This window comes from Callithrix jacchus, chromosome 4, assembly GCF_049354715.1.
Source record: "Callithrix jacchus isolate 240 chromosome 4, calJac240_pri, whole genome shotgun sequence".
Classification (NCBI taxonomy): Eukaryota; Metazoa; Chordata; class Mammalia; order Primates; family Cebidae; genus Callithrix; species Callithrix jacchus.
In genome coordinates, this window is record NC_133505.1 from 51,077,426 (window position 1) to 51,293,995 (window position 216,570).

The window sequence follows — 216,570 nt, forward strand, 5'->3', positions numbered from 1 at the left end:
CCACCATGCCGGGCTAATTTTTTTATTTTTATCAGAGACGAGGGTCTCACTATGTTGTCCAGACTCATCTCAAACTCCTGGGTCTCCCAAGGGGAATACAGGCACGAGCCACCAAGCTTGGTCTATCTATAGAAATCAAATGTCTCTATCAAAACTAAATCTTTGAATTGGCCTAATAGACTCTTTTTCCTTTGCAGCAAGATTTGTGATAAAATTTGTAAGTGGTCATCACTAAAGTGTTTGACTTTTGTTTTGAGACAAAGTCTCACTCTGTGGTTCAGGCTGGAGTGCAGTGGCACGATCTCGGCTTACTGTAACCTCCACCTCCCGGGTTCAAGCGATTCTCCTGCCTCAGCCTCCTGAGTAGCTGGGACTACAGGCGTGTGCCACCACACCCCGCTGAATTTTTTTTTTTTTTTTTTGTATGTTTAGTAGACACGGGGTTTCCCCGTGTTAGCCAGGATGGTCTCGATTTCCTGACCTTGTGATCCGCCCGCCTTGGCCTCCCAAAGTGCTAGAATTACAGGCGTGTGAAAAAAATTTTAAAACGTTTTAAACCTTCAAAAACCTGGGTAATGTTCACCTCCATCACTCGTATAACAGACGAGGGTTCGATGGATGACAGAACATAGAACCACAGGTATAGAACGTAATTCATTCATTCCTTTGACAAGTATTTGAGTGCCTATCCTAAGCCAGACTAGCAAGTCCTTGAGGGTCTACCACGTGCCAGGCAGTGTTCTTGAAGCTGGAGATACAAAAAGGAACAAACCCGCGATTCAGGGAATAAAAACTACAATTCCCCTAAGTATCTTGCTCCTCGGCTTTTTTTCCACGGGGGTGCTACTTTCCACGACTCTCTTCCCATGATTCTCGTTCGGCAGAAAAGCCCCGCCCGCTTATCTGTCATTTAATCCAGCGCCCCCTGGGAATGAACTACAACTCCCATAATGCGTTCGAGGGGCACCGTATTTTAGGGCGCCACCTTTTTCCCTGCCTTGCTGGGGACGACTACAGTACCCAGAACGCTCCGCGTCGCCTCTTGGGTGTTGTTGCCCCTTTCCCGGTGCAGGACGCGGTAGTGGCCAGCCAGCGAGTGTCAGGCCTGGGGTTTTCTGTGTCCTTCCCTGGGTCAGGGACAAGCCAGTGATTTGACTCTTGGGCGCTCAACCTGGGAGGGAGCACAGGAGGCCGCTATCCCTCCTTTCCGGTTCACGTCACCCTTCTCTCCCTCTCCTGCTCCACCTGCAGCCACTTAGACAGCTCTGGGACTGACTGCCTGGGGCAGTGAGTGGCAGTGGCGGTCGAGGCCGCCGGGGCCGAGGTGAGGCTGCAGCTCTCCGGGCCGCGGTAGCGCTGGGAAGGAGGAGGAGAGAAGATGGCGTCGGAGCTGGAGCCAGAGGTGCAGGCCATCGACCGGAGTTTGCTGGAATGTTCGGCCGAGGAGACTGCGGGGGTGAGTGCCGGGACCCGGGCGCGTACATCCGGCCCTCGCAGGCCGCGCCCGCGGGGAGGAACTGACTCCTGGACGTCCCTAGAGCAGCCTGGCCCAGACTTGGGGTAACAGCTGTGCCGGACCTCGCCTTGTGGAGTAATAGCCCGGGGAGGCCACCGATCCTGCCCCACTCTTTCCATTTTCAACAGCCCCCAGAGGTGCTCTGTGCACTAACCACTTTTACTTTCCCTTTTTGCCCAGGGGTACCCACGGCTCTTCCATCATACCTCCTTTTCCCCAGCCTCTCTTTAAGTCTCCAACACATGGACCTTTGCCCTTTATATTCAGCTCTGGGAAGAGGAGAAGAAACGCTTTTTGTGTTTTTGGTATAACCCCCCTACTTTAGTCGATTGCTTTTCCTGAGATAAGCACAGCAGTGTGCTCCTCCGCCTAAACATTGCCATCCTAACCCAGCCCCTACTTTGTTTTTGGGACTGCCTCAGACACCAAGCAGGCAAACGGCACTATACTCATTACCCCTCTCAGTGCTTTTTTTTTTCCACCGGTTTGGTTAGTTGACAATCTTGATGCATGTGTGAAAAGTTCATTGAGTATGAGGAAGTAGTCTTGGAGGCTGGGAAATTTTTAAAATATTTTTTCTAGGGGTTAGGGGTAATTGGATGGAGAGCAAACGTTATATAACGTTGATAGAGCATCTTTCAACAAATACTGTGTAAGCTAAACTCAAGAATTGGCCACAGTGTAGTAGAACAGTTATGCTCCAAACGTAAAACCATTCAAACACAGTATTGCATGAAAACTGTAATATGAATATGCCAGTGTAAATAGCAGAGTTGTCAAATAATAAACTCGACGGCCTCTTTCCCCAATAAGGACAGGGAAGACCCATTAGAAGAGATTGTCCAGAATGATTATGAATGGACCAAAACAGCTTGGGCCCCACCTCTAAGACCTCTAATTAAAAAGGCAGCTAGGAAGGGAGTGACCCGTGAATAAAAGCCAGCAATCTGAATGCCAAGAACAAAATTTGGGATTAGGGACACTGTGGAGCTGTTGATCAGTGAGTAGTTACTTTGTGTGAATTGGTGAGGACATTAAGTGCAGGTAGAAAGAATTGTCAGGAGTACGAGTGAAAAGTTTAAAGAAATAGTGTTGAATGCTGAATCTTTGCTTGTTTGGGTGTAGGTTTGTTTGTTGTTTTTTTGAGACTTGGTCTTTCTCTGTCACCCAGGCAGGAGTGCAATGGCTCAATCTCTGCTTGCCACAACCTATGCCTCCCAGGTTCAAGCGATTCTCCTGCCTCTGCCTCTCAAGCAGCTGGGATTACAGGCATGCACCACCATGCCCAGCTAATTTTGCATTTTTAGTAGAGATGGCGTTTCTCCATGTTGATCAGGCTGGTCTCGAACTCCCAATCTCAGGTGATCCGCCTGCCTGGGCCTCCCAAAGTGCTGGGATCACAGGCGTGACCCCACCCCCACCCCCCACCCCCGGCCTTGGGCGTGTTTTTCTAAACCTACTTACTTGTTTAGTCTAGGTCTGTTTTCATTTACTTCCTACTTAATATTGCACAACTTAAAGAATTTCTGCCTTTCATTTATCAGAGATTTGAAAAAAGAAAGTGAAAGTAGTGTAAACTGTGAAATAATGACAGCTGTTTGTTCTCCATGCCTCTTCTAATTGATATTCTAATCTGTTATTTACCTGAAAGTACTGTCTTAGTTTTTTCTCTCACTGAATTTTGTGTCTCGGCCCAGTGATACACAGATTCCGTTATCCCATTCTAAAAGTGCAAACTATCAAGTAATTAGAGGTTCTCCAGTTTGTTGAGGCTCCTGAGGAAACTGGTTATAAAACTAGTGCTGGAGGCCAGTGCTCCTAGTTCTTGTTCAGTGAAATTCTCAAACAGAATTTTCCAGGGAAATGCAACAAAAAATTATTAATTTGGACTTAATTTGAGTTTGTGAACATCACACTCGGAGCTACCTTTTACCCTATTTACTTTTAAAGGCCTTTCTGAACAATACGATTTTTTAAGTTTAGTCTGAAGGCCAACAAAATTCTTTCAAATAAAGAAGATGCAAGCTCACTTTTTTTGGAGGGGCGGTGGTAAGGGATAGAGTCTTGTACTATTGTCCAGGCTAAAGTGCAGTGACATGATCATAGCTCGCTTCAGCCCTGACCTCCACCTCCTAGACTCTAGAGATCCTCTGACCTCAAAAAGGAATATTAAAATATAAAATTCCTTTAGCTATATAACCTTAATCTTGCCTTACTTTGTGAGGGCTTTGCTGTCTAAGTTAAAACACCAAACACTTAAAACTGCTTTTTCAGCTTAGGCTTCAGCTTTTCGTCACGAATTAAATTAATAAAGTTTTCTCTTAGGTTGAAAATAAATTTTAGGGACGAGAAACAAGCAGAGAAAACAGTAATTGCAGGCTTTAGACCTCTGTGGTTGATAATTTGTTAGGATCGCTTCCATTTAAAATCACTTAACGAGCACTCGTGGTGTCCTTTCCACATTTCGTTTACACACTGCTTTTCTTATTCCTGTTATGAGGAGGAAGAACTTTTTGTGATCCCATCCATCCTAGCTAGTATGCCTCATAAAGAAAAGCATCTAAGCTGACTCTTAAATATTTGTAAGTTTAGGATATTGCAGTGGCCCTCTCTTCTCAGTTTTCTCTTTTCTTGTTAGAATTGATTCTGTAAGTATGACTTTCCAACACTTCTTGACTCTGTTTACATTCCATACTACATATGGTTATAGTGTGTTCCAATGGGTGATTATGGTTTTCAAAGTAAATGTGCTAGATGTGGTGGCTCACGCTTGTAATCCCAGCACTTTGGGAGGCTGAGGCGGGCAGATCACTTGAGGTCAGGAGATTGAGACCAGCCTGGCCAACATGGTGAAATCCTGTCTCTACTAAAACTACAGAGATTAGGCGGGCAAGGTGGCGCACCTCTATAATCCTGGCTACCAGGAGGCTAAGGCAAGAGAATAGCTTGAACCCAGGAGGCTGAGGTTGCAGTGAGCTGAGATTATACCACTGCATTCTAGCCTGGGTGACAAGACTCCATCTCAACAACAACGAAGTAAATATGTTGTTTTTCCCTGAGTGTAAAAGAAATATAGATTGGGAGCAATGACTCATGCCGGTAATCCCAGCTACTTGGGCGGTTGAGGTAGGAGGACTACTTGAGTCCGAGAGTTTGAGACTAGCCTGGGCAACATAGCTAGACCCTGTCTCTACGTGGGGCAGGGGAGGAAGGCTGGGTGTGGTGGCATGAACTTACAGTCCTAGCTATTCAGAAGGCTAAGTGGAGAGGATCACTTGAGCCCAGGAGTTTGAAGTTACAGTGAGCTATGATCATGCCACTGTATTTCATCCTGGGTGAGAGAGTAAAATCCCATCTCCAAAAAAAACAAATTTAATAAAATAAATATGAATTTGTTTTCTGTAGAGTTTTAGTTCTGTATTGGTTATCTTTTCTTTGCATTTTTAAACAGTTTTATTGAGATGTAACTCACATACTGTACAATTCAATTCAGTGGTTTTTAGTATATTCCGAGTCGTGCAACCATCACTAAGATCAATTTTAGGACATTTTTATCACCCCAATAAAGAAATCCTGTACCCATTGGCAGTCACTCCCCATTTTCACCTAAACTCCCGGAGTCTAATTAGACACAGTCTCACTCTGTCACCCAGGCTGGAATACAGTGGTATGATCTCAGCTGACTGCAACTTCCGCCTCTCAGGTTCAAGTGATTCTTCTGCCTCAGCCCCCCAAGTAGCTGGGACTACAGACGCACACCACCATGCCCAGCTAATTTTTGTTTTGTTTTGGTTTGTTTTGTTTTGAGACGGAGTCTCACTTTGTCACCTGGGCTGGAGTGCAGTGTCGCGATCTCAGCTCACTACAACCTCTGCCTCCTGGGCTCAGGTGATTCTCCTGCCTCAGCCAAGGCACATGCCACCACACCCAGCTAATTTTTATTTTTAGTAGAGATGGGGTTTCACCATGTCGGCCAGGCTAGTCTTGAACTGCTGACCCAGGTGATCTGCCTGCCTCAGCCTCCCAAAGTGCTGGGATTACAGTTGTGAACCACTGTGCCCAGCCTAATTTTTGTATTTTTTAGTAGAGGTGGAGTTTCACCATATTGGCCAGTCTGGTCTCACACTCCTGACCTCGACCTCCCGAAGGGCTAGGATTGCAGGTGTGAGTCACCGCACCTGGCCTGTTCTAGATATTTTATATAAATGGAATTCAACATATTGTCATTTGTGGCTGACTTCTTTCTCTTAGGATAATCGTTTAAAGGTTTTTTTCCTTCTTATACCATATACAGGTTGAGTATCGTTATGCTTGCCACCAGAAGTGTGTGGGATTTTGGATTTTTTGGATTTTGCAAATATACCAGTTGAGCCTCCCTAGTCTGAGGACTTCCTTGAGCGTGACTTTTGAGCTTCATGTGGGCACTCAAAAATTTCAGATTTTGGATCATTTTGGATTTCACATTTTCAGATTAGGGATGCTCAACCTGTATCAGTAATTCATTCTTTTTTAATTGCCAAATAACATGACATTCCTTTGTATAGATTAGCCATATTTTATTTATCCGTTCATCAGTTGGTGAATATTTGGGTTGTTTCTACTTTTTGGGTGTCATGAATCAAGTTATGAACATCCTTGTATGAATTTTTGTGGCGACCTATGTTTTTGTTTCTCTTGAGTATATATACACCTAGGAGTGAAGTTGATGGGTCATATGTTAACTCTTTTGAGGAGCGGCCAGATTTTTCCAAAGCGGCTGCATTGTTTTGCATTCCCACCAGTAGTGTATGAGGGTTCAGATTTTTCCACATCCTTGCCAACACTTGTTTTTGCCTGTGTTTTGATTACAGCCATTCTTTTGGGTGTTGTGCTTTCTCATTGTGGTTTTGATTTGCATTCCCCTCATGACTCATAATGTTGAACATCTTTTTATGAGCTTATTGGACATTTTTGTATCTTCTTTGCTCATTTTCAATTAGTCTTTTGGCCTATTAAATTTCTATATTATTTTTATTTGTAAACACACTCTTTCATTTGTAGAGCTCTTAATTTAATTTGTTTAAATTTTTTCTCAACATATTCCCCAAAACTCCCAATTGAGCAGTAGTGTTTTTATGATTATGAGTGCTAGTTGTTTTATGATTAACTTACATGTTGCTTCTCCTTGTTTGAAAGCAAAACCAAAAGTGGTTAAAGGATACCATTTTAATTGGGTATAGAACAATAATTGGAGAGTGTAATAAAAGGCTAACCTCTAGGGATTCTTTCATTTTTTGTGTTTATTGTACTTGCTTTCTATCCCAAGGCTTAAATTTAGCATTCAATAAAAGGAAAGCTCCTGGAAACACTGTCATAACATGTTTACTTTAGAGGAATGAGTTGACAGTTTCTTTACTTCCCTTCTAGTAAGATAGTGAATAGTGAATGCTTATTACTTCTCTTGTGCCACATGGGTGTGACAGCCACAGGTGTCTGAAGTAAAGACAAATTAAAATGCCAACCAAACTGGAAATCACAATAATTTTTTGTGTTGAAGAAACAGTTGCAGTTAGCATATGTCAGTGAGAACTAATATGAAAAGCTATAAATTTTATTCTTTGGGGGAAATGTGTAAGCTACTTCTGAAAGACAGTCATAAATTTTTCTTGCTTTTTATATTAAGTATGTATGTTTAATCAGGTTGAAGTGCTTATAATAGAGCCCAAATCTTTTAGGTGATTGTGAATTTTTCATATAATGGTAGTTAAGTTTTTATTTTTGTTTTTGAGATGGAGTCTCACTCTGTCCTCCAGGCAGGAGTGCAGTGGTGCCATTCTCGGCTCACTGGAACCTCCAACTCCTAAGTTCAAGCGATTCTCTTGCCTCAGCCTCCCAAGTACCTGGGATTACAGGCGCCTGCCACCACTCTCAGCTAATTTTTCTATTTTTAGTAGAGATGGGGGTTTTACTATGTAGGCCACGCCGGTCTCAAACTCCTGGCCTCAAGTGATCTGCCCACCTCAGCCTCCCAAAGTGTTGGAATTACAGGCGTGAGCCACTGCACCTGGCAGTAGTAAAGATTTTAAAGAAGGGGAGCATATGCATGCCTTTCTTGAACCAGACTTTTAAGTCTTGTTAATAATTATAATAATATGTAATAAAGAATGAAGTACTTGCTTGTCTTACTAATAATATTTTTATATAAAGTGGCTAGATTTTTTTTTTTTTTTTTTGAGACATGATCTCACTCTGTCACCCAGGCTGAAGTGCCTGATCATGTCTCATTGAAGCCTCAGCCTCCTGAGTAGCTGGAAACCCCATCTCTACTAAAAATACAAAAATTAGCCAGGTGATCCTTCCACCTCAGCCTCCTGAGTAGCTGGGACTACAGGCATGCATCACCTTGCCCAGCTAATTTTCTTTAATTTTTAGTAGAGACAGAGTTTTGCCATATTACTCAAGCTGGTCTCGAACTCCTGAACTCAACTGAGCCACCCACCTTGGCCTCCCAAAGTGCGGGGATTACAGGCGTGAGCCACGGGGCCCAGCTGATTTTTTTTTTCCTTAACCAGAAGCTGATACTAGCTTCTGAATTTTTGTTGAAGAAATCTATGAACCAATTTGCTCTCTTGTTACAACCACTAGACTACATAATTTTTTTTAGAATCTTTTCTAAAGAAACCTTTCATTCTCCCTCTATTACAATTCTGCAACTGTGAAGTTTTACAGGAATGGGAACATAAAATATAAGAAAAACAAAAACTTTTTAAAATAAAATCTTTCAATATGTTGTAAATTAAAATAGTCTGAAGCACTTACCTTTCCAGGAACATGGAGGTGAATTATTTTGGTCTTATTGCTTAATTTTTCATTCATAAAGAGTAAATTGAATCCCAGCACTTTGGGAGGCCAAATTGGGTGGATCACCTGATGTCAGGAGTTTGAGACAAGCCTGGCTGACATGGTGAATCCCCATCTCTACTAAAAATGCAAAAATTAGCCAGGCTTGGTGGCGCGTACCTGTAGTCCCAGCTACTCAGGAGGCTGAGGAAGGAGAATTGCTTGAACCCAGGAGGCAGAGGTTGCAGTGAGCCGAGATCACACCACACTCTAGTCTGGGTGACAGTGGGAGACTCTGTCTCAAAAAAAAAAAAGAGAATAATTTCTTAGGATAATTTAACTACCTTCATTCTTGTTTTGGTTTGCTGACAGTGGGTGAAAACTGAGACATTTACCTTTGAGGCCAACAAAGATGCCTTTTAGCTTGAAGCATGAAATTCTAGTATACTTGTTGAGGACTCTGCTTTTTCTTCCTTTTTTTTTTTTAAACTTGTCCTCTTTATAATTACTGAATTTAAAGGATGTGTATTACATATAAAATTTTAATTCAGTCACTCTAAAGGGAGAGAATACTTAAAACCTGTAGGATTGTCTACTAAGAAATGCTGCTGCTTTTTTGTTTTGTTTTTGTTTTTTACTTTTTCTTTTCTTGTTTTCCTAACCACTAGACCACCAGGAAAGAAATGCTATGGTTTAAAAAGGAATTTAGTCTCCTAGCACTTTGGGAGACCAAGGCAAGCAGATCACCTGAGGTCAGGAGTTCGAGACCAGCCCAACCAACATGGAAACCCCATCTCTACTAAAAATACAAAACTAACCAGGTGTTGTGGCACATGCCTGTAATCCCAGCTAGTTTGGAGGCTGAAGAAGGAGAATCGCTTGAACCCGGGAGGTGGAGGTTGTGGTGAGCCGAGATTGTGCCATTGCACTCTAGCCTGGGCAACAAGAGTGAAACTCCATCTCAAAAAAAAAAAAAGTAGTCTTTTTCCTCCTTGCATAAAGTAAATGCAACAATATCAGTAATGTTTGGAAAATAGTTTCATCTTAGGGGTGAAACCTCTCACTGTTTTTAGTTATAAGCTTCTATCCAGTTCCTTAACTTATGAACACAATTTTTACATTTTTAGTAAAAGTTCTCTGAAAACATGAAATTGACTAGAAAGTTAATATATATCACCTCATGAATATTTAAAATCTCTCTCTGTATCTTATTTTTAGAAAGCGTGGTCTGAAGAGTATAGAAGTAATAGCTAAAGTGAAAACCTTATATTGACTCCTTGTGATGTTAGATACCACTTGAACATACTCTTTTCTTAGTAAAGATGTAACTGGAATTTAGGTGGTAATCCATAGGTAAACACTGGATCTGCGAGGTTTTTTAATTTCAGCTTTTATTTTAGATATAAGGGCTACATGTGCAGGTTTGCTACATGAGTATATTGCACCTGGATGGTGAGCATAGTACCCAATAGGTAGGGTTTCAACCCACTTCCCCCTTTCTCCTTCCCTTCCCCATCTGTGGGTTATGTTCACCGTTCAGTTAACTGCATTCTAGCAAAACTGAGTCTTTTCAGCTTTTTTGTTTTTGTTTTTGGTTGTTTTTGTTTTTTTTTTTTGAGACAGTTTCTTGCCCTGTCACCCAGGTTGGAGTGCAGTGGCGCCATCTTGGCTCACTACAACCTCTGCCCCCCAGGTTCAAGCAATTTCTCCTGCCTCAGCCTCTTGAGTAGCTGGGATTACAGGTATGCACCACCATGCTCGGCTAATTTTTGTTTTTTTAGTAGAAATGGGGTTTCACCACGTTGGTCAGGGTGGTCTTAAACTCCTGACCTCAGGTGATCCACTGACCTTGGCCTCCCAAAGTGCTGGGATTATAGGTGTAAGCCACTGCACCTGGCCTCTTTTCATATTTTTTTAGTTTTAAAATTTTTACTTGGCTTAGAGGCGGAATGACTTGTAATTACACAAAGCAATATGGAAAACAAACATATAGGCAGAGTTGGCAGAGGAGGCAGGGATGAATGACACAATAAAGGGAAAGCAAGGAAATAGGGAAAAGAAAGGAGGTGATTTGAAGGGTGCCTTATTTAGGGCCTGTTTTGTTTAGTTTTAGAGGCTTATATTTGATCCTTGCTACAGGCTTGAATCTCCTTTGTCTTTGCTTTCATTAAAGCCACACACACCTATAATCCCAGCACTTTGGGAGGCTGAGTTGGGTGGATCACTTGAGCTCACTAGTTTAAGACCTGGGCAACATGGCAAAACCCTGTCTCTACAAAAAAAAATACAAAAATTAGCCAGGCGTGGTGGCATACACCTCTAGTCCCAGCTACTTGGGAGGCTGAGGTGCAAGGATGGCGTAAGCCCAGGAGGCAGAGATTGCAGTGAGCTGAGGTTGTGCCACTTCACTCCAGCCTGGGCGATAGAGCCAGACCTTGTCTTAAAAAAAAAAAAAAAAAAAGCCACACAAAGCATCTTTCTGGAGTGTTGTTGTTATGTTACAGTAAGTGGTATAAACACATTTATGGTCACTTAGCAGTTTGCTTAACAGATTTTACTAAATGCTCACCAAGGCCAGATTTTGTTTTAGACTTGATGGTGTGAGGAAGGGAGGTAGGGGCAGGGAACAGACTGAGAAGGCATCTTAGAGAAAGTAAAAAGCATAAATTGAGATCTGAACAATGAATCGAAAATAGCTTTATAAAGCAGAGAGGGAGAAGTAATACAGATGAAGAGGAAAAGATTGGAGAGTGCAATAAGGACAAAGGACTTGTAAGCCCTGTCAGGGGACTGGCTCCTAAATGTAATGGGAAGCTAAATGACATGATCAGGTTGACATTTTGCAAAAATAACTCTGGTAGTAGAGTTGGAAAATGAATTGCAGAAGGGCAAGACCAGTGGGGATACCAGTTAGGACATTATTGCACTAATCCTGGTTATGGGAGTGAGGGGCTGGTTTGGATTAGGGTAGTGGAGGTAGTGGCTCTGGAGAAACAAATGGAGAGATTCAGCGGATATTTAGGAAGCCTAATAGACAAGATACAATGATTGATTGGATGTTGGGGGTGAAGAAAAAGGAAGCTTTTCAGATTTTTCCATGTGTATATCCAGGTTGAGCTAAAATAGGGAAATGGAGAGAATAACAGATTTTGGTGGAGGGTGCAGGGGAGATTATGCATTCAGTTGTTGAGTTGGTGCCTGTGAGATCTAAGTATAATTTTAACAGGTGGAATAAAGGTTAAGGGGGTCATAGAAAAGTGGCCTTTTACAATTTGTTTTCAGTGGGGAGAGCAAACAGAAAAGCACTTACAGAGAGAGGTTGATCTTTGATGTGACAATCTCTTGTGGACTGATGTATTCATAAGAGACTGGGATATAAACTTGTTTATCAGTCATTGAGAAATGTAGTGTACTGGCTGTTCATGTTCACCGTGCACTCTTCCTGTGGACATACTGACATGAGAATTCATATCACAATGAGAATAACATTTGAGCAAAGCATTAGAAAGGACATCAGATGAGCCCAATGGTTAATATCTTGTATAATGTTTTATTGTAATTATTTTCCTGTACTGCCTAGAGAAGATTGCTTCAAGAGTCACTTTGCAGGAAAGGAGGGGAGCTTGTTTCATTTTAATTTTACTTACACTTAAAAGTAGAATTTAAAAATACTTGGCATTTTCATAGATTAAATTTCTAACGTACAGTGGTGAGTGTTGTAAACAAAATATTTTGACAAGCTTTTATCGTTATTTTTGTACCTCACAGAAAGTAGGGTGAGTTTGTTCAAATTAGTTTATTGGTGTTTAAAACCATTTCTTTTTTTTTCTCTCTCTCTTATTTTAAAGAAATGGCTGCAAGCAACTGACCTCACTAGAGAAGTGTACCAGCATTTAGCCCATTCTGTACCCAAAATCTACTGCAGGGGTCCCAACCCTTTTCCACAGAAAGAAGACATGCTGGCACAGCATGTTTTGTTGGGACCGATGGAATGGTACCTTTGCGGTGAAGATCCTGCATTTGGATTTCCAAAACTTGAACAAGCAAACAAACCTTCTCATCTTTGTGGTCGTGTTTTTAAAGTAGGAGAGCCTACATACTCTTGCAGGTAAAATATTTTAATTTTCTTTCTAGGAGGCTCTTGTTTTATTTGACCTCTTTTTTTTTACCTGAAACCTTAAAATTTTGTTTAAAAACTTCTGTATTATAAATACATGCTATTTAATTAAAATATATAGATTATATGAAGCATATAATTTAAATAATTATAAAACGAACATTCTTGTAATTATTCTTGAGATCAAAAACTAGAATGAATGTCACTGGCATTCTAGAAGCCAACTGTGTGCTTTCTTCCTTCCCCCATAATTAACTGACATCTTGACTCTTGCTATAATCACTTCCTTGCTTTTCTTGATATTTTTTAGTTACAGTAATTCTGATGTTCAGATTGCCCTAGATTTGGCTAGTGAGAGCCCCGTCACACCAGCTTCTTTGTCTTTTTCACATCCTTCCATTAGTTTGTGAGTGCTTCTTTCCTTTCTGGCACAACAAGATGCCTCCAGCTCACTTTGTACTTGCTCTGACCCATATGTAGAATCAGCCATTTCTGAAAGGATTTTTCTTTCATTTCGGAATGGTAATTAGAAACCAGGATATGGGTGCTATACATATTTACTGCTATTAGGAAGACTTTTCTTTTTTAAATTTCTTGTTGTAAATTGAGTATACAAAGGTAAAAGATGGAGAATAAAGTGCCTTGTCTCTTTTTTGACTATCCTACTTTCCAGAAATAATAATTGTAAACATATATCCTTTCAGAAATTAGGTAAAAAGAAAAATTTCTTTTTCTTTTCTTTTTTTTTTCCTTTGAGACAGAGTCTCCCCGTGTTGCCCAGGCTGGAGTGTAATGGCGTGATCTTGGCTCACTGCAACCTCCGCCTTCTGGGTTCAAGGAATTCTCCTGCTTCAGCCTCCCGACTAGCTGGGATTACTGGCGTCCACCAGCTCATTTTTGTATTTTTAGTAGAGATGAGGTTTCACCATTTTGGCCAGGCTGATCTAGAAATCGTGACCTCAGATGATCTACCCGCCTTGGCCTCCCAGAGTGCTGGGATTACAGATGTGAGCTACCTCACCTGCCCTCTTTCAGAAATTTTCTTTGCGTACATAGGCCGAGATATGTGGCAGTTTTAAACCTACATACATATACATATAAATAAAGATGGGAATATATTACATCTGCTAAGCTAAATTTTCTTTTCTGTATTTGACAATAGCTTAACATCTTTCCATATCAGCTTATGTAGCTAGATAATATTCTTTTGTGTGGATGTGCTGTTGATGGAGACATTATTTAACTTTTTCCTTAAAACTTTTTCCAGTGAAATTTAAATTTAATAAGCTAATTTTGGTGAAGGCCTCTGGATATCTATGGTAGTTTTTCTTTATCAGCATATTTAGACTCTCAATAGAGAACAGTATGTATATTGAAAGACTATTAGATCTAGTTTTTTGTTTACTATTACAGAAACCACTATGAATATTCTGTTGATGTTTGGAGCAGCAGACCTAGTTGAAAGTCCTAATTTACAGATAAGAATTTGAGACCCTGTTGTTCCAATAATGCCCTGTGTATCAGTAGGATCTAGTTCCAAATCCTTCATTTGTATATCTTGTCTTTTAATCTTCAATCTGGAATGTTTCCTCAGTTTTTCTGTGACTTTCATGATCTTGACACATTTGAAGATTACAGACCAGTTCTTTTGCGAATGTCCCCTCAATTTGGGTGTCTGGTTTTCATAATTAGATTCAAGTTGCGTCTGTGACACAATTACCACAGAAATCATGTGTTTCAACCCTGTCAGGTTGTATACATGATTTTGATTAGTTCTGTAACTGGTGATACTGATCACTTGATTAAAAGGATGTCTGCAAGACTTCTCCACTGTAATATTACTCTTTTCCCAGGTGATCAGTAAGTATGTTGTGGGAAGTACTTTGAGACTATTAAGTATCCTCTTCATTATCAAACTTTCAATTTATTTATATCAGTATTTGTGGGGTCTCATTAGTATACTCGAATTGTCCTAGATTTGGCCAGTAAGAGCCCCTTCAAGCTGTCTTTGTTCTTTTTTATATCTCTCTCATTCTTTTAGCTCTTTTTCTTTTCCTTTACTTTTCCTTTCTTCTCCTCTTCTTTTCTCTTCTGTTTTTTCCCTTTTCTTTCTGGTATAAGATGTCCCAGGCACATCTTGAGCTTTTCCCTGCCCCAACCTTGAAATCAACCGATTTTGCCAAGGAGCCTGGTTCTTTTTAGTGGAAAATGGTGTTTACAGATAAGATGGTAAGTGTGCTGGTTGCTGTTGGTGTTATAACTCCCAGGCTTTATTTTATACCTATTATCTAAATAAATGTATTGAAATAGATAGTGAAAACGATGCATTTGTAGTGAGCTCTCCAGTTCCCATCTATGGTTCTTTCCAGTTTTCTTCCTTTGCGTATTTTTAATTTCCTTCTCTGACAAGAGAAAACCCGATTCTCATTTTCCTCAAAATATTTGCTTATTTAATTATTCGCCTGTATGCAGCCATCTCTGCTACTGCTGCCGCTGCTGCCACCAGCTTCTCTGCATAATTGCCCTCCCTTACCCCGCTTGGATTTTGTGTTCTGTACTAGACCACAGTGGCCTTTCCTTCCTCTTTTTTTTTTTTTTTTTTTTTTTTTTTGAGATGGAATCTCACCCCATAGTGCAGCCTGGATTGTAGCAGCATGATCTCAGCTCACTATAACCTCTGCCTCCCGGGTTCAAGCAATTCTCCTGCCTCAGCCTCCTGTAGAGACAGGACTACAGGTGCATACCAGCTTATCTGTGTATTTTTAATAGGGATAGGGTTTCACCATGTTGGCCAGGCTGGTCTCAAATTCCTGACCTCAAGTGATCTGCCCGCCTCAGCCTCTCAAAGTGCTGGGATTACAAGTGTGAGCCACCCCGTCCGGTCTCCCTCCTGTTTTGTCAGGACAGATCCAAAGTAAGTCTTGTTCTAGGATGTATAGTTTTTCTTAGTTGTGGGGGAGTCCCACAAATAACAGAGACACTCTGATCACATAAGTAATGCCAGGGGTTTAGAGGTTGCCTCCCAGGAACCAGATCAAAGACCAACCAGATTCTTTATTACAGTGTTGTTGAGAGGGTAAATGAGATCCTTTGTAGTGCTTTACACAATACTTGGTACACAGTAAACTCACAGTAAATGGCCATGCTGGGTGCTGGGTATGAGTATCTCATTTTAAAAGTAGGTGTTCCCATGAAACCCAGTGCACTGGTAAATGACATAGAGTCTGTTATTTGGAAAGATGAAATATGGTTATTGGAATTCTGGGGAGGTTTCTAAACTGCACCCTTCAGGATAGAGGTAACTGATATCCATTATGTGGGATGTTCCTTTAATGAGAAAAATGATATTAAAGGATCTTCTGTATATAGTACTTAGAAAAAGGATTTGTGAAGGGAATAGGTTAGTTTTGCCACGGATAGTTATTTATTCATAGTTTCTAAAATTATGTTGGCCACAAATTATTTTTCTGAAGTCTCCATGATGTCAGAAAAAAGCTATCTGGGTGTTTATAGGCAGTAAGCTACTTTCTATTTACTCTATTAGGAAAAGAGTGGTCAGACTTAGCATTTGTTATTCATTACTAAATAGAAATGGTTTTAGAGTGTAAAAATCTTAGTGGGCAAAAACCTTAGAGCTGATTTTGATAATGTATATTTTGACATTTTATAACCATTAAGAAAAAACACTAGTAGATTATGAAATCATACTTTCCTGAGTAACTTAAGTTTTTAACTTAATACTTCTGTTAAGATATAGAGAAGCGAGATTTCATTCCCGTTTTTTTAGTATAGTTAAATTGAGAGCCTTCTTTTTTAACATTTAAAAATGTATCACATGAATGTTATAGATAATCAGAAATCAGCATTGAGGGCAGGGGTGACTTATGCTGCCATCAGGAGTATTTTTGTTTTTAGATAGTATTTTATGATACTTTATTAACTATTAAATAATTTTGCTTGATTTTTTTGGTTTAATGCTGGTTTGTATTGGTATATAATTGTACATATTTATGGGGTATATGTGATATTTTTATACATGCACATAAAGTATAATGATCAAATCAGGGTAACTAGGATGCCCATTACCTTGAACATTTATCATTTCTTTCTTTTGGGATGTTTTGACTCTGATTCTATTGGTCATTACAATTGAGATTATGCGAAAAATTACAACTCTATAATCCCAAAGACTTTAAATACCAGGATATATTTATTACTCAGACTGTGTGAACAATTCAGATGAGTGCAGTAGTAAGTAGAAGGCTCCGCTCCAGGTAGTTTCTTCACACCATCTTATATTTCCACAAGCTTGGCGTAATGCTTTCAAGGTTCACCACAACAAGAGCAGAATAGTGCTTGTAGATCATGCCCAGCAAGTAAATGCTTTGTCTCAGAAATGATGACCTTGCCCAAATCTCATTAGGCAAAACTAATGCCTCTGTCCAGCTACAGAACAGGTTGGGAAAGTGTAATTCTCCTAAGTCTCAGGGATAGATGAAACTGGGATGTGGATGAGCTTTAGAAGTGTCTTTAGCAATGATTTTTTTTTTTACGTTTTTTAGGGTTATTTTTCCTCCCTGAGTCATTAGGATAAAATGAAGTAATGTGTGTAAAAGCACATAGGTAACTATAAAGTATATATGTGTGAGGTTTTTTTTAATTGAATACTCTTCTTCATATAAATTACTGAGCCATGATAAGCAGAAGGGTGCAGATAGTTCCAGTTCCTTTTCTGTGTGGAAATAATAAAGCTCTCAAATGGAAGAACAACTTATTTCCATGAAGAGGTGTTCTTTCAGTCTCTTGCTTTTTAAAAACCTTGAAGTCTTGATCTCTTGCAGGGTTCTATTTTAAAACTGAGTGTTAGGCTGTTATTGCATTGCTATACAGAAATACCTGAGATGGGATAATTTATAAAGAAAAGAGGTTTAATTGGCTCACAGTTCTGCAAGGCTGTACAAGCATGGCCCAAACATTTGCTCAGTTTCAAGTAAGGACCTCAGGAAGCTTACAGTCATGGCTGAAGGGGAAAGGGAAGCAGGCATTTCACATGGCGAGAGCAGGAACAAGAGGTGAAGAGAAGGTGCCACACACTTTTAAACAACCAGATCTCAAGAAAACTCACTATTGGGAGAACAGCACCAAGAGGATGCTCCTAAACTGTTCATGAGAAATCCCCACCATGATTCAGTCACCTCCCACCAGGCCCCACCTCCAACATTGGGGATTACAGTTCAACATGAGATTCAGAGGGGACACATACCCAACCATATCAAGCTGTTTGTTTATAATATGAATAGTCCAGAGATTGGAATCAACATTGTGTTTAGTTTTAAAACCTTTGGTTATTTCTTTTTTTGAGACAGAGTCTCACTCTGTCACCCAGTCTACAGTACAGTGGTATGATTATGACTCACTGCAGCCTCCAACTCCTGGGCCCAAGTGATCCTCCCAAGTAGCTAGAAACATAGGCGTGTGCCACCATGCTCAGCTAACTTTTGTATTTTTGTAGAGACAGGATTTCCCTATGTTGCCCAGGTTTTTCTCAAACTCCTGCACTCAAGGGATCCTCCCACCTCAGGCTCCCAAAGTGCTGAGATTACAGGTATGAGCCACTGTACCTGGCCAACATGTATAATACATGCTGAAATTATGCTGTGTATATTATACATACATGAATGAAATTATACTATGTATATTGTGGCTTACATTTTTTCACTTAACAGTTTGTTTTGGAGATCTTTCTGTGTCAGTATACAAAAATCTACTTCATTCTTTATAACTGCTGGGTATTCATAGTAAGGACAGGCCATAGTTTATTTGATTGACCTAATAATGAAGTTAGAAATGGAGGCTTCTAGGTTATTTTTCTGTAGCAGACAGTGCTACAAAGAATACCCTGTTCATGTTTGTGTACATCTCTTTGTGCATGTTTCAGTAAATACCCAGAGGTAGAATTTTAATTCTTTATGTTATCATGGGGCCTTCAATATAATGCAATTTTCCTTGTCTACACTGCTCTCTCTGACCTGGGAAAATGACAGATGGTGAGTGGTAAATATCTTCTAGATAACTTAGATTTCTATAGTTGTCTAAAATGAGTCTTATGTTCTTATTTTGGAGATTTGTGATTATTTTTATTCAGTTTGGTGCAGAATGAAATGTAGAAGTACATGAGGTATCATGTCAACTTGACATGTAGCTAACGCCTTTGTCTAGTAGGAAATAGTAGAACCATAAAGGCTTTGAGGTAATCCATTCAGGTAGGAAACTCAAATTTATGTCATCAAAATTTTATCTCTTGGTCCCTATGCACTTGGTTTTAAGTGCTTTTTCTTTTTCTTTTTCTTTTTTTTTTTTTTTGAGACAGAGTTTTGCTCTTGTTACCCAGACTGGAGTGCAATGGCGTGATCTCGGCTCACCGCAACCTCCACCTCCTGGGTTCAAGCAATTCTCCTGCCTCAGCCTCCTGAATAGCTGGGATTACAGGCACACACCACCATGCCCAGCTAATTTTTTGTATTTTTAGTAGAGATGGGGTTTCACCATGTTGACCAGGATGGTCTCGATCTCTCGACCTCGTGATCTACCCATCTTGGCCTCCCGAAGTGCTGGGATTACAGGCTTGAGCCACCGCGCCCGGCCTTAAGTTTTTCTTAAGGAAAAATTTACGTATGTCAAAAGACAAATCTTAATTGCACATTTTTGATAGTAGTTAACCTTATATAATTTATACAGTCAAGATAGAGAACATTCCTGTCTCACTAGAAATTTCCCTGTTATTGGCTCCAGCCCCCTAGGTAACCACTATGTCGATATTTTCATCTTAGATTACTTTGGGTGGGTCTAGAATTTTTTTTTCTTTTTAGGCAGGGTTTTGCTCTGTTGCCCAGGCTGTAGTGCAGTGGCATGATCATGGCTCACTGCAGCCTCAACTTCCCAGGTTCAAGCTATCCTCCTGCCTCAGCCTCCCAAGAAGCTGAGAGACCACATGTGTGTGCCACTACACCTGGCTAATTTTTTTTTTTCCTGAGACGAAATCACACCCCGTCGCCCAGGCTGGAGTGCAATGACATGATCTCAGCTCCCTGCAGCCTCCACCTCCCAGGTTCAAGCAATTCTGTCACCTCAGCCTCCTGACTAGCTGGGATTACAGGTACATGTGTTATTTATATCAAGACACCGTAAGATAGGCCTTCTAGACTGTAAGCTAATATGGTGAGTACTCTTACTTGATACACTGGTTGCAGGATATTACCATTTTTATTCTGGTCTTTTTGTGGGCATATGTGTTAATATTTCTTGGATAAATTCCTAAGAGTGGAATTTCTGGGTAAAAGGGCAGGTATATGTTGAACTTAATAAAAACTGCTAAACCTTTTTTCCAAAATGATTTTATCTAATACAATATGAAATATTCCTTAATTGCACTTATTGTATATTCCTTGCAGAAAACACACAAAGTCCTTAAAATAATCTCATTGAAATTTGAATTTAAAGCATTATTATACTCCTCTAAATATCTGCCAGTATATACTACATAGACTTTTGAATTTGCTGTTCTATTGAATGATATCTCTTTATAGTTCTTTTTTTCTTTTTAAAATTAAAAAAAAATTTTTCAGTGCTTTTTGGGTATCATTATAGTTTAAATTTTCCTTAATGACGGTTTTCCATGCGCTTATTGCCCATTCATCCAGCTTCTTTTATGAAGTTAATGCTAAGGTCTTTTGTTCATTTTGGGGTTGTTTATCCTTTGATTATTCAGTTTTGGCATTCTTTATTTTAAATACAAGTCCTTCATCAGACTCATTTTGTGACCGTTTTCTCCTAGTCTGTGGCTTATCTATATGGTGGCTTTTGATGATAGAAGCTTTTCATTTTGATGTTGTTTACCAATTTTTCTTTCCTGTGTCCAATAAATTATTGTTCTTGTGTCCAATAAATCTCTGCTTTCTCTCAAATGCAAAAATACTCTCTTTGATTTTTTTTTTTTTTTTTTTTTTTTTTTTTTGAGACCGAGTCTTGCTCTGTCACCCAGGCTAGAGTGCAATGACATGATCTTGGCTCACTGCATCCTCCACCTCCTGGGTTCAAGCAATTCTCCTGCCTTAGCCTCCTGAGTAGCTGGGGCTACCGGCACATGCCACCACACCTAATTTTTTTTGTATTTTTAGTAAAGACAGTTTTTCACCATGTTGGTCAGGCCGGTCTTGAACTCCTAACTTCAAGTGATCCACCTGCCTTGGCCTCCCAACATGCTAGGATTACAGGCGTGAGCTACCGCACCCAGACTTTCTTGGTGATTTTTTAGTGTAAACTTTGTGATTTTAGACATTATGTCTGGGCCATTTTTTATATGGCTTGAGGTAGAGGTTAAGTTTCATTTCTTCACATATGGATGTTTAGTTGTTCCAGCACCGCTTCTTCCTCTCGCCATTGAATTGCTTTGATATCTTATAAAAAAAAAAATCACTTAACCATAAAGTGTGAGTCTATGCTGAACAGTAACCTAGTTCATTCATTGATATATCTATTCTTATGTCAAAATCCACATTACTTTGATTATTGTAGCTTTATAATAAGTCTTGAGCTGATTAGTGTAAGTCTTCCATTTTTATTCCTTTAAAGTTTGTTTTGTCTATTTCAGGTCCTTTGCATTTATAAATTTTTAAATTATTTTGTCAATTTCTATTTTTAAGAAAGACTGCCAACATTAGGATTGCATTGAATCTATAGATTAGTTGGGAGTAAATTGACATTTTAACAATGCTGAATTTTCCAAATTCATAAATATTTTATCTGTCTCCATTTATTAAGGTCTTCTTTAATCCCTTTTAGCAAAGCCTTATAGTTTTTATATAGAAGTTATACATGCCTTTTGTTATATTTATTCCTAAGTAATTTATATGATACATTGAATTTTTTCCTGAGATTTAGTGTCCCATTTTCTGCCATTATAAAGAAATACAACTGGTTTTTGATACTAACTTGTACCCTGTGACCTTGCTAAATTCACTTACTCTGATAGTTTTTGTTTTGTTTTTGTTTCTTAGGATTTTTCTATAATTATGTCTTCTGTGCATGGAGACAGTTTTTCTTTTCTAATCTTTTTGCCTTTTATTCTTTCTTGTACTTCATTGCTGCAGCGAAAGTGGATATACTTCCCTTGTTCCCAACCTTAGGGAGAAAGTCTTTCACTGTTAAGTATGATGTTAAGTGTAATTTTCTCATACATAACCTTTATCTCATTGAGGAGGTTCCCTTCTATTCCTACTTTACCAAGGTTTTTTTAAAAAATATCATAAAGGCTGGATATGGTGGCTCACACCTGTAATCCCAGCACTTTGGGAGGCCAAGGTGAGTGGATCACGAGGTCAGGAGTTCAAGACCAGCCTGGCCAACATGGTGAAACACCATTTCTACTAAAAATACAAAAATTAGCCGGGCATGGTGGCATGAACCTGTGGTCTCAGCTACTCGGAAGGCTGAGCCAGGAGAATCGCTTGAACCCAGGACGTGGAGGTTGCAGTGAGCCAAGATTGTGCCACTGTACTCTAGCCTGGGTGACAGAGTAAGACTCTGTGTCAAAAAAAAAAAGACAGCTGGGTGTGGTGGCTCATGCCTGTAATCCCAGCACTTTGGGAGGCTGAAGTGGTTAGATCACAAGGTCAGGAGTTCGAGACCAGCCCGGCCAACATGGTGAAACCCCATCTCTACTTAAAATTTTTAAAAAAGAAAATAAAAAATATCATAAATGACTATTGCATTTTGTCAGGTACCTTTACTGCATCTATTGAGATGATCATAGTTTTTCTCTTTTATTCCATTAGTTTGGTTGATTGCATTGTTTGATTTTTCAAATGTTTTTTATTACTGGATGAATCCAGCTCTATTAGCGTGAATTATAACCTGTGTATATTGCTGGATTCAACTCTTTAATGTTGTGTGAAGGATTTTTGTCTCTATGTTCCATAAAATACACCAGTCTGGTATTCTTTTGTAATGTTTTTCTCTGGTCTTCATTGTCAGGGTTATAGTGGCCTTATAAAACAATGTGGGATGTATTCTTCCTATATTTCTGGAAGAATTTGTGTAAAATTGGTATGACTTTTTCTTAAATGTTTGTTAGAACATGCCAGTAAAATAAATCATCAAGGCCTAGGGTTTTTTTGCAAGGAAATATTTGGTAACAATTTCTTTGATGTTTATGAGGGCTTTTTAGAATATTATTTCATCTTATGTCAGTTTTGGTACTACATATTTTTCAAGGACTATATTTCATATAATGTCAAATTTATTGACATAATATTGAGCATATTTCCTTTTGCTTTTGATGTCCGTGGTATCTATAATGTCTCTTTCATTCCTGATAATAGCGATTTGTATTTTGTCTTTTTAATCAATTTTATTAATTTTCTTAATCTTTTCAAATAATCAGTTTTTAGCTTTGTTAATTTTGTCTTTTATCTATTTTCTTTTATTGATTTCTACTCTCATTATTCTTCCTTATATTATCTTCTTTGACCCATGGGTTATTTAGAAGTGCATTGCTTAATTTCCACGTATTTGAGGCTTTCTTAGATAATGTATTGTAGCTTATTTCTAACAAAGTTACACATTCTGTAAGGTTTCAGTTTTGAAATTTATTGAAACTTGTTTTATGGGCCTGGCAACATGGCTCACACCTGTAATCCTGGCACTTTGGAGGGCTAAGATGGATGGATAGCTCGAGCCCAGGAGTTCGAGACCAGCTTGGGCAATATTTCAAAACCCCATCTCTACCAAAAAAATACAAACGTTTGCTAGGTATGGTGGAGCATTCCTGTATTCCCAGCTACGTGGGAGAAAAACTTGAGCCCAGGAGGCGGAGGTTGTAGTGAGCTGAGATTATACCACTGTGCTCTAGCCTAGGCAATACAGCCAGACCCTGTCTCAACAAACGAAACTTTAAATTTGTTTTGTGGTTTAGCAACATGGTTAGTCTTATTCCATATGCCTTTGAAAAGAAGGTATATTTTGCAGTTGTTGGATGTAATTACTGATATGCTTACAATTAGTAGTTGTTAATTTAGGTCTCCTATTTTGCTATCTGTTTTCTGTTTGTCCCTCTTTTTTGTTGTTCCTCTGTTCCTAATTGTAGGGTTAATTAAAATTGTAGCATTTCATTTTGATTTTTTTTTTTTGGCTTTTTAGCTATCCTATTGCATTTTTTAAAATGGTAAATCTGGATTATAATATGCATCTTTAACTTGTCAAAGTCTGTTTTTAGTACTTCACATAAAATAAATGAATGTTGCATTTATAGTTACATTTATTCCTTTCATCCTTTGTGCTTCTTGCACCTATAAACATTATAAACCTTACAATGCAATGTTACAGTTTTTTGCTTTAACATGTTAGTCTTTTAAAGACATCAAGAAAAGATAGGAAAAAATACATATAACCATTGATATTAAACCACACATATCTTGCTCCCAGTGATCTTGATTCTTTCCTGGATTAGAAGTTAGCAAGCTTTTTCTGTAAAAATCCAAGTAGAAAATATATGTGCAGTCTTTGTTGCAAATTGTTTTTCTTTTAATTTTTTTTCTTTCTTTCTTTGAGATGGGGTCTTGCCCTGTCTCTTGCCCAGGCAGGAGTGCAGTGATATAACCACAGCTCACTGCAGCCTTGACCTTCCAGGTTCAAACAATCTTCTCACCTCAGTCTCCCAAGTAGCTGAGACTACCAGTGCATGCCACCATGACTGGCTAATTTTTAAATGTTTTGTAGAGATGGGGTCTCACTGTGTTGCCAGGACGGGTCTCAAACTCCTGGACTCAAGTGATCCTCCTGCCTCTTCCTCCCAAATACAGGGATTACAGGCGTGAGCCACCAAGCCCGGCCTTCTTCTTTTTTAAAATAGCTGTTTAAACATGTAAAAGATCATTCTTGGCCAGGTGCAGTGGCTCATGCCTGTAATCCTAGCACTTTGGGAGGCTGAGGCAGGCAGATCACGAGGTCAGGAATTCGAGACCAGCCTGACCAACATGGTGAAACCCTATCTCTACTTAAAAAAAAAAAAATTAGCTGGGCATGGTGGCGTGCACCTGTAATCCCAGCTACTCAGAAGGCTGAGGCAGGAGAATCACTTGAACCCGGGAGGCAGAGGTTGCAGTCAACCAAATTCACGCCACTGTACTCCAGCCTGGTCAACAGAGCTTGACTCCATCTAAAAAAAAAATCTTTCTTACTTTGCAGGTTGAACCAGAGGCTGTGGGCCATCGTTCTTGACTTTTACTGTGGTTACTAATTATTAGTTCTCTCAGTTTATGTTAATCTGAAAATATTTTTATTATCTATGGCCATACCACCCTGAATGTCCTGATCTCATCTGAAAATGTTTTTATTTTGCACTCATTTTTTTTCTTCCTTTTTTTATTCTGGGAAAAACACACTTTTTCTCTACATTTTCATGCAGTGCTACTGACACCAGATATGTGAGTTTTTTTTCACCCTAAGGATTTCTCCAACTGTGAACACTGGCTAAGTATCTTGCAATTTAATTCTGACTCTGTCTACCTGGAGTTATTGTCAGAATCCAAAGGCTAACAGCTCAGACTCACAAGTCTGCCCCCCGACTTTAGACACCAATTGCGATTAGTAGTCATCTATACTTCTGACTGACCAGCTATGTATTGGGGTCTCCAGTAGTTCCTCCTTGGGTTGGATTAACTTGCGAGGACAGCTTACAGAACACAGGGGAACACTTATATTTACTGGTTTATTATAAAGGATATTGAAAAGGATAGAAAGAACAGCCAGATTGGAGACAATAGGGCAAGGTATGGGAGAAAGGGTGAGAAGCTTCCATGTTCTCTCTGCGCATACCACCCTCCTAACACCTGAGTCCCTGGGTGCAGTTCCAGCAACTTGGAAGTTCATTAAATCTCAAATTTTTATAGGGGCCAGGCATGGTGGCTCATGCCTATAATCCCAGCACTTTGGAAGACTGAGGCAGAGAATTACTTGAAGCTAGAAGTTTGAGACTAGACTGGGCAGCATACCAATATGCTGTCTCTACCAAAAAAAGGGAAAAACAAAACAAAACAAGAAGTTGCCAGGTATAGTGGCTTGAGCCTGTAGTTGCAGCTACTCAGGAGATTGAAGTGGGAGGATTGCTCAAACCCAGAAGTTTAAGGTTGCAGTGAGCTGTTATCAGGCCACACTCCAGCCTGGGTGACAGAGCTAGACCCTTTCTCAAAAAACAAAACAACAAGGCCAGGCACAGTGGCTCATGCCTGTAATCCCAGCACTTTTGGAGGCTGAGGCAGGTGGATCACCTGAAGTCAGGAGTTCGAGACCAGCCTGGCCAACATAGCGAAACCCCTTCTCTACTAAAAATACAAAAATTAGCTGGGCATGGTGGCACACACCTGTAGTCCCAGCTGCTCAGGAGGCTGAGGCAGGAGAATTACTTGAAACGGGGAGGCAGAGGCTACAGTGAGCTGAGATCACACCACTGCACTCCAACGTGGGCGACAGAATTTGGAAGCTCTTCCAGTCCTTTTGGTTTTTTGTGGAGACTTCATTACATAACCATGATTGATTACATCATTGGCCACTGCTGATCAGTTCACTATCCCCAGAGCTGGGGGTGGGGCTTTAAGTTTCAACCCTTTAATCACGTGCTTGGGTCCCCTGGCAACCAGCTTCCATCCTAAAGCAGTCTTGAAGCTCCCAGCCGTCAGTCACCTTGTCAGAACAAAAGACTTGGCTGGGCACAGTGGCTCATGCCTATAATCCCAGTACTTTGTGAGGCGGAGACAGGAAGATTGCTTGAGCCCAGGAATTGGAGACCAACCTGGGCAACATGGTAAAACTCCATCTCTAAAAAAGATTCAGAAATTAGCCCTCCATGGTGGCACACACCTGTACTCCTAGCTACCAGGGAGGTTGAGATGGGAGGACCACTTGAGCCCAAGAGGTTGAGATTGAGGAGGTTGAGGTTGAGGCTGAGGCTGCAGTGAGCCATAAGCGTGCCACTGCACTCCAGCCTGGCTCAATTAAAAAAAAAAAAAAGACTTCTGTCACCCAAGGGATTTCTGTGGCAGTAACTAAGGCTAAAGACTAAATTTTAGCACATCTGCTGGTACCCTCATCTACAAGAGTTTTAGGAGCCTGGTGTCAGGAACCAACATAGATTCATTTTACATTTCCCGTTTCATTTCATGGAATTGTCCAGGTTATCTTAACCTATCATCTATAAATATATCTATCTGGCAATATGATTAAAGCAAGTGAAACAACTCAGGGCACCCCAAGCAACCTTTTGAGGCTCTTACTCTTGAGTCAGGATTTCTCATGGACCATATGCGTTGTGTGAATACCAGAAATAGGGGCTATGTGAGGAGACCTGTATCATTCTGTCCAGTGAACCAGTAGAATGTTTAATTTCCCTTTTTAGTTAAAATTTAAATAGAAATGTAAGTTCTAATATTGTCGTCTTGCATTGCAGTTGATATTTTTGCCTTTCTAGGGGTACATATATGTCACTTTGAAGACCTTTGGTCTCAAATACCTGTTTGGAAGAAATTATTTGAAATTCCAATATATGAATCTTAGGAATTCATAAATATTTTGAATCTATTTCATATACATCTATGTGTTTTAACATGCAATGTGATTTTCACAAATCTATGGAAAAAAATCATTACATTAAAATTTACTGTTCTAATAATGTGCCTTGAAAAACTTCCTAGTACACATCCATTATGGAGAAGCAGGTCCTTCAACTGCTTTCATTGATCAGAGATCTGACAGATCTTTGGGAATGATACTTCCTTTTTTAAAACACCAAGAAACTTTACTATTATAATTCTTCTAGGGTGGATTCCGATTTGAAATAATTCTGTTGTATATAGTTATTTTCTGACACTCTGATTTTTTTTTTTCTTTAACTTTACAGAGACTGTGCAGTTGATCCAACTTGTGTTTTGTGCATGGAGTGCTTTTTGGGAAGTATTCACAGAGATCATCGATATAGGGTTAGTAATGTCCAAATAATAACCATGCCCAGTATTGCATTTTATAATAAATTTCTTTCTTTTTAAAATGCAAAAATTTAACACTGAAATGGGGGGAGGGTGATTTAAACAGTATATTTATTTAAATACCATGGGACATAGGATGGCAATGTAGAAACAAATTATGAATGCACACTTCTTGGAGCATATGATTTTAAAAAGGTAATAGAGATATCGGCTCTTCTGTATTGCTTTTCAACTAGTTTGTTTTTGTTGTGCTATTTTTAAATGTTTATTAAAGGGCATCTCCTACATTGTAGGGAACTGTTGTTAGATGGAACTTTTCACCCTAATCATAAAATAGAATGGTAGAGAAGGAATATTTAAATATTCTTAATTCAGGAGCCCATGTGGGTCAAAGCTTTTTCTCCTGTTTGTTTTTGTTTATTCTACCCAAGAGTTCATAATAATGAACTAAAACAGTTACAGGGCTGGGTGTGGTGGTTCACACCTGTAATCCCAGCACTTTGGGAGGCCGAGGTGGGGAGATCACTTGAGGTCAGGAGTTTGAGACCAGCCTGACAAACATAATAAAACGCTGTCTTTATTTTAAAAAACATTAAAATTAGCCAGGCATGGTGGCACATGCCTATAATCCCAATACTTGGGAGGCTGAGGCAGGAGAATCACTTGAACCTGGGAGGCAGAGGTTACAGTGAGCTGAGATCACCCCACTGCACTCCAGCCTGGGCTACAGAGCGAGACTCCATCCCAAAATAAAAAATGTAAATAAATTAAAAACAGCCACATAATTGGGCTACTTATATTCTTGTCTGTTCATTAGTCTCATAAATCAGTAAAAGAGGCTGAGTTTCCTTTAAGCTGTTCTGCCTGTGTTTGATAACTGAAAAAAGTCATTTTCCAAATGACTCCTACCCGCGTTTCTTGGCATATATCTTTGCATTTCCTGGGAATAGCTGTCATTTGTGGGGTTACATTAGTTATATTGTGATATATAACACACAAATACTTACTTTGGGCAGAATATAATATGACTTATTCTAAAATTTGCTGTATCTAATACCTGTTACTAGGCTCTTCCTCATAGTATTTTAAGAAAAGCAGAATTTCTAGTCTATCAGTTGTTAATCTGGTTCTGTGATGTCAGATTTCCCAAATCATTGCACTGTCTTTAAGGAAGCATGAATAATTCCTGAACCTTGCAGGTGGTGAAGAGTTTTTATTATCAAGCAGTCTATTTCTTATTTCCTGAGCCCCTATTACCTGTCCTTTCAAAGAGTGGCTATTTAGGGAGTATTAGAGAAGAAAAATTGGCCGGGCGAGGTGGCTCACGCCTATAATCCCAGCACTTTGGGAGGCCGAGGCGTGTGGATCACGAGGTCAAGATATCGTGACCATCCTGGTCAACTTGGTGAAACCATGCCCAGGCTGGAGTGCAGTGGGGTGATCAGCCACCATGCCTGGCTAATTTTAATGTTTTTTAAAATAAAGACAGGGTTTTAATTTTCTACTAAAAATACAAAACTTAGCTGGGCATGGTGGTGCACGCCTGTAGTCCCAGCTACTCGGGAGGCTGAGGCAGGAAGATTGCTTGAACTCAGAAGGCGGAGGTTGTGGTGAGCTGAGATTGTGCCATTGCACTCCAGTCTGGGTAACAAGAGCGAAACTCCGTCTCAAAAAAAGAAAGAAAAATTAACTCTTTCTATAGCATTTGATGGTTAATTTCTCCAAAGCAAATGCAGCACTCTTAAGACTGTTTTAGGAGACAGCAGCTATAGGAATCTGTGTAACCCCTGAGTCTATTATGTTTATAGCATCACAACCTATAGCATAGATATCAGCATTATACCACTTTAACCAAAACCCAACAGGAAAACCCTTGTGATCCTCATGATTTTCCTAATTAAGGAAGTCATGTAGGCAAACATATCTTCTTTTAAATATCTGTAGCTAACATTACAAAGTAGCTTATTTTATTTTGAAATCACTAGCTTATAGTTTTACTTAAAATATACTTTAAAACATTGAGAGGTTTGGCATTTTATCTAATGTTATGCCTCCAAAGACATTAAACACTTAAGCAATGGTATTTCCTGAGCACTTCATATTCTTATTTATTATCTGATAGCCCCCCATAAATATTTATTGACAAGATACTTTACAATTTTTTCCAAGATGACAACATCAGGAGGTGGAGGTTTCTGTGACTGTGGTGATGCTGAAGCTTGGAAAGAGGGTCCTTACTGTCAGAAACATGAACTTAACACCTCTGAAATTGAGGAAGAAGAGGTAAAAACATTTTCACAAAGTTGTTTAACCCACATTTGATATATTTTTAGAAACAGTCATTTGATGATATGAGAAATGGATAAGCAAATAGTACTTCCACTATTGACAGCAACTAGTTTACTTTGAAAGTTCTTTGCGTTTTGTGAATGTCTATTGTTGCTAATAGTACACAGTTGAAATTCTGAACATTTTGTTTAATTCTGATTTTTTATTTGGTTGGGGTTTTGTTTTAAGCATACTTGAAGTTTATTTGAGTACTAATTTATGATAGAGGGGATTATTTTTCCTATATGTGTAGACCACTTAACTAAGTTGAATTTTGTATATCTCCGTTATAACAAAGACCTCCTGAGCCAGATAAGTTTCTTTTCTGTTACTATACATGACAGGCAACCCCAATCATTCTCTCCTGGTTAATCCATTATCACTGGATATGTGATGAGGCCATGTGTAGTGATGATAGCTCAGTACAAATAATTCCCACTGCTCACTGTGTTTTTCAAATTGTTGATCCTGGGGGCCGGGCGCGGTGGCTCATGCCTATAATCCCAGAACTTTGGGAGGCCGAGGCGGGTGGATCACGAGGTCAAGAGATCAAGACCATCCTGGTCAACAAGGTGAAACCCCATCTCTACTAAAAATACAAAAATTAGCTGGGCATGGTGGTGCGCGCCTGTAGTCCCAGCTACTCAGGAGGCTGAGGCAGGAGAATTGCTTGAACCCAGAAGGCGGAGGTTGTGGTGAGCCGAGATCGTGCCATTGCACTCCAGTCTGGGTAACAACAGCGAAACTCTGTCTCAAAAAAAAAAAAAATACAAATTGTTGATCCTGCATTATTTTTCTCAATATTTCTAATGGAATAGTAGACTCCCATAAAATAATGCTTAAATCTCTGCTGCCTTTTTAAAGAAGATTCAAAAACTTTTCATATATTTCTGATAACTCACTTAACTATAATTATACAATGATAAAAATCTTTCAATGGTATACTACAATAGATTATAAAAAACAAAATTGTTTTTTAATTGACACAGAATTGTACATATTTATGGGGTACAGTGTGATATTTATGGGGTGCAGTGTGACATTTTGATACATTTATATGATGTATAATGATCAAATTAGAGTAATTAGAATATCCATCACCTCAAACATTTAACATTATTTTGTACTGGAAACTTTCACAATCAGCTCTTCTAGCTATTTGAAAATATACAGTCAATTGTTGTTAATTATAGTTGTGCTGTAGAGCATTAGAATTTACTCTTTCTATCTAGCTTCGTTCTTATGTCCATTAGCCAACCTGTGGCTATCCCTCTTCTGCTGCTTTTTATGACAATTTGTTGTATGATTCAAGATCCTTCTTTGAGATTTTATTATTTTTAAATGGCAGGGGAATAGATACACCCAAGTACTTCTACATTGTTAGTAGGCCTGATACAGATTGGGGGCAAGTTGATGTTAATAGTCCTTCCTCAGCCTGGCAGGGTGAATCACTTTAGCTTGGGAGTTTGAGACCAACCTGGGCAAATGGCAAAACCCCATCCCTACAAAATTTTTTTTAAAAATTAGCTGGGTGTGGTGGCACATGTCTATGGTCCCAGCCACTCAGATCGGGGGTGCTGAAGTGGGATCCACTTGAGCTATGGGAGGCAAAGGTTGCAGTGAGTCAAGATTGTGACCCTGTCTAAAAACAAAGTTATTCCTGGTACCCATAACCTACAGATTTCAAATAGATTTTAGCAGAATGATCAAGGCTTTTGATGTAGTATAGTATCTTTTAGGCTGTTTCTCTGTTTTGTACAAATCAAAATTTGTACAAAATGATTCAGTGCTATGGAAAACATGTTTTGTTTGTGTTTCCTTTGTATTGTGAAAGTGTTCTATAATTTGCTATAGTAAGATGCCAAGTGGTCAAGATTCCAGATTTTTCCACTTCTCTTGGAGAAGCTCCATTTTTATATATTTGATTGGAGTTCTGTATGTGGAAATACAGGACAAATAAAGCTATATTTGGAAAGAACTGTGCTTTAGAAAAAGGTTAAAAACCACTGGTATAAAACTTTAGGACAGTGAGGGAAAGTATATATCCATATATCCAAGCCATATATCCAATAAGGATCTAATATCCAGAGTTTATATCTTGCAACTCAACAATAAAAAAATAAACCAATTTAAAAATGGGCAAAAGACTTGAATAGACATTTTTACAGAGAAGATATATGAATGATCAAACATATGGTGAAAAGATGCTAAACATCATTAGTCATTAGGGAAATGCAAAATCAAAACCACAGTGAGATACTGCTTCATACTCAGTAGGATGACTATTAAAAATAATAATAGCTCACACCTGTAATCCCAACACCTTGGGAGGCCAAGGTGGTTGGATCACAAGGTCAGGAGATAGAGACCATTCTGGCTAACACAGTGAAACCCCATCTCTACTAAAAATACAAAAAAATTAGCCAGGCATGATGGCACGTGCCTGTAGTCCCAGCTACTTGGGAGGCTGAGGCAGGAGAATTGCTTGAACCCAGGAGGCAGAGGTTGCAGTGAGCAGAGATCCACCACTGGGATCAGCCTGGGTGACATAGAGACTCTGTCTCAAAAAAATATTAAAAATAAAAAATAATAATAAGTGTTGACAAGGATATAAAGAAATTAGAACCCTTGTATATTGCTGGTGGAAATGGAAAATGATTCAGTGCTGTAGAAAACAGTTTGGCTATTCCTCAAAGTATTAAACATTACCATATCATTTTGAATTTCATACCTAGATATATACCCCAAAGAACTGAAACCAGAAGTTGAGCAAGTACATGCACACACATGTTGTAGCAATGTTGTTCCCAATAGTCAAAAGGTAGAAACAGCCCAAATGTTCATCAGTGGGTGGATGGATGGATGGATGAACAAATTGTGATAATATACATACAATGGAATATTTTTCATCCATAGAAAGGAATAAAGGGTTGGGCACAGTGGCTCATACCTGTAATCTCCGCATTTTGGGAGGCTGAGGCGGGCAGATTACGAGGTCAGGAGTTCGACACCAGCCTGACCAACATGGTGAAACCATGTCTCTACTAAAAGTACAAAAATTAGCTGGGCATGGTGGCATCTGCCTGTATGTAATCCCAGCTATTCAGGAGGCTGACACAGGAGAATTGTTTGAATCTGGGAATTGGAGGTTGCAGTGAGCTGAGATCTCGCCACTGCACTCCAGCCTGGGCGACAGAGCAAGACTCTGTCTCAAAAAAAAAAAGAAACGAGGTACTGATACATGCTACAACATGCATGAACCTCTAAAACATAGTAAGTGAAAGATGCTAGAGTCAAAAGGTCACATATTGTATGATTCCTTTTATATGAAATATTCAGAATAAATAAGTCTATAGAGAGAAAAAATAGATTGGTAGTTTGTCAGTGGCTGGGAAAAAGAAAATGGAGAGAAATGGCTTAGTAGATAAGAGGTTTTACTTTGGAGTGATGGAAATGTTTTGGCACTAGATTGTAGTAGTTGTACATTATAATATACCAAGTACCACTGACTTGTTCACTTTAAAATAGTTAATTTTATGTTCTGTGAATTTCTTGTTATTTATATGGAAAAAATACTTTAGGACTTCTGTTATCTTTTTTATCCTTGTGTTAGAGTAGACTTCAGAACTTTCTTAGAAAGTTATTTTAATCTGCTTACATACATTTGCTCTGTTGGCTTTATCCTCATACATTAGTGGGATGACTATCAAACAGTCCAAGCTCTGGTTAATTTCCTAAATTTTAAGAAAACGCCAGCAAGCTCACCTGCCTAGCCAAAAGTCATACACTTCTTCCTGGAAAATGTATACTCCTGGAACTAGACAGAGAATAAAGCTTCCAAACTTTACCATTAATTTATATTTAGGAGTTTAATTAAGGCCAGGTACAGTGGCTAATGCTGTAATCTCAGCACTATGGAAGGCCAAAATGAGCAGATCACTTGAACCCAGAAGTTCAAGACCAGCCTGAGCAATATGGCAAAACCCTGTCTATACAAAAATTAGCCAGGCGTAATGCTGTATGCCTGTAGTCCCAGCTACTTGGGAGGCTGAGGTAGGAGGATCACCAGAGCCTGCCCGGGGAGGTTGAGGATGTGGTGAGCCATGATAGCACCACTGCACTCCAGCCTCCACAACAGAGTGAGACCCTGTCTCAAAAATTAAAAAAAAAGTTTAAGAGAAATGAAGTCTTCCAGGGTAAGACTTTAAGATATTAAGATAGCATTATGTTTAGCAGTAACTATTGAACATAATTTTTTTTTTGTCATACATTTAGCCTACATCTTCAGAAAAAGCTGGGGGGAACCTGGTAATTACTTATAGAAATACTATTTAAGAGTTCCACAGGTCTTTGCAACTCTGCATTTGGGGGTGGGATAGTTCTTCATTGTATAGGACAGGATTTAGCAAGCTCTGATTCCTGCAAGCCAAATCTGGTCCACAACCTGTTTTTGTGTCTGTTTTTAAATAGTTGAAAAAAAATCAACAGAATTGTATTTTGTGACATGAAAAAATTACGTGAAATCCAAATTTCAGTGTCCATAAATAAAATGTTATTGAAGCACAGGGATGCTTAAGTTTTAATGTAATATTTGTAGCTATTTTCCCATTACAGAAAGACCCTAAGTGTAAGTTATTGAAAGCGTTGTGTTTAGCCTGCAGTTTCCCCCTCCCTAAATGTCACTAGCATCTTCCTCTACAGTGACAACAAAAAATGCCCAGCTAGGTTTCCAAATGGCCCCTTGGGTGTGGGAGTGAGTGGGGAGGGTGGTGAGATGTCCCCCTCCCTATTGAGAACCACCACATAATGTGAGGTATCTCCTCTGCTAGTCTTTATAGGAGCCCATAAGGAATTTCTCTTTGGTCTCTGTATTAGGAAATGTTACATTTCTCCTGGTGTGAATCTGGTAAATGTGTTTCCTTTTAATGAGACTTCTGGAAAAAGAGCCAAATGGTTGGAAACAGCCTGTCTGTAGTAGCTGTGTGGAAATTTATGTGATCTCTGTTTATAAATAGATGTTACCTTGACTGCAGTTTATGTTCCTATCTTTATTTCCTTTACCTGCTTTGTACATCTTTTTTTTTTGTATACCACTCTTTTAGGTGTATTTCTTTCTTTTTTTTTTTTTTAAGTGTATTCTTTAAAAAAAAAATTAATTTTTAATGACATGGTTTTTGTTACTGTGTTGCCTAGGCTGATCTCTTAACTCCTGAATTTAATCATTGTCTCAGCCTCCCAAGTAGATGTATTCTTAAGTTGCTGTAAATCCTATTTGGAATGAGATTTAATTAAATAAGAAATATTAACTGAACAACAACCTTAGTGAAATTTTTGTAATCTGAAATTTCTCTCACAAATGCTGCTCCCGTCCATTTGAATTCAGATCAGTAATTATTAATAACCAGATGTTAACACTGATTACTTGGTCTATCTCGTTTAATTCTCATAACAGGTTTTAGACTGAGGTGGAGAATCACTTTGAGCCCAGGAATTTGAGGTTACAGTGAGATAGGAGCTCGATGCGGAATGAAAATTAATGTACATTTAACATGGTTGCCCCCTTTTATTTTTTTTCCTGTTTTTTCTTTCAGGATCCTCTTGTTCATTTATCAGAAGATGTGATAGCAAGAACTTACAACATTTTTGCTATTATGTTTCGGTATGCAGTGGAGATATTAACCTGGGAAAAAGAAAGTGAATTGCCAGCAGATTTAGAGATGGTGTAAGTGTAACCTGTTTATTCTTTGTGTTTGAAGAACTACTAGATTTTAACTTTAACACAGCTAGTGTAGGGCATAATCATTTTTTAAATAATGAGTTTTTAGCAGAACAATAACCTTGATTTTATAGTTCTAACACATATGTGGTCCACTTACTTGGTGGAGATTTCTCCCTGTTTGGTTGGTTGATTGGTTGATTAGTTGGTTTGTAGCCATATTTAAACTATGTCATAGCTCTAGGACTGGTTTCAGGCATAACTAGTTTTCTGCTCTTTGATGGTATGATAAAATGACAGATTAACTTTACAATTCTAGTTTTTGTTTTATTATATATTAGTATCGTTAGGGAATGAACTCTGATATAAATGAGTTTTCTGGTTTGAATAAATGCTCAAATTCAGTTTTAATCGTTTTGATTCTAACTTTTAATAAAATATATTCTACACTGTGCTTTTTTAGCATACATATACCATTTTTACGTAAATTACCGAGGTTACAAACTTGTGACCAGAGATCTGGATTCTGCCACGTATATATCAAGATTAGGACTTTCTTTTCCTTGTTAGTGTGCTCGTCTCAAACAACTTTCTTTCTTGGAAGTAAGACCAAGCTTGTTGGAATTACAGTCATAGTTTAGAATGAATACAAGCTGGAATGAGGATCTGAGGGGCATTGGTGGTATTTCTTTTTTGCTCTCAATTTTCAGATAAAGTTATAGGTTAAGTGTTTTCTAATAAAATGAGGTGACTATACCTTTTTGGAAATGATGGTGATAACTTAGTACCTCATGACTTTTACTGTAGTATTGTTGTGTGGAATACTATAGTAGACTATAGTAACTTAGTCCAAATTAATTTCATTTGGGGCATCATGGGCTCCTAACTAGACCACCATGTACACTCTTGCCCCTCACAGTTCATTTTCTATACAGCAGCCAAAGTCAACTTTAAGGCAGTTCTGGTCATATCTCCTATCTGAAATTTTTGATTGCCCTTAGGATAGCAAAAATCAAAATACCTTATAAGCTGGCTTAGCACAATGGCTCATGCCTGTGATCCCAGCACTTTGGGAGGCCAAGGCAGGTAGATCACTTGAGTTCAGGAGTTGGAGACCAGCCTGGGCAACATAGCAAGACACTATACTATAAAAAATTTAAAAATTAGCTGGGCAGGGTGGTGCAGGAATAGCCTGTAGTCCTAGCTGTTCGTGAGTCTGAGGCAGGAGGATCAATTGAACCTGGGAGGTTGAGGCTGCCGTGAGCCATGATTGTGCCACTGCACTCCAGCCTGGGCAACAGAGTGAGACCCTGTCTCAAAAAAAAAAAAAAATTATAAGTTGTTCAAGATTTCTGCCTCTCTCCAGACCAGACTGATCGTATACTAATTTCCCCCTTCCTTCTTGTGCTCCATCTCCCAGTATTTACCTTTGCCACTTTAGCACCTTTGCTTTCACATTCCTCTCTCCAGGGTTTCTCAACCTTGGCACTATTAGAATTAGGGGCCAGATTAATTCTTTGTTATGGAGGCCCTCTGGTAAATTGCAAGATGTTTAGCAACATCCCTGGCTTCTAGCCACTAGATGCCAGCAGCACCCCAAGCCCCAGTCTTGACAACCAAAAATGTCTGCAGATGTTGCCAAATGGTCAACTATGGGAAATGGAGGGGAATTGCCCATGATTGAGAGCTACTGATAGCCAATTCTGACTTCGGGTCTCAGATTACTTCTCTTAAGAGTTCTTCTCTGAGCTCCCAGGCCTGTTATACCCTGCTCTACCTTCTTTTTTTCTTGATTAAAAACCTGTTTACACAGAGTCATATGTGCAACATATATTTTCCCTACCAGACTGTAGTATCATAGAGCACAGGGACCACAGATGAATTCCTTACAGATATGTGTCCAGTACCTAGCACATCACATAGGACAGAGTAGCCTCTTAATAAGTCAGCCTGGAGCAAGATAATGTGCAAACAGATAATGAATATTTCATTCATATTTTATCACACAGAGAGAAGAGTGACACCTACTATTGCATGCTGTTTAATGATGAGGTTCATACCTATGAACAAGTTATTTATACTCTTCAGAAAGCTGTTAACTGTACACAAAAAGAAGCTATTGGTTTTGCAACTACGGTAGATCGAGATGTAAGTAGTTTTACCATGTTGATAATAAATTCTATTTTTACTATAGGTAAGTTACCCTGGAAAATTGAGTTTAAAATGTATATATAAATACATATATATATATAGGCTTTTCTTAAAATTTCATTTGTCACACCTATAATCCCAGCACTTTGGGAGGTGAGGTGGGCAGATCACAAGGTCAGGAGTTCAAGACCAGCCTGACAAACATGGTGAAACCTCATCTCTACTAAAAATATGAAAATTAGCCGGGCATGGTGGCGCACACCTGTAATCCCAGCCACTCAAGAGACTGAGGCAGGAGAATCACTTGAACCCAGGATGCAGTGGTTGCAATGATCCAAAATTGCGCCATTGCACTCCAGCCTAGGCAACAGAGCAAGACTCTGTCTCAAAAAAAAAAAATTTCATTTGAATATTGGCCTAAATATATATTGGGTATAAGCTATTGCCAGATAGAAAGTTTAAGAGGACATATAGTTATGAAAATGGAAATTATAGATGCCTAGAATAAATGTGTTGTTCAAGGAAGTATATTTATTAATGGCTTGGAAAAGTTAGCATAGCTTTGAAGGAAAAATTTAACTTATCAATGAGTAGGATGAACGTTGTAAATATTGAAAATTTATCAGAGTTGTTATATGGTTTTTTTTTTTAATTAATTTTAAAAAAAAGAGAGAGAGATGGGGTTTCACCATCTTGGCCAGGCTGGTCTTGAACTCCTGACCTCATAATCCACCCATCTCTGCCTCCCAAAGTACTGGGATTGCAGGCGTGAGCCACCGCACCTGGCCTATTATATGCTTAAACATGTTTGTTTACTGGTTTGAAAGTTATTAATACTGAATACAATACTTTTACAGCTTAATTTTGAATATCTTTATTTACAGGGCCGTAGGTCTGTTAGATATGGAGACTTCCAGTATTGTGAGCAAGCAAAATCAGTAATTGTGGTAAGTAATTTTAAAGCATGCCTGTATTATTTTTATTAGTGTAAAACTAGCTTCATATTTCAGCATTTATGACCATATCTTTCTGCTTTTGTGAATGAAATCAATGTTAACCAAAATTATGTTTAAAGATGATTCTTGAATATTGCATTATTGTTTTATCTAGTTTTTTAAAGCTAAGATTGATATAGAAAATGAGTATGTAGATAAGATATATTCCATGTCTCCTTCAAAGCAGTCTTAGAATGTTTTTTGCTTTTTGTTTTGTTTTTAATTAGCAGAATTTTCTGTTGCTTTTTAGAAATTAAAATGGCCTTAAGCACCATGATTACAATGTAAGGAAAGTTGTTACTTGATACCTTATGGCAAAATATATTCCATATCCTCACGGCAATTAGTGTATCATCTTTCTAAAAGCAAACTATTCTCCACATTTGGATTTATTTTTAGAATTAGAATTTATTTTCACCACTCCATGTAGCTGAATTTTATGTAAATATTCTTTTTAAAAAATAATTGTTTATGTATCGTAATTTTTTTTTTTTTTTTTTTTTTTTTTTTTTTTTTTGAGAAGGTCTCTAGCCCAGGCTGGAGTGCAGTGGTGCAGTCTTGGCTCCACCTCCTAGGTTCAAGTGATTCTCCTGCCTCAGCCTTCTAAGTAGCTGGGATTGTAGGCACATGCAGCCATGCTCAGCTAATTTTTATATTTCTAGTAGAGATGGGTTTCACTGTGTTTTCCAGGCTGATCTCAAAACTCCTGGGCTCAAGTGATCCACCTGCCTGAGCCTCCCAAAGTGCTGGGATTACAGGTGTGAGCCACCGCACTCAGCCTCAAACTTCTTTAAAATTTTTAAATATATAAAATAGTATGGAGGCCCCTGTATTATCTTTTTTTTTTAGTCAGTCTTACTCTGTCACCTAGGCTGGAGTTTAGTGGCACAATCTCTGCTCACTACAACCTCCGCCTCCCAAGTTCAAGCAATTCTTGCGCCTCAGCTTCCTGAGTAGCTGGAATTACAGGCATGTATGACCGGCTAATTGGTTTTTTGTATTTCTAGTAGAAAGGGGGTTTCACCATGTTGGCCAGGCTAGTCTCAAACTCCTTGCATCAAGTGATCCGCCTACCTGGGCCTCCAAAAGTACTGGAATTACAGGCATGAACCACCAAACCTGGCCTGTATTATCTTTTCACCCCATTACTCTTTCTTTATCCCTAGCGATAATTACCTTGCTTAATTTAGTTTTTTCATTCTTGTGCATTGCTTTATATTTCGTATATTAAATATCCATCAACATTATATAGAATGATTTGAGAACCTTTAAACACTATATAACAAGATACATATTGAATGTATTACACTGCAGCTTGCCTTTTCATTTCGGTGTGATTTTTAGATTTGTCTGTGTTGATACACATTGTTGTAGTTCATTCACTTTTTTAACATTGTGTAGTATTTCATGATGATTAAACCACAAGTTATTTATTCTCCTGTTGATAGATAATTAGGATGTTTTCAGTTTCTTTGTTGTGACAAATACTCCTGCTATGAGCATTATTTGTCTTCTTTTTGTATAGATGCAAAAGTTTCCCTAGGGTATATACCAAGAAATGGAATTCTGAGTTTTTAGGGTATGGACATTCTCAGCTTTACTAGATTTTGCCTAGTTTGTCTCCAAAACTGTGGTACCAATATACTTTCCCATTAGCAGTGTATGAGAGGGCCTATTTCTCCATATCTTTGTTAAAACTATATATTGTCAAATTTTTAAATTTAATCAGTCTGGGCCAGACACTGTGGCTCACACCTGTAAATCTAGCCGAGGCCAGAGGATCCATTGAGGCCAGGAGTTTGGGACCATCCGGGCAACAGAGCCAGACCCTGACTCTACCAAAAAAATTAAAATTAAAAAAATTAGCCAGGCATAATGGTGTGCATGGGTAGTCCTAGCTACTCAAGAGGCTGAGTTTGAAGGATTGCCTGAGCCCAGGAGTCCAAGGGTTCAGTAAGCTTTGATTACACAAGTGCATTCTAGCCTTGGTGACAGAACAAGATCTTGTCATAAGGGGGAAAGAAAAAAACACTTGCCAGTCTGAAGTGTGTGAAATAGTGTTTTATCAGTTATATTTGCATTTTCCTTGATTTTTTTTTTTTTTTTTTAGACAGAGTCTTGCTCTGTCGCCCAAACTGGAATACAGTGGCACGATCTCAGCTAACTGAAGCCTTCACCTCCCAGGTTCAAGCCATTCTCCTGCCTCAGCCTCCTGAGTAGCTGGGACTACAGGCACACGCCACCACACCCAGCTAATATTTGTATTTTTAGTAGAGACAGGGTTTCACCATGTTGGCCAGGCTAGTCTCGGAACTCCTGACCTCATGATCTGCCCACCTTGGCCTCCCAAAGTACTGGGATTACAGGCATGAGCCACCACGCCTGGCCTGATTTTAACTATCTTATTTTGTATTTATTATATTGGTCATTTAAGTTTTCTTTTTGGCAGATTTCCGTTCATATTCTTATTTTTTCTTATTTTTTTCTGTCAGATTGTCTTTTTCTTATTTAAGTTTTTTGTGGTGCCTTTCATTAAGTAAAAACTTTCAATTTTAATATAGCAAAAGACACATCTTCTTAGGCTGGGCACAGTAGCTCATGTCTAATTCCAGTCCTTTGGGAGGCTGAGGCGGGCAGATCACCTGAGGTCGGGAGTTCAAGACTAGCCTGACCAACAAGGAGAACCCCCCCCGACCCCGTACTAAAAAATACAAAATTAGCCACAGGCATGGTAGCACATGCCTGTAATCCCAGCTACTCAGGAGGCTGAGGCAGGAGAGTCACTTCAACCCACGAGGCAGAGGTTGCGGTGAACCAAGATCACGCCATTGCACTCCAGCCTGGGCAACAAGAATGAAACTCTATCTCAAAAAAATATATATATATGTATATATATATTTTTTTTTCTTTATGTTTTGTATGTTTTATGTCTTGTTATAGAAATTATTTCTTAATGTCTCAACATTCAGTAATATATCAGAAACTACACTTATAGATTATCAAGTAGGGAACAAACAATAAAATAGAAAAATGGACAAAGGATGTGAAAAGACAGATTATAGCAGAGAAAATTAGCTGGTCAATATACATGAAGTTAAAGTGATAAAATATCTTACTTGCAGAGATGCAAAGATTAAGAATACATGTTTAATAGTAAATTCCTACAGCATTTAGGAAAAACAATCTAGTAACATATGTTAAAGCTTTACCTCACCTAGGAATTTATCTCATAGAAATACAAGCATTGTAAGTGTATACAGTGTGTTCAGTACAGTACTGCTTTTTTTGTAGTCACAGAGGACTGGAAACAGAGAAGATGAATCCCCTTCTCTAAATGATGTTTTAGTAATCTGCACCACAGAATATTATGCAGTCGTTAACAGAAAAAATCAGTTAAAGCTAAGATGCACAAAAGCATGTATAGTATTTGATTTTCATAAGTCAAACTCATCTTTAGAAATGTGTATATAAATAATATATGTAAATGGAGAACATATACAAACACTATGTTAATGTATGTAATAGAGAAGGGATGGAACAGAGAGTAAAAGGACCCCAAGAAAAAAAAATGAAAAGGGGTAAACACATTCTTTTTTTTTTGAGACAAAGTCTTGCTGTTGCCAGGTGCCAGACTGAAGTGCAGTGGCGCAGTCTGGACTCACTGCAACCTCCGCCTCCCGGGTTCAAGCAATTCTCCTGCCTCAGCCTCCTAAGTAGCTGGGACTACAGGCGTGCACCACCATGCCTAGATAATTTTTGCATTTTTTAGTAGAGAGGGGTTTCACCATGTTGGCCAGGATGGTCTCAATATCTTGACCTCGTAATCCACCCACCTCGGCCTCCCAAAGTGCTGGGATTACAGGCATGAGCCACTGTGCCCGGCCAACACATTCTTTAAAAAGTGTTGGCAAGGCACATCGGCTCACCCCTGTAATCCCAGCACTTTGGGAGGCCAAGGCAGGCAGATCACTTGAGCCCAGGATTTTGAGACACCAGCCAAGGCAACATGACAAAACACCATTTCTACAGAAAATAATAATAATAAAAATTAGCCAGGTATGGTGGCACACGCCTGAAGTCTCAGCTGTTTGGGAGGCTAAGGTAAGAGGATTGCTTAAGCCCAGAAGGTCGAGGCTGCAGTGAGTTGTTATCACACCGTTTTGCACTTCAGCCTGGGCAACAGAGTGAAACCCTGTTTAAAAAAAAAAGGTATTGATAGACTTGAATAGACACTTCTCCAGAGCAGATATACAAGCAGCTGATAAGATACCACCTCACACCTATTAGGATGGCTTCTGTCAAAAAAAAAAAAAAAATGGATAGGTGTGCACCTATAGGCTCAGCCACTCTGGAGGCTGAGGCAGGAGGATTGCTTGAGCCTAGGAGTTCAAGGATATAGTATGTGATGATGGTACCTATGAATAGCCTCTGCACTCCATCCTGCGCCACATAGCAAGATTCTGTCTCTAAGAGAAAAAAAAGTGTTGGCTTTTTAATTTATATAAAAATCTTCTATTTCTCTATATCCTTATATGGAGAAATTAAAACCTTTGTGCACCTCTGGTAGGAAGGTAAAATGGTATAGCCACTATGGAAAACAGCCCAGCAATTTCTCAAAACATTAAAAATAGAATTACCATATGATCCAGCAATTTTGCTTTGGGGTATAGATGCAAAATAATTGAAAACAGGTTTCAAAGAGATGTTTTACACCCCTGTTCAAGCACCGTTACTCACAATAGCCAAAAGGCAGCAGCCACCCAAGTGTCTAGTGGAGAAACAAAATGTGATATATACATGCAGTGGTGTATTACTCGGTCTTGAAAAAGAAGGAAGTTCTGATACAAGCTGCAACATGGATGGATCTTAAGAACATTATGCTAAGTGAACTAAGCTGGTGACAAAAAGATAAATACCGTATGATTCTTTTTATATGAGCTACCTAGCATTGTCATATCCATAGAGACAGAAAGATACAGAATGGTGGCTGCTAGATGCTAGGGGAAGAAAGTAGCAGGGACTTGCTGTTTAATAGGTTTTATGTAGAGTTTCATAGTTTCAACCTAAAGAGTTTTGGAGACTAGTTTCACAACAGTGTGAATGTACTTAACAGTACTGAACTGTACATGTAAAAATGGCTAAGATGAAAGTTTTATATGTATTTACCATGTTTTTTTTAAAAATTTGATAACATCACATCTGTGCAGTAAATTATTTAAATAAGTACATAATTGTATTAAGAAATGGAAGACATAAAGCAAGCTAAAACGTTTAAATCATTTATTATTGGTACAGCAGATTTTCAAATATAGCACTAAAGATTCAGATTACTGACTAGGCACAGTGGCTCACATCTGTAATCCCAGCACTTTGGGAAACCGAGTCAGGCAGATCACTGGAGGTCAGGGGTTCGATAACAGCCTGGCCAACATGGCGAAACCCCGTCTCTACTAAAAATACAACAATTAGCTGGGCATCATGGTATGTGCCTGTAAGAATCACTTGAACCCAGGAGGCAGAGGTTGCAGTAAGCCGACATTGCGCCACTGCACTCCAGCTTGGGTGACAGAGCGAGACTCCACCTCAAAAAAAAAAAAAAGATTCAGATTACTCATAAACTAGCTGGACCTTCTTGTTTTTTTGTGTGAATCCTTAGATTTCCTCTAGAAAATTAGGATTTGAATCAAGTAAAGCAAACAGAATGGTTTTTTCTTACATGCATGAAAAATTCTCCTGTGATAATGATGGTATGGTTATCTTAAGTAAAAATAACCTCTTTCTAACAATAGAATAGCTTTTTAAGTAAATTTTTCAATCTTGCCATTTTTTTTTTAAGAGAAATACCAGTAGACAGACAAAGCCACTCAAAGTTCAAGTTATGCATTCGTCTATCGTCGCACATCAGAATTTCGGTTTGAAACTTTTGTCTTGGCTGGGAAGTATTATTGGATATTCAGGTAGGTTCAAGAAAGTTTATGCTAATTGTCTATTAAAAATGAGCTCAGTATGCCCTTGCAAAACTGTTTTGGGAAACATCAAATGGAATAATTTCCTGCTTTAATTTTATATTTTAAAATACCATCTTTATGCATAGAGGACAACCTATGTTTAATCAATTTTGTCATACTGGATATTTTTATATGCACACAAGGGATTCTCTGTTCAAATAAATGTAAGAAACATTGGTTTAAACAATTGTAAAGGACATTAATATGCTAATGCAATGCAATGTACATTTCACAATTTTTTAAAAATTTTAGTGGAGCATTTTGTGGAACTCTTCTGAGTAAGCTGGAAAAATCCTATTGTAAATAAAACCTAAGTGATTAACAGTTTAAATGATAAAACAATAATGTTGATTTATTTGTTTTGACTCCTCCTACCACTTTTGGTTACCAATAATTTGTAACTCTGAAAATTTGCTAATTGTAAGTTACCAATTTGTGTTTTAAAAAAAAATTTTCGGCTGAGCGCAGTGGCTCACGCCTGTAATCCCAGCACTTTGGAAGGCCCAAGCGGGTGGATCACCTGAGGTCAGGAGTTCAAGACCAGCCTGGCCAACATGGCAAAACCCCATCTCTACTAAAACTACAACAATTAGCCGGGTGTGGTGGTGTGCACCTGTAATCCCAGCTACTCAGGAGGCTGAGGTAGGAGAATCACTTGAACCCAGGAAGCAGAGGTTACAGTGAGCCAACATCATGCCACTACACTTCAATCTGGGCAAAAGAGCAAAACTCCATCTCAAAAAAAAAAAGAAAAGAAAAATTCCAGAGTGTAGAAATTTGATCATTTTTCTTTATGTAATGGTAAGAATTAGGAATCCTCATATCTGCAGCCAAAAATACTAGCCTGGTGTGTAACACTAAAGGGTAAAACAGGGATAGATATAGGCTTTCGTGCTGTTCTTCAGGTAAGACTGTAGATAAGTGACATTTGGATGTTTAAAGAAAAATTTGAATACATTTGCATCGAAGGGCTTTTAGAAAAGAACATTACTACCCTGAATTGAGAGTTGAAAATACAGAGGTGTGGAAGTTTAAGAGAACACATTTACTTGACTTTTAAATTATCTTTCCAGGCTAGGCATGGTGGCCCACTCCTGTAGCCGTTAACACTCCGGGAGGCCAAGGTGGGAGGATCCCTCAAACCCAGGAGTTCATAGAACAGCCTGGGTAACACAGGGAGACCCATCTCTACAAATTTTTTAAAAGGAAATAAATAAATAAATATATCTCCAGTTATTTTTCTTAGCCCTTTATTGTGGTGTTTTCCATTGGATACCTATACACCAAGTGTTGTGCTACACTATTAATTAATAGTATAATAGAAGTAATGTCCTGCTGAAACTTTTCTTTGAGATATTTATCATCAATAATTTACATATTCCTATTTAATACTTACATAGGTCTTCTCTTTCGCCTTTTAAAGGATTTCTGTTTGACAGCTTTTATAATTAAAAATTACTTTTTTTTTTTATTTTGCATGCTTGAAAAAGATAAAACAATGATTTAAAAGTATGGGGCCAGGCACAGTGGCTCATGCCTGTAATCTCAGCACTTTGAGAGGCCAAGGCAAGTGGATCACTTGAGCTCAGGAGTTCGAGACCAGCCTGTCCAACATGGTGTGAAACCCCATCTCTACTAAAAACACAAAAATTAGCCAGGTGTGGTGGCACACACCTGTAATCCCAGCTACTTGGGAGGCTGAGGCACGGGAATTACTTGAACTCAGGAGACAGAGGCTGCAGTGAGCCAAGATCACGTCACTGAACTGCAGCCTGGTGACAGCATGAGACTCTTGTCTCAAAACAAAAAAACAAAACAAAACAACAAAATATATGTATACACACACACACACACACACACACATAGTTTTATATGTATATGTATGGAACAAATAGGTGTTAAAGCTTTGGTTATTTTAATGCTTACATTAATATTTGAGGAACTTTTCTGAAATTTACTTTTAAAAGGTTGTAGTAATATGTCTTCCAGGATCTCTCACATAGCAGGTCCACAATAAGTTTTGGTTTAATGATGAAGAACGTTTTATGTAGCATTAATAAAATGCACTGGTATATATTATAGTACAGAAGTCATGCATTTCTCCTTTTAAACTGTAGCACATTTTATATTTATCTTCAGTTATGGAATATATAACACTTTTATTGTAATCTGGTTTAATTAGCATAAGTGCTTGAAGAACAATATTAAGTGATTTTTAGATGTTTTTCTCTTTAATTAAATTGATTAAAGCACAAGAGGTTATTGCCTTTATGTCAGACATATATTTTGACCTTCAGGAGTAGTAGCCTGTAATGTGAGATTTGAAATTTATATCCATTTTGTTAAAATATTAATAAAATAGTTAATATGTTTGCTTTTTCTGAATAAATTTGACCTTTAGTAAAACATTTAAAACTCTATGGATCTGTTTGAACATCTACTCAAATGTCACTTTACTTTAATATTTGAAGTTGCTATCTCATAACTACTTTTCCTTCTATTTAAAGATGGCCTTCGCCGAATTTTATGTCAAGTTGGTTTACAAGAAGGGCCAGATGGTGAAAATTCTTCTCTAGTGGACAGACTGATGCTTAGTGACTCCAAATTATGGAAAGGTGAATCTCTTAACTACTTTTAAGGTGTAGAGGAACCTATATAAGTAATTGGGATGTGAAAGATTTTTATCATTTGGGAAGATACTTAACAAATATATTTGTGCTTTTTAAAATTAGCATTGCAGTCTTAGTCTTTGAAAAATATAGATTTGGGGGGGTGGGGAGGTCCATGATCCAACTTAAATGGCCTTTACATTTTGTTAGAAAATTATGTTTAGAAAACTTGATTTTATAAATAAGCAGATAGCAAATATTTTGTGCTAAGGAAAACATGTATTTTGCTCTTTTTTTGAAGGGACAGGATGTCACACTGTTGCCCAGACTGGAGTGCAGTGCCATGATCATTGGTCACTGCAGCCTTGAACTCCTGGGCTCAAGCAATCCCCACTTTTCAGCCTCCCTAGTAGCTGGGAATACACGTGCATACCACCATGTCTGGCTTAGTTTTGTATTTGAGGCTTAAAATACAAGTCAGTCTCAGTGGTGTCTGCCTGTAGTCCCAGCTACACAGGAGGCTGAGGCAAGAGGATCACTTGAGCTAAGAGTTTGATTTCAGCCTGGGCAACAAAACAAGACCCTATCTCTTTTAAAAAAAAAAAATACTGTGTTGGCTAAGCATGGTGGTTCACACATGTAATCCCAGCACTTTGGGAGGCTGAGGCAGGAGGATCACTTGAGCCCAGGAATTCAAAACCAGCCTGGGCAACACAGCAAGATACTGTCTCAGAAAAAAAAAAAAAAAAAAATGGTGGATCACATAAAACTTGAGAAATAGAACTGTTTGGTGTGTCCTTATCTTATACTGTGATCTTTTTCTACAAGGTGCTAGGAGTGTATATCATCAGTTGTTCATGAGCAGTCTGCTTATGGATTTGAAATACAAGAAGCTGTTTGCTGTTCGATTTGCAAAAGTAAGTGGTTTTTCAATTCTGAAAACAGTTTATATATAGAGTAACTATGCCCATAATTATATCTAGGCTGCAAAAAATTAACATCTAATAGTAATATATCAGGGTGTTGATATTAAATTTTATGAAACATCTTAAATAATTTTTTTGTTTTTTATAAATAGAATAAAATTGTAGCAATGAGACTTTTTGTTCATCACCTCCTATGATGAATATCCATCTATGCAGTGTTTATGAAATAATAAATGAAGAGTTTAAACCTATGCCATTGTGAATTATTGTATTTTTTCTATTAAAATTCACATAAGGAAACTAATCTCTGTTTAAATGACATATATATGGATATGATTTAATAAATATATTTGTGCATTTTGAAATTAGCATTGCAGTCTTAGTCTTTGAAAAATATATATTTTTTTTTGGCAAGGGGGGCATGATCCAAATTAAATAGCCTTTATATTTGTTAGAAAATCATATTTAGAAAACTTTGATTTTATAAATAATTAGACTGCAGATATTTTGTGCTGAGGAAAACATGTATTTTGCTCGTTTTTTTTGGAAGAAACAAGGTCTCTTCAAAACTCTAGGTTGTTGATATAGTTGAATTAAGTTCTCCCTTTTAGCAGCATGTGCTAAGCTAACCACTTACTTTTTGCATTCGCCTGAATTAGGAAGTATATCAGAATCACTTGGAGAGCTCTTTCAAAATACATGGGTTGTATTTCATTCTCAAATCTACTGAAGCAGATTCACCAAGAGTCATTAGATGATTCTGATGTGATCCAGAACTAATGAAAGTCTGGTTTCATCACAAACAGTGTAATACTGCTGTGGTTTAGCTCCACCAGCGTACAGTGGCATCCTGGGAGCTTAGTAGTTGTTACTTCCTATTTGGGCTGGTAAACTGCCATTGTGCTCCAGAAGAAAGAATCAATATTATACAGAATTCCACAGATTACATGGTGAATCAATGTCTGTACAGGAGTCTATTGGTAGAAATCATTCCAGTTATTGTTCTCATAGCAGTATTATCTTCTTGACTTCCTCCAGCACTGACTTTTCATTATAATTCGTAAATATTTGGTCAATGTGGATTAGAGGTGAATCTCCCCCTTGTTGTTTAGAATTACCAGCAGTTGCAGAGAGATTTTATGGAGGATGATCACGAACGAGCAGTGTCGGTGACTGCTCTGTCTGTCCAGTTCTTCACCGCACCTACTCTGGTGAGTAGTGCTTGCCTTTTCTTTGTAACTGATAGCTGGCACTCCTTGCCTTTTTTTGCCTTCTTAATAGAACTATGAGCGTTTGCAGAGTGATTATGTGACAGATGACCACGACAGAGAGTTTTCAGTCGCAGACCTCTCGGTTCAGATATTCACAGTTCCTTCACTTGTAAGTACTGAAAGACTAGAAGAACTTTCTTGTTTTCCATTAACGGAATTAAAGCCTTAAAGTAATAGAGAATAAAGTCTGTGTATTCCTGAGTAGAATAGTATTTTATTAATGAGTAATCATACTTCAGATACCTTCAAATATTTTTATACTAGAGTATAACCTTGAATATCAAGGTAATCTATGGCGGGGGGGGGCCGGTCATTTAAACTTAATTTCTACTTTCTCTTCAAGTAAAGGAGGGAGAAACAATCTGTAATTTCTCATAGTACTTTCCTCAAATTTTGAACTGTTTAGTTCACGTTAAGCCAGTTGATTTTACAAATTATCCTTGGCATTAGAATTAGACAGCATATTGTATACCATCTCACAGTTTGAGAAGTCCTCCCCCCAACTCCCTCCCAAAAGGGGAGATGCAGCTAAGGCAATTGAATCATGAAGATTGGGTGGTCTTTTACTGAGCTTCATGAGTTGCTCATGGAGGCATCATTATGTTTTAGTGCTATACATAATTAAAATTTATATGTAATTTGTTCAACAAATTTAAGAAACACCTATTTATTGGGCACAGTTTTAGACTTTGAGAATGTAACAGTAAACAAAAACAAATGTGATCCTTGCCCTCATCAAACTTACCATAGTGGGAAAGACTCACATAAAGAGTTAATTAAAATCACCATGAAAATTTGCTTGGTTTGAGAGAGAATAACAAAAGACCTGACCTTTTTCCATAGTTCAGGGCCTTTATGCAAGGGCATGAGGGAAGGAAGGTCCATGCAGAGGGACGAGCAATTGAGAAAACCTGGAGTAATAGGGCAGAGCATTACCTCTACAGCTAATAGAAGACCAGTACACTTGAAGATCCTTGAACCTGGGGTGAAATTGTATAGGTTTAAGAGCATTTTATAGTTACTTTATTAATAAGGCATATTAAAAATAGCTGACTTTTTTCCCATATTACTTTTATGTTAAAGGACATATTCTAATTCAGTGGAAGGTGTCTAGAGTCTGTTTACCCATTAATGAGCCATTATGATAGGTCAAATTAAAGATTTTGTATTTTGTCTTAAGAACATGAGAAGGCATTAAAGAGTTTTAAGTGGTATTTACATCATTATAGTTGTGATTTTAAAAGATCATACTGTCTAATTTGGAGAACAAATTGGAGGAGGGTAAAAATGAGTGTGGGAAACCTAATTAGATGCTAATGCAATGACCCAGGCAAACATTGATGGTAACTTGAACTGGGATGCTAAAAGTGGCTATGAATCATGAGGGATATTTTTAGGTGGTAAAATCTACAGAACTGGCCAAGTGGGTTTGAGGGTTTTTGGATTTGCTGATGAATTGGATGTTGGGTTTGAAGAAGCATGAGGATGATTTGCAAGTTTCTGGCTTGCAGTTGTGTAGATGTCATACCACTTGCTGAGATACAGTGAATTTTGGAGAATGATTAGCATTTGTAAAGAAGGAAAGTGATGCTTTCAGTTTTGTCAGGGTTGAGTTCCAGAAGGCTCTAAGACGATCCTATGTTTATTCGTAACTGTGCTTCCCTCCTCCATTGATCTTTTTGCCCATTTCCATGCCAGTACCACAGTTGTAATAATTATTTATAGCTTAATATTCCATTTTGACATCTTAAATCCCATTTCATTTGATAGCTTAAATCTCTTTTCATTATTACTTTTCAAAACGTTTCCACTTATTCTTAGGCCTTTTTTAAAAAGATAAAATAAAATCAGATAGTCAGTTGCCAAAAACCACATTAGAATTTTGACAAAGACATCGTATTTATAGATTTAATTTAGGAAGCACTGACATCTTTGCAATATTGAATACCCCAACTAGGAATACAGTTTGTTTATTCAAATGTTATTTTATGTTTTTGTTAAAAGCTTCATAGTTTTCTCATTATAAACTTTACTTAAAAAAATTTTTTTTCATTCTCATTTTTGGCTGGGCACAGTGGTTCATGCCTGTAATCCTAGCCGAGGCAGGTGGATCACCTGAAGGCAGGAGTCCAAGACTAGCCTGGCCAATATGCTGAAACCCCATCTCTACTAAAAATACAAAAATTAGCCGGGCATGGTGGCGTGCACCTGAGGCTGCGGCAGAAGAATCACTTGAACCCAGAGGCAGAGGTTGCAGTGAGCTGAGATTGAGCCATTGCACTCCAACCTGGGTGACAGAGCAAGACTCTGTCTCAAAAAATGTTCTCTCTCTGTCACCCAGACTCGAGTGAGATGGCACAATCAGGGCTGCAGCCTTGACCATCTGGGCTCAGGCAAACCTCCTGCCTCAGCATCGCAAGTAGCTGGGACCACAGGTGCATGCCACTACACCCAGCTAGTCTTATACATTTTTAAGTTAAGCTTGTATGTTGTACATTTTTGATGCTGTAGTAAACTTTTACATTTTTAAACAGGCTATGGTGAGTATGTAGGAAAACTACTGATGTACATCTTACATTTATCTGGTATATCTGGATATATATGTATTCAGATTAAACAGAGTCTACCAAACTCTTTTCCTTAATAATTGATCAATTCATGCTTCTATAATAACATTTGAAAGTGATACTTTCTCCACATCCTCACCAACACTTTGTTTTACCAGTCTTTTAAAATTTTATGTATTCTAGTGGGACATAGTGGTTTCTCATTATGGTTTTAATTTGCATTCTTCTGATGATGATGAAACTGATTTCCTTTTTATATGTTTATTGGCATTTGGATATACTCCTTTGTGAATGCCTGTTAAAATTGTCCAATGATTATCTAGAGTTGTCTGCTTTTTTCTTATTGATTTGTAAGAGTTTTTCATAGATTCTGCATACATATTCTTTGTTGGATATATATATTACAAATATTTTTTCCACTCTGTGTCTTATCTGTTTTACTCCCTGAATATTAAGTGTCTCTCTCTCTCTCTTTTTTTTTTTTTTTTTTAAAGGCAGTCTTGCTCTGTCCCCCAGGCCTGGAGTACAGTGGCATGATCTCAGCTCACTGCAACCTCCACCTCTCTGGTTCAAGCGATTCTCCTACCTCAGCCTCCTGAGTAGCTGGGACTACTCAGTAATAGTACTACTGCGTGTCTACCTTTTTTTTTTTTTGAGGTGGAGTCTTGCTTTGTCACCCAGGCTGGAGTGCAGTGGCACGATCTCCATTCACTGTAACCTCCGCCTCCTGGGTTCAAGCAATTCTCCTGCCTTAGCCTAAGTAGCTGGGACTACAGGCATGCATGACCACACCTGGCTAATTTTTGTCTTTTCTATTTTTGGTAGGGACAGAGTTTCACTATGTCAGCCATGCTGGTCTCAAACTCCTGACCTCAGGTGATCCACTTCACCCGGCCGTACTTTTTGTGTGTTGTTTAAACAATCTTTGTGTATTCCAAGGTCACAAAGATATTGTCCCATGTTTTCTAAAAGCTTACCTTTGCCATTTAAATTCCCAATCCATCTATAATTGATTTTTGTGTGTAGTATGAAGTAAGGACTTGATTTTTTTGGTCCCCTATATAGTTATTCAATTACCCAGAAGTGTTTATTGAAGATGTCATTCTTTCATCTGTTGCATTTCAGGAGCACCTTTGTCATAAATCAGGAAGACCTTTATATGTGTGTCTGCCTCATCTTTGTCCCACTACTACACTGCCTTAATTATAGTAGTTTTGTGAGTCTCAGTATCTGATAGTTAAATCTTCCAGCTTTATTCCTCAGAGTACTTTGGCCATTCTTTTTTTTTTTTTTGAGATAGAGTTTTGTTCTTGTTGCCCAGGCTGGAGTGCAATGGCATCATCTTGGCTCACTGCAACCTCTGCCTCAAGGGTTTAAGCAATTCTCCTGCCTCAGCCTCCTGAGTAGCTGGGATTACAGGCATGGGCCAGCACACCTGGCTAATTTTGTGTTTTTAGTAGAGAGGGGTTTTGCCATGTTGGTCGGGCTGGTCTCAAACTCCTGACCTCAGTTGAGTCACCCACCTCAGCCTCTTGAAAGTGCTGATATTACAGGCATGAGCCACCGTGCCCGGCTGGCCTTGGTCATTCTTAATCCTTTGTATTTCTGTATGAATTTAGATTCAGCATATCAGCTTCCATACACACAAAGAAGCCTTCGTATATTTGGATTTAGATTGAAATTAATATGTCCATCAGTTTGAGAAGAATTGATATCTTTACAATATTGAGTCTTCTGCCCCATGAACTTGATGTATTTCTATATTCATTTAGTTTTTTTAAAAAATTTTATTACAGTAATTTATAGTTTTCATTATAGAGGGCTTCCCACTCTTCTTTTTTGTTTTTTGGTGGTTTTTTTGTTTGTTTGTTTTTTGTTTTTCTTTGAGACAGATTCTTGCTCTGTCGCCCAGGTGGAGTGCAGTGGCACAATCTCAGCTCCCTGCAATCTCTACCTCCCAGGTTCAAGCAATTCTCCTATCTCAGCCTCCCTAGCACCTGGGATTACAGATACCTGCCGCCATCCCACCCGGCTAATTTTTGTATTTTTAGTAGAGACAGGGTTTCACCATATTGGTCAGGCTGGTCTTGAACTCCTGACCTCAGGCGATCCACCTACCTCAGTGTCCCAAAATGCTGGGATTACAGATGTGAGCCACTGTGCCTCACCCCCCACTCATTTTTGCTTAGATTTGTTTCTAGGTGTTTTGGTTTGGTTTGGTTTTTGGCAGGGGCGGGGAGAGATTTTTTTTAGGGTTTTTTGTTTGTTGTTGGTTTTTTTTTTTTAATGGAGCCTCACTCTGTTGCTCACACTGGAGTAAAGTGTTGTGGTCTCAGTTCACTGCAACCTCCACCTCCCAGTTTCAAGTGATTCTTCTGCCTCAGCCTCCTACGTAGCTGAGATCATAGCACATGTCACCACACCTGGCTAATTTTTTGTATTTTCAGTAGAGATGGGTTTCATCATGTTATCCAGGCTGGTCTCAAACTTCTGACCTCAGGTGATCTGCCCACCCAACCTAAGTGCTGGGATTACAGGCATGAGCCACTGCACCTGGCCTTTTTTTGGCTTTTAATGCTGTGGAAAATTTTTTTTACTTTGTATTTGCTTATAGAAAATAAATTCATTTGTGTATATCACCCATGTATCCAGCCACTCTTTCTACATTCATTTATTAGTTCTAATGGTTTATAGATTTTTTTATTTTTTTTTTTAGAGATGGGGTTTCACTGTGTTTGCTCAGGCTGGTCTCAAACTACTGGGCTCAAGCTATCATGCTGCCTCTGCCTTCCAAAGTGCTGAGATTACAGGCTTGAGCCACTGTGCCCAGCCAGTTTATAGATTTTTTTGGATTTTTCTGTGCACATAATCATATCATCTGTCATCCATGAATAATGGCAGTTTTAGTTCTTATTTCCAATGTTTAATTACTTCATTTTCATTCTTTATTATACTGGCTGGGACCTCAACTGCAGTGTTGAATACAAGTGGTGAATAAAAGCAGGAATCTTTGTCTCATTTCTGATATCAGGGGGAAGGCTTTAAATAATGTACCGTAAAGCATGTTTTGCTTTGGAGTTTTCTTTGCTGTTTTTTTTTTTTTTATTGTTTGTAGATACTCTTTGATCAGATTACACACATAATTTTCTTTATTCCTAGTTTGCTCTAAGGTGGTAGTGTTAAGAGCGGGAGCCTTGTGATATTGTCCAGCCTGCCCTCAAATTCCTGGGCTCAAGCAATTCTCCTGCCTCAGTCTTCCAAGTACCCAGGACTACAGACATGTGCCACTGAGCCCAGCTTGTTTTTTTTCTGGTGGGGGGTGTGTGTGTGTATGTTTTGGTGTGTGGGTTTTTTGGGAGTTTTTTGTTTTGTTTTGTTCTGTTTTTTTTTTGAGACAGTCTGACTCTGTTCTCAGGCTAGAGTGCGTGGTGTGATCTTGGCTCGCTGCAACCTCCACCTTCCGGGTTCAAGCGATTCTCCTGCCTCAGCCTCCTAAGTAGCTGGGATTACAGGCATACACCACCATGCTCAGCTAATTTTTGTATTTTTAGTAGAGACAGGGGTTTCACCATGGTGGTCAGGCTTGTCTCGAACTCCTGACCTGGTGATCCGCCCACCTCGGTCTCCAAAGGGCTGGGATTACAGGTGTGAGCCACCATGCTTCCCAGTTTTTGTTTTAAATCATGAATGTGTTTGATTTTGATGAATTCAGGAGAGGCATTGGGTCATATGATCAGGTGGATTTTTTCTTCTTCTGTCTGTTTATAAGATGATTTAATTTTTATTCAAATGTCTTACTACTCTTGCATTAAGGAAATCAAACTTGGTTGTGATGTATTGTCCTTTTTCTATATTGCTTGATTCTATTTGTGCACACTTATTTGTGAGAAAGATTAAGCTAAAATTTCTTTCCTTGTAATAGCTTTTTGGGGTTTTAGTATTAAGATTAAAGAAGACTCATTAATTAAGTTGGCATGTATATTCTGTTTTCTATTTAAGATAGGTATTGCTTTTTTTTTTTTTTTTTTTTTTTTTGAGGCCAAGTCTCACTCTACTGCCCAGGTTGGAGTGCAGTGGTGCAATCTCAATTCCCTGAAGCCTCGACCTCCTGTGTGCAAGTGATCCGCCTCAGCCTCCCAAGTAGCTAGGACTACAAGAATGCACCACCACACCTGGCTAAATTTTTTGGGGGGGGGTTGTTAAGTTGGGAGGGTTGGCGGGACGGTTCTTGCTTTGTTGCCCAGGCTGGTCTTGAACTCCTGACCTCAAGTGATCCTTCCACCTTGTTCTCTTAAAGTGTTGGGATTACAGGTGTGAACCACTTACTGCTTTTGTAATTGCCCAACAGTTTCTTCCTGCCCATTCTATAGACAAAATCAATTCACTGAGACCACAGCATTGCAGTACAGAAAGAGTTTAATTGACATGAGGCTGGCCACACCACATGGGAGACAGAGTTATTACTCAGAATCTCCCCCTGAAGTCTTGACGGTAAGGGGTTTTCAAGTATAATTTGGTGAGCAGAAAACTAGGGAGTAGGTGATGCTGTTTGGTTGAGGAGGACATCATTGGGGTGTGTGCTGAATCCACTTGTGGCTGAGGGTCACAGGACTGTTTGAATCATGAATCACAAGTAATGTAAAAGTCTAAAAAGGCATCTCAAAAAGGCCACTCTTAGGTTCTACAATAGTGTTATCTACAGGAGTAATTGTGGAAGTTTACAAATCTTGTGATTGCTGGTTATTGTGTAACTTACATTTTAGCATAATTCAGGCCCCTGTCAGCATCTTAAACCTTGTGAACTTCCTTTAGTTTTTGTAAAAGCAGTTTCCTTTGGGGAAGGGCTATTATCTTCCTTGCTTTAAGGTTAAACTACAAATTAAATTTCTTCCAAAGTTAGTTTGGCCTACATCCCAGAATGACCAAAGACAGCTTGGAGTTTAGAAGCAAGATGGAGTCAACTATATCAGATTTCTCTTACTGTCATAATTTTGCAAAGACACTTTACTGGCTTAAATATTTGGAAGAATTCTCCAGTGTAGCCATCTGGGTCTCAAGATTTCTTTCTGGAAATGATTTTATAGCCAGTTAAAAGGATTTTTTTTTTTTTTTTGAGATGGAGTTTCGCTCTTGTTAACCAGGCTGGAGTGCAATGGCGCGATCTCAGTTCACCGCAACCTCCGCCTCCTGGATTCAGGCAATTCTCCTGCCTCAGCCTCCTGCCAGTTAAAAATTTTAATAGGGGGCCGGGCGCAGTGGATCACGAGGTCAAGAGATCGAGACCATCCTGGTCAACATGGTGAAACCCCGTCTCTACTAAAAATACAAAAAAAAAAATTAGCTGGGCATGGTGGCACGTGCCTGTAATCCCAGCTACTCGGGAGGCTGAGGCAGGAGAATTGCCGGAACCCAGGAGGTGGAGGTTGTGGTGAGCCGAGATCGCGCCATTGCACTCCAGCCTGGGTAACAAGAGCGAAACTCTGTCTCAAAAAAAAAAAAAAAAGTTTAATAGGACTGTTCAGATTTTCTGTTTCTTGTTTTGCTTCTAATAACATATTTTTTTGGGGATTGGGGATTGGCTAACTTCATTTAAATTTCCAATTATATTGATTTAATATTTATCTTATTTTCCATTTAATATTTCAGATCCGTAGGTTTTGTAGTATTTTTTGTAATCCTTTTCTAAATTTACATTTTTCTTACCAGTCTTTCTAGAAATGTATACTCTTTTCGAGACAGGGTCTCACTCTGTCACCCAACCTGGAGTGCAGTGGCATGATTTCAGCTCACTGCAATCTCCACCTCCCAGGTTCAAGCAATTCTTGTGCCTCAGCCTCCCAAGTAGCTCTGACTATAGGCCTGTACCACCATGCCAGGCTAATTTTTGTATTTTTAAAAGAGATGGAGTTTTGCCATTTTAGTTAGTCTGGTCTCAAAATCCTGGCCTCATGTAATCTGCCCACCTTAGCCTCCCAAAGTGCTGGATTACAGGCATGAGCCAACATGCCCAGCCTAGAGAATGTATGTGCTTACTAGTTTTTTTCAAAGAATCAACCTTTAGTTGCATTGATTTATTTTTCCCCTTTTATACATTTGTTTTGTTTTATTAATTTATATTCTTTCCCTTTTTCTATTTAGATTTATTTTGCCATTCTTGTGTAATTTCTTTCTTTTTTTCTTTCTTGACCACCATGTAATTTCTTTATAGAATTTTAGATCAGTTACTTTCAGTCTATCTTCTTTTCTGATGATTTAAGACTTATGTTTCCATCTAAACATAATTTTAACTACATCTCACAATCTTGTTATGTGGCAAATGACGTTGTTTAGAAAGTTTTGTTTGCAAGTTCAAATGAACTTAGGTAATAAAGGATGCTCTCATCTTCCTGGTGAGAGGACACTTTACAGAAGGGAAATGTATGCTCTGATTTTACAGCTTTTCCTGTGTCTGCTGTCATCAGTTGCCTTCATCTCAAAATAATCCTTATGCCAAAGTGGCATGTTTTGGGGGTGCATATTCGAGTTCTCTTCAGCAGATAGAGTGAGGTGGATCACTTTAGTCCAGTCAACGATTTAAAAGTGTCCAGGTTGGTTTGGCAATACTCAGTCTTCCTTCTGCTTCATCTCCACCCCTGACTCATTACTCCCTAAGGGTTCCCCATTGAGAGTCTGGAGTTCTTCCCTAGAATTCGAGTTCTTCCACTCTGTAGGGATTTGAACACTAATCTTGTTTCCTTATGTAACTTCAGAATTTTGTGCACGTCTTTAGGGAAAAACTGGGAGAACACTGAACTCATTACCCCCTTCTCTTATTTTTACTGGAATTCTGGCCTCTCCAACACCCTGGGATGGGTATGGTCTCAGCAAGTTTTTCTCCCAGATAGAGCTGATTTATCAAGACGAGGGAATTGCAATAGAGAAAGAGTTTAGTACACAGAGAGCTAGCTAAGCAGGAGACCAAAGCTTTATTATTACTCAAATCAGCCACCCCAACAATTTGGAGCCCAGGTATTTTTTTTTTTTTAAGATGCTTTCGAGGGCAGGGGCTAGGAAATAGGGAATGCTGATTGGTTGGGTAGAATCACAGGGAGTTGAAGCTGTTCACTTGTGCTGGGTCAGTTCCTAGGTGGGGGCCACAAGACCAGATGAGCCAGTTTACAAGTCTCCAGCAAGTCCATCAGAATGCAGCATCCAAAAAATACCTCAAACACCAATCTTAGGTTTTACAATAGTAATGTTATCTGTAGGAGCAGTTGAGGGAGGTTGGTGATCTTGTGACTTCTAGCTGCATGACTTCTGAGTCATAATTTCTAAACTTGTGGCAAATTTGTTGGCTTTACAAACACAGCCTGGTTCCCAAGTAAGGAAGGAGTTTGTTTGGGGGAGAGGCTGTTATTATCTTTGTTTTGTTTTCTTTTGTTTTTTTGAGGACAGAGTCCTACTCTGCCGCTTAGGCTAGAGTGCAGTGGTGCCATCGTGGCCCACTGCAGCCTCGACCTCCTGAGTTTGAGCCAGCCTCCTAACTCAGCCTCCCGAGTAGCTAGGACTACAAGTGTGTGCACAACAACTGGATAAGTTTTTTATTAGTAGAGACAATGTCTTGCTATGTTGCCTGGGCTGCTCTTGAACTCCTGGGCTCAAATGATCCTCCCACCCCAGCCTCCCAAAATACTAGAATTATAAGCATGAGCCATCACACTCAGCCTTTGTTTTAAAGTCTTTGTTTTAAAGTTAAACTATAAACCACATTCTTCCCAAAATTAGGACAGGTTTGGAGATTAAAGGCAAGTTGAAGTCAGGTAGGTTCTCTTTCATTGTTATAATTTTCTCATTGTTACAGTTTCAGTCAAGACCCAGTACTGGCCGGGCACAGTGGCTCATGCCTGTAATCCCAGCACTTTGGGAGGCCAAGGTGAGCAGATCACTTGAGGTCAGGAGTTCAAGACCAGCCTGGCCAACATGATGAAACCCTGTCTCTTCTAAAAATACAAAAATTTAGCTGGGCATGGTGGCAGGCACTGGTAATCCCAGCTACTCAGGTGGCTGAGACAGGAGAATCATTTAAATTCGTGAGGTGGAGGTTGCAGTGAACCAAGATAATGCCACTGCACTCCAGCCTGAGTGACAGAGACTCCGACTCAAAAAAGAAAAAACCAGTACTTATAAATCAAGTAGAGTATCATAGTTGTTCTAATTTATTAAATATGTGTTCAGTCAGCATTATCCCTGTATGATTATGGCATGTTTAACTTAACTAAAAGTATAGGCATAGAGTATTATTATCATTCAGTTGTGTTTTTCAGTCTTAGGGGAGAATTTGGCCCATTTTGAATATGCTGTTAATTACGTAATGAGCCTTGCAATACAAAATTGAATATGAAATCACATAAAATGAATAAAAACTATAATTAAGGTAAGTAGTGGTAATGTTTTTTGGGTTTTCTGGTTTTGTTTTATTTTGTTTTGAGATGGAGTTTTGCTTTTGTCACCCAGGCTAGAGTGCACTGGCACAATCTTGACTCACTGCGGCCTCTGCCTCCTGGGTTCAAACCATTCTCCAGCCAATCTCAGCTTCCCAAGTAGCTGGGATTATAGGTGCCTGCCGCCATGCCTGGCTAATTCTTCTATTTTTAGTAGAGAGGAAGTTTTGCCACATTGGCCAGGCTGGTCTCAAACTCCTGACCTCAGGTGATCCTCCTGAGCACCTCAGCCTCCAAAATGCTCAGATTACAGGCATGAGCCACTGTGCCCAGCTGATAGTGGTAATGTTTTTTAAAGCAAAGTGAATTGTAGGCATTAAAATTAAGTTAGGCCAGGTACAGTGGTGTACACCTGTAATCCCAACACTTTGGGAGGCTGAGGTAGGCGGATGACTTGGCGTCAGGAATTCATGACCAGCCTGGACAATTTGGTGAAACCCCATCTCTACTAAATACATATTAAGAAAATTAGCCTGGCATGGTGACACACACCTGTAATCCTAGCTGCTCAGGCGACTGAGGTGGGAGGATCACTTGAATCTTGGAGGAGGAGGTGGCAGTGAGCCAAGATTACACCACTACACACCAGCCGGGGTGACAGAGCAAGACTCTGTCTCAAAAAAAATTATGTAATTTTTTAGGGTAAGTGTTAGGTACAAGAAATATATACCAAGAATATATATACCAAATAATGTTTGATATTTAATATTGAAAATTACATTAGGTTAGCAACAATTTCTTAGCACAGGTGATAAAGCTGAGAACCTAAGGGCTTTTATTTTTCTGTTTGCAACTTTGAAAAATACACGTCTTTTGTCACCTTTTAGAAGTAGAAATGCCTGAATAACTCCCCTGGTTTTTGTTTTGGTTTGTTTTTTGGGGATTTTTATTGTTTTTAAGAGTCACGGTCTTGCTGTGTTGCTCAGGTTGGCTCAAGCAATTCTTGACCTCAGCCTCACAAGTAGCTGGAACTGTAGACGTGAGCCACTGTGGCCAGCTACTCCCCTGTTTTAATGGGACATTGGTAATGAACCACCCTAGTAGTAGCAGCAGCAGCAGCAGCAGTAGTAGTGACCACCCTATTATTATTTATTTATTTAGTCTTAATTGAGACAGAGTCTTGCTCTGCCACCCAGGCTGAAGTACAATGGCGTGATCTCAACTCACTTCAACCTCCACCTCTTGGGTTCAAGCAGTTCTCCTGCCTCAGTCTCCCGAGTAGCTGGGATTACAGGCACCCACCACCATGCCTAGCTAGTTTTTATATTTTATAGTAGAAACAGGGTTTCACCATGTTGGCCAAGCTGGTCTTGAACTCCTGACCTCAGGTGATCCACCCGTCTCAGCCTTCCAAAGTGCCAGGATTATGGGCGTGGGCCACCATGACCTGCCTATTTTTTTTTTTTTTTAATTTGACACCCAGTAAAGACAATTAGAATCCAATCCAATAGTGTGCAGTATGTGAACCATCTCTGGTAACATTCACCTGAAAGTAGAAACACTAATAAGTGCCTTGATTGGTGGGGGTTTACATTCTAACAGTATTAAGTTGCTCTCCACCAAACTTCCTTTTGCTGCCTGCTTTAGGTCCTGTAAGCTCAGTGGAATTGAATCATACTCATTTAAATTCCTCAAAACCAACTAATACAACAAACAACCTTAATCTTCACTGTTGAGGAAAATTTAACAGAAGTTTATCCTGTAAACTTTTGAGCTCCTTAGAGCCTAAGTCCTGGCAATGTGATGATTTAAGGATTTTTTCAACCAGAGAATCAAAAGCTAAGAAATTCTTTAAGTTTTCAAAGGTATACTTTGTAGATTTTCTACTTATCTGCTGACTTTAGAGTTTAACATCTATGTTAGAATACAGTTTTAATATATTCTTGGACTTCTGTCTTCTGCATTTTTGTTCCTACTTATTTGGGTTTTCTGGGTTTTTTTGTTTTTGAAACAGGGTCTCACTCTGTCACCCAGGCTAGAGTAGTGTGATCATGGCTCACTATAGCCTTGACCTCCCCTGCTCAGGTGATCTTCCCACTTCAGCCTCCTGGGTAGCTGGGAATACAAGTACCTGCCACCACACCCAGCTAATTTTTTTAGTTTTTATAGAGACAGGGTTTCACTATGATGCCCAGGGTGGTCTCAAACTCCTGGGCTCAAGTGATCCACCTGCCTCAGCCTCCCAAAGTGCTGGCATTACAAACGTGAACTACTATACCTGGCCTTGTCCTACTTTTTGATGAAACTTTCTGTTGCTAGTTATCTGATCTTGACTTATTCGAGACCTGCTTAAGTTGTCACCCAGCATCAATAACACTCTAGAATCCTAGGCGAGATTAGTTATTGAGGCTGGAAGATGTTAGGGAGAAGATCCATGATCTTTTGTATGTCAGAGTAAAAAAATGAAATATTGCAAGTAACATTGACTCTACTAGGGCAGATTAACACCATCAAAATGGCAAAGAGCAAAATGTTTGAAGTTATATTGTGTTATGGAGGGCATGAGGGGTGTGGCCTACATTGTAGGTAGAAATATAAATTGTTAAGCCTCTTTGTGGGAAAAATTTGGTGATATCATTAAAATTTATTATGTACATACTGTTTATCCAATTAATTCCACTTTAGGAAATTATTCTACAAATATTCCTAAAACTATACAGAGTGGTTATTTGTTGCAACGTGTTTTTTAATAATATAAAACTGGAAACAATCCAAATGTCTGACCAGTAAGGGCCTGGCTAAATAAAATCTGATACAAAAGTATACCTGGTTAAAAAGAATGAGGAGCATTTGTAAGAACTGTCCCATATCAAAATAAAAAATGTACAAAACAGTCTTTATATGCTATTCTTTGTGGGAAAGAGATAGATATAATACTTGTGTATGTATTATATACATACTTGTGTATACTTAACATATAATTTCTGTATTTATACATTTTATATGTATGTATATTATATATAGTATATACTCTATGATTATATATATATAAAATATATATATATATAATATATCTATATATATAATACACATATACCATCTCTGCAAGCAAGGAGCTGCTGTTAACAGGGTTTGCTTTTAGAAAGGAGACCTCAGGAGCTAGGAGACTTACTTTTTCCTGTTGCATTTAGTATTATTTACATGTATTTGCTTATTCAAAAAATTATACACACACACACACACACAAAGAAACAACAAAAAATTATCAACTAAGGAAATGAATAGAAAATATTGTTTCATACTGAGTTCTAGAGAATCTAAACGTAAACCTCTGGATCCTAGAATAATTATGCCATACCATTATAGGTGTCTAAATGTCTCAGTTAAGGAAAATTTGCAGCCTGATTCAGAGCCCCCACCCTGAATTATCTTTGAATAATGAGCCTTGGAACTGTCTTCTAACATTCTGGCATCTGATGTAATTGTTGCTTCATACACATGGCAATTGGAGTAAGTAATTGTTACTTAGAAATAGCAGTTATGCATTTATGACATATAGTTGTGTTGAAAAAGGTTTAAACTGAAAAAACTAAACAATGTGTGTGACTTTTTTTTTACTCTCCTAGTACATAGTTTTTGATTACCATGCATTCTGATACATTTCGTTTTAGGCTCGAATGCTCATCACAGAAGAAAACCTGATGACCATTATCATTAAGACTTTTATGGATCATTTGAGACATCGAGATGCCCAGGGCAGATTTCAGTTTGAACGATATACTGCTTTACAAGCCTTCAAATTTAGGAGAGTTCAGAGCCTTATTTTAGATCTCAAGTAAGTTTTTGTTTCATTATTAAACCAGTTGCAACTTGTAGAAAGTCAATGTTTATGTTAATTGCCACTGTCGCTTTATCTTATTCAGGTATGTGTTAATTAGCAAACCAACTGAATGGTCAGATGAGCTGAGGCAGAAGTTCCTAGAAGGGTTTGATGCCTTTTTGGAATTACTAAAATGTATGCAGGTATGTAAAAAACTGTTACATTTTTCTTTTTCCTTTTTTTTTTCCCTCTTTTCTCTTTTTTTAAGAGATGGGGATCTCACTATGTTGCCCAGGGTAGAGTGTAGTGGCTAGTCCTAGACATAACCATATACACTACACCTTTGAACTCCAGGGCTCTAGCAATTCTCCTGCCTCAGCCTCCTAAATTGCTTGTGACTAGAGGTGCAGGCACAGGCCCAGCTTCTTGGTTGTTGTTGTTCATTGAAATGAACAGCTTTCTGTGTGTGCATCTTTTCATTTTGTGCACATTTCCAAAAGATCAATTTGGATGGCTGTAATTCGGACCAGGAAGCTCCTCTTTAATTGGAGATTCTTAGAAAGGTATGGAGCAGAGGAGATCCCAGCAAAGATTTTTTTTTTTTTTTGAGACAGATACTCGCTCTGTCGCCTAGGCTGGAGTGCAGTGGCGCAATCTCAGCTTACTGCAAGCTCTGCCTCCAGAGTTCAAGTGATTCTCCTGCCTCAGACTCCCGAGTAGGTGGGGTTACAGGTATACACCACACATCCAGCTAATTTTTTGTGTTTTTAGTAGATATGGGGTTTCACCAAGTTGTCCAGGCTGGTCTTGAACACCTGACCTCAAGTGATCCCCACATCTCAACCTCCCAAAGTTCTGGGATTACAGGCATGAGCCACCATAGCTGGCCTGTTGTTTTTTTTTTTTTTAGACACAGTTTTTCACTCTGTCGCCCAGGCTGGAGTGCAGTGGCACAGTCTTGGCTTTGGCTCACTGCAAACTCCGCCTCCTGGGTTTGTTCGCCTACCTCAGCTTTCTGAGTAGCTGGGATATCAGGTACCAGCCACCATGCCCTGCTAATTTTGTATTTTTAGTAGAGACAAGGTTTCACCAAGTTCTCGAGGCTGGTCTCAAACTCCTGACCTCAAGTGATCAAGCCTGCCTCAGCCTCCCAGCGTGCTAAGATTACAGGTGTGAGTCACTGCACCAGCCACTTTTGTATTTCTTTTGGTTTCCACTAATGGTCTTTTTTTTAGAGATTACAAGCTTTTTTTTTAATATGCTTTCTTGGAAGTCAAGCATATAGTCAAGTTATTTGAGAAACTGTAGTTGTTTTTTATTTTGCTTTTTAATGTTTCCATATTTCTTTTTCTCTCCTTCATGTAATATTTATATAATACAGTGTAGACCTTTTTCCCCTGTTCAATTCTCTTTTTAGGAAACAGCCCTATATACAAAACAGAATCTAGAAGTAGAAACCAACAGGTATATTTAACCAGTTATAACTGTAAGAAGATAGGTGACGTCTCTAAAAATCTGAGCAAGTACTGTTATGATTTCTTTAGTAGCCACCTGGCTTTTTTAAGAAAAGGAATGACCAAAGTTGACTTATTTTTATTTTTATTTATTTAAAATTTTTTAATTTTTACTTTATTTTATTTTTGAGGTAGAGTCTTGCTCTATTACCCAGGCTGGAGTGCAGTGGCGTGATCCTTACCGCAACCTCTCTCTGCCTCCCAGGTTCAAGTGATTCTTCTGCTTCAGCTTCCCAAGTAGCTGGGATTATAGGCACATGCCACCATACCTGGCTAATTTTTGTATTGTTAGTAGAGACAAGGTTTTGTCATGTTGGCCAGGCTGGTCTTGAACTCCTGACCTCAAGTGATCCACCCACCTTGGCCTCCCAAAATGCTGGTTATAGGCATGGGCCACCATACCTCACCTAACTTACCATTTTTAGGGAACATTCTAGTTCCTAGGTTGGGTGGTAGTTCATGGGTATTTATTATAATACTACTGTGTTTTTCATTTATCTATAAAAACAGTAGCTCCTTTGGTCATTTTTGATACTTGAAGTATTCTGTATTCTCTATTATTTAATAAGTTCTGACATGTAGAGTAGTTAGGCTAGTTTCTGAACAGGAATTTTAATTAAAAGCTGTTTATTGTTTTGCCATCTTTCAGGTTCTATGAAAACTTTTAATTGCATATTAGGAGATACTAAAACTTAACTATATTATAAAGTACATTTATAAATTCAATAACATTTTAAAAGCTTTTCACATTTCTTTTACAATTTTTTTCTATAGACAGTAGAACTAAAAAGGATGTGAAGGATTATTTCAGTGAAATATTGAAGTATTTTATTGCCTAACACAAATCTAGAAGATACCTCTGAAATAATGCATTTACTGGAATTTTTTAATTTATATTTTAGAGAATATTATATACACACATAATTTTAAAGGCTATTATTTCTCATAGTACTTGAAGTTTCCTGTTAAAACTTATACCTTCTGTGTTTTTATAATCAATATATATTTCTTCTACATTACTTCTTAGGTTTCCATATAAAAGAACAACTATAATTTTCATTCATATATAATTTTTTTCACTTCCTTTAAGGGAATGGATCCAATTACACGTCAAGTAGGACAACATATTGAAATGGAACCAGAGTGGGAAGCAGCCTTCACACTGCAAATGAAACTAACACACGTCATTTCAATGATGCAAGACTGGTGTGCTTCAGATGTGAGTCTCTTCTGGGCATGGGGAATAAGAGGAAAATGGAGGAGGGAGGAATAAGCAGAATCCTAAGTAAATTCTGAGGAGATCTGGAGAAAATAGTGGTGATGCTTAAGTTCATCAAACAGCATATTTTCCTTCTCCACCTATAAAATTTTAAAATTCTACAGCTTTAGGAAAAACTTGAAAAATAGAGAAGCAAATAATCCAAATTGTCTCTTCCCTAATGTAACTATCTTTGTTGTTGTTTTTTTCCATAATATCTTCTAGACTTTGAGAATATAAAAACAGTAGTTTATAAATGTATTCAAAAAATAAAGTTTTATTATTGGTACGTTTGTCCTGTCTTAAAATTATTTAGGCCTTCCTTTGGTGATAAAGTCTAGATGAGAGCCTGTATACTTTAGGAGATTAGAGAAAGTTTCCGTAAGGTCTGAACAATGTGTAAAAGTTATGGAACAAAGAGTAAATGATATTCCTGAGAAGACAGCTGCATTACAGTCTGTGATGTCAGGGACTAGGATAGTCCCAGGAGCTATAGAAAGGTCTGTGATTGGAGCATAGAGGTAGAGAACAGAGATTTGGGCACAGGAGTGATTTTGCAGGGCCTTGGCCATGAAAAGAAGTTTGAATATAATTTTCTTTTCTTTTCTTTTTTGGAAACAGTGCTCACTCTCTCACCCAGGCTAGAGTATAGTGGTACAGTCCTGGCTCACTGCAGCCTTGACCTCCCTGGACTTAGATCATCCTCCCACCTCAGCCTCCCGAGTAGCTGGGACAACAGGCAAACACCATCACACCTAGCTAATTTTTTTATTTTTTGTAAAGAAAGGGTTTCACCATGTTGCCCAGGCTGGTCTTGAACTCCTAGGGTCAAGTGATCTGCCTCCCTCAGCCTCCCAAAGTCTTGGAATTACAGGCGTGAGCCACCACACTCAGCCTGCATTTTATTCTAATTGAAGTGGGAAGCCTTTAGAGATTACCATCTCTGTTAAATTCCCTGCTTAACTGTTGCCCCCTTTATCCATTTTCCATTCAGTGACATGATTCAATTTACATGTTTTTTTAAAATTGCTCTGTATGGAGGAGAATGGATGAAGGGGGCAAGAGTCGAAACAGGGAATTTAATAGAGAGATGCTTGGCAATGCCTTGGAGTTACTAGAGATGGAGAAAAGTGGCAAGTTTTGAGAGAAACTTAGAAGATGAAGTTGCCAACTTGATAATAGATTGAACAATGGGGAATGGAGGAAAGGAGGGTATTGGAATAACTTCTAGATTTCCACAGCTATATGGGTAAATGTATCATTCACTGAGACGGGGGACATTGGAAGAGGGACCAAGTTTGGGAGGGAGGACTGAGTTTGGTTTTGCCCATATTGTTATTTGAGGTACTTATTCATCATTGAATTCGAGGTGCTTATTCTATATTGTAGAAACTCAACCTTTTGAGTAACTTACAGAAAAACCCCTCTTTTCTAGGAAAAAGTGTTAATTGAAGCTTACAAGAAATGTCTTGCTGTGCTGATGCAGTGTCATGGTGGTTATACTGATGGTGAACAGCCAATCACGCTAAGCATTTGTGGACATTCAGTGGAAACTATCAGATACTGTGTTTCCCAAGAGAAAGTTAGCATTCACCTCCCAGTTTCTCGCTTACTTGCAGGTAAAGCATTTCCCCTAAAATAAAACCTTAAAATTGTCTTTTAAATTGTTATTTGTGGTTAATATCTGTGAATACTTACTTTCTGTCTGTCAGACATTATTCTGTGATTTTTACATCATTGACTTGTCCAGTCATCACATAGTCCTGTGAAGTAGGTATTATTATTAAGCTTGCTTCACAGATGGGAAGACAGGCATAGAGGGTGACTTGGCTTTAGTAAGTCACACAACAAGAAAGCATAAGTTGGCATTATAAGGAAGTTTGGCCCCAGAGGCCATATTTATAGCCATTATGCCATAGTGCTTCTTTAGACTTAACTACAGATACCACGTTTGATCATTTAACTGAATCTAGCTTAAAAGTCTGTGTTGTTGGCAAGTACTAGAGCCAGTAAATAAATGAATAAATAATAAATAAAAGTCTGTATTGTTAACATCAAATTAATCTGTTGCTTAAGCAATTGCTAATAACTTAAAGCCACCCTAGGTTTTCTCTTCTTTTTTTCTCTCCCTTTTTTCTATTCTCCTTTTCTTCTCTAAGCTGTTTCTTTTTTTTTTTTTTTTTTTTTTTTTTTTGGAGATAGAGTCTCACTCTGTCACCAGGCACTAGGCTGTAGAGCAGTGGTGCAATCTCGGCTCACTGCAACCTCTGCCTCCCGGGTTCAAGCAGTTCTCCTGCCTCAGCCTCCCGAGTAGCTGGAACTACAGGCACACACCACCATGTTTAGCTAATTTTTTGTATTTTTTAGTAGAGAGGGGGGTTTCACCATGTCAGCCTGGATGGTCTTGATCTCTCGACCTCATGATCCGCCCGCCTTAGCTTACCAAAGTGCTAGGATTACAGGCATGAGCCACCGCACCCAGCTGCTATTTCATATATTTATTGATAGCCTCTTATGCAACAGGTCAAGAACAAGGCCATAATGGGGTGATAATTCTTTTAATTTCAAGTAGTTGATCTATAAGTCACTTGTAATTAATTAGTAGAATATCTGAAGCTGTCATCTTACAGTGGCCAAAGACTTTGAATATACACTTGATCCATCTCTGCAGACTAATTTCAGTACAGCTTTTGTATTTCTTGATTCTAGTTATTCTTGTCTTGCTCACACCCTGGTGTTTTCTTTAGTTCCATTTTAATTCAGAGAATAGAAATTCTGAAGGTAGATATTTTTACTCATTGTAAAAATATGTAGTTCATGTTAAGTTTGTGGCTCAGTAGCTTAATGTGATTGAGGGTATGTTTTTTTATTTGTTTTGTCTTTTTCTTGAATACATTGTAGAGAATTTGTTTCATTTCTTCCTTAAATGTTTGACAGAACTCACCAGTGAAGTCATCTCATCTGATGCTTTAGTTTTTGGAAGGTTATTAATTATCAACTCCGTTTCTTTAATAGATACAGGCCTGTTTAGGTTATCTGCTTCTCCTTGTGTGATTTGTAATAGTTTGTATCTTTCAAGGAATTGGTCCATTTCATCTAAGTTAACAAATTTGTGAGCCTAGAGTTGTTAATAATATTCCTTCATTTTCCTTTTATGTACATGAGGTCAGTAGTAATGATTCCTCTTTCATTCTGAAGGCATCTTTTTCATTGTTCTGATACCCATCTCCCACTGATAGATCCTTGCCATGGGTATATTATGGAAGTCACAGTCATTTAAGATAATTACTTACTCTGAGGCTTATAAAGTTGTTATTCTTAGACATCTGAATATTAAAATGGTACAATAGACCATTACCTAGAATGAAATCATGATCATAAGAAGAACTCTCTCTTATTTCTAAAACTTGTTCAGGCCCAGTTTTTTTTTTTTTGTAAGTATTTTGAGCAAGTGAACTGTTGATCCTCAACACAGGCAATTTATAGCATGGTGTTTTGGAAAAGTATTGGATAGAAGGCAAGAAAGCGAGGCATGCATGGGGAAGTAGCACACAGGCATGGCTGCACATGCCCTGCACATTCCCTTAAAAAAAGTGGGGGTGGCCGGGCGCGGTGGCTCACGCCTGTAATCCCAGCGCTTTGGGAGGCCAAGGCTGGTGGATCACGAGGTCAAGAGAGCGAGACCATCCTGGTCAACATGGTGAAACCCCGTCTCTACTAAAAATACAAAAAAATTAGCTGGGCATGGTGGCGCATGCCTATAATCCCAGCTACTCAGGAGGCTGAGGCAGGAGAATTGCCTGAACCCAGGAGGTGGAGGTTGTGGTGAGCCAAGATCGTGCCATTGCATTCCAGGCTGGGTAATGAGCAAAACTCCGTCTCAAAAAAAAAAAAGTGGCGGAGGGGAGCAGGCAAGAAAATGAGTAGTGAGTCCTGTCTCCAAATGAGCCTCTGATCTCTTCTGCCTTTAAAAACCTAATTTTATGAGAGGAAGCTGATGCTGGTAGTTATCTACAGTGAAAAAGTCAATACTCTACAAATGTACTAATTTCTGCCTAGGTTTTTACTTCCCTCAAAGCTGTTGTGTGAATATTTTTGAGTATTCATCTCATTGTATTTGATAAACCTTTGCCTGAGTGCTTATAATCTAATTGGAAAGCTTAGTAAACCTACCCAAAACAGTTCATAGACAGTCGGAAGCAAGTGCTAATAGAGCTTAGCAGTAAATGTTGAGAATAAGCTATTATAATGGCATTAGTTAGATACAGGTTTCCCTAGATGAAGAAAGCCTCAAACCAGGCTTGAGCAAGTAGCCAGTATCTACTGATAAGAATTTAAAGGGTGTCCTCTGTTTAAGTAATATCACAGACAGAACACATTCAGAATGAACTGAAGGCTGGGTACAGTAGTTCATGCCTGCAATGCGAGCACTTTGGGAGGCTGAGGCCAGCAAATCACCTGAGGTCAGGAGTTCGAAAACAGCCTGGCCAACATGGCAAAAGCCCATCTATGCTAAAAATACAAAAATAATAGTTGGGCATGGTGGAGTACATCTGTAGTCCCAGCTACTCTACTTGGGAGGCTAAGGCAGGAGAATCTCTTGAACACGGGAGACAGAGGTTGCGGTCAACCAAGATCCCTTGAGTTGACAAACTAAAGAGGCTTTGATCCTGAACCAGAAGTTCTGGGGAACTTAATTCAAAGGTCAGTATCAGTGCAGACTGTGAATTCCAGGGCCAGTTTCTCTGTTCAGTGGCCAGAAAGATCTCTCACTACTATGCTTTAAATGGGAACAAACTCCATGGCCCAGTGAAATATAACTCTTAACATTGGCATAACATGTATATAAATTGTTTTGATAGCTTTTAAAATGTCCTCAGTGTATATTAGTAGATACAACTAAGACTAGTTCTAAGTGTGCCTTTGATAAGAGATTCATGAGAAGCATTAAAGAGCTTCTTTTATTAATATAGTTCATTTTATATCTTATTGGTAATTTGATAGGTTCCCAAAGAGAAAAGAAGTTAAAGTTGAGTGAATATGTAGGGTATTTTTCCTAAATGATTTTTACTCATAGAAATACTGTTTTTTGTTCTTTTATGCAGGTTTACATGTATTATTAAGCAAAAGTGAAGTGGCATATAAATTCCCAGAGCTCCTACCTCTAGTAAGTGGTACTAACATTTAAAAGTGAATACCTATTTATTATGTTCCTTGTATTTGAAATCACTTTGAAACATATTTTTAGTTTGGGTTCCCCAGAGAACAGAACCAGTAAGATATGTGAATGTGTGCGTGTAAATAGGGAGACAGAGAGAGAGAGATTTGTTTCAAGGAATTGGCTTATGAAATTATGGGGAATGAAATCTGCAGGGGAGCGGACTGGCAGACCGGAGAGACCCAGGGAAGAGTTGATGTTGCAGTCGGGTACAGTGGCTGTCATAAATGCATAATTCCTTCTTCTGTGGGGGATATCAGTCGTTTCTGAAGGCCTTCAACTGAATTGATGAAGCCCACTCATGTTTGGCGAGTAACCTGTTTTTGTTTGTTTGTTTTTTTAAACAGAGTTTCACTCTGTCATCCAGGCTGGAATGCAGTGGTGCCATCTCAGCTCACTGCAGCCTCCGCCTCCTCGTTCAAGGGATTCTCCTGCCTCAGCCTCCTGAGAAGTTGAGAATATAGGCACCTGCCATCATGCCCGGTGTTTTTATTTTTAGTAGAGGTTTTTTTAGTTTTTAGTAGAGACAGGATTTTACAATGTTGTCCAGGCTGGTCTCAAACTTCTAATTTCAGGTGATCCATCTGTCTCAGCCTCCCAAAGTGCTGGGATTATAGGCATGAGCCACTATACTCAGCCAGTCTATGATTTGAATGTCAATCATGTGTAAAAATACCTTCATAGCAACATTAGATTGGTGTTGACCATAAATGAGATACTGTAGCCTTGCTAAGTTGATACATAAAACTAACCACCACACAAACATATCTTAAAATAATTAAAATAAATAAGGCTGAGTGTGGGGGCTCACACTTGTAATCCCAGTACTTTGGGAGGCCGAGACCGGTGGATCACCTGAGGTAAGGAGTTCAAGACCAACCTGGTCAACATGGCAAGACCCCCTTCTCTACTAAAAATACAAAACTTAGCCAGGCATGGTGGCCCATGCCTGTAATCCCAGCTACCCGGGAGGCTGAGGGAGGAGAATCGCTTGAACCCGCGAGGCCAAGATTGCGCCACTACATTCCAGCCTGGGCAACAGAGTGAGACTCTGTCTCAAAAAAAAAAATTAAAATAATTTATATTGTGTTTTATAAAAGCTTTTATCCCTATCAACCAAACTTCTTTATAGCATTGAGTGATTTTTTTGTTTTCTGTTTTTTTATTTTTTGTATCTATAGAGTGAACTTAGCCCACCCATGTTGATAGAATACCCTCTTAGATGTCTCGTTTTATGTGCCCAAGTACACGCCGGAATGTGGAGAAGAAATGGGTTCTCTCTAGTAAACCAGGTAAGTGTTTTCTAATTCTATGAAGAGTTTTCATTCCATTTTTGGCTTCTGTGAATGTTGTAATTTTCAGTGGACTTAGTAAAAGCTGAGTATCTATATTGTTTGAAAGGATAAATGTAATAAAAAATTCTTAGGACTTTTATTCATAATTTGTCAAATAATATCAAAAGTAAAAATGAACAACAGTGGTCATAATTTTTACTTGGAATAATTTTTTAGAACAAAGTTGGATATTAAAAAATAATAAAAATCCAGATTTTATCTATTTAAATTAAATTGAATTAAAAAATAAAAGTCCTTTTTAGTATAGCTATAAAATTGAGGTTTACTCTTTAGACCTCACAGTACGCTTGGAATGAATTTTTTTTTTCCGAGATCAGACAAGATCTGGCACATTTGGAGTGATATGGCCGTAGACAGAATTTTTTTCGCTCCTGTTTTTGGTATCTCCTAACCTTCCTGAGACAACGTTTTACTTTATTCAGAGACCCAGCGAGTTAGCTGCAAAATATGAACCAGAACATGATCACTGTAATGTGAAAATCTGTAATTAATTAATCTATACGAAGATAATGTTCATTGTTAGAGAAACCACATCACACGCGTGCACACATTCTTACTTGTACAAACTTGTCCTTGTGGGGAAATATTGGGAGAGAGAGCCTTAACCAACAAAAACTATTAACTCAATATAATTACTTATTTTTTTAGATTTATTACTACCATAATGTGAAATGCAGACGTGAGATGTTTGACAAGGATATAGTAATGCTTCAGGTAATGAATTAAAAGCATTGAACTTAAAGGTCGTGGGGAGTCTTTTTCTTGTTATTATTTCCATAGAATCCAGTCAGTTGTGATCACTCCCAAATCTATAACTCCAGCCTAGCCCTGTCTCCCAAGCTCCAGATTCATATGGCTAACAGCCTTTAGATCATTTCTATCTATATTTCCTAGGCATACTTCAGATTAAACGTGTTCAGAGTAACTCCTCATATTTCCTCCATACCTTCTTCCTGTCTTCAGTTCCCTACCTCAGTGAATTGTTCCACAGTCCACCTAGTTGCTAAAGTCATATACCTTTATTGTCCTCTGGTTCTTTAACTAATTTTAAACCTCGTACTTTAAACCCCTTAAACTAATTTTCAAGGACTTCCATACTTAACTACATTGAAGTTCCCAGCACTTGCCATATTCTCATAAATCGTAAACTGTGCATATTTATTTCTTTTGCTCCCTAAGTTACCCACCCCTCTCTTTTCCATTTACCTAGCTGACTTATTCTCCTGCCTGTCTTGGTGTTTACTTTAGCATCACTTCCTCTGGGAATCCTTCCCTGACACACTAAAACTTCGCTACATGTCCCTTTTGTGAGCCCCCTAGCATGGTATTTAGCCCTGACAAACACTCACAACCCTGGATTGTGATGGCTGTTGACTCTGCAGCATCCTACCGGCACCCCACCAAACCATAGCAGTATATCTTGTTTCTTTTTCTGTCCTTTTTGCCTTGCATAGTGCTTGTCACACAGTAATAGTTCTCTGTTGCTACTGAATGGATTTAGTCATTACAGAAAAATAAAGTCAAGAAATGTATATTTCAAAAAATTATTAGTTCAAAACAAATTAAAATCTAGGTTGATTTATAATTTATACAAATGGAATTAAAAGAGAACTGAAACTCATATTTCAAAGCTGTCACTTCAGTTAGTGTAATGCTTTCCAGAAAAAAATAGGTTGAGAGATTCTGATAATAGTTTAATATTATCTATATTTTTAAAATACTAGAAGGTTAATTAACATACCACATTTCCCTGAGTCCAGACAGTGATCAGAGAACCCCAGAATAAAATTTTGGAACTGAATTCACAGGAATACAATTATTTCAAGGCACTGGAAGGAAAGAGAACTCATAGTCCATGTTACTCTGCTGTGTGGGCTTAGGTTTGGGGCTTGTTTGTTTGTTTGTTTGTGTTTTGTTTTACCAATTTAGATTCATTTCTACACTTGTCAGCTACCACAAGTAGGGATTGAGGCTAAATGGATTTTTATCTTTTGTTGGGATTGATGAACCTTTTAGGATTGGTAAACTGCTTTCTCTTGTGCAAGCCAAACTATCACTAATGTTTAGTGGCCCCTTTGACCTTCCTCTTTTCCTTTATCTCAAACATTAAAAAAAAAAAAAAAAGACAGGTGTCTCCATGATGGATCCAAATCATTTCCTGATGATCATGCTCAGCCGCTTTGAACTTTATCAGATTTTCAGTACTCCAGACTATGGAAAAAGATTTAGTTCTGAGATTACCCATAAGGTAAGACCATGTTTTATGAAACTACAACACATTGCTAATGAAGCATCTTTTCTTCTTTTTGAATATGTTAATTCTCTGAGATTATACGATATGCCTATTCTTATCTCTGAACTTTATCTTCCCTCACTTGTTATAGGATGTTGTTCAGCAGAACAATACTCTAATAGAAGAAATGCTATACCTCATTATAATGCTCGTTGGTAAGTTTGAATTGTTGGAAGCATTCATTATGTTGCAGTTTGTAGTAGCACATAGTTTGGAATTTCTGACCTGTGTTTCCTGTGTTTTGAGAGGATACTCAGGGGAAGTGAATTGGAATATTCCTCTTTTTCTCCCCTCTGGTTACTGTAACATTGAGAGTAACAGCAGTGTGGTGTTTTGGAAGAAGGAGAAAATACAACTACTGAAGCAGAATAAACTGGAAGACTCTGTTTTGCAGGGTGGTGGTGGGGTGGGGACAGGAGAATTTAGCAAGCAAACAATAGGTTATTTAAGATCTATTTACTCTTACTTTATATCTTAACTATGTTTTTCTCCGTGGGTTTGTGGTACAAAAGTATCTTCTTCTTGACTTCAGATACAATAATTCCAAGCTAATGGAGACCTATGGCTAATAGATGTGGATCTCTTTCCTTATTATCTATATTTTCTGTCTTTACTACTGTTTTAGAACCCCTATAGTCCATAGAGCAAAGAATCCTGGCTACTGTCAGGAGATGATACCAATGAAGGTCTCCAAAGTTGATGTTTTATTTGCCACTAGATAGAAGGGGAAAAGAAGGCTCTCCCTTCTTGCTCCCCCGAGGAGAATAGGGTAAATGCAGTCTCCTTGACTACATTTAATCCCTTCCCACACTTCTGATCCCATTCTTTTGAAACCGCAGGAGAGCTCTCTCCACTGCCTAAAGCCTGCACTCAGGTGTTGGGTCTAAGATGCAGAAGTATGGTCAGGAGCTGCTCTCTCCCTGGCTTGTTGCCAGAACAGTCCTTGCTTTCTCATTGCTCAGAGAGACTTAGAGAAATAATAACATGCTGCGTGAATTATAAGTATATATCACAAGAGTATTGTGATTATGTTAAATGTGTGTATATACACTCTCATTTTTGACAGGAGAGAGGTTTAGTCCTGGAGTTGGACAGGTAAACGCTACAGATGAAATCAAGCGAGAGATTATCCATCAGTTGAGTATCAAGCCTATGGCTCATAGTGAGTTGGTAAAGTCTTTACCAGAAGATGTAAGTACCTACATTTCTAAAAACTGTAGAAACCTTTCCCTGCCTATCAGTCTAGTATGTATAGATTTATTTCTATATACCTTTCTTATAAATTGTAAAATCTATCATTATGGGATGTGTATAATTTCAGTCACTCTTATTATAAATAATTAGAAAAAGAATAGGAGTAGAAAACAGAATAGGAATAGAATCTGTTTCAATAAAGACTTGAAGAACATAAGGACACTAAAAAAAGGTAAGCTCAAACCTTAGAACTAATGTCTGTACCCCACAGAAAGAGGTCATTATAGGGTCTTTAGTGCAAAATTGCCATGGGTATGGATAATGCTTTATAACCTAGTATATTGAGGAAGGGAGTCAGAAGTACCTACTCACATATGTTGAGTAGAATAAATAATGTTTTCCACAGCTTTTTCCTACTTGGCTTCCAGAGACTCACTGCAACCTCCCCCACCGGGGTTCAAGCAATTCTCCTGCCTCAGCCTCCTAAGTAGTTGGGATTACAGGCATCTGCAATCATGCCCAGCTAATTTTTATATTTTTAGTAGCGACAGGGTTTCACCATGTTGGCCAGGCTAGTCTCGAACTCCTGACCTCAGGTGATCCACCCGCCTCAGCCTCCCAGAGTGCTGGGATTACAGGTGTGAGCCACCACGTCCAGCTGAGACTCTTAATGAGGAGCCCTTGTTTTATTTTAGTGAATGTAAAATAGTAGTGACAAGGACACTCATAGGTTAAATTGCAACTGTTTTTCCTTCCAGGGGTCATAAGTTTCTCACCAATGTATTTTTCAGCCATGGGACTTTTCAGAAATTCAACCCCTATAATTGGAAAGGGACTTTATTTTCATTGAGGTTTTTTCAAAATGTTTACCTTAATTTGAAACATAGATTGAAACTTTCAACCTTAATTAACATTTATTTTTCTGGGATTTCAACCTGTCTTATCTTCGTTGCATAGTAATACTTTTAAACTTTGTATTATAAATATTTAAAACATCTATAGAGAAAAAAATATATAACAAAGCCATCACCACCTTCAATGGATGGCCAGTCTTGTTTCGTCTATACCCCAACCACTGACCTCTGTGCCCTACTGTATTACTTCCTAGAGAATACTATATTTACCATTTCATCTATAAATAGGACTATATATATCTAAAACACTGATTCTCAACTGGGGACAGTTTTGCCCCCCAGGGGACATCTGGGAATGTCACTACTCAGGCCAGGGTGTGGGATGCTAGTGGTGTCTAGTGGGTAGAGGCCAGGGATACTGCCAAACATCCTGCAATACCAAGGACAACCCCCGACAGCAAAAAATTATCTCATCTGAATGTCAATAGTGCTGAGGTTGAAAAACTCTCATCTAAAAAATGAGGACGCTAAAAAAAACCTGTCTTTATATTATCACACTTTTATAAACAGCAATTTATATATATATTACAGAAACATTTATATATCTATATATCTATAACATATATATAATATATACTTTATATAGACATATTTTATGTAGATATATAATATATATATATATATAAATGTATTATATATATTTGTTGTTGTTGTTGAGACAGAGTCTGACTCTATCGCCCAGGCCAGAGTGCAGTGGGACATTCTTGGCTTACTGCAACCTCTGCCTCCCGGGTTCAAGGAATTCTCATGCCTCAGCTCCCAAGTAGCTGGGATTACAGGCACATACCACCATGCCCAGCTAATTTTTATATTTTTAGTAGAGACAGACTGTCATCGTGTTGTCCAGTCTGGTCTCGAACTCCTAGTCTCAAGTGATCCACACACCTCAGCCTCCCAAAGTGCTGGGATTACAGGCATGAATCACCATGCCTTGCCAATTAATGAATAATTTCTTAATGTCACTAAATATCTAGTCAAGATAAAAATTACTTGTACTTCTTTAATGCAGGAAGTAAATCCCAAGTTGTTCAGTTAGGAATCAGTTATAATTTAGTCTAAACTTTAAGGAACAATAAAATTTCAGAAAGCATTTTTAAAGTGGTTTAAACCTTATATAAAGTGATTGTAACTGTATTTCCCAAACGTTTTAAAGAATTATTTATTCACAGAATTCCTATTAATATCTTGTCATGAGTGAGATGTGATTTGGGAAGTGCTGTTGTACTGAAAATATGGACAAGAAATTAGTGCAACTATTTTGTAAAATACCAAAAGTATTTTATGTATTTTTTTAAAAATGTTTTATATACTTTATTTTTCATTTAATTCCTTTTAGAAAGCTCTTACCTTGATTCCATATGGTAGTGACTTTTTAAAAATCATAAAGTTTTATCTATTTTATGTATTTAAAAATAATATATCAATTTAAATGAACATCAGCTTACCAAGTAAGTGTGTCTAGTTTTGTATTAATCATTATATTTGCTATGGAATCCTCATCTGTAAAAATGAAGATAAGGTGTATCTACCTCAGGTTATTATGAGGGTCAGTGGGATAAAACACAATGCTGAGTGCTAGCAGTTATTATTAACATGAAACACACTTGTGTCCTGTACCTTTAGGAGAACAAGGAGACTGGCATGGAGAGTGTAATAGAAGCAGTTGCCCATTTCAAGTGAGTTTACTTCCTATTATTTCACATTCTTTTTTTTATTTTTCTAGTACATTCATTTTTCTTAGAGTGTTTTCTTTGATGGAACTGAGAATAAAGTTGCATCTTTCAGAGAGTGACAGACATTTTCAAATTACAGCTGTGAATAAGATTTCTCACTGACATTGCACTTTTCTGATCTTGCCCTATACTCAGCAACATAAAGTAACATTGTGAGGGTTTTCATCACATTCAGAATAGGTGTTCATAGCTGATGGTTTCAAATAGTAAAAATTAACCTCAGCAGTGATCTAAGTAAATGCATCATAATTTCTTAAAACTGCTTTCTTTTATTTCCTTTTGAATGTGCCGCCTAAATTGTGGGAAAACATTCCTAAACAGTCTTTGCCAATCAATAGACTGGTTTATATCCTTCAAGTTGTTGAGGCAGTTTCTTAAACCTGTTTTTTCCTTGCTTCCTATCCCAATGACAATGTCTTCATTTTTTTTATTTCACTATAAATTTTTGAAGATAGACAGTGTCTTTATTTTTTGTTGGTTATAAAGACAATACTTGCTTTCAGAAAAAATATTACCTGTAATCCAACCACTCAGATGATTTCTATTATTTTTAGATGTATATCTTTCTTCATTTTTTTTCTATACTTGGAACACATTTATAACAAAAAATTGGTTCATTTTATATTTACTATTCTATAATCTTTTTAAAAATTAAACTTTAATGGGATGTTTCCATATGTTTGTGTCTTTGGGGGGGTTTTGTTTTTTCCGGGGTTTTTTGTTTTTTACTTAATATATTTTGTCAGTACATATAGGCATACTTCATCCTTTTTCACTTGGGTCTTACTTTGTCACCCAGGCTGTGCAGTGGCATGATCTTGGCTCACTGCAACCTCCACCTCCTGGGTTCAAGCAATTCTCTTGTCTCAGCCTCCCAAGTAGCTGGAACTGCAGGCGCCCACCACCATACCTGGCTAATTTTTTTATTTTTAGTATAGATGAGGCTTTGCCATGTTGGCCAGACTGGTCTCGAACTCCTTGACCTCAAGTGATCCAGCCCACGTCAGCCTCCCAAAGTGCCAGTATTATAGGTGTGAGCTTTTTCACTTTTTTGTAGTCATATACTGCAATGTATCTAACCTCTTCCCTATTAGTGTAATACTTAATTTCCAGATTTTCTCTTATAAACAAATATTGAACACCCTTGTACATATAGCATTAACAAGTATATCTTTGACTGTGAAAGTGTTTTTTGAGGATTAGCCAGATCAAAATGAAAGTTTGTATTACATTTTGATACATACCTCCTAATTGCATTCCCGAAAAAGCAATTTACACTGACTAGCAGCATATGAAGAGTGCCCTGCAACTTTGTCAACACACTGATATGAGCAGTCTTTTAATTTCTACACATTAGATTGGTGAAAACAGTACCTTATTTTAATTTGCATTACTCTAACAGTGAAGTTCAGCATCTGTTTATGTGCTGATTGGCCGCTTATGTTTTTTCATACTTTAATCCATTTTTCTTTATGGTTGTTTGTCCCTATCTTATTGTTTCAATAGTATTTTTATATACTAGAAATATCAATTCTTATTTAATACATCACAAGTACTTTTTTCCAGTCTGTCCCTTGTTTTTAACTTGGTGTCATTTCTGTTTTTAAAACTGTCTCATTTGGCTTCTAGGTTTTATAACTTGCTTAGGAAAATTCTCTAAACCCCAATAGTGTACCTGCTTTTTTCCACTAAATAAAACTTAACATAGATGTCTTTACATGTGAAAATAGAGAAATTATCATCACTGTTAATGGTGTTCAATTGTTTAGAGATGTTGTAACTTATTACTTATTTCCTGTTGTTCGACTTTTTAATTGTTGCCACAGCAGTGCCCATCAGCTTCACTTGTCCAGTTAGGATAAATTCAAAGTGGGTGCGCTAAATAAAATGGATGCATGTAGAATTTGGATTTAGATTGCCGAATCAACCCACTGAAAATAGTTGTAACTTAATGCCCACCAGCAGTGTATGAGAACTCTGCTTTCTTGTTCTAATATCCGACTCTCATAAATTAGTGCATGGCTTTAGTAATAATATTCTAAGGTCCTTTCTTTCATAGGAAACCTGGATTAACAGGACGAGGCATGTATGAACTGAAACCAGAGTGTGCCAAAGAGTTCAACTTGTATTTCTATCACTTTTCAAGGGCGGAACAGTCCAAGGTAATTGGGAAAATTAAAAATGTAGCAGGGAAGGGTTTAATTGTTTTTAAGAGATGGGATTTCACCATGTTACCCAGGCGAGAGTTTAGTGGCTGTTCACAGTGCCATTATAGAGCATTGCAACCTCAAACTCCTGGGCTCAAACAATCCTCCATGTCAGCCTCTTGAGTGGATGGGATTACAGGCATACACCATTGTATCTGGCTTGGATTTTTTTTTTCCTAAACAACTTTTTACTGCTTTTAGGATACATTTTCATTGTAGGAAATTTGGAAAATATAAAGAAGAAAGTAGAAATTACTTAAAATACCCTCACCTAACATTTTGGAGTTTCCCCCTAGCATTTTGTGCATACATATATAAAATCTGTATAATACATACCTATATATATGGGTGTCGTTTTTGACAAGAAATTTTCAACCTGCATTATAATCAGTTAATCCATTTTACGCACATTTCAGAATTGGTGCTATTTAGCATGCTTTTTCATAGAGATACATGCAGTTTTTCTAATCGTTCCTAGGTAATTAAATTTTGCCTTTTTAGCAGGGCATGATGACTCATGCCTGTAATCTCAGCACTTTGGGAGGCTGAGGTGGGCAGATCGTTTGAGCTCAGGAGTTTGAGATCAGCCTGGGCAACCTGGTGAAACCCCATGTCTACTAAAAATACAAAAATTAGCCAGGTGTCGTGTCGTGCAGCTGTCGTCTAGCTACTTAGGAGGCTGAGATAGGAGGATCACTTGAACCCAGGAGGTCAAGGCTGCAGTGAGCTGCGATTTCACTCTAGCTTGGGCAATGAGAGTAAGGCCCTATCTAAAAAAAAAAATTGCCTTTTAGCAGTCTTCTCTTAAAATGCTTTTTCAATAAACAGCCTTAAAACTTAAAGTTTTTATTTAGTTTTTGATGAAGTCATAGAGTTCAAACCTAAATAAGTTGTATTGGTTTTGGGTTGTACATGTTTCCCTTCCAATTTAAAGTAATAGATAACTCATTTAGAGATTCTTTTAGTTGGAAAAAATTTAGCCTTGATGTGTTAATTTAGGGGAGGACTAGAACATTAAGGATAAATTTTTTTTTCTTTGATGTGAAACAGGGTCTCGCTCTATTACCCAAGCTGGAGTGCAGACATGATCTCTGCTCACTGCAGCCTCTGCCTCCCAGGTTCAAGCAATTATACTTCCTCGTCCTCCCAAGTAGCTGGGATTACAGGTGTGCCACCACACTGAGCTAATTTTTGTATTTTTAGTAGAAATGGGGTTTCACCATGTTGGCTAGGCTAGTCTTAAACTCCTGACTTCAGGTGATCCACCCGTCTTGGCCTCCCAAAGTGCTGGGATTACAGGTGTGAGCCACTGCGCCTGGCCTCTGTTGTATTATTTTCTGATTTTAGATTTTCATCCTTGTCCAGACATGGTGGCTCACACCTATAATCTCAGCACCCTGGGAGGCTGAGACAGGTGGATCACCTGAGGTCAAGAGTTCAAGACCAGCCTGGCCAACATGGTGAAACCCCATCTCTACTGAAACTACAAAAATTAGTTGGGCGTGGTGGGTGGGTGCCTGTAAATCCCAGCTTCTTGGGAGGCAGAGGCAGGGAGAATTGCTTTAACCGGGAGCTGGAGGTTGCAGTGAGCTGAGATCACGCCACTGCACTCCAGCCTGGGTGACAGAGTGAGACTCCACCTCAAAAAAAAAAAAAAAAAAAAAGGCCAGGCGCAGTGACTCACACCTGTAATCCCAACATTTTGGGACGCTATGGCAGATCACGAGGTCAGGAGTTCAAAACCAGCCTGGCCAACATAGTGAAAACCCCATCTCTACTAAAAATACAAAAATTAGCCAGGCATGGTGGCAGGTGCCTTATAGTCCAGCTACTTGGGAGGCTGAGGCAGGAGAATCGCTTGAACCCAGGAGTCAGAGGCTGCAGTGAGCTGAGATTGCACCACTGCACTCCAGCCTGGGCAACACAGCAAGACTCTGTCTCAAAAAAAAAAGAAAAGAAAAGAAAAGATTAAGAAAAAAGATTGGCCAGAAAAGATTTAAAAAAAAGAAAAAAGAAAATAATACAACAAAGATGAACTTATGTCACTAGTTTTAGATATGTTTTGTATTACTAATTCCCGGTCCAAATAACTTTATTTTTATTAGGCAGAAGAAGCTCAACGGAAATTAAAAAGACAAAATAGAGAAGATACAGGTATTTTTAATCTTTCTAAAAATTTTCTGCTCATCTTTTTTACTGGTTAAACATTGTTTCCATTAACTATGATGATTGTCCTTGGTGGAATGAAAGATTTGAATGTAAGCTTTCCTAGTGAATAACCTCCTATTCAAAGGAATAATAAATATGTTAACATAGAAATAGTGTGTACTAAGTCTCTTCTGGGTTGATTTTATCTCAGATCTTAAGAACTTCCTAGGGAAAAAGACTTCTGTACTGCTGCTACTTATATGGCTCTTTTTATGCATCTGACCTTGAGAAGGCAAAATAATAGCTTTAAGGTGTGTGTGAATGAATATTCTTTAGTTAAAACTATCAGAAGTAACAAAGGGATGGTTTTTAAAGCATGGTCTACAAAAGAAACCAATAGTAACAACTGTATTTTCAGCTCTTCCGCCTCCAGTTTTGCCTCCATTCTGCCCTCTGTTTGCAAGCCTGGTTAACATTTTGCAGTCAGATGTCATGTTGTGCATCATGGGAACAATTCTGCAATGGGCTGTGGAACATAATGGATATGCCTGGTCAGAGTCCATGCTGCAAAGGGTAGGTCTGAAGACATTTGTTATTTATATTTTAGCGTTTTATAGTACAAGCAAAATATTCTTGTCTATATCCATACACAGGAAAACTAGGCCAAAATGTATTGTGCTTTCCCAACTTGAAAATATGGTTACAGCTTTTGTGTCTGACAGTGAAAACAAGTGCCAGACAGATTTTTTTATACCACATGGTTGTTATTACCTCAGTCCTATTGCGCAATCTTTCTCTTCTTGCTTGGTCCTGGTCTGCATATATGTAGTACTCTGATATTGATATAATGTGTAATCTTTTATATACGTTTCTAATCTAATTAGTTTCCAAAACAAAAAACTTTTTTGAATCATTCATATTCTTATTTTGTAGTTGAAGAAACTAACAGAGACTTATGGTTCTATAGCTAGTTAGGCGGCAAGTCTGGAACCTTGTTTGTGTTGTTTTTGTTGTTGTTTGTGGTTTTTTGAAACAAGATCTGGCTCAGTCACCCAGGAAGCTGAAGTGTAGCAGTGCTATCTTGCTAACTACAACCTCTGCCTGGCTCACTGCAACCTCTGTCTCTGGGGTTCAAGTGATCCCTCCACCTCAGCATCCCAAATAGCTGGGATTACAGGCATGCATCATAACGCCTGGCTAATTTTTGTATTTTTGGTAGAGACAAGATTTTGCCATGTTGCCCAGGCTGGTCTCAAACTCCTGGACTCAAGGAGTCCTCCCCGCTCAGCCTCCCAAAGTACTGGGATTCCATGCATGAGCCACCATGCCTGGGCCCTTGTTTGTATTTTACTTTAATGTAAGTCATTCTTTATCTTACATTATCTCATTGGTTTCAAACAACATTCCTGTGAGTAGATACAATGTTTTTCCCATTGTTAGATGAGGAAGCCAAGTTTCAGTGATGTTCCATTAACTTCCCATATTACTCAACTACTAAGTGATATCATAATTATTCATTAAACAGAATACCTACGCTATGCCTTATTCCATGCTAAGCACTTTTTTTTTTTTTTACCTGTTTGTCACCCAGGCTGGAGTGTGATGGTGTGATCTCAGTTCACTGTAACCTCTGCCTGCCAGGTTAAAGCAATTCTCCTGCTTCCGCCTCCTGAGTAGCTAGGATTACCAGTGCCCACCAACACGCCCAGCTGATTTATTGTATTTTAAGTAAAGACAGGGTTTCACCATGTTGGCCAGGCTAGTCTCAAACTTCTGACGTCAGGTGATCCACTCGCCTTAGCCTCCCAACATGCTGGGATTATGGGCATGAGCAACTGTGCCTGGCCATGTTAATTAAGTACTTTGTATACAGTGTTTGTAATCCTCAGAACTATAGAAGGAAGCTGTTTTTTCCAGTGTTAAAGATGATGACATCAGCTCAGAGGCCCTCCCCGAGGGAATATACTAATAGCTTGAAAGCAGTAAAACCAGAATTCAGATTCAAATTTTGGAGCCTTTCTCCACAGCTATCATTCTTTCTTTTTGTCTCACTGACTAAGATGTATGTATTCTCATAATGCCCTTAGATTTATCTGTAAGCATATTTAAAGTGTAAAAGCATGGAGCTGTGGTATACTAGCTCACTACCAGTACAACTGTACTAGCTGTCGTGTACTGTCAGCATTATGTGAACAAAGATTTATGGGAAATAATGGAGGAAAGAGGTGTGAACAGTATTTACCTTACATGTACATTTGCGTTATGTCACCTAGTTCTTCCAAGTCTCTGACAACCACAGTCATCCCATGTGGAGGGAAAGATACAGAGACACCACACACATCTCCTTCAAAAACTGGGATACAGGCTGGGCTCAATGGCCCATCCCTGTAATCCTAGCACTTCAGGAGGCCAAGGCAAGTGTATCACTTGAGGTCAGGAGTTCAAGACTAGCCTGTACAACAGAGTGAAACCCTGTCTCTACTGAAAATACAAAAATTAGCCAGGCATCGCAGCACATGCCTGTAATCCCAGCTACTCGGGAGGCTCAGGCAGGAGAATCACTTGAACCTGGGAGGCAGTGAGCCAATATCATGCCATGGGCAACGGAGGGAGACTCCGTCTCACATAACAAGAAAACCAGGCATGGGATAAAAGCAGTAAAAAAACAGATACGTTGATACACTCTCTTAGAAGTCTGGTAAGGAATCTTTTGTGAGATACATTGAAGAACTATGAAGTTTATAAATGATATGGCAGTAGAAATAAAAGTATGTCTTTCTCAGATGATGAAGATTTAGTCCTTAGAGAAATTAAACTAGGTAGTGTCATAGACTGGATAATTACACGGTAGATACTTTTAGCTTTATAATAATTTGACCACTGATTCTTGGAAGGTTTTTTTAAGTCTGAAGTATAAGTATAGAATAAAACTGAAAATATCTATTATATGAATTGCTGGTCACAGCTAGTGGCAATTTTAGCTTACCCTAAGAATTTGCAATTGAAATTTCTTTCTCATTGAAGTAGAAAATTTTGTTTTCCTTGCCAATAATTCTTTATTAGAAAATGAACCTCAGTCTTTTCATTTAATAAAAATTAGTACTTCAGGGCCAGGCATGGTGGCTCATGCCTGTAATCCCAGCACTTTGGGAGGCTGAGGTAGGTGGATCACTTGAGGTCAGGCATTCGAGACCAGCCTGGTCAATATGATGAAATCCCATCTCTACTAAAACTACAAAAATTAGCTGGGTGTGGTGGCACATGCTTGTAGACCCAGCTACTCGGGAGGCTGAGGCATGAGAATCGCTTGAATCCAGGAGGCAGAGGTTGTAGTGAGCTGAGATAGCGCCACTGCCCTCCAGCCTGGGCAACAGGGCAAGACTCCGTCTCAAAATAAAGAAAAAAGAAAAAAAATTAGTACTTCAGATTATTTTTAATTGCATTTAATGTTTAATAGTTTATCTTTTTCAATAATTCTTTTTTGCTATTTCTTATAAAAATATGTGCTTGATTTTTTTTTAAATTATTGCTAAAAGTTACAAAACATTTTATTCAAGGTATTACATTTAATTGGAATGGCACTACAAGAAGAAAAACAACATTTAGAGAATGTCACCGAAGAGCATGTAGTAACATTTGCCTTCACTCAGAAGATATCAAGTATGTACATATGCTTTTTACTAAACTAACTCAAAATGTAAGTGATTTTAAGAAATCACTTAACCTCTTATTTAATCATATAGATTCTAAAAGGGTAATATTTAATCCAAATATATGAGGCTGTATGTACTCATTTGTGTCGTAAAGGTTCTGTATTAAACCCTGATATATTTTTATAAAAATACCTAGGGCTAAGTTCAAAGTTAGAGTCAGCTGTGGTTGATGTAAGATTCTACAGTATTAAAAGAAAAATTATAGGGGATTAGATTGTCATTTCATATAAAGAAACGTGACTTTTTAACAGAAGGCCAGAGAGTTTTTCTAGCTTTTTATTTTAGAAATTTCAAACGTATAGACAAGTCGAAAGAATTGTGCAGTAAACATCCATATACTTACTACCTAGATTCAGTAGTTTGCTATATTTGCTTTTATATTTACATACTTTCTTGAACCATTTGTTATAGACATAATATTTCACATCTCAAAGAAAAGCTTTTTGTTTATTAATTTTCAGAATCAGCCATTGGTCTGATAGTTTCTGCAATTGTGACAACTTTGAATGTTTTTTGTTCAGAGTTTTTAGAAATAGTATTCATGGATTTTTATTCAGTGTTTTTTAGTCACTTATAATTATTCCTTTTGATGCTCAAATTATGCCCATTTTGGTCAGTGGGAGTTGATTTAGTCAGCTTCTGTCTCCTTTTCACTCAGCCCCATTAGTGTTTGAATACCACCTCACTTTCTGGCCCAAAAGATGCCCAAGCTCATCTTGTACTTTCCCTGCCTCAAAACTGTAGTCAGCCATTCACTGAGGTGTTTTTAAATGAATTTATGGTGCTATGATAGGAGTTTATAAATGCTTTGATTGAAAAGGATTATTTCTGTAACTGTGTTCAGTGCCATTTCTTTCTAAATGATAACTGTGAGAGTTACGTTGCCTGGGGACAGGGAAGAAGTAATTCTGTCTGCTGCTACATCTCTAGTTTTCCATTTTGCCCTCATCCAAATAAATGAGAGAAAGAGGAGGAGCCACCTTTCCCCACTGAAGACCATTCTTGGTTGCCAGTTTTTCCTGTTCTTTTTCTCTACCATATTGTTTCTATGGATTAATATAGTGTTTTTTGCTTTCTTTGCTTCTCATGCATTTATTTTAGGATAACCACACAAAATATTCCCTAATTTCTTTTCTTTTCTTTCTTTTTTTTTTTGGAGATAGAGTCTCCTTCTGTTGCCCAGGCTAGAGTGCAATGGCGCAATCTCAGCTCACTGCAACTTCTGCCTCCCGGGTTCAAGCAATTCTTATGCCTCAGCCTCTTGAGTAGCTGGGATTACAGGCACAAGCCACCACACCCAGCTAATTTTTGTATTTTTCATAGAGCCAGGGTTTCACCATGTTGGTCAGGCTGGTCTCAAACTCCTGACCTCATGATCCGCCCTCCTCTGCCTTCCAAAGTGTTGGAATTACAGGCGTGAACCACCACGCCCAGCCGATACTCCCTAATTTCATTCACTCATCACTATAACACGTTAGGTTCTTTGCCAGGTGCAGTGGCAAAGGCTGGGAGACTGAAGCAGGAGGATCACTTGAACCCAGGAGGTGGAGGTTGCAGTGAGCTGAGATCTCACCCCTGTACTCCAGCCTGAGCGGCAGAGTGATACTCTGTCTCAAAAAAAAAAAAAAAAAAAAAGATACTAGGTTCTCTCTTACTTTCTCTTTCCGTTAATTAATCATTTTCCCTCAACATTATTCTTATTTGTCTTTAAACATTGTACATAAATTAAGATAAACAATTTATTTGCAAAGAAACCTCTCTTATCTAGAGTCACATCCCTAATGCACCTTATCTAATTTTAGATTTAATGGAATATTAGAGATCACATAGTTCAATCTCTTCCCTTCTTAGGAAAAAGGAACATTTTTCCAGAATGGGCAGCACCAAAATCAAGAAAATCAATAATCAAACATTTCTGGCTGTAGACTAATAGAAAATATGGACTCGACTCTTTTATTCAGATAAACAGTGAATTCCTAGGGGAAGAAATTCATTTTATTCTGAATGTAGTTTTTATTAAAGGCAATGGTCAGAGCAAATAGATATATTTTTAAATATATACCTCTTATATGGTATATATGTAAAAAAATACGTATTTATTTTTACATGGTATATATGTAAAAAATATACCTCTTAAATGGTATATATGTAAAAAAAATACATATATTTTTTTTACATATATACCTCTTAATGCTAATTTATTTTCTTAGACCTGTAAAATCTCAGGTACACCAATTATTTTTGGCCGAATTTATATATAATTTTGCTAAAGGGATGTTAAAATAATCATTTGCTATAAAAAGTCACTTTTGAATGCTTAACTAATTTGAGTTGTTAGCAACTTGTTTGTAAAGGACAAATATGTCATATTCTCAAGAAGTATTGAAAATCTCTATTTCAGTAGAGCCATAATCAAATTATGGGCAATAGGTATTATAAGCAACTGCATTTATGATCCTGTGCATAGGAATAAGTACTATGAAGCGTTAACTATTGTTATTGTGCCTTTTATTTTTCTGCCATAGAACCTGGTGAAGCGCCCAAAAACTCTCCTAGCATACTGGCTATGCTAGAAACACTACAAAATGCCCCCTACCTAGAAATCCACAAAGACATGATTCGGTGGATATTAAAGGTAAAATTTCCTAGTTTGACTGCTTTTTGTGAGAAATATTAAATATTTGTTATGTATACATTGTGATAATGTTTTATACAGGATACTGATACTTTTATTTTTTTTTTTGTAGACTTTTAATGCTATTAAAAAGATGAGGGAGAGTTCACCTACCAGTCCCATGGCAGAAACAGAAGGAACCATAATGGAAGAGGTATAAAAAGTAAAGTGTGATAATACTAAAAAATTATAGCAAGTTCAGTGTGAACAAATTAAACGTATCTGCAGTAACGTGGCAGTTGATGTTACTCTCACAACATTTAAATTCCAAGAAATGTGCCACTATTTATCTCTATTTGTTGTAACTATTTTTTGTCTGCTTTTTTTCTTTAAAACTTGTTAGATCAATTTGTCTTTTCTCTTGTTTAAATAAGTGAGATTACAGAATAGTTTTTAAATTGGTATTTACAATAAAGATACTTCTGCTTTGGAAAAAAAAAGTACATTTTAGCATCTCATGGACTAATTGAATGGAGCATAATTTCAGAGTTCAAGAGACAAAGATAAAGCTGAGAGGAAGAGAAAAGCTGAGATCGCCAGATTGCGCAGAGAAAAGATCATGGCTCAGATGTCTGAAATGCAGCGGCATTTTATTGATGAAAACAAAGAACTCTTTCAGCAGACATTAGAACTGGATGCCTCAACCTCTGCTGTTCTTGATAATAGGTAAAAAAAAAAAAAAAAAAATTAATCTCTTGACCAATTGTTCTCCACTAGGGGCAGTGTTGCTTTTTTTCCTTGTAAGTATACTTTTAATCCTAAAGTAATTTAGTAGAATTCATAGGTAAATTTTGTGACCTCCATTTCGAAGATTTAGTCTTAGAAATCTCTGGATATAGATATGGTAATTCCTGTGTACACCTAGTTGGTATTTTCTGCAGAAGACCTTGGACATTCATGAAAGAATGAGTACATTATACTCAGTTACCTAGAGTATGTGGATCTGTGTTGCATGTTAGATTACTGTGAGGATTAAAAGAGATGGTTTTGATACAGACCAAAGACTTGACAATCCAAGTTATCAAAACCATGTGCTGAATATGTACATACCTGTGGTCTGCTATCTTATGATTCTACAGAAAGATTTTAGGCTCCTTCCGTATATTCATAACCTTTGTATTGCAGCCCTGTGGTTTCAGATATGACACTTACAGCCCTGGGCCCCACACAAACTCAGGTTCCTGAACAAAGACAATTTGTTACATGTATATTGTGTCAAGAGGAACAAGAAGTTAAAGTGGAAAGCAGGGCGATGGTCTTGGCAGCATTTGTTCAGAGATCAACTGTATTATCAAAAAACAGAAGTAAATTCATTCAAGATCCAGGTAAGTCATAGCTAGATCCTCATCTTCCCTATTAATAACAACAGCCAGTTAATATGGTTGATGATACATTGAGATTTTTTTTAAATCTTGAGAATAACTCCATTCCAATGCAAGAAAAAATTAAAAATAAAATAAAATAGAAAAAGAAAATAGCTCCATAGACTTGGGTGATGTCTTTGGCAGGTAACTTAGGCAGGAATTCCCCACTTGGCAGATGTGGAACCACTGCAGAAAGTTATATGAATCACATAGCTGATAAATAGCAGGGATTCAAAGAAAAGCTTTTCTTTGTGATATAGCATTACATACTTTGGCCTTTAACAGTCTCCCATCCTTCAGTACACTTATAAAGTCCTGGTAGTTTGTTGACACATTGAAATAATTATTTTGTCTTATTGATAGAGCCAGAGTAGAATCTCCTGAGAAAAGTGATGGAGAGTTAGCTATGTACAAGGCAATCCTTGAGCCAAATTCTGACTTAGAATAGTAATACCACCACAGATTGTGTATCTGTATATCAAAGCAGGTTCTTGAGATACAGTTAACCATGTCGAATAGTTGAGGACTCTCTTTCAGCAACTAAGGGAGTAAAACAGGGAGATCCAGACCGGACATGATTGTGTCCACCACAGACACATTTATTTCTCTGCTTGTAGGTTGTGCTCTGTATGCATACCTAGTAAACTTCTTGAGAGTAGGAACTGTGTCTTGGGAATTCCCAGAGCACTTCTTTAGCCAGTGCCTTTCACATTGCAGAGTGAAAGGAGGCTTGAGAGCATACTTGTAGAATTGTCTTCTCTGTGTTATGAAAGTCTTCACACCCTACTTATGAAAGATTAGTCTGCTTCATCTTTAAAATGATCATTTGGGCTGGATGTGGTGGCTCACACCTGTGATCCCAGCACTTTGGGAGGTCAAGGCAAGTGGATCACCTAAGGTCAGAAGTTCGAGACCAGCCTGGCCAACATGGCAAAACCCTGTCTCTACTAAAAGTACAAAAAAAAAATTAGCTGGGTGTGGTGGTGTGCTCCTATAATAAAGGTGCACTTGAGAGTGTAGGCGCCCTTGAGAGGCTGAGGCACGAGAATTGCTTGAACCCAGGAGACAGAAGTTGCAGTGAGCCGGGATCGCACCACTGCCCTCCAGCCTGGGCAACAGAGCAAGACTCTGTCTTTTAAAAAAAAAAAAAAAAAAAAAACACCATTATTTGAACTACATGCTTTATAAATTTCATTCCAGGCCAAAGACAAAGTTGCTAATTTTATTTAATTTGTTACTTCCTGAAGAAAAAACATTAGCTAGCTGTAAGTGGATTTTCTAAATGCTTTCACAATTTATATCATAAAAGATTTTCTTAATGCTTTGACATTTGCACCGTTCTAGTGTTAAATTAAAACTATTAAAGCAAATTAGAAGTAATTCTTTCTAGGATTATACTAGTTTATATAAATAATTCAAAAAATTTCAAAAGAAGCCAGACATCCATTCCGTTTTTCTTAATTTTTCATCGCCTTTGAATATAAAAATTAGCACCAGGACAGAAGCCTCTGAATTACTTTTTTTTTCCCCCCCGCATCTGATCCGGTATGTGCTTGTATTTTTTGTTGTCACTTTGGCTCTGATACGATTATTCTCTGTTTGAGTGTCGTTAGGCAGTCTGTCCTCTAGGGAGCGCTCCATTATTGCCAAAACATTTTTATTAGAGATCATTGTAACCCAGCTGCCCTGAACATAAGGGAGCCCCATGAAGAGAGTATCTCTTTTACCTTGAGCTCAGGATATAATGGAAGGAATTGGAATGTCTCAGTGCCCTGAAAGTGTGAAATGTTCAAAAGATTGGATATACTTAAATTCATAGTTCAAATTTCAGTTTACAATTTGAGAATGTTTAATTTCCTGTGGATTGTGAAAATTAAGACTCCTGCTTTCTAAATAATCCAAGGTCTTGCATAAATTATTGATATCACAGATAAAAAGGAATAAACTAGCATTTCATTTCAAATTTACAAGTCTTTATCAAAGATTTTACAATTTAAAGTTACACATTTGTTATAGGAAAAGTAAATTATTTGCTTTTTGTTTTTGTTTTGTAATGCAGAAAAATATGATCCATTATTCATGCACCCTGACTTGTCTTGTGGAACACACACTAGTAGCTGTGGGCACATTATGCATGCCCATTGTTGGCAAAGGTAATTTATATTTTTGATATTTGTCAAAAGAAGTTTATCTAAGGGCTCAACATTTTTTAAATAGAGGGAATTTTATTCTAGAAATGGGGAAAGAACTAAAATGTTGAACAAAAATTTCTATATCATTGCTTAACAAATAACAAAAGTTACTTGCCTTGTCATAGATGTAAAGTATGTTAGATATATTTTTAAATTTAGCTTTATATCCAAGTCTCTTCTTTATCTTCCAAAGAAGAAAGTAGATCTATCTGTGTCAGTCTGTGGATGAAGAAAAGGGTTTTTACAGTAGGATAAGCAATAGAAGGGTATTGTTGTCTTTCTTTGGGTCCAGGGTGGACAACTCTTGATTCCACAGATGTTAGTACTTGCTTTGTTATTTTCCTAAATTGTAATGGCTCCCTGTGATAAGATGACATAGTCCTAAATTTATTCTACCTTGGGGTTTCTGTGCTTCTACAAAACCAACAAATCAATAATACTATTACTCTAGAACTGTGCTCACCCAGGTATGAAGTACCTCTAACAAACAGCCACCACGCATGCCTGTAGTCCCACCTATGTGGGAGGTTGAGACAGGAATCACTTTAACATGGGAGGCAGAGGTTGCAATGAACCAATATCGTGCCACTGCATTCCAGCCCTGGTGACAGAGCAAGACGCCGTCTCAAAAATCAAACAAACAAAAGCGCCACCAGCCTTGGGGAAGTGGCAAGAGAACAATGGCACCAAGAAATATTTGTTGCTGCTTTGTGAATGCTTTTTTACATTGCATTCTTTTTTTTTTTTTATTTTCTCGTTTTAGACCTTTTAATCCATTTTGATTTTTAAAATCACTCAAAAATCACTTTAAAAATAATTTAGTTTAAAATCACTCAAAAATCGTGTTAAAAATAATGATGTTAAAAGATTTTCATTTTTGAACTATTTGTGGAAACAAATTATTTAAAATGTTGGAGTTTGTGGCTGTCATTTATATAAATTACCATTGTTTTGATACCTCATGTTCTCTAATTGTAAAGGTATTTTGATTCCGTTCAAGCTAAAGAACAGCGAAGGCAACAGAGATTACGCTTACATACAAGCTATGACGTAGAAAACGGAGAATTCCTTTGCCCCCTTTGTGAATGCTTGAGTAATACTGTTATTCCTCTGCTGCTTCCTCCGAGAAATATTTTTAACAAGTAAGTTTTGGCTTATGACAACTTAGAGCAATAGTTTGCTTTGAAGATAATGAAATTATAAATCAGGGAGGAAAACCTAGTCTAGGCAATTGCATAGTGTTTTCCAGATACTTTTCCAATTTTAGTCATTTCTTCTAGCAGACCTGCGGAATATGATTCTAGTTTTTAGAGTGGAACAGGCCAAAAATTAACAGTGTCTAAGCTATAAAATTTCTGTATATTCATGAAAACCAAGTATCTGGTTTATTTCTAGGGACTCTACTTTGAATATCTCCCATACACTTTTCAAGAGATGCTCAGTAACTGGTAGGAGGAGATGGAACAGCTCAAAATGACTTTATAGGACAGTCTAAAATTTGAATAAAATTCTTTGCAATTTGCTGGCCATTCATACTTTTAAGAACCAGGCAAAAAGTGAAAATCTTCTGGTATATTTTAAATGGAAAATCTCAGCTGGGCGTTGTAGATCACATCTGTAATCCTAGCACTTTGGGAGGCCAAGGTGGGAGGATCATTCGAGCCCAGGAGGTCAAGACCAGCCTGGGCAACGTAATCTCTACAAAAAGTAAAAAGTTAGCTGGATGTAGTAGCATATGCCTATAGTCCCAGCTACTTGGGAGACCCAGGTGGGAAGCTCACTTGGGTCAAGGCTGCAGTGAGCTTTGATTATGCCATTGCACTTCAGCCTCAGTAACAGAGCAAGACCCTATCTCAGAAACAGAATAAGTGCTTGCTTCAGCAGCACATGTACTAAAATTGGAATGACACAGAGAAGATCAGCATGGCTCTTTCACAAGGATGACACGCAAATTCACGAAGTGTTCCATATTTTTAGCTCTTTTAGAATTTGTCTAGCAAACAAAAAAAAGAAAATGGAAAATTTCTTTAACTTCATAATTTTTTGGATGCTTTTAGTTAGGAGTATGGGACACAGTCATTTCAAATATGGATTTGATAATGTCTGCTATGCAAATCTGAATTTCATTTCTCAATGTAGAATTATGCTCTCTGCCTTGCATGTACAAATATTAAGTTATGTGAATATAAATGATCCATCTCTGTGTTGTTTGTTACTTGGATTTAGTTCAAAACAAAGTCAGTTTTTCCTTGTCAGTTTTAGGAGTTAAAAATTATGGTGTCTTAGTCTATGCTACCACAAAATGTTCTTCAAATATTAGTAGATTTGAGTGTAAGCTCATGCTTTTTAATTATAAAAGAATATCATGGTACTGACTTAGCTGCATTTGAACTGATAAAGAAATTAATTATAGTTAGATTGAGATTAACTGTGTATAAGAAGAAATCACCCTTCTTGGATTTCACCTGCCACTATATTGGTCCACTTTTTGATTTTTGCCCATGAGATTCTATTATGGTTTAGTCATATTTGAATACAGTCATAAAAAGAACACAGGCTTTGGAATGTGACAGAGCCAAGTTTGAATGCTAGCTTTGTCCCTTATTTGGCCTTAGTCAAGTTACATAGCTCTAAACCTCAGGTTCCTCATCTGTAAAATGGGGACAATAATACAATCTATTACAAAATATAGGAATACAACCTATACAAATAATACAGGAATACAACCTGTGCAAATAATAATACAACCTAAAACAAAATGTAAGGGTATTTTGAGGGTTAAATCTAATACCATAGGATAGTTGCAGTAAAATGATTTACTAACTGCCTGTAACATAATAAGCACATGGTAGATATTAATAGTGATGGCAATTGTGATACATAAGAAATTTTAGCAAATTCCAGTACTGAAGAGTGAGATTTTTAATACAGTGTTATTACCATCATATTGACAAATAATATATTCATTTCCATTGGCCAATATCCTGATTTTTTTAAGGCAGCAAATTTTCCCTTATTCTTTTTGTTTTTAATATTTGGAGTGTGTCTAAAATATGCCTATGATCATTTAAGGAGTCTTTTGTATCTTAAGGAACAATAATAAAACACTAAATACTCTCTATAATCTTTTCTAGCAGGTTAAATTTTTCAGACCAACCAAATCTGACTCAGTGGATTAGAACAATATCTCAGCAAATAAAAGCATTACAGTTTCTTAGGAAAGAAGAAAGTACTCCTAGTAAGTTCTGGTAACCTGTTTTCATTTTTCCCTAAAGTTCGAGGTCATCAGAAAATGTTTTTCCAGAAGAAATTGTTTAAAAGTAAAACCTCCCATTTAAAATTTTGACTCATTCTAATTTTCCTTGTCTTAATAAACGAAATTTGACTTCACTGCATTACTCCTTATTCCTTAAACACACAAGCTCATGTGAAGTTTATAATAAACACTTCTCACTTATTCCCCCATTTTATTGAAGAGCTTCTGGAGGTGGGGGAGATGTAACTGAGCATTGCAGAGCTAGCTTTAGTTCTCGGTGAGCTAACTCACCTTACTGTTGGCATTCCCAAAGGCTTCCCAGGTTTCATAGACCATGCACGGCACTTATGACCTTGTGGGAATGTAATATGAACAGGATTTATATCACTGGTTTTCATAGGAACAGAATAGCTACTCATGTTTTTGTTGTAGTGGCTGCACTATGAGGAAAAGCCTAGATAACTGAAGAAAGGGCCTTGGTCAACTAGAGCAATAGTGTTTTCATGTTTCATATGGTTGTTATGCCAGTTTTTAGTAGAGAATTTTTTTCCTATTGTTTTTAATTTCTTTAACCTATATGACCATACTTTATAGGAATATTGTCATCTATTGAATAATGGTACAAAAATGCCTGTTTCTATAGATAATGCCTCTTCAAAGAATTCAGAAAATATGGATGAATTACAGCTCCCTGAAGGGTTCAGGCCTGATTTTCATCCTAAGTGAGTATATTATTTTATTCCTTTTAAATCTAACCCATTTGAAATAAATGATTAAGTCAGCAGTTAGGAGGAATATGATTTGGCAAGCAAGGGAGCAAAATGTTATAGGATACTGATCTTTAGTTCTAACGTTTAAGCAGAGGCTGAGACAGGATAGTGTGAGCCAGGAGGTGGGGGCTGCAGTGAGCCTTCATTGTGCCACTGCATTCCAGTCTGGGTGACAGAGTGTGACCCTGTCTCAAAAACAGCAGCAAAAAACGTTTAAGCATTACGTGATGGTATTTATTGCTGTACATTGAAAAAAATCTAAGAGCCACGTGGCATGTTTAACTCTCACCTCTTTCTCCCAGTCGGCATTGCTGACCCCCCACCACACCCCTTTCTCTACCTGGCTCTCCTTGACAACATCTAATCAGCACCACAGCTTATTAAATGTGCAACTGCGGACAAATTGCTTGACCTCTCTGTACCTCAATTCCCTCATCTGTTAAGTGAGGATAATTCATAGATGTTATTAGAATAAAGTGATATAATGTGCCTAAAGCTACCTGGAACCTGTGCCTGTTATGTACTAAGTAATTCAATAAATACAGACCTATAAGACTTGAATAGAAAATGCATCAGGCCGGGTGTGGTGACTCCCGCCTACAATCCCAGCACTTTGGGAGGCCAAGTCAGGCAGATCACTTGAGGTCAGGAATTCAAGACCAGCCTAGCCAACACAGTGAAACCCTGTCGCTATTAAAAATACAAAAATTATCTGGACGTAGTGGTGCACACTTGTAATCTCAAAGGGTGCACAGTTAATAAGCTGTGGTGCTGATTAGATGTTGTCAAGGAGAGCCAGGTAGAGAAAGGGGTGTGGTGGGGGGGTCAGCAATGCCGACTGGGAGAAAGAGGTGAGAGTTAAACATGCCACGTGGCTCTTAGATTTCTTTCAATGTACAGCAATAAATACCATCACCCTTGCAGTCAAGATGGGGGACAGCTGTCACTTCTCTTGGCCCCACTCCTCTTATTTTCTGGATTGAATGTTTTCCTCTTTCTTAAATACTTGCTCTTTTTGCAGATTCCTAAGAAAAGATACCTGGAAGATATATTTTCATGTTTGAAAATATGTTCATTTTATTCATATGCCCAGTTGATAGTTTGGGTATAGCATTATAGGTTAGAAGTAACTTTTCATCTAGATTTTGAAGCTATTATTTTACTAAATTTTATATCCATTGAGAAATTAATACCATTCTAATTCCTGTTCCTTTGTAACTATTTTTGTTTTTTGTTTGTTTTTTGAGATGGAGTCTTGCTCTGTCACCCAGGCTGGAGTGCAGTGGCAAGATCTTGGCTCACTGCAACCTCTGCCTCCCCGGGTTCAAGCGATTCTCCTGCCTCAGTCTCCTAAGTAGCTGGGACTACATGTGTGGGCCACCATGCGTGGCTAATTTTTTGTATTTTTAATAGAGACAGGGTTTCACTGTGTTAGCCGGGATGGTCTCGATCTCCTAACCTCGTGATCCCTCCACCTCCGCCTCCCAAAGTGCTGGGATTACAGGTGTGAGCAACCTCACCCGACTCTGTTTTTGTTTTTCTGAGACAGGTTCTCACTCTGTCACCCAGGATAGAGTGCAGTGGTGCGATCTCGGTTCACTGCAACCTCTGTGTCCAGGGTTCAAGCAATTCTCCTGTCTCACCCTCCTAAGTAGCTGGGATTATAAGTGTGAGCCACCACACCCAGCCACTTTTTTTAAATTTTTTTAGATATGAGTTCTGTCTACATTGTTCAGGCTGTCCTTGAACTCCTGAGCTCAAGCAATCCTCCTATCTCAGCCTCCTGAGTGGTTGGAATTACAGGCGTGAGCCACCATGCCTGGTTCCTTTGTACCTCTATTACTTCTCTTTTTTTTGAGACAGAATATCGTTCTTGTCACCCAGGATGAAGTGACAAGATCGTGCAGTGGCACAATTTCAGGTCACTGCAACCTCCACCACCCAGTTTCAAGGGATTCTCATACCTCAGCCTCCCAAGTAGATGGGACTACAGGCATGCGCCACCATGCTCCACTAATTTTTTGTATTTTTAGTAGAGACAGGGTTTTACCATGTTTGCCAGGCTATTCTCGAACTCCTGACCTCAAATGATCCACCCACCTTGGCCTCCCAAAGTGCTAGGATTACATGCATGAGCCACTGCACCCGGGCTAATAACTCTGTTACTTCTGAAAACTATTAAAATATTTCTCTTTATCTCTTTAGTGTTCTGACATTTTCTGTGATATTTCTTGCTATATGAATCTTTTTTTATTCATGTTGCTAGGCTTTTAGTAAACCTATTGAATCTGAACATTCATATCCTTCATTTCTTTTTTTCTTTTTGAGATGAAGTTTCACTCTTGTTACCCCGGCTGGAGTGCAATGGCATGATCTCAGCTCACCGCAACCTCCGCCTCCTGGGTTCAAGGCAATTCTCCTGCCTTAGCCTCCCGAGTAGCTGGGATTACAGGCATGCGCCACCATGCCCAGCTAATTTTTTGTATTTTTAGTAGAGACGGGGTTTCACCATGTTGACCAGGATGGTCTCGATCTCTTAACCTCAGGATCCACCCGCCTCGGCCTCCCAAAGTGCTGGGATTACAGGTGTGAGCCACCACGCCCAGCCCCATATCCATTTCTGAGAATTTTTTATGTTGTTTCTTAAATAATGTTCTACTGGATTTTGTTCTTTGAGGTAGTTCTATTAGCTCACTGTTGGACCTATTGAACTGATACCCTAATTTCCTGTAAGTGAAACTTTCTACATTGTCTGTTTTTCCTGAGTTCTGTTTCTCTGCTTCTTTGTTTTGGTTTATCTCTTTGATGCTTTCCTTAAATGCTTATTGGTCCTTGGATAACTTAAGCCAATGAGCATAAGAATACCTGGTGGACAGATTGGAGCTTGCTGACTTGTAAGCCTCACAGTAAAGGTGCTCAGGACACGTCCAGTCTTTTACTTGGTGACCCCCAAATGTCAGTGTGTAAAAACAACTTTCCCCTGAGGATTGTTCACTGGAAAAACTAAACTCTGTGGCAGGGGGTATACACTGCTGATGTTCTCAGGATGGGAAACAGGGTCAAGGATCTCACTGTTTAGCCTGTAGACCTTTGCCCAGCACCCTGCTTTCAGCCTGTGCCTCACCCCTGCTACATCAAAGAGCCTAACTCCTCTTGGGCAGGGGCAGTTTGCATATCTCTAATCACTTTGCATACAGTTACCTCTGGATACATGTTAAGTGGTTCAATTTCAATATAGCAAGAAGCTGTTAAGAAACTGAACCATTTGATTGATATGTGCGCATTGTTCTGAGCTAATTTTACACATGTTTACTTCAGGAACCCTTATTCTGAGAGCATAAAAGAAATGCTAACGACATTTGGAACTGCTACATACAAGGTGGGACTAAAGGTTCATCCCAATGAGGAGGATCCTCGTGTTCCCATAATGTGTTGGGGTAGCTGTGCATACACCATCCAAAGCATAGGTAAGAGATTTACAGCTGTTCCTCTGTAAGTCACAAGCATTTGTTGATATGAATTATGTATAGAATCGTGTTTTTAAATGAAGTGTTTAAAGTGGGCAACAGTATGAAGAAATAATAATAAAAAGACTGAGAAGCAAGAAATGTAGTGTACTGACAAAATACTAGATTGATAGTTCATAAATTAACCACAGCAACAGAGAACTCTTGGTGGTGGTTATAGCTTCTTGTCAGTTGAAGAAATGTACTGTTCATTTTTACTCTGTAACCAAACTTAATTCTTGTGAAATGACTTTGAAGATTCTGAAACCTGACAATATTGTACTGTCTGCAGAATTGGGTTTTTTTAACCTTTTAAAACAATTATATTAAAATGTACATAACGTGAAATTTACCATTTTAACCATCTTTAATTCGTAGAAAGAATTCTGAGTGATGAAGATAAACCATTGTTTGGTCCTTTACCTTGCAGACTGGTAAGTTCTCAGTTTATTCAATTCATGAAAGGATGGAATGGAAGTTAGGTGGTTCTGCTTCTTTTAATCTCATGGACCTGCAATAGTTACTGCATGCACTTCTGTCATAGTAAAAACCCATTTTCTGTAAGGATATTGAAGAAGTAACATTTGTGGTTTAGTTTTTCTTTTAAATAAACTTCATGAGACCAGGTGCAGTGGCTCATACTTGTAATCCCAGTACGTGGGAGGCCAAGGCAGGTCACAAGATTAAGAGATCAGACCATCCTGACCAACATGGTAAAACCCTGTCTTTATTAAAAATACAAAAATTAGCTGGGCGTAGTGGCGTGCCTATAGTCCTAGCTACTTGGGAGGCTGAGGCAGGAGAATCGCATGAACCCGGGAGGTGAAGGTTGCAGTGAGCCGAGATCGCGCCACTGCACTCCAGCCTGGCAACAGAGTGAGACTCCATCTCAAAAAAATTTTTTTTAATTAATAAAATAAATAAACTTCAGGAAATAACTATACCTCTCTTTTCATTCAGAGCTCTTGGTGAAGTACTTGAAAATATGGAAAACTAAAACTAGAGTGCTTAGTCTTGAGTTTATAACACTGTAAATGGAAATATAAAACAACACACATTTAACCATCTTTTAAAAGTAACATGTATAAATAAGCACAAATTAATGTCAAACTGAGCACATTTAATGCCAAGGAAAACAAAGGAGTATACAGTCAAAGCTTGCTTGTTTTCACTTTGTAGCTAGTATCTACTAATGTCATAAACTTCCTGCTGTTTAAGCTTTCAATCATAAAAGTGCTTTTGAGGCCAGTCATAGTGGCTCTCACCTGTAAATCCCAGCACTTTGGGAGGCTAAGGAAGAAAGATGGCTTGAGCCCAGGAGTTCAAGACCATCTTGGGCAACATATTGAGACTCCATCTCTACAAAAAATTTTTTTTAAATTAGCCAGGTATGGTGGCATGCATCTGTAGTCCCAGGCACTCAGGAGGCTGAGGTGGGAGGCTCACTTGAGCCTAGGAAGTCAAGGCTACAGAGAGCTATGGTCCCATCACTGTACTCCAGCCTGGGTGACAAAGTGAGACCCTGTCTCAAAAAAAACAAAAATGCCTTTGAGAGCAAAATCATCTCATTTTATTCATGTAGAATCACCTGGAAGATTTGGGGGGATTGTTTTGTTTTTCCTCAAATAGAAGTTGTGAAGAGAGAGAGAGAGAGTGCGTGCGCGCGTGTGTGTGTGTGTTTAATGTCAGGCCCTGACACAGATCAGTTAAATCAGTTTTTGAAGATGGACACTAATATTTTTTAAAAGTTTCTTAGGAGTTAGGATTGAGAACCAGTGATGTAAGGACCTAACCAAGAAACAAAAACCAGTATAGAAAATAGAGTTACATGGGACAACTTATCAACTAGTTTTCTGGCTTTTGTCATTGCACACACCCAGTCTCTGGACCCTTATTTATTTATTTATTTTTAAAGCATCTCAAGGCCTTTATTGTTTCAGGACGATAGCTTCAGTATCAGACGTTCTCAGCTAGAAGTTCTGCATTAAAAATCTCTTTGGAGTTTGTAAAAAATATAGATATCTGGGCCCCTGTGGACTTACTGAACTAGAATATCTAGAGATACGGCCTGATTGCATTTTTTTTTTTTTTTGAAGGAGTCTCTCTCTATTGCCCAGGCTGGAGTGCAGTGGCACAATCTCAGCTCACTGCTCACTGCAACCTCTGCCTTCTGGTTCAAAAGATTCTTCTGCCTCAGCCTCCCAAGTAGCTGGATTACAGGCATGTACCACCATGCCCAGCTAATTTTTGTATTTTTAGTAGAGACGGGATGTCACCATGTTGGCCGGGCTGGTCTCAAACTCCTGACCTCAGGTGATCCACCTGCCTCAGCCTCCCAAAGTGCTCGGATTACAGGTGTGAGCCATTGCACCCAGCCCTGAATTGCATCTTTATAGTAAATCAGCAGAATGGCAATTCATATCAGTCTTAACTATGATACGATCTATGATCAATATTGACGATGTTTTTTGCCACACTAAGAGTTAGTGTGTCGATTATTGAAAAGACAGGTATATAGCATAGAATTTTATCTAGTTTTCAAGGCAGTTTTATACATTTCTTGATTCTATATACTTCAGACTACTTTGGGATACTCTTGCTGCTACTGCATCTACTTTTTTCTATTAATATGGTTTTGTATTGATCGTTTTACATTGATTAACTTTTTCTGGTTTTTTCATTGATTAACTTTCACATGTTAAACCAATCGTGCATTCTTGAAATAATTTCAACCTGTTTATGTATATTATCCATTTTTATATATCACTGTATTTGATTTGTGATATGTTATTTTTTATTTCTTACTTTTTTTAGAGACAGGGTCTCACTGTGTTGCCCAGGCTGGTCTCAAACTTCTAGGCTCAAGGGATCCTCCCACTTAAACCTTCCAAAGTGTTGGAATTACAGACATGAGCTATTCCACACAGTCGTGTGATGTTTTGTCTAAGATTTTACACCTATGCATATAAGAGACATTGGCCTGTTTTTTTTCTTGTAAGATTTTGGCATCAAAGTTATACTGGCCTTATGAAATGCAGTCTAGGCAGGGCGCAGTGGCTGACACCTGTAACCCCAGCACTTTGGGAGGCCAAAGTAGGCAGATCACCTGAGGTCAGGAGTTCAAGACCAGTCTGGCCAACATGGTGAAACCCCATCTCTACTAGAAATACAAAAATTAGCCAGGCATGGAGGTGAGCACCTGTAATCCCAGCTACTTGGGAGGCTGAGGCAGGAGAATCATTTGAACCGAGGAGGCGGAGGTTGCAGTGAACTGAGATCGCACCATTGTACTCTAGCCTGCACAACAAGAGCGAAACTCTGTCTCAGAAAAAAATAAATAAATAAATAATAAAATGCTCTTTAAATTTTTTAATTTAATTTTTTAAAGTATATAACTATTAGGGTGAACAACTTCTGTTTTCCTGACTCCACTGTTAGGACTTATGAATAACTGCATTCACTCCTCTATCAGAGGATAAGGGATCCCATTACCCTTTCTTCCATGTGGTTTGGAAGAATGCCCATCTGTGGAATCCATCTCTTCCCCATCAGTGTCCTCTCTTCTTTCTCTCCATGCACTTCCTCTGTGGATGAGTGTGCTTAGTTATCCTCTTATTCCTGCTCTCAGCGTTGCTTCCTTCAGTCTAGCGCCCTAGCTCTTTGCTTCCTTTCTTTGGCCAAGTTATTTTAAAGCATGTTTTATTTTATTTTACAGATAATCTATGTGGTGAAAAATGTTTAAATACAGATTTTAAAAGAGAAAAAGCAGTTTTTAATTTCATATCATATTTCATATTCTTAGAGAGCGAGAGAGAGAGTGTGTGTGTGTGTGTGTGTGTGTGTGTGTAATTTTACGCACACCAACAGTTCCTTTTTTTTTCTCGTTTTGGAGACAGAGTCTTACTCTGTCACCCAGGCTGGAGAGCAGTGGCACAATCTCAGCTCACTGCAACCTCTGCCTCCTGGGTTCAAGCAATTCTCCTGCCTCAGTCTCTCAAGTAGCTGGGACTACAGGTTCACGCCACCACACCTGGCTATTTTGTGTTTTTAGTAGAGACAGAGTTTCACCATCTTGGCCAGGCTGGTATTGAACTCCTGACCTCAGGTGATCTACACGCCTCAGCCTCCCAAAGTGCTGCGATTACAAGTGTGAGCCACTGCACCCAGCCTGGATACCTTATTTAGTCTGGGCATTCACATTCAGTTGGTCAGCAAAGTCTGTCAGATTCTTTCCATTCCTTCTACTCATTTGGTTCAGCCCCATATCATTTCTTGCCTAGATTATTGTAACCGTTTTTACCGAGAGTCTCACCCTTCTCTAATACATTATCAGAGGATTTCCTCCAAAAACAACCCTAATCATATTCTTCATACTTCTACAAACTTCTTAACCTATTTCTCCATTATCACCTCCTCCCAGTTCCTACCCCTGTGGTCCAGACTTGTAGAATCACTACGAATTCCTCAATGCTAGTTCCCAAGCCTTGCATATTCCATTTCCTCTGTCGAGAATGCCCTAAGCAGACTGCTACTCTAAGATGCTGTTCAAGCTTTCCTTTCCCTGAGAAAGCCCTCCAAGCATGTACTGTGAGTTAGAGTTCTCTCGTCTGTGATGTCTGCCTCCTTCCCCACTTTCTCCCTTTCCCACCCCCAGGGTTTTAAGCTCTTTGAGAACAGGAGGAGGGAGAATTAGTTTTATTTGAAGATCTTCAGAACCAAGACCTAGTATATATAGTAGGACCTCAATTTTTTTTTTTTTTTCGAGATGCAGTTTCGCTGTTGTTACCCAGGCTGGAGTGCAATGGCGCAATCTCGGCTCACCACAACCTCCGCCTCCTGGGTTCAGGCAATTCTCCTGCCTCAGCCTCCTGAGTAGCTGGGATTACAGGCACGCACCACCATGCCCAGCTAATTTTTCGTATTTTTAGTAGAGATGGGGTTTCACCATGTTGACCAGGATGGTCTCGATCTCTTGACCTTGTGATCCACCCGCCTCGGCCTCCCAAAGTGCTGGGATTACAGGCTTGAGCCACCGCGCCCGGCCAGGACCTCAATATTTATTGAACCACACAACATTACAGAAAATTTGGAAAATGAAAAAATAAGCAGGAAGAAAATGTCATCAACTTATCACGTATCCATCTTTTTCTATTAGCATATTCATGCTTGATTACAATTGGTACTCACATGTAGCTTTGTTTCTGCCTTATTCTTTAAATCAAGAGTTTTCTTATTATTGCTTTTTAGTCCTCGTAACAGTTTTTAATCGCTCCAGGCACCCTCATTTGTGCCCCCATTTTATTGGATATGTCCAAATATCTCTTTAGGATATTCCAAATATTGGGGAAACTACATTTAGAGAGTCTCTTTAGGATACTCTACATTTTAAAGAAAAGTATCCACATTTTAGAATATCTCTGTAGGATAAACATAAGAAATATATGTTTTAGAGTATCTCTTTGGGATAAAAATAAAGAAATACTGCATCACATCTTGGCTTGTTTGTTTTTTGAGATAGAGTCTTGCTCTGTAGCCCAGGCTGGAGTACAGTGGCGCGATCTTAGCTCACTGCAACCTCCACCTCCGAGGTTCAAGCAATTCTCCTGCCTCAGCCTCTCGAGTAGGTGGGACTGCAGGTGTGCACCACCATGCCCAGCTAATTTTCTATTTTTAGTAGAGATGGGATTTCTCCATGTTGGCCAGGCTGGTCTCAAACTCCTGACCTCAGGTGATCTGCCCATCTCGGCCTCCCAAAGTGCTCCAATTACAGGTGTGAGCCACCACTCCCGGCCTGCATTTTCATCTTGAGAGTGTCTCTTATATTCTGTGTTCTTTTCTTTTCTAGAGAAAGCCAGCAACATGGTGGCAAAGAGATAGGTTTCATTTATTCAGCATACACTTAGACATTTCCCATTTCATTTATCCTGTGTTAGAGACATGTCATTGAGATGTCATAGATTTAGTTCCATACCATCTAGAGTAGTTTCATTGTGCATCCAGCTGTGCTCTGAACTAGCATTCCTGAAAGACAACTGCTTTATATGTTGGTTTTTTGTTAATTGTGTTGGTTTCTTTAATTCAGGATGACTGTCTTAGGTCACTGACGAGATTCGCAGCAGCACACTGGACAGTGGCATCGCTTTCAGTGGTGCAGGGACATTTTTGTAAACTTTTTGCATGTAAGTATTAATACATTTGTAATGCATGTTATGGCCATTTCTCATCCTCTGATACTTTGTTTTTAATGGTTCAGCTTCTCTCAATAATGAATTAAATATTTAGTAGTACTGGTTTTCTTATATGTAAGCTCTAGCTTATAAATTCTTACGTATCTTGCAAGAAGATAAATTTAAAGCAGATCATACGCATTTTAACATATGTTGTCATATGAAATATGCTAATGTATTTTTCTTTAAATCTCTAGCATTGGTGCCTAATGACGGCCATGAAGACCTTCCATGCATATTAGATATTGACATGTTTCATTTATTGGTGGGTATTTTGCAGTTTGTTTGAACTTCTCTGTCATATTATGTAACTTTACCTTAGGTTTGGTGAGCAGTGTAGTGACAGACAGAAAGGAGTTATCCTATGATTTCCTTACCCTTTCTGAGTATAATTCTCTTATGAGATACCTCAAAAAGAAAATATTTAGGAGCTTCGTTGAGAGACTTGACCTCATTGTCAAGACATCCTCTGTCTCTTATTTTGCTTTGTGACTGAGGTCAATGTTTTAACCTCTCTGTGCTTTTTAACCTGTAAAGAGATAAAAACACCAGCAACAGGCCGGGTGCAGTGGCTCACACCTGTAATCCAAACACTTTGCAAGGCCAAGGTGGACGGATTACTTGAGGTCAGGAGTTCGAGACCAGCCTGGCCAACATGGTAAAACCCCATCTCTACTAAAAAATACAAAAAATTAGCTGGGCGTGGTGGTGCACACCTGTAATCCCAGCTACTCGGCAGGCTGAGTCAGAAGAATTGCTTGAATCCGGGAGGCGGAGGTTGCAGTGAGCAGAGATTGTGCAACTGCACTCTAGCCTGGACAACAGAGTGAGACTCTGACTCAAAAAAAAAAAAACCAGAAGCCCTGCTGCTGGCCCATACAGTGCTTTTGTACATTTTGTTGAAAATCTGGCAGATACAGCCCTGTGGTCACACTACTTAGCAGCAGACACCCCCTTGTAATTCAGGGAAAGGTACGTATGTCTTCTGAGCAGGTACATCCTGGTGCTAAGACACACAGCTATCCAAATAGTGGGTGACCAAATTTCAGCCCCACCTCAACTGGGTTCCCTTGCACAGGATACAGAGTGTGCCACCACACCCAGCAGCCCCAAGTGCTGTCTCCTTATTCTCTGGACCTTAGATTCTGCGCCTTTTAAGTTAGTTAGTGCCTACTTCATATGACTATGTGAGAGCTCAATGAGTTAATCCATGTAAAGCACTTAGAGCAATATATTCCTAATAAATGCTGGCTGTTACTGTTCTCATTGCTGCAACTAATACCACCACCGCTTATACTGCCATACAGCTAGCAAGAGGCCAACAAAGCTAAAGCCAGCATTTGTGTACCTGTCAGCTTTTACATATATTCACACTTACATCTCTACTGTTTACGTGAACATATTATGTCTACCTTACCAATAGGAAACCTGAGGCCTGATCAGAGTACATTTGTGTAAAAAAGTTCATAAGAGGAGGAGGTAGGATTCATATCTAGATCTTTGTGTGTCCAAAACCCATGTTTTTTCAAGTGCCTACTCCCTGGAAAGAGTTCAAGTATTGTTTTTATTATTATTAACAATAGCTATGTATAGAGGACCTACTGGATTAATGAAGTCATAGTGCCCACCAAGAGTCCTGTAACTCTTAAGTCTTCATAGCCAGTCCTGTTGGATTTTCTAACATGCATACCCTTTCGTTAAGAACAAAGATTTCTTAAAGGGAGAAGCTGTACTCAGGAGAGATCACAGTAAGAAAATGGAAATGTGGCTGGGTGTGGTAGCTCCTGCCTGTAATCCTAGCACTTTTGGAGGCCAGGACAGGCAGATCACCTGAGGTCAGGAGTTTGAGACCAGCCTGGCCAATGTGGTGAAACCCTGACTCTACTAAAATTCCAAAAAGTTGGGCATGATGGTGCATGCCTGTAATCCCAGCTACTTAGGAAGCTGAGACAGGAGAATCACTTGAACCCAGGAGATGGAGGTTGCAGTGAACTGAGGTTGCGCCACTGCACTCCAACCTGGGCAACAGAGAGTCTGTCTTTAAAAAAAAAAAAAAATCAAAACAGAAGTAAAAATAAGAAGATGGACATGTGCTTAGCAGTGAAAGGAAGGGCGATCTGTCTGATGTCCTGTGTTTGATGCCTAGGTGGGCTTGGTGCTTGCGTTCCCTGCGTTGCAGTGTCAGGATTTTTCAGGGATCAGCCTTGGTACTGGAGACCTTCACATTTTCCATCTGGTTACTATGGCACACATCATACAGATCTTACTTACCTCATGTACAGGTAACTTGCCTTTTTGTCAGCTTCTTGAAGGAAATCCTTGAGTTTTCAGAGTTTAAGAAAAAAAGTATTAGAGGAAAATATTTGGATGAAAATAATAGATGAATTATAATTAGGCTACCTTGTTCTGTGTATCCTCATATGAAAAGTTTGAAACATTTCTTTCTCCTATTAAAATTTCCTAGTAATGTGAATGTTTCTATTTTTTTTTAATTTTATAAGTTCAGTAATGTGTAGGATAGTAATTAAATTGTTTAGAATCTTATGTTTTAGATTGCCAGTTTTGTTTTAACTTACATTTGTTAATGCCCACATGAGTTCATCATTAAATTATGTTTTGCATTCAAAATTCCTGTTTTTCGTATACTTTAAGACAGTATGTTTATTTGGTTTTATTTAAAACATGCCAGCTGGTTGTTTGGTTTGAGGGAGATCAGTACTGTGCTCCCACTTGAGGGATGAAAATTTTGCGTGTTTTCTGGGAACATTTCATGTTACATGTGAGTTTATGTATATATTTGCGTGCTTACTGTCTTCAGTCCTTTTGACAACACTTAACTGGAAAATGCAGAGTACTAGTATTTCCTTACTTTTCAGAAGAGAATGGCATGGATCAAGAAAATCCCACTTGTGAAGAAGAATCAGCAGTTCTTGCTTTGTATAAAGCACTTCACCAGTATACGGGAAGGTGAGTTATCTTTACATAATAACACATTTCCCTAAATGTTGCTAGATGATGATAGCATAAGAAAGGAATTCGTTTGTTAATTCGGGGAAATTGTTGTCTGTTGACATATTTTTAAAAAAAGATGTGGAGTGATCTGCAGGACTTGTCTGAGCTATTCATATACTAACATAATTGGAAATCTGGGAGAAAGGTGATAATATTCAGAGCTTCCCACATTTATTTGGCTGTGGAACCCTTCATTTGCTCAGAGGATCTGACAGACTAGAGGCTAAATCAAATGTACTTTGGAAAGTTGCTGTTCTACGACTTATGTTGTCTCATTGGGAATGGGAATTTAAAACTGCAAATTAAATTGGCATAATTTGTTTTTAAGGTAATATTCAGTAGTGGCAGGAGTAAAATGAAATTATTAGAATTTCATGTATGGTTAGTCATGATTTGCTACAAATAGCAATTCAGTGGTTTGCTTAGCTTTCAACAGTGTATGTCAAGAACTTGTAGGCTGGGTGTGGTGGCTCACACCTGTAATCCCAGCACTTTGGGAGGCTGAGGCAGGTAGATCACAAGGTCAGGAGCTTGAGGCCAGCCTGGTCAATATGGTGAAACTCTGTCTCTACTAAAAATACAAAAATTAGCTGGCTGTGGTGGCAGGCATCTGTAGTCCCAGCTACTCAGGAGGCTGAGGCAGAAGGATCACTTGAACCTGGGAGGCAGAGGTTGCAGTGAGCCAAGATTATGCCACTGCACTCCAGCCTGGGTGACAGAGCAAGACGCTGTCTCAAAAAAAAAAAAAAATCTATAAAGTTAGGAATTATTAAAATATCCATTTTTTGACTAAATTATCCAATTTCTGAGAACCTACAGTAACAAAATAATTCAGCATACAGAAAAAAAAAACCATATAGGCATATAAAGATGGACACTCCAGCCAGGCGCCATGGCTCAAGACTTTAGTCCGGCAGATTGCTTGAGCCTAGGCATTCAAGACCAGCCTGGCCAACATGGCGAAACAAAAAATACAAAAATTAGCCGGGCATGATGGCATGTGCCTGTAGTCCCATCTTCTCAGGAAGTTGAAGTAGCCAGATCACCCAGGGAAGCGAAAGCTGCAGTGAGTCATCGTCTCACCACTGCACTCCAGACTGGACAACAGAGTGAGAGCCTGTCTCAAAAAGAAAAAGATACACACTCTGAAGTTATCTATATTAACAAAGAATTGAAAGCAGTCTAAGTGTTTGCAGGTGAATAGTTTGATATAGATAGTGATGGATATGTTCCAAAATATTACAAATCTATTTAAAATGTGGCTTATAGAAGCTGGGTGCAGTGGCATGTCCTGTAGTCCCAGCTGCTCGAGAGGCTGAGGTGGGAGGATTGCTTGAGCCCAGTAGTTTGAGTCCATCCTAGACAACTTTTCATTTTCCACATTTTCTCTTTACGTGACTATATTACTTTTTTGTTGTTGTTTGTTTGTTTGTTTGTTTTTTTGAGAAGGAGTTTTGCTCTTGTTACCCAGGCTGGAGTGCAATGGCACGATCTCAGCTCACCGCAACTTCCGCCTCCTGGGTTCAGGCAATTCTCCTGCCTCAGCCTCCTGAGTAGCTGGGATTACAGGCACGCACCACCATGCCCAGCTAATTTTTTGTATTTTTAGTAGAGATGGGGTTTCACCATGTTGACCAGGATGGTCTCGATCTCTTGACCTCGTGATCCACCCGCCTCAGCCTCCCAAAGTGCTGGGATTACAGGCTTGAGCCACCGCGCCCGGCCCTACTTTTATAAATTTTAGTAACAGCATTGGAGGCTGTGTCACCACTTATACCTGGAATCCTACAGTAACATGCCACCACTTGCTTATTAACCCACTCTTTTTAAACATATGTGCCATCAGTTCCAAATGACCGTCAACTCTGTTTTCACACTATGCTATTAGTACAGTGACCTTTTCTTGTAGATTTCCCAGTAGTCATCTTTTTTCTTTTTTAGTGCCTTGAAAGAAATACCATCGGGCTGGCATCTGTGGAGGAGTGTCAGAGCTGGAATCATGCCTTTCCTGAAGTGTTCTGCTTTGTTTTTTCATTACTTAAATGGAGTTCCTTCCCCACCCGATATTCAAGGTAATTTATACTTTCTTTCAAAATGTAGAGACAGTTTGTAATCCTTTACTCCAGCAAATATAAAGATCACTTGCAAAAATGAAAATTGACTAAAAGTTCAAAGCATAGCTAATTGACTATGGTGATGTACACATTTATAGAATAAAACGTATGTTTATGTATATGTCTCCTTTTGTTTGGATCTCAGTAAATGACTATTAAACTTCTGTGTAAATGTTTTTACACCTGCAAAGCACTTCTTCCAAAAAGATCTTAGTTTTGTTTTCAGATGTTAAAATATACAATTATATATTATTCATAAACAAGCCTTCTCAGATTTGAAAAGGTGAAAAACTGACAATTTCAAGTGATTTTTAACTTGAAACATGCATAGTGTTAAAATTTAGAATACCTGTAATTAATTGCACATAAATCTGATTTTAATGTGAGAATTGATTTGCTCTTTCATAGGTGTTTTCCATGTTCTGTTTTCATTCATTTCATAAAGGTGGACTTGACTGTATCTCTGTATTCTCATGGTGCCTGGCCCTGGCCATACAGCGCCTGGATGCAGTGCTGTTCTCTGAAAGTGTGTCGACTGGCATTTCCATTCAGTTAGTTGCCCAGGAATCATATAAAGAGTTTAGTCTTCCAGATTATTTGCAGTGCTGATTAGAGTTGGTATTTAAATCCAGGTCTCATGGTAAAACTGTCTGGTATTTGTGTCTTGCTTGGTCCTTTTCCAGAACCCCCATACATTATTTTTATCATTTAATGTTCACAATCTACTGCACAAACCCTGTGCAGTAGATTGGCAGGCACACCATTTTACAAATGATAAAGCTGAGACACCAAGACATTAGGACCAGTTTGGTGTAGGAGTCGCCTGACTGCACTCTATGCATTGTGCCATTTTCCATGGATTCCTTCCACATGCCATTCTGTTAACTTCCTACAGGTTATGTACATGGCAGATTTGAATTCTTTCATCCTTTTTTTTTAAGCTCTGCTGTTGCTTAACTCTCATGAGGAACATGCTCTTAGTTGTTATATGCACTCTTTTGTTCTTCATTTGCAGTTCCTGGAACAAGCCATTTTGAACATTTATGTAACTATCTTTCCCTACCAAGCAACCTCATTTGCCTTTTTCAAGAAAATAGTGAGATCATGAATTCACTGATTGAAAGGTAATGATTATACACTTTTCTTCATTGTATTAAATAGTTCTATGGAACCAAACTTTAGTTATCACATTCGTAGCAAAATTCTCAAATAGTGACTCTGATAGAATTCAACACAAATAACTCAAGCTGTAATAAGTAAGTTTTTTTTGTTTTTTGTTTTTTTTTTTAAGACAGAGTCTTGCTCTGTCACCCAGGCTGGAGTGCAGTGGTGCAATCTCGGCTCAGTGCAACCTCCAACCTCCGTCTCCTGGGTTCAAGCAATCCTCCTGCCTCAGCTTCCTGAGTAGCTAGGATTGCAGGCATACATCACCACACCTGGCTAATTTTTTTTTTGTATTTTTAGTAGAGATGTGGTTTTACCATGTTGGTCAGGCTGGTCTTGACCTCAAATGATCCACCCACCTCAGCCTCCCAAAGTGCTGGGATTACAGACGTGAGCCACTGCACCTGGCCTATGAGTAGGCCCTTTTTAGCTAAGGATCTGGCTTTTCAGTAAAATTTTGGCCAAGCTAGTGAATAGCATAAACAAATATCCATGGAAGGGGAATAGTGGTAGAAATGTTTATTTCCTTACATGAACTTACTTGTTAAGGACTTTCTTCCATAGGTTTTTTGTTTTTAAAAGATAGAGTTTTGCCATTTTTTTCCTGCCTTTGAACTCCTGGGCTGAGATAGTCTTCCCTCCTCAGCCTCCCTCCTGAGTAGCTGGGACTACAGACACATGCCATCACACTCAGCTTTTCATAGATTTTTAAAGCTGAGAAAACACTTAATGCTAGCTAGTCCAGTACCCTCAACTTTATGTTTGAGAAAACTGTGAAGTCTACAGAAATTGGCCTGTCAATCATGTCAAGTTAGTGACTGAGTTAAATATATGGCTGTTTTGTCCACAAAATGGGGGAAAATATTTGCAAACCATATATATAAGGGACTGATATCCAGAATAGGCTAGGCACAGTGGCTCACCCCTGTAATCCCAGCACTTTGGGAGGCAGAGGTGGAAGAATCACTTGAGCCCAGCAGTTCAAGACCAGCGTGGGTAACATGGCAAGAACCCCACCTCTACAAAAAATTCAAAAATTAGCCAGGCATGGTGATGTGCACCTGTCAGGAGACTGAAGTGGGAGGATCATTTGAGCCCTGGATTTCGAGGCTACAATGAGCTGTGTGCCACTCCACTATAGCCTGGATGACAGATCAAGACCTGTATCAAAAAAAAAAAATCCAGACTATATGTATCCATAATTCCTACAACTTGACAACAACAACAAAAGATTAAAAAATAGGCAAAGGACTCGAATAGGTATTTCTCCAAAGAAGATAAGCTAATAGCCAAAAAAGCACATGAAGAGATGCTCAACATCACTAGTCACAGCAGAAATCACAGTAAGATACCACTTCACACCCATTAGATGGGCCATTATTTTTTTTAAATAAAGAAAATAACGAGTGTTAACAAGGATATGGAAAAATTGGTATCTTTGTGCATGGGTTATGGAAAATGATAGAGCCACTATGGAAAACAGCATGACAGTTCCTCAAAAAGATAAACATAAAATTACCTTATGATCCAGTAATTCCACCTTTTAGGCACAGATTACAAAATAACTGAAAGCAGGAATTCAGACCCACATTATTATACACCCACATTTTCAGCAGCATTATTCACAGTAGCAGAAAGGTGTAAACAACCCAGATGTCCATCAACAGATGAATGGAAGCAAAAAATGTGGCGTGTGAACATACACATAATGGAATATTATTTAGCCTTAAAAGTAGGTCAGGTGTGGTGGCACATGCCTGTAGTCCCAGCTACTCAAGAGGCTGGGGCAGGAGAATTGCTTGAACCTGGGAGGTGGAGGTTGCAGTGAGCCAAGATTGCACCACTGCACTCCAGCCTGAGTGACAGAGCAAGACTGTCTCAGAAAAGTAAATTCTTATACATGCTACAACATGGATGAACCTTGAGGATGTGTGCTAAGTGAAATAAGCGAGTCACAAAAGGATACATACTGTATGATTCCACTTCAGTGAGGTACCTAGAGCAGTCAGATTCCTACAAACAGAAAGAAAGATGGTGGCAGCCAGGGACTGGGAGAAGGAATTTCACATTTAATGAGTACCGAGTTTCAGTTGAGAAAGATGAAGCAGTTCTGGAAATGAATAGTGGTGCTGGTTGCACAATATGAATGTACTTAGTGCTACAGAACATTCGACTTGCAAGTAGATAACATGGTCATTTTAATGTTACATGTATTTTTCCACATGTGTCATCTTTGTCACCCAGGCTTGAGTGCAGTGGCACAGTCACAGCTAATCCTCCTGGGCTCAAGCAGTCCTCCCACCTCAGCTTCCCAAGTAGCTGGGAACTACAGGCACGTGCCACCACACCCAGCTAGTTTTTGTATTTTTTGTAGAGAAGGGCTTTTGCCATGTTGCCCAGGCTGGTCTCGAACTCCTGGGCCCAGGTAATCTTTAATCTTCCTGCCTCAGCCTCCCAAAGTGCAAGGATTACAGGTGTGAGCAACTGGCCAAAAAAGTTTTATTTTTAATATGAATGTTCTAGCTCCCGATAATGTTAACTTGGCATTAATATAGATTAATATAGACTAGTTTTTCTAGAGTATCCAAATTAGTAAGATAATGATGTTTATAGCTACAAATTTTAATATATTAAGCATTCTTACTTTTAGAAAATATTCTCCTGATTTTAAAGGTTGTAGTCAAAATAGTATTTCTCCAGGTTTCTTTTGATGAAGTAAATATGTTAAGAATATTATTTTCCTCTTATTGGCCACGGAGGGGAAAAAATTCTAGTTCTAACCCTTTAAAAGTAAAAGTGTGTTGTGTTTTTCCCCCTCTGTTTACATTAAAGTTGGTGTCATAACAGTGAAGTTAAAAGATATCTAGAAGGTGAAAGAGATGCTATAAGGTAAGTTAAAGATCCTCAAAAACTTGATGGGGTGGGAGAAAGGGTGGAATCAGGACATAAATGCTGTATTCCTTCAGTAACTGACTTCTCAAGCCTTCAGTGATTCCAAAAGTTTAAGATATCTTGCACATACACACACACACTCACACACATGTATTTTTTTTTTTAAGACAGAGTTTCGCTCTTGTTACCCAGGCTGGACTGCAATGGCGTGATCTCGGCTCACCGCAACCTCCGCCTCCTGGGTTCAGGCAATTCTCCTGCCTCAGCCTCCTGAGTAGCTGGGATTACAGACACGCGCCACCATGCCCAGCTAATTTTTTGTATTTTTAGTAGAGACGGGGTTTCACCATATTGACCAGGATGGTCTCGATCTCTTAACCTCGTGATCCACCCGCCTCGGCCTCCCAAAGTGCTGGGGTTACAGGCATGAGCCACCGTGCCCAGCATTTTTTTCTTAATCTAATGATGAGAGTCTGTGAAAGTCAGAACTATGAACATAAATATACTACATTATTCTTGGCAGAAGAAGCAAATAACCAAGTTATTATATTTTGGAATATTTGCTCTAAGAAACTATAAAGCATCACCTAGGTTTCTCTTAGCTCTATTTTTTTTTTTCTATCTTTCATTATGGGAAAGCTCTCCAGAAGTATGAAGAGTGAAATAATGAGGCTCCACATGCTTGTCACTCACCTTCAGTAACTGTCAGTCACATCATGGCCAGTCACTTCTTAATCATTGTTTCTTCTTCATTTCTTTTTACATTAATTCTATTCTGATTCTGTAGTAAAGTATGCTCTACCAGATCCTAGCAGAATGTGTCTCAACTGTTGTTATACAGGTCAAGCATCTCTAATCCAAATATCTGAAATTCAGAATGTTCCCATGAGCATTCCTTTGAGCTCCATGTTGGCACTCAAAAAGTTTCCAGCCGGGCGCTGTGGCTCACGCCTATAATCCAAGCACTTTGGGAGGCCGAGGTGGGCAGATCACCTGAGGCTCAAGGCCAGCCTGGCCATCATGGTGAAACCCCATCTTTAAAAAAAAAAAAAATATTTTCAATTCTGGAGCATTTCAGATTGCAGGTTTTAAGATTAGAGATACTCAACCTGGATTAACAATTGAGATGCATCTGTTATGATATGGTACAGCGTGCTTTACTACAGAATCCAAATAAAAGTAATGCACATATTCCAAACTCCAACAAGATTCAAAACCCAAAGCACTTTGGATAATGGATACTCAACCTCTATCTCCTGGTTCTGGTAAAAATACATCACCCATAAAAGTCAGAAGACTAGAGGAGATGATCTGTCCTATTTGTTACTTTTACACATCCAGAAATAACACCCTAAGTTTCTAGTTGGACCACATGAAATGTCCATTTTTATAAGTCAGAAATGGTTGAATATCACCAATTTCATGTGATTCCACCCTGACCTCAGAAAACTCTTAATAAATGGAACAATAATCCTCAACCAGAAGTATACATCAGAATAACCTTGGGAACTTTTAAAAAAATACTCAGGCCACTACCTACTGAATTGTAATTTCTCTAAAGTTGGAGCCCTAGCGTGTCTATCCCTTCAAAATTCCCCCAAGTGATTTTGATGTGATTAAGAATTACTGTCTAAAATAATCCACCCTTCAGTTTAACTCCATTTCTCATCTTGGCAGTAGATAAAGTAGTGAAAGGCCCCACTGTGTTACCCGGTCTAGGCAGGTGTGTGCACATGAAGTGCCTCATAATATAATATGACCTAAATTAATGGAGCGTTTTTTAATTTTTCCCTTGTTTTCAGATATCCAAGAGAATCTAACAAATTAATAAACCTTCCAGAGGATTACAGCAGCCTCATTAATCAAGCATCCAATTTCTCGTAAGTTTTGCTATTAGCATTGAACATTCCCTGCCACTGGAAACACATCTCTGCCAAGCATTTGAAGGATTTTGTTGTTGTTCTTTGTTTTGTTTGGGTAGAAAAATCATAACATCATAGTACTTTATGAGAGGAGGGGAAGGAGAAAAAGGGGGGAAAAAAAAGAAACTTGGCCAGGCTTGGTGGCTCATACCTGTAATCCCAGCACTTTGGGAAGCCAAGGTGGGTGGATCACCTGAGGTCAGGAGTTTGAGACCAGCCTGGCCAACATGGTGAAACCGCATCTTTTCTAAAAATACAAAATTAGCCAGACGTGGTAGTGGGCACCTGTAATTACAGCCACTCAGGAGACTGAGGCAGGAGAATCATTTGAATCCAGGAAGCAGTGGTTGCAGTGAGCCAAGATCGAGCTATTGCACTCCAGCCTGGGTGACAAGATCAAAGAGCAAAACTCCATCTCAAAAAAAAAAAAAGAAAGAATAACATCTGTAGTACTCTGTACTGTGTAACTTATAAAAGCATCATTTCATTATGTTTCAGAATAAGTCATGGAATGGGAGGAAGAGAAGCAAATTTGATTCATGAATGTTTATCTACATAATAATTTGTGCTTAAAATAATAACATCCCTTAGTAATTTTGTTTTGTTTTGTTTTTTGAGACCAAGGCTTGCTCTGTCGCCCAGGGATGGAGTGCAGTAGTGCAATCTTCGCTCACTGCAACCTCCACCTCCCAGATTTTAGTGATTCTCCTACCTCAGCCTTCTGAGTAGCTGGGCTTACAGGCACACACCACAATGCTCAGCTAATTTTTGTATTTTTAGTAGAGACAGGATTTCACCATGTTGGCCAGGCTGGTCTCAAACTCACCGTCACCTTCCAGAGTGCTGGGATTACAGGCGTAAGCCACTGCACCCAGGAGTAATGTTTAATACAGTATTGAATATTTAACATACAAGCAGCATGAAGAAGAATATAATATGGGAGGCGGAGGTGGGAGGATCACTTGAGCCCAGGAGGTGGAGGCTGCAGTTAGCCATGATGGTGCCACTGCACTCCAGCCTGGGTGACAGGGAGACCTTGTCTCAAGAAAAAAACAAGAATGTAACAATGTAAGAACTTAAACATTACCTAGACAGTTGAAGCCCCCCAGCTGTATCTTCTTTGTTGTCTCTTCCCCCTCCCCCTGAAGATACCTATTATTCTAAATGGAATATTAAGCAGTCCATTCCTATACATTAACTACATAGGTTTCTATTCCGAAGCAGCATCTATTATTATTCTGCATGTTTTTGTTTTTTTGTTTTTGTTTTTTTCTGAGATGGAGTTTTTCTTGTTGCCCAGGCTAGAGTGCGGTGGTGTGATCTTGGATCACAGCAACCTCTGCCTCCCAGGTTCAAGCGATTCTCCTATCTCAGCTGTCCAAGTAGCTGGGACTACAGGTGCACACCACCATGCCTGGCTAATTTTAGTAGAGAAGGGGTGTCACCATATTGGTCAGGCTAGCCTTGAACTCCTGACATGCCTTGACCTCCCAAAGGACTGGGATTGTAGGTGCGAGCCATGGCACCCAACCGATTTTGCATTCATTCAGCATTGTTTCTAAGATTTGTCTGTGTTGACATGTCTAACTTTATTGATTTTTCACTGCTCTATAGTATTTTATTGTATGACAGTGGCACCATTTATCTTTTTCTTCTATTGATGATTTTATTTTTTTCTCCAGTTGTTGATTCTTTGACTGTTCCCAGCACGTGGTCTTTGTGTATATGTGCAGGGTGTCCTGTTCCCTATTCTAGGAATAAATTGGCATAGACTATAGGATATACGCCTCTTTGGCTCTACTTGACACTGCAGAATTCTTTTCTGGGCTGTTTTTTTCATCACTAGCTCTTTAGCCACTCTTTAGAGCAATGACTCATGGGTTTTTTGTCCCTTAAAGGTGCCCCAAATCAGGTGGTGATAAGAGCAGAGCCCCAACTCTGTGCCTTGTGTGTGGATCACTGCTGTGCTCCCAGAGTTACTGCTGCCAGACTGAACTGGAAGGGGAGGATGTAGGAGCCTGCACAGCTCACACCTACTCCTGCGGCTCTGGAGTGGGCATCTTCTTGAGGTAAGGACCTGCAGGGGGCTTTTTAGCTTTGGGTCTGCCTCAGTATCTGACTGTTGAAGTGTCACAAGAAACTACTATATTGCCACGAATTTTGAGACCACTCTTCTGTGTTTGATTTATTGGAGAAATATGGAGATACTCGTCTCCTCAAATCTCACATTTGGCCCTTGCCAACTCTGTGTTGGTTCTTTTATTATCATTCCCATTCCTCTGCCCCCCACCCCAGGCAACGGTTCTGTTCCAGTTTCTTCATGTCTCCCTCCAACATGAAACTTCCCTGATTTTCTGTCCAATCCAGTCAGAATTATTTTATCTATTATGTCTTCATGGCTTTTGGATTTTACCTCCATTCATATATATTATCACAGTTCTGCATGTCAGCTTGTGATTAGTGACTGCTATGTACTAGGCATTGAGAATGCAGTCGTCCACAGTGCAGACAAAGGTCTCTGCCCTCATGGATGGAGCTCATTTTCTAATGAGAGAGAAGATAAGCAAGACTGACAAGACTTTAGGTAGATAGTAGTATAGGCTAAGGAGAAAAATAAAGCCGGGAGGGGAATATGAAATGGCGGCTGTGGAGCTAAATGTGAGATTTAATTTTAGTAGATCAGGGAAGAGCATGACTTCTGAGTAAAGACCTAAAGAAGTGGGAGAGCATTCCAGGCAGGGAGGGGCTAGTACACAGTTGCTGGGGTAGAAATGTGCCTGTGCCTGCCTGCTCAAGGCAAGGAGGCTCGTGTCACTGGAGTGTTGTGCACAAGGGAAAGAATCTGGGGGCCTGCTGTGTGCTGGTGACATCTCTGGGGAAGTGGAAGCCATTTCAGGGTTTGAAGTAGTGACATGACATGAGCGTGAGCTCCTCTGGAGCATTGATCGTATCTGTATTTTAGTCATCACCCCAGTACCCTGACAAGTTCTTATACGTAGTAGATCCTCAATCAATATTTGTTTAATTGAGCTGAACTATTAACGCCAGAAACAGGCAAGTCTCTCAAAGGGATCAGGGGACACAAAAATGTGTCTCAATTCAACCTAATTCCTAATTTGCCCACAATTTTTTAATGGATAACTTTTATATAGTGGTTAAGGTATCAGTTCTGTAAGACTTCATTCTGTTTGGAACTGAATACAGACATTGGTTACTAATGTGTAACTCTGTAATGTATGAATGATCTCTCTACAGAGTACGGGAATGTCAGGTGCTATTTTTAGCTGGCAAAACCAAAGGCTGTTTTTATTCTCCTCCTTACCTTGATGACTATGGGGAGACCGACCAGGGACTCAGGTAAGGACCCATCCTGAGTTAGCTGATTCAAGGCCTGCAAAGCCCTTCAGTACGTGGTGACATCCTGAGGGCGGAGGGCTGAGGTGGTTCTGGAAGAGGTGGTTGTGTTACCTGTGGAGTCTTCAAGGAGGGTGCCCTGCTGCCTGGTTTGGTGTTCTTTTCCTGGCCTTCAGAATGCCACAAGGAACATCAGGTTAAGTAAGGGAAGAGAACAGGACAGAGTGCAACCTTACTCCATTTATCACTCCAAGGAACTGGTTTGAATTGCCAACTTTTTATCCCAGCTCAGAGCACTCCAGGGATGGCCCACTCTGACTTGTGTGGCCTTGTATAGGGGAGGCCCAATGTCTGAGAAAATCTGAATCGCTAACAAATGTGCTTCTTACATTAAAATCTGGGGGACAAAGATTTAAAACATATGGAAGAATATAACAATATTTGAGGCTAAGTTACTTCTGCTCTGGTAGCTTTTGTATATTGTAAGCTAGCAACAATTCCCTCAAGTACTACTAAAGAACTTCTTTTAGACCATCTCTTTTGTCTAAAGGAGGTATAAGTTTTAACCTCCATAGATATGCATGTCCGGCCTTGAGTAGCAGATGTTGAAGGCCCAGAAACCCAAGCAAGGTAAGCAGATGAGCTGCCCCAGGCGCTGGACTGCAAGGCTATGCCCATGTGCCACCCAGTGCTGGTGTCTCCCACTGTTCTCGGTGTGGGCTGTTAGGAGGAGGAGAGCCCTGTTAGTGAGTGAGAGGATGGCTGTGCTCAGAACCAGGAGCAGAGGTGCGCTCAGGGCCCTGGTCCCAGGCAGGAACCCACCAAAGCTTGTACTTGTGTTTAAATTGGACCTGGAAGTTATTCACATTTGATTGCTTCACTGAGACTTTGTGGCTGAAAGATTGCATCTGAGAAATGTTTCTTCTTTCCTTTCCTTTCCTTTCCTTTGCACTCTTAGCAAAATCAATGAGTAACATTTGTATTTGTATAATTCTTCTTTTGCCCTCTCCTCTATGCCCTTTCCTTTTTACATGTTACCAACAAAATGGACAAATATTGGTAATTTTTGCCGCTCAACCCAGACCCTCCTCATTCCCCACAACCCTCTATTCCCTTACTCACTCTGGGTAAGTATGGTTTGTGTACCTTTCCCTCCTCTTTTCAGCACTTACTCCCTTTTACCTGTTCTTGGCAAACGGTCAGAGCTGATATTTTTGTTCATAGCCACAGTCGCCTGCCAGACCAAAATTTTGCAGGGAGTCTAAAACCAAGAACTTGTAACCTTCCCTAAATCAGGAAGGGTTGGGTTATAATAGATGGATAAACAGAACACATTCTGACTGACATGTGTCTTCTTTCTAGACGGGGAAATCCTTTACATTTATGCAACGAGCGATTCAAGAAGATTCAGAAGCTCTGGCACCAACACAGTGTCACCGAGGAAATTGGACGCGCACAGGAAGCCAATCAGACACTGGCTGGCATTGACTGGCAACATTTATAATTATTGCACCACCAAAAAACACAATCTTGGAATTTTTTTTAACCCAGTTGGCTTTTTAAGAAAGAAGGTCTGGCCGGGCGTAGAGGCTCACACCTGTAATCCCAGCCCTTTGGGAGGCCAAGGCGGGCGGATCACGAGGTGTCAGGAGTTCGAGACCAGCCTGACCAACATGGTGAAACCCCGTCTCTAGTAAAAATACAAAAATAAACTGGGCGTGGGGGTGTGTGCCTGTAATCCCAGCTACGCAGGAGCCTGAGGCCGGAGAATCCCTTGAACCCGGGAGGCAGAGGTTGCAGTGAGCCAAGGTTGCGACACTGCACTCCAGCCTGGGCGACAGAACGAGACTCTGTCAAAAAACAAAAAAAAGTTCTGCCGAATTTGGAAATAAACTCTTTATTTAAACTTTCCTTCACAGTTTTATAGTTTCTAGCTCTGAGGACTGATGAAAATCATCTTCCATCAGCAGATTTTCTTGCACTGTTTACTGTGCCCCGCAAACATAACGTCTCGGGTTTTAAGATCGAGCGAGGAGCTTCTCTTCCTAGATTGGATCCCAGCCCCTTTATGGGCATCTGACTGCGTAGTCCCAGCCATTCTGTGATATTTCACGTTACTGATAATGGTGAACTGTGGGTCTGAAGCTGATTCAACAGAGGCAGGAAGCAAAGTCTCTAGGGTCGTACTTCCTGGTTCCTCTCAGTGACTCAACTCTGGGACTGGGTTGGTGTCCCCTCTGCGGACAGGACCCTAACCCCTAGGAGCATAGTGGTTGATTTTCAAGGCAGTGCTCCCATCTCTCCATTGACTGTGAGAGCTGGGGAACACTCATGCAGAAGCAGCCTGTGGGGAGAAGTGGCTTCCTAGTGTGCTGGCTGATTTTTCAGGGCTGTTGAATTTTTTTTTTCTTTTCTTTTTTTTTTTTTTATGGCAAGACTTTTGGCTTTGAGGAAAAAAAAAAAAAAAACCTCAAAGGGCTTTCCAAAAACTTAGGACAGTCTAAAAAATTAGGATATTCTTCTAGAATTAGTAAGAAAAATTAGGATAATGTGGATTTAAAAAATAGGATATTCTTTTAGAATATCCTAATGCCTAGATGAGAGGCCTTCATTCATAAGATCTGGTTGTTTGGGCTGTGGTTGGCATAGTTAATGTTTATTTTGGCCTCTGTCACATCCAGTTCCTTTAGATTTTAAGGTAAGCTGCTTTGGCTTTCTTTCAGATGTTCGCCAAGCTGAAGTCATAGTAGCAGGATATTCTAAAAGAGTATTCTAATTTCCTAACCATGTTCTTTTCGAATATCCTAATGTTTCAGACAGTACTTTTCTCTTGTTATTTCTAAGGCTAAATTGGCAGAGTATATCATCTAAAGTCAAACACCAAAAAAGGTGAGAACCCACTCCCACCCAGCCAGCATTTCCTGGAACAGAAACTGCTGCTTCCTTGCTGGCTCACTTAGTGCATTGCTGGGATGCTCTATGCACCCAGGCTTTTGATTCTTTTTGAACATTGTTTTTACTGAGGTGCCTTCCTAGAACAATAGCCACTTACAAAATAGCTTATAATTATTATGTACCACACAGCTACTACCATTTGATATATGACTTCTGAGAGCTTGAATACATGCAGAGTGAAGACTTAGTGAGGAATAAATTCTGAGCCTAAGATGGGACTAAGGAACAAATGAGTAATTAGAGGCTCTTAGATTTTATAACCAATGCAAGTGACTCTTTCAATCAGTTTTCTCTGAATTACATCTACAGGTTTTGTTCCACTCAGCTACCAGCTAGGCATGCTCCACAGTAAAGCAGGAAGGTCAGAAATCTAGACCCGAGGCTAAAATAAGTGAGGATATAGAAGCCACATCCCCCTCCAAGGTAGTGTGTGAAGGAACTTTCCCCACTCGAGAGGAGGATGACAGTCACCATTCTTGCTTGGGACTGACACCCAGCTGAGAGGAGGACCAGTAGGAAGAAAATTCACATTTGAAAAAGGTGGCTCTCCCCCTTTTTCTGGCCTTCATACATAAGATCTGGTTGTTTAGGCTGTAGGTGGCATAATGTTTATTTTGGCCTCTGTCACATCCAGTTTCTTTAGCTTTTAAGGTAAGCTTCTTTTGGCTTTTTTTCATGTGTTCACCAAGCTTAAATTTAAAATAATAAGATCAGGTTTCTCTCTATATAAGTGGATTATAAACATTTTCACCACATCATAGCAATACTCCAGCTTTCCGGCCCGACTTCACAGAAACCTGGAGTTAGCAGAGGCTGTCTCTGGATTTCATTCTCTGAGAATATCCGAGAGCCTAGGAGAGGATGAATTTCATGAAATAGCAACACACACATTGTTTTATTTTCTGGTGTTAAGCTAGTTGGTCTTTCCTACCTAACAAATCATGTCAGTTTTATGATTTGTTCCGCATGTTTTGTGTTTATGTTAGAAATGTTTATATAACATGCTTTCCATATCAGGGAAAATCATCTGTTTAATAAATTGGCTATAACTTTAATATCTGTGGACAACTTGTAAAATTTGGAATGTATCATATGTAAAAAGTTTAAAGATATCCAAATAAATGCTTTAGGTGTTGGCATTACTTTTGGTTAGCATATATCTTTGTTTCATTTTACACACTTAACTGCCACAGCAGTGTGCCCCATGTCACCTTGCTACAAATATAGTTAGAGATCTGTATTAGCTTGAAATTTAAGAGGCTTATATTATTAGTGGCAATTATGGCCATTAGCCAAACTATCTTGACCTTCCCAGAGAAAGTGTGATCAATTGAGCTGACTAAGTTTCATATTCATTAGCTATGACAGCTCGTAGACCTTTCTGGACCATTTTGGAACTCAAATCACTGGGAACAGGGAACTCTAAGACCTACGTCTGGATTTAAACTCTTGCTCATCCTGACCTGGTGATCTCGAGGTCCTTGTCCTTATACACTCCCCACTTTCTGCTGTTGAGAGAAACACATAGGAAGGCAGCTACACTGTCAAGGGGAATCGTTGCCCATGAGAATTCTGTTTTTCGAAATCCTCTTCAGAGCGTCAAACTAAAAGAGCAAGGTTTCCATTTTACTTGCCCTGCCTCCTGGTCATTAACGCTGCTCCCAGCCTACTCCCTTCACTAGTCTTCTCTTTAGTTCCAGGAACTCTTGAAGCCCCTCCAACACCCTCCTCCCTCAGTTCCTACTCTTGGTTTTGGTGTGGTGGGGTGTGGTGTGGTGTGTGTGTATGTGGTGTGGTTGTGTGTGGTGTGGTGTGTATGTGGTGTGGTGTGGTGTGTGTGGTGTGGTGTGTGTGTGGTGTGGTGTGTATGTGGTGTGGTTGTGTGTGGTGTGGTTTGCTTTGAAGAGACAGGGTCTTGCTCTGTCCCCCAGGCTGGAGTGCAGTGGTGCTAGTATCACTAAAGAACTCAGGAACTCATGAAGCCCCTTCTGACACACTCCTTCCTCTGTTCCTACTCTTGGCTTGGTATTTTTTTAAAGACGGTCTTGTTTCGATCCCCAGGCTGGAGTGCAGTGGCGCAGCCTTGGTTCACTGCAGTCTCAGCCTTCTGGGCTTGAGCAATCCGCCCACCTCAGCCTCCCTAGTAGCTGGTACTACAGGCACGTGCCACCACACCTGGCTACGTTTTGTAATTTTTTTTGTAAACAGGGTTACACTATGTTGCCCAGGCTGGTCTCAAACTCTTGGGCTCAAATGATTCTCCCGCCTCAGCCTCCCAAAGTGCTAGGATTACAGGTGTGAGCCACTGTGCCTGACCTGTTCCTACTCTTATTTTTTTAAGTCACATTTATTGAGGTATATTTTACAAACAGATTATTTTTAGTGTACAGTTTTATACATTTTAACAAATGCATACAGTTTAACAACCACAATGAAGAAATAGAACAATTCCATCATCCCCAAAAGTTCCCTTTGTAGCGAGCTTCTTGCCTCATTCCGGCTTCTGGCTACCAGTGTTTTTCTCTCCCTTGTTTTGCCCCTTCCAGAACGTTATATAAATGGCATCATATCGTATGTAGCATTCCGTGTCTGGCTCCTCTCACTAAAGAACGAATTTGAGTCCTCCATGTTGTTCTTTGGGTTGCTGAGTAGTATTCCTTTGTATAGACTTCCATGCAGTTGCCAGGTGAAGGGCATTTGGGTGAGTTTTGGTGATTGTTTTGGTGATTACTGCCACAAACATTCATGGAGAGGTTTTTGTGCAAACCTGAATGTTCACTTCCCTTGAGTAAATAGCTAGAAGTTGTCCCTTATATCTTAATCCTCCACTTGCCGCCATCCTTAGAGCTCAGCATTCTCTAATCTCTAACTTTGCTGTTTACACTCCTCTGTGATGGACAGGATAAAATGCTGTCAGGAGTTAAGGACTGACATGTTTCCCCTTCCAATCTATCCACTGAGACCTGGGAAGGCACCTCTGTCTTCCCTGGAGCTTCATAGTATTTCACAGACACATTTCCCTTCCTTACTCAGTGCAGCTGGCTGCTGCGCTGTCATTGAGAGCCATCTTTTTAGCCAGTAGTGGATGAAAAGCCCCAGGTCCACGACTGCCCCTGGCTAAGCTGCAAACCTGCTGGCCTGGCATAACAGGTGCCCAGACGAGGAGGGGCAGGGGAGCGTGCAGAGCAGCACCTAATCTTATTAACCCATATTGAGGTTACTCAGGGTTTATTTGCTGGCAGCTCAGCCCTGGGCTTGAAGCATGTTGTAAAGAAGCTGTGGGTTCTGGAACTGAGGCCACAAATTCTAGGACACACAACTTCCCAAATATTCAGGATAGCCATCACCTGTTCCTTCACTATGGAGTGAGCATTTTAAAAATGGAAGTCCTAAGGCCCTGTCTTTACTCCTTACCCCATCCCAGGGCTATGCTGGCAGAACTTTAAAAGCTGGCTGGGGCCAGGTGTGGTGGCTCACTCCTGCAGGCAGATCTAAGGTCAGGAGTTCGAGACCAGCTTGGTGGCAAACACCTGTAATCCCAGCTACTAGGGAGGCTGAGGCAGGAAAATCACTTGAACCCAGGAGGTGGAAGTTGCAGTGAGCTGAGATCATGTCATTGCACTCCAACTTGGGCAAAAAGAGCAAAATTCCATATCAAAAAAAAAAAAAGCTGACTGGGTCTCTCGGGAGAAAAGAATTTACACACAAGCAAAAACCTGATAGTAGAGACTTCCTGGGCACTAGTAGGTGACCAAAAGGGATGGGCCAGGTTTCTCTGGCAACTACCTGGCTACCTGAGAAGACCTGTTAAAAGCAGTTAACCCTAAGTCTGCTCTGAACCAATGAGTGAGCTTTATGGTAGGGTCAATGCACTCTTGGTTTTCTCAACAACCTTCAGAGTCTAGGTTGCTTACATTTGCCCCCTGTAACCTGGCCCCATAGAGATTCATATTTCCAGCCGGATGTGGTGGCTCACGCCTGTAGTCCTAGCACTTTAGGAGGCCGAGGCGAGTGGATCACGAGATCAGGAGTTTGAGACCAGTCTGGTCAACGTAGTGAAACCCCATCTCTTAAAAAAAAGTAAAAGGAGAAGGAGACTCATATTTCCTTGTTTGAGGAAATACATTTCGGGCAGAGCAGAAGAAAAAATGGTTCGGAGTTTTGCCTAAATTACTATATTAAAATTTCATGTATTAAGTTCAGCTCTGGTTCAAACTCTAGGAAATGCTGAGATTATTTGGATATTACAATAGTCACTGCTATAGTAGTCACTGTTTTTGTTTTTTTTTTGAGATGGAGTTTCACTCGTTACCCAGGCTGGAGTGCAATGGCACAATCTCGGCTCACCGCAACCTCCGCCTCCTGGGTTTAGGCAATTCTCCTGCCTCAGCCTCCTGAGTAGCTGGGATTACAGGCACGCACCACCATGCCCAGCTAATTTTTTGTATTTTTAGTAGAGACGGGGTTTCACTATGTTGACCAGGATGGTCTCGCTCTCTTGACCTCGTGATCCACCCGTCTCGGCCTCCCAAAGTGCTGGGATTACAGGCTTGAGCCACCGCGCCCGGCCAGTAGTCACTGTTCTTACAGGTAAGAGATGGCAAGATGGAGAGATGTGATGCCCAAGCCATGTTTAAAACAGTGATCATTACCAATGCTTCCCTTTAGGGCGGGTTTCTCTTCTTTTTTGGCAAATATTAGCTATAGTCAGGGATTCTGCGATATATGTTGTTGAATGGGCTTAAACAGTCATTTAACAAAAGTAATTTTCATACAGTGTGATTTTTAATATCTATTGACAGCTATTCACAGCATAATTACACGTGTGGGCCTAGAGCACTTTCACCATGGTTCTCAGCACTCTTGAGAGGCGGGGAGAGCTCAGGGACCTTTGCCAAAGATGGCCGGCTCAGGATTTTTTCAGTGTGGATCATTCCTTGGCCTCAACAAGATTCAGAAATCGAATTAAACTTGGGACCAGCCTCTGACAGGGTGTCCAGATATCTTGGATCTGGTCTTCTGCTTGGGAGAATTAAGCCGAGAACATACCCCAGGCAACACCAGAAGTCTTAGTTTCTCTACACTAAAGTTGTTAGGACAACAAAGAACCCAAACGCAGTCCAAAGTAACCTATTCCCAAACAGCATCAGTCAGAAGCAGAGGTAAATTATGGGCTGTTCCCTTTCCGTTTTTTGCCTTCTGGCTTCGGTCTCCAGCCAGGTAGGCATGAGCTCTCTTAAATGTTCATCCAACTGGCGGAATTATGGTGGGCCCTGCCTTGGTCTGGTCACCAGGGCCTGGGAAGCCATTCTTTCCTTCCCCTGAAAGCTTCTCTTTCCTAAAGGAAGTGAAAACGCCTGTATTTGCTAGCTCGGGAAGATGGGCTGATTCTTCAGCCCATCAGATTCTATCTCAAAGAATCTCCTTTGATGCAGAAGCATTCCAGAAATAGTGTTTTTCAAGGTGGGTATCTGGGAGGAAGAAAGAGAAGAAGTTCCCAGAGGATTCCTTGCCCTTTGCTGTGGACAATTAGGGTGTTCATGGGGTTGTCATGGCCACCTGTGTGGGTGTCCCTGGGTCCACCGAGAGCTGAGGCCTGGTCTCCAAAGGGTGGACTCATGTCTGATTTTTGCTCCTCTTCCATAGCAGGGCAGCAGCCTACACCAGTGCTTCCACAGATGAGCCACAGGAGATCACCCGGCACGTTGGGGTAGTGTGGGGCTGGGACACGCCAACAGCCTGACTTCCTCAACCCATGGTTCACTCCAGACTCAGGGACTGAGGGCATGTGAATGGGACAAAAAAGCAGGCCTTTCACTGTGTTTTTGGGTGGGGGAAATAATCTCCTGCCTTAAAATTCTCTTGCTCCATGATTGAAGAATTCCTGTTTAGAGCCCTCAGTGCTTTCAGAATCCATTACTCTTAGAAAAGTGTAACTTTCCCCCAACTTCTGGCATTAAGCAAACAAAATGGCCAACCTGTCAATCTTGGCATTAAAAAAAAAAAAAGACAGCATGGCCATTTATTTTTCAGATTTCTGTGCTTATGCACCAAGTGACACTTTGGATGTAGACTGAAGCAACATGGAGCTCATAAGAGGCTAACTCTAAAGGAGAGCAGCCCTCGGATACTGCCACTGGCCCATAGTGGGGGACAAATCTGATTGACGCCCCTGAGTCACCAGGAGGGCATATCCTAGGGCAGTGGGTGTGAGGGGAGCTCATTCATTCACATTTTGGGTCAGTCATTCAACAACTGTTTGTCAAATGCTTTGAGGGACCCTAAACTTAAATTCCACCATCAAGGAGAGGTGGTATATAAGATGATGCCCTAAGATGGTGCCCTCCTTGGGAGATTCAGACTTTCAGAGTTGGATGAAGGGGAGATCCGTGTTTCTTGGAGTCCACTATTTCTCAGTGTTCAGGTAGGGAGGGGCCTCGGGGCCCTCAGCTAGCCTCTGGGGCCTGGCCTGCATCTGTGCCCTCAGCTTCCACCTGGTTGCCCTTGCCCAGCTTCTTCACACTCTCCAGAAAGGCCTTCCAGGTCTCGGGCACGCTCTTCTCCAGCAGCCAGCCCTCGCTCTCGCTCTCGGGTTCCTCAGGATTGGACACACCGTTCAGCGACGTCTGCAGGTAGCGCAGCCCAATTGTAATGGTGACCTGTGGCGGGAGAGGAGGTTTAGAGGCAATCTGGGAGAATCGCTGGGAGCTGGACTATTAGGAAACCACAGGCGCCTCAAAATGAGTGTCCCAGAGAGGACTGGACCTGAGCACTGTGGAATGTGGGCTGGGGACAGACTGCTCCACGCCGCCCTGCCCTCAGTGCCCAACACACCTGACTCTTCTCCAGCCTCATCTCAGACCCCTCTCCTCCTCCCTTTCCAGCCAACCTGGGCTGATTTGGATTCGCCCATTCCCAGTGCTTTCTCCCCTCCAGGTCTTCAGCATCTGCTATGCTCTCTGCCTAGAACCTTGTTCCTCTCCATGTTCATCTGTTGATTCATCTTCAGCCCTTGGTGAGCTCCCCAGCAGCTCATTCTCCCTCCCCACCCCTCAGGTCACCCCATCCCAGGTGTATTATTCCTGGGTTCCTTCACCTCGGTCCCCTCCACACCCCATTGCTTGGCGCATATTAAGTGGTTCAGTAACTTCTTTGGGCGGAATTAAGAGGTCACCTCCTTTTCTGCATCTGATGTGTGGTACTTCCTTTTTTTTTTTTTTTTTTTTTTGAAACAAGTCTCTCTCTGTCACCCAGACTGGAAAGCAGTGGCATAGTCTTGGCTCACTGCAAACTCTGTCTCCTGTATTCAAGGAATTCTCATGCCTCAGCCTCTCGAATAACTGGGATTACAGGCACCCACCACCACACCTGGCTAATTTTGTATTTTGTTGTTGTTGTAGATATGTGGTTTCCCCATGTTGACCAGGCTGGTCTCAAACTGCTGGCCTCAACAGATCCACCTGCCTCAGCCTCCCTAAGTGCTGAGATGGTAGGTGGGAGCCACTGTGCCCGCCCCTTCCATTATTTTAATGAGCACTGTGATGAATGGATGCTGGTACAATAATTTGAATTTGTTCACTAGCATTTACTGTGTGACAGACTTGGTGCCAAAATGCCTGGGTTTAAACCCAGCCCTGGCACTTAGCCAGCCGTGTGACCGGAAACCTCACTTTATTCATCTGGTTTGCAGATTTTCAGAGGAAATGGCCCCTGCCTTGTGTGGATGCTGTGACACTTCAGTATATGTAAAACACTGGCCGAGTGCAGTGGCTCACACCTGTAATCCTAGCACTTTGGGAGGCCGAGGCGGGCAGATTGCCTGAGTTCAGGGGTTTGACTATCCTGGGCAACACGGTGAAACCTGTTTGTATTTTGTCTCTACTAAAATACAAAAAAAAAAAAAAAAAATGGGGGAGGTGGTGAGGAGGAAAACAAAACAATTAGCCAGGCTGTGGCAGGCACCTGGAGTCCCAGCTACTCCGGAGGCTGAGGCAGGAGAATCACGAACCCAGGAGGCGCAGGTTGCAGTGAGCCAAGATAGCGCCACTGCACTCCCAGCCTGGGCGACAGAGCGAGACTCTGTCTCAAAAAACAAATGTGTAAAACACACAGGCCAGGTGCAAAGGTGCATGCCTGTAATCCCAGCACTTTGGGAGGCCGAGGCAGGGGGAGGATTGCTTGAGCTCAGGAGTTGGAGACCAGGCGGGGCAACATAGCAAGACCTCACCTCTACTAAAAATAAATAAAATAAAATAAATCGCTGGGCATGGCAGCCCATGCCTGTAGTCCCAGCTACTCGGGTATTCAAGTGGCCCAGATGGGACCATCTCATGAACCCTGGAGATGGAGGCTGCAGTGAGCCATGATTACACCATTGCACTCCAGCAAACACCACCACAGTACCTGATGCACAGTAAAGACCAACAGAAGAGTTAGCTGTAGCTGAGTTAATGATTAATCAATTGTTTTCTATTTTCTTTTCTTTTTTTTTTTTGAGGCAAAGTCTTGCTCTTGTCCCCCACGCTGGAGTGCAATGGTACGATCTCAGCTCACTACAATCTGTGCCTCCCGGGTTCCAGTGATTCTCCTGCCTCAGCCTCTCGAGAAGCTGGAATTACAGGAGCCTGCCACCACACCCAGCTAATTTTTGTATTTTTAGTAGAGATGGGGTTTCAACATGTTGACCAGGCTGGTCCTGAACTCCTGACCTCAGGTGATCCGCCCGCCTCGGCCTCTCAAAGTGCTGGGATTATAGGCGTGAGCCACTGCATCTGGCCTGTTTTCACTTTTCTATAATATATTCCGTTAGCCACTTGTTTCTACACAAATTCCTGGTTTGCTCTCCTCCACTTCTCTGTATGGCATAGCAAACTCTACAAGAGAAGGAAGCTGCTCCCTGAAGGCACGGATGGCCCTTACTCACCTAGCTCATCCAGAATCCCAGCACCTAGAACAGTACCAGGTAGGGGGAGGGCATGGATGTGTAGAAACAAGTGGCTAAAGGTGTGAGCCCTGCTGACTTCTTTTATGCTTTCGGTCTTCTTTTCGTGTGTTTTCAGGGAATGTGGACATCTAAACTTCCAGCAGTATATTCCTCTCCTCATTCTACCCACCCAAGACTCTGTGTCAAAGAGTCAGTGGTTATGAATATGCTGTGTTTGCCTCAACACTAAAAGAAAGCTTTGGCCGGGTGCTGTGGCTCACGCCTGTAATCCCAGCACTTTGGGAAGCAAAGCAGGCAGATCACCTGAGGTCAGGAGTTCGAGACCAGCCTGGCCAACCTGGTGAAACCCCATCTCTACTAAAAATACAAAAATTAGCTTGGCGTGATGTCAGGCGCCTATAACCCTAGCTACTCGGGAGGCTGAGGCAGGAGAATTGATTGAACCCAGGAGATGGAGGTCGCTGTGAACTGAGATCGTGCCATTGCACTCCAGCCTGGGCAACAAGAGCAAAACTTCATCTCAAAAAAAAGAAGCCTTCCTGGACATCCACGCTTTAGTTTAATGTGGTGAGTTAGAGCAGTGTTTATCAGTCACAGGCAGGATACACTGGCTGATAGCGTTAGGACGGCGACTCATTTAAAGGAATCTTTGGGAATCTCCTCAATGGACCTCTGTACATTGGCATTTTGGAGTTTGGCTTTTCTGCTGTCACAGTAGCTCAAAGCAGGTGCCCTGAGTCCCTGTGCCACCTTATTTACTAAGAAACAGGCTCTCATTCAACACCTAGAGCAGTGCCTGGCATACGGGTACGTGTTTAAGAAATATCTCTGGCTGGTGTGGTCTTCATGCCTGTAATCCCAGCACTTTGGGAGGCCAAGGCGGGCAGATCGCTGGAGGTCAAGAGTTCAAGACCAACCTGGCCAACATAGTGAAACCCCATGTCTACTAAAAATACAAAAATTAGCTGGGCGTGGTAGCACACGCCTATAATCCCAGCTACTCAGGAGGCTGAAACAGGAGAATTGCTTGAACCTTGCAGGCTGACGTTACAGGCTGAGATTGTGCCATTGCACTCCAGATTGCGTGGCAGAGCAAGATTTCATCTAAAAAAAAAAAGAAGAAAAAAGAATTATCTCTTGGCCAGGTGCAGTGGCACACACCTGTAATCCCAGCACTTTAGGGGACCAAGGTGGGAGTATTGCTTGAAGCCAGGAGTTAGCAGCCTGGGCAACATAGCGAGACCTCGTTTCTACAAAAGACTCTACAGAGTATGACTCAGGGTGTGCTATTCTGCATGTGCCTATAGTCTTAGCTACTCAGAAGGCCGAGGTGGGAAGAGCCCTTGAGCCCAGGAGTTCAAACCTCTAGTGAGCTACGATCACACCACTGCACCCCAGACAGGGCCACAGGGTGAGTTTTGTTCCTTGTCTCTAAAAAAAAATAACAATAAAAAATAAATATCTCTTTAACCGAGGAGCGAATTCAGCATAACTCACTGAGGACTTGCTCACATTGCAAGCCCTATAGATACAGAGGAATTAAGCATTGCAGAGAAGATGAAGCCACACATAATTAGACTGACAGGCAAATGGTGACTGGCATCTCAAAAAGCACGAATCCACAGTTCCCATTTCCTGAACCCCTCACATGCTGGACACATTGCCTCCCAATAGTCCCCAAAGCTACGTGCTGTCACCTCTTATAACAGAGAGGTTAAAACTTTCTACGACCTCAGAACCAAAAAGCAGGGACACGGGATGAACCTCCGAAACATGCTAACTAAAAGAAGCCAAACAGGCCGGGAGCGGTGGCTCACACCTGCAACCCTAGCACTCTGGGAGGCGGAGACGGGTGGATCACGAGGTCAGAAGATCGAGACCATCCTAGCTAATACGGTGAAACCCCGTCTCTACTAAAAATACAAAAAATGGTAGCATGCGCCTGTAATCCCAGCTACTTGGGAGGGTGAGGCAGGAGAATTGCTTAAACCCAGAAGGTGGAGGTTGCAGTGAGCCGAGATCACGCCATTGCTTTCCAGCCTGGACAACAGAGCAAGACTCCATCTCAAAAGAAAAAAAAAAAAGCAGCAGCAGCAAAACATAAAAGGCTACCTGTTGTATGAATTCATTTATACGAAATATCCAAAATACACAAATCCAGAGAATGGTTGCCAGGGACTAGGGGGCAGTTTGGGAGGTGGTAACTGCTTCACGGGTGTGAGATTTTCTTGGGGGCTGATGGAAATCTTTTGGAAGTAGGTAGAGACGGTTGCACAGCATTGTGAATCAACTAAATGACACCAAATTATTTGCCATTTATAAAGCTCACCTCAATTTTTAAAAATTTTGTAAGTGGTGGGAAAGAAACCAAAAAATAAATAAATACATGAATAAATAAATACAAAAGGTGGAGGCAGTGGGTGGGGTTCAAGCCCTCCCTCCTTGGGTTTCCAAGGAGGGAGACAAGTGCTCCAGGCCTAGCCCCCATTAGACCCAAATGGCTCCCTCTCCTATCACCCCCAGCTGGCCCAGGGCTTACCTCAAAGAGCCAAATGAGGAGCGTGACAATACCCATGGAGTTCATGAGGCTGCTGTAGTAGGTCAGCAGGGCAGCCCTGCAGCCGCGCACCCACAGGTTGAGCTCCTCCGTCTGGTGGTCGTAACTGTAGTGTGCTGAGTTGTTGGTGATCTGATACTGGATGCAGGGCCGCGGTGAGCTAGGATTGCAGCAGCTGAAGGGGACACCGTCCACCAGGTACCGCCCGTCCACGTTGCTCTTGATTCGACTGGAAGGGAAACAGGCAGCTGGAGATGGACTTCCTGGGCTTCTCACCAGGGCCACTTCCTCCCATCCTCTGCCTCTGGAATCCTAGGATAGTCATTCACTCATTCACTTGCACGCTTGCTGTATATCTGCTGTGCTCCTGCTATATGCCAGCTGCTGTTCTGGGCGCTGAAGATAGAGCAGTGAATAAATGCCCCTGCCTTCCTCAACCTTATGGTCTAGAGGGTTGAGGCAGATGGTAATCCAAGACCCAAGTCAAGACGGAATATAGAAATTCACCCCACCACTCTGTGCTGCCAGGCCCTTTCTTGGGGTCATGCCAGGTGGGTAGAAGGAGCAGCAGTTCGGGTGGTGTTAATGGTTGAGCATCTGGCTGCCAACAGTGATGCCCACAGCTCCCTCACCAACCTTATCTCCCCCTTACAGGTCACTGGCAGCCAAGGCCCCCTCCAGCCAGCTGTTTCAGAAGGCCTGCTCCAGCCCAGGGCCTGCGCAGAGGCAGGGGTTGGAGACCCAAGGCAAGAACAATCCTTGCCCTGCAGGACTCCGCCCCCAGCCAGGTGGGAGCACTCGACTCACCTGAGGGACACAGCTGCCGGCAGGTTCTCCAGGCTGACGGGCAGGGCTCCCAGCATATCTTCTGCACTGCTATATTTTTGTGTATATTTGTTTCGAGCTTACCATACATTCACATGTGTTTAGAATTCCTAAGGGATCTTTACGGTGAAAAGTCTCCCCTTACCCCAGGCAGGCTGGGTATGTTCTACCTGACCTAGGTGTGACTACCCAGGTGTTTTATATGTCAAAACTCACTGAGCTGCACACTTAAGATTTATGCATTTGGCTGGGCATGGCGGCTCATGTCTGTAATCCCAGCACTTTGGGAGGCCGAAGCAGAAGGATCGCTTGATCCCAGGAGTTCGAGGCAGCAGTGAGCTATGATCACACCACTGCACTCAGCCTGAGCAACAGAACAAGACTCTGTCTCAAAAAAAATTAAAAATTAAAAAAAGATTTGTGCATTTGACTGTGTGCTTGTCATCTAAATAAAAAGTTGCATGTAGGCCAGGCATGGTGGCTCACACCTGTAATCCCTGTACTTTCAGAGGCCCTGGTGGGCAGATGATCTGAGGCCAGGAGTTTGAAGCCAGTCTGGGCAACATGGTGAAATCTCGTCTCTACAATTAATAAAATACAAAAAAATTAGCTGGGCATTGTGACACACACCTGTAGTCCCAGCTACTTGGAAGGCTGAGACACAAGATCGCTTGAACCCAAGAGGCAGAGCTTGCAGTGAGCCAAAACTGAGCCGCTGCTGCACTCTTAACTCCAGCCTGGGTTAGAGTGACTCTGTCTCAAAAAAAAAAGTTGCATGTGAACAATGCATTAGGTAGTTGACTTTTAGAACAGAAGAATAGAAAGCATAATTGTTTCCAATAGAGATTATTTTAAACAATGTTCACTGAAATGGTAATGAATCTCTTAAAAGATGTCCAAGTTTCATTTCTAAATAAAATCGCTTTAATGCAAAATGCCTCCCACTCCTCATCTCTCGGCCTCCAGGTCCTCACAGCTGTGGCCAGCTCTACCAGAGAGGCTTCACACATGGACAAACAAACATGTTTTGATTTTTCCTGGTTTTTTTTTTTAACTGCAAATGAGAACATATATACACACTGTCTTGAACCTTTCTTTTTTCCCGTAGCAATATCTTGGAGATCTTTTTTTGGCAGGGGCAGGGGATGGAGTCTTGCTCTGTGGTGTGCCACCACACCCAGCTAATTTTTGTATTTTTAGTAGAGACAAGGTTTTGTCATGTTGGCCAGGTTGGTCTCAAACTCCTGACCTCAAGTGATCTGCCTGCCTCAGCCTCCCAAAATGCTAGGATTACAGGTGTGAGCCACCACACCAGCTGAGACCTTTTCTTATCTGTCAGTGGAGAGTGTCCTGGATTTTTTTTTTTTTTAAATGAGCTGCATGATATTCCCATTGTGTGGATGGCCCGTGGGTCCTAGCCAGTTCCATACTGATGGAGGTTTTGGGTGTTTCCCAGTCTCTTGTTAATACAAACATGGAAATCAATCATTTTGCATATTGTGACTACATAGAGCAGGTAAATTCCTTGAAGAGGGATCCTTGCATCAAAGGGCGATCTTGCCAGATACCTGCCATATTTCTCCTCCGCTCTTTCCTGCCGGGATTGGGGGGTTCACAATCACACCCCAACCAGCCATGTTCAGGAGAACCCGTCCTCCACAGCTACATCCACACAGGTCAGACTTTTGATCTTTGCCAACCTGATCTTTGAAAAATGGTAACTCAGGGTTGTCTTCATTTCCATTTTTCTCATTATGAGAAAAGTTGAGCATCTTTGGATGTGCTCAAGGGCCATTTGTGGTTCCGTTTCTATGAACTGTGTTGATTTCTGTCTATTATGATTAAGACTTTCTAGGAGGGCTGCAAGAGGTGGCCTGAGTCATGGCAACCACGTTTCCACATGCCCTGTAATCCCTGCCCTCTACTTCGTGGGCAGAACACACTGCCCAGAGACCAGCTGACCCTGGGTGGCATGGACAGCAAAGGTCGGTGATAAGAGCAGGACAGCCTGGGCTTACTCTTGGCTCGCCCACATGCCAGCTCCATCCCTCTGGACAAGTTCCTTAACCTCTCCCTGCCTCTGCTTCCTTATATTTAAAAGAAAATTGACATGGGATTGCATAAGTGTTGCTTGAAGAGTGCTGGTATTAATACATAATAGCCATGTGCTGTGGGCAAAATCTACCTCACCAGGCAAGTGGCCAAGCAAAGCCCTCAGGGGCGGTGCTCTGAGCAGGTGGGAGCCGACATCAGGTTGTGAGGACAGAGCCGGCCACACAATATCATCTCACAGGAAAGCCCTCACTGGGGAGTTGGCGGCACAGGTTCTACCAGCTGTGGGGAAGAAGCTGTCAGCTCCTTGAGGGCAGGATGGTGAGGGGCACCCTCCGTGGTGGGCCCCACATGGAGCGCCTGCCAGCTGGCACTGCCTACCCCCCACTCAAGGCCCTGCTCCAGCCACGTGCGTGGGGAAGGTAGAAACTGTCTTGCTCAGCTGTCCCTCTGCAACCCCTGCCTGGGCACCGGGCTGCTCCCCTCTGGAGGGACCAGTAGCCCCGGACACAACTGAGCAGAGGTCATCTCTGCAACACTCCCTCCCTCCTGCTCCCAAGACCTTCCCCAAAGTGCCCTCCTCAAGGCTGGGTGCCTTCCAACCCAAATGCTCTCTGTCCCTCTTCCTGACCTGCAGGCTGATCCTGAGCCTTCCCCTCCACACAGTGGCCCCGCTGAGCCATTTCCAGCGTCCTGTGGACAGGGTGGGGGTAGTTGAGAGCACACCACTGAGTCCTCTGCATGTGTTTGGGAGTCACGGAGCTTAAACTCTGTGGATCTGTGTGAACTGGGAGTGATCTCAGCTGCCTCTCAGGGGCCCTGGGGGATGTAAATGAGATGATTCATGTCATGCATTTGACGCAGGTTGGACGTGCTGTAGTCCCTCAGAAAATGTTGCCTCCCCTCCCCTTTAGAGCCACTGGACAGGACCTTGAAAACCATCTGACTGTCCTACAGAGGAACAAGTGGGGCCCAGAGGAGGGCAAGGCGTCACCCAAAGCCTCACAAGAAGTCGGGGTCTGGCCCACGGCAGCTGCCCACTGGTTCCATTGGAGTTCCCCGCCTCCCTCGTCCCTCCCAACTTGACCTTTAGTTCACTCACTCACTCAATAAACATTTGCTGTGTGCCTGCCACGTGCCAGCCACTGTTCTAGGTGTAAAGACAGCGCAGTGAATCAATGCCCCTGCCTTCCTCCATCTTATGATCTAGAGGGTTGAGGCAGATGGTAATCCAAGACCCGCCAGGGTCTTTCTTGAGGCCATGCCAGGCAGGTAGGAGGAGCAGCAGTTAGGCAGTGTTGATGGACCAGCATCTGGCTGCCGCGGGTGACCCCACCCCCACCTCAGCATCTCCCCCTTACAGGTCACTGGTGGCCAAGGCCCCCTCCAGACAGCTGTTTCCAGAAGGCCTGGAAGCTAAACTTCCTGGAAAACTTTGAGTCCCTCCCCCTGTCCTGGGAGTCCTTTCCTCGCCGCCACCTCCCCTCACATACCTACCAGGTGGCCCTAAGGTGGGGCACACCCTGCACACCTGCCTCATGCACACTAAGGTGTCTGATGTGATGGTCAGGCCTAAAGCTGTGTGGGCTGAAGCCAGCAGAGGCTCTGAGGTGCCCTCAGTCTGCAGGCTGGCCTTGCGGACAGTCCCCATGTCCCTACCTCGCCTGCCTAATCCCCTAGACAAGTCACCCTACTGGGCTCCACAGGCTGTGTCTCCCTCTGACTGGGACTCCCTGAGAATGGGGCTGCATCTCCCCCAGACTGGGAACTTTCCCAGGGGAGCATCCAGGTCAGTCCCGCTGGGGAAAAGCCAACCTTGGTGAACTTGGGACTTGCTGGGGTCACCAGCCTGGGAATCCTTGGGGTCTTCACTTCTGGAACTATCCCTCCCCCACTTCAAACATCATCTTGTTTACTCAGTGCTTGCCCTCATTCCAACCACAGATTAAGGCTCCTCTCACCCTCTTAAGACAAAGCCAGGCAGAGGAGAGCGCCTTAGTGGCGAGCTGGCTATTTATATCACAGCGTGTTTCCCAGGCTACGAATTTCACTCTGTGTGGAAGGGGCCAGGGGCAGTGGGGGAGGAGTCACTGGGGTTTGAAAGGGCGTTGATTAAGGTAGGGCCTCTGTTCTAGGCTACTGTCCCACAACCAAGGCACATAGAGCCCGGGAAAATGATCACATCTGAGTTTTCCGGGAAAAACCAACATAATTTAGTAAGTGAATCAAATCAGTAAGGCCAGCCATAGGGCAATGAGCAGGGGTATACCTGACAGTGGGTCACCGAAAGCAGAACAGAGGCTGAGGGACTCCTGTGAGACGTTGGGAACGGCCCTGGCCTCTCTGAGCCTGAGTTTTCTCATCTAAGAAATGACTTTTTTTTTGTTTTGAGACGGAGTCTCACTCTGTTGCCTGGGCTGGAGTTCAGTGGCGCGATCTCAGCTCACCACAACCTCTGCATCCCAGGTTCAAGCGATTCTCCTGCCTCCGCCTCTCAAGTAGCTGAGATTACAGATGCCCGCTACTACACCCAGCTAATTTTTTGTACTTTTAGTAGAGACAGGTTTTCACCATGTTGGCCAGGCTGGTCTAGGAACTCCTGACCTTGTGATTCACCCACTTCGGCCTCCCAAAGTGCTGGGATTACAGGCGTGAGCCACCACACCCAGCCAGAAATGACATTTTAAACACTTGACAGTCAGGTTAGAGCGGAAATTCAGTGGGATCATGTGCATAGACATTTGGTACACACCATGTGCTTGGTACGCTTTGAAGATTTCTTTTTTGGGTAGTGCCGTGGTTTGAATGTGTCCCCCAGAGCTCCTGTGTTGGAAACGTGAGGCCCAACACGACGGTGGTGAGAGCCGGGACCTCTGAGAAGTGACTGGATTACGCGGGCTCTGCCCTCATGAGTAGATTAATGCCATTATCAGGCAGTGGGTTCCTGAGGAAAAGGATGAACTCAGGCCCCTCAGCAGATGCAGGCCCTCCACCTTGGACTTCCCGGTCAGCAGAACTGTAAGAAATACATCTCTGCTCTTTATCAATTTTCCAGTCTCAGGTATTCTGTTATAGCAGCTCACATTGAACCAAGACAGTCACTGGGTATGAGGCGCTATAGACGGTTAGGGGTGACGTGAGGAGGAGACGCAGCCCCGTCCTCAGGGAGCCCCAGTCTGAGGGAGACGCAGCCCCGTCCTCAGGGAGCCCCAGTCTGAGGGAGACGCAGCCCCGTCCTCAGGGAGCCCCAATCTGAGGGAGACGCTCAGGGAGCCCCAGTCTGAGGGAGACGCTGTCCCAACCTCAGGAACCCCCCCCCCCGCCAGTCTAAGGGAGACACAGCCCCGCCCTCAAGGAGCCCTGGTCTGAGGGGAGACACAGCCCTGCCCTGGGGGAGCCCCAATTTGAAGGGGAGTCACAGCTCTGTCTTCAAAGAGTTCCCGTCTGAGAGGGGAGACACCCTATCTAGCCCAGGTCTATTCTTCTTCAGATGTGTACAAATAGTTTAAGAAGAGCAAGCAGGTACCTGCAGTCTGTGGGTTCCCTGAGAAGAATGGTGAAGGGAGAGAGCTTGGTGCCAGCTTCTCCCCTCAGACTGGGGACCCCAGGCTAGGCCTTCCTGGCTGATAGTTCCTGGTTCCAAAATGTCTGAGCTCCCTCATGCTTTTACCTCTCACCCCAAGGCACTGCAGCTCTGCTCATCCAGTGAAATTTAAAAGAAGTGTTGTAAACTGACTGAAGACCTCACGTCCTTCCTCATGTGCTACAGTAGGACGCACAGAGCGGCACTGTAGGAAATGTTCTTGCCACAGCTGAGCAGATCCAACCACACCTCAGCCCAGACTGGTTTATGAGCAAATACAGAAGAACACGTTAGACAACACCACTTGGCTGCAACTGCCCAAATCCAAACTGTGGGGAATTCTGCAGGACACGTGGTCCAGTTTCTGTCACACACACGGCATGAAAAAGGGGACAGTTGGCCAGGCACAGTGGTTCACACCTGTAATCCCAGCACTTTGGGAGGCCAAGGTGGGTGGATCACCTGAGGTCAGGAGTTCGAAACCAGCCTAGCCAATATGGTGAAACCCCATCTCTACTAAAAATACAAAAATTAGCTGGGCATAGTGGTGTGCACCTGTAATCCCAGCTACTCAGGAGGCTGAGGCAGGAGAATTGCTTGAACCCAGAAGGTGGCAATTGCAGTGAGCCACGATTGCGCCATTGTACTCCAGCCTGGGAAACAAGAGTGAAACTCCATCTCAAATTTTTTAAAAAGGGGAGGGGGACAATTATCTAGCAAAACAGACAGGAAACCAAACAACCAAATGCAAAACATGGACTTGGTTTGGATCCTAAATTGACCAACTGTAAAAAGCATCCCAAGACTATGAGGGAAAACTGAACATAGGCGGGGCACTGGTTGATATTGCCATTCAGTCTGTTGGGCATGACTGGTATTGTGTTTATGTTCAGCAGAAGCAAAAAGGCAAAAAAACAAACAAAGCCTCTTCATCTGTTAGAGACGCCTATTAATATTTACAGGTAAAAGGGAAGTATGTCCAGGATTTGCTCCAGGATATTCAGAAGGGGAAAACGTGTTGGGAAAGGGTAATATAGATGAAACAGGCAAAATGTTGATGTTTGTTCCTAGGTGATGGTTTCTTATCTTTGGGTTGTTTGTTTAGTTTGGTTTGGTTTGGTTTTTCATATGGAGTTTCACTCTTGTTGCCCAGGCTGGAATGCAGTGGCGCAATCTCAGCTCACTGCATCCTCCACCTCCCAGGATCAAGTGACTCTCCTGTCTCAGCCTCCGAAGTAGCTGGGAATACAGGTGCCCGCCACCATGCCCAGCTAATTTTTGTGTGTATGTGTATTTTTAGTAGAGGCAGGGTTTCATCATTTGGCCAGACTGGTCTTGAATTCCTGACCTCAGGAGATCCACCTGCCTTGGCTTCCCAAAGTACTGGGATTACAGGCATGAGCCACCACACCTGGCTTTATTTTTCCTTTTTTTTAGAGAACTTGGGCTCAAATGATCCTCCCAAGTAGCCTCAGCCTCCAAATAGCTGGAGTTACAGGTGTGTCGCCACCATACCCGGCTAGGTGACGGCTACATGGGAATTAATTATAATGGACTTTAATTTTGTGAAAGCTTGAGTTTTTCTATAATAGAAGTTGGAAATGCAATAAGATAAGATAAAAGAGCATCAGTTGAGAACACAAATCTCTTTCACTGATACCTTGCTCTGAAAAGACAGAGTCATTGAAGGAGACAGCTTTCCTGGACTTGGCTCCACCCTCTGAGAGCTCCTCCAAGTGTAGCAGAAAGCGTGTCCCCCTCTTCCGGGCTCACCCAGGACCACCAGGCCAGAGGAGGAAGCAGTGGGAGGTTGAAGCCCAGTGACAGTCCATTTACCACAGGCCCTGCAGAGCCCAGGGTGGTCTTTCTAGTTTCTGTGGGGCTGCCTCGTGATTATCTGAGACACTGGCACAGAAGCACTGAAATCCAAACCTAATCCATCCATGTTTTCCAAGCCTGCATCATCTCTGCCCATCCCTTCCCCTGTCCTTCTGGGAGAGGAAATGGAGAACAAGAAGACAGGGAAAGGCCAGGCACGGTGGCTGCTGCCTGTAATACCAGCACTCTGGGAGGCTGAGGCAGTGAGATCACCTGACATCAGGAGTTCGAGACCAGCCTGGTCAACATGGTGAAACCCTGTCTCTACAAAATTACAAAAATTAGCCAGGCATGATGGTGGGTGCCTGTAATCCCAGGTACTTGGGAGGCTGAGGTGGGAGAATCGCTTGAACACAGGAGGTAAATTTTGCAGTGAGCTGAGATTGCACCATTGCACTCCAGCCCGGCCAAGTGAGCAAGACTCCATCTCAAAAAAAAAAAAGACAAGGAAAGACAGCAAGAAGAGGGAGAAAAACGAACCATCCCCTACCCCAAGCAGCCTGGATAATTTGAGGGTTCTGTCACTCACTGAAAAAACATTTGTTCATTTAACACTAAATGTATACATGAGGTACTTCAACGTAACTGAGAAACAGCCGAGTAGGATGAAAAGAGCAGAATTAAAATCTGGCACGCTGTATAATGGAATATTATTTCACCATAAAAAGGAATGAAGTTCTGACACATGCCATAACATGGATGAATTTTGAAAACACTATGCTAAGTGAACGAAGCCAGATGCTAAAGGACAAATGTTGTATGTCTCCATTCATATGGTGTCCAGGCTGGGCACAGTGCCTCACGCCTGTAATCCCAGCCCTTTGGGAGGCCGAGTTGGGAGGATCACAAGGTCAGGAGATTGAGACCATCTTGGCTAACACGGTGAAAGCTCATCTCTACTAAAAATACAAAAAATTAGCTGGGAGTGGTGGTACGCACCTGTAGTCCCAGCTACTTGGAGGCTGAGGCAAGAAAATCGCTTGAACCCGGGACGCAGAGGTTGCAGTGAGCTGAGATCATGCCATTGCACTCCAGCCTGGGTGACAGAGCAAGACTCCATCTCAAAAAAAAAAAAAGAAGGAAAGAAGAAAGAAAGAAATGTCCAGAACAGGGAAATCTATTGATTTGGAAAGTAAATGAGTGATTACTTAGGGCTGGGGGAGGGGAGGCTAGGGAGTGAAAGCTAAATGGTGCAAGGTTTCCCTGAGAAGTGATGAAAATAGGCCGGGCGCAGTGGCTCACGCCTGCAATCCTAGCACTTTGGGAGGCCAAGGTGGGTGGATCACCTGAGGTCAGGAGTTCAAGAAGAGATGAAAATATTCAAAAATGTGTTGTAATGCTAGTTGTCCAACTCTGTGACTATATTAAAAACCATTGAATTGTATACTTTAAATGGGTAAATTGTATGGTATTTGAATTATATCTCAATAAAGCTGGTTTTTTGTTGTTGTTGTTGGAGACAGGGTCTCACTCTGTTGCCCAGGCTGGAGTGCAATGGTGCAGTCTCAACTCTCACCACAGCCTCAACTTCTTGGGCTCAGGTGATCCTCCCACCTCAGCCTCCTGAATACCTAGGACCGTAGGCACACCACTGCATCTAGCTAAGTTTTCTATTTTTTGTAGAGATGGGATTTCACCATGTTGCCCATGCTGGTCTCAAACTTCTGGGCTCAAGTGATCCATCCAGCTCAGCCTCCCGAAGTGCTGGGATTACAGGTGTGAGCCATCACACATGGCCAAAGCTGATTTTTTTTGTCTCCTCCACTTCCTATTATATGATCTTAGGCATGTCCCTTAATCTCTCTGAGCCTCAGATTTCTCATGTATAAAATGGAGATAATAGTAACTTAAAAATTAAAACAAAAATTTCCTAGGAGGGGTTTTGTGCAGGATAAATGTGGGCCTTTCCCGCCTCCCAGATGACTTGGCAACATGGTTATGGGCAGATTGGGATGGGGTGTGGTCACTGGGCTCCTCCCTTGAAAGTAGTCAAAACTCTTGTAAGGCCAGGCACGGTGGCTCACACCTATAATCTCAGCAATTTGAGAGGCTGAGGTGGTCGAATCACTTGAGGTCAAGAGTTCGAGACCAGTCTGACCAACATGGTGAACTCTCTCTACAAAAAATACGAAAATTAGCCAGGTGTGGTGGCACACACCTGTAATCCCAGCTACTTGGGTGGCTGAGGCAGGAGAATCATTTAAACCCGGGAGGGGAAGGTTGCAGTGACCTAAGATGGCACCACTCCATCTCAAAACAAAACAAAACAAAGAATTCTTGTAAATTCCCATAAAAATATAGAATTGTTTTTGCCTGATATTATTCATTAGATCAGGAAACTTCAGGAGCCATTCCTGGATCTTAAAGATTCCCCTGAGAAATCTCTAAAACCTGCCCACACTTCCATGCTTCTGAGGCAATGTGCTCTATCCTCAGGTTCCTGGGGGCCCCAAGGTAGGGGCACAACTGGGGAGGCTAGAATGTAGGCACCCAGCTCCTCCTCTCAGGAACTGGACTGAAGATGCCAGAAGGTGAGGACCTCAACTTTCTCTTTCTAGTCCAATGAGGGGTATGCTACACATAATAGAAGGTCACTCCAGAGACAGAGCCTGCAGAAATGCCTGGAAATCGCTGGCACCAGACACTGCCCATGTCCAGTCTGTGCCGCCGGAGGATCCCTGTGCATCTTCTCCAGACGGCCCCTGCTTGGACCAGCTCATTGCTCCTGGGGTCGCTTCCCCACAGTCCTCAGGCCAAGCAGGAGAATGAGGCGCACCTGAGCTCTTTACTGGAGCATCCAAATTTGATGGGGAAAGGAGAAACCAAAAAATGAGAATTCTTTTTTTTTTTTTTTTTTTTTGAGACAGAGTTTCACTCTGTTGCCCAGGCTGGAGAGCAGTGGCGTGATCTCGGCTCACCGCAACCTCTGCCTCCCAGGTTCAAGCCATTCTCCTGACTCAGCCTCCCGAGTAGCTGGGATTACAGGTGCCTGCCACCATGCCCGGCTAATTTTGTATTTTTTTAGTAGAGATGAGGTTTCTCCATGCTGATCAGGCTGGTCTTGAACTCCCGATCTCAGGTGATCTGCCCATCTCCACCTCTCAAAGGCAAAAGAGGAAAATTCTGCCTGGCATGGTGGTGGGTGCCTATAATCCCAGGTACTTGGGAGGCTGAGGTGGGATAGTTCTTGAAACCAGGGGTTCAAGACCAGCCTGAGCAACAGAGTGAGACCCATCTCTTTTTTTTTTTTAAGAGAATTTTTTTTTCTTTTTCTTTTTCCAAACAGACTTTTGCTCTTGTTGCCCAGGCTGGAGTGCAGTGGTGCCATCTCAGCTCACTGCAACCTCTGCCTCCCAGGCTCAAGTGATTCTCCTGCCTCAGCTTCCCAAGCAGCTGGGATTACAGGTATGTGCCACCACACCCAGCTAATTTTGTATTTTTAGTAGAGATGAGGTTTCTCCATGTTGATCAGGCTGGTCTAGAACTCCCGATCTCAGGTGATCCACCAGCCCCATCTTACCAAAATGCTGGAATTACAGGCGTGAGCCACTGCAGCCGCCTTTTTTTTTTTTTTGAGACAGAGTTTCGCTCTTGTTACCCAGGCTGGAGTGCAATGGCGCGATCTTGGCTCATTGCAACCTACGCCTCCTTGGTTCAGGCAATTCTCCTGCCTCAGCCTCCTGAGTAGCTAGGATTACAGGCATGCACCACCATGCCCAGCTAATTTTTTGTATTTTTAGTAGAGACGGGGTTTCACCATGCTGACCAGGATGGTCTCGATCTCTTGACCTTGTGATCCACCTGCCTCGGCCTCCCAAAGTGCTGGAATTACAGGCGTGAGCCACCGCGCCCGGCCTTTTTTTTTTAAGGCAGGGTCTCGCCTTGTCTTCCAGGCTAGAATGCAGTGGCGCAATCTTGGCTCACTGCAGCCTTGACCTCCCAGGCTCAAATGATTCTCCCACCTCATCCTCCCAAGTAGCAGGGATCATAGGTGCATGCCACTGTGCCCTAGCTAATGTTTTTTTCTTTTTGAGTCAATGGAGTTAGGGAAATTTCCCACCACCAAGTTGGTATAGGGCATTGAAGGACTTTTGATTCAGCTAAATATTTGCCTGAAATTTTGGATCCATTGACCATTGTGAGTGGAGTGACCTAGATAATTCCTTCACCCTGATACAAAAGGGGATTTGTAGTTACCGAGAGATTTGTATATGTCTGTCCAAGAACTGACTCTATGGAGGAGACAATCAAGGGAAATGACAGAGGAGAAGATGAAAAGCCCCTTCTCATCTGCTCACAGAGGCTGGTTCTCATCAGCCTCTCCCATTCCCAGAAATTCCGCTCGTCCCCCTGGCTTCATGCCCTCCTCAGGAGATTTGTGTAAATCATGCCACCTTGTGCTGCCCCTGCAGACCTGTCACCTGGGAAGGGCACAGCCCTTTACAATCCTCTCCTGACTGGGATTTGCAGCAGTAATCTCCATCCACAAGAAAATAAAATCCCAAGAAGTGACCTTCATTCGGACGTCCCTTCCATCTGCAGGGCAGCTAAGCTAGCCATGCGGGCTTCACTAATGTTGTTTTGGGCTTCAGAACGTCCTGCTGCTGGTGCTGAAGCCCTGGGTTCAGGTTCCCTTTAAACTTTCCAGCCTTACTCGGAGGAAACAAAAAAATCCTTAGGAACAACTGAACCCCTAACCTCAGCCCGAGTAGGGTGGAGTCGGACAGAAAGGAGAGGTAAGGGAGAGCAGCTGGCTCAAGGCCGGATGCCCTTTCCCTGAAAAGTCACTCAAGCCCCAGGTTGGTGGGTGTGTTGGGAAGAGCAGCCCGCTGGAGCCAGCGCACAGGCCGTTACCTCCAACACAGAAGTCAAGAGTCTCTCTTTCTCTCTCTCACCAGCATCTCTCTCAGCCCATCAGAGCATTTTTACTTTTACATACACCAAGAATACTTTAGAAAGGCTTTATCATGTTGCACTATCGTGACTAATTACGTAAACACTAGCAGGCATTTAATGAGCGCCTGCTCTATGCCAGGTGCCAGCCAGAGCTAGGAGGTGACTTCCACGATTACCAATTCTGTGCCAGTGCCTTCATTTAAAAGATGGGCAAGCCCAAGCCCAGCCTGGCTAGTAACCTGCCCAAGGTCACAGAGCCCAAACTTCAGCCTAGATCTCCTGACTTCCCCTTCCTCTGCTCTTTCCGATATATCCAGACAAAACATCTTGGGAATGGATGCTCAGGGTTGAGAGGTTGGAGAACAAGGGAACTAACTGAGAAATTTAAACATCCAAGACTGAATCTATCTGCTTTGAATGAATGAGATAAACAGCCAAATAATTCCTCAGCATTTGTGATCTATGAATGACCCCCATCCCTCTGTATAAAGCAGACACACATTCCTGCCTTGCTCTTCCTCCCAAGGGGCTCCTATCCAAGCAGCTTATATAAATTGACACCTTCCTCCCACCTTGGCCAACATTAGGTTGAACCATATGAAGCTGCCATTTTTTATGGGTCAAAGAGGCAGAGTATTAGCAATTGCATGTGGTTCAACCTGATGCACCCTCACATATAGTCATAAGTTGTGCACTCAATGGAGAGGAAAAGGCACTGGGTGCAGGGAGGGGGGCTGGTCAGAGGCCTGAGCCTTAGTGTCCCCTCTATATGAATAGCTCTGTCCCCGGGACAGGAAGCCACTCACTCTTTGACTTCTTTGGAGGAAAAGTCCAGGTAGCGGTTGCTGATCCACTGAATCTCAAACCAGTCCCGAAAGCCGTTGTTGCCGCAACATTTGAATTCAATCTGCAACATGTCGATGGTCTTCTTCATGAAACACCGGCCAGGGGTGTCCGTGTCCCTGTAGTACTTCATGCCGTTCTTGAGCCCTTGGCTCAGCGTGTTCTCCAGTGAGCCCCGCAGCAGAAAGCAGCAGAGAGCCACGAGGAAGAGGACGATGTTGAAGAGGACACAGATAGCCAGGTACGGCTTCAGCCAGGGCTTCCACCTGGCATACTTGGCCGGGTCCAGAGCGTCGTAGCAGATCTTCCCAGCCAGAGAGTTGAAGACACAGGATAGCACCCCCATCCCTATCAATGAGTTGGGCACAAAATGGCTCTCAGAATTATTCATCACATCGCTCCTCTTCCGGAGTTCAATCTTCAGGAACAGTCCTAGGCTGAAGATGATGATGCCAGCCAACACGGAGAACCAGTTCATGAGCCAGAGCCCCTGGGCTAACTTGACCCGCTTCTTCTGGTCAAACTTGACTTTCAGTAGCGCCATGCTTGCCGAGTGCGGCCCAGGTCGCTTCCCACTGCACAGCTCCCACCCCAAACTTTAATGAGCACAGAGCTGGATGACTTAGGGCCTTGGGAAAAGTGCAGATGGCCCAAGCTGTAGGGAGGTGCCCTGGAGGCTGCCCATGTCGAGCCCCCCTAGCCTGGGATCCCTGTGAATGCAGTCGTGGTGGCAGGGGTCTCGGAATCACAGCTTGAGCAGGGGATAGTCCTGGTCCTGGGCGTTGTTCCTTCAGCGCCCTTCCCAGCCAAGAAGGGGCAGCCTGAGCGCTGCAGATTAAAAGTGGGATCCACAAGACGTTTTGCTAATCTCTTTAGCCAGGTTCATCCCATTAGATAAAGCCATGCCACTCTCAAAACATGGTCAAAAGCAGCCTGCAGGTACATGCTGGACCAAAGAGCTCTGGGTACAGCTTGAAGAATCATGAGCCAAGGGTAAGACTGGCCAGAAGAATGGGCTGTTTCTGGATGTCTGGCTCAGACCATGTTGCTCCCCAAAAGCACATTTCCAGGCCAATCTCCTTCAAAATTTAAAACTTTCTCTAGGACAAATAAATTGTTATACTCTTTGAAAAAAGAAATGTGCTGGGCACAGTGGCTCATGCCTATAATCCCAGCACTTTGGGAAGTCGAGGTGGGTAGATCACCTGAGGTCAGGAGTTTGAGATTGGCCTCACCAACGTGGTGAAACCCTTTCTCTGCTAAAAATACAAAATTAGTTGGGCGTGCTGATGCATGCCTGTAATCTCGAGGCTGAGGCAGGAGAATCGCTTGAACTCGGGAGGCAGAGGTTGCAGTGAGCCAAGATAACGCCATTGCACTCCAGCCTGGAAAACAAGAGTGAAACTCTGTCAAGGAAGGAAGGAAGGAAGGGAGGGAGGGAGGGAGGGAGGGAGGGAGGGAGGGAGGGAGAAAAGGAAAGGAAAGGAAAGACAGGGTCTGGCACAGTGACTCATGCCTATAATCCCAGCACTCTGGAAGGCCAGGTTGGGTGGATTGTTTGAGCCCAGGAGTTCAAGACCAGCCTGGACTACATAGGAAGACACTGTCTCTACAGAAAAAAAAAAACACACACACACACACATACAAATTAGCTGGGCATGGTGACACGTACCTGTACTTCTCCTAGCTACTCTGGAGACTGAGGCAGCAAGATCATCTGAGCCTGGGGAGGTCAAGCTGCAATGAGCCATGATCACACCACTGCACTCCAGCCTGGGTGACAGAGTGAGCCCCATCTCAAATTAAAAAAAAAAAAAAAAGAAAAAGTAGAAGAAAGAAAGAGAAGGAAGAAAAGAAAGAAAATGACAGCTCGTGAGAAAACACTTGCAACTTGTAAAGTGAAAAGGTAATATACAGTGGCCAGGCATGGTGGCTCATGCCTGTAATCCCAGTACGTTTGGAGGCCAAGGTAGGTGGATCGCTTAAGCCCCAGAGGTGGAGGTTGCAATGAACTGAGATCACCCCACGACACTCCAGCCTGGCCGACAATGAGACTCTGCCTTTAAAAAAAAAAAAAAGAAAAGAAAGAATATGCAAAAATGTTTTAAGTCCCACAAATTCACAATAAAAAATTTCACAATCAAAAGACCAACAATCATGTGGGAAAACAGGCAAAAACCAGGAACAGGCAATTCATAATAAGGAAGCTTGGAAAGTCTGATAATCTGGAAAAGATCTCAACTTGAGTAATAAGCAGGAAAATGCAAATCAAAACAACAATAGAAGACCACACCTGGCCGGGTACGGCTGTAATCCCAGCACTTTGGGAGGCCAGGCGGGTGGATCATGAGATCAGGGGTTCAAGACCGGCCTGACCAACATAGAGAAACCCTGTCTCTATTAAAAATACAAAAATTAGCTGGGCATGACAGTGCATGCCTGTAATCCCAGCTACTCAGGAGGCTGAGGCAGGAGAACTGCTTGAACCTGGGAGGCAGAGGTTGCAGTAAGCTAAGATCACGCCACTGCACTCCAGCCTGGGCGACAGAGCAGACTCTGTCTAAACAAAACAAAACAAAACTAAACTAAATCAAGGCCATATTTGGGGCTCATGCCTGTAATCCCAGCACTTTGGGAGTCCAAAGTGGGCAGATCACCTGAGGTTGGGAGCTCAAGACAAGCCTGGCCAACATGGTAAAACCCCATCTCTACTAAAAATAAAAAAAAAGAAATAGCTGGGCATGGTGGCAGGCGCCTATAATCCCAGCTACAGTCCCAGAGGCTGGCTGAGGCAGAAGAATCACTTGAACCCAGGAGGCAGAAGTTGCACTGAGCTGAGATCACACCACTGCACCCCAGCCTGGGTGACAGAGCAAGACTCCATCTCAAAAAAAAATGCCAAAAAGGGGTTCATGATTAGAATATGAGGCCTGGGAGCTTGCGGTGGCAAGTGGGTCAGATCTGTAATCCAGAATCTCCTTTCTTCCCTCATGGGCACGGATTCCACTACACTAGACTCACTATCCACACAACTCCTCTTCGAGTTCTCCAAATCACTATGTAAATCAGAAGAGTATACTCCACAGGCAGAGGAGGTGTGAGAAGCAATGAGACATGAATTTTTCCATCCAACAGTCACCTTGGAAAACAAAGCACTTATTCCATTGCTCATCTCAAATCTGGACTTCATTTGGGAGTGACCTCCAAAGCTAGGTCCTGAGCCATATGAGGAAACAGTCTTGTTATACTATTGACACACAGCATTTTGGGTCAAAACCAATATTACCCAAAGTGATCACTCTTCTAACAGCCAGCGTTGGCTTCTAATAGTTTTGGATTATCAAAGGATTTCAACTCTTTACCATCAAGGACATTGAAAAGAATTGCTGTCGTTTCTGAAGTTGTTTCATTTGGTTTTGCCTTTTCCAAAAGAGGATGTTCAGATAACAAGAGGACTCCTAACTCCTACGCAAAAAAAAAGAAAAAAGAAAAAAATCGGAAGTCGATTGTTCTGCAGGAAATAGGATGTAGATGACTGTGAGGCTATCACAGAGAGCCTCTTAGAAGCAAGTGCAGACAAGAGAAAACCAGAGGGAAGAAGAGGAAGAAAGATTTAATGTAGAAACCAGAAACAAAAATTTAAAAATAGCTCTACAAGGATAACCCGATTAGTCAGGCACCTCTTTCTCCTCAAATGACCCGGGGGTTGTCTATACGACGAGGGTGGTGCTGAGCCCACAGCAAGTCTGCGGATGCCCCCTGGTGGCCAGAAGTAGAATGCCTCCAATGGATGGAAGGTGCTCGCATCCCCAGCACATTAAATTACCCAGAAAGGTAAGAGAGAAATAACAGACATGTCAGAAATGTCCCTGGCCAAACCTTTCAAGTTCGAATCAAGGCAAGATATGGCGAGGAACAAGCAGAGAAAAGTGGACTGCAAAGAAAGCAGTAAATTAATCTTCCAGAGAATGGAGGGCTCCTTCCCCCTTCCGGACCAATGGATGTGAGTCCAGACGCGAGACATCCATTATAAAGATAATCGAAGAGGTTAGCAGAACTAAGGATGGTTCACTTTTCTTCTTTAGAAATGCCATTCACGTCTACGGCCATACCGCACTGAACGCGCCGGATCTCGGAAGCAAAGCAGGGTAGGGCCTGGTTAGTACTTGGATGGGAGAAATGTCATTCATGCTGATCACCTTCGCGCCCCGCCCGTCCTCGCGCCCGGCTCGCCTCGGCCCGCAGAGCTCGTCCCCTCCCCACCTTCCGACGTGTCGGACTGCAAGAACGGCCCCGAGTATGCTTCGTTGTTCGCCATCTCGGGCGCCTCGGCCGCCATGGTCTTCATAAGCGCCCTGGGCGCTGCCTATGACACGGCCAAGGGCGGCACCGGCATCGCGGCCATGTGCGTCCTGCGGCTGGAGCTGATCCTGAAGCCCCTCATTCCAGTGGTCGCGGCTGGCAGCGTCGCCATCTACGGCCTGGTGGTGACAGTCATCGCCAACTCCCTGAATGACGACGCCAGCCTCTACAGGAGCTTCCTCCCGCCGGGCGCCGACCGGAGCCCGGGCTGGAGCAGCGGCTTTGCTATCCGCATCGTGGGGGGCACCGCCCGGCAGCCCCGACACTTCGGGGGCGTGATCCCTATCCTCATCTTCGCCGAGGAGCTCGGCCTCTACGACCTCATCGTCGCCTTCCTCCTCTGCAGAGTAGCCCCTCTCGGAGACCACCCTTCCTAATTCCAGAAGGAACAGCCTGACACACCCGCGCGGGGCCGCCGCCGCCCGTAGCTGGCCTTGTACAGTCGCAGCGTCCTGGCGCCCATGTCTGTTGCCCCGGCCGTGTCCCCGCCGCCCCGTGTCGTAGACTTCTGGGCCCACTTGTGGCCCCTCCAGGCCCCGGGCACCTCACCCCCTAGAGTGTTCTGTGTATGCAGATGATTTAGAGTTGTCATTTCTCTTCACTGGAAGTTTATTTATAAAGATCTGGCCTGTTCCCGCGTCTGCGGAGCGGCCCTTGTCTCCTAGCTATCTATAACCTCAGCCAGAGTGTCGCCTTGTGGGTTCCTGCTGCTGAGGCTTCCTAGATGGAGCCATCCTCGCTGCCGGGCCCTTGGCCCTGCTCCAAGCTGTGTCTGATAACGTTCTCAGATGTGAAAGAAAAGACAAAACATACCGTTAACGCTATTATAATAACAAAATTATATCGTTTTTCTTGGCCAGGCATGGTGGCCTACTCCTGTAATCTCAGCACTTCGGGAGGCTGAGGAGGGCGGATAGCATGAGGTCAGGAGTCCGAGACCAGCCCGGCCAACATGGTGAAACCTCGTCTCTACAAAAAATACAAAAATTAGCCAGTATGGTGGCAGGTGCCTGTAATCCCAGCTATTCGGGAAACTGAAGCACAAGAATTGCTTGAATCTGAGAGGTGGAGGTTGCAGTGGGCTGATGTCACGCCACTGCACCCCAGCCTGGAACACCGACTAGTCTCTCTGTCAAAAAAAAAAAAAAAAAGTAGAAGAAAATAAGAAAGAGAGAAAGAAGACAAAAAGAAAGGAAGGGCCGTGGGCGATTGCTCACACCTGTAATCCCAGCACTTTGAGAGGCTGAGGCGGGCGGATCACCTGAGGTCAGGAGTCTGAGACCATCCTGGCCAACATGGTGAAACCCCATCTCTATTAAAAATACAAAAAAAATTGGGCTTAGTGGCGCAGGCCTGTAGTCCAAGCTACTCGGGAGGCTGAGGCAGGAGAATTGCTTGAATCCGGGAGGAGGAGGTTGCAGTGAGCCAAGATTGCGTCACTGCACTACAGCCTGAGTGTGAGACTCCGCCTCAAAAAAAAAAAAAAAGAAAAGGAAAGGAAAAAAACAGAGGGCCGGGCGCGATGGCCCTGTAATCCCAACACTTTGGGAGGCCAAGGCGGGTGGGTCACCAGGTCAGGAGATCCAGATCATCCTGGCCAACATGGTGAAACCCTGTCTCTACTAAAAATACAAAAATTAGCCAGGCGTGGTGGCATGTGCCAGTGGTCCCAGCTACTCAGGAGGCTGAGGCGGAAGAGCTTGAGCCTAGAAGGCGGAGGTTGCAGTGAGTGGAGATTGGACCACTGCACTCCAGCCTGGCGACAAAGCAAAACTCCGTCTCAAAAAACAAAAAATGGCTGGGTGTGGTGGCGCACACCTGTAGTCCAAGCTACTCAGGAGGCTGAGAAAGGAGAATTGCTTGAATCCGGGAGGCAGAGATTGCAGTAAGCTGAGATCGCATCACTGCACTACAGCCTGGGTGACAGTGCGAGACTCCGTCTCAAAAAAAAAAAAAAAAGAAAGAGAGAGAGAGAAAGAAAGAAAGGCAGGTACAGTGGCTCACACCTGTAATCCCAGCACTTTGGGAGGCCGAGGTGGGCAGATCACCTGAGGTCAGGAGTTCGAGGCCAGCCTGGCCAACATGCTGAAACCCTGTTTCTACTAAAAATACAAAAAAATTAGCCAGGCATGGTGGCACATTCCTGTAGTCCCAGCTACTCGGGAGGCTGAGACAGGAGAACTCAGGAAGCAGAGACTGCAGTGAGCTGAAATCTTGCCACTGCACTCTGGCTTGGGTTGACAGAGCAAGACTCTGTCTCTGAAAAAAAAAAGAAGAAGAAGGAAGAAAAGAAAGAAAAAGGGAAGGAGAGAGGGAGGGAGGGAAGGAAGAAGGAAGGGAGGGAGGGAGAAAGGAAGGAAGGGAGGGAGGGAGGGAGGGAGGGAGGGAAGAAGGAAGGAAGGGAGGGAGGGAGGGAGGGAAGAAGGAAGGAAGGGAGGGAGGGAGGAAGGAAGGAAGGGAGGGAGGGAGGGAGGGAGTGGGGCCAAGTGCAGTGGCTCACACCTGTAATCCCAGCACTTTGAGAGGCCAAGGTCTGGGTCACTTGAGCTTGGGAGCTTGAGACCAGCCTGGGCAACATGACAAAACCCCATCTCTGCAAAAAATACAAAAATTAGATAGGCATAGTGGCGAATACCTGTAGCCTAGCTACTCGGGAGGCTGAGGTGGGAGGATCACTTGAGCCTGGGAGGTGGAGGTTGCAGTTAGCTGAGACTTTGCCACTACACACCAGCCTGAGTTACAGAGCAAGACCCTGTCTCAAAATAAAAATAAAAGGAAAAGAAGAGACCAGAACTTTCCCCAAGCTAGTACTGAGGAAAGGCCATGTGAGGACACAGTGAGAAGACCCATCTGCAAGCCAGGGAGCAAGGCCTTACCAGAAACCAACACTGCTGGCACCGTGATCTTGGACTTCTAGTCTCCAGAACTGTGGGAAAATAAATGCCTGTTGTTCAAGCTGCCCAGTCCATGGTATTTTGTCATAGCAGCCAGAGCTGACTAATGCACTCTCCCTGCCACTCAAGAGGTAACCATTAATCTGAACACCTGAGCTTTTTCTTTTTCATATAAAAATCATCAAATGCTTCCCTACAAATTTTTGCTTGTTTTTGACATTTACGACAATTGTATAATACTGTATAGATAGTCTTCAGGGATCTGCTTTGCTTTCAGTCAACATGTTTTAAGAGACACACATGTCGTTGTATGTAGCTATAGGTCATTGTTACCTATAGAACATGTCACATAGTATACATTCTTCTGTCGGAGATATATGGGTGATTTCTACAGTTTCACTTTCATGCATAAAGCTCTTTGAACATTTGTGGCTGGGTGCAGTGGCTTACAACTGTAATCGCAGCAATTTCAGAGGCCAAGGTAGGATCATTTGAGCCCAGGAGTTCAAGACCAGCCTGGCCAACATGGTGAAACCCTGTCTCTACCAAAAATACAAAAATTAGCCACGCATGGTGGTGTGCACCTGTGGTCACAGCTACTCAGGACTGAAGTGGGAGGATCACTTGAGCCAGGGAGATTGAGGCTGCTGTAAGCAGTAATGGAGCCGCTGCACTCAAATACACTGCAGTCTGGATGAGAGTGAGACCTCGTCTTACACACACACACACACACACACACACACGTGGATATCTTCCACTGTGCAGAAGTTTCTCTAGGGTATAACCCTAAGGAGTTTGAGACCAGTCTGAGCAACATAGAGAGACACTGTTTCTTTTCTTTCCTTTTTTTTTTTGGTTTAGAGTCTCACTCTGTTGCCAACTGCAGTGCAGTGGCACAATCTCGGCTCACAGCAACCTCTGCCTCCTGGATTCAAGTGATTCTCCTTCCTCAGCCTCCTGGGTAGCTGTGCCAGGCTAATTCTTGTATTTTTAATAGAGATGGGGTTTCACCATGTTGGTCAGGCTGGTCTTGAACTCCTGACCTCATGATTTGCCTACCTCGGCCTCTCAAAGTGCTGGGATTATAGATGTGAGCCACCACATCCAGCGTGAGATCCTGTTTCTATAGAAACAAAATAAAGGCAGACACGGTGGCTCACATCTGTAATCCCAGCACTTTGGGAGGCTAAGATGGGCGGATAACCTGAGGTCTGGAGTTCAAGACCAGCCTGACCAACATGGAGAAACCTTATCTCTACTAAAAATACAAAAAATTAGCCAGGCATGGTGGCGCATGCCTGTAATCCCAGCTACTCTGGAGGCCAAGGCAGGAGAATCGCTTGAACCTGGGAGGCAGAGGTGGTGGTGAGCTGAGACTGCTTCATGACACTCCAGCCTGGGCAACAAGAGTGAAATTCCATCTCAGATAAATAAATAAAAATATAAGCAAATTAAAAATATAAATATTTTAAAAGTTGCATTATAGTGAGAGAACATAACACATACAATGCCAAACCTAGAAAAAAAGCTTCAAGATTTCCTCTGTGACTTAGTTTGTGGCCTGTTGTCCCATGGTCAATACTCCACATGTGTTTGAGAAAAAATAAAGGGTGTCTTATGTAATAATTGGGTGCAACGCTCTTTAAACAAACAAAACAAAAAAAGAAACAGAGTCTCCCTGGAGTGTGCAGTGGCATGATCTCAGCTCACCCCCGGGTTCAAGCCATTCTCCTGAGTAGCTGGGATTACAGGCACCTGCCACCATGCCCAGCTATTTTTTGTATTTTTAGTAGAGACGGGGTTTCACCATGTTGGCTAGGCTGGTCTCGAACTGACCTCAGGTGATCCGCCCACCTCAGCCTCCGGAAGTACTGGGATTATAGGCATGAGCCATTGCACCTGGCCAGTGCTCTTTTTAAAATGTGTCGCTATGTTTTATAAATTTTTGTTGTTGTTTTCTTTTTTTCCTTCTGTTGTTGTTTTTAATACATATTTGACAGAGTTTGCCTCTTGTCACCCAGGCTGGAGTGCAGTGGTGCTATCTTGGCTCACTGCAACCTCCACTTCCCAGGTTCAAGCGATTCTCTTGCCTCGGCCTCCCAAGTAACTGAGATCACAGGCATGGGGCACTACACCCCACTAATTTTTGTATTTTTAGTAGAGACAGGGTTTTGCCATGTTAGCCAGGATGGTCTGGATCGCCTGATCTCATGATCCACCCGCCTCGAACTCCATGTTGGCCAGGCTGGTCTCGAACACCTGACCTTGTGATCTGCCTGCCTCTGTCTCCCAAAGTGCTGAGATTACAGGCATGAGCCACCGTGCCTGGACTTTTTTGGTTATTTTTAAAAGATATTTTTATTTCTCCAAATTTGTTATTTATCAGGAGTGGCTGAAATAAAAAATATAATTGAGTTCCATCATCACCATCATGGAAAGAGCTGTAAGAGAAAACTGGTTGGATGATTACTGAGTCCAGCTCGGCCGTAAAGACCCCCATCCAGGCAGTGCTGAAGGCATTGAGAAGCACACACCCAGATAGAACAGCAAAGTGGGACTATCCGGGGGCCAACAGCCTTCTGAGCTGAGAGCCTCAGGGGCTGACGGCATTCTGGGCTGAGGCGCCTCAAGCAGATTCTGACCCACGTAGTTACTCTCTCTGAACAGGTGATTGTTATTAACAAACAGGTGTTTGGTGTTTTCTCATAGAACCAAGATAAACCAGCTAAGCAGTTGGTGCCTGCTTACCACTGATCACAGACACACTAGAAAGTATTCTCCACGAGGGAGCCACAGGGACAGGGTCACATATACTGTGCTCTGGTGTATAATACACACATTCTGTTTTGCTGCTTTAGAATGCCCCAAGCAGTTTTCCATTTGGGGGGAAGGTTTTCCTTGCCATTTTTCTCAGCAAACAATATACTTTATCATACACTCAGCATTTCTCAAGAGGTGATTATTATTGCTTCCCATTTTCAACCCGTAAATAGTTGCCACTGATAAATGGACAGCCAGGAGTCTGTCAAGAATGCTCAAGATATGCTATATAATCCATCATGCCTGTTGACAGGGCACATTCCTGGGAAATAATTTATGTTACTTCTGGATTTCGTCATACAAGACAAACACAAAAGCACCACCCATGCCTCTGAGAACCATTCACCCTTGAAGAAAGCTTTGCCTCCTTCATCACAAGCAATCTTCCTCCAGCAGTCAAGCATGCCTGTGTACTTGATGTCAGTTCCTTTGCACCTCGACTGCACCATTGTGCCACGGTGAACAGTGTCAAAAGGATAGGAAGTCAACCCGGCAACAGCAGTGACAGTCTGTGCAATCATCCAGCTGATGACGATGTGAGTGCTCCTGGGATCCGGAAGCATTCCCTTTGCAGTGTCATAGATATTGAAGTAGGCAGCTCCATAGATGATAATACCCTGCACAGACACGTTAAAGCCTTGGCACAGGCCCTTAATCCCATCAGATTTGTAGATCTTAACCAGGCAGTCACCAAGGCCTGGGAATTCCTTTCAGCTCCAGCCTGACCCACATCGGCCGGTAGACGGGTATAGGCGAAATCAAGAGGGTATCCAAAACACAAGTATGTGACCCCGGCAGCACCGCCTGCTGCCAGATTCCCTGCAAAATAGCACCAAAAGGGGGTCCTCTTGTCCACACCACCGGGAAGATCTGCTTCTATTTGTCTTTGAAGGCGAAGTTGAGAGCCTGGGTGGGCAAGTATTTGATGACATTGGCCGGGTTACCACACCAGAAGGACAGGACTCCCTGCTCCTTGGGATTAGGGACCACACAGTCTGTATAATGCCCCTGTATCGCTTACCTGCCGGAATCTGCTTGCTGGCATGCTGCACTCGAAGCAGCAGCTTCACCCAAGCAATGGGTGCTACTGCCATCTTGGAGATGCCTGTGGCCCCACTCCACCTGCCAGAAAGTCCTTGGCAAAGGATACAGCGGCATCTGCCATGCTGAAAGGAAAGAGGAGGCAGGCTGCTGCGGGACAGGACTGGGTCGAGAACCAGCTTTAACTCCGGGGCTGCAGGGCCTTTTTGGGGTTGTTTTGGAAACTTCATGACAAAGTATTCGTTCCCCCACAGTACAGGGTGGGACCCTCTCTTGGAAGGTCTTAAGACCCAAAATCAGACAGGTGGGAAAACATTAGAGTGGAAGGAAGGCAGAAGGTCAGAGGCTGCCCCTGTGCCTAACACATCCAACAGTATAATGGAAGTCCAGGACACGGGCTTTGGGAGTTCTGAGCCAGGAACATGGATGAAAACCAACAAATACCATAACGCCACTGTGGGGAGCACACACTCAGACCACAGCGTACTCTTACACTGAAGGTGGGCTCATTAGACTCTGCTGTTTGGAAGCCTCAGTTTTTGGCTTCTGTCTGCCTTCTTGTTTCTTCTCTCCAGTGCTGTTAAAATGAAACTCAAGGTGGCCAGGCGCAGTGGCTCATGCCTGTAATCCCAGCACTTTGGGAGGCCGAGGCAGGCAGATCATGAGGTCAGGATTTTGAGACCATCCTGGCCGTGGTGAAACCCTGTCTCTACTAAAATACAAAAAAATTAGCCAGGTGTGGTGGCGTGTACACCTAGTAGTCCTAGCTACTCAGGAGGCTGAGGAAGGGGAATCGCTTGAATCCGGGAGACAGAGATTACAGTGAGCCGAGATCGTGCCACTGCACTCCAGCCTGGTGAAAGAGCAAGACTCCATCTCAAAAAAAAAAAAAAGAAACTCAGGGTTACAAGAGTCCAAGAGATCTCCCAGCCCCACGACAAAGCCAATTTTAGAATTAGCTGATATCTCTGGATAAATTTTGATCTCTGCCAAGCATAGCGGCTCATGCCTGTAATCCCAGCACTTTGGGAGGCTGAGGTGGGCAGATCACCTGAGGTCAGGAGTTCAAGACCAGCCAGGCCAACACGGTGAAACTCCATCTCTACTAAAACTACAAAATTAGCCAGGCATTATGGGGCATGCCTGTAATCTCAGCTACTTGGGAGGCTGAGGCAGGAGAATTGCTTGAACCCAGAAGGTGGAGGTTGCAGTGAGCCAAGATCTCACCGCTGTACTCCAGCCTGGGTAACTGAGTGAGACTCCATCTCAAAAAAAAAAAAAAAAAAAAAAAATTGATCACATATTCTTTACTCTCTTAGCAGTTCCATGATGTCTTTTTAAAAGCATTTTAATATATTTTATCTAGCATTTATAGTTGTTTCCAGTGAGATGGCTGTTTAAGGAATCCAGTACTCTCTACTGTCATCTACTTTTTTTTTTTTTTAGACAGAGTCTCACTCTGTTGCCCAGGCTGCAGTGCAGTGGTACGATCTTAGCTCACTGCAACCTCTGCCTCCTGAGCTCAAGCAATTCTCCTGCCTCAGCCTCCTGACTAGCTGGATTACAGGCATGGGCCACCACACCCAGCTAATCTTTTTGTATTTTTAGTAGAGACAGGGTCTCACCATATTGGCCAGGCTGGTCTCGAACTCCTGACCTTGTGATCCACCCACCTCAGCCTCCCAAAGTGATGACATTACAAGTGTTAGCCACCTCACCTGGTCTACCTTTCCTTTTTTTTGAGACAGAATTTCGCTCTTATCGTCCAGGCTAGAGGGCAGTGTTGTGATATTGGCTCACTGCAACTTCTCCCTCCCAGGGAGGGAGGAGTGATTCTCTCCTGCCTCAGCCTCCCAAGTAACTGGGACTCACAGACTACAGGTCTGCCACCACACCCAGCTAATTTTTGTGTTTTTAGTAGACAGGTTTTCACCACATTGGCCAGGCTGGTCTCAAACTCCTGACCTCAGGTGATCCACCTGCCGTGGCCTCCCAAAGTGCTGGGATTACAAGTATGCATGAGCCACCATGCCTAGCCTTTAACTACTTTATTTATTTTTATTTTTTTGAGACAGAGTCTCGCTCTGTTGCCCAGGCTGGAGTGAAGTGATACAGTCTTGGCTCACTGCAGCCCCTGCCTCCTGAGTTCAAGCAATTCTTGTGCCTCAGCCTCCCTAGCAGCTGGGACTACAGGTGTGCACCACCACACCTGGCTAATTTCTTTTGTATTTTTAGTAGAGATGGGGTTTCGCCATGTTGGCCAGACTGGTCTCGAACTCCTGACCTCAGGTGATCTGCCCACCTTGGCCTCCCAAAGTGTTGGCACTATAGGGGTGAACCACGTGCCCAGCATCTGTATCAAAAAAAGAAAAATTAGCCAGGTATGGTGGCACATGCCTTTAGTCCCAGCTACTCAGGAGGCTGAGGCACAAGAATCACTTGAGCCCAAGAGGCAGAGGCTGCAGTGAGCCAAGATAGCACCACTGCACTCCAGCTTCGGCTACAGAGCGAGACTCTGTCTCCAAAAGAAAATAATAATTAAAAAACAAAAAGGACAAATAGGATCATGTCAAGCTAATGACCTTCTGCACAGTAAAGGAAACAATCAACAAAGTGAAGAGACAACCCACAGAATGGGAGAAAATATTTGTAAACTTCTTATCTGATAAAGGGTTAATAACCAGAATATATAAGGAGCTCAAGCAACTCTATAGGAAAAAAAATCTAATAATCCAAATTTTAAAAATGGGCAAAAGGTCTAAATAGACATTTCTGAATAGATGATACACAATTGAAAGTAGATCTACTTTCAGTGTCCCATAAATTTCTTCATTTCCTATCCTCTCCCCAGGGGCATAACTAGGAACAGGAAGTCCCAATAGGAAATCTACATGGCCCGTATCTTTTCAAAGCTAAAAGATCTGGCCAGGTGCCATGTCTCGTGTCTGTAATCCCAGCACTTTGGGAGACCAAGGGCGGGTGGATCATTTCAGGTCAGGAGTTTGAGACCAGCCTGGACAATATGGTGAAATCCTGTCTCTACCAAAAATACAAAAAATTAGCCAGGGATGGCAGCACATGCCTATAGTCCCAGCTACTTGGGAGGCTAAGGTAGGAAGATCCCTTGAACCTGGGAGGCAGAGGTTGCAGTGAGCCATGATCACACCACTGAGCAATAGAGTGAGACCATGTCTCATAAATAAATAAATAAATGTCTAAAAAGGCTCCCTCCAGGAGTGATGATAAAAATAAAAAGGTTGAGAAACACTAAAAGCCGCCCTAAACTGAGAGAGTAAACATAGTTAATTGGAGAGATTCAGGTAACACCCATGGAGAGTTGGCAAAACGGTACAGGAAGGAAAGGCAGCCCACAAGACTATGCTATTATGCCAGCTTCCACCCTGGAGAAGGAAATCCCTGGGGAAACACATCTCAGAATTATTCTGCCTGGAGTGAGGGAGCTGAGCTATTTATTCACTAACTCTGGAGAGTCATTCATCTGAAGGCTGTTCCCAGGATAACTCCCCAGCTATCCTGGCCTATCACACAAGACAGCAAGCAGCAAGGCTTTCCACAAAAGGAATCAGAACTGTCAGATGCTTAATACTGTCATGCTGGGCACAGCGGAAAGTTCAAGCCATATGGACGGTCAAGCGGCACCCTCTATGACACTACTATTCCTTAAAACAGAAAGCGTGCCAGGCACAGTGGCTTATGCCTGTAATTCCAGCACTTTGGGAGGCCAAGACGGGCTCAAGGGTGAGCACAGGAGTTTGAGACCAACCTGGGCAACATGACAAAATCCCGTTTCTACAAAAAATATGAAAACTTAGCTGGGTGAGGTGGCTCATACCTGTAGTCCCAGGTACTCCAGAGGCTGGGGTGGGAGGATAGTGTGAGCCTGGGAACTGAGGCTGCAATGAGCCCTGATCTTGCCACTGCACACCAGCCTAGGTAACAGAGTGAAATCCTACCTCAGAAAATAAAATAAAATAAAAGTTTTAAAGTGCTATTACGAGAAACTTACTGATAAGAGAAATCACAAAAGCAGCACTTTTATCGATTTATTTTATTATTTATTTATTTTTTTTTTTTAAGAAAGGGTCTCACTCTGTTGCCTAAGGTGAAGTGCAGCGACATGATCAGGGCTCACTGCAGCCTTGAACTCCCAGGCTCAAGAGATCCTCCCACTTCAGAAAAGATTTATTGAGAAATACCCCACAAGCACAGGCAACCACAGCAAAAGTAAACAAATGGTAGCTGGGTGCAGTCGCTCATGCCTATAATCCCAGCACTTTGGGAGGCTGAGGCGAGCAGATCAGCTGAGGTCAGGAGTTCAAGACCAACCTGGCCAACATGGAAAAACCCTGTCTCTACTAAAAATACAAAAATTAGCCAGGCATAATGGTGCATGCCTGTAACCCCAGCTACCTGGTAGGCTGAGGCAGGAGAATCACTTGAACCAGGGAGGCAGAGGTTGCAGTGAGCCGAGATTGCACGACTGTACTCCAGCCTGGCAACAGAGCGAGACTCCATCTCAAAAAAAAAAAAAGAAAAAATGAAAAGGATAAATGGGATCATGTCAAGTTAATGACCTTCTGCACAGTAAAGGAAACAATCAGCAAAGAGACAAGCCACAGAATGGGAGAAAAGATTTGCAAACTACCCATCTGACAAAGGACTAATAACCAGAATATACAAGAAGCTCAAACAATTCCATAGGAAAAAATCTAATAATCCAATCTGAAAATGGGCAAAATGTCTAAATAGACATTTCTGAAAAGAAGACATACAAATGGCAAACAGGCTTATGAAAAGATGCTCAATGTCATTGATCATCAGAGAAAGACAAATCAGAACTACAATGAGATATCATCTTCCCCTAGTCCAAATGACTTTTATTCCAAAGACTGGCAATAGCAAATGCTGGCAAGGACGTGGAGAAAAGGGAACCCTCATACACTGTTGGTGGGAATGTGAGTTAGTACAGCCACTATGGAGAACAGTTAGAAGGTTTCTCAAAAAACTAAAACTAGAGCTACCATATGATCCAGCAACCCCACTCCTAGGTGTAGACCCAAAAGAAAGGAAATCAGTACATCGCAGAAATATCTGCACTGTCATGTTTGTTGCAGCACTGTTTACAATAGCCAAGATTTGGAAACAATGTAAGTGTCCATCAACAGATGAATGGATAAAGAAATAGTGGTACATATACACAATGGAGTCCTATTCAGCCATAAAGAGAACAGGATCCTGTCATTTGCAGCAACTGACTAGAACTAGAGGTCTTTATGTTAAGTGAAATAAGCCAGGCACAGAAAGACAAACTTCAAATGTTCTCACTTATTTGTGGGAGTTAAAAATGAAAACAGTGGCACCCATGGAGTAGAAGAATGGTTACCATAGGCTGGGAAGGGTAGTGGGGGCTGGGAGGCGGGGCAAGTAGGGATGGCTAATGGGTACAAAAAATTAGTTAGAGGCGGGGCTTGGTGGCTCATGCCTGTCATCCCAGCACTTTGGGAGGCTGAGGTAGGTGGATCACCTGAGGCCAGGAATTTGAGACCAGCCTGAACAACATAGTGAAACACCATCTCTACTAAAAATACAAAATTAGCTGAGTGTGGTGGTGCATGCCCATAATCCCAGCTACTTGGGAGGCTGAGGCAGGAGAATTGCTTGAACCTCAGAGGTGGAGGTTGCAGTGAGCTGAGATTGTGCCATTGTACTCCAGCCTGGGCAACAAGAGTGAAACTCCCTCTCAGAAAAAAAAAAAAAAAAATTAGAAAAAATGAATCAGGGCCAGGCGAGGTGGCTCACATGAGTAATCCCAGCACTTTGGGAGGCTGAGGCAGGCAGATCATGAGGTCAGGAGTTCGAGACCAGCCTGACCAACGTGGTGAAACCCTGTCTCTACTAAAAAAATACAAAAATTAGCCAGACATAGCCGTGCATGCCTGTAATCCTAGCTACTTGGGAGACTGAGGCAGGAGAATCGCTTATACCCAGGAGGCAGAGGTTGTAGTGAGCTGAGATCATGCCACTGCACTTCAGCCTGGGCGACAGAGGGAGACTCCATCTCAAAAAAAAAAAAAAAAAAAAGAAGTAAAGAAAGGAAACATGAATCAGGGTTGAGCACAGTGGCTCACTGCTGTAACCCCAGAACTTTTGGAGCCCGAAGTGGAAGGATCACTTGAGCCCAGGAGTTCAAGACCAGCCTGGGCAACATAGGGAGACACTGTCTCTAAAAAAAATACAAAAGTTAGCCAGGCATGGTGGTGCAAGTCTGTAGTCCCAGCTACTGGGGAGGCTGAGATGACAGGATCACTTACGACCAGGATATCAAGCCTCCAGTGAGCCGGGATAACACCACTGCAACATCAGCCTGGGTGACAGAGCAAGACCCTGTCTGCAAAATAAAATGAAATAAATCAGACCTAGTATTTGCTAGCACAACAGGGTGACTATAGTCAAAAATAATTTAACTGTACATTTTTAAATAACTAAAAGAGTATAACTGGATTTTTAATGAAGAATAAATGCTTGAGGGGAAGGACACCCCATTTACTCTGATGTGATTATTACTCATTGCATGCTTTTTTCAAAGTATCTCATATAACCCATACATTTATTCACCTACTATTTATCCGCAAAAATTAAAAACTGGCTGGGGGCTGTGGCTCACGCCTATAATCCCAGCACTTTGGGAGGCCAAGGCTGGTGGATCACGAGGTCAGGAGTTTGAGACCAGCCTGCCCAATATGGTGAAACCCGTCTCTACTAAAACTACAAAAATTAGCTGGGCGTGATGGTGCACACCTGTAGTCCCAGCTGCTCTGGAGGCTGAGGCAGGAGAATCACCTGAACCCAGAGGCGGAGGTTGCAGTGAGCTGAGATTGCACCACTGCACTCCATCCTGGGAAAGAGAGCAAGACTCCATCTCAAAAAAAAAAATTAAAAATTAAAGAATCCTACTACTTCAGCCCTCTGAATAGCTGGGACCACAGATATGTGCCACCATACCTGGCTAATTTTTAAATTTTGTGTTAGAGACAGGGTCTCATGTTGCCCAGGCTGGTCTCTAACTCCTGGGCTCAAGTGATCCTCCTACCTCAGTAGCCCAAAGTGCCAGCACTACAGGGTTGAGCCACTGCCCCATCCAGCACTTTTTATTAAGGCCCCTAGGGACATAGTATAGTCCTTTTTTTTTTTTTTTAAGATGGGGTTTCACCATGATGGCCAGGCCAGTCTTGAACTCCTGACCTCAGGTGATCCACCCACCTCAGCCTCCCAAAGTGCTAGGATTACAGGCGCGAGCCACCGTGCCCAGGCTTTTTTTTTTTTTTTTTTTTGAGACAGAGTCTTGCTCTGTCACCCATATTGGAGTGCAGTGGTGCGATCTGAGCTCACTGCAACATCTGCCTCCCAGGTTCATATAATTCTTCTGCCTCAGCCTCCCAAGTAGCTGGGATTACAGGCATGCACCACCATGCCTGGCTAATTTTTGCATTTTTAGTAGAGACAGCATTTTGCCATGTTGGCCAGCTGGTCTTGAACTCTGATTTTTAGTGATCCGCCCAGCTCAGCTTCCCAAAGTGTCGGGATTACAGGCATGAGCCACCTTGCCTGGCACCAATATCACAGTCTTATAGCTGTTATTGGACTAAAGAATGTAACTGGTTCTTTAGTGTCAGTCACAACTGAACCCAAGTCAAGTCTAGCCCATATTTTCCAGAGATGCAATGTTATAGTTTGGGTTTCCATGGCAGGAAACACACTTCATGCCAGAACCATACCAAAATTGAAGATTAAGAGAAATTTCAGCCAGGCATGGTGGCTCATGCCTGTAATCCCAGCACTTTGGCAGGCAAAGGTGGGTGGATCACCTAAGGTAGGAGTTCAAGACCAGCCTGGACAACATGGCGAAACCCCATCTCTACTAAAAATACAAAAATTATCTGGGCACGGTGGCGCACACCTGTAGTCCCAGCTACTCCGGAGGCTGAGGTAAGAGAATTGCTTGAAACCAGGAGGTGGAGGTTGCAGTGAGCTGAGATTTCATCATTGCACTCCAGCCTGGGCAACAGAGAGAGAGTCACACAGACACACACGCACACACACAGAAAGAGAAATTTAAAATAAAATACAAATAAATATCAAAATAAATTATACGTGTACCCAGTCAAAAAATTGGCTTGTTCTCACTTGTAATCTCAACACTGGGAGGCCGAGGCGGGAGGATCCCTTGTGCCTAGGAGTTCAAGACCAGCCTGGGCAACATGGTGACACCCCATCTCTCTCAAAAAAAAAAAGTAAAAATAATTAGCCAAGTGTGGTGGCTACTCAGGAGGCTAAGGTAGGATAATTACTTGAGCCTGGGAGGTCAAGGCTGCAGTGAGCTGTGATTGCACCACTGCAGTCTGGCAGTCTCAGGTGTCCGAGTTCCGGCAGCAGGTGCTAGAGCAGCACCTGGACATGGGCCGGCCCCCAGTACCTGCAGAGGCGCGCACAGGCCCAAGAGCACCACCAGGCCAGGACCGAACTGTCACGAGCCAGGTGGCCGTGACCCTCTGCAGCACTTTGGGGGGCCACCACCTCTGATTTCGCCCAAGCTCCAGCTCCTTGCTGCCCCTACAGCCCTCTGTAACCCCGTGTGCCTGATGCAACACCTTGGAGATGCGCAGCCTGAGAGCCACCCTCTGCACAACTACCCAGCTGCATTTGAGCTCAGCCTCCAGGCAGCCATGCCACTGGTGAAGGTGGAGCGGGTCTTCTGCCCAGAGAAAGCGGAAGAGGGGCCACGGAAGCCTGAGCCTGCCCCCCTGGACAAGTACCAACCACCTCCGCCACCACCATGAGAGGGAGGGAGCCTGGAGCAGCAGAGCTTCCCGCCCAGGCCTGGGCCCTTCCTCGCTGAGCTCAAGAAGTCCACCCAGACCATCCTGGGCCAGCAGCAGGCCTCCCTCCCATAGGCGGCCACCTTCGGGTAGCTCAGCAGACCCCTGAAGCCTGGCTTACTCTACCTGCCCCCAGCACCATGGGGCCCCAACCCTACCTACATCTACGATGAGTTCCTGCAGCAGCACCGGAGACTGGTCAGCAAACTGGACCTAGAGGAGTGCAGGCATCTAGAGGCCCAGGAGGAAGGGCACTGCTATGACCTCAAGGACTCTTAGGACAAGAGCAATGAGGAGGAGGAGGTCAGGGCCCACCTCTGCTGCGTGGCCGAGCAGCCATCCCTCAAATTGGACACGTCCTTGAGAAGCTAGAGGTTTTGCAACATTTTGGCTTGACTACCTAACAGCAGAAGGAGGAATTGGTGGCCCAGAAATGGAGGAAGTGACACAGATGTTGAGAGAGAGTAGCCCGCCGCCCCCTACAATTCAGAGCAAGCGACAGACACCGCTGTCCACCCACACAGCCCTAACAAGATGAACAACAGTCCCAACTTCGAAGAGAAGTTCCTGACCATCTTCAACCTGGCCCACATTAGCACTGAGAAGAGGAAAGACAAAGAGAGACTTGTTGAAAAAGCAGAAGGCAACTGATCCAAGATGGCTGATCGCTAAAAGCTCAGGATTGTGCTCCCAGTGAAAGTGCAGAGAACAAGAGGACACCACACTTTCAGACGAATTTTTGTTGCTCATGGACCAGGAGATTCCCAGCGGAGGAGCCCCACGGGTCGCCAGAGCGACCCTTGTGGCCAACAGGGCAGTTTTGCCAGCGCCTTGGTGTGGCGGTTCTTGGTGCAGAATAAACGGGACTGGGTCCACTTTTGACCCGCATTTGGAGCTCCAGGCCAGACTGGAGATTCCTGGGCAGAAAAGCACCATCAATCTTAACACCGCTATTTTGGCCAGTGCAGTGGGTTGCTCAGATTCTGGCGCTGGGAATCAATAAATTGGACGTCCACTCAGAAACCTAATTAAAAAGGCGGTAATTACAAAGATGACAGATGGATAAATTTATAACAAAGGGAAGAAACCAGCCTAAAAAGGCTGAGAATACCCAAAATCAGAACGCCTCTCCCTCTACAGGGATTACAGTTCCTCATGAGCAACGGAACAAGGCCTGATGGAGAAGGACTGTGTTCCATTAACAGAAGTAGGCTTCAGAAGGTGGATGATAAGAAACTTCTGGGAGTTACAAGAACTTGTTCTAACCCAATGCAAAGAAACTAAGAACTTTGAAAAAAGGTTTGACAAAATGCTAACAAGAATAGACAATATAGAGAGGAATATAAATGAACTAATGGAATTGAAAAACACAACACGAGAACTTCACGAAGTATGCACAAGTTTTAACAGCCAAATTGATCAAGCAGAAGAAAGGATATCAGAGGTCGAAGACCAACTTAATGAAATAAGAATAGAGAAAAAAGGATAAAAAGGAATGAGCAAAGTCTCCAAGAAATATGGGACTATGTGAAAAGACCTAATTTACGTTTGATAGGTGTACCTGAATATGACGAAGATAATGAATCCAAGCTGGAAAATACTCTTCAGGATGTTATTCAGGAAAACTTTCCCAACCTAGGAAGGCAGGACAACATTCAACTCCAGGTAATACAAAGAACACCACAAAGATATTCCTCAAGAAGAGCAACCCCAAGGCACATAATCATTAGATTCACCAGGGTTGAAATGAAGGAGAAAATACTAAGGGCAGCCAGAGAGAAAGGTCAGGTTACCCATAAAGGGAAGCCTATCAGACTCACAGCAGATCTCTCAGCAGAAACCCTACAAGCCAGAAGAGAGTGGGGGCCAATATTCAACATCCTTAAAGAAAAGAACTTTCAACCCAGAATTTCGTATCCAGCCAAACTAAGCTTCACAAGTGAAGGAAAAATAAAATCTTTTATGAACAAGCAAGTACTCAGAGATTTCATTACCACCAGGCCTGCTTTACAAGAGCTTCTAAAAGAAGCATTACACATAGAAAGGAACAATCAGTATTAGCCTTTCCAAAAATATACCAAAAAGTAAAGAGCATCAACATAATGAAGAATTTACATCAACTAATGGGCAAAACAGCCAGCTAACATCAAATGGCAGTAATTCTAAATTTAAATCGACTAAATCCCCCAATCAAAAGATACAGCCAAAACCCATTGGTATGCTGCATCCAGACCCATCTCACATGCAAGGATACACAAAGACTCAAAACAAAGGGATGGAGAAAGATTTACCAACCAAATGGAGAGCAAAAATAAATAAATAAATAAATAAAAAGCAGGAGTTGCAATTCTTGCCTCTGATAAAATAGATTTTAAAGCAACAAAGATATAGTGGTAAAAGGATCAATGCAACAAGAAGAGCTAACAATCCTAAATATATACGCATCCAATACAGGAACACCCAGATACATAAGACCTATAAAGAGACTTAGACTCCCACACAATAATATTGGGAGACTTCAACATCAATATTAGATAGATCAACAAGACAGAAAATATCCAGGACTTGAACTCAGATCCGGAACAAGTAAACTTAAAAACATTTATAGAGCTCTCCACTTTAAATACACAGAATATACACTCTTTTTTTTTTTTTTTTTTTTTTTGAGACGGAGTTTCGCTCTTGTTACCCAGGCTGGAGTGCAATGGCGCGATCTCGGCTCACGGCAACCTCCACCTCCTGGGTTCAGGCAATTCTCCTGCCTCAGCCTCCGAGTAGCTGGGATTACAGGCACCCGCCACCATGCCCAGCTAATTTTTTGTATTTTGAGTAGAGACGGGGTTTCACCATGTTGACCAGGATGGTCTCGATTTGTTGACCTAGTGATCCACCCGCCTCGGCCTCCCAAAGTGCTGGGATTACAGGCTTGAGCCACCGCGCCAGGCCCATACACTCTTATCAGTATCACATCACACCTACTCACAGGTTTAAATGAAACATTGGTTGGCCATTATTAAGCACAATTATTGGCATAAAAGAGGTTTTCAATACCCATTTTTAGAATAAAGCAACACTCCGGTTCTCTCTCCCTCTTTCTCTTCCTCATTCTTCTCTTTCTTTAAAAAAAAAAAAGAAAGAAAAAGCAGAAGGCACTGTCAGCAGCAGTGGCCGACTCCTTGACAAACTCTCCAAGCGACAGTCCTGCTGTCTCCCTGAGTGAATCAGTCACACAGCAAGCCTCCCTGGACAAGGAGAAGCCGGTTGGTGTTGCTGCCTCCTTGTCTGACATCCCAAAGGCCATGGAACCTGGGAAGCTGGAATAGGTCTGGCCCCAGGAGCTGTCAAGAGTCAGGAGCTAGCTCCTACCAGTGGGGAGAAGGCCAGGCTGAGCAAGGCCCCTGGAGGCAAGAAAAGCCTGAGCATGCTTTACTATATCTGGGGCACTGCACCCAAGGACATTCCTGTGCTGCTGTCCCACAGCACCAAGGGAAGAGCAAGCTATGGGAGCCCTTTGTGGTGGAAGAGTTTGCACATCAGTTCCATGAGTCAGTGCTGCAGTCCACCCAGAAGGCCCTGCAGAAGCATAAATGAGGTAATGAGGCTGCCAGTCCTCACTCAGCTCCCAGCTGTGGTTGAGGCTGGCCAAAGTCCCTGAGCGGCCACAGCTGCTCAGCCGTGGGCACAAATATTATATAAACTGCAAGCACTAGAAGAAAATAATGTTATTATGGAAAAAAAAAAACAAAACCTGCCACCTGCTGCTGGAACTCGGGACACCTGAGACTGCCTAGGCAAGAGTGAAAGCCTGTCTTAATAAACAACAACAAAAAAGCTAAACTGTCAGTGCTTTGGAGGAAATTTGTGCATCAGCTGGATTTGCTAAGGTTTATTAAACTGCAACTTCTATGGAACGTTCTTGGTAATGTCTATAAGCAGTCCTCTGCTCAATGACCTTAAAAGTCATTCAACATTCTAATCATCTTTCTTGGAAATTACCATCTCTGATGTGATGTGCATGAATGGCATCCCTGGAGAATTTCAATAACCAAAGCTGGGAAAAAGGCAGTTACTCCTCCCTTCTTCATTTCCCCTCCTCAAAGATTACAGCTAACTTTTATGTAAGTCTTTAGTATTTTCCTATTGGCCAGAAGTTTCCCATGTTCTTTCTCATAGCCATTCTTCAGTCTCTCTTTAAATTTTTCCTTTGGGTCTTTTTTTTTTTTTACATAGTCTTGCTTTGTCACCCAGGCTGGAGTGCAGTGGCATGATCTAGGCTGACTACAACCTCTGCCTCCTGGATTCAAGCAATTCTCAGGCCTCAGCCACCCCAGTAGCTGGGATTACAGGTGTGCACCACCACACCAAGCTAATTTTTGTATTTTTAGTAGAGATGGGGTTTCACCATGTTGGCTAAGCTGGTCTCAAACTCCTGACCTCAAGTGATCTGCCCACCCTGGCCTCCCAAAGGAGATTACTGTGTTGAGATTACTGGCATGAGCCACTGAGCCTGGCCTTCTTTTATTTTTTTGAGACAAGGTCTCACTCTGTGGCCCATGCTGGAGTGCAGTGGCACAATCACAGTTCACTGTAGTCTGAATAGCTGGGACCACAGCTTTGTGCCACCATGCCTAGCTCATTTTTGTATTTTTTGTAGGTACAGAGTCTTGCTATGTTGCTCAGGCTGGTCTTGAACTCCTGGGCTCAAGCGATCTTCTTGCCAAGGACTCCCAAAACACTGAGATTACAGGCATCAACTATCAACCCCCGCCCATGCCTCATTTTCAAAGAGACTGAGGAAAATCCCAGAAGACTTCCCAGAGGAAGTGACATTTGTCTTGTATGAAATTTTGGCACATGGACCCAATCTGTGTGGGCACTGCTTGAGAAAAGGCCAAGAAATACAGCAAAAACTATTTGCTCTGAATATCAGGTTTGTTTTTGTTTTTGTTTTTTTTGAGACAGAGTTTCTCTCTGGCACTCAGGCTGGAGTGCAGTGGTGCGATCTTGACTCACCACAACCTCCACCTCCCGGTTCAAGCCATTCTCCTGCCTCACTCTCCCAAGTAGCTGGGATTACAAGCACCTACTACCAGGCCTAATTTTTGTCTATTTATAGTAGAAATGGGTTTTCACCATGTTGGCCAGGCTGTTCTCCAACTCCCAACTTTAGGTGATCCACCTGCCTTAGCCTCCCAAAGTGCTGGGATTACAGGCATGAGACATAGCTCCAGCCTGCACTGAATATCTTCTATTTCCTCCTCCAGATCCATTCTTCATTTTTCTCCACCCTGTCTTACATCCTGGGAGCTGACTCATATGAACCGCACAGCAGCAGACTTCATTGCCCTGAAATTTCCAGTTGGACAATGGGAGGCACCAATAAAAGAGAATGACATTTAATTCCCATGGGTCCTTCCCTCGAAGGTCACCATGGATTGGCTGAATCCCTCCACTGAGGACTGAAACTCCTATCAGGTGGCTTGGTGACTCTCTCTCTTTGCTTTCAGGTAAAAGTTTTGTCCCTTCAGCCCTAAAGATATTGTACCATTTCTAATTGCTTTCCTATACTCTGCCCACAGCTTTGTAAATAGCTCCTGTATTAAGCTCTCCTCAAATTATCCATTTTGAGCATGCCATCTGTTTCCTGCCAGACCCCTGACTGATACGGTGTGTTTGATTAATGGGTATTAGTTCAGACTAGCTGGAGCATGAAGTGTGTGTCATGAAACAGTAAAACATCATGTAAGAACAGTAGGTTGAAACAGATGGTGGAAGGGCTTGTCTTCCAGGCCAGGAAGCCTATGAAATAATAAGAATCTCAGAAGGTTTTAGATCAGGAGTGACATACTTTAGGAAAACTAATTTAATAGCTGTATGCTGAATAGTTTAGAAACTGGAGATGGGGAGATGAGTTAAGAGATGATTACTTTTACTAATAGAGGAAGATAACATTTTGTAACCATCAAACTGGCAAAGACCCAAACATTTCCTTTTAGTTTTTGAGATGGAGTTTCGCTCTCGTGGCCCAGGGAGTGCAGGGGCACGATCTCGGCTCACTGCAACCTCCACACCCCAGGCTCAAGTGATTCTCCTGCCTCAGCTTCCCAAGTAGCTGGAATCACAAGCGTGCACCACCATGCCCAGCTAATTTTTGTATTTTTAGTAGAGATGGGGTTTCACCCTGTTAGCCAGGCTGGCTTCTAACTCCTTACCTCAGGTGATCTGCCTGCCTCAGCCTCTCAGCAAGCTGGGGTTACAGGCATAAGCCACCACACAAGGCCCCCCTTTTCTTTTGATACAGAGTCTTGCTCTGGAAGTGTAGTGGTGTGATAATGGCTCACTACAACCTTCTCTTCTCAGGTTCCAGAGATTCTCCTGCCTCAGCATCGGGAGTAGCTGGGATTACAAGCATGCACCATCACCCAGCACTTGGAAGACTGAGGGGACAGACTGCTTGAGCTCAGGAGTTTGAGACCAGCCTGGGCAACTTGGTGAAACCCTCTCTACAAAAAACACACAAATTAGCTGGGGGTGGTGGGGTACACCTCTAGTCCCAGCTACTTAAGGGGCTATGGTTGGAGGATCATTTGAGCCCACTAGAACCATGAGCCAGACCCTGTCTCAACAAAACAAAGTGAGTGGGGGAAAAGGACTGGTACTGTGGCTCACGCCTGTGATCCCAACACTTTGGGAGGCCGAGGTGGATCACCTGAGGTCAGGAGTTCAAGACCAGCCTTGCCAACATGGTGAAACCCCATCTCTACTAAAAATACAAAAAATTAGCCAGCATGGTGGCAGGCATCTGTAACCCAGCTTCTCAGGAGGCTGAGGCAGGAGAATCCCTTGAACCTGGTAGGCTGAGGTTGCAGTGAGCTGAGATCACGCCGTTTACCCTCTAGCCTGGGCAGCAAGAGCAAAACTCTGTCTCAAAAGAAAAAGAAAAAGACTCAGGTAGAGTGATGGCTCTCCAAAGGAACTGAATGGCTAGAGACAAAGGAATTACCTACTTTTTTGTTGTTGTTGTTTGTTTTTGAGAGTCTCACTCTGTTGCCCAAGCTGGAGTGTAGTGGTGCGATTTTGGCTCACTGCCATCTCTGCCTCCCCGATGCAAGCAATTCTCCTGGCTTAGACTCCGGAGTAGCCGAGTTTTTTTTTTTGGAGACAGAGTCTCACTCTGTCGTCCAGACTGGAGTGCAGTGGCACAAGACCAAAAAGCAAAAATACTTTAGTGTTACACCTGTTATGCATTTAATGGAAATTACAAGTAGGAGCCTATTACAGTCTCAGGCCGTAAAATACCGAAAACATACACAGTGTGACAGTAAGTAAACTTCGAGACGCAATAAGGGGAAAAGTCCAACGTGGAAAGTATTTGGTAGGAGTGAAGAAGAGTGACAACTGCTTAGTCCCACTGGATATTTCGCTCCTCTTCAGGAAGAACACTCCAGTTTGGAGAGGCCATATCCCGGGCCAGCCAGTTAAAGTCGTCAACATCGTTCCAGTTATTTTTGCTCCTATCTAAACCAGAGCTCTCGAAGTCCTTATCGATCTCCGGGTAGCTCCAGGTGTAAGGGGCGAACTGGATCCCACTGCAGTCCTCCACGATGGCCCTGCTAGTCACCTGCAGGAAGATGCGAGTGTCTTTCGTACTGTGTATGCGGAGCTGTTGGCAGGCTACTGCCAGCACGCAGTCACTGCAGTCCTCCAGGAAAACAGAGGTGGACACCGGACCGCAGAGCAGCTTGCAGCCGTGGGCCTTGGTTAGCCGCAGGGTGTTGGGATTTCCATACAGTTTGACTGTGCAGTTGCTCAGTTCGGTCAAAAGGACGTCGCGCTGGTGCAACTCGCTGGCTCTCTTCTCCAAGACTTGGGACTCCAGGTTGGAGAAACCACAGACCCAGCTGGAGCCGAGGTCTCCCTCCGCCTTCTGGGGCAGCGGGGAGTCCTGGATGCTTTCAACTGCCGGGGGGATGCCAGGAGCCGCGCCTACTTTGGTAGACGAAGCAGCATCTTTTCTCCGGGTCTTGAAAGCGAAACGCTTCTTGGGCTGCAGCTCCTGACGCCGCTCGGCCAGGGCCGCCTGCAGCCGCACCAGCGCCTCTTGTCTCTGCCGCAGGTCGTAAGCGGCTAGAAACAAAACCGAGTCGTTGAGAAGTTTCTGCAGCCCCTGGAGCCGAGAGGCCGCCTCCTCTAGCAGTTCAACCGACCCCGCGCCCTCCAAAAGCTCTTCCACGGCCGCCCGCTCCCGAGCAAAGGCGGCGGTGAAAAAGTCGCGCTTCTCCTCCTCTACCTCCTGGTTCTGCCTCTTTTGTTTCCGCCTTTCCACTTCCAGCTGCCGCTCTTGTTCGCGTCTCTGAAGCCGCTCAGGCACCAGACTCAGGTCCCGCTGGGACTCCATACCCCCGTTCCTGACAGCAGCAGCAGAGCAACCAGCAGACTCGATCTTGACTTAAGGCTTCCTCTCTCCTGCCTACCTTCCTCCGGGCGCGCTCTCCGTGAGGCCTCCCACCAACGCGCCCAGTGATTGGCCTAACATGGTGACGTCATACCGCCGGCCTTATTTTCTTTGCCTATTGGTTCCTCTGCTTTGGAGGGGGCGGGGAGACGGGGCGTGGCCGACTGACAAGTGGGGGTGGGAAGACAAAGGTCCTAGTGGATGGGTGGGGTGGGAGGCAGGCGGGGGAAGCTTTTTTCCTCTTAAAGGGGCAGGACTTATATCCGGGATTGTGGGGTGAGTTGCAGCAGCGGCAGCTGCACATGTGGGTTTGTTTATAAGAACAAGGTTAGAAACTCGCAGGCCTCCCCCTCCCCCCAGCTCCTCCCTACTACCCCCTTACAGGCCGGAGATGCGCTACTGGGGGTGTGGGTGGGAGGGATGAGTGCGTGTGGTGGGTTGAGGGGACAGGTAGTGGTGAGAAAGATGGAGGGGGGGGAATATTGCACCGCCCGGCCCTCGCCGGAGGAAGCAGCAGCTGGAACAGCTGGCTAGGGAGCCGACTGCATGCCTCCGGTTTTTTCTTTCCTTCCACCACCCCTTCCCCCAACCCATTTCTGCCGCCCCTTAGCCCTCATCCTTCCCTCCCCCCTTCCCCCATTTCACTGCAGTTCGGCGCGGCCTGGGGGGCTCCTGGATCCCCGCAGGCAGTTACTGGGGCGGGAGAAGGGAAGGGGCACTGCGATGGGAGAGACTGGTTTCCTCACTGCAACTGGGTTCGAGGGGCCCTGGGGGAGTCTAAAAAAAGATTACTACATTTTTGGCCAATTGCTGCAGTCGGAGGGGTGGGGGCGGGGGAAGGTGAGATTCACACCCCCTTCCTCTTTCTTCCTGCCCTCCCCCAGCTCCATCCCGGCCACTCCCTCCGCAGCTGGGCGTCGCTGGCCGCGCCGGAGTGAGACCCCAGCCACGGGCTCCGCGGCTGTCTGGGGCGGTCGGTCTTAGGAAAGCGGTGGGAGAAGCGGTACATTATTTCTAGAGGTGGTGGGAGGGATTTGTCACCGGAAGTGAATGGCCTAGCCTAAAGTCGGGACCAACCCGAGGTGTGGGTGGGCAGCCGAGACCGCGCAGTCACTGGCAAAAACCCGAGGCAGCAGGCCGGGCGAGAACCCGAGACGCTGCGGCTGCCCGAGCACTGCAGCCGCGCACTCTTGGTTCAGCTCTGCGGAGCTCCCGGACCTCCTTAACCCTTGCCCGTCCCTGCCCGCCCCTCCAACCCTAGGTCTCATCCTTATATCCCCAGTTCCCAGCCTCCGTCGTTTTTAAATTGGGGTACTTAACGGCCCCAAAACCTTGAAATTTCACCGATCTACCTGCATTTGGATGCAGAGAAAGATGGGAGGAAACGAGAGCCATTGAATTATATCTGAATCGCCTATTTTCACGCCCCACTCTCTTCCTTTCCTTCCCTCTTAAAACACACATAAATTGCTGGGCTGAACCGGGTATTTATTTCTCCGCTGAGAGTCAGCACAGTTCATATACCGTGTGGCAGATTCCGCGCGCAGGCCGGGCGGGGGGCAGGGGAGAGGCATGTGTGTCGCGTGTCTGCTTGCACCCGATGGAAAAGGGGGTGCCGAAAAACAATGGTGCTTCCTCTTGTGCATAGGCATCGTTTTCACTAGTCTTGTTTTATGGGCAGGATAGGTGAGCCTTTTGTTTTGTTTTAAATAATAATAATAATTATTATTATTTAGAGATGGAGTTTCGCTCTTGTCCCCCAGGCTGGAGTGCAATGATGCGATCTCGGCTCACCGCAACCTTCGCCTCCCAGGTTCAAGCGATTCTCCTGCTTCAGCCTCCTAAGTAGCTGGGATTACAGGCGTCCTCCACCACGCCCGGCTAATTTTGTACTTTTAGTAGAGATGGGGTTTCTCCATGTTGGTCAGGCTGGTCTCAAACTCCTGACCTCTGGTGATCCGCCTGCCTTGGCCTCACAAAGTGCTGGGATTACAGGCGTGAGCCACCGCGTCCAGGCTTCCTCCAACCCCCACCACCACCACCACCAGAAAAGCAGGTTTTTGTGGGTTTTTTGTGTGTTTTTTGTTTTTGAGACGGAGTTTCGCTCGTGTTACCCAGGCTGGAGTGCAATGGCGCGATCTCGGCTCACCGCAACCTCCGCCTCCTGGGTTCAGGCAATTCTCCTGCCTCAGCCTCCTGAGTAGCTGGGATTACAGGCACGTGCCACCATGCCCAGCTAATTTTTCATACTTTTTAGTAGAGTCGGGGTTTCACCATGTTGACCAGGATGGTCTTGATCTCTTTACCTCGTGATTCACCCGCCTCGGCCCCCCCAAAGTGCTGGGATTACGGGCGTGAGCCACCGCGCCCGGGCCCAAAAGCAGGTTTATTTCACAAAACTGTGCCTCTGAAAGCTGGTGGATGAAATATAGCTTGTTAACTTGTCCAGGTCATGCGGAGGAATTGCAATAGCTGCTTTATTTTATGAAATGTTGATTTAAACAAAGAAGATTCTGAGATTGATTTTTCTGGAAAAAAATCAACTACAACCTGACCTGCTTAAGTTTTTCAAGTTGAACCCGTCTCACTCAAATTAAGAACGTTTGTAGCTAAAGAAGGTTTATTGGACTTGGAGGTTGCAGCTGGAGTGAGATAACATTTGTGTACTAGGCATAGTGAATGTATGGGTGTTGTAAGTGTTAGCTTGTATCCCACGTAGAATGGAATGTTATTAAACCCTTTTAAGAATTTCATTTCTGTCCACCAGTAGGTTTTTGCTATAGTCCAGTATACTTGGGAAGTTTCTAAATACTTGAAGTTCAAACTTTTAAGAAAAGGAAGCAGTTAAAGACAAAGCTTGACAGGTCACTCAGTTGATCCAGTGTGGTAGGGGCAGTTTCAAAGACTGAGGTGAGGCTGAGGAGGATTGGAAAGGGGTCAGTGATATGGTCATTGTGAAGCATTGGCTTGACAGTTCTTTATAGCCCCCAGCACAGCTGCAGGCTGTGAGGTATGTGGTCAAGAAACAGAGATAAAGCAGTTTCTGAGCTCAAACACAGTAGGAAGGTTGCCAAATGGCTGGCATTGCCTGGCTGTGTTTGCATCCTCTCTCTGCCATTTGAGGGCAGTGGATTGGGCACGCATCTTTGAAATAGATCCCAACTTGTCAGAGGTAAGTGCCTGTTTTGATGGAAGGAGAGTAGGGAATGCATTACAGGGGAAATGTAGCAAAAGGCAAGCAACTGTGAGCTCTGCGTCCCACTTTCAATGATATCTCCAAGGGCTTGTGAATCAGGGTACTGCTCTTGTAGACATCTTGAAAAATGAAACAATTCTAACGTGTTCTGGACTTTACCATTTATTTGACAACAGTTTAGATACTTTATGGTTCTGTTTGTTAGATTTAGATCGCCCCCTTTTTTTAAATTTTTGAAAATTTCCAACACACATAACATGGAGAGAGTATTACAAGGACCCATATACCCATCACCCAGCTTCAACAACTGCTAACAGATATTAAGTAAATAATCCAGGAACAAAAAGACAAATATCACTTGTTCTCACTCCTATGTGATCACCTGGAGAGTAGAATGATAGTTACCAAAGGCTGGGAAGTGGAGGGAGACTAAGTGAGATTGATTAAAGGATACAAAGATACAAGTTAGATAGAAGGAGTAAATTCTGGTTTAGATGGCACAGTAGCCTAACTAGAGGTAACAATAATGTATATTTCAAAATACCTAGAAGGATTTGAAATGTTCCTAACACAAAGAGGTGATAAATGTTTGAAGTAATAGGTATCCAGTTATTCTAATTTGACCGGCATGTATCAAAATATCACATATACCCCATAAATATGTACAATTATTATATATCAATAAAAATAATAGTAACTTGGAAGAAAAAAACAGTTTCCAACTGACACGCTTGTTTTCTTTAAAACCCTAGTCACTTCCCCACCTCTCACCCTGATTATTTTTTGGCAGATCCCAGACATTATTTCATATTTTATTATCTATAAATACTTCACTATATACCTCTAAAAGATTAGGGCTTTCTTTTTGTTTTGTTTTTTTGAGACAGAGTCTTGCTCTGTTGCCCAGGCCGAAGTGCAGCAGCACGATCTCAGCTCACTACAGCCTCTGCCTCTTGGGTTCAAGCGATTCTCCTGCCTCAGCCTCCTAAGTAGCTGGAATTACAGGCACCACATCCAGCTAATTTTCTGTGAATTTTTAGTAGAAATGGGGTTTCACCATGTTGGCCAGGATGGTTTTGGACTCCTGACCTCAAGTGATCTGCCCACTTTGGCCTCTCAAAGTGCTAGGATTACAGGCTCCACTGTGTCTGCCCCTCCCCCCCCCCTTTTTTTTTGAAATGGAGTCTCGCACTGTTGCCTAGCTGATGTGCAGTGGCATGATCTCAACTCAGTGCAACCTCTGCCTACCAGTCAAGTGATTCTCGTGCCTCAGCCTCCCGAGTAACTAGGATAACAGGCACCCACCACCATGCCTGGCTAATTTTTTTTTTTGAGACGGAGTCTTGCTCTGTCGCCCAGGCTGGAGTGCAGTGGCACGATCTTGGCTCACTGCAGCCTCTGTTTCCTGGGGTCAAGCGATTCTCCTGCCTCAGCCTCCCAAGTAGCTGAGATTACAGGCTTGCGCCACCATGCCTGGCTAATTTTTGTATTTTTAGTACAGGCGGAGTTTCGACATGTTGGTCAAGCTAGTCTCAAACTCCTGACTTGGTGATCTGCCCACCTTGGCTTCCCAAAGTGCTAGGATTACCACCTTGCCCAGCCCCTTTGGAAAAAAAAACAGGGTCTCACTTTTTCACCTAGGCCGAAGTGCAGTGGTGCAATCACAGCTCACCATAGCCTTGACCTCCCAGACTGAAGTGATCTTCTCGCCTTAGCCTCCTAAGTAGTTGGGACTACAGGTGTGCACCACCACTCCCAGCTAAATTTTAAATGTCCCAGCTAATTTTAGTATTTTTTGTAGAGACAGGGTTTCTCCACGTTGCCCAGGTCTTGAACTCCTGGGCTCAAGTGATCTGCCTACCTTGGCCTCCAGAAGTGCTGGGACTACCAGTGTGAGCCCCCACGCCTGGCCACTTCCTTTTTAAAACAGCCACATTGCCATCACCACACTCCAAAAAAGCATAGAAAATATTTTCTTAATATCATATTGCCAGTCTGTATTCACATCTCTCTGATTATCCCATCATTTCCTTTTTTTTTTTTTAAAGTTCTGGGACACGTGCAGAACAGGCAGATTTGTTACATAAGGGTACATGTGGCATGGTGGTTTGCTGCATCTATCCACCCATCATCTAGGTTTTAAGCCCCACATGCGTTAGGTATTTGTCCTAATGCTGTCCCTCCCCTTGCCCAATTTCCTTTTTTTAAAGTTATTTTATTTGAATAAAGATCCAAACAAGTTCCATACACTGCATTTAGTGATTGTGTCCCTTAAATCATTTTTTTTTTAAGTTAGACAAACAGCTTTATTTGAAAGATGGGGTCAGCCAAGTCCTCCACCCCACACCCCAAGGTCTTGGCAGCACTGGCCTCAGGCGTGGGAGGACCCGTGTCCTGGGCAGACAGCCTTAAATCACTTTCACTGTGTGGGTTCCTTTTTCTCTAAATTGTTTTGTTGAAGAAGCCTGGTCTTTTGTTTAGTAGAGTTTCCCACAGTCTGGATTTTGCTGGTTGCATCCCTATACAGTATTTGTTAAATTTTAAATGTCTGTTGTATTTACCTTTAATGTCACCAAGGGAATCTCATGATTGTAGTTATATGGCTCAAGAAATAAGTAGTGAAAGCATTTAAGCAAAGTAGAACAGTTTTTAGGTATGGTTAAACAATAAAGGAGTAGGCCCTGTGGTTGCTCTCTGGAGCTTATCAGAGACCCTGTGCAGGTGGAAGACGCCAGCCACACCCAGGCAAATAAAACAAACTCGGGTCCCTTTTTCTAGTAGTTTGATGCCAGAAAGAAGCATCACCTGTTCACCTTTCAGCAAGTATTGAATATATATGGGCGGTAAAGGATTCATTAAAGAGTTATACACATCCAACTTATCAAACGTCAGGCAGATCTTCCTACTTTGGCCGCCAACTTTCTGGCAGGAAGACAGTGAAAGGTGACAGTTGTGTAGACATGTCCTGTTGAGAAGCAGGACAGGAGCAGTCTTTTCCTTCTGCCTTTGTCCCTGGCTCTCTCCGCCCCTTCAACACCCTTTATCTTCTGGAACTTTTTTCAACATTGTACATTTAATGTCTAGCACATAGGCTGGTATGTGTTTATTTATCTAAACATCTGTTTATTAAGCACTAACTGTGCCCAGCACTGAGCCAGGGAGGCCCTAAGACTGCCAAGGTGAATAAAAACAGACATAGTCCCTGTCCTTAAGAAGGCCTAATTTGGGCAAATAATCACAAAAACATGTAAAATTTTAAAGTCACAACTGACTACTGTCTGTCTCTCACCCAGGCTGGAGTGCAGTGGCACAGTTACAGCTCGTTGCAGCCTCAAACTCCTGGGCTCAAGCAGTTCTCCCACTTCAGCCTCCTGAGTAGCTGGGACTACAGGTGCATGCCACCAGGCCCAGCTAATTTTTTTTTGTTTGTTTGTTTTGAGATTGAGTCTCACTGTTGCCCAGGCTGGAGTACAAATGGTGCCATGTCGGCTTACTGCAGCCTCTACCCTCTGTTCAAGTAATTCTCCTACCTTAGCCTCCTTACTAGCTGGGATCATAGGCATGCACCACCACGTCTGGCTAATTTTTGTATTTTTAGTAGAGACAGGGTTTCGCCATGTTGGCCAGGCTGGTTTCCAACTCCTGACCTCAGGTGATCCACCCGCCTTGGCTTCCCAAAGTTCTGGGATTACAGGTGTGAGCCACCATGCCTGGCCTAATTTTTCAATTTTTTTGTAGAGACAGGGTCTTGCTGTATTGTCCAGTCTGGTCTTGAACTCTTGGCTTTAAGAGATCCTTCTGCCTCGGCCTCCCAAAGCTCTGGGATTATAGGCATGAGGTACTATACTTGGCCAATAACTGCTATAAAAGAAAGAGGTACAAGGAGTCCACCAGTGGTGGGGGTTGGCCTTGTTGGAACGATCATGAAAGGATTTGGAGGGGGATGAGCTGAACAGGAAAGCATGAGGAAAAACTCACAAGAGAGAAGACATAAAGCGCATAATGGTCCTGGAAAGGCTGGAGGAAATGGCATTTAAAACACAGGTGCAAGGAGTAGCTATAGAGAGGAGGAGGGAAATCTTTTCTATTGTGCTGTTTGAACTTGTTGTTTGTTTTGAGACGGAGTCTCACTCTGTCACCAGGCTGGAGTGCAGTGGCATGATCTTGGCCCACTGCAACCAGGTGTGGTGACATGCACCTGTAGTTCTGCCTCCCAAATTCAAGTGATTCTTCTGCCTCAGCCTCCTGAGTAGCTGAGACTACAGGCATGTACCACCCACACCCAGCTAATTTTTGTAAATATGGGATTTCACCATGTTGGCCAGGATGGTCTCGATCTCTTGACCTCATGATCCTCCTGCCTTGGCCTCCCAAAGTGCTGGGATTACAGGCATGAGCCACCACGCCCAGCCTTTTTTTTTTTTTTTTTTTTTTTTTTTTTTTGAGACGGGATCTCACTCTGTCACCTAGGCTAGAGTGCAGTGGGTGTGATCTTGGCTCACTGCAACCTCCACCTCCTGGGTTCAAATGATTCTCCTTCCTCAGCCTCCCAAGTATCTGGTATTACAAGTGCGTGCCACCACACCCAGCTACTTTTTGTATTTTTAGTAGAGACAGGATTTCATCATGTTGGCAAGGCTGGTCTTGAACTCCTGACCTCAGGTGATCCAACTGCCTCAGCTTCCCAAAGTCCTGGAATTACAGGTGTGAACCACTACACCCAGCCCTGTTTGAACTTTTAATGAAAATTTTCTAACATACACAAACTTTTCGATGTCAACTCATAGTAACAGTTGTGTCATAATTGAAACAGACATTTTAAGAAACAATGTGCAGTGGACCCTATTTTCTATTCTATTTATTGCATTTAGAAAATACTGGTTGGCCAGATGCAGTGGCTCACACCTGTAATCCTAGCACTTTCGTAGGCTGAGATGGGAGGATCACCTGAGGTCGGGAGTTGGAGACCAGCCTGACCAATATGGAGAAACCCCATCTCTACTAAAAATACTAAATTAGCTGGGCATGATGACATATGCCTGTAATCCAAGCTACTCAGGAGGCTGAGGCAGGAGAATCGCTTGAACCCGGGAGGTGGAGGTGGAGGTGAGCCGAGATCGCACCATTGCATTCCAGACTGGGCAATAAGAGCAAAACTCCATCTCAAAAAGTGCCAATTGGACGGGCACGGTGGCTCAGGCCCATAATCCCAGCACTTTGAGAGGCCGAGGTGGGCAGATCACGAGGACAGGAGATCGAGACCAACTTGGCTAACACGGTGAAACTCCGTCTCTACTAAAAATACAAAAAATTAGCCAGGTGTGGTGACACGCACCTGTAGTCCCAGCTACTCAGGAGGCTGAGGCAGGAGAATCCCTTGAACCCCAGAGGCGGAGGTTGCAGTGAGCTGAGATTGCGCCACTGCACTCCAGCCTGGGCAACAGAGCGAGACTCCATATAAAAAAAAAAAGTGCTGATCAAGGCTGGGCATGGCAGCTCATGCATAATCCCAGCACTTTGGAAGGCTGAGGCAAGAGGATTGCTTGAGGCTAGGAGTTTGAGACCAGCCTGGGCAACATAATGAGACCCTGTCTCTACAAAAAAATGTTTTAAAAAATTGTTTGGGCAAGGTGGCATGAGCCTATAGTTGCAGCTACTCAGGAGACTGAGGTAGGAGGCTCACTTGAGTCCAGGAGTTGAGGTTGCAGTGAGCCATGATTGTGCCACTGCACTTCAGCCTGGGTGGGTGACAGAACAAGATTCTGTCTCTAAGCAAAAGCAAAAACACAACTGATCAAGACCTCCCTAAGTTAAACTGCAATTTTAAAATGCTGCATCAGCCTTTCTTTCTAGAAAAGGAAAAGGAGAATGCAGCTGCAGGAAAATGTGTGGTAGTTGGTAGATGAGTCTGATGGCTTCTGCTTCCTCTGTAAAGCAGGCAGTGAGATCTTACGCTGAATATGAGGAAAAAAGGGTGGAGGGGGTCTGAAAAGTGTGCAGACGGTTTGAAAGCCCAGGGGTAATAGGGAGAGCGTGTTGCCCAGAGAAATGGGGCTGGGCTTGGTGTAGCTGTTGAGCAAATACTTGGAGAATGAATGAGAACCTCCCAGGTGGGGCAATCTAGGCTGGAGACCAGCTTAAGAAAAGACAGTGGGATTTGGGGCAGGTCAGAGGAGAAGAGCTCAAGTGAAGAGCCTGGAAGGTAGGGAATCTCTGAAAGGTGGGGAATCTCTGTAAGGTGCCGTCTCTGAAGAGTCTGTACTTGACTCCTGCAGCCCCTCATGCATTTCCTACAAAACTCTTCAGAAATGAACACCATTCTCCACAAGACCCTCACTGCCTGTCAGCAGATGACCTTACCTACTCTTCACAGAAAAGAGGCTGCCAGATAGGACCTCCACATGCCTCCCCTCTCACTTTTAACTTATATGTGAAAACCCACCTCTTTGCCTCTCTCCTCACTCAGGGCAAAGCTCCCATCAGGGTTCTTTATTTTTTTGAGACAGAGTCTCCCTCTGTTGCCAGGTTGGAGTGCAGTGGCACAATCTCGACTCACCACAACCTCCACCTCCTGGGTTCAAGCGATTCTCCTGCCTTAACCTCCTAAATAGCTATGACTACAGGCACACACCACCACACCCAGCTGATTTTTATATTTTTAGTAGAGACCGGGTTTCACCATGTTGGCCAGGATGGTCTTGATGTCTTGACCTCGTGATCCATCAGCCTTGGTCTTCCAGAGTTCTAGGATTACAGGCATAAGCCACTGCGCCTGGCTTTTTTTTTTCTTCTTTTTTTTTTTTTTTTGAGACTGCGTCTTGCTCTGTTGCCCAGGCTGGAGTGCAGTGGCACAATCTTGGCTCACCTCCTGGGTTCAATCTATTCTCCTGCCTCAGCCTCCCAAATAGCTGGGATTACGACTGAACACCTTTATACTCGGCTACTTTTTTTTTGTATTTTAGTAGAGATGGGGTTTCACTGTGTTGCCTCTGCTGGTATTGAACTCCTGAGCTCAGGCAGTCTACCCGCTTCAGCTTCCCAAAGTGCTAGGGTTACAGGCATGAACCAGAGCTCAGTCACCTCTTTAGTATCTTTAATCTCTCTCTTCTGTGGGATCTCCTCTCAGCCAGCAAGTTTCCTTAACTTAAAACAATTTACCTTTTATCATTCACCCAAGTGATGCTCTTTCTTCCCCTAACAGTAGACTTCTTTTTTTCAGACAGAGTTTCGCTCTTGTTGCCCAGGCTGGAGTGCAATGGCGCGCTATCAGCCCACCGCAACCTCCGCCCCCTGGGTTCAAGCGGTTCTCCTGCCTCAGCCTACTGAATAGCTGGGATTACAGGCATGCGCCACCATGCCTGGCTAATTTTGATTTTTTAGTAGAGATGGTGTGTCTCCATGTTGGTCAGGCTGCTCTCAAACTCCTGACCTCAAGTCATCTGCCCACCTTGGCCTCTCAAAGTGCTGGGATTACAGGTATAAATCACCATGCCCCACGCCCTGCCACAGTAGACTTTTGAAACATTTCTCAATGTCATTCCCTCCTTAGCCACTCATCCACTTCTGCCCTTGCCATTGTATTTGAAACTGAAATTGCCATATTCTCATTCCTTCCTAATTTTCAAATGCATTCCTCTTTGTAGCCCTGAGCATTTGATTACCCTTTCTTCTCAAAGCAGGAGTTTAGCTCCCTGCTTCTTTCTTGGTTCTTTCTTCATCTCTGATAAACTTCTTTCTGTCCATCCCTTAAATATATGTGAGGCCAGAATTCTATTTGTTTTCTTGTTCCTCTTACCTCCTTTGGCAAGCTTACCTTCTCCCAGGGTGCCAGCTCCTGTTCGTGTGCTGATTGACTCTCAAATCCCCAGCTCCTCCCTCTGCCTGTCTCTTGAGCCCAGAGCTGATCTTCCAACTGCTTTCTAGATGTTTCCAATGTAACTATCCACTATCCCAAACACTTCATGTTTAGGATGGCCCAAAATGAAGTTCTTATTGTCTCAATCTTTTTTTTTTTCTATACATAAGTCTCAGTTTCTGATTGTTGGGTAACAAATCACCCCCGAACTTACTGCTTATTGGCTTAACACAGCATAATTTCTCACAGAGCCAGGTGAGGTGGCTCACTCCTGTAATCCCAGCACTTTGGGAGGCTCAGGCGGGCGGTTCATTAGGCCAGGGGTTCGAGAGCAGCCTGACCAACATGGTGAAACCCTGTCTCTACTAAAAATACAAAAATTAGCCAGGCGCCAGGAGCGGTGGCTCACGCCTGTAATCCTAGCACTTTGGGAGGCCAAGGCGGGTGGATCACCTAAGGTCAGGGGTTCAAGACCAGCCTGGCCATCATGGAGAAACTCCATCTTAAAAATAAATAAATAAATAAATAAAGATTAGCCGGGCATGGTGCCATGCGCCTGTAATCCCAGCTACTCCGGAGGCTGAGGCAGGAGAATTGCTTGAACCCAGGAGGTGGAGCTTGTGGTGAGCTGAGAGTGCGCCATTGCACTCCAGCCTGTGCAACAGAGCAAAACTGTTTCAGAAAAAAAAAAAAATTCTCACAATTCTGTGGGTTCCACTGGAGCTGAAGCCTCCAAGATGGTTTCACTCACATGTCTAGGGCCTTGTTGCTGGCTGTGGGCTGGGGCACCTAGCTTTTTCTCCCCATTTGCACGAGCTCAGGCTCTCTGGCTTGAGCTCTCTCTCCCTCCCTCTCTCCTTGAGCTCTTGTTATTCAGTAGTCGAGCTCAAGCTACTTTTCACAGTGGCTGGCTTCTAGTGGGGCAAAAGCAGATGCCACCAGGCCTCCTATGCCTTGGGCTGGAATTAGTACAGTGATACTTCTAGTGCATTCATATGGTCAGAGTAAATCACAAAGGGGTTAGAGATATTTATGGAGTACCCACTATGTTCTAGGCACTTTTCTAGGTGTTGGGACTACAGCAGTGAACAAGAGAGACCAAAAATTCTCTGGCTTTATGGCCAGGAAGCTAGGAGTCCTCCAGTGCTTCTAGCAACAGACAGGGCATGTGCAACACACCTGGACGTGAGACAGAGACATGTCAGGCTAAAGCAGTGTTCTCAACTTTGGCTGCACATTGATATCTCACGGAGGCTTTAGAGCATCCTAATGCGGCTTGAGTAAATCGGAATCTTTGGGAGTGGGGCCTTGGCATCAGTATTTTTTTTTTTTATATGGAGTTTCACTCTGTTGCCCAGGCTGGAGTACAGTGGCACAATCTCAGCTTACTGCAACCTCTGCCTCCAAGTTCAATTCTCCTGCCTCAACCTCCTGAGTAGCTGGGACTATAGTCACATGCCACTACGCCTGACTAATTTTGTCTTTTTGGTAGAGACAGGGTTTCACCATGTTGGCAAGGATGGTCTTGATCTCTTGACCTTGTGATCTGCCCACCTTGGCCTCCCAAATTGCTGGGATTACAGGCATGTGAGCCACCGTGCCTGGGCAGCATCAGTATTTCTTAAAGCTCCCCAGGTGGTTCTCATGGGCAACCAGGGTTATAAGCCACTGTGTCAGGAACTGAAGCACATCAAAGCTGGAAGTGGAGATCACAGATGAGGTTAGAGTACTGAGCAGAGGCCAGCCCACCAAGGGCTTTGTAAACCCTGTTAGGAAGTTTTGGCTTAATCTTGAAGGCACCACAGCTGCCAAAGGGCTTAAGCAGGATCGTGAGAGCATCACATTATTTTTCCTTTATTTTCCCCTTTAACAAAGGATTGATCTGGATGCTCTGTGCAGAGCGGATTTACATGGAGCAAAAATAAACAGATGTTAGTTTGGAGGCCGTTGCAGGAGCCAGAGGGAAATAATAGCATTGGGATGCAGTGATGGGAGTAAGGATAGAGAAAGAAGGGGGAATGTCTGAGAAATTTGGAAGGAGACTGGGCAGGACTCAGTGATTAACTGGAAGCCAGAGTTGTAGAAGGTTCCAATTTGGGGAAATGGGTCTGTGGTGATCCTGGTGCCTGACAGAGTGAACCTGGAGGAGCAGGTTTGGAGAGAGCTGGTCGGTGCCTTTGCACATGCTGCTTGCTTCCTGGTTCCTCTGTCTGTGATCCTGTTGCCTCATCTTCTCTGTATAACAAGGCACTTGCCTTCTACAAGATCTGTTTTATATATTCCTCCTCTTCTGAGAAGCCTATCTGGGTTCCCCCCTCCGTTGGTTCTGGTTAGATGATTATCAGGGTATGAAGTCAGTATCTGTTTACAAGTATCTCTTCTGCAGCTTGGGCTTCTTCAAGCAGGGATGTGTTTATTTCATGCTGTGTCTCTTACACAGCACCTTGAACACAGGAGGTATACAGTAAGTGCTTGTTAAATAGATGATTTATGGCCAGGCGTCATGGCTCATGCCTGTAATCTCAGCACTTTGGGAGGCTGGGGTGGGTGGATCACCTGAGAACAGGAGTTTGAGACCAGCCTGACCAACAGGATGAAACCCTGTCTCTACTAAAACTGCAAAAATTAACCGGGCATGGTAGTGCATGCCTGTAATCTCAGCTATCGCGAGGCTGAGGCAGGAAAATCACCTGAACCCGGGAGGCAGAGGTTGCAGTGAGCCAAGATCACACCACTGTATTCCAGCCTGGACAACAAGAACAAAACTCCTTCTCACACACACAAAAAAATAATAAAAATAGATGATTTATGGATGAAGAGCTGGAGCAGAAGTCAACCTTCTCCTAGAAGTGTGATTTGAAGTAGGTCAGGGGATTTGTTCTCATTTCTATGATAAGGGACAGAAGGAGTCCAGGGACAGGATTGATCATTTGCTGAGCCGATCAGGAAAGAGGCCTAGTTAAAGTACCTAAGCTGTTGATTCTAAGATAGAGTACTATATTGTCAGCTATATATGTTACCTTTTGAACGTGGTTTCAACTGCATTATTATTATTACTAGAGGCAAGATCTTGCTATGTTGCCCAGCTGGTCTCGAACTCTTGGGCTCAAGTGATCTGCCCATTTCAGCTCTAAAAGAGCTTAATTACAGACACGAGACACCTGTGCAACTGGTTTCAAATTACTTTCTTGTAAAAAGTACGTAAGACCAGGCGTGGGATTCCCATCTGTAATCCCAGCAATTTAGGAGGTAGAGGCAGGTGGATCACTTGACCTGAGGAGTTCAAGACCAGCCTGGCAAACATGGTAAAACCTGATCTCTACTAAAAATACAAAAATTAGCCGGGCATGGTGGCCAGTGCCTGTAATCCCAGCAACTTGGGAGGCTGAGGCAAAAGAATTGCTTGAATCTGGGAGATGGAGGTTGCAGTGAGCCGAGATCACGCCACTGCATTTCAGCCTGAGCGACAGAGCGAGACTGTCTCCAAAAAAGAAAAAAGATACTTAAATCTCTTAAAACTTTTCTGCACCTGTCCTCTCATGTCTCTTCCTATCAGTGAGATGTAGCGGTGTTAGTAAGTGGACAGATCTGAGTTTAATTTCTGATTAGTTGGTAGGGCATGGTGGCTCATGCCTGTAATCCCAGCACTTTGGGAAGCTGAGGTGGGCAAACCACCTGAGGCCAAGAGTTCCAGACCAGCCTAGCCAACATGGTGAAACCCCATATCTACTAAAAATAGAAAAATTAGCTGGGCATGCTGGCACACACCTGTAATCCCAGCGACTCAGGAGGCTTAGGTGAGAGGATCACTTGAACTTGGGAGGCAGAGGCTGCAGTGAGCCGAGATTGTGCCATGAGCCTGAGTGACAGAACTGGAGTGCAATAAATAAATAAATAAATAAATAAATAAATAAATTCTGATTAGTTATGCGATACTAGCTGTGTGACATTGGACATGATATTCAATCTCTCTGAGCTTAGTTTCTTTCAACTACAAAGTGCAGATAAAGAAATATATATACTTCTTTCATCTGTTGCATGAGATAATTTTTAAAAAGAAAGAAAGAAATATTTGCTTCTTGGCTGTGTGCAGTGACTCATACTTGTAGTGCCAGAACTTTGGGAGGCTGAGATAGGAGGATAACTTGAGCCCATGACAAGACCAACCTGAACAACATGGTGAGACCCTGCCTTCTCTACAAAAAAAAAACAAAAAATTAACAAGGCATGGTAGCACAGGCTTGTAGTCCTAGCTACATGGAAGGCTGAGGTGGGAGGATGACTTGAGCTCAGGAGGTGGAGGCTTCAGTGAGCCATGATTGCACCACTGCACTCCATCCTGGGCAACCTTGTCTCAAAAAAAAAAAAAAAAAGGAAAGAAAAAAGAAATATGTGCTTCTTTCAGGATTATTGTGATGTTAAATAAAGTGCTTACGGTATGGAAAAGTACAAAGTATTGGGCCAGGCCTACAGTAGGTCCTCAGCAATGCCAGGTCAGTCACCACGACCTTTTCTACTTTTGTTCTTTTGCAGTCCCAAACCCTCAAGGTCAGTGTGGAGCCAGAATTTGCTGTGTACTCTATGACTTTCTTGGAAAGGCCCTTTAATGATCCCCGTGTGAATAGGTCTCTGGCCTTTCTGCAACTCTGGGGAATAGCTGGGCAGGATTTACATTTAAAGAATGCTGGGTGTGGGAGGCGGGGGAAGCAGCACCAAAGATTTCTAGAAAGACAGAGCTGGGGCCGGGCTTGGTGGCTCACACCTGTAATCCCAGCACTTTGGGAGGCCAAGGCGGGTGGATCACGAGGTTAAGAGATCGAGACCATCCTGGTCAACATGGTGAAACCCCGTCTCTACTAAAAATACAAAAAATTAGCTGGGCATCGTGGCACGTGCCTGTAATCCCAGCTACTCAGGAGGCTGAGGCAGGAGAATTGCCTGAACCCAGGAGGCAGAGGTTGTGGTGAGCTGAGATCACGCCATTGTACTCCAGCCTGGGTAACAAGAGCGAAACTCCATCTCAAAAAAAAAAAGACAGAACTGGGCAAACCTTGAAGGTTCCTTTAATGCCAGGACAGGCTTGTAATAAAAGGAAAAGATGAAGATATATAGTGGCTTTTGAATGACAGTTTGTAAAACTATTTTTTTTTTTTTTTTAAGAGATGGGGGCTCACTATCTCGGCCAAGCTGGTCTTGAACTCCTGGCCTCATTTGATCCTCCCACTTCAGCCTGCCAAAGTGCTGGTATTATACGTGTGAGCTGCTGTGCCTAGCCCTACTAAAACTATTTTTTTAAAGCATTTCTTTTATGAAATCTCTGTCTGTGAAATCTTCGCTTTTGGGAACCACTAATCTAATCTTATCTCACTTTACAGATAAGGGCATGTAAAACACTTGTGTATTATGTAATATTAGTGGAACATCCGGTATCTTCACAAAGGCTAAGCATTTATTTAACTGTAAACTCCTGGAGGGGTGTGGTTGTGTCTGCTATTTTTTACACCCCGCAATCCCAGTTTATGGCATCATGCCTGGCATTCGAGGCACTCAGTAATTATCTAGCTGGGCATGGGAGACACATCTATAATCCCAGCACTTTGGGAGGTCGAGACGGGAAAATTTTTTGAGCCCGGGAGTTCAAGACCAGCCTGGGCAACAATGATACCTCATCTCTATTAAAAGTAAATAACTTAACCAGGTGTGGTGTCACGTGCCTGTAGTTCCAGCTACCCAGGTGACTGAGGCAGAGGATTGCTTGAGCCTGGTAGGGTGAGGCTGCTGTGAGCTGTGATCATACCCACTGCACTCCAGCCTAGGTAACAGAGTGAGATTCTGTCTCAAAAAAAAAAAAAATCTGTTGAATAAATAAGTAAAATAGCCTGGCACTGTAGAACCTTAGCTTATAATACTTATTTATTTATTTGAGATGGAGTTTCCTGCTTGTGGCCCAGGCTGGAGTGCAATGGCCCAGACTCACTGCAACCTCCGCCTCCTGGATTCAGTCACTTCCCCTGCCTTAGCCACTGGAGTAACTGGGATTATAGGTACCCACCAACATGCCCAGCTAATTTTTGTATTTTTAGTAGGGGAAGGGTGGTTCACCATGTTGACCAGGCTGGTCTTGAACTCCTGACCTCAGGCGATTCGCCCAGCTTGGCCTCCCCAAGTGCTGGAATTATGGGGAAGGAGGGGTGAGAGAGCCACTGTGCCCAGCTGTCAGTGATATTTCTTCTTATTGATAGAGCTAGTAAACTCCTAGAGGGAGCCTCTGTCCTTTATTACCCAGTAGAACAGGTTCTCTGGGTGAATGAACCCACAGGTCAAACATATGAAGCATTTTCAAGAAAAGATAATCCAAGAACCTGAATCATAGCAGGAACTACGAGGTGCAACACTTAGATTATGTCGTTTAATCTCCATGGTAATCTTGCCAGGAGGGTAATCATCTGAAGCACGAACAGGTTTAAGATTTCTTAAAAGACACAGATGTAAGTTGTGAATCTTTAATACAGATTGGGAAGAGGATTACTTTTTCTGTCTCAGGGTCTTTCTTCAGGATAAAGGGAATAGTGATCCACAAGGTTTTGAGATAGTTTAAAAGCTTTTATTTGACTGCTCATTGAATTCAAATACTTTAAAAATGTCCTGGCAGTTGAATGTTAAATAAGAAGCAAAAAATTATTCTTCTGCCTAGAATTTTTAAGGTTCTCTTCTTTAGGTAGGGTTTTATTGTTTGCTATGATGTGCTGCTTTTCTTTGAAATATTATAAACCAGTGTTTTCAGCCAGATGTGGTGGCTCATACTTGTAATCCCAGCACTTTGGGAGGCTGAGGCGGGTGGTTCATGAGGTCAAGAGGTCAAGACCAGCCTGGCCAACATGGTGAAACCCCTTCTCTACTAAAAATACAAAAATTAGCCAGGCCTGGTGGCGCATGCCTGTGATCCCAGGTACTTGGGAGTTGGGAGCCTGAGGCAAGAGAATCACTTGAACACAGGAGGTGGAGGTTGCGGTGAGCCAAGATCACACCACTGCACTCCAGCCTGAGCAATAGAGTGAGACTCTGTCTAGAAAAAAAAAAAAAAAACTAGTATTTTCAAAATGTAGGTGCCAAGCCAATGAGGTCACAAAATCCATTTAGTGCATTTAAAAAAAAAAGACAAAATAGCATATTAAATGTCTGCTGAGGCCAGGTGCAGTGGCTCACACCTGTAATCCTAGCACTTTGGGAGGCTGAGGCAGGTGGAGCATGAGATCAGGAGTTCAGGACCAGCCTGGCCAACATGGCAAAATCCCATCTCTACTAAAAATACAAAAATTAGCTGAGTATGCTGGCGCGCACCTGTAATCCCAGCTACTTGGGAGGCTAACGCAGGAGAACTGCTCAAACCTCAGAGGCAGAGGATGCAGTGAGCCAAGATCTCGCCGCCGCACTCCAAAAAAAAAAAAAAATGTCTGCAGGGCACAGTGGCCCACACTTGCAATCCCAGCACTTTGGGAGGTGGAGGTGCGTAGGAGGATTGCTTGAGCCTAGGAGTTCAAGACCAGGCCGGGCAACAAGGCTTAACCTTATCTCCACAAAAGTAAAAAAACAAATTAGCCAGGTGTGGTGGTACGTGCCTGTAGTCCCAGCTACTTGAGAGGCTGAGGTAGGAGGATCATCTGAGTCTGGGAAGTCAAGGCTGCAGAGGGCCAACATTGTACCTGGGCAGCAGAGTGAGACTCTGAAAAAAAAAAAAAGGCAAGAGTGTTTTGTGTTGCATATGTAGATTTATATTACATGAATATATTCCATATATACACGTACATGACTTGAGAAATAGGATGCATTTCTTTTTATATTTTATGTTTTAAAAAAGTTAGAAAAACAGTTTTGTGACTAAATGATGCCTTGCATTTTATGAGGCTGAAAAGTGTTTGTTGAACTGGATAGAGCTGTCTTTGTGTCATTACAAGTCCATAGCAATAAGGAACTATGCATGCTGAGCCAACTCCTGTAAAATATCTTGTCAAGTGGGAACCTATTTGTGCTGCAGAGACTTTTCCCTCCTGTAGTTTGTAATAATAATGAAAGTTTGCTTTTACAAAGTAACTATTACAAAGTTGCATTATTATTGCTAAACAGTGAACATGCTGATTTGTAGAAGGGAACAATGGCAGGAAACATCTGGGAATGGGAATGTGTAACAGGGCTGTGTTACAAGGCATTTGTAGCTCTGACAACTGGGAGTTCTCTCTAGGAGAGATCCCAGTGGTCCATGACATGTAGTAATTTGAAATTTGCTGAGGGGTGAATTCAAGTACATCCTAGGAGGCTTGTGGGGAGGGAGACAGGCATTTAGCCAGTGAGCAAGCCACGCCCCCTGCTCCATGTATGCCTTTAAACATGGCATGCTATCTTTTTTCCTGTTTTTTTTTTGAGAGGGAGTCTTGCTCTGTCGCTGGAGTGCAGTGGCACAATGTTGACTTACTGCAACCTTCACCTCCCAGGTTCAAGCGATTCTCCTGCCTCCGCCTACCAAGTAGCTGGGACTACAGGGGGGCATCACCACGCCCAGCTAATTTTTGTATTTTTAGTAGAGATGGGGTTTCACCAGGATGGTCTCGATCTCTTGAACTTGTGATCCGCCCGCCTCAGCCTCCCAAAGTGCTGGAATTACAGGCATGAGCCACCATGCCTGGCCCTGTTCTTTGTCTTAACAGGGTAACTCCCTTAAAATACCATCTGAAGAATGATTATGAAGTGAAAGGTAAAGCTTGAGTGAAATGTGTGATGCAAACTTAAGCCAAGAAAGATAGGCTCTTGATAAAGGTGCGATTTCCCCAGAAAGCCAGAGCCGCTACAGGGCTTCCTGCATCATACACAAGTGGGCAATTCCTGGTGCTCTCTTGTTGGTAGTTCTACAGGCTGTCAGGGATTAATGCAATATTCTTTGCTGCTTTTTTTAAGAACCCTGTAGGGCTGAGCATTGATTTAAGGCATTACATGTTGATTTATTATATAGCCTGTGGAAGATAGAAACTTAGTTTGTAGAAATTATTTGTTTAAAAAGAGGAAAAACTATATTGTATGTGTGGGGACTTGTTTGCTTACTAATTTCAGTGCTTTTTGTTTTTGTTTTCTACTTAATTTCTCTTGAGACCAAGTTATGAGACTGGCTAATTTTTGTATTTCTGGTAGAGACAGGGTTTCGCCTAGGCTGGTCTCGAATTCCTGGGCTCGAGCGATCCACCCACCTTGGCTCACCAAAGTGCTGGGAATACAGATGTGAGCCACAGTGTCTGGCTTTCCAGTTGCTTTAAGAGTGACTTTGTAAGTTCTCTGCCAAGAACTTATCTGAATAGTCAAGCTCTTTAGGATTGTGTCACCAGTCTCAAGTTTACCCAGAGCTGGGGCTTTTCCACAAATCTTGGGGGGTAAGAGAGAGAGATGAAGAGTGGAGGCAGGACAAGGATCATCAGTGGGCAAATCAGGACCAGATTCTGCTTCTACCTTCACATGTAGATGCTGACTCTTGAAAGAACTACAGTAAAGTCACCTGCGGATGGACCCACATGCCTTAGCTCTGAAACGCACAAACTGGCTTTGAGGAATTCACTCCCATGCCATTCTCTAATATTTGTTAACCTAAACCTAGCATCCTGTAATGTGCTTGTGAGTCACAATTTCAATTGTAGAAAGACAGAGAAAGAGGCCAGGCACGGCATGTCACGCCTGTAATCTCAGCACTTGGGGAGGCTGAGACAAGTGGATCGCTTAAGGTTAGCAGTTTGTGACCAGCTTGGCCAATATGGTGAAACCCCTTCTCTACTAAAAAATAAAGAAATTAGCCTGGTGTGGTGGTGGGCGCCAGTAATCCCAGCTACTTGGGAGGCCAAGACAGAAGAATTGATTGAACCTGGGGGGCAGAGGTAGCAGTGAGCCAAGATTGTGCTATTGTACTCCAGAGTAAGACTCTGTCTCCAAAAAAAAAAAAAAAAAAAAAAAAAGAGGGAAAGAAAAGGGGAGAGAGGAATGTCAATTTAATGAATTGTTCCAAAGGAGGAAAAACTAGGCCAAGCATGGTGACTCATGCCTGTAATCCCAGCACTTCGAGGCACGCAGATCATAAGGTCAGGAGTTTGAGACTAGCCTGGCCAACATAGTGAAACCCCATCTCTACTGAAAATACAAAAATTAGCCGGGCATGGTAGCGCATGCCTGTAATCCCAGCTACTCGGGAGGCTGAGGTAGGAAAATTGCTTGAACTCAGGAGGCGGAGATTGCAGTGAGATGAGATCGTACCATTGCACTCCAGCCTGGGCGACAGTTCGAGAAGCTGCCTCAAAAAAAAAAAAAAAAAAGGAAAAACTAGCCAGGCACGGTGGCTAACGCCTGTAATCCCAGCATTTTGGGAGGCTGAGGTGGGCCGATCACCTGAGGTCGGGGGTTCGAGACTAGCCTGACCAACATGGAGAAACCCCGTCTCTACTAAAAATACAAAAATTGGCTGGGCATAATTAGCCTCAGGAGGCTGAGGCAGGAGAATCACTTGAACCTAGGAGGTGGAGGTTGCAGTGAGCTGACATCACACCATTGCACTCCAGACTGGGCAACAAGAGCGAAATTCCGTCTCAAAAAAAAAAAAGAAAGAAAGAAAAACTATATGTGTGGGCATTTGTTTGTTTGCTTATTAATTCCAGTGCTTTTGTTTTCGTTTTCTATTTATGTCATTTAATTATTAATTTATGTCACTTAATTTTAAATGAGAAATTATGCCTCATTTAAAAGTTCTTCTTGGCCGGGCGTGGTGGCTGAAGGCTGTAATCCCAGCACTTTGGGAGGCCAAGGCGGGTGGTCAAGAGATTGAGACCATCCTGGTCAACATGGTGAAACCCCGTCTCTACTAAAAATACAAAAAATTAGCTGGGCATGTGGCGCATGCCTGTAATCCCAGCTACTCAGGAGGCTGAGGCGGGAGAATTGCCTGAACCCAGGAGGCTGAGGTTGCGGTGAGCCGAGATTGCGCCATTGCACTCCAGCCTGGGTAACAAGAGCGAAACTCCGTCTCAAAAAAAAAAAAAAAGTTCTTCTTGTAAAAGGTTTGGCTGATTCATTCATCACCTCACCATGGATGCCACCATGAGTTTAACTCTGCTCTCAGCTCTGCAAACACAGATGATAGGTGGGCATCTCACCTAAACATCATTAGGTCCAGGGAACACTTGTCCATGCCTCCCTGACTAACTTTAATCAATTCAGTGGGTGTTTGTTGAGTGTCTGCTACCTACAACACCAGCCGGGTGGCTTAATGGGAAAGACTCAAGAAATGTTAGCTTAATGTGCTGATGCAAGCTACTGTAGTTGGCTCTAGGGTGAGGGGAGGTATAAAAATGAAGAGAATATTGTCCTCCTCTCCTTGAGGCTTACAGTCCAAGGACAGACATGAGGGCAAGTAATTATTGGTCAAGCTGACTACACTCTGTGTTATCGAGGAGGAAGGAAGTTCTATGGATATATGCAGGAAAGAGGAGGGTGGGAAAACTGGGAAGGCAGGGGAAGTGCCCATAGAAAGGAATGCCAGGCAACAGGAAGAACACAGGCAGAGCTGGGTGGATGCCAACTGAGCAACTTGGGAGTAACACCACATGGCAAGAGTGGAGAGTGGTCTGGAGCAGCGTGGAGGAGGCGTGGTGGAAATGGGGCTGGAGATGCCTGTCATTCTGAGGGTGCTTGAGGACCTGCCATACAGTTCTGAACAGAGAGTGAGGCATCAGCTTTGTACTTTTAGAAGAAGGTGAAAAGAATGGATTGGAGTAGGGGAAGTGCCACTTGGAGGGTATTGTAATGGTTCATTGGATAAATGGCAGAGCTTGACTGAGAGCAGTCAAAATGAAATGGAGGTTACCCAAGAATGATTTGTCCTCGAAAGTCAGTCTGTGAATTTATAATGGGGATGAACTTACCAACCACTGGAATGATTAGGTCAGCTGGCCGGAATACTACTTTTAAAAGTGAAGTCCATTAATAATCAAAAGATTACTTGCTGAAAGTGAAGTTAAGGCAAAAGGAGTTGGATGGTCTGAAAGGACCTTTTACCTGATCGATAGCAGTTTTTACATAGTAATACGAAAGCGTAGTCTCTGGTGGGTTATTGTTCTCTCTGGAGAGATACTTGGCTTGCCACAACAGGAGGAGCTGCTCCTCTGGCCAGCACCGGACAGAAGCTGGCCAGCATATTCCAGGATCTTTGGTTTGCAAGAAAGTGAGCTGGCTCAGATGAGCCGGTGGAATGAGGAATAATAAGGAAAGAAAATCTTCCAACCCCAAGCTAGAAAGCCAGCCAGGCCTCAGGAGGCTCAGATATCATCAGGCACTTTCTGCCCCTTCTCCCATCCATGCCCAGTGAGAATCTGCTTTCTTCCCCTCTACCCCAATCCCTGGTCCCTCTGTGCCCATGCACTTACATGGGCCCCAGTATGACTGCTCCACAATGGTGGCCTTGCCCCCTAGTCGTTCTAGCCTTTTAGTCTGCTCCTCACAGCTGACCCAGTCTCTGTGTCTCAAGGGCTAATACCCAGAAGAGAGGATCCTGATGGTCCAGGTTGGGTCAGATGTTTTTCTCTAAGCAGGCTAAAGATGTGATGTGACAGATGCTTTGAGAAAAAGCAAAAGAATATTAAAGAATGGGTAACCCTAATATATTTTAAACACTTCTAGACTTCATGTTAACCCGGTGTATTAGTTGTCTATTGCTGTATAACAAGGCACCCTAAAATGTAGCAGCTTAAAACAGCAAACATTTATTACATCACAGTTCTGTGGGTCAGGAATGCAAGAATAGCTTGGTTGTGTGTTTTTGTCTCAGGGTCTCTCATGAGTTTAGAATTAAGCTGGCCTCTAGGGATACAGTCTTGTGAAGGGTAGGCTGGGGGATGATGTGTTTCCAAGCTCACTTACGAGGCTGTCTGGCTGTCAGCAGGATGCCTAAGCTATTGGCTGGAGACCTCAGTTCCTCACCACATGGGTCTCTTCATAGACTGTCTGAGTGTCCTCAGGACATGGCAGCCAGCTTCTCCCAGAGTGAGAGATACAGAGAACACCCAAGTTAGGAAGTTTCTGCCCTATCCTACGGGTCACTTAGACCAACCCTGGCACACAGTGGGAGGGAGAAGGCACAAGGGTGAGAATACCAGGAGGTGAGGCTTGCTGGCAGCCATCTTGGAAGTCAGTTACCATCCCTGGTCCAGAAATATTTCTTTTTTTTTTGAGACGGAGTTTCGCTCTTGTTACCCAGGCTGGAGTGCATTGGCGCAATCTCGGCTCACCACAACCTCCGCCCCCTGGGTTCAGGCAATTCTCCTGCCTCAGCCTCCTGAGTAGCTGGGATTACAGGCACGCGCCACCGTGCCCAGCTAATTTTTTGTAATTTTTAGTAGAGACGGGGTTTCACCATGTTGACCAGGATGGTCTCGATCTGTTGACCTCGTGATCCACCCGCCTCGGCCTCCCAAAGTGCTGGGATTACAGGCTTGAGCCACCGCGCCCGGCCCTAGAAATATTTCTTTAGTGCCTACTGTGTGCCAAGTGCCGGGACTGGGAGCTACATGACACAGAGTCTCTGCCCTAGAGCGTCAAGCTTACTGTCTGGGCTGGGGAAACCTCGAACAAACACAATACAATGTGTGCTCAGAGCCCTCACCTCTGCCACTGAACTTCCATACTGCTGCCATATTTATCCTCAGGGAATTCAGATCTGTTCATGACATTCTCTTATTGTGTCCTCTTTGTCTAGACTTTTTTTGTTTAAAAATTTAAAGATCACCATGGCAGTAAGAAATAAACTTATATTACAAACTAGTGCATACATACACAGACACATTTATAACTGAAACAGATTTCCCAACTTTATACCCTTACTGCTTGGATGGATTCTGGTATCTTCTGATCTAGGCTGTTTCATTTTTTATAAAAGCTGGTCACAATCTCATGAATTGCACAGCCTACTACATTGTGACCTGCAGTGTGGAAAGCAGCAGCCTACGGATCATCCACACTCCCTTCCCTGATCTGCAAAGCCCCTCATCATCTGCCCGTCCCCCTCGTTTATATTTAAGGACTTCACCATGTACACTCTCTTAGGTTCCTCTACCAGGAGCTCTCTTCTTTCTTTCCGCATGTGATGTGGAGAACTCCTTTTTTTTTTTTTTTTTTTTTTTTGCTAGTATTCTTCCTTCAGATTTGGAGAACTCTTACTCATCCTTTAAAGACCCAGCTTTAAAGTATCTCCTGTTTTCCCCTTTCTTAGTTTTTTGTGTTCTTTTGTTTTTTAAGACAGAGGCTCGCTTGACACCCAGGCTGGGGTGTGCAGTGGCTTCATCTCAGCTCACTGCAACCTTTGCCTCCCGGGTTCAAGCGATTCTCATGCCTCAGCTGGGATTACAGGTTCGAGGGCGCCACTGGATCATGAGGTCAAGAGACCAAGACCATCCTGGCCAACATGGTGAAACCCCGTCTTTGCTAAAAATACAAAATTAGCTCGGCATGGTGGCGTGCGCCTGTAGTCCCAGCTACTCGGGAGGCTGAGGCAGGAGAATTTCTTGAACCCGGGAGGAGGAGGTTGCAGTGAGCAGAGATCGCACCACTGCACTCCAGCCTGGCAACAAAGCGAGACTCCGTCTCAAAAAAAAATTTTTTTTTTGTATTTTTAGTAGAGACAGGGTTTCACCATGTTGGCCAGGCTGGTCTCAAACTCCTGACCTCAGGTGATCCACTCACCTCGACCTCCCAAAATGCTGGGATTACAGGCGTGAGATACCAACCCCGCCCCCCCCCCCCCCCCCCGCCCCCGCCAGTTTTTTTGTTCTTGTTTTTCAGTCTGGAGTGCAGTGGCGCGATCTCCACCCACTGCAGCCTCCACCTCCTGAGTTCAAGTGATTCTTCTGCCTCAGCTTCTGGAGTAGCTGGGATTACAGGTGCCCACCACCACGCCCAGCTAATATTTGTATTTTTAGTAGAGAAGGGGTTTCACCATGTTGGCCACAAACAGCTGACCTCAAATGATCTGCCCGGTGATTCGCCTGCGTCGGCCTTCCGAGGTGCTGGGATTACAGGTGTGAGCCACCGCGCCTGGCCCTGCCTTCTCTATAAACAAGATTGCCTACTCTGTCCTCCGATTCCTAGAGCTTTTCACTGACAACTGGGGACTGCCGGGTCCCTCCTTCTCTCCTAGCCTGCCCAGGGCCACCCCAAGCCCACAATAGGTTTTCATTTATCTCTGTAAGAACGTTTACAACGACTTGGAGCAAATTAGCATTACCCAAATGACGATGCTGCAAATGAGCGGTGTGCAGGGTTGGCGGGTGTTGCAGGCAGGTTTCCTGCCGTTGGCGCCACGTGCTGCAGAAAAAGGACCCCTCCCCCTGCGGGCCGCTGCTGCGCCCCGGCATCGGTCACAGGTACTATTCGCACCGGAGCTCGGGGCCCCGCTTCAATACTGTGGTGCTCTTTAGCTGCTCTGGTTTCTTTCTGTTTTCTGTTTTTTCGTTTGTTTCTACTTTTCTCATTTATCTGTGTTGTTAGGGACAGCCTAGTGAGAAATTGGGCTTCAGACTGCACAGATAGAAAGGCCTTTATATCTGCATCCCCGCCCCTGCGGGGGTGGGGGTGGGGGTGGGGATCCTTTCTGAAGTGGTAGGGAAGGAGGGTTTTGAGGTTTTTGACTATTTGCTTGCAAATATCTAAGTAAGAGATTTGTTTGCCCACATTTGCACTATCTTGGCTAGCAACCCGACAAAATATTTTCTGATGGTTTTGCGTGTTTTGTTTTTGAGGGAGAGAATAATTTACACCTTGGTTAAATTGCTGAGATACAATGGCTGTTTTTAAAAATTGCTGTTAACTGAGGGGTTGAAGCTAATATAATTCCCAGAGTCAGCCTCTTCGGAGGCTGAGTCTCCAATGGACTATGCTGTGAATTGTAACCAGCAACGAAAAACAAAATTAGACACAAGCAAAAGCAATTAAAGTATTTCTTCTCCAATATTTGCATTTCTGCATTTGTCAGCAGCTGTGGAACTGTCATAAGATATGCTGATTGGGTTGTGGTATGTGCATATCTGGGGAGGGGAGGAGGAGGATGAAGGCAGACTGTAAATAGATCATTACTATCACGTGTGATCAATGGGTGATAGAGGTGTGAATCCAGTGCATAGAGAAGGGACTCACTCATTTTAAGAAATGTTTTTCAAGTGGGCGTCACCTCCATTAGTGGATCATGAAATCCTTTTACCAAGTGTCTAACAGCATTTTAAATAATAAGACAATATAGAATGAAACACATCAAGATGCATCCTCCATAGTAAGTTTAGATATTGTTTTCCAAAACATTTGTTTCAATTATGTATCTTCTGCATTACAATGTGAAATGTATTTCTTGGGATTGAGTGTCAAGCAAAGATGTTTGAAAGCCACTGAGGTAGGTGATGGAAGAAGGCTTCCCAGAAGAGATGGCATTGGAGTCGGGCCTTGAAGAATGGTGGACTTGTGCCACAGGAAAAGGGAATTCCAGGCAGAGGGGAAAGGATATGTCCAAATCTGGATATGTTTGTTCAGGGCCGGGGTAATCTCTAAAGGGACCACAGGGTACTAGGAGAGAACTGGCTGCAGATGTGCCTGGGGAGGCAGGTGGAGCCAATTACTGAGCCATTTGAAAGTACATATACCACTTCTCAGCTTGCCCCAGAAATTCCCATTCTCTGGTTATGGATATGGCTTTGGGAATCTGTACTTTCTTTCTTTCTTTTGAGACGGAGTTTTGCTCTTGTTGCCCAGGCTGGAGTGCAATGGCATGATCTCAGCTCACTGCAACCTCTGCCTCTTGGGTTCAAGGCTCCTGCCTCAGCATCCGGGGTAGCTGGAATTATGGGCACTCGCCATCATGCCTGGCTAATTTTTGTATTTTTAGTAGAGATGGGATTTCACCATGTTGGCCAGGCTGGTCTCGAACTCAACCCACCTCAGCCTCCCAAAGTGCTGGGATTATATGCATGAGCCATCGTGCCTGGCTAGCCAGCCCTTTTTTGGGCATCATGGTTCCCTGCAGCTTCTACCTCCTGGGCTTAAGTGATCAGAGCAGTATTGAAGGGTAGTAAATGATTTTTAAGAAGAATAAATGGTCTAGGAGACAGAAATTATTTTGTAAATTATTGTTTTGGAATTTGAGTGACAGGCACATTATCTTGTGAAAAAGTCCCTCCAGGTGTGATTGCATATGTCAGTCTTCTTTTCTGTGACAAATAATGCTATTTCAGGGAGGAGACCTGAGGCAATCATGTTTCTCTTTTGGGGTCCAGTAGTTAAGGGAACTTCAGAGAACAGACATCCTGTGCTTTGAGAGACAGAGAACTGAGAGATGGGAGTTTGGGGGAGGAGAGGTCAGAGAGGCCTTGAGGCCGCTTCTTTAGTTCAGCATGTCACAGTGCCATATTTCAGGCTATCATTTTTCTTATTTCTTTTCCCTTTTTCTTTTGTTTTTGAGACAGACTTTTGTTCTTGTTGCCCAGGCTGGAGTGCAGTGGTGCAATCTCAGCTCCCTGCAACCTCCGCCTCCCGCAATTCTCCTGCCTCAGCCTCCCGAAGTACCTGGGATTACAGGTATGCCCCACCACGCCTGGCTAATTTTGTATTTTTAGTAGAGATGGGGTTTCTCTCCACGTTGGTAAGGCTGGTCTTGAACTCCCAACCTTAGGTGATCCGCCTGCCTCGGCCTTCCAAAGTGCTGGGATTACAGGCATGAGTCACCACACCTGGCCCATGCTATTATTTTTCTGAGCCCCAACAGTGCCATGGTTTGAGGGAGATAAGAGAATGAGGAGGAAAAAAGAAAAAAGAAAAAGAACAAAAAAAAATAGAATGAGAATAAGGAGGAATCATAGGCAATTGAAAAATACCCAGGGCTTGGTCTAGGTGAAAGGTGGGTGTTACAAACTTGCATAAAGACTAGAGAGGAAGAGCAAATTCAGAAAGGAAGATGATGACTTGAGTTTTGGTCTTGCATGTGATTATTACTTGAGTTTGGTGCTTGCGTGGGACAGGAGTAACTCATCGCATCTTCACCAGGCTCCATGCAAAGTATCTCTTCAGAGCATCAGTGCCCTTTGCTCTGACTGCCACTCTCTGAACATTCTCCTGATTGTCTTAGACCTGATTCAAGTTAACCTGACTCACAAGGATTGATAAACACACCTAACTGGTAGTTGATTGGAACATCTGGAGTATAAGAGTAGTTGTACCTTTGCTCAGGGTGTCACTTTTACAGTATGAGGGCCCCTGGGAAATGGAACTAGCAATTGGAAGATATAGAAAAGAAGTAATTATATGGCCAAAGGGTATTTCATCCGACTCTAAAAAATGCCTGCTTAATTTTCTTGTGCTCCAATAAGAATGTGGCTCTTTAGTGATCAGAATACTTGTCGGGGTTCACACAGTGTCTCCACTCCCACAGTTTGGGTTTTTTTCTTTATTGTCGAGGATATTTCCTGGTGCCTGCTTAGTACCTACTTATTTCATTGTCTTCCACTCATATTTACAAGTCATCTTTTTCCGAGTAGTTCCTTCTTCAGATGGTTTACCTCTTAGTAGTTTCATTTTCAGAAAGCACAGTGACATTTATTAGGCAAGTCTCTTTACACGGGTGTCTTATCTTAGAGACTGACCTTCTCACCAAGCTCCAAGTGTGCTTTGTAGTAGCACCTTGAAGCCTGATTATGTGACCTCCATTCCACTTCCTCCCCACTCCTCCATCCTCCTGGGCCTAGTGAAATTGAAGGAATGCTCCATTTAGGAGAGGTAAAGAGTTCTGATAGAGTACGAGGGGAACCTGGGAGCCAGTGAGAGGCACATCTTGAGCATGTCTTCCAGCAGCATGTAGTGCCCCCCAACCTGATGGCTGACGTCCCCCAAACATACTCTGTGGGGAACAGTCTACAGGGTAAGACAGGAAGGCCAGTAGGAGTACTGAATGCCTCTCTTTTTTTTTTTTTTTTTTTTCTTTAACAGCTCTGCTATATTGTATTAATTCCTTATCCTTGTACTTGTACTGAAAGCTTGGAGGAATTCAGCTTTTTTTTTTTTTAAGTCTGTCAAGGAAAATAACCAGCTTGAAACATATCATTTAATATAGAGACAAATACCTTTAGTCTCTACAAAGATGATATAAAGTGTTTAAATTCATATATCAAATAAAATAATGTAGGCAAGGGGTTGAAAACATTTGTAATCACTCCAATAAATTGTTTGTTTATTGCTTTGAAAGTAATTCCACAGTACTTTTAGTGATAACAACAACCACAACAATAATGGCAACTGTTATTCAATACTTTATATGGGACACTGAAGCAAGGGTTTTATTTTTATTTATTTATTTATGAGTCAGAGTCTTGCTCTGTTGCTCAGACTGGAATGCAATGGTGCCATCTCAGCTCATACAAACTCCGCCTCCCAAGTTCAAGCAATTCTCCTGCCTCAAGCCTCCCGAGTAGCTGGGATTACAGGTGCCCACCACCATGCCTAACTAATTTTTGTATTTTTGGTAGAGACAGGGTTTCATCATATTGGTCAGACTGGTGTAAAACTCTTGATCTCTTGAGCTGCCCGCTTCACCTCAGCCTGGGATTACAGCTGTGAGCCACTGCAGCTGGCCCTTATTTTCATTTTTATTCTTGAGACAGGGTCTCGCTCTGTTACCCAGGCTGGAGTGCAGTGGCTTGATCATGGCTCACTACAGACTCAACCTCCCAGATCAAGCGATCCTCCCACCTCAGCCTCCCAAGTAGCTGGGACCACAGACACATACCATCATGCCTGGATAATTTTTGTATTTTTTATAGAAATGGGATCTAACTATGTTGCTCAGGCTGGTCTCAAACTCCTGGGCTCAAGTGACCCTCCTGCCTCAGCCTCCCAAAGTGTTGGGATTACAGGCGTGAGCCACCGTACCTGGCCAAAGGTTTTATATATCTCATATTATAGAACTCTCCTCCCTGAGATATAGTTATGACTATCTCCATTTTACAGGTGAGGAAACTTAGGTGAGAGAAAATTTTAAAGCAGGCCAAAATCACATGACTAAAAAATGGTAGTGATAAAACTGGAGAGAGAGAACTCTAAACCGTTAGGCCATATAGTATTAACTGTAATCAACAGGGCAATGGTTTTACCTCATTTAAGGAGACTTACTTTACCGTCTTAATATATGGGTCTCTAGATGTAGATACATTAATTTCTTGTAGATCTTGTGGACTGGGCTATTTTGCCTTTATTGCAAAATTATTGATTGTGAGCAAACTATACAAAATACTCTACTAGGCCCTTAGAGAATGTAAGGATGGAGATGATGGTCTGGCATCCTTGAGGAGCTCCCTATCTAAGAAGGAACATAACAGAAACATATTAGGTTGAATCATAGGAGATTGGCACTGAATATTCACATGGGAAGAGTTAACCTGACACATAACTAAAATAAGGCAGTACAGGTGAATGTGGTGAACTCTCCTTATGTTTCAGGCACCATACTAAATATTTTACACTAGTTCCTGAAGCCTTAAAGTAACTCTCAGATGTGGGTACGGTAGTCATCCCCTATTTTATAGATGAGGAAGCTGAGGCCTTGAGTGGTGAAATGACTTGCCCAAAGCCACATACCTGTTAAGTGACAAAATTAGAATTTGAACCCAGGTCAGTCTGAGTACAGAGCCAGTACACTTAAACCTCAGAATATAAGTACCTCTATAGGTACAAATAAAGGTATATACATTATTTATGCACACCAATAATTTAAAAGGTTTTATTTTGCAAACACTCTATAGAACACTTACTAACTCTTCTGGTATGTGTTGGTGTTTCTGTGATCTGGACGCATCTGGTCATGCGTATCAGTACTCAGTCTCCAGCATTTGCATTCTCCCCTTCTGAGACTGTTTAACCAACCAAGGGGAACATTTGGAGGGAGAAAAAGAAAAACACTTTCACTTTTCATTGTTCTGTGGACACTGGGCCTGTTTATTTGTAGGTCCAAGCATGTGTTAGAACATTTCAATTACATTTACCTCCTTTTTTTTTTCCGTCTGGTTGCCTTTCTAAGTCACATACACAGATGGGAATCATAGGAGTTGCCATTTAATTGGACATAATTAAATTTTAGAGAATACAATTAAAGTTATTTGCATATAGTAAAGCCATTTTAAGAACTTTCCTCTTGGCCGGGTTAGGTGGCTCAAGCCTGTAATCCCAGCACCTTGGGAGGCCGAGGCAGGCAGATCACAAAGTCAAAAGATCAAGACCATCCTGGCCAACATGGTGAAACCCCATCTCTACTAAAAATACAAAAATTTAGCCGGGCGTGGTGGTGCACACCTGTAGTCCCAGCTACTCGGGAAGCTGAGGCAGGAGACTTGCTTGAACCCAGGAGGCAGAGGTTGCAGTGAGCTGAGATTATTGCACCACCACACTCCAGCCTGGCACCTGGTGACAGAACAAGGCTCTGTCTTAAAAAAAAAAAAAGAACTTTCCTAATCTTGGCCGGGCTTGATGGCTCACCTGTAATTCCAGCACTAAGGGAGGCCAAGGCGGGCAGATCATGAGGTCAAGAAATTGAGACCATCCTAGCTAACATGGTGAAACCCCATCTCTACTAAAAATACAAAAATTAGCTGGAGGTTCGGTAGCTCTCGCCTGTAGTCCCAGCAACTCAGGAGGCTGAGGCAGGAGAATTGCTTCAACCCGGGAGGCAAGGCAGAGGTTGCAGTGAGCAGAGATCGTGTCACTGCCCTCCAGCCAGGCAACAGAGCAAGACTCCATCTCAAAAAAAAAAAATGTTTTCTGATTTTGTATTTAGCTACCCAAATCCTGTCTATATAAACTATAATTTTAAATTTTAATATATGAAGGTATATCCCTCATTTAAACTAAGTTTTGTGGTAATCTGGGAAAAAAGTTGTTTTTGTTTTGCCATTTTATTAAATAATTACAATTTTGGATGTACCTGGAGAATCTGAAATTCTCCTACCATGTCCCACTATTTTGCAAACTCCTCCTCCAGATTTAAAATTAGGTTGGACAACTGGCATTCTCAAAGTAGGTCTTCACTAATTAGACGGTTGTCCCTTCTGTCTGTACCACACCACTGGACTCCAGTGTTAACATTGAAACAGCAAAGACTGCTTGTTCCCAAGATCCTTTTCAGGCCTGACAGAGAGGGTGAGTTTTGGGGTCAGCCAGACTTGGTTCTCCTGTCTGCCCTTATTAGACTGATGTCCCCAGGCAAATTCCTACTGGGAATCTTATCTACAAAATCAAGATAATTAAACCTTATTCTTCAGGTTTGAGTAAAAATTCATGTGATGATGTGTTTAAGTATCTAGCATAATGCCTGGTGGCACTTAGAAGACCCTCATTAAATGTCAGTGTTCTTATATTTGGACATTCTCTTTAAAAAGCCTGCAATGCCCTAGGTTCTTTATGAGTATATAAATTCAGCTTTGTTAGGTCGTCTTTTAAAGTCAGATTTCAGTTTCCTCGCAGTTTTGGCTGACTTGAGAGGAGGACAGCTTTCTGAAATCTTATTACTGTTTCACCGGAGGGCCCAACACCGTGGCTTACACCTGTAATGCCAGCAGGCTGAGGCGGAAGGATCACTTGATCCCAGGAGTTTAAAACCAACCAGGGCAACAAAGCAAGACCCTGTCTCTTGAAAACTAAAAAACTGGCCAAGACCGGGCACAGTGGCTCATGCCCTCTAATCCCAGCACTTTGGGTGGCCAAGGCAGGCGGATCATGAGGTCAGGAGATTGAGACCATCTTGGCCAACATGGTGAAACCCCTTCTCTACTAAAAATACAAAAAAAATTAGCCGGGTGTGGTGGCGTGCACCTGTAGTCCCAGCTACTTTAGGAGACTGAAGCAGGAGAATTGCTTGAACCCAGGAGGTAGAGGCTGCAGTGAGCCAAGATCGAGCCACTGCACTCCAGCCTGGGCAACAGAGCATAACTCTGTCTCAAAAAAAAAAACAAAAAGTAAAAAAAATGGCCGAGTGTGGTGGTGTGCACCTATATTACCCACTACTAGGAAGGCTGAGGCTAGAGGATTGTTTGAGCCCAGGAGTCAGGCTATAGTGATAAATGCTCATACCTCTGCACTCCAGCCTGGGTAACAGAGGAAGATCCTGTCTCAAGAAAATAAAGAAAATCACACTCACACACACATATATCATCAGAGCTATGGAGCAACAGCTGTAAAACTTGCTTGGTGGGTCCTAATTGTAATGCATAATATATGGACTCTAGAAATGTAATTCTTAGGAATTGGTATTACAATTAAATCGTAACCAATCCAAAGGCTCCTTAAAGCATGTTTAAAAAATTTTCCAAGCCAATTAGAAAACTAGTTGGTCCAACCATCAACTGTAGAGAAATATGCTAATTTATACAAAGACTACTGTTCCAAGAAGCCCTTGGCCGCATTTGCAGCAAAATATCTGAGAAAACACCTCAATGATACTGTATGATACTAAATCACTGAATGTATTTTTAAGGCACATTTAAATATAAAGCATACATTATGAATGACAAAATGGCAGTACTGGAACAAAATATGGTGGTTTTTTTTTGTTTGTTTTTTTTTGAGACAGAGTCTTGCTCTATCATCCAATCTCAAGCAATTCTTGTGCCTCAGCCTCTCTGGAGTAGCTGGGACTATAGGTGCATGCCACCATGCCTGGCTAATTTTTATATTTTGGTAGAGACAGGGTTTTGCCATTTGGCCAGGCTGCTCTTTAACTCCTGGCCTCAAGCAGTCCTCTCACCTCGGCCTCCCAAAGGGATTACAGGTATGAGCTGCTGCACCCAGCCAGATCTTTTTTATTTTATTATTTTTTAGAGACAGGGTCTCACTCTTTTAACCTGGCTGGAGTGCAGCGGCATGATCATAGCTCACTGCAACCTCCAACTCGTGGGCTCAAGTGGTCCTCCCACCTCAGCCTCCCCAGTAGCTGGGACTGCAAGCATGTGTCACACATACCTGGCTGATTTTTAAATATTTTTAGAGATGGGATCTTGTGCTGTGTTGCTCAGGCTCATCTTGAACTTCTCACCTCAAATGGTCCTCCTTTCTCAGCCTCCCAAAGTGCTAGGATTACAGGTATGAACCACTGCACCCTGACTAAAAAGATCTTCTGTGTTGAATATGACAACATTGTATGCCAGCCTTGACAGATTTAATTTATTCAATATAGTCTAGTTACAGTATCCTTATATATGCAGGAAAGGTGTACTACCACTAAGGGTTTTTTTGTTTTGTTTTTGTTTTGAGACGGAGTTTCGCTCTTGTTACCCAGGCTGGAGTGCAATGGCGCAATCTCAGCTCATCGCAACCTCTGCCTCCTGGGTTCAGGCAATTCTCCTGCCTCAGCCTCCTGAGTAGCTGGGATTACAGGCACGTGCCACCATGCCCAGCAAATTTTTGTATTTTTAGTAGAGACGGGATTTCACTATGTTGACCAGGATGGTCTCGATCTCTTGACCTCATGATCCACCCGCCTCGGCCTCCCAAAGTGCTGGGATTACAGGCTTGAGCCACCGCGCCCGGCTGGTTTTTTTTTTTTTTTTTTTTTTAATGCTAAGGGGATATAGAAACCATACAATAATTTCACTTAAATAATTTTAATCTATGGATATTGAGAACTCACCAAATATCTGGGAGAGATAGGTTTGAGCCATTTGAGAATGGCTGCTCCATCGGCAGAGCAGCTGAGCATTTGGTTTATCAGCAGGATCCTATTGCTATATGCATTACAAATGAATTTTAAAGCAATTTATAATATTTCTGAGGCTTAATATGTACTTTTCTTTTTTTTTTTGAGACAGAGTCTTGCTCTGTTGTCCAGGCTGGAGTACAGTGGCATGATCTCAGCTCACTGCAGCCTCTGCCTTCCAGGTTCAAGTGATTGTCCTGCCTCAGCCTCCTGAGTAGCTGGGATTACAGGGGTTTGCCACCATGCCTGGCTAATGTTTTGTATTTTAGTAGAGACAGGGTTTTACTACGTTGGCCAGGCTGGTCTCAAACTCATGTGATCCGCCCACCTCAGCCTCCCAAAGTGCAGGGATTACAGGCGTGAGCCACTGCACCCAGCCAGTACGTACTGTTTAAAACCTGAATTACATTCTGTACAATTCATCTTTTACCTATCCTTGATGTTTATTTAAAAGAAAAGACAACAGCAAAAACCCCAATATATTTTGTGGGCATTTGTAGTTAACCTAGACTACAAAGGCACGTGCTCCCACTCCAGGCCAAATACATTTTTTTTTTTTGAGTCTCGCTCTGTCGCAGGCTGGAGTGCAATGCGCAATCTTGGCTCATTGCAACTTTCGTCTCTCAGGTTCAAGTGATTCTCCTGCCTCAGCCTCCTGAGTAGCTCGGTTTACAGGAGCCCACTGCCGAGCCCACTGCCAAGCCCAGCTAACTTTTGCATTTTTAGTAGAGACGAGGTTTTACCATGTTGGCCAGGCTGGTCTTGAACTCCTTAACTCATGTGATCCACCGGTCTCAGCCTCCCAAACTGCTGGGATTACAGGCGTGAGCCACCACACCGGACCTGGGCCACATAATTTAAATGCTTTGGATACTAGATGGTTTTTGGAGAAGTCTCAACAATTTGAGATTTGAGATTAAAAATGGGTGGTAATTATACTCGGACCAAAGAATGTTAAAAGGTTGACTAGCTCTCTTTTAAGAATGAGGAAGCTATGAAAATTCTGCAAATATGGAGATAAATTCTGATAATATGGAGATAAAAGATACCTACATTAAAGAGAAGGCAGTAGAAAATGAATGTTTTGAGAGTGATTTACTCTGCCTCACTTTCCTTTTAGTAAAGTTTTTTTGTTTTCCTTTTTAATGTTGACATACCGGCTTCAGAGGTAAGGTTTCACAGAATTTTGGAATGGACAGTGTTGCAAAGGAAAGGTTAGTATATTTAAAAGTTAGGATGAACTAGTTAGTTGCCTAATAACTAAGTTAAAAGTGGTTTTGGTTTTTAAAAAGCATATGCAAAATGTATTTACCGAGGCTTGCTCTAATTCGAGTTGTAAACAAATCTCGCAGGGTGTTTTATTTTTATATTTTGGTGTTTAATCTCCCCCTCTTCCCGTGTCAAGCTAAAACTGTGGGGGGTGGGGAGCCTGCAAGAG

At 42.3% G+C, this 216,570-nt stretch overlaps 3 protein-coding genes, 1 non-coding gene and 2 pseudogenes across 12 annotated transcripts; 3 read left to right on the forward strand and 3 right to left on the reverse strand.

Moving 5' to 3' along the window:
• The first annotated feature begins 1,044 nt into the window (after positions 1 to 1,044).
• UBR2 (ubiquitin protein ligase E3 component n-recognin 2) lies at positions 1,045 to 126,389 on the forward strand. Of its 9 annotated transcripts, none has more exons than XR_013534213.1 (47): positions 1,045 to 1,456; positions 12,184 to 12,443; positions 27,403 to 27,481; positions 29,657 to 29,770; positions 35,407 to 35,537; positions 37,541 to 37,679; positions 38,567 to 38,629; positions 44,514 to 44,634; positions 47,193 to 47,300; positions 48,123 to 48,211; positions 49,502 to 49,600; positions 64,150 to 64,313; positions 64,402 to 64,501; positions 66,903 to 67,031; positions 68,506 to 68,689; positions 72,176 to 72,237; positions 73,470 to 73,580; positions 74,292 to 74,357; positions 75,769 to 75,891; positions 76,028 to 76,091; positions 77,003 to 77,127; positions 79,668 to 79,720; positions 81,837 to 81,939; positions 84,090 to 84,138; positions 84,551 to 84,705; positions 87,690 to 87,792; positions 90,371 to 90,480; positions 90,593 to 90,673; positions 91,007 to 91,185; positions 91,645 to 91,844; positions 93,943 to 94,036; positions 95,076 to 95,217; positions 97,210 to 97,313; positions 97,975 to 98,053; positions 101,420 to 101,568; positions 101,986 to 102,041; positions 107,690 to 107,786; positions 108,032 to 108,099; positions 109,981 to 110,116; positions 110,711 to 110,801; positions 112,788 to 112,918; positions 113,976 to 114,084; positions 116,957 to 117,013; positions 118,819 to 118,896; positions 120,837 to 121,007; positions 122,194 to 122,295; positions 123,655 to 124,203. XR_013534213.1 is itself a non-coding variant. In XM_035295658.3 (47 exons), the coding sequence occupies exons 1-47, from the start codon at positions 1,379 to 1,381 to the stop codon at positions 123,794 to 123,796; spliced, it is 5,268 nt and encodes a 1,755-aa protein (XP_035151549.1). In that variant the 5' UTR covers positions 1,045 to 1,378; the 3' UTR covers positions 123,797 to 126,389. The 9 variants fall into 9 exon arrangements, 4 of the variants coding, with proteins under 4 accessions (XP_035151549.1, XP_078225306.1, XP_035151548.1 ...); XR_013534214.1 differs by having other exon boundaries at positions 97,213 to 97,313; XR_013534215.1 differs by having other exon boundaries at positions 75,773 to 75,891.
• On the forward strand, positions 95,944 to 96,050 carry LOC118153253 (U6 spliceosomal RNA). The gene has a single exon (XR_004742509.1). It is a non-coding gene; the product is annotated as a U6 spliceosomal RNA (small nuclear RNA).
• Positions 126,390 to 130,013: 3,624 nt separating the features above from the next.
• On the reverse strand, positions 130,014 to 151,633 carry PRPH2 (peripherin 2). The gene is made up of 3 exons (XM_002746586.5): positions 150,789 to 151,633; positions 136,731 to 136,977; positions 130,014 to 131,906 (listed from the first exon to the last, which is right to left on the reverse strand). The coding sequence occupies exons 1-3, from the start codon at positions 151,367 to 151,369 to the stop codon at positions 131,694 to 131,696; spliced, it is 1,041 nt and encodes a 346-aa protein (XP_002746632.1). The 5' UTR covers positions 151,370 to 151,633; the 3' UTR covers positions 130,014 to 131,693.
• Positions 151,634 to 161,101: 9,468 nt separating this feature from the next.
• LOC144582144 (ADP/ATP translocase 2 pseudogene) lies at positions 161,102 to 162,179 on the reverse strand (annotated as a pseudogene).
• A 3,092-nt stretch (positions 162,180 to 165,271) lies between these two features.
• Positions 165,272 to 171,603, forward strand: LOC100399407 (genetic suppressor element 1 pseudogene; annotated as a pseudogene).
• Positions 171,604 to 178,063: 6,460 nt separating this feature from the next.
• On the reverse strand, positions 178,064 to 179,311 carry TBCC (tubulin folding cofactor C). Its single transcript, XM_003732668.7, has one exon. The coding sequence runs from the start codon at positions 179,235 to 179,237 to the stop codon at positions 178,242 to 178,244; it is 996 nt and encodes a 331-aa protein (XP_003732716.2). The 5' UTR covers positions 179,238 to 179,311; the 3' UTR covers positions 178,064 to 178,241.
• Positions 179,312 to 216,570: the final 37,259 nt, after the last annotated feature.

What these genes read in the sequence shown, in the direction of transcription:
- UBR2 (XM_035295658.3), top strand. Translation starts at nt 1,379, where the DNA reads ATGGCGTCGGAGCTGGAGCCAGAGGTGCAGGCCATCGACCGGAGTTTG. An exon ending in AAGGAACCATAATGGAAGAG is followed by an intron (nt 90,674 to 91,006) that starts GTATAAAAAGTA and finishes GCATAATTTCAG; the next exon opens with AGTTCAAGAGACAAAGATAA. An exon ending in GAGACCGACCAGGGACTCAG is followed by an intron (nt 122,296 to 123,654) that starts GTAAGGACCCAT and finishes TCTTCTTTCTAG; the next exon opens with ACGGGGAAATCCTTTACATT.
- PRPH2 (XM_002746586.5), bottom strand. Translation starts at nt 151,369, where the DNA reads ATGGCGCTACTGAAAGTCAAGTTTGACCAGAAGAAGCGGGTCAAGTTA. An exon ending in TCCTCCAAAGAAGTCAAAGA is followed by an intron (nt 136,978 to 150,788) that starts GTGAGTGGCTTC and finishes TTTCCCTTCCAG; the next exon opens with TCGAATCAAGAGCAACGTGG. An exon ending in TCCTCATTTGGCTCTTTGAG is followed by an intron (nt 131,907 to 136,730) that starts GTAAGCCCTGGG and finishes CTCCCGCCACAG; the next exon opens with GTCACCATTACAATTGGGCT.
- TBCC (XM_003732668.7), bottom strand. Translation starts at nt 179,237, where the DNA reads ATGGAGTCCCAGCGGGACCTGAGTCTGGTGCCTGAGCGGCTTCAGAGA.